Source organism: Staurois parvus, unplaced genomic scaffold, assembly GCF_062004578.1.
Source record: "Staurois parvus isolate SC_StPar_1 unplaced genomic scaffold, SC_StPar_1.0 ptg000080l, whole genome shotgun sequence".
NCBI lineage: Eukaryota > Metazoa > Chordata > Amphibia > Anura > Ranidae > Staurois > Staurois parvus.
The window spans coordinates 6,640,864-6,929,221 of NW_028317876.1; the positions used below are offsets into that span (position 1 = coordinate 6,640,864).

At 42.0% G+C, this 288,358-nt stretch overlaps 4 protein-coding genes across 5 annotated transcripts; 2 read left to right on the forward strand and 2 right to left on the reverse strand.

Moving 5' to 3' along the window:
* The first annotated feature begins 406 nt into the window (after window positions 1-406).
* On the forward strand, window positions 407-56,498 carry CFAP97 (cilia and flagella associated protein 97). Of its 2 annotated transcripts, XM_089669605.1 has the most exons (6): window positions 407-569; window positions 13,818-14,631; window positions 17,326-17,397; window positions 37,432-37,700; window positions 52,305-52,467; window positions 55,247-56,498. In XM_089669605.1, exons 2-6 carry the CDS (start codon window positions 13,839-13,841, stop codon window positions 55,354-55,356), a joined length of 1,407 nt encoding a protein of 468 aa, XP_089525731.1. In that variant the 5' UTR covers window positions 407-569; window positions 13,818-13,838; the 3' UTR covers window positions 55,357-56,498. The 2 variants fall into 2 exon arrangements, with proteins under 2 accessions (XP_089525731.1, XP_089525732.1); XM_089669606.1 differs by lacking the exon at window positions 17,326-17,397.
* Window positions 56,499-62,709: 6,211 nt separating this feature from the next.
* SLC25A4 (solute carrier family 25 member 4) lies at window positions 62,710-75,129 on the reverse strand. Its single transcript, XM_089669607.1, has 4 exons — window positions 74,919-75,129; window positions 66,396-66,882; window positions 66,160-66,300; window positions 62,710-63,354 (listed from the first exon to the last, which is right to left on the reverse strand). Exons 1-4 carry the CDS (start codon window positions 75,027-75,029, stop codon window positions 63,197-63,199), a joined length of 897 nt encoding a protein of 298 aa, XP_089525733.1. The 5' UTR covers window positions 75,030-75,129; the 3' UTR covers window positions 62,710-63,196.
* A 17,718-nt stretch (window positions 75,130-92,847) lies between these two features.
* On the forward strand, window positions 92,848-227,941 carry LOC149469184 (EF-hand calcium-binding domain-containing protein 6-like). The gene is made up of 19 exons (XM_089669608.1): window positions 92,848-93,019; window positions 97,799-98,111; window positions 125,622-125,731; window positions 130,780-130,880; window positions 135,883-135,960; window positions 144,237-144,407; window positions 145,762-145,899; window positions 146,975-147,075; window positions 147,747-147,889; window positions 149,610-149,806; window positions 157,028-157,135; window positions 168,451-168,516; window positions 178,635-178,745; window positions 214,616-214,709; window positions 215,562-215,686; window positions 216,181-216,424; window positions 217,204-217,376; window positions 221,434-221,596; window positions 224,928-227,941. The coding sequence occupies exons 2-19, from the start codon at window positions 97,820-97,822 to the stop codon at window positions 225,183-225,185; spliced, it is 2,673 nt and encodes an 890-aa protein (XP_089525734.1). The 5' UTR covers window positions 92,848-93,019; window positions 97,799-97,819; the 3' UTR covers window positions 225,186-227,941.
* An 11,012-nt stretch (window positions 227,942-238,953) lies between these two features.
* Window positions 238,954-243,798, reverse strand: HELT (helt bHLH transcription factor). The gene is made up of 4 exons (XM_089669610.1): window positions 243,674-243,798; window positions 243,428-243,532; window positions 242,029-242,125; window positions 238,954-241,048 (listed from the first exon to the last, which is right to left on the reverse strand). The coding sequence occupies exons 1-4, from the start codon at window positions 243,743-243,745 to the stop codon at window positions 240,564-240,566; spliced, it is 759 nt and encodes a 252-aa protein (XP_089525736.1). The 5' UTR covers window positions 243,746-243,798; the 3' UTR covers window positions 238,954-240,563.
* Window positions 243,799-288,358: the final 44,560 nt, after the last annotated feature.

The following is a 288,358-nucleotide window of genomic DNA, read 5'->3' on the forward strand; positions in this document are numbered from 1 at the left end:
GTGGGAGCGGGTACCTGTCAAATTCGGGTACCCGTTCCCCAAAGGTGCCAATCCGTAATGGGGAGCGGGGGACGAAGGCTTAAAGTGGAACTTTCCCTTTTGGGTGGAGCTCCGCTTGAAGGATTGTTCATTGACTCCAGTGAGCATAGTGTAGAAATACGTGTTACCTGGCCGGCCAGAGGATAGAGGACCCAAGACAAATGAAGTAGCACCTAAAAGGGTAATACTTCACTTATAACGTGTACATATGCCCAAGTAATTGTCTACAATGCTAAACAACGAACAGGCAAACCACGTATTTCCTGGAAAATGGGAAATCATACACAGAGCACACATTGCCCACACCAAATATGGCCGCTGATGACTAAACCCCTCCTTTAGTGTCGGAAGTGACGTGCTATGGATACGGGGGCGGCGTGTTCTCGGCTGAGTGGAGCTATGCTGTGAACAAGCTGGGGAAAGAGGGAGCAGAGAAGGATCCTCCGGTGTGTGAGAGGAGCCGCACTGACCACCAGTCTGATCCCATCAGCATCTTTGCCAGCATCCGCACGGAGCCCATCCCCGGACAGGTGAGGGAGGGCTTGTCCCCGATCGGAGTCTTCTGTCCTCTTCCCATGTGATGGGGACTAGGCTGTGCTGCTAGGGGATGTACACATTATACTCCGTATATACATAAACATAGACGTGTGATGGTGACAGGCAATGGGAGGCTAGCCCCGCCCCCCGTGTCTCCATGGTGTCCTGATGCCTTCCCTGCAGTGCTGGGTGACAGGAGGTGACCAGCCCTGTGTGTGTTCATCAAACATTGCCTCACCTCCTCCATATATCCCTCCAATGTTGGGGCTCACAGCTTCTCCTCAGGAGGTTTATCAGCCTAGAAGAGACATGTCCCCCCATCAACAGGGATGAGGAGCCCAGCATACGCCGTTCGCAGCATGCGCACAGCGTATGTGACCGTCCACGCTTCACATGTAGGGCAGCCCATGCATTTCAACATGCAAAAAGAAGCCCCTGACCCTTTTAAAAAAAATCAAAACACAGGGTGCTGCCATAGATTGAAGCCATATTAAACCCAAGAGCAAACACTGGTCGTATTGCAGCTCACCGATTCTGAGATGTGATGGCTGCATTAGTTTTCTTTTTTTAAGCTTTCTTCTGTTTTCATCCAATGATCCTGCCAGTCAGGCTTGCTTGCAATTTAACGTGAGATCCCCGTTCACATGGCTCTTCAGACAGCAATAGACAGATGGTGAGCTGTTTTAACCCCCTAAATCCCACACAACCATGTTGCACCCAGGGCAATTGCAGCGTGGTACGGCTCGCCATGTGCAACAGGGGTTATAATCCGTGGCGCAGGCATGAAATAGTGCATCGCTGCTGCGACATGTGTACACCCCCAGACACTGCCTCAGCAGCAAATTGGGGTTTTGTTAAAGTGATACTAAGCACACACTGTTTAATTTACATTGTCCCTTCTCTTTCTGTATGTGGATGATGGAACTGTAAATATTTCAATTAAAAAAAAAAAAATCTAAGTACCTTTTTCCTAATCAATATATACCTGTCATGTGACCCTGTTCTTTCCCAGCCTCCCTGCAGGGAAACAGTGGCAGGAGGAGCTTCTAGTACTCTGCTGCTGGTCATATGTTTAAAAAAAAAAGCCTTTGGAATAGATAGTAAATAGAAATAATATCAATAAACTGTTTTAAATTCTCATACAAATATATTTGAAATAAAATCTGTATTATTTTTTGGCAATACCATGGTGTGGGCAGATTTCTGCCAGTCACTGGCTGTGTCTCACCCCCTGCAGTCTGTGTCTTAGAATAAGAGGGAGGTGAAGCCTCCATCAATCTACGTGATATCCCGCCCCCATTGTGTTTAGCTAGTTTGTGGGCATGGAGGAGGAGGAAGGACATGTATGTGCCCACGTGCGGGACTATAGTCACATGGGCTGCTCAGATGCAATCAATAGGAAATGCTCAGCATAGAAACTCCCTATAAACTGAGCATGTGCAGAGCTGCAAACACTGTTCTGCAAAATTCTGAGATGCACTGGGGACATGAAGATAGCAGCAGAATCAACCAGTGTTTTTTGGTTTTTTTTGCAGAATACGGAAAACGAATCTCATAATGATTGAGTATGCGCAGCATGTAATACAGCATTTGATAGTTTGTTATGATGTGGGTTTAGTGACACTTTAACCCCCCTAGCGGTATTCCCGAGTGTAGCTCGGGGTAAAGTTTCAGTACCACAAACGGTAACCCTGAGCTACACTCGGGCTTACCATGCGGCGCTGCTCCGCGATCCCTCGATCACTTACCTTGTCCTGCGCTCCCGCGATGTCCCTCCTGCGATGTCCCTCCTGCAGTGTCCCCGGCAATGTAATCTGGCAGATGCCGGCATCTGTCTTCTGGGTTCCATTCCCTGCGAGCATCGGGACGTACGGGGACGGAACGGCGGGAAATTTGAAAATGACAAAAAGTGACATTCACTAAAATCACATAGTAAAACATTACTGTATCAAACCATTTCACATACATTTTGTCCCGAGTGCTTTGTCCTGTGCCCTGCCTGCATTTTTACTGTTCTTATTGCCTGGAAACTGAGAAATGTCCTTGGCGTCAAAAAAGCGTCCCTTTAGGTCAAAAGCGGTTTAAGACCAGCTAGAGAACAGCGATAGTAAATTAGAACTACTTGCAGAATTGAGTGATGATTCGTGGGGAAATTCGTCATCAGACACTGAAAACGATTTTGCGACTTTGCTCAGTGATGTGCGAACTTGGAGCTATATTTCAAATTTCAGTGTTTTTAGTTTGATTATATTATTGAATTAAATTTATTATTATATTATTATTTTTTATGATTATTTATTAAATTATAATTTATGATTTCGTGTTTCAAGTTCTATCCTACCCGGGATGTTTACTAGACTCTTGTTCGGACAGATTTCAGTGAGTTATTCCTAAGAATTACAGGCCTACAATATAAAATGCCAAATTTTCATGCAAAATAATGGTACTGCTTTCAGCACCAAAAATCTGAAATAATCATACCGCCAGGGAGGTCAAAGGATGGTGGAAACATGGCTCAGCTGCAGGGTTTTACTGCTCCCCAATGCAAGCATAAACAAGCCTTAAGTCTGTTATCTTTTAAGCAGAACAACCTTTCCTGCAGATGTAGCAGTTAGAGCAGACCTGGCAAATTGCTGTCCCAGGGCCACATCCATCCCTTTTAGCTGTCCCTGTCCGGCTCTCAGTGCCTCCACTGTCAGCTTCCTCACTGGGGAAGAACTGACAGGCTCAGAGAGGCATGCTGACAGATGTCTATGTGGAGAGCTGAAACCTGCAATGTGATTAAATTAAGACTGGGTTTCCCTCTAATTGTGACTAAAGCCTGTGGGCTGTTATCCACTTTATTGCATTATCCCCTCTGTAAATGTCTCTACCACTTGGCGGTAGGTAACATTATACAATAACTTTTTTTATAAACTGGCAGGCTTTCCCACACAGTGTTGCTGCTCAGGTGGTGATGTAGTTGCATTGCGCTCTCCATTCATGCCAAATACACACAAAGCACATCTGATCGTCTCCTGGCTGCTTGCTGTTCTAGAGGCATATCCACAGGATATTGATCAGTGCCTGGGTTATCACATCCAATCTGCCAGCGTCATCTCAAAGACAGGCAGATTTGTGATCTGCCCTGAGTCAACTTCAGGCACAAGGAGTGGTAATCCCAGTTCCTGCAGAGGAAAGTTTCAAAGGTGTTTATTCAATCCTATTCACAGTTCCAAAAACAAGTGGGAAAATGTATCCCATTCTGGGCCTAAAATCTCTAAGCAGAAATCTGCGTGTCCCCAAACCTTTGAATGACATTCCCAAGATATGTCATCTTTTTTTCTCTTGGACCAAGAGATTTTCTGTAATTGGGGGATATCCAGGATGCCTATCATCACATTCCCCTTCTTCTTGCACACCAATACTTTCTATGCTTTGCTGTCGGAGACCCACACTTTCAGTTTGTCTCAGGGTATCCAGGTCACAGGATACCTGGACAATCTTCTGCTGCCATAGTTCTGTCTTCCAGCATCTATAGGACATCCAGTTCTTTCAAACGTTTAGGATAGCTGATCAACTAAAGGAAGTCTGCCCTCCAGTCTTCTCATTGCCTGGAGTATTTGATGCTGAAATTGTTCATGCCATGGGCAAATATTTTTTTTCCACAGGAAAATACTGCTTCTCTCAGTGCTAACTGTCAGGCATCCCTCAACTTGCTTTTGTTTGAAGGTTCTGGGCCTCCTTTGGGGCTGTTCCTGTAGACCTTTGCAGCTCAACATCCCCTTGATGTGGGACAGCAAATTCATTCTCTGGGTCACCCACTACTGCTCTTCAGCTGGAAAAAAATCTCCCTGGCATGGTGGATCTCCAACTCAGCCCTAGAATTATCAGAGGGATCCAAACCTGAAGGGCAGGGTCTCCTATTCCCAAATGTTCAAGAAACCTGGTCCCCACAGGAGGTGATGCTACCCATCAACCTTCTGGAACTGAGAGCCTTAAGATGGACTCTGCTACACTGTACCCACCTCCTACACAGTCACCCAGTCAGGGTGTAGTTGGGAAACACCACAGCTGTGGCCTACATAAACCATAACGGGGGTACTAGAAGTCAGGCAGCAATGAACAGTACAAGCCTGTTTTTTTTTTCTTTCTCAAGGGTGGACAGATGTATTTTAACTCTCTGCCATCTACATCCTGGGAATGGAAAACTGGAATGTCTGGTCTCAGCGGAGTGGTCCATCCTCCCAAAGATCTTCCTGATTCTCTGTAAGAAATGGGGAACACCAGATGTGGCTATCATATCCTCCAGATTCAACAAAAAACTGTACATGTTCGTAACCAGGTCCAGGGATCCCCTGACTTTTGCCCCAGATGCCTGGTGATTCCTTGGTCCCAGTTCATGATGGTGTATACATTTTCTCCATTGAAGTTTTCCCATAAACTTCTTTGCAAGATGATGAATGGATCCTGGTAAACCTTGTTGCTCTATATTGGCTCAGGAAAACTTGGTACACACACTCTTGGCAGATGAGCCTTGGCCTCTGCCAGACAGGCCAAAAATACTGTCAGAGGGCCCTCTGTTCCACCCTGCTTCTTAGTTGCTGGCTTTAGTGGCATGGCTGTTGAAACCCAGGTCCTGAAAAATATGGACATTGCTAACTCAAGGCGAGAAAATCTAGCTCTCACAGGATCTACAATTCACCTGGATGTTCTACTTTGGCTGGTGCGAAACTAGGAACCCCAGTTTCGCACCAGCTATTCCTCACCTTCCTCCAGTCTGCCTAGGACCAGCATCTGGCTATTAGTATTCTAAAGGGACACATTTCTGCCTTATGCATTCTATTCCAGAAACTTTTGGCTGCCAGCTCTTCTGTAAAGACATTTTATACAAGAAATTGCTCATGTTAATCCTCCATTCTGACCTCAATGGATCATTAGACCTGAATCTGGTACTTTTGGTACTTCAAAAACACTCCCTTTGAACTATTCAGGATATCCCACTGACAGATCTCAGGAGTAAGGTAGTATTTACGTCTGTCAGGCATGTTTACAAGTTGGAAGTTTTTTTTTTTTCTTGTAAGGAGCCTTTCTGGTCTTAGATAGGGATGAGGTGGTCCTCCGACCCAAACACACCTTCCTTCCCAAGGTTGCCCCTTACTTCCCTCTCAATGAGTATACATTGAGGTGGAAGTAAGGGGCAACCTTGGCATAACAGTTAGGGTCTACCTAGCCGCAAAACCTTTCTTTAGAAAAAACTGAATCCCTTTTTAGTTCCCTTGAAGGCCCCAAGAAGGGACATCCTGCTTCCTCTTCCACAGTAGCTAGGCTGTTTGCTTTCAGGGCTTACGCCCTCAAGGAAAGGTTTCCTTCCTTTCCTATTAGGGCCCATTCCACCAGATGTGTAGGTGTTTCTTGAGCTTTTTGGCTTCATGCTTCTGTTTTGTGGGTTTGCAAGGCCGCTAACTGGACTGTTTATACTTTTTCAAAGTTTTATCAGGTGGCTCTGTAGGCCTCTGCTGCTGAAAGGTTCAGCCATAAAGTAATTCAAGCTGTCTTCTGAGTGTTTATGGTCCATTGACCCTTCCCTTTTGTGAGCCTCTTTTTTTGCTGTTGGGGAAGTCCCATGGTCTGTTTGTTTCTGTCCTCTTTCTCCTTATTGCTTGTTACAAAACTGCAGTCCCATTGAGTGGGCAGGGTTGTATGAAGGTGCACTGGGGGCTTTCGCAGCCAATCTTTGGCCCGTTTCCTATCCCCTGAAGGTAGCAGACTATAAACTATGATTTGGCTATCCTGTATTGAACTCCCAGAAATGGAAGTCAAACATGCACTTTAATTTCGTTTTCACTGTAAATGTGGTATTGAATAATTCACTTCGGAGTATCATTACGATCATTAATGATATGAAGTTCTGCAGCTGAGTGCAGAGTCTACAGCCCCCAATCTGCAAAAGTCTGCAAATATAACGAGAAATTGATTTATGTATCAAGAGAGTAACTCTGCAAAGGCTGCTGAACATCTGTTAGGTCTTTATTGCTGTATCTTATCCCTTACATGAGTGGTGATCAATCTGGTAATTACAAAAGGCCTCAGTTGTAGGCCCCAGCATGTCCAAAGGGCCAAATAATGGGGCTGCAATTAACTATTTTCATAATTGACTAGTTGGCCGATTTTATTGTTTCGATTAATCGGAAAAAAACCTCAAAGTGTGGTGTATAATTTAGTTCATAGGAAAAAATATCTAAATACCGTGGTAAATATAAATAACCGGCTATATGGTTAGGGAAGAAAATATGTAATCCATTCTGAGAATAACAGACAAAAGAAAGATACTGTATATACTATTAGAGGTTGCATGCATGATAGACTCTCTTGTTATATTCAGGTAGCTTGATACAAGCTAACTGTACCTGTTGTCACTTAAGCCTTGTACACACAATGAGAATATTGGATGAATGATCGTCCGGTGTTTTTGCATGTTAGTCTCATATAGAAAACGAATAGGTTACTAAGGCCAGCCATAGACTGTTCGAATCTTGGCCTGTTCAGCAGGATATGACCGAGATTCAAACCGTGTGTGGGCAAGTTGAATGTACTGATCGATCAATCAACTTAGGCACAACTAACCTGCCGGATTAACTTGTGATTATCGCTAGTGGCTGCTATAGCTGCTAGCAATAATCACTGTCTTCTCCCAGTGAGGCTGGCGCTCCACTGCTGGGAGCAGACAATAGCTTTGCAGGAGGGATTCCCTTGTCAGTGTTGATGGGGCAATCGTGCAAATTTCTTTCCTGCAAACTGTGGTTTCAGGAATGAACTTTTTCACCATCTGTGGCTGGCCTAAAGTTACGAAATTCTCGTAAGACAAAATACAACTTCACAAGTCATGTAATGTTGTATTGTATTTTGTTTCCTGAGCATGCGCAGTGTTGGTCACTATTTATTTTTGCATACAAATACTATACTTATTACATGAAAATTGTTTCTTAGAAGAAAAATTTTCCTGTTTGTCTCTTCGGATATTTTTGCATGAACTGTGATGATCGGCTTACAAAAACCATGCGCTAACGAAGATTATTGCACGATCACTTTGAGGTTTTTTTTTGTCTTCGTCCAATTTTTTCACCGTGTGTGGCAATATGCTTGCCAATCACTAAAGGATTGTTTCTTTGTTCAATTTCCTAATCGTTAGTGGGATCAAATCAATGTTCGTTTTCAACCAAAGTGACAGGAAAATTCAAAGGAGCAGAATAGAGAACTTTTCAGACCGTGTATGTGGGTTTTTCGTTCAGAAACTACGTTCATTTTAAAATCGGATGCTCAAATCAAGTGATAATTTTGAGTGATATTCGTCCATTCCTTGATTGTACAAATAATTTTCGTGCGATTATTTTTGTCTGAAAATTGATGCGTGCATGGCCACCATAAGGTATTTAGTAGCCACAACATGCTTTTTTTTTTATCACCTAGCACGATGGGGTCTAATATATATATATATATATATATATATATATATATATATATATATATATATATATATATATATAATGTGTATGTGTTTATACACACACAAACACACTTTATATTGCCAAAATTGTTGGGACACCCCTCCGTATCATTGAATTCAGATGTTCCAATCACCTCCATGGCCATAAGTGTGTAAAATCAAGCACCTATGCATGCAGACTGCTTCTACAAACATTTGTGAAAGAATGGGTCGCTCTCAGGAGCTCAGTGAATTCAATCGTGGTACCGATGGTACCGTGATAGGTTGCGACCTGTTCATTAAGTCCATCCATGAAATTTCCTTGCTACTAAATATTCCACAGACAACTGTTAGCGGCATTATAACAAAGTTGGAGCAACTGAGAACAACAGCAACTCAGCCACCAAGTGGTAGGCCATGTAAAAATGTATAAATACGTCAGTGGTTCATATAGTGAACTCGGTGTAGAGGTCAACACAGAGGACAAGAGAGAACTCTTTAGGTCAGGAGGAAAAGAAATTTAATCTCTAAACACAGAATGTTTCTTCTCCATAAGATCTGTGAAAATGTGGAATAGACTCCCTCAAGAGTTGCTTCCGGCCAGCTCAGTGGATTGCTTTAAAAAAGGCCTAGATTCTTTCTTGGATACACAGAATATAACTGGATACTAACATGTATAGGTAAAGTTGATCCAGGGAATATCCAATTGCCTCACGGGGATCAGGAAGGAAATTTTTTTCCCCTGCAGGAGCAAATTGGATCATGCTTTGCTGGGTTTTTTGCCTTCCTCTGGATTAACTGTGGATGTAGGATTATAACTTATTTTTTTTATTTTTTTTTTTATGGTTGAACTGGATGGACTTTTGTCTTTTTTCAGCCAGACTAACTACCGTATTTGCCGGCATATAAGACGACTGGGCGTATAAGACGACCACCAACATTTCCACTCAAAATATAGAGTTTGTTATATACTCGCTGTATAAGACTACCCCCTCTTCCGCACACCTTCCACACACCAAATAAAACGTAAAAGAACATCAGATTTGATTTCAACATCTTAATTTATATTCGCAGTATACCCCTGTGTGCATTTATTGTTACCGGTTTCACATGAGTGCCATTAGTATTAGTGCCACTACAGTACCTGTCATTGTCACCATTGTACGCGACCGCAGCGCCTCCGGCCAGTCCCTGCATCTCCCTGTAATTGGCACTAGTGCGCATGTGCGAGCTCTGCATAGACAAGGGGCGGGCCGGAGCGCCGCTGTTTCCCGCCGAGCAGAAAAGGCTGGCACCCCTGTATCGCTGCTGATGCTCGCCGCAGCCACGCTGATGACCCGCTGTGGCCGCACTGGATGGTATGTAGAATGAGGTGGGCGGGCGGGCATCGGGAGGCCACTATGGCAGCTATATCTATCCCAACTGAAGTGCACCCGGCGTATAAGACGACCCCCCCACTTGGAGGCATGTTTTTCAGGGCAAAAAAGTCGTCTTATACGCCGGCAAATACGGTATGTAAAATGACAGAGCGGGGTCAGTGCATTCTGAAGCGCATGGTGTGCAGAAGTCGCCAACTGTTTGCAGAGTCAATAGCTAAAGACCGCCAAACTTTGTGTGGCCTTCAGATTGGCACAAGAACAGTGCGTAGAGAGCTTCATGGAATGGGTTTCCATGGCAGAGCAGCTGCATCCAAAGCCTTACATCACCAAGTGCAATGCAAAGTGTCGAATGCCGTGATGTAACGCACACTGCCAGTGGACTCCAGAGCAGCAGAAACATGTTCTCTGGAGTGAGGAATCGTGCTTCTTTGTCTGGCAATCCGATGGATGTGTCTGGGTTTGGTGGTTGCCAGGAGAGTGGTACTTGCCTGACTGCATTGTGTAAAGTTTGGAGGGGGGATTATGCTGTGGGGTTGTTTTTCAGGGGTTGGGCTGGGCCCCTTAGTTGCAGTGAAGGGAATTCTTAAGGCGTCAGCATACCAAGACATTTTGGACAATTTCATGCTCCCAACTTTGTGGGAACAGTTTGGGGATGGCCCCTTGGTCTAGCAACATGACTGCGCACCAGTGCACAAAGCAAAGTCCACAAAGACATGGATGAGCGAGTTTGGGGTAGAGGAATTTGACTGACCTGCACAGAGTCCTGACCTCAACCCGATAGAACACCTTTGGTATCCATTAGAGCGGAGACTGCAAGCCAGGCCTTCTCGTCCAACATCAGTGCCTGACCTCACAAATGCGCTTCTGGAAGAATGGTCAAACATTCCCATAGACACACTCCTAAACCTTGTGGACAGCCTTCCCAGAAGAGGTGAAGCTGTTATAGCTGCAAAGGGTGGGTCAACTCCATATTAAACCCTACGGACTAAAGATTGGGATGCCATTAAAGATAATGTGCGTGTAAAGGCAGGCATGCCAATACTTTTGGCAATATAACGTGTGTGTTAGTTAATGGACTAAGACTTTTTTCATGGATATAATCATTTTTAAATGTAATGCAAAATACTGGTAAACTTTTACTCCATATTTAATTGTAATGCTGTCTATTACCTCCAGTCTTTCGACCTCCAGCTTCTCTGGTTCAGATGCTGATCTTGCCTGCACAGGGCCCTTAAAGTGATTGTAAAAGTTGGCTTTTCTTTTAAAAGAGAAGAATGGGTTTCTTTCTTTTTTTCTTTTTTTAGCTTCATCCTATTCCCTGTGAGCTGCTAATACATAAAAATCTTTCCAGTGCTCTGAGAAATGCACCCTTTCTGTTAAAATCAAGGTAAATACCTGTGGGAGGGGGTCTACAGTCTTCTCTTGATTCTTATGCTGACAATCTGGTCTGGATCCACTTCCTTTCCTTCTTCTGCGTAGGATTGATGTCGGATCTGGACTGTTTGCTCACCTGAACCTCTTACAGACAACCTCTATCTGCACACGGAGTAGCTGCCTGCTGTGCTGCAGTTCTGATATGTGAAGTTCCTAGATAACGGCGGTGCAGCATAGCATCCAGATGTACAGTGTGCAGATAGAGGCTGTCTGTAAGACAATCGGTTGAGCTGTGTGTTGTGGGGGAGGAGGGGGAAAGGAGCTTTGCTGCTTGTACTGAGACTGTGAGGCATACAGGGATGTGAAGAGCTCAATGAACACAGCTGCCAAGAAGGATGGGGGCACAATTGAAATCTGGGGGGAGCTCAGCCCTCTCCAAAACCTCCCCCTAGATCCGGCCACGTCTACACCACTTATGTATTTTCCACTATGCATAGGAATATCACAGTGCCTGAACTCTTTTACTGTTCAAGGGTTTGCCTGTTCAGTAGGTGTGGCCACATCTCTCAGTAGAGGAGGGACAGAAGGAGGGGGTGGCTTGCTGAAGCTGTAACTGCCCCCTCTAAACTTTCAAACCGCAAACAGATCGTTATAAAGACCTACATGACAGATGAAGTGCTCTTACTGGAAAAACAAAAAGACAGAGGAAAGAAATAAATAAGAGATGGTTCATGAATATGGTAATATTTGTGAATTATTTAGCCTATTCCATACTTCTACTTTAATCTACAAACTTGTCATACATAGTTACATAGTGAGTCTGTCTGGAAAAAAGACAAAAGTCCATCCAGTTCAACCATTAAAAAAAAAAAAAAAGTTATAATCCTATACTCACAGTTGATCCAGAGGAAGGCAAAAAAAACAGCAAAACATGATCCAATTTGCTCCTACAGGGGAAAAAATTCCTTCACGATCCCCCGAGAGGCAATTGGATATTCCCGGGATCAACTTTACCTATACATGTAAGTATCTAGTTATATTCTGTATATCTAAGAAAGAATCCAGGACTTTTTTTTAAAGCAATCCACTGAGCTGGCCAGAGCCAACTTTTGAGGGCGTCTATTCCACATTTTCACAGCTCTTACTGTGTTTGGAGATTAAATTTCTTTTCTTCCAGACATCAAGAGTGCCCCCTTGTCCTCTGTGATGACCTCACAGAATAGCTCTACACCGAGTTCACTATATGAACCCCTGATGTATTTATACATGTTTTGCACAGAGCAGCCCTGATTCTCACCTCGGCTCCCCGCTGGCCATTCTGGCTCCTGCTGCCTTCAGATTGCCTCTGTAACAAACCGCAAAATATAGTATAGCATGCCTCTTTAGCAAGGTATAAAAACTTCTGCCTTTTAGAATCACTCGCTTCCTTCTCCTGCCCAGGACTACATGTCCCATGAGGCATTGCTCCTCACACATTCAAATTCACAAGTTCTTAGGCACTTACTGACGTTTATGAACGGTGTACTGAGCTGTATGTGTGCTGCACTGTATTTTCTGATATGTAAACGAATAATGCATTCTGTATGCAGACCGACTAATCAATTATGAAAATAGTTGACCACTCTTTTCATAATCGATTTTGTAGATTAGTTGTCTCAGCCCTCCCATACAATAGAATGTGTGCTTCTTCACAGTGGTGCATCGGTTAGTGTGTGCATAAGGTGCACATGCTGCTGTGCGCTGCAATGCGTTGTTAAATTGCAACAGGGTTTTTGTTTTTTTTTTAACTTGTCTTATGTGCAGGAGCACATTGCTATGCATTACAGAGTGTCAGAACATGCTGTGCAAAAATGTTCTATTTTTTTTTCTGAAGCCATAGGACATAAGGCAATGCCTTGCCCTTGCATTGGACAACACTGCCCAACGCAGCTGGTGTGGACAAACAAAAAACACGCACTATGAAAAAGAAAACCTAAATGTACTGAGAAAACTAAAAAACTATAAAAGAAAACACCCTCAGTACAGCTGTGTCATGTGACATGTCGAGGTGATGGATGTGTTTGGCACAATAAGCAGATAAGATCAGTAAAGCGTTATTTGTTTTTCATTTTTTATTGTAAGTTATAAGCTGCGCCAGCGCTGCAATGTGGCTAGTGCCAGGACCAACTCAGCCATTTGTTTACCTTGTGCCCAACACTCAGGTGACCACTCATGGCAGCCTGGCAGGTCACGTGTTGGGCCACAGGGCCTTATTTCCTACCCAGGTAACCACACACAAAATTAGAAAGATTTTCATATCTGTATTTAAATATAAAAGGCATGTGTACTTTATTTCTTCTCAGAAAAAAAAAATACATTTTGTAATTGCATTTATCCATGTTCAGAATTTTCTTTTCACTTCTTGTCCTGGTAACCACACAGAGTCTGAGCGCAAATTGTTTTAGTCTCCGGTCACACCGCTGTGATTTAAAATTGTGTGCTTTAGTGTGCGACTTCAGCTCAATTTCAGGTGCAATTTCTGAAGAATTTATTGCAACTTGTGAGGATTTTCAAAAATTCTTGCAATTTGCATTGTGATTTCCATTATATTCTATGTATGCGAAATCTCAAACTGCAAAAAAATTAATGCAAGAACTACTTTAGAAATCGTGCTGCAGAAAATCGCACAAGTTAAGACACTGACATGCAATTTCAGATCGCAAATTTCACCGGTATGACAAGGCACTTAATTAGGTAGACAAACCGTAATAAAAATCTTGCAGAGGGTCTAACCCTACTATACTCTATTACATTTTTGGATGTTGCTCCACTTTAATTGGATTAATAAATTACATTTAAAGGGGGGAGATGAAAAAAGGTTACATTAAATTAGATTTATGTAAATGTTAGAACATTATTTGAAAAGTAAGCAGGTTTACAATGAATGTATGTATAATTTATTATGCAAAATGAATAAAAATTAAAAAAAAAAAAAAAGAAATTACATTTGCAAAATTTTATGTTTACCTTTTTTTTATCTTCAGGTTCTGACATAATTTGATATCATGGAGCGATATGCCAATCTTTCTGATGAGGGAGAAGTGGATCACTCTTTTTTTGATAGTGATGATGATGACAAAGGGAAAAAAGTTGTGACTAGCTCAAGCACTAGCAAGCATGAGTACAAACAGAATAAAGTTATGGATTCTGGGTCAGACGGAAGAGAAGATGATGCAGAGGAAGGAACAAGCAAAATGGAAAGTGAAGAGGAGTCAGTGGCGTCTATTGATAAAAGTTCTCCAGAACCTAAGTCGTCTCCAGATCCAATGAGACCCAGAAGTGCAGCAAAGTCAGGCCGAGATTCTGTGCAGAGCTTAAAAATAGAAGCAACTATTCCAACAGGAATCCCCCAGATCAGACGAGAGTTTGAAGACAATTATTACCCTGATGAGGAGGACAGTAGCGAAGACGAAAGCCGGAGTTCCAGGCCCAAAACTGCAAAGCAAACCAGTATTGGAAAGAAAAATGTGACAAAGTACAGCAGGGATTTTCCTTCTTCCATTTCTAGCTCAGATACAGAGTTTTCTGATGCTCCTTCAGATGACCAAACATCAAAATCTTATCAGTCATTAAGAGACAAAGTGCCCTCATCTCTGCGCTCTCCTGAACGCAAGGCATCTAGACCACCTATCAGAGATCTAAGAGACTATGCTGATGAATCGGAGGACACAGTCACAGATGTCACCCCTCTTTCCACACCAGACATCAGCCCCATATCGTCCTTTGACATAGCAGCCACCAGTGAAGCACTGAGATCTAAGGTTAAGCGACAAGAGAATGTGAACCAGGAGATTTACGGTAATTCTTCCTGTTCTGGTTGACTTTGCTTGTCTTAAACTATAATTGGTAAGAGAAAAGAAAATCATTGACCTGTCGGGTGACCAATTTAAAATGTATTTACAAAATATTAGGTGCTCTCCCTATCACTCTATGCCCATCACGCACAGACATACAAATCTTTAATCAGATTCAGGCACACTGCCTGCGCTGCCCACAGCCAGATGGTGATTGCTAGTTCTGGGTCATGTTGCAGTATATACTCTGCTGCCTGTACTGCAGGGCTCATGAATCTTGAAATAAGAAATGCTGCCATACTTTTTATTTTGCCTTGCTTGTATGAGTTTGATGATAGGCTTTAGAATGTGCCAGAGCAATGCCTGTGTGTGTAATAAGGACATTGTTTGGGTGGTGGGAGGCCATGGTTATTTCATAAGTACACTTTAACTCCTGAGGGGAGTGAAGGAATGATGTGTGTTTAGTAGCCTGCTACTCATTAAAGGACAACTTCAGTCCACTTCATATAACCTTTTAAAAGAGAAGTATGATCAAAGTTTTATTGGCCATATGTCTCTTGTGGGTCACAGATGTGCACTAAGACAGGCCATAGACGAGTCAAAAACTGAACGTTCTGTCCATCCAAAATTGAAAATGGAGCATACAATTGTGCCATCATTTTGTTTCACTTTTCAAAACAAAATCAAACTTGTTGGATCAGGCACTTTCAATAGCTGGCAAACTAATGATGCAAAAAATGAATGACCAAGAATTTTCATTTGGCTTTTACTCGTCTGTGGCCTGCTTTACCTGTGCTCTCCTGTGACCCAGAATCAGCTGACAGTGGGTTAAAGCCCACTGTCAGCTGATGTCACAGAGCTGTTCCAGTTCCTGGAAAGCACTCGACCATATTGTCTGGATCCACCCAGCTGCCTGATTGACAGCTGCCTCCATCTCTCCGCTCACAGGTGAAGCCAACTGTGCCACCCCCCTCCTTGGCCCACTGCTCCAGTGAGTGCTGGGAAGAAAGAGTGGAGAGCAGTGACTGACAGTCACTGCTCTCCACTTCGAGAAGACTGAGAACTGAGTGATCAGTGGTTATGTTATCACTTAGTTCTCAGTAATGCTACAACATAGAAGTATGTATGTTTGTCTTTTTTTTTTTTTTTTTTTTTAGTAACTTTGTACATTTTCTTAGTGCTAAGTGCTTGGAACAGAAAGTGTCTAATTTTTCCTCTGAAATTGTCTTTGTGGTCACAACATCAGATTGTCTGCTTATATAGTGATGTTGATACTGTTGTGGCTCTTTTTTCCAATCACTGTAATCATTTTGTTTTCCCTTTTTCTGATTCTGCAAACGGAACCTCTTCTTTTTCCAGCATGCTTTGTCTAATCTGCTCATGCACACATCATGGCTTGAATTGCTCCCATTTTGAAAAGGTTACCAAAGGAACACTGATATCAAAACCGCGCTTTTGCAATGTCTCCTGCTCGAGCTGTTGAGATTGCTTGCATTGCTCTAGCATCTCTTCAGTTCCATTAATGAAAAGTACAAGGCACCGTCACAGTTTTAAGGGTTTTCTGTCCTCAGCATCTTCATAAGGCCCCTTTCATACAGACGGACTCGATCAAATCACCCATTGCCCTTTATGGAGCTGCGGATGTAAACGGACATGTGTCTGCTTACACCAGCCTGCATCTGATCCAATCAGCCTGCATCCGATCCAATCTGCTGAAAACAGACAGTTGGGGATCCATTCACCATCCAATGGATCGGATGACAGTCGGATGTAAATGGACAGGCAGTCTTTTTAAATCAGAGCATGCACAGAAGAAAGTGGGCTGTGCCCGTGTCTGCCCTGCATAAGCAGAGTGGACCTGGACCTGTCATCTGCCTGCTCAGTGGAGATCAGTGGACAGATCCCCCGCTGAGTAGGTGAATCCGCTGGCGGAGTACGCCCATGTACAAGGGGCCGACTCTCTGCTTGCTTATGATGGTAAGGCCCCTTTAACACGGGTGGACTGATTGAGTCCTCCTGTCTATTTATTCAGGCAGACCCGATCGGACCATCTATTGCCCTCTGTGGAGTGGCGGATGTAAACGGACGTGTTTCCAGTTACATTTGCCTGCATCCGATCTGCTAAAAATGGACAGATGAGGGATCTGTACCCCACCCGTCGATCGGATGATAGTCAGATGTAAATGGACAGGCGGTTGTTTACATTCCAACTACCCATAGAAGAAAGCAGGCTGTGCACGTGTCCGCTCTGCGTAAGCGGAGTGCACATGGAGCCGTCATCCACCTGCTCAGTTCGGATTAGTGTGCTGAGCCTCCGTTGAGTAGGCGGATCCACTGGGGGAGTTCACCCGTGTGAAAGGGGCCTGACCTGTTCTAACAAAAATGTGTGGAAGAGTGCATGTTGGCCAGACAACTTGCATTTTCCAAAGGGAACGTCACAGTAGCAGTCTTCAAGGCTGCACAGATAGCATTTGGAGGGAGAGCAGTTTAGCTAAATGTGATTTAGGGAGAAAAGTGTCTCAAAATTTAATTGACAATCACTGTGTCAATGAATACATGGCTTGTAAATTAAGGGACTGATCTGTGTATATTGTATAAGAATGAGGAAAAAGCATACATTTGTAGAATGAATGAGGAAAAAGCATTCATTTTGTCTTAGATACGTTGTACTATTTTGAATTGCCTTTGTTGTCCACAGAACCTGATTTTGAAAGCAAGTCAGACCCAAAGGCTTTTCAGGAGGCAATGGACCTGAACCAACTTCTCAAAGGTAAAGGCTATTTCTGAGATTGAGTGAGTAATGTTGAGATTAAGGCTCACACTAGCTTTGTTAGCAGGCATTTGGGAAGCGTTTTTAATGCTCCTCAAACGCCTATGAAAATTCTACACATGGCAGCACACAGTGTTGTTCACACTGAACCCTTACCGTTGCGGCAAAATTGACACCTCATGTGGAGTCAGGAGGAGTTGAAGCCTCCCATTCAAATCTATGGTGATGCTCCTCAAATGCCTGGCAGGCATTTGCGGGGCGTTAATACCATTAAACTTCATTATAGGCATTTGTGCTGTGGTTTTAATGCTTGGCAAACGCCTCAAAAATGCGCATAGGGCATTTGAGGAGCGTTAAAAACGCTTCCCAAATGCCTGTCAAAGGCTAAGTTTACACTAGCTTTGTTAGCAGGAGTTAGGCAGGCGTTTGGGAAGCATTTTTAACGCTCCTGAAACGCCTATGAAAATATTACACATGGCAGCACACAGAAACCTTAGTGTCGCGGCAAAATTGACGCCTCATGTAGAGTTAGGAAGCATTGAAGCCTCCCATTCAAGTCTATGGTGACGCTCCTCAAATGCCTGGCAGGTGTTTGCGAGGCATTTGCGGAGCATTAATACCATTAAACTTCATTATATGTGTTTGTGGTGCGGTTTTAACGTTTGGCAAATTCCTATCGAAAACGCCTCAGAAACGTGCATAGGGCATTTGGGGAGCGTTTGAGAAGTGTTAATTCTTCCCAAACGCCTGTCTGATGCCTGCCTAACCCTATAGAGGAGTTTGGCAAGAGTTAGAAATTAGTCAAGTGTGAACGAGCCCTAAGGGGAATTCTTATATAAGGGACTGCTGGGTGTCACTTTATCACTCACTCCTTCTGCTACAATGATGTCTTATGATCCCTGTTCAGTTAAAGCAAACCTTACGCCTAAAATGCCAAGTGCACTGTTTTCCCTCCTTCTCTCAATCTAAAAACTGTAAAATAACAGCTGTAAGAGTTAAAAAGTTAGATAGTAGATGTACAATTTTTATCATCTCAAGTTTGAAAACAAGAGAAAAATAGAATCAAAGCAGCTATGTTAATTTGCTCACCCACATTTCAGTTTTGCCACATATACGTACATTGTGAGAAATATTTCAGTGGAATTGCTGCTCTATAAATTGACCATCCTCTGTAAGGTTATGGCAGGACACAGGAGCACTCAGAGCCACTTAGAAATACTTTGTAAGATAGGAGTAGGCAATTTTCCTATTAGGTAAACTTGGGATAGTATTTCTCATTAGACCATGGTGTATTTTAAGCAGAGTAATTGCTACACTTTTGAAAAGTACATTGTGCAGCCTTATTGTTTCAGAAGTACTTGATTTGGATTTGGAGTGATGTCACACCAGCATGGAAAGCCCTGAGAGATTCCTTATGCCCTGCTTGTACACTTTTACAGAGTGCATACACAAAGGAATTTGGTGTGTATGCATTTTCTCCATGGTGTATCTAAAGAAAGAAGCTGGTTCACACCAGAAAGCGGTGTGGGAAAGGCATGTAACGTGCGCTTTTCTGATGCTACGTTCAAGATGGACTGTACTGCCTTTGCAGTCTGCTGCTGCTACCAAAAAATTGTTAATGGAACCCCAAATGCAGATTGTAAATGCACTGTGTGTGTGGGCACCAGACTTCATGGTACTGCACATTTTTCAAAAGAATTGCATGCATTAGATTTTGTGCAATCTTGCCCGTTCAAATTAATTACCTGAAAATCGCATTGCAGGAGAACACACAACAATCACACAGGAATGCGCACTGTTTTCCTGTATGATTCTATGAACTGGCCCTAAAAGATGTATGTGGATAGAATTCAGATTCCCATTATCCTTCTCAAAAAAGTTATTCAGCAGTTGTGTTATGTGACGGGATCAATAAGCTTTAATTCGTAAACCGCTCTAGGAATTCGGCAGCAACTGTTGCATTGCATGGGGCACCTATTTTGACATTGATGTCATGTTTGTTTCAGAAGCCAACTGCTTTTAGAAAACGCTGGTCCTTCGTGTCTCTCTGTCTTGCGCTCTCTGTCTTGCGCTCTCTGTCTTGCGCTCTCTGTCTTGCGCTCTCTGTCTTGCGCTCTCTGTCTTGCGCTCTCTGTCTTGCGCTCTCTGTCTTGCGCGCTCCCGTTCTCGCGCGCTCCCGCGCTCTCCCTCTCTCTCCCTCTCTCTCCCTCTCTCTCCCTCTCTCTCCCGCTCTCTCCCTCTCTCTCCCTCTCTCTCCCGCTCTCTCCCGCTCTCTCCCGCTCTCTCCCGCTCTCTCCCGCTCTCTCCCGCTCTCTCCCTCTCTCTCCCTCTCTCTCCCGCTCTCTCCCTCTCTCTCCCTCTCTCTCCCGCTCTCTCCCTCTCTCTCCCTCTCTCTCCCTCTCTCTCCCTCTCTCTCCCTCTCTCTCCCTCTCTCTCCCTCTCTCTCCCTCTCTCTCCCTCTCTCTCCCTCTCTCTCCCTCTCTCTCCCTCTCTCTCCCTCTCTCTCCCTCTCTCTCCCTCTCTCTCCCTCTCTTATATATATATATATATATATATATATATATATATACACTTTTTTTTCATGAGAAGTCCCTGCAACTTACAGGATCTGCCATTTATCTGGATGTTACTTTTAAATGTACCACCTACCAGTTGGCAGTTACTGTTGGCAATGGCCTCTTTCAGCAGGAAAATGTGCCCTGCCACATTGCAAAAATGGTTCAAGTTCTCGAGATCTCAATCTAATTAAGCATCTGTGGGATGTACTAGACAAATAAACCCAATCCATGGAGGCCCCACCTCGCAATTTAAAGGATCTTCTACTGATGGCTTAGTGCCAAATACCACAGCATAACTGCAGAGGTCTAGTTGGTGTTCATGCCTCGTGGGTCATGGCTGTTTTAGCAGCAAATGTGAGATTTGTTCAATATTAGGTGGGTGGTTATAATGTTAAGGCTGACCAGTGATTGTCTACAAACCAGTAGTGACAGCATTGGATCAATGAACTTCCAACAGCCTGTTAACAGCTTAGTCATGTAATCTGCTTTCTAGAACTAATACAATGAAGGTTAAAGGTGAAATCCCTCTTATGCAGTAGCAATGACATTCTGCTGAGAACTGTAATAACCTTTGTTACAGTTCCTATCTATCTTTTTTTTGTTTATACCTACCTTTTTGTGGAGGGCATCTTTTGTTAATAAGCAGGGCGCTCGGTTTCCTCTTGTACCAAATTGTATTGTAACTGTAATGTCTACCTTCATTTTTTAAAGCACTGCGCAAACTGTTGGCGCTATATAAATCCTGTATAATGATACTTTGAAATGAACACCACTCCACTGGTTTCTTTTGTTGCTAACAATCATCAGATTTTATACTGAAAAATCACTTTATATTTAGCCTATGTCTAAAAGGTTTGATTTTCTGGAATGTGTGCTGCTCAACAGAAGTTCTTAAATAAATGATGAAATAAAAAGATTGATGGGTGGTCTGTAAGTCATAAAACATCAGCAACTGTTCCTCAGCCTTCTCAAAGTAATGGCAAATCTCAAGGAATAAATCCATGTGTACTGACATGTATATGTAAAAACAAATCTGTATCTATCCAGGACTTTTTTTTTCTCAGAATAGGTGCAGGAACTCCTTCCTTCCGAGTCACCACTGGTCTCTGCCTCCTACCCACCTCCGAGCACCGTTCCTTGGTTCAACCCCTTTTATAGATCACAGATCCGTGTATTATTTTATGGTGCTAAGTAATTTGTATGGAATTTGGTAATGATGGCAAGAAAAGCAGTAAAACATATCCCCTGCAGCCAGTGACAATAGTTCCCACCAACAATGGACCCCCCCAACAAATTACCCCATCCCGCTACAATAGATCCACCCCAGTAACAATTGACCACCCAGAAATATAATACCCATCCCCAGCAACAAGAGATCCCCCACCAGCAACCACAGACTTCCCTAGCAACAATAGACCCCTCTGCAAAAATAGATTTTCTCAAGCAACAATAGATCCCTCAGCAGTCAGCATCAATAGACTCTCCAGCAAACCCCAGCACCCTTGCCATTACATACATTCAGTGCTGGAGGTGCCGGAACTGCGTTCCCCCACATTCCTGCTGAAAAAAGGCTTGTATCTATCTATCTGTGGTTCTGCAGTCTCTAAAGTTGGCATTACCCTGAGATTTTTTTCATTCAGCCTGTAGGCTAACAAATTCCTCCTGTATTCGGTAATGTCTATCAGAACACCTGAATTGTGGGTGCATCTGATTGATTGATTGATTGATTGCAGTCACTGTTCGGCCAACAATGTTCCACCCAGCTCCTTTGTCATTCAGTAAAAGGATCCCGGGCAGGAGGCCGACATGCCATCTACAAACCAAAGTTTGTTTGGTTCATCAGGAAGTGGCTGAAATTTGCACAGTGTATAGGCAGCTTAACAGTAGAAATCACAAATGTGTTTGTATTAGACCCCATGTACACGAGCAGCTCCTAAAGTCGAGTTTAGGAGTGTTTGGCATTTTTTTGCCAAAGCTCCTAAACTGAACTCCATAAAATCCTGTGTGTCCATGTACACATAGGCTTATAGCAGAATTTAGGAGCTGCTGCGTTTAGGTGAGGTTAAACCTCCCTCTCCTGAACGTGGAAGATTCGCATTCAGGGTAGGAACGTTTTGACCGCCAACCATGGGAAAAATGCGGCAAAATCATGGTTCCGCAGTTGCCACAGTTTTGCGTTTTCCCGCGGCTGGCAGTCAGGGTAGACTCGTGTACATGAAGCCTTAAAGGAGAAAATGGGCATTCATACTAGCTGTTGTCACTTGCATACCCCTGCTTCTCCTCTATGCAAAAAAACTGAGTTCCTCTGTCTTCTGTCATCTTCTGGCCAACTGCACCCACCCACCAACCAACCAACTTGTGTGCCTCATTCACAATTGGATCAGCCTTGGGACCTCTGCTGATTAGTTTTGGTCTTGTGTCATTGACATCAGTTTGAGATGCTTCTGAGATCTTTCAGAATTCGACAGAAGCATTAGACCTACAGATTACTTATCTTTGCCTTGCTTTTAGAGAATTTCCCATTTCAATAAACGTTTAAGGGAATACAGAACCTTTCAACACAGTCCCTTAAGTGAACCTGTTCTTTGCCCCATGACTTTCTATCACATTGTGTGATTCTGACAAGTGCTAAGATACACTATAGATGGCTCAGCAGTCATATCTTATAGGTAAGAAGCACCACACGCATCACGAGGCGATCTCTGTCATAAAAGCCTTTCCAACATGTCAAAAAACACTTTGTAAGTAATGGCATATCATTCCCTTTTTCACTGGAAAGAGGAGTGATGCTTTTGCAATGTGTGCTGCATTTATCCATCTGCTGAATCAGGAAGGCTGTCTTCGTGTGTCCCAGCAGTATTCCAGGCGGACAGATGTCTCGCCATCCGTACAGTTCTCAGTTATGCATCTGCCTTTGTGGCCACTTTTACCGGTATTGTTTGGGTCTAGCTCCTTCATTTCTAGATGTTATTGCTTCCGTTGGTTAATCTAGGAGTTTTAGAGTCTAAGGAGGCAGCAACTGTTCTTGCTGCTAAGCAAATGGGTATAAATATTACGAGGTATTTTTATTCCTAATTGTGTAACTTTATGATGCATGAAATACATAGCTAAATGTAATATTTCAATTTACTTTAAGGACTGAAGAGCTCGTTAACATTTCTGAGCATTCATTTGGCAGATAATAAAACAGATAAGTATCTGCACAGCTGGGTGCGACTATAAAAACTGACTGTGTCCTCCTAAATTAATTCTATACTGGGCTGAAGAATGACAGTAGCAGCTGTGCACAGCGCTGGATAGATCCAGGAGTGAGGTAAGTGTTTAGTCCTTTCACTGCCACAGCCATTTTTGCATTTTTTGCAAAAGTTTAAAAAAATATCATTTTGGGCCTGAATATTACACAAAATCCCCAAACATTATATATTTTCTGAAAGCAAACACCCTAGAGAATAAAATGGTGGTAGTTCCAAATTTTTACGTCATGCGATATTGCCGCAAAGGCATCAATTCAGTAAAAAAAAACACTAAAGTGATTTTTAGGGTAAACCAATGCAGTAAATTGCCCAACGTTTTGGTAAAATATAAAAGACGAGGTTGCACCGAGTAAATAGATACCCAACATGTCAAACCTTAAATGTTGAGTGTGCCTATGAAATGGTGACAAACTTCAGTACCCTATATTTTCTATAGGCGACGCGTCAAAAGCCCCTACAGGTCATCAATTCAGTGTTATGGAGAGGGTCTTGTGGTAGAATTATTGCTTTCATTCCAGCTTGCTCAGCAATAAAACATGTCCTATAAAAATGTATATAGACCGCGCTGCCAAAAATTGTGAATCAAAATGACTAAACATTTTGCCATAAAATAAATGAACAACATCCGAAAATACAAATAATGTTTTGACGTATCAGTAAATCCCTTTTTAAGTGATAGTTGCTTGAAAACCAAAAGATAGGTAAACAGGTTCTGGTGCCATTAGTAGCAGAAAAAACCGGTGACCATTTCCAGGGGCTCCAGGTTGACCCCACATGGATTTGCACTCACCACAATGGCTGGATGATCTATTACTAGATTGGTCTTACTGTGCTTTTTTTTGGTTGGACCCACTATACCTTGTTCCCAACTTCACCATTCACATGTGCCAGGTTACGATTCCTTCCCATGCAATACACTGCCACTCAAACCGTATCAGGGAAAAGGTTCATTGCGCAAAGCAGCTGATTTAACATTAACCACGCACTCACATGTATATGTGCCTAAAGACGGCACCAAGTACATACAGCACTTGTGGTTGAGATGGCTGCTGCCGCCGCCCCGTTGCTGGGTACTGGCTTGCATGTGATGTGATGTATTGGTTGGGGAACATTGCTTCAACTGTTTCATCTGTAATTGGACGTCTTCAGGAAGCTAGTGTTCACCATTTTGGAAGCTGGATTTATACTGTGCCGAATTAACTCTTTGGGGACCATATGTGAACAATCCAGTATGCATCACTGGATGTACCCTTATTGCCGCCATATAATTACTTAATATGGATACACATTCACAGGTACAGTCTATATTACAATAAAATAAGACACTTCTTTTTTTTTTTTTTCTTTTTTTTTTTAAAGGAAAAATGAATGATAGGCAATAACTTGTCCAGGGCATCCACTTATTATTATTTTTCAGTATACTTAAAGCAGAGCTCCACCCAAAAGGGGAAGTTCCACTGTAAGGACTGCTCCTCCGCTCCCCATTAAGGATTGGCACCTTTGGGGGGCGGGTACCCGAATTTTACAGGTACCCGCTCCCACTTCCAGTTGCCTAGGCGATCGGAAGAGGAAGGTGTCCTCCCTCCCTGTACTCTTTTGGGACATGTGACAGGTCCTAGACGACTACAGGACCATTCATGAAGCGCAGCGCTACTCGCGCATGTGCAGTGGGCACCCGGCTGTGAAGCCGCAAGCTATCACAGCCGGGTGCCCACACTGAAGATGCCAGCCTCCTGGAATACAGGACGGCCGGCGAAACAGGCTGCAGGGGACACACTGCAGGATCGTGGGACAGGTGAGTGGCTGTTGTTTTTTAAAAGTCAGCAGCTACAGTTTTTGTAGCTGCTGACTTTTATTTTTTGACAGGGTGAGTAGAACTCCGCTTTAAACATGCCCTAACCCAGTGATGGCGAACCCGTGGCACGCGTGCCACAGCCGGCACGCCGAGCCTTATCTGTGGGCACGCCAGGAGAATACCGTATTTTTCGCTCCATAAGACGCACTTTTTTTCCCCCAAAAAGGGGGGGAAATGTCAGTGCGTCTTATGGAGCGAATATAGAGCGGCCGGTCCGGTATTTCCACCGCCGCCGTGTTAGAATACCGGGCCGGCCGCTCAGCTCTGCAGTGGGACCGTAGCTGTCCCTCTATCCAGCGGCGCGCTGTCTTCCCGGCTTCTGTAGTGTGCGTGACAGCCGGGTCCCAAGTGCGCATGCGCAAGAAGCAGTGTTCTTTGTGAATGGTAAGGCGGTACCTGGGACACATGACAGATCCCAGAAGCCGCCGGACCAATCACAAAGCGCAGCGCTTCTCGCGCATGCGCACTGGGCATCCGGCTGTCCGAGCGCCCACACTACAGAAGCCGGGAAGACAGCGCGCGGCTGGATAAAGGAACAGGTAAGATAAAAAAAAAACTGCGGAAGTAAGAGCGGGTACCTGTCAAATTCAGGTACCCGCTCCCCCTCCCTCCCCAAAGGTCAGCAGTCATCTGTACTGTCCGCAGTCTCTGGTCATCCCTGTACTGTCTGCAGTCTCTGGTCATCTCCTGTACTGTCCGCAGTCTCTGGTCATCTCCTGTACTGTCCGCAGTCTCTGGTCATCTCCTGTACTGTCCGCAGTCTCTGGTCATCCCCTGTACTGTCCGCAGTCTCTGGTCATCCCTGTACTGTCCGCAGTCTCTGGTCATCCCTGTACTGTCCGCAGTCTCTGGTCATCCCTGTACTGTCTGCAGTCTCTGGTCATCCCTGTACTGTGTCCGCAGTCTCTGGTCATCCCTGTACTGGGTCCGCAGTCTCTGGTCATCCCTGTACTGTGTCTGCAGTCTCTGGTCATCCCTGTACTGTGTCTGCAGTCTCTGGTCATCCCTGTACTGTGTCTGCAGTCTCTGGTCATCCCTGTACTGTGTCTGCAGTCTCTGGTCATCCCTGTACTGTGTCTGCAGTCTCTGGTCATCCCTGTACTGTGTCTGCAGTCTCTGGTCATCCCTGTACTGTGTCTGCAGTCTCTGGTCATCCCTGTACTGTGTCTGCAGTCTCTGGTCATCCCTGTACTGTGTCTGCAGTCTCTGGTCATCCCTGTACTGTGTCTGCAGTCTCTGGTCATCCCTGTACTGTGTCTGCAGTCTCTGGTCATCCCTGTACTGTGTCTGCAGTCTCTGGTCATCCCTGTACTGTGTCTGCAGTCTCTGGTCATCCCTGTACTGTGTCTGCAGTCTCTGGTCATCCCTGTACTGTGTCTGCAGTCTCTGGTCATCCCTGTACTGTGTCCGCAGGCTCTGGTCATCCCTGTACTGTCCGCAGTCTCTGGTCATCTCCTGTACTGTCCGCAGTCTCTGGTCATCTCCTGTACTGTCCGCAGTCTCTGGTCATCTCCTGTACTGTGTCTGCAGTCTCTGGTCATCCCTGTACTGTGTCTGCAGTCTCTGGTCATCCCTGTACTGTGTCTGCAGTCTCTGGTCATCCCTGTACTGTGTCTGCAGTCTCTGGTCATCCCTGTACTGTGTCTGCAGTCTCTGGTCATCCCTGTACTGTGTCTGCAGTCTCTGGTCATCCCTGTACTGTGTCTGCAGTCTCTGGTCATCCCTGTACTGTGTCTGCAGTCTCTGGTCATCCCTGTACTGTCTGCAGTCTCTGGTCATCCCTGTACTGTGTCCGCAGTCTCTGGTCATCCCTGTACTGTCCGCAGTCTCTGGTCATCCCTGTACTGTTAATTAGTTTGCACTACTGTACGAGTTGTTTTTTCTAAACCAAAAGCTCAATATTCAGGTTTCATTGCAGTGTTGGCACTTTGAAAGAAATAAGTTGGTTTTGGGTTGCAGTTTGGGCACTCGGGCTCAAAAAGGTTCGCCATCACTGCCCTAACCTGTCTCCTATTGCACACTGCACCCTAGTGGATGTCACTATTATTGCTTAGAAGTGGATTACACAATACAAGTACAGTACTATATATGACAAAAAACTACGGTATATTAAAAAAAAACGAATTAAAACCTGATTCGTATCATCTAATAATGCACCTACAATACTAAATACTTTTGAAAATCCAAGCCTACATGATCTAGGTGGGTGTTTTAAAATGATGCATTCTGTTTAACCAAAAAATAATGTATTATGCATAAATGCATGCATACCATTTTTAAATACATGTATTTTTTTTTACAAAACTTTTAAAACAAAGATTACTGATAAACAATTGAATCCGATAAATAGATCACTCATACATTATACACAAATGCATGTAGATTCTACAAAACCTTTAAAAGATTTGAGCCTACATGATCTAGGTGAGTATTTTGGCAAGATGTTTTCTACTTTTACTTTACCCCAATAAATAATGCCTTACATATAAACGCATGTAGCCATGCATACCATGTAAACGCATGTAATCCAACACTTTTGGATTAAAAGTTACTGACAAACAGTTAATAGATAAAAGATGCATTATGCACAAATGCATGTAAATTGTGCAAAACATTTTAACCACTTCCCAGCTGTGCTATAGCCAAAACTTTTGGGGGGTTGTCCAGAACCACACCCCCAGCTGATCACATGTCCAAGTAGGGGGCCAAGCAAAGTCGCCTTTTACATGTGACCAGCTGTGTCCAATCACATGTAAACAGGAAATTCCGGTTATCGGCATCGGAGAGGAGAGCTGGCAAGCGACATTTCTCAGGGGGACATCTACACTGATCATCAGGGTACTGATCATCAGTGCTCCTGATGATCAGTGTAGCCCCATCAGTGAGACCAATAGTTCCCATTAGTGCTGGCTATCAGTGCCTCCTCATTTGTGCCCATCAGTGCAGCCTCATCAGTGCTCATCAGTTACAGAGTGGGATAAAATGGACCATTTTTGTTAATATACTGTAAACTTGAATGGGCTGTCAGTTTTTTTTTTTTTCGTTTTTGCTTTGTTGCTTTCCTTTCTTTTCCATTTCCCTTCACTTCATATCCCAGAGACCCACCAGATAGACAAAATCTTCAAAAGTGAAAGGAATTTTTTTTCTTCAACAGTTGTTCCCTGAACTGGTGTCTTTATTGAAAGACTTCCCCATACAAAATTTTCACTTGTCAGTTTGACAGTTTGGGTTAGCTGTCATTGTTCAGCATCAGGAGTGTTACTGTGCACAGGGATATTCTGTAGAAACAGTCCTCTAATCCCTTCCAGTCAACAGGAGCTGTTCATGTAAAAGTTTGTAACGCAGGAAGTTTTACATCTGCTTCCTAGTCATGTGGCCATTGTAATTTACTGTCCCAATGACTCTAATTGTGAACAGTGACAGTTCAGTAAATGTTGCTGGGGGTGACGGCTCAGTAAAAGGAGCGCACTCCCAGCCCAATAAGGGGCTCCAGCTACACGCATACATGCATCAGATCAGTGTTCATTCTCATCGCTGTGCTGTCACATATGTATGGATATGGCAGGCATTAAATTGGCTTATAAGTTAAAACTTTTTTTGTATGCATTCCCTGCATTAAGGTATATGTTTTACCACTTGTATGATCCCTGAACTGATTATCTCCTATGATCATTGGTTCCATCTAGTGGCCATAATGGGATATTTTTCTGAAATACCGCAATAAAATAAATACGTTATGACCACTAGATGAAGCTGACTAACATAGGAGAAAAAAATCCTATTACAAACAAGATTTGTTGTGAATGCTGAAGACATCTGCACAGAATTTTTTTTTTTTTTTTACATATAGACCTGGGTGAGTATTTTATTTTTATTACATTTTTTTTTTTAATATGCAGTAATTTTACATTGTTTGGCGGTCTGCTATCAACAAAAGCCCATTGTCATGTTTGGGTTACCCTGTAAACCAAATTGGTCAGCTTTTTGGGTGTCAGTTTGTTTTCTTAGTTGCTGTGTTGCTGATTAGCTTATGCACATATTTTGCATGCCATGGCACTGTTTGATTTTTATCTGGTATGCAACCACATCATTATAGACATTTTTTCCTGGCGCTTCAATGGAGCTGTCAAGGGAAAAAATAGGTATTGGCATATAAATAAGATTCATCACTCTGCAGCAGACATAATGTATCCTGATTTCTACTGCAGTTTTATTGCTGCCGCTTTGTATTCTTAGTGAAACACATTTTTTCCCTATTCCAACTCGGCTATATATGATCTACCTAATTTAGCATTTTGCTCAATTAAAATGGATCACTGCTGTACTGTGAATAATTTGTAACTACATTTATGAGTTAATAGCATTTGTCTGAAAGTATTTGTGAGATATATAATTAATGTATATAGTGCTGCGCAAACTGTTGGTGCTATATAAATCCTGTATAATGGTAAATATGTATATATTTATCAGGTACTTATATAGCGCTGTCAATTTACGCAGCACTTTACATATGTATTGTACATTCACATCAGTCCCTAACCCTCAAGGGGTGTACAATCTGAGGTCCCTAACTCACATTCATACATACACATACTAGGGACAATTTTGACAGGAACCAATTAACCTACCAGCATGTCTTTGGAGTGTAGGAGGAAACCAGAGTACCCGGAGGAAACCCACGCAGGCACAGGGATTCGAACCAACGACCCTAGTATAGTACTGCATATATATATATACCGGTGTGTGTGTAGTGTGTGTGTGTGTATGTGTGTATGTGTGTATATATATATATACACACACACTATATTGCCAAAATTATTAGGACACCTGCCTTTACACGCACATGAACTTTAATGGCATCCCAGTCTTAGTCCATAGGGTTCAATATTGAGTTGGTCCACCCTTTGCAGCTATAATAGCTTCACCTCTTCTTGGAAGGCTGTCCACAAGGTTTAGGAGTGTGTCTATGGGAATGTTGACCAATCTTCCAGAAGCGCATTTGTGAGGTCAGGCACTGATGTCGGACAAGAAGGCCTGGCTCGCAGTCTCCGCTCTAATTCATCCCAAAGGTGTTCTGTCTGGTTCAGATCAGGGCTCTGTGCAGGCCAGTCAAGTTCCTCCACCCCAAACTTGCTCATCCATGTCTGTATGGATCTCGCTTTGTGCACTGGTGCGCAGTCATGTTGGAACAAGAAGGGGCCATCCCCAAACTGTTCCCACAAAGTTGGGAGCATGAAATTGTCCAAAATGTCTTGGTATGCTTAGTTCCAGTGAAGGGAACTCTTAAGGCATCAGCATACCAAAATATTTTGGACAATTTCATGTACAAATAAAGGTTTTCTGACAAATCTGTTGGGGTACTTATTTATGCTGAGCACTGTATATGTATAATATATATGTATGTCCTGAGAAAGGCTAGTGATGGTGCTGCTTTAGAATATTGCACTCAGTTTCCTGACCATATCCAACCTTCACAGGGTGATGATAAATGCTTCTGGAGATCAGAGCTCTCATTACACACAGGTACAACTTCCCTTCTTTTCTTTTATATAGAAGAGAAGGTATCCTAGTACAGTGTGTACACCTTTATCACTAGCAATTCCCAGTGTTCAGATAACTTCCCTCCCATAATTCTAGATATATCTATGTGTTATTTGCATACCCCACACCTTGTTATTTATAAATTCTAAGTAGAAACCAGGTTTATAAAATTCACGCAGATTATATGTGTATCCATGTGTCAAAGAGTTGCAGTACTGCTCAGTGTTTCAGTATCAGACCTGCTCCGCTGTGATTTATTAACACTTTAAATTGAATGATTTCAACTGAGACATTTTATTTTTAATTCTTATAGAAAAGCTTCTTCCAGAGAATGGCTTGTAACATTACATTGAAGTCTAGAGCGGAGAGTCAGTATATGCATTGTATTTCCATATTCTCAACATATTTATGAGCATACGAATTGCATTACATAGAGCCAAGAAACCCAACTGCTTGAATTTGACAAATGGAATCATGTTAGACGTTATACATTTTAATGTAATACACAATTTAGAGGTTCATGTATACTTGGCTGCCTTAGCTGGCTTTCCGGGGGAAGTGTCCCAAAAGACCATATGACCAGTTACCAGGTTTATCAAGGCAGCAGTGAGGACCCGGTAGGTAAATTAATCTGTTATGGGCCAGGTAGAGGGGAACAGGTATAGCGGGGAAGTGGGGGGAAAAAAATGGGGTTGGTAGTGGGGAGGAGTGAACGGGGAGAGAGAGTCACTCTCCAGGGGCATCCTGGCAAGTCTTCCATATGAAGATCATCTAACTTTGGAATACCACAATGACCTAGTCGGAGGTTGTGTTTGCTTCCACAGAACCGAAATGCAAGCATTGGCCACTTTCACCTAGTGGATAGTAAGAGAAGCCTTGTATTCTGGATGGGTCTTTTCATCAGGTGGAGCAGGCAGGCTGCTGTGACTCACTTAAATCAGCGGAAGTCAGTTTATTTTGGCTTTCATGTCCTTTCAGAAGGGGTGTAGTTTGAGGCAGAACCAGAAGATATTGTATGAGCTATTGTACCTACATTCTTGGTACAAGCCCAGCAGGTGTCTGGGATGTTGCAGTCCATTTTGTGGAGTATATATGGAATGCAATAGCATCTCTACTTATTAGCCAAGGAAGATTTGTGGGCCAGTTGAAGGATTTTGTCTATCTGTTTGGGCATATAAGTCATGCCTAGGTCACATTCTCAGTGGTCAGGGCTGATGATAAGGGGGTACCATCAGTCCTCCTGTACAGGACCCAGGCCGGCATGGGGGCCGAGGCAGTTGCGTGAATTGCATGTGGACAGCGTGGGTGATCGGCATGGCCGGGGGACAATTACTGGAACCAATCCCCTGTATGGCTCCCTCTGCAGCAGCTCAAAGCTGGCTTCTTTTAGCCCCCCTCCCGCTGGCTAGTAAGTGTCTGAGCTGAATAGTTCTCCATCTTTCTAGAAGCGGATCAGAACAAAGAAATTGGTTGGCCTCAAGGGGAAGCCGTCCATGTGACCAAAAGTCTACCAGCTGCAATTTCCCAGACAGACAAAGGCACCTGAGGTAGCCTGGCGAAATGTCTGGGTTTCCTATACTGGGCATCATGGGCAAGTTCAGAAAGGAGAGGTCAGTGGGGGAAATACCAATTGAGCTACTCAGATCACGTTTTTGAGTGCTGGGTGAGTGTGTATCTCGACTGGAGGCTGGAAAATCATCCAAGGCAAGCCCTAGAGGGGGATGGTGGCATCCTTGCCCTCCATAGCCACCCACTGCTTTGAACTCTCATTATAGTGCCGGTCTACCATTCTTGTGAGGTGAACAACCTGGTAGTATCTGGCAACATCTGGGTGGCCAATACACCCTCTAGTCTTGGAAAGAGTGAAGAGCTGTTCTTTTTACCTAGGCAGCTTATGAGACTACATGAATTCCCAAAACTTGGAGCTTAATAGAGAACTGGGAAACTAGTTCCCCATTGAGTCCACCTTACTTTTGATTGACAGCACATGGCAGTGGACTGCTTTCAGATCCACCCATGACTGTGTCATCAGTCACAGGCAAGGCGGACCTGATGAGGAACTAGTCTCAGAGTTCCCCAACAGGTGCAGTGGGGATTTGAATTGTCTGGTGGATGGAGCCTGATGTGGAGATGTTGATACGCAGCAACGGAGATCTGTTGACAAGCGGTAATATTAAGTGAATTGCATGCAGAAAAATGCAGCATGTCTGCATTGTTCTGCCCTGCATATCACTGTAGCGTTGTGGTGTGAATGAGGCGCATAAAACAGTTGTATGCTATGTGCTCTAGAGGTGACCTGTGTTTTTTTGTAAAAATACTCGTGTCATTGCTTATAGTGTGAATCAGTCCTAAGGCCTCATGCACACTGACTTTTTTTTCTTTTACTCCCCTAGAAGTTTCCTCCTGGTAGCAGCATTTTGACAGAAATAACACCTGACGCTTGTAAAAGTATGTACTGCGTTTACACCCGTCAAGTGTTTGGGAGTTAATTGATTTAATTGGCCAGAATAATTTTTTTCTGGCCATTGAAATAAACGCTGAAGTGCTAAACGCACCCAACATTTATGCACGTCAGTCGTTTTTTGTGGGGGTTTTTTTCTGCCAAAACGCTGCTGCTCCAGGACTCACTGGCAGTGTGGGTTTTTTTTTTTCTCCTGCCTACACATAGGATAGCATGCAGCGGAGTTTAGAGGCAGTAGAAAAAAAAGAAATGCCTGACGCCCCTAGAAGTAGCTTTAAAAACGCCCAGTGTGCATGAGGGCCAAAAGAAAAAAGTGGGGGGTTTGTTGCTTTTTTTTTTTTTTTTTTTTTTTTGCCATTTGAAAATATACTTGTCAGGTGTTTTTCTGCCATGTGTAGACCTGACAGGAAGTAGGAGGACATCTTTCCAAAGGAAGTTAAAATGTCCCATTTTGAAGGCTTCCCCTCTATTCCTCTTCTGGTGACAACTTAGAATGTAGAATTTCCCCTCACTTCCCAGTGAAACTCCATAGGTGGGGGCACAGAGAGATTTAAAACTTAGAAGTTGCAATCTCTCATCACTCTATCCAAAAAAATTTGCCTATAGATCCTGCCTTATATACCATAAAAAGTTTAGTCTTAGCACCGTTAGAAAGATTTGTGCTGTAGAATTGCATGTGTGTTTTTTTGTTTTTAACAAATGTTTGAGTATTTGCAGACAAATGTACATTCACAAAGAAACATTCTGAATACAGGAAAAGACATCCCAAGTGTCTCGTCTGCAAATAATCAGTATAAAATAGGTTACATTGAAGGAATGTAGAGAAGAAGCATTTACATGTATGGTGAATGTATCCAAATTTTTTGAAAGATAACATATTGTCAGTTAGCTCAAACTGAGCTGTAAGTCACACAATGTTTCAACCTATAGAAAAGAAAAAGGGTTGTTGTGCTCACTCTTATTGTAATCATAATAAACTGAAGGGTTTGTGCCTAAAAAAAAAAAACAAACAAAAACAAAATCTTGTCCCACTTATGATGATTACACCGTAAGTTGGTAGAATATCAAATACAGCCAGCACATCCATAAAAAAAAACAAATAATGGGGCTACGGTGTTGGATCCACTATCAAGAAAAGAAGAGAATCCGCCTTGTCCTGGGTGTCTAGCCACGGTCCCCAAAATTATGAATTTTCCTGGGCAACCCCTAGCCTCATATGTTGGCTTGTACAGAGGCAAGGTGTGATTTATTAATTTCTTCCACATCCCTATATGCAGAGGTTCAGTAGACAGCCATTGGAGGGCTGTTCATTTCCTAGCATTAATTTAGCAAAAACCTCCAGAACTGTTTGGACATAGCAGAATTATCAAGGTCCTCAGGACTTCATGGTTTTCATGTAATCCCAATGACTTTGGTAAATTTTGCAATCAGATGTGTTTTAGGACCAGTATTATATTACAAATGTTCATATATTCATTAGATTTTCCCCTGCTTTTTGTTTTTTTTTTTACAGAGCATTCCCTTTCTGTGCATTGTAGTCTTTTTGATGTTTGTTTCTGAAGCTTGCACATTCTGTTTCTTCTTTTTTTTTTTTCTTCTCAGCATTAAACAAGTGAGTCATATATGTAATTATTCTAGTGGAACCATTTGCTTGTTGTCATAGACACACTCACCACATTCTGATGCCCATAGGAAGAGATCTATGTAGGCAGCATTTTTTTCAGCTATCAGCTGGCAGACCATCCATGCGATGACAATATATTGGCTCTATAGCTACTGGTTGTCTTTTTTTATTTATTCGAATGTCTTGTTATGATTGAATTTTGCTCGGCTCTGTGAAAGACTGAAAATGATAAGCTATGATGGTATGGTCTGCTAGTTTGGATTTTATTTCATCTAGATTGCGCAATGCTAAATAATGGAAGTTACAGCCCCATAATTGCCAGTGATGCACCCAGTTAAAAGCATTACTTGTAATTATTGGGCTTTTAGTCAACATGTAGAACAGGGATAATGATTGAATTGGAGGCACTCAGTATTGTACTGTCCTGGAAGATTTTTGGAACTGTAAAATTTCCAGGCAGTAGGCCCTATTCTTCCCTGTGCTGCACTGAGCCATCAGAATACTGTGCATTCTATGGTGCCAGTAGTACAAAATATACCAAAGCTTAGATGTTCCTTTTCAAGGTTGGGCAGATGCCTTGTGTTTTTTTTTTTTTTTTCTCTTACTAAAAACATCACTGGAATACTTGCCTGAGGATGCAGGTACAGTACATATTGACAGAGGTCCCAGTCTAAAACCTAATACCAGGAAACAATGGCATTAAACTTGCTATTTCCTCCAACAGTGGTTGGCCACTGCTGTATAGTGTTCCCTGGTGATACTCACTCACTAATGCACTAATACATATAGCAGTAAAAACGTGAAAAATGCTTCAACAGTACCTCACTCTAGTAAGCCCCCCCCCCCCTCTTCTGGAGTCCCTTGCTTCTTCCTCTTATCCTCTCATTACGCCATGTGCTAAGGGGGCATGCGTGCAGGCGAGCTTCAGAGCTGGGCTTTGTGTGTCCATACAAATGTATGGTAATTAAGCAAGCGCTCTATAGACAGGTAGCAGCTAGAACACTAAAGGAAATCACATGAACCTTAAAATGCAAATGAGTAAATAAAGTGCAGTGCTAGAAAGATAATAAAATCTAGATAAATGAAATATGATAAAATTTAGTTCAATTTATAATCGTCCACTTGACTGAATGTAATATATGGCACCAATGATAACTTCCACAACAGCAGATAGCTCGAAAGCCAGTGACAGAAAATAAATGGCAAAAATGCGCACTCACCGACTGCACATAGGAAATGCGTATATATCTATATATATCTATATAAATAAATAAATATATATATATATATATATATATATCTCCACCAGATGGGGTATGAACAGCATGCAGATGGTGGGCTTCCTTCAGAAGAAAAAGGTCATCAGGCTTGGGTGTAGTGATAATCTGCTGGGTCCAGAGGTCTCCTTTAGGATATGTGGGTATTCAGCCTAGATACAGGGCTCCCTCCTCTGGATATTGGATGGTATAGGAAATTGCTCTGTGGGTTTAACAGCTCCTCCAATAAAGAGCCAAAAAAGAAGGGGTGCCAATAGTGTAGTACTTCAGTAAATTTATTGGATGTATATAGGTTAAAATCATGAGTAAACAAAGGGTGCAGGTACAGTACAAAGTGTAAAATTATTATGAAATGCAGAGTACTGCAGCACTGACCCTCAAGTAAGATGGCCACCGGACCTCCTTGTGGTCTCGGCGGCGAGACCTATAGGAGGAGCTGACAGCGTGTGACGTCATCGCCGCCAAGACCATGAGGAGGTCCAGCGGCCATCTTACTTGAGGGTCAGTGCTGCAGTACTCTGCATTTTATAATAATTTTACACTTTGTACTGTACCAGCCCTGCCCATGGCCAGTGCAGTGGTTCATAAGTACCCCCACAGCACCAGATGATCAGTTGTGAGGATATGGGGGCAGAGGAATGAGAATCTCAGCAAAAATGGCAGGCATCACAAGGGACGCGTTTCATTCAGTGTATTAAAGTACTGTCCCTGGTGCTGATTTAAAAAAATAAATAAATGTAAGCTTTAAAGGAAAAATCTAGAATATCAGGCTTTTCCAATGATTTTAATATTTTTTTGAGCTACTGGGGGCAAATATACATATCTAGAGATTTTAAGGCATACTTGTTCTATATCAGTGACCGGAAACAGGGAAAGCTATCACCAGAAGAAAGGCATCAATGGCAGCCTGCTTATTTCTTTCAGTACATGTTTCCTTTTGTCTAATCGTCCCCTAAAGTGATTCTTACACTTTAAAAAAAAAAAAAGAGCTCTCAACAGGTGTGAAGAACAAGCAGCTAGAGGTGCACTTACCTGATGCTTCTCTCCTTGACCTCTGATACAGTCAAATGCTGGACATTTTAAATGGGCTAATTTTCTACATTTCTGGGTAATGTTGAAACTTGTCCATTCCCTCCCACATTCCTATTAGCCCTTCTCTGCCTCTATGGCTAGTTGGAATGGGTGTAAAGATGGCATGCAAGCTCCATCATTACTAGAAAATTCTAGAGCTTTGCGTATTCAGAGTGTCTGACAGCTGGCCGTAGCAGAGGTGAATGAGTCCTACTGCAAGTATGTGTTGCTACCAGATGCTTTTATTTATGTCGTTCATTTTATTGACAGAATCACTCTAAATCTACCTATGGTAAGAGGAAAATTGGAAAATAAATCTAACATTTTCTAATTCTGTTCACTGATGGGAATTAAGCTGTGTGACATAAATGTGTATGTATTTTTTTCATGCAGCATTTATGAACCTGGATAAGAAGGAACCGAAGGGCCTTTCAGTGGAACAACCAACAACCAGAAACAAGAAGAACTATTCTTTCAGCAATGACGAGGTCAGGCACATAGACCGAGAGAACCAGAGATTGTTGAAAGAGCTATCCAGGCAAGCTTCAAAGTCTAAAAGCAAGAGTCTGACCCCGAAAAAACCCAACAGCACCCCATCCCGCCTCTACCATAGCGCTCTGAACAGACAGCGGGAGCAGCAACGCATTGAAAGGGAAAATCTGGTAAGGGCACAAAATCGATGCATTTATTATGTATATCGTTGTGAATCGCCTTCCTATTTTGTCTACCCATCCAGAAATAAACCTGTCATAAGAGAAGCATTAAAGCCTGCTATTGGTGAACTCTTCTCCTGAAAATGCCAGGAGCCTAGCTGTTATTCCAATCCTCCCGATTCAAATTTGAAGTATACAAATAAGGATTTTGTACCTTTTCTGACACTCATGATCCTCATACTTGTTCCAGGTCAGTGATTTAGAAAGTATTGAAGCCAAGGGGCAGCAGCCAAGGAACTAGCTTTTTCCAAAATCAGAAAATGTCAGCCAACATATTGATATGTGTGCTAGTCATAATAGGTTTACTTTGGGTTAGGACCTTCTAGTTATCTATTTCTTAAAATGTCAGTATGAAATCAGGGCAATATCAATCCTCAAAATCCATATAAGACATTCAACCTTCTTATGCTCTCACCAAATTCTTCTGATAATCAAGCGTTGCAAATAAATTCTCCTCTATTCTTCTGTTTACTCTTCTGCTTGTATTACCAGATACAAAAAAGACAAATGTAGAGTAGTATGTTCTTAATGTATAAAATGTGCTCAGTCTCCCAGAATATAATGTATTCCATATATTGTGCTCTTCCCCAATCACCATTAATAATATATACTCCTACCCATAAATTTCATGCGAAACATCTATAGAAGTGTCTTCTCCATTACTCCACCATGGGTCCGTAACCATAGATATCACACCACCAATAGTGCTTCACCATACCCCTTCAGGTCATGCACCTTGTCCTCTCTGTATTGCAAATATGCCTTCTTAATAATATCCCATGCCTCTGTGAAATTCTACACTTTAACTTCTTGTAACTTTTGTGCACACAACATGTGTTTTAAAAAATAAATATCCATACTGCAGCAATACAATAAAAAAACACTCCTTTATTGAAGAGTATTACCTAAATTCCGATATTGAAATGCCTTCTTTAAAATGGCTATGGCAATACTTCCAGTTTGCCTCTGACGTCACTTCCCCACCGCCGCGTTTCCTCACATAGACTTCCTCATAGGCCGTGAATTCTCCTGAAAATACCAGGCGCCTAGCTTTTATTCCAATTCTCCTGATGCAAATTTGAAGTATACAAATAAGGACTTTCACCTTTTCTGACACTCATGGTCCTCATACTTGTTCCAGTTCAGTGATTTAGAAAGTATTGAAGCCAAGGGGCAGCAGCCAAGGAACTCGCTTTTTCCAAAGTCAGAAAATGTCTGCCATCATATTGATATGTGTGCTAGTCATAATAGGTTTACTTTGGGTTAGGTCCTGCTACTTCTCTATTATCTTATAATGTATATAACCTCAAGAACAACCCTTGATACTTCTATGCAGTGGCGGACTGACAACTCATGGGGCCCCCGGGCAATAGGGGATCATGGGGCCCCTGTGTCCTTGCCAAAACTCAAAAAAGCCTATGAAAAAGGTACCAGGAACATCTCATGGGGCCGCCTACTGACCCCGGGCCCTCGGGCAGTGCCCAAGTTTCCAAATGGTCAGTCCGCCCCTGCTTCTATGTATGATGTATAAAGAATGAACTTGAATCTGTTGTGTTAGGGCTGTAAAGCGCAGTGTGTGAATGCTGCCCAATTCGTGAATCATACTCTCCTTTATACTCTGTTCTATCTGGACCTGGTTAATCTATTGAAAATATTCATGAATCTCGATACTTTGTCTTCTTTTAAACTCAAGAAATATGCACAACAAAAGCAAGGAGTACTGTACTGTGCAAGATCACAGGACCACTATTTCTTAAATAAGGTGGTTATTGTGGCACTTTTACCCCCTTCCTGTCCAGGCCAATTTTCAGCTTTCAGTGCTATCACACTTTGAATGACAATTGCGCGGTCATGCAAGACTGTACCCATATTAATTTTTATGCATTTTTTTGAGACAGATAAAGCTTTATTTTGGTAGTATTTATTCACCACTGGGATTTTTATTTTTTTTGCTATATAAATGAAAAGTCCAAAAATTTTGAAAAAAAAGCATTTTTCTTATAAAATTTTGCAAATAAATAACATTTCATCATAAATCTTGGCCAAAATTTATTCAGTTATCTTTTTAGTAAAAAAATAACCCAAATTTGTTTATAACCAAAAATTATAATTTAAAAAAAAAATGTTTTACATTTTTATTTTATTTTTTTATGTTATTTGTGGGTTTTTTTTTGTTTTTTTTACATACTGTCACCCTAGCTGTACAGTGTCACCATGGTGAGACTGTACTACTTGTGGGGGGGTGATGATTTTTTTTTTTTTAACACTGATTGCTTTTACACCCATAAAAGCAATCATTTATCCTTCTCTCTGGCTGCATGCTTGCGGCCATTGAGAAATACTGTGTGAGCTGTGATTGGTCACAGCTTGTCACATGGTACAAGGCTGTTGTGAATAGCCTTGTACCATGTCACATCTGTGATCATTCACAGATTTCACATGTAGTAAGCAAGTGACATCTTGCTTACTACTCTGCATGTGATCACTGATTGGCCAATCAGTGATCATATGATCGGGACCTCACACAGAGGTCCCGTATGACAATCGGTGTTCCACTGTGTCCGGAGGACACAGCGGGCATCGGATCGCGGTGCTATGCGCTCCCAGGGAGCGCGCACAAGCAGGGGGCAGGGCAACCCGCCCCTGCAGTGCCACCATCCGGCCGTTTATATACAACGGCCCGACTGGAGGTGGTCAACATTCTAATAGCATTTTACAGATGGACATATTATGGCCACATAGGGTTAATAACTAATGATAAAAATACATACAGACAAACTTATAAGATTCTCTGGCTTCTTATGGAAATGTTTTTTTTTCCTCCCAAGAAAATTGTTTTTGATTGTAGTACATCTAACTTGGTGAACAGTAGAGGGCAGCAGAGTAGCACACCAGCAGTTGTTATCCACAATGGCATCCTCCTCCATATTATAAGGGTACTTGACTGGTTTCAGTTTTCTTGCATTTTGATTGCCTACTGGATGGAAAAAAAAGATTTCTCCCCAGTTCACATATATAGGAGTTGGATGTGTTTTGAACCGCATCCGATTTGCATGACGTATGAACCTGTGGCCTTTTCAATGGTGCCGTTTCACACAAGTGCAGGCCGGCCACAGTGCATTTAAACAGCATCCAGTGCGATTTTGAGCTCGGTTCAAGTGCGATTCCCACTAAGTCACATTGGAGGGGGCTGAAATTCCTCTGTTAAAACCGGCCCTCACATATATGCACTCGGGCTTAATCTATTTATATCTGTGTGTTGCAGAACTCAAATGCTTTTTCTCTTTAATTTTCAGAAAACATAAAAAAAAAAAAAATTAAAAAAAATGCAACAGCTGAAATGGGCTTGTAAATACAGATTATGTTCTACTGATTCTTATGTGGTGCATGGCAGTAATATCTGAAAGTATGTAAATGGTAATGACAAATGTGAAAAATGAAAACTCTTCTCTACTCTGGATTTGCAGATTTATAAGTTTGTTTTAAAAGAGAAAAACACATCAGTAGCTCCAAATTTTTAGGATGTAAATATATTCTGTAGGGCTTTGTACAGTTTCAGAGGGGGAATTACATACCCCTTTAAATCCTTCAGATATACGGTATATGTTCAGTTATTGGGCTCTGAAAAGAACAAGCTTGTTTCAGCAAATAAGTTAGTGTTTCTAAACCCCCTACAGTAAAATCAGTCTGTATATGCAGGAAAGCATGCTTGTTATACTCATTGTGGAACTTAAGGGGTTAATCCTCTGCATTGTGTAAAAAGCCTGTTTGATCCTGTCTTCTCTGATCCTCCCCTTCTTCCACAGTCCCCATTTCATCTTCTGATAGAACACAGCCTCGGGGGCACTCTGTATATGCTCAGTTTAGTGTATACTACTAGAGCGTTTTTTTATTTTTCTTGGGAGAGTGCATGTGATCAGCACAGGGCCAATCTGCACTGTCAGACAGAGGGTCAGGGGTTGTGCAATCTCATAGGGCAGTGAGAGGAGAATGAAAACTCCTCCTACAAGCTTTAACCAGTGTTCTGCTGGACACTGAACGAAGTCACAAGACAGCTCTAACTGCTGAGAAAGGTATTTAGCAGTTTTTATTTACTAATATAATAGCATTTCCATGTTTTGTGTATTGTGGGAGATCAGATATAGTGATTGTAGGGACCTGGGTTCAGTAACACTTCAAGTCTATCCTGGTAAATATGCCAAAAATATCCTCCACCTCATGGGTAGAAATTGTAATCAAGAAACAGTAATACACGATATATATGATTACCTTTTTCTCATTTGTTGTTGGGTTTTTTTTTTTTAATTTTCTAGTAATAGCTGTGCTGAAGGGTAAATCCTTTCCATGATGCTGGTAATAGTTTACTTCTGTCTGGAACCCACACAAACAGGTTATTGTTGGTCTTCATTTCTTGCCACAGGCTGGAGATGGAGAGTGCAAAATCTTGTGCAGCTCTGCATAGAAACCAATCAGCTTCCTGGTTTTATTGTCAAACCTTAATTGAACAAGCTGAAGTTAGAAGCTGATTGGCTACTATGCACAGCTACCCCAAAGTCTGAGCGCCCCAGTTTAAGTACATCTCCCCCTTTTTATTTATTTATTTTTTATTTTCTTTACAGAAAGTACCTTTTACTGATTTTTGTTTCTACATCTTCCAGTGCTTTATTCACACCATCTGCAGCTATAATTCTGTTCCATGGTTTAAATAACTGTTCATAAAATGTGACTGCACCAATTTTAAACTGAACCTATGCTTTGTTCATTCAGGCTAATACATCAGATGTACAGTGCCTTGAAAAAGTATTCATACCCCTTGTCCACATTTTGTCATGTTACAACCAAAAACGTAAATGTATTTTTATTGGGATTGATGTGATAGACCAACACAAAGTGGCACATAATTGTGAAGTGGAAGGAAAATGATAAATGGTTTTCAAATTTTTTTACAAATAAATATCTGAAAAGTGTCGAGTGTATTTGTATTAAGCCCGCTTTACTCTGGTACCCCTAACTAAAATCTAGTAGAACCAATTGCCTTCAGAAGTCACCTAATTAGTAAATGGGGTCCCCCTGTGTGTAATTTAATCTCTGTATAAATACAGCTGTTCTGTGAAGCCCTCAGAGGTTTGTTAGAGAACATTAGTGAAAAAACAGCATAATAAAGGCGAAGGAACACATCAGAAAGGTCCAGGATAAACTTGTGGAGACGTTTAAAGCAGGGTTAGATTATAAAAAAAATCCCAAGCTTTGAACATCTCACGGAGCACTGTTCCATCCTACCAAGACATGGCCATGCACCTAAACTGACAGGCCAGGCAAGGAGAGCATTAATCAGAGAAGCAGCCTTTATGGATGACTGGCAAAAAGAAAGCTATTGTTGAAAGAAAGCCATATGAAGTCCCATATGCAGTTTGCGAGAAGCCAAGTGGGGGGCACAGCAATCATGTGGAAGAAGGTGCTCTGGTCAAATGAGATCAAAATGGAACTTTTTTGGCCTAAAATCAAAATGCTATGTGTGCTGGAAACTAACACTGCACATCACCCTGAACACACCACCCACACCGTGAAACATGGCGGTGGCAGCATCATGTTGTGGGGTTGCTTTTCTTTAGCAGGGACAGGGAAGCTGGTCAGAGTGTTAATGGGAAGATGGATGGAGCCAAATACAGGGCAATCTTAGAGGAAAACATGTTAGTCTGCAAAAGACTTGAGACTGGGGCGGAGGTTCACCTTCCAGCAGGACAACGACCCTAAACATACAGCCAGAGCTACAATGGAATGGTTTAGATCAAAGTAGATCAAAGCATATTCATGTGCTAGAATTGTCCAGTCAAAGTCCAGACCTAAATCCAATTGAGAATCTGTGGCAAGACTTGAAAATTGCTGTTCACAGACATTCTCCATTCAATCTGACAGAGCTTGAGCTTGTTTGCAAAGGAGAATGGGCAGAAATGTCACTCTCTAGATGTGCAAAGCTGGTAGAGACATATCCAAAAGAACTTGCAGCTGTAATTGCAGTGAGAGGTGGTTCTAAAAAGTATGGATTTAGGGGGGCTGAATACAAATGCACGCCACACTTTTACACCAGATATTTACCCGTATTTTCCGGCGTATAAGGCGACTGGGTGTATAAGACAACCCCCTAATTTTCCAGTTAAAACATAGGTTTTGGGCTATACTCGCCGTATAAGACTACCCCCCTTCCGAGGCAACACCATTTAAAAACATCAGATTTTTTAATTGAAATGGTTATGACTTACCGGTACTTAAAATCCTAAAAATCCTCATGTTCATCCTCTGACATCATAAGTTCATGAATGACATCTTGTGATACATTTGTAAGACAGTCATCTTATGGATCAAATTCCAAATCAGATGGTTACCGCTGGATGTGCGGTAATACGGTAGCTTTGGCTACATACAGTATACAGTATATACAGTATATATACAGCCCGCTGGCTGTGCAGTAATGTACATACAGTATACCGCGCTGAGCCAAGCTGGCTCAAAACAAATGTCCCTGTGACAGATTAGTCTGTCAGCCTGCTGGATGTGTGGTATATACAGTATACTGAGTATATACCACTGTGGTATATACAGTATACTGAGCCAAGCTGTTTCAAAACGTACAGGTACGTCCCTACGGTAATCAGACCGCTGGATGTGTGTATGTACAGTAGCTGAGGCTACATACAGTATACGCTGGGCCAATCACGGCGAGCGATGTATTCTACTAATGAATACAAAACCTGCTCGGATTAGCTGAGGTTGTGACATCATCAGCCCACCTCTCTAACTCAGCCAATCCGAGCAGGCTTTGTATTCATTAGTAGAATACATCACTCGCCGTGATTGGCCCAGTGTATACTGTATGTAGCCGCAGCTACCGAACATACACGCATCCAGCGGGCTGATTACAGTAGGGACGTAGCGGTACGTTTTGAAACTGCTTGGCTCAGCGCAGTATACTGTATATACCACACATCCAGCGGGCTGACAGATTAATCTATCATAGGGACATTTGTTTTGAACCAGCTTGGCTCAGCACGGTGTACTGTATGTACAGTAACACCACACATCCAGCCAGCTTGACCCAAACAAACTCAAGGTTCACATTTTATACCCCGCATATAAGACGACCCCCAATTTTTGGGGTATATTTTTAAGTATAAAAAGTAGTCTTATACGCCAGAAAATACTGTATTTGTAAAAAATTTTGAAAACCATTTATCATTTTCCTTCCACTTCACAATTACGTGCCACTTTGTGTTGGTTTATCACATACAACCAGAAATGTAAATGTATTTTATTGGGGTTGTAACATGACAAAATGTGGAAAATTTCCATGTGTATGAATACTTTTTCAAGGCACTGTATTTTAAAGTCCTCCTCCCGTCTGCACATACTTGCCTTTCCTTTTCACTTCCACTGCTCTGTTGAGCCATTGGGAATGAAGAATGGCAGCCCCTGTGTAAGCTGAGTCACTCCACTTGGAGTCTGACAGTGCTGGGCCAAGCATCAAGCACCAGCTTTGTCCTACTTTCTTCATTTCTAGCTGAAGAACAGAGTGATGAAAAAGCAAAGGAGCATTTAATGCAAATATGTTGCTTTGCTGGGACAAAGCATGTATTTGCTTTGAGCTGATATGAGGCTGATGGCCTTGCAAATGATCAATACCACCTGTCCAGGACCTTCCCCAGCCTATGAGAGGACAATGAAGGAACAGCAGCACACCAATGAGGTCATCATTCTTCTCACCGTAAGCATGGTAAACTTAACTGACAGCACTATGCAGAGCAAAAAAGCCCAGGCCCCTCCTGCTTTGTGTCAGTTCAGCCGTGTAGGAGAAAACAGGAGGCTTTGAGTAGATATTTAGGCAGATATGCTTGTTCAATATAAAAAATAAATTGTAGATTTTAATGACTGCATCACTGAATAAATTGTGTTTATTTTATAAATGCATGAGGGTGAGCTTTTTATATTGGTAACTAATACTAGGCCTTTTTACTTCAAGGGAATCACTGTGGCTCTAAAACAACTGTACATTTTATGATATTTTTTGGCGTAGATCAGATTATTGTCCTGAAAGAACATAAAAACACATGAGAAAACGACCACAGCTCTGTGAAAGTGACATTTTGAGAAGGACATCAGTCGTATAAATAAGCTGGAACAGGTGTAGCAGTCAGCTGCTTGGTGCTCCAGCTGTCAAAGGCCTCAAGCTTAGTGATGTAACAAATGCGTGCGAGTGGCACTCACTGCTATATGACCCAGATGAACAGGATCAAAGACTTATTCATTATTACACTGCAAGCAAGCTTCTTCCACATGGAAACATAAACTTGTAAGATCAGTAAATAGACATCCATTAGAGGAGCAGTTGAAAATGTTCAGTTCCAGTGAGTATCATCCTGTAGTATTATCGTAAAATGAATTTTATATTCCTAACGGTTAGATATTTGATGAAGACACTATCATATAATGAGATTTTTGTGACAAATCATGTATAATGCTTTCTATAGCGTTCTCTTATCAGTTTGGGATTTCAAACATAGCCAAAATTCAAGAACTTGTCACATGGCCACCACTGTCCCGCTCATGATGGCTTTTGTTTCTGGGTCACCATCTCAAAAAATTTTAAAAAGTAAGCGCCATGCAAGGGTGGAAAAGAGACTTTTCCCCTTCCTTTCCAGCCCCAGCCATTAGAGGAAGGCTTCTAGTAGATGTAGCCTCTAAAAATCTAGAAATATGTGTCTATCACAATAGGAATCACTCAACCAGGAATTGATGTTGCAAAAATACTGTATATTTCCCACTCTTTCTTTGTTCTTCTGAATAAGATTATGGGGTATAGTAGCCATATTACTGTATTATGCAAGAGTTCAAATACTTGCGTGTACATTAAGAGGTATGGAGGAAGCTTTATCAAGGCAGGCATTACTTGATCTTTTCATTTGCCAATCATGGTGAAAAAAATCATAGACCTTATGTTGCAGACTCTTCATTGAAACATCCCATTTTTGTGTGTGGTGGTATTATTATTATGTTTTTTTTTTTAACCTTGTCGAATGAGATTTTTGAAGGCTGAAACACAACATTTGGTGACAACACAGCATTTAAAGTTGAACTCCAGGGATTTATATTTTTTGCGTACTTACTGGCACAGCAGCGTCAATGACGGCCAGTAAGGATGGAGTAAGGGGTGGGGTAAAGCCCTGCTGTCTATGGATGTAGCCAGTAGGTCTTGGAAGTGAGCCTGCATGAGCGGCTTGCTGGGGAAGGTCCCTCGAAGGAAGGAGGGGCCTGGAACACCAACGGGGAACCCGAGAAGCGTAGTATCGTTGCTGTTCTGTGCAAAACCAGGACCTCTAGTTGTTTAAAGGCCTACGCTGGGAGAAACGTCCCTTTTTCCCAGGCCTCCAAGGTAAACACAGAGCTTTGCTATAAATCCTGAACCCCCAAATCTTTAAAGCCAGCAAGCAAGTCCTCCTCACAAGGACAGGAGAGTCCCAACTTATCACAGTGAGAGGCCATTGGTTGGCCTTGCTGCTTCCTGGTCCCAGGATGTGTACAGAATGTGAGTACCAGGGGATACAATATAGAAATTCAAGCTCTATCTCTACCCCTCCACATGTTCAGCCTGCAAGCATCCCTACTACATCCCTACTAAGACTAGTTGGCCTTTACTCCGCGCTGGTTCTGCTCTATTCCCTATCCCCTCACAACTCCTGCAGTCACCCCCCTCCTCCATTATTCGCTCCCTCACCCACATCTTCAATCTCTCCCTCTCTACTGGCACATTCCCCTCCCCCCTAAAGCACACACACATCACCCCCATACTCAAAAACCCCTCCATTGACCCCACTGACCTAAACAAACTTAGACCCATCTCCCTCCTACCACTCACTTCCAAGCTCCTTGAGCGCTTGGCCTACAATCGCCTCAGCGCCCACCTCACTGATAACAACCTCCTTGATCCACTACAGTCTGGCTTCCGTCCCCTACACTCCACCGAAACCGCCCTACTTAAAATCACTAACGACCTGCTAACCACCAAAGCTAATGGCCATTACTCAGTCTTCCTGCTCCTCGAACTCTCCGCGGCCTTCGACACAGTCGACCACCCCCTCCTCCTTACCAAACTGCACTCCTTTGGCATCAGGGACGCTGCTCTCTCTGGTTCTCCTCCTACCTATCCCAACACTCCTTCAGCGCCACCTGTAACGCTGCCACCTCCCCCTCTTTCCCCCTCTCTGTTGGAGTCCCCCAAGGCTCCGTCCTCAGACCCCTCCTCTTCTCCATCTACACCTCCTCCCTTGGCACTCCCACGGCTTCGACTATCACCTCTATGCCGATGGCACACAAATTTACCTCTCCACCCTCACCTCACCCCCTCACTCTCCGCCCACATTGCCCACCTCCTGAACGACATATCAGACTGGATGTCGCTCCATTTCCTCAAGTTAAACCTGTCGAAAACCGAGCTCCTGGTTTTCCCCCCAGCCCGCACCCCCCCATCCTCTCCATCACTGCTAGCAACGCCACCATCAATCCCACCCCACACACCAAAGTCCTGGGTGTCACCCTGGACTCAAACCTTTCCTTCCAACCTCATGTCCAATCACTATCAAAGTCATGCAGGCTCCACCTCTGCAACATCTCCAAGATATGTACATTCCTCACCACAGACACTACTAAACAACTCGTACACTCCCTCATCATCTCACGCCTAGACTACTGCAACTCCCTTTTCACTGGCCTACCCAAACAAACGCTATCCCCACTCCAGTCTATCCTGAACTCAGCGGCTAGACTCAGCCACCTTACCAACCGCTCCACATCTGCCACCCCCCTCTGCCTATCCCTTCACTGGCTTCCAATTGCCCAGCACATCACATTCAAATTACTAACTCTGACCTACGAAGCCATTCACAACGTCACCCCAAACTACTTAACTGACCTGATACCCAAATACCACCCTACCCGTGCCCTTCGCTCCTCACAGGACCTCCTATTCTCTAGCTCCCTGGTCTCCTCCTCCCACGCCCGACTGCAGGACTTCTCCAGGACTTCCCCCATCCTCTGGAACTCCCAACCCCAATCCATCAGACTGTCACCTACCCTCCTCAGCTTCAGGCGCTCCCTGAAAACCCATCTCTTCAGGGAAGTCTACCCCACCCTCACTTAACAACTGATCTCCTCCACTTCTCTCACCACTCCATCCCCCACAGCCACTTCCTCCTGTACCACTATCCCGTCCCTCCTAGATTGTAAACTCGAAAGAGCAGGGCCCTCGAACCCCTCGTGTATTGTATTGTTACTGTTTTGTCTCATGTTCTGTCCCCCTCGCTATTGTAAAGCGCTGAGCAAACCCTTTGACGCTATATAAATACTGCATAATAATAATAATAATATTCACAAAGGGTCTTGACTGTTGTTTCGGAACAGAAGAGTTTCCAGGGTTTTTACTCAAACCTGTTCACTGTTCCCAAAGCAAAAGGATGCATTCACCCCATCTTGAATCTAGAGGTTTTTAATATATTCCTCTGATACAGAAATTTCATGTGGAATCTGATGGGTCAGAGATTGCTTCCTTCCAGGTGACTTTCTGGCCTCCATGGATATCAGAGATGCCAATATGTGCTCATTTTTCTCTCAGATCAACACTGCCTGTGTTTTGCGTGGCCACCCATTACCAATTTGTTACGCTTCCTTTCGGTCTAATCCATTGTATCCTGAGTTTTCTCCAAGGCATTAGCCATTTTGCTTGTTCTATTTTGCTATTAGGGCATCCCCATAGTGAGATATGCAGAAGACCCACTTCTAAAAGAACACTCGGCACAAACTCTATTAGCCAACTTACTTTGGACTGTCCAGACCTTATAGAGCCATGTTCCTCAAGTAAAGGGTTGCTACCAGAAGCGGACTGGGCCACGGGGCAAAACCACCTTTTTAAAGGGCCTTACCAGACCAACTGGACCTGATCTCTAAATGTCCTGTGTTCCAACCTGCTTCACAGTCACTAACTTTGATGGCATGGCCTATAGCATTGAGGATTTGCATCTGCAAACCTAGCTTCCTGACTGTCATGTGACCACTATAATTAAGCCCTGTCTGGGGTGAAATTCCTTTGAAAACGAAGAGCAAGATCTGGCAGGAGGCGCTCTATGTATATATGTGTTCAGTTTATGAGGGAATAAACTTAATTGACCATTCCTGGTTTGATGGAAGTGTGGCTTTTTGTGTTGCCTGCATATTCTGGGAGATGTTGGTTCAGGTGTCTGGGTGGATCATGACTTTAAAGTCAGGATCTCTCCAGAGCCTGGACCGGCTCAATGACATCAGCCGATAGCAGACTTTAGCCTTCTGTCAGTTGATTACAGGTCACAGGAGTCCAGACTGAACTGCACTTCTGTGACCCACAGGAAACGTATGGGGGGAAAAGAGCTTTGTCCCTACTTCCCTATTGAAGTGCTTGGAAGAAAGAAAACATTTTTAGGTTGTCCTAGGAAATGAAAATGTGATTTAATGCAGGTGGCAGAAAGGTTGTTGTGAATCACAGAAAGTGTTGCCCAGAATTGCTCTATAGAGGAGCCATTACACTGCTAGATTATCACATTGGAGCTTTCTTTAAAAATGAAGGTCTTTGTAGGACGGCATTTCATATGCCATGTAAAAACAATAATAGCCTGTTTCATTGCTGATGATTCATCCATCATCGGTGAAAGCTGCTTTTGACAAGTTAATGCAAAATCTTACATCTGTGTCACCTGCTGACATATCTACCAAGAAAACTGAAACATTGGGGACATTTGTCACAGCTCCTGCTACCAGCTGAGGAACTCCAGCCAAGCTAACTGATCAAGAAATGCCCAGCATGTAGATAAATAATTGGTTTCTACTGTCATTGTCATAAGCATTGTAACTACTTTGCAGTCAAGGTCTTTTAATCAAATGGATTGTGCAACTGTGCTGTGATTATTATTTTGTAGTAATTGGCTCATAGTGATAAAAGTATAGCAAAAAGTATAGCAGACATATGGGAAGTCGCTCAGGAAATTCTACAAAAAACACAATTGTCACAGCATCTCTGGCTTAAAAAAAAAAAATAATAACTCCACTAAGCACTCTTTTTCCTTCCTGCTTAACACCTAAGTGGATCTAAACCAGGTATCAAAGCTCCATTCCAGAATTAAGCTGGACCTCATCCACATCTAAATGCACTTTTTTTTTTTTTTTAAATCTTTTTTTTTTTTTTTTCCCTGATGTCCCTGCAGCATTTAGATCTGCAACCAGTTTCCATGACTGTTAGCTAAGCCCAAACCCTCCTGCCTCCCAATCCTAGCTATAGGTATGCAAATCAGCCCACCACAGAGCCGAGCCAATAATAACACTCAGAAGGTAGGCATAACTGGCATCTGTAGTTGCTGTTTGTTTATCCAAGTGCTCCATTATTTGTGGTGGTTTGCAGAAAATCTAATCGGTGGTTTAGTTGTGTGGAGGTGCCCACTGTTACGGGTCTGTTTTTATAAAAAAATTAATTGGACAGATGTCACAGGCATTCATCCAGGTTGCACACATTTTCCCCATATTTTCTCTAATGTTGTGATTCCCTACGATTGTCCGCTCCATCTAATGGTCAGAATGCTGTACATTTTTCCGAAATACCTTAATCAGAAAATATATTGCATTTTGGCTTTCAGATGGAGCTGATGATCATAGTAAGTCATAGTTGTAAAAGAAAAGGGGGCAAAATTTGTGCAGCCTGGATGAATGCTTGTGACATTTGTCCTAAAAATGTGTTAAAAACAGACCCCTACATTTTTTAATGATAATATATGAAACATTTTGCTTTATTATACATTGTAGATACCAGAGTGTTACTTTCTCAAATAGTATTAAACTATCCAATGCTGTTTTGTGTACTTTTCCCATCAGGAGGATGTATTTTCCAAAGCCAAGTAGATTTCTAGTTTTTACCTAGGCCATCTATGCCAGGGGTCCTCAAACTTTTTAAATGGGGCCAGTTCACGGACCTTCACACTGTTGCGGGGCCCGGACTACAGTTTGAAAAAAATATGAACAGATTCCAATGCACACTGCACATATCTTATTTGTAGTGCAAAAAAAAAAGAAAAAAACAATACAAAATGTAAAATGCACTGTACACTGTAAAGCACTGGACACCAAAATGTACTGTACACTGTAAAGCACTGGACACCAAAATGTACTGTACACTGTAATGTACTTGACACCACAATTCACTGTGCCTGGTGTGCTCTCCTCCTCCTCTCCTGTTGCTCCTCTAGCTGCAGAGGGTGAAATCAGGGGGTGAGTCTTCACCAGGCTGCCACTTGCTGGGTCCTTGCAGCCGAGGACCCAGCAAGCAGCCTAGCTATTTGCCGATGCGGCACTGTGAGGGATTTTTTTCTTATTTTTTTTTCTTTCTTTTTTTCAGCCGGCCCAGTGGGCCGGATAAATTACTTTGGCAGGCCGTGTTTGACGACCTCTGATCTATGCTAACTATGTCAGTAATGTTTAATTGTCTTACAGGCTTTATTAAAGAGGTTGGAGTCAGTGAAGCCAACGGTTGGTATGACCCGTTCTGAGCAACTCTTGGACTATCAGCGCCAAGCAGGATATTTGAGTTCTACAGCAACCTCTCCAAGGCCCGGAAAGGCTTCTGTAAGCCGAATGAGCACATCTTCATCATCCGGTAAATGTTTAGACTTCAGAATCATTCTAGCAGTTTTTGGTTTACCATTTGTCTTTCTCTCTATGGGTCGCTTGTATAAATGTGAAGAGAATAGACAAAGACAGAGGTGATTTCTGTAGCAACCAGTTGGGTTTTATTTTAAGAGTAGAAAATTACAGAATGTGATGATTACAGCGTGGAGCACGCTGCAGTTTCAAAGCCATCATTGTGCAATAACCCAGTTTCTACAGTGTGAGGTTAAACTGAACAAAGGCCATGTCACTTGGGTTCAGTTTACGATGGCTGTTTGTGTGGGCTGTTTTTCATCACCTATCTTTCACATATTATATGGTTCTCTTTATTGCCACTAATATAAGTTGTTGGCTGGAAAGTCTTGTCCTAATCTTTTGGTGGTTTTTTGTGTGTTTGTGTTTTTTTGTTTCCTTTTTCTTTCTTTTTACAGAATCTTAAGAACTGGGAGGTCCTGTTTTAACTTAGAGTTGAATAGTTTCTAATGTACATTTTACTTGTGTCATGTTGTTCTTATTTCCCTGTTTATGTCAAAGTATTAATAAAACAAAGTTCAAGAGAAAATATGCTATGTGATAAACTTGACCCCTCAAGTTAAGTTACACCTTAACCCTGGTTCACACTGATGTGGTGCAGAATTTGCAGTGTTTTCTGTGCGAATTCCACACCGCATTAAATTCGCACCCCGTTCATGCGAACCTCTGCACGGTGTGTATGTTAACACCCCGAAAGCGGTCCGCAAAACCCGGTGCGATGTGCAGAATTGGATCGCATAGGTGTGAATACCCATGCGGTCCGATTCTATTGCGGACCAAAAAAGGGTCCTGCTCGTTTTTGGTGCGGGTCCGGTGCGATTAGAGCCATACAATTCGAATGTGATTTGGACAGGAGTGAGGTTCCTGTGCGAATCACGTGATATACCGCACCGCATATATGTGAACCCAGACTCAGTGTACAAAGCTATCTGAAGTAGACCTAGCTTTCCTGCCAACAAAGGCTAATTTTATCTGATAATTCACCCAGCTTTGTCTTTGGCACAGTTTATATAGACTCAGTACCAAAAGCTTTAATGCCAGAATTTGATATTTTATGCATTTGAGTGTAATTTTCAAGTCTCATAGCCTGAAATTAACTGTCACTATTTTGAAAATAAAGTAACACAGAGCTAAAGTCCCAGTTTCAAAAACTGTGAGCAGGCAGTTGCCTTATTGCAGAGAGACATGCAATATCTCTTCTGCAGTAAAAGAAACCTACCTGCCTGCTTGCAGTGTCCTTTTGGAATGTACAATGTGCTGTGCAAGCACAGCCCAGTTTACATTCTGTCACAGCGCCTGTGTGCTGGGATGACTGCACTCTTGTACATGTGGAGGTGTGACGTCATCCTGTGCCAGCCAATGACAATTATTTTTTTTTGGCTGTGTCAGACACTGGACTCCATATTATCACTTTGCCATGTCAAGGAATTGATGGAAATCTGTCGTCAGTTTATTTACCAAAGAGAGCCTATGATGAAAGTACCAGTTATCCAACTGACAGGCTGTATACTACTTCCAGGGCAGTCACCACATTGTGATTCTGAGCTTTTTTTTTATTTTATTTATTTTTAAGAAAACCAAAATCTATATTTTTAAGGTTTATATTATAAAAGGGGCAGAGCAATATTTTGAGCCACTTTTGGCACCTTCTGGATTTCTCTTGCAGGAAACCGAGTGCGGGAGGCAGATCCAGGAATTGGAATTCCCTGATTAAACAGCCAGTTAAGCCGGCCATAGGTGGTCCGAATCTTGGCCTGTTCAGCAGGAACTGGCTAAGATTCAAACCATCCATGGGAAGGCTGATTGTACCCAAGTTGATTTTTGTTTGACGTGGGTACAACGAGCCTGTCAGAGTTTTCATACTCTAATCACCGCTAGCAATAATCACTGTCACTGGCAAAGACTTGCTAAATTACTTACTTTTTGTGAAATTGATCTTCTAATATGCCTGACATTTGGCTTTTAGGAGGAGATTGAGGGGTTCATTGACCTCTTCCCATTTTGGTGGCCTATTGAACTCCAAGTCCCATGATGCTTTCTTTACCACTTCAGGTCATGCAGATGTGAATGGATGAGGCAGACCTGAAGACTCATAAACTGTAAGTTTATGCAGGCAGAATGGCAGGGAGAGACCAGAACCTCTCACAGGAGTGATGTATTTACCTCATGATGGTTCGGAATAAACGTCTGAGGGCCAATTACTTGACTGGCAGTCATACTCAAGGAGAAAGGATAGCAGACATCGGTCTTACAAACAGGATTTTTAGGAGACTGAGACCTGTCAATGAGACCATTACAAATAAAATATTCTGTGACTACTGCAGAGATGCTTTGTAGATTTACCAGAGTTCAGCTTTGAGTTATGGTCTGCTTTAAAGAGTAGGATTAGCCAAAAAATGACTTAGGTTACATAGTCAGTAATGTGTGCACACAGCGATATACAACCTAGTGCGAGAAAGACTTTGGTTGAGTTTGGAATGACGTAAGAAATGGTTAAAACCCTTGCCATGATGATATATATATTTTTTTTTTCATGGAAAATTTCCTCTCAGATCCTGTTCTGGTCACTGATTGTTTTCTTGCCCAGGCGTTTCACCCTTTCCATATGTCCTATTGACCACTGTCTCTGAGACAGTAAGTGATGTGAATTCTAATCTGTCTTAAATCATGTATGGTATTAACCAATGTCATTTCATATATATATATTTTTTTTGTTTGTTTAATCTCCATTTTAGGTGGGCTCTCAAGGGTGTCGAGTGCCAGCAGTCGAACTGGTCGCATGGGCAGTAGTGGCGCTTTACTGCGGCCCTCTAAATCCTGCAATGCACGAGCAGCATGGATGTGATGATGCTTACAAGCCATTGTTTCCACAGATCCCCAGCATTCTTATGAGGTCCTCCTGTAAATTGGTGTAATTTTTAAGTGAGGTCACCGGAAAATAAAACAACTGGCACCCTAAAAAAGAAGCATTATAATATTTATTAGCCAAAGAGTCTTCAGCATCCAGCACACTTCTGCAGTTTCAGCCACCAGTGACTCCATCGTTGCTGCAAAGCTGAAGTGACGTGACGACCAGCATGTGAAACCACAGTGTGCAGTGGAGGATGCTGGAAGTGTCGGATGCTGAAGATTCTTTCAGTCTTTTCATTCTTTCAGTCGGTAGTTCAATTGGAGTCACCACCCATAAGATCTCTACATATTTGAATTCTTCTTTTACAGAGTGCCTTTTAATTTTCTTTTCTTTTTTTCTGGTGACCAAGTTGCCTTTAAAGCCTAACTCCAGCCAAATGTTCTTTTTCAGTTTAGAATCGAGGAGGGAAGAATTCAGTACTTGTTAGTTTTTTGGTTTTTTTCCTGTCCGCAATCCCATTGGTGAGATTTCCTCTGACTTGCTGTCCCTTTAAAGCATCTGTACAATAAATTGAACGGTTGGTTGTCACCTAGGCAGGAAGGCACAGACGGCAATGAAAACATTGCCAGAAGTTGTAATTTCCCAAACTCTGCTAAAAATGTGTTTGTTTTTGTCTGTGACCCTGTTAAAAGAGATTTAGCATCATTAAAGGAAGTGAAGGGAAATCTCCCAGATAAGGGATGCAGATAGCAATAAAAACTGACAGATTCTAACTCTTCCATAAACATTTTGGCTAGAGATGGGCTTTACCATTTCTTGCTGCTACCGTGACATTCCTTGTCTTACGAAGTATGTGATGTGGTTTGAGGCTTATTTATTTTGTATTTTAATTATTAAAAGGTTGTCCTTCCAGAATGCACTTATTTATTACAGGTATCACTTTGTTACATGTGTTACATCTTATTCTTTTCCCTTTTTTTGTGTGAAAAGACAGTTGCCAAACTACTTTATTTATTTCCCTCTAGAATGTAAAAAATCTGATGATTATGAGTTTGTAAACTTGTTTTTGTTTTGTATTCTTATCTTTATTCTTTACCAATGATTTCATATCTCTTGTTAAAGTGAATTTATTTAAATAGCTGTGTGTAGAGCTGAATTATTTCTAACCAGTTGAAGTATCTAAACCTAAGACAAAAATGTAACTAACTTTAATGCAGCTTACCGGCCCTTTTATTTGGTGGCTTTTTTACTTCTCTATTTTATTAAGACCATTTTACTTTATTTTTAAGTGAATCTTCTTCCATTAATACACTTCCTGTCCAAGGGTGACAACACTCTTATTGTATTGTATTATTACTCCAGGACAGGATTACAGAACACCACCCCCTCTCCTCTTCTACATAACTTGGGGGGAGGGGGTGTTCTGCATGGAACATTGTAACTTATAAGGGTGTTCATTTATTTTCTAGCAAGAACAACAGGTATTTTTTTCGCTTATTGATCAGATAGAATAAAATACTTTCCTTTTCAATACATTTATATTGAATTTATGGGCCCATTCAAACATAGTGCAGTGACTGGCATTTTTCTGCACTGAAGGAATGTCAGTCACCGTTTGGGCATCTAGAAAACAATTGGATTTCTATGTGCCCTGTTCACACTGCATTGCAGCCTGGAGATACGGTGCATTGAGTTGCGATTAACTGCAAACGTGCTGCATTTTATCGCAGTGCACGGGAAGGCATCAGTATAATGCACCGTGCTTTTGTGTGGTGACATGAAGTGTTACATTGTGCACTTCAAATAAAGTAAAAAAAAAAAAAAAAAAAGGGGGGGGGGCGGGGGCACTGGCATCTCAATTGTGGGCACCAGGCTGTGACCGCTTGTGGCTTCACAGCCGGTTGCCCACTGTACATGTGTGAGTCGCACTGCACATCCTGATTGGTCCGGCAGTCTTCTGGGGCCTGTGAAAGTTACCAGGAGTCTGCGGGAGGAAGGAGGGTGTCAAAACCAGGTACCCGCTCCCCCCAAAAGGTGCCAAAGATGGCAGTGGAGGAGGCAAACAAGCAGAGCTTCCACTTTTGAGTAGAACTCTACTTTAAAGTATTGAAGCCAGCAAGTAATTATAACAACCAGGCAACTGGTGGGAAAATACCTGCATTTCTGTTGACAGGTTTATTTAAATAATGGTAACGTATTGGCTGCTTATCAGATGTGTTGACCTAACCTAGATAAGGGGTACCAATAATAAACAAAAAAAATGGTGTTGAATATTATGAGGAGCAATAATTGGGTCATTTATTGGTTGAAACCCTACTTAAAGGTTGCTGACTACATTGCATTTAAAATAACACATATTGGTCACAGCAGGTTAAAGGAGAACTCTCTCAATCAACCATGAATATTTTTAATCCATATGCTGCTAGTATAAGTAAATGGATATGAATGTATATCATATTTAACGGTTTACGTTTTTTTAATTATTTTTTTTAGTTCCTGGTATTTTTGCTTTTGATGCTTTTTTGAGGCACTGATTAGGAACCAGTATGCAGATCAGAAATTTGGATTTCACCCTGACTTTTCAATCTTTATGCTTGTCCTAAGTTAATGAGTCAGAAAAAAATGAGGTCACAAACCGACAATAAAATCCCCAAATTAAAATGCCCTTTTTGACTTGGAAGAAGGAATACTGCTCCAGGTCATTCAGCAAATACTCCACCGAATAGCACAAACAGGTGCTGGCCCAGCTGGCAGCTGATGTATAATGTGAATAGAAGTCCAGATGGCTGCACCAACTTTATAGAAGATTCATATCAAAACAGGTAAAAACATTTGAAAAGCAGCAGCGGTGTGAGGTAACTGGCTAACACGTTTCATGCTATGCTAGCGCTTACTCATAGCTTCCCTACTTACTTAACCTGTAATCATGTGACACCAAAGCCCCTGATCTTCTCTTCAATTTTCTTCTTGCTTGGGTTCAAAAGCGCAGAGGGGGCAGTGAAAGGGACCAGCAATCTCTGGCTCCATCACTATGCTAGATTTGCAGTACCCTGTACCCAGAAACCGAAATCAATCCTCTTCTTCTTCCTCTGACACTCTGGCTTGTGAGTAGGCCCTCAACGACTTCACCTACATCGTGCTTGGATTTAAAAAACAAAAAAAACTGTGAAAGCAGCTGACACAGGTAAAAGATACAGAAACCTCAGATTAAGTAATACAGAAAGTACAGTGCTAAAACCTTGGTGCTAGAAAATGATAAAGTGAAGTCCACCATAACTATCAGTGCTCAAATTAAACCCACAATATAAAGTGCTTCCAGCCTTCAAAGGGAGAAAAAGAAATAACCCATTTATCCAATGAGACCAGAGGGAGAAGTGACACCTCAAAATTCCTGGTGACAACAAAGGTGAGTAGGAGCTCTTACCATAGCTGTTGGGCCTTCAAACTAATGAAAAGCCAGCAGCGCTTTAGAGGTTAACTCCAAACATATCCACAAGAAATGACATAACAGAGCTCCAACTTGCGATACCACTCCGACTTCGCTTCCCACCAATGAGGGCATGCAAAATAGAAACCTTAATAGTGCAGTATGTTAAGTAGAAATTTAATAAAAAATATATTGCACTTGCAATTAATTTAAAACAGCCGTCAAAACAATCCCGGGGCAGCAATAATCACAATACGGTGTAACAATCCTTCTGGCTGGTGGCTGCTTAGCGTGATGATGTCACATTAGGCTCCACCCAATGCATTTTGTCATATGTTTGACGTTGTCCGGGGCCACGGATTACTGCAGCCCCTGGATTGTTTTGACGGCTTTCTGTTTTAATTAGTTGTAAGTGCAATATATTTTTTTATTAAATTTCTACTTAAGAACATACTGCACTATTAGGGTTTATACTGTGTTTTGCATGCCCTCATTGATTAGTTTCTATACAGTGCTGCACCAGATTTAGCACCATGCACCTGTCATCTGCTCATTGCTATTATGTAAGAGCTTGTTAGTCCCCTTGTTGCATCAATAAAGTTAAATGGAGGGGAAAAAAAAGCGTTCAAAAATATATTTTAATTAAAAATAAAAAATATAAAAAAGTTTAATGCACTTTGTACGCACCCAAATTCAAACTGTTTATACATGTGTATGTAAACATAAATTGAGCCATACATGTGAGGAATCGCTGTGAGCGTTGGCGTGGGAGCTACAGTTCATGGTAAACTCATAAAGCTAATAACCTGTAAAGACTTTTAAAACATCACCTATGGACAATTGTGCCCCAATCTTTTATATTTTAACAATACGTTTGGTACTATATTGTTTATGTGCCCCTAAATTGATTTTACTGTATTGTTTCCTGAAAATATGCATTTAAGAAACAGTTGTGCATACATTTTGTAACATAAAAATTGCAACTGCCTCTGGTTTATTCTACAGGGCCTCTGCTTTCAGAAAATATAAGTAATTATCAAGTTAATTACACGTTAAGTTCGTTAATTTACAAGTAATTATCTGGTAAAAGATGTAGAATATAACATGGGTGAAAAGTTACCCTAATTGAAAAATGGTTAAAGTAAACCTATGCGAAATATAGCAACTGCCAGTATTGATCTTCTTCTGAAGATGCTAATTCCCTGGCTGCTATACTGACCTTTTGATTAAGAGTCAGGGCTCCTTATCTACATAAGTATTCCTTAGTCCTAACAATATTCTATAACCACGATATAGAATGTTCCTGTTCATTTCTCTTTGGTTCAATTACACCCACCAGATGTCTAAGCAAATCTTTTCCAAGTGTACATCTACCGAGCTTAGATAAGTTATCAGAAGAGATATGATCAGGAGCAGAAACTTTATACTTAATGGAGTGGGTCATGCCAGAGCGTTTGATTCAGGGTCAGAGGCTCAAAATATTGACGCAAGAGGATCACCGTGACAGTAAGGAAATTTACGTTTTTAGAAAAGGAAGTTAGCAATGGCAGCCTCCATGTTTTTATCATAATAGGTGTCTTCTACACAATGAGACATATGTTGCCTAATTTAAAGCGGAGCTCCACCCAAAAGGGGAAGTTCCGCTTTAAGGACTGCTCCCCATTAAGGGGGCGGGGGGAGCGGGTACCCGAATTTGACAGGTACCTGCTCCCACTTCCAGTCCGATCACCTAGGTCAGGCCAAAATGAATGCGGCTCTTTGCCTCTTATCATATTTTGTATACTGTGGCTCTTTGCCAAGTTTCATTGTTCTTCTTCTTTGTTCTTTGATCTTACCTGTTCCTCTATCCAGCGGCGCGCTGTCTTCCGGCTTCTGTAGTGTGGGCGCTGGGCATGACAGCCGGGTGCCAAGTGCGCATGCGCAAGAAGCGGTGCTTTTTGTGAATGGTAAGACGGTACCTGGGACACATGACAGATCCCAGAAGCCGCCGGACCAATCACAAAGCGCAAGTGCTTCTCTCTCATGCGCGCTGGGCACCCGGCTGTCATGCCGAGCGCCATTACAGAAGCCGGGAAGACAGCGTGCGGCTGGATCGAGGAACAGGTAAGATCAAACAAAAACTCTGCGGAAGTAAGAGCGGGTACCTGTCAAATTCAGGTACCCGCTCCCCACCTCCCCAAAGGTTAGCAGTCATCTGTGCTGTCCGCAGTCTCTGGTCATCCCTGTGCTGTCCGCAGTCTCTGGTCATCCCTGTGCTGTCCGCAGTCTCTGGTCATCCCTGTGCTGTCCGCAGTCTCTGGTCATCCCTGTGCTGTCCGCAGTCTCTGGTTATCCCTGTGTTTTGTAAGGGGAAGAAAGTGTTATGGTGAATAATATGGTTTTAATTATGTGTTTTTGTGTGAGTGTTTGTCTGTTTTGGCAGGTCACTGCGTGGTGTGGCTCTCTGACTTTCACAGTTTAAAATTTTGGCTCTTTGTGTCTAACTTGTTCGCCAACCCTGACCTAGCTGATCGGAAGCGGAAGGTGTACTTCCTCCCTGTAGTCTTTTGGGACACGTGACAGGTCCCAGAAGACTACAGGACCATTCATGAAGCGCAGCGCTACTTGCGCATGTGCAGTGGGTACCTGGCTGTGAAGCCGCAAGCTATCACAGCCGGGTGCCAACACTGAAGATGCTGGCCTTCTGGAATACAGGACAGCTGGTGAAATGGGCTGCGGGGGGGACACACCACAGGACCAAGGGACAGGTAATTGTGGGTTTTTTTTTAAAAATCAGCAGCTACAGTTTTTGTAGCTCCGCTTTAAGGTCCGCAAATTGGACAGGAGTGATTGACATTTGCATATATCACCCCACTTGCACAATTAGGGACAGGCCAGTTCGTTTTGTAAACTACTTGTCCTCCTATGGGTGAGTCTACAAGATGTTTGCTGCTTTTATCCAGAATCATGTACAGTAGGTCCATTATCCCTTATTCATGGGTTTCTGGTTTTTGGGAATACTCAGCTTGCTTTGTTTTGTTCAGCCCTGATGAAGGGGGTGCAAGACCTTTGGAACACATCTGCAATCCATTTTCTGTCCAGCACAAAGAAGCTTTCCTGTGATCCTACTTGCACTGGCATCTCGGAGTTTATTTTGGATCTCTATAAGGCCTTGTTTAGACTAACCTTGAAGGGGGGAGGGGGGGGGCAGTAAAACCATATGGTTGAGCCATGGTTTCACTGCTTCCTCCTTATGCAACAAAAGCAGGGGCCGGGATGTACACATGCCGCAAAAATTGTCCTCGCCTTCATATTCAGCAGAAAGTACTGCCCTCTGAACGTGACCCATTCCATCAAATGGGGGTACCCTGTAATAACCCTACAACTGCATGCTAGTGTGGAGTTCCAGGGGTTAAAGCAGGTGGTGAGTGAATGATACAACACCATGTTCAAAGGTTTTCTTAAACGCAATCCAAATGCGGGTCATTCTGCAGAGAGCACAGCTTCTGAGAGCATAACAAATTCATTGGCCGGCTTTTAACCTGCAGTTGGCCTCCTTGTGGTGTGCATTGGACATGCTTTTAGTGTATTTTGCATTTTTTTTTGTGGAAAACAACCTACTTGAAGCAGGCCAAAGCCCCTTGCCACATTCTGAGGTCATCCTTAAAAATCACATTTAACATTTCATGGAGAGGATTTGGAGAGGAAGCAGTCTATGACCATGCGGATCTCTTGCAGTCTTCCACCAGCAATTCACTTAGTGCTGCTACACATAATTTATACAGGGCAGAGATCAATTCCTGGTTTGTAATATACCCTTGACACTAACTCATGTCTATGCATTACATAAATTCAGTATAAAAATATACACTGACTCAAATGAGTCTCCCAGATCTGTGAGCTAGTTTGGTCTGGAAAATGTGAAATAAAAAATACAAAGCTTTGTTTTTTGTGTAGTGTTTATTGACGTCCAACCCTATGTAAACAGGGAGGGATTATTACTATTGTACTTGGAGGTAACAGTTATAATAGACTTTGCTAGACATACGTATTTTATTTCCCGTATTTATAAAGTACATAGCTACACTTCTTTACACGTCGCACAAGTTTCAGTGGATGCCCTTACCAACCTGCTGAATGCAACTGACAAGTGACATACCCCAAATCATGTATCACTTTGTATATGATGTTGATTTATCTTCTAACAGCATTTCTGAGTTAAATGTAACTCACTGGACTATGTCATGGAGGAACCTATGTCAGAGGCTGAGAAAGTGTTACTATACAGTAAATGTCATTGCTTGTTGCATATCTCCCCTTATGTCTTTTTCAATTTCCCTAGGAAACAGCTTTGTGTCCCTGAAACCTTATGCGTCACTGAGTCTTCACAACATATTTAGAAATGGTTAAATAAACAGGTTTATTCATTTATGCATATTTCTTGATTTCATCATACAGTACGAGTACAAATGCACCGCCCATGCCTCTCAATACATTGGACCAGGCACCCTTAAAGAAGGCTTTAGATCCTTCATCTTTAGCAATCTTCTTCCAGCAGTCAATTGTTCCCTTGTACATGATATCAGCTGCAAAGACATCAAAGCATATTGTGAAGAGGGCGATACAGGCAATTAAGAAATGCAGTATAATTACAGAACAAAATCAGCACCCATTTATGTAGCAAATTCTCTGCTAACATCTGAAACGGCTGCCACTTCATGGACAAATAGATGCCCTGACATAGTCATTAGACCCTACCTCTTGTTAGCCGTATATTTCAATTGGGAGGAAAGCTGTCAAATCAGAAAAAGGAGACGCAAGGCCAAAGGATAAAAGTGTCCAAATAATCATTTATTAATTTGTTTTAAAAAGCAACCAATGTGCTTTAGGGGTAAAAAAAAAAACCCCCAAAAAAAACTCCCCCTTTATCTGAATTAGCAAAAGCTCTATTTTGAGCCCATTTAAGGTTCTTATGTTAACTGAAGCCCTGATGAGTGCTCTTTCTGACCTGAAACACGTCTGTTTTTTAGTGTAAATTAATGAATTTGAACTCTTTTATCTGGCACTCCTACCATCAATGCATGTTCTTTTTCTGGTAACCTCCTGGGGTACCCACTGGAGGGTAGCCCTGTCTGTTGTTTTGTCTTCTCACTACTTTCACATCAAAGTCCCAGCATCTCTTGGATGCTTTTTACTTCACTGAAGTTGAAGTGAAGTGGCAGATGGAACTCTGGTTACAGTCTCTCCCAACAGACACTAAGAGAAGGCAAGAACAAAAGAGTGCACACCAATGTGTGCTTGTCCCCGACTTCAGATTCATAAAGTATTAGTAACTGAACACCTGAACAAAAGGAGTTTATTCTCTTTTTCACACACATCTTTCGTCTCATCAAGACTGCAGGGAACCGGTTAGATGCTACTCTCCAGGTGTTATAGGGTCCCAGAAAGAGGTTACACTGCATGTTTCCCACTGTAAACCCCAATTGCTGTAGGTGCGGAACAGCCAGAGGAACACTCCTACACAATTTTTGGTCCTTTCCATGGATCCACCCCCTCTGGTGAGGTGTCTGCACACTGATCCAAGATCTCAGGGGTCTTTCCCTAGAACAGGACCAAGTCGCCTGTCCCTCAGGTTGCTCTTAAAACATAAATATTGAATTTCATTTGTGAGACATCTTTTCAACAAGACCAAGGCCTGCATACCAGCACATTGAAAGTCCCCCCCCAATTCAGTGAGGCCCGCTTTCGCAAGGCGTAGTTCTATTGGACCCAATTTACATTCTCTGAGAAGTATACAAAGCTCCTTGTGTCCAGTCTTGCTTAGCAGAGGGTCCATGACTTGCGCAGGATTGCACTTCCCTGCCCCCCCAATTTTTTTTTTTCCTTTATCTTTTCTTCATATTTCCACTTATATCCTCCTTTTCTGTCTGCCTCATTATATAAAAAAGAACTCTTTGGCGGGGAACTGGGCTCTACCCCCCTCCCCCAACAGCGACTGATGTCATTCTGATAGGAGACTCCTTGCCTTATTTGTTCATGCACTTGCTGTATTTTGTGTCACTATAAATAATTTTAAAAAATGGTAATTGAACACATCAGTCTATGATTTTCAGATGTTTATGGTATGAAAGCTTACAAAAAAGATACTTATAAAGTAAACTTCTGAAAAGCATCTGGTAATCTCAATATCAACATCCCTGCCCTCATTGAAGTGCAGGAAATGGGCGATTCAGCACAGATGTGCCAATATTTTTGGTATCTAAGTATGGTCTAGATAGAAGGTGCTGGTGCTTAGCTCAGGGTCAGAGGACTGTGAATAGGACGAAAGACCATGTCACAGGCCATTGCCAGTATCAACTCAAGCATCTCTCCTTAGTTCAGATGATTCAGAGATGGAGGAATGTTGTAGGAGAAAGCGAGTTGACTGCCTGATAGTGAGTTGTCGCCAGTGACAGAATCACTAGTGTGACATGGGTCTAAAGCTGGGCACACACTAAAAGTTTTTGTTTGTTCAGCCCCTGCTGTGCTATTGTATACTGACTGCCAGAGCACACTGATCAGCAATGGATGCACTGATTGGATGCTGGTCAGATGTTGGTTTTCCAGCATGCCCGTTTGACAGAAACTGGTAGGGAGTCCGGCTTCTGTAGAACAGACAGCTGTACACATGGGCTGGAGGTCAGCTGGTTCATGCCGATCTGACCGATTTCGGACAATTTTTGGCCCATGTGTACAAGGCTAGAAAGTGGGTTGTTAGGTTACATTTTAATGTTAAGGCTTACTATAAGAATTGGGTTACTGCTTAGGGGGAGATTGATGGTTAAGTGCCAGGGTCAATTTTAGTGGTAAAATTCAGTGATGGGGTGAATATTTTTGAAAGTTTGATTTAGGAGAATGTAGTGGTTTGGGGGTGGCTGAGTATAGAGGTGAGGGTGGCTTGTTCCTTTTTTATTGCTGTGTCTGGATGAGTACCACTGTCACCAGGGATGAAAAATGAAAAGAAAAATCCACTAGAGGCATGTGTATTGGTAACTACTGTCTAAACGGTGAATTTTCACTCCTGTGGAGGGATTTCCTCTCACTTTTTGTTGTATATACATGACAAGATGTGGAAGGAAATGACCCCAATGGGATGCAAATTAAAAAAAAATGGACTGAAAAAAAAAAAAATAACTGCATAAAGACTACATACATGCGCTGATATGTTCATTTCAGCAAAGACGATTTCACTCATTGGAGTGTGATTATTAGTAGATTTGGTCTGTTTATGGCTAATGTGCTATTGTTTTTGCAAACATCATAGAGGCAATTTTACACATTTACTGACAAGTACGTGTGTCTGAGCTGTCATTAGTATTTCAGAAATACACAGTTCTAGCTATGAGACTTACCTCCTTTCCTGCCAGACTGCATCATCATACGACGTCTGACAGTGTCAAAGGGATAGGAAACCAGACCAGCTACAGCAGTGACAGATTGAGCAATCATCCAGCTCACGATAATGTGCACATTCTTGGGATCTGGCAGCATACCTTTTAATAAAAAACAGTAACACTAACTTAGTATAGTCCTACCACAGGATATTGTCAACAAAATGCCAACACAAGAACCAATAGTTTTCTCTTACCCTTAGCAGTATCATAGACACCAAAGTAAGCTGCTCTGTAAATGATAATACCCTGGACAGACACATTGAATCCTTGGTAGAGACCTTTAAAACCATCTAACTTCCAGATCTTGGTTAAGCAGTCTCCAAGGCCACTAAATTCTCTCTGGCTTGGACCTTTGCCTACATCAGCAGCCAGACGGGTTCTGGCGAAATCCAGTGGGTAGACAAAGCACAGGGAGGTAGCACCAGCTGCTCCACCAGATGCCAGATTACCAACGAAGAACCTCCAGAACTGAGTGTGCTTGTCTACACCCCCCAAAAAGATCTGCTTGTACTTGTCCTTGAAGGCAAAGTTGAGAGCTTGTGTTGGGAAATAACGGATGACATTAGCAAGATTGCCTCTCCAGAAGGAAATGAAACCTTGTTCCTTGGGGATACGGACCACGCAGTCAATGATACCCTTGTATTGTGCCTCAACTGCAATCTGCTTGCTGGCATGCTGAACCTAAGACAAAAAAAGAAAGAAATGAGTGAAGTATCCTATGTACCGAATCATACTGTATGAGCACATTCCAACCTTTGTTTATTCATGGTATGTCCATGTTCATTTGTTCAATACTAGTTTAAAATGTGATTCATTGCACTCTATTTTTGAAGGTCACCTCACCTTTGATCACTTTACTTTTCTCCCTAAAGGAAACCTGTACTTGGGAAGTATGGTGCTACAATCACTGACCACCTTCTGTTCATGCTGATTTCTTTTACCATGTAGTTAGTGAAGCTAGAACTTCTGATTTGCAATACTTGTCACGTGTCAGTGAAGAGGAAAGTATTAAAGTCACTGCATCAGCATGAGAGCCAGAAAACAAGCATTTTCAAGAGGAATGGTGAACAATGGCACACTATGTTTTTGTCTTAGTAAAGATTTGCTTCATAAAAGAAATATATAGGCTGCCACCGCTCACCTGTCCTAAAAATGACAGTTGCCTGGATCTCACACTGATTCTTTGACTTCATTCCCGTCTCTAGATCAGTGTTTCTCAATCTTTTTTCAGTCAAGGCACCCTTTAATATTATGGATAGTCCCAAGGCACCCTTTAAAATTATGGACAGTCTTGAGGCACCCCATTCTAAAATGTGAAAAACTATTCTAATAGATTTATTTAACGTAGCAACATCCACACATGTAAGACACCCAACATTAGAGGTGATTTATTCTTCCAAAGCATATACACTTTTGCACACTGGTACTGACTAGTATTCCCATGTTTCTCTTCTCCCTCAGTTTTTCTCCATCACCGAGATAATGTGACCCCAGCACTGATGGAGAGGGGCAGGGGAGGGTCAAACAAGGATGCTGTGCAGGCAGCTGACATCCTCCTTATCAACTGATGATGTCATTGGTTGTCAGGATGCCAGCAGCTAGAAGGTCGTAAAGGTGTACAATGAAAACCTGTGACTTTGTGTAACTAAGGCAGGCCTGTATACAAGTTTTGGGCAATTTTTAGACATTTTGCCAAAGCACCCCTGACGAAACGCCAAGGCACCCTGGTTGAGAAAGGCTGCTCTAGATCACTAACTTGAGGCATCTATACAAATAGAAAAGGAATTCTGCATGTCCTTTTGACTTTCATTTGGTGCATCCTTGTTTTAGGTCAGTGAATCTGAATTTATGAAACCAGACACAGCCAGGTAACTATCATTTTAGAAGGAGGTCAGCAATGCCAAGAAACAAATTTTCATATAACAAGTATTTTAAACAGGTCACATGTTATTGAATAATGTCCAGTTTGTATTAAAGTGTCACATACGATAGATGATCCTGACACTTGGCAATGCCCACATTCTGATCATGGCAGTGTGAGAATGTAGTTACCCAATGACTGATATGTGTAGTTACTGTATTAATTCCTTGGGGGTTATATAACCATTTTTAAATAGGCAATTGACATTCTGTGCGTGGGGTGATTCAGTTGACAGTTTAAAACTTCACAAACTAATTGTCATATCTTAGAAACAGAGACAGAAAAGTTTGACAACATTCTCTAGGTTTACTAGAAATATGGTGCAAGATAGCCATGGCTTCCATGGTCATAATCTATTGGTGGCCATAGCAGAGGCACAGAAATCTTCTGGCAGGGTCAAGCACTGGCATTTATTTTGGAAAACTATAGTATTCAGACAAGGTTTGTAACCAGTTCAATGACCTTTCCTTGATAAATAATGGACAACAGCATCTATGAGCATCTCATAGACATAAAATTGTCACCCAGTCTGGTTGAAACAGTGGCATAGGAAAACAGCCATGTAATGTCAAGGAGCAGCACAACCCAAACTAAAACTATTACAAGATATGACTCATTCACTAAGTATAGTGGCCTCTAAAAATAAGTTGTTGACTGGTTGATTATAATCAAGTTATGAAACTGTCATATATTTCTGATCAATTGATCTTGAGGTAAGAATTGATCAGCCTAGAGCTGACCCTACACTATACAATCTGACTATAAAATCTCCTCCAGAGCTACCATCATCTATTTAAACTGGCCATAGATGGATCGAAATTTCAATCCATCTATAGTCAGGCTGGTTGTACTGACGTCAATCTATCCATGTATAGAATACATTTTGGTCTAAATGTATGAAGAAAGACAATTTATTTGATAGACTTTATAACAGAAAGTAAGGGAAACTTTTGCAACATTTGGGCTTTTTATTTTTATATAGTATTAAAGTGTTACTAAACCCAGCACCCTGCGTTCACTATATCTGGTCTCCCATAGTTCACGCTACATGGAAATGCAATTATTTTAGTAATTATAAATGGCTAAATACCTTTTCTCATCAGCAGTTAGAGCAGTCCTGTGACTTTTCTCAGTGTCCAGCAGAGCACTTGTTAAAGCTTGTAAGAGGAGTTTTCATTCTCCCCGATTGTCCTATGAGGCTGCATAACCCCAGACCCTCTGTTTGGACAGTGCTGATTGGTCCTGTGCTGATCACATGCACTCTCCCAAGAAAGAAAAAACTCTCTAGCAATACACACCAAACTGAACATGTGCAGCTTGCCCCCAAGGCTCTGTTCTATCAGAAGTTGGATTGGGGACAGTAGAAGAAAGGGAGGATCAGAGAAGATCAAAAATCCTTTTTACACAATGTGGAGGATTAACCCCTTAGGATCCACAGTGAGTATGACAAGCATATGTTACTGCATATACAGACTGATTTTACTGTTGTGGGTTTAGTAACACTTTAAATAAAAAAATCCAGTGGTTAATAAATACTACTAGCTTTCTCGAGAAATGACATAAAGCTCATCTGGGTACAGTGTTGAATGATTAAGTAACTGTCAGTCAAACTATCACAGCACTGAAATCCAAAAAATGTTCTAGTGATAAAGGGGCTGTAAAATTTGCCTGTTCGTTTCCATCCAACCAGATCTGACGGATGGAAGGTGAATTAGATCTCCATCTGTCCCTTTTTTGCGAGTCGGATCGGATTGGATGTCAGCGGGTGTAAAACGGACCCATAGAGGAGAGTGGAGGTTCCGATCGGGTCCTCCTGAGAAATAGGCAGACAGACCCGATTGGAACGTCCATGTGAAAGAGGCCTATGGTTAACAGCCATGCAACCATCATCCTTTAGAAGGAGAGGTCACTTCCTTGGTTTTCATTCTCCCACTGATGACACAGCAACATTGTAACTTTTTTAACAAATCACAAGATGAGAGGTAGCAGCAGGGGCTGATCTGTGTCAGACATTTGGGAACTCAGCCAAGAACTGCACAAATGGTGTCATCTCTGAGCCATCTCAGTCCAGGAAGTAGATGCTGATCCTGGCTAAACAAAGATGGCTTCATTTATCTGGAACAAAAACAGAGGAAGCAGTAGATACCTTGACATGTAAAACTAGTGGCATGAACAAGAGAAAATCAATGATTTCTCCAACTAGAGAAAAAGCTTAACATTTATAGAGAAAAAGCTTAACATCCCATCTAAAATGTATTATTTCAGCCAGGAGGTTACACAATCTTGTTACACTGTTTTTCACAGATGAAAAGAACAATTTGCTGAACAGTGTAAATCGTCTGAAAGTTTAAACTATAGTAAAAAATGCTGTTGAATGCTAAGGCTACATTCACACGGGCGGCCAGAGGCAGATAGTTTCTGCGTTCAGAAGAGGCTAAATGCTGCCTCTGGATGAGTAATGGCTGCATACAAACTTACTGATTAGCTGCGGTCAGTTTGTGTGTGGTCATAAGGCTGCATTCACATGGGTGCAAAGGGGTGGCTAGCTTCTTGCTGGTGGTTCTGAACACTTTCAACATACATTGTGTGTGAACAGGAGCAGCTGTCATCAGCGGCTGTCAGATTTCTACCCTGTACAAATCAATGCCTGCTGCAGGCGATGTTCACATGTAACCAATCATCTGAGCGATTGCCTGCAAATAGAGCCTCTGATTGATCCCGGATGCACACAGTCTGCATTCAAGTAGGTGTTTTTGTACAGATAAATGTGTGATATAAAACTCCAGTACCGCTATATACTTCCAACTGGTAGTCCCCCTAGTTTACCCTACAGCTAGCTTCTCATATGTGTGATAACTTGAAGCAATTGCTTTACACAGCAAACAAAGGTGCACTATACTTTGTCAAGTATCAAGAATTATTAAAAGTACCAAAAATAACAAGTATTTAGTTAACTATTCATTCACTTATGTAGGATATCCTGGGATTACTTGAAGACCAAGCATTTTCTGGGACATTTTGTTTACAAGTTTAAATCCATATTTTTTTCTAGAGTTCCGCCTGAAAAAAAAAATAAAATAAGTCAGCAGCAACAAAAACTGTAGCTGCTGACTTAAAATACAGACACTTACCTGTCCCTCGGTCCAGCTGTGTCCTCACCACCGCTGGATTCACCGGCCGTCTTCTCTCCCTGGCACCGGCATCTTCAGTGTGGGCATTCAGCTGTAACAGCTTGCGGCTTCACAGCCCGGCACCCACTGCGCATGTGCGAGAAACGCTACGCTTTGTGAATGGCCCCGTAGTCTTTTGGGACCTGTCACGTGTCCCGGAAGGCTACGGGGAGGGAGGGGGAGAGGACAACTTCTGCTTCCAAATGCTTAGGCGATCTCAACGGAAGTGGGAGCGGGTACCTGTCAAATTCGGGTACCCCTCCCCCCCCCCACTCCCCAAAGGTGCCAATCCTTAATGGGGAGCGGGGGACCAGACCTTAAAGTAGATCTTCCCCTTTTGGGTGGAGCTCCGCTTTAAACTTTTAAGTATTTGCGCAGTGGTTTTTCAAACGCAATTTGTTTGGAAAAAATACACTTTAGTGAATTTTAAAAAACCCCCCACAAGATATACCACAATTTTTTTGGTAAAATATGAAATAGGATATTACGGCGACTAAATAGTTACCTAACATGTCACACTTTACAATTGTGCATGCTTATGGAATGGTGACAAACTATGGTTTTAAAAAATCTCCATAGGCGACGCTTGAAAAATGTTTACAGGTTACCTGTTCAGAGTTATAGAGGGGGTCTAGCACTATAATTATTGCTTTTGCTCTAACATTCGCGGCAATACTTTTTTTTTTCTCTTATTTTAAAAAATGTTTTTTCAAAAAGTCCCCAGATCTCTTCTTTACCCTAAAAGCAAAAGATCAATAAAAATGTGTTTGAACTTTTGCTTTAAAAAAGAAAAAAATGTATTTACTTCCGCCACTGACCGGATGTGACATCATGATGTTGCTCCAGTCCTCCATCATGATAGAGCCAATCAAAGATCATAGAATCTTTCATCTCCTCCATCTTCAGCCAGCTGAACCATGGGATCATTTCTTGGGCCTGCCAGTTTTAATGTCCCCTCCCAGCGCTATGGAAAGCTATCCAATGGCTGAAGAGCCTCTAGGACCGCTTTCAATATAAAGCCGGCCATCGGCTGAAAAAAAAAAATAAAATACGGGGTTATGGCTGATAACCACGTGAGAACCGCATTATTTATAATATGTATTGTGGTCTTCACTTGGTTACAGAACCTATGCTTCCTAGAAGAATGCTACCCAACCTTAGGAATGAGGAAACTGAAAGAGAGTGGTCTTTGAATGACCCAACCATGGCCCGTGGCATAAATGCTGTGTGTTTATGTGTGGGAGGAAGGGGTTGGCAGCAGGGGCGGACTGACAACTCATGGGGCCCCGGGCAATAGGGGATCATGGGGCCCCTGTGTCCTTGCCCAAACTCAAAAAAGCCTATGAAAAAGGTACCAGGGGCATCTCATGGGGCCCCCTACTGACCCCAGGCCCTCGGATAGTGCCCCAGTTTCCAAATGGTCAGTCCGCCCCTGGTTGGCAGTATGTGCTGTGCCATAGGCTGGGTTTTAATGCCCACACTTTGCTGGGTGGCCAATGAGTCTATACCCGCTCACTGCATGCTCCCAGCACTGACCTGTCGAAGACAGCTCTTAGTCTGGGCTAGAGATCGGCAGCTGGAGAAACTGCTTCTAATCATGTCACCACTGTGAAAGTGGTCACATGATCACCAATCCTTTCCACCCCCTGGACCAGCTGACCTGTTTAAAGGGACACCTGGGTAGGCAGAAAGGGGCTAATACATCTAGGATTCCATTCAAACAGCAGATGTGGATGACATTTTAAGGACTTTTGAATGAAATGAGTTGACTCGATGGCAAAAATGAATGTTCTAATAAAGTTGAGCAATACATTACAGTCTAATCATGAATACATACAGGTGTACTAAATAGGGTTGTAAATGTGCATAACAAATATTTTGATACATTTTCCAGCACTGAAGAAAACAGATAAAATGTAGCAACACATGTTTCTCAGTATATAAACAGTGCCATGCATGTTATTCCAGTGTAGTCATTATTAATCCCCTTTCTTTTATTATACTAGTGAAATTATTTATGCACTTAGGCCTGCCCAAAAAAAAGTAAAATAATAATAATTATTATTATTAATAATAATAATAATAATAATAATAATAAAAAATAATAATTAAATAATAATAGTAATATATATATATATATATTAGTGTCAAAAATAAAGCACAGACTTGCTAAACTAATAGTGGCTATACACGTTATGATCTGAACACAAAATTGGCCAATATGCCCAAATGTAGTAATTATTGAAAAGATGCATACTGTTTTATCGATCGATTTTTGAGAAAAAAAATCATAATTATTCTGATCATTCTGGGCAGAAAAATTTGATCATAGGAAAGTAGATAGATTGATACGATTGTTAAGGGTCACCATAGGTTACAATCTCTCCATAAAATCTTTGCACTTTTAATTTACTTAACTTAATTTTAATTTAATTAACTTTTTATTACCATAACTATGTATTATAAGCACCTACCCAATCTAACCTATCGATTTGTATACTACTCTATACATGTCCTTGCAATACATGTTGGTAGATGTAATGGTGGCCATACACACTTTGATAAATGATTGATGATGATTTTTTTTTTATCGATTTCTCCTGATAGGAATAATTGATCTATAGTGCACATGACGTCCCGCACACTAGGAATTGGATTTCTATCCATTGACGATATGATTGCAAGTTACCGATTGCATCTCTGTTTTCACCAGGTAATCTTATTATCTGATTACTTGAAATAAAATAGAATTCATGAACAAAGTATCTCAGTACTGCCAATCGATGCAAAAGTGATTGATAATTCTCTACCTTGGCTGACTGACTCATTATGATTAAATCTGATGTAAATTAAATAATAATTAAGTTATGCTTATTCAAATGTTTGTCAATTTGATCATTTTGAATGAATCACACATTGATCAGATAATACAATCGAAGAGTAGATGACCACCATAAAGGGGATTGTACAATCAGATCATAACATGTGTGCTGAGCTTAGGTGTGTGGTGCATTAAAAGATTTAAAAAATCTTCCCATTTTTATTTCCAGACACAAAATGGATTGACAATCCAATGGTATTGATATTTAATATCAATCGGTGTAAGGTAACCGAAGTGTGGTTTGTATATACGAGATGGATACACATAAAAAGTCTGCCATTGGTTGGCTGTCATGGCTGATCTGCTATATGTCAGAGTGTCTGGGAGATGGACTTGGCATGTGTTCCAGTGCTGCCATGTGACAGGTCAGGGCTAAAAACAGTCAATGGGCAGATCAGAGTACACTTTCCATATTTAGTCACTCACAGCTGCCTCTTCCATGTCACCAGGAGCCCACCCCACACACTCCATCCTGTCACTGCCCATCTTGACTCATGTGCTCTACTATTAACGACTAATTCTGAAACTATAAAATGTGACCTTCTACAATGCATGTCCTATATCTACCAATGCATCCATACAATCACACCTACACCAATAGGCACCCAACCTGCACAATACAGGGATGTAGCCCTGGCAGATCCATGCATCATACAAAATCCAGGCAAGATTAATCCATATCCGTGCAATCCCTTCTGCTGTGATCACACATTCTGTCCATTGGAGAATCAAAGGATGGTCTTACCTGCAGCAGCAGTTTGACTCTTTCAATGGGGGCAACAGCAGTCTTAGAAATAGCTGCAGCAATCCCACCAGCTAAAAAGTCCTTGAGGAAGCTGATCACTTGGTCACCCATGGTGGAAGTGGCTGAGATGAAGCCCCTGCTCCCTTACTAGGCAAATGTGTCCTTCCCCACACAGCTCCTTGCCTGCTGTGCCAGCCAAAATAGGGCGACTGGCAGGCTGAGCCCTCTTTATAAAGACACCTGATCCCCCAGGGGTGGGCCCCCCACCACCCATTTCTATTGGCTGCTGGGCCCCCATCAGAGGGCATAGGGGGCAAGGCAGCCATATTGCCTAATGGAGACCCCCATGCCACTGATGTTGAGAGGGACATTTAAAGGGCATTATAAAGTTATCTGGTCCTGAGGGAAGAACATTATGTCACAGCATGTCCTTAAAATATTAATAGCCTGGGAAGAATGCAGAGACAGAGAGCAGGCTGAGTGCCTTCCATACTATCAGGATCACTACCAACTGTACGGACATGGACTTAGATTTGTACAATGAGTTTTATTTCTCTGTTTTATGGATGTTATGTGAACCCTGCTCTGCGATTCTGGATTGAGTCAAGTCATCATCTGTTGCTGCACTCCTCATGTCATCCATAATGTGTGCAATGACAGCTGTCAGCAAAGTGCTAGCCCTGTGTGCAGTGGCAGCTGTCAGACTGGCCGCGCAGAGTTCTAGCCCTGTGTGCAGTGGCAGCTGTCAGACTGGCCGCACAGAGTTCTAGCCCTGTGTGCAGTGGCAGCTGTCAGACTGGCCGCACAGAGTTCTAGCCCTGTGTGCAGTGGCAGCTGTCAGACTGGCCGCACAGAGTTCTAGCCTTTTGTGCAGCAAACACTGCTGTCATGGTCGGTGTGTGTGTGTAGGGAGTGCATAGCCCGATCTCTAGTTCAGCTTGGACGAACAATGAGGACAGGCTGTGATCAGAGATGTCACCTTCATCCACTTCCGACTGAGCCGACTACTAGAGGACCCTTGTCTGTCACATTGAAGGCATCATGTGACACCAGGGTGACCGGAGAGGACAAGCTGCTCCTGGATCTTCACAGGGGACAGAAATAAATGACACCACACGCAGGGACTGTTCATGCCATGATGTCTACTGAACACATGTTCCCTGTGCCAAGGTTGTCAGGAAGTGGGGCTAAAAGCTGTCATAAAACAATCACTGTTCAATATTGACACTAAAGGATACCCTTATTCTCCAAAAATAATTCGTAAACATCCACTACTTAAAGCAATGCTAAACCCAAAAGCAGACACATTAGATTGCAGCTTACCAATTCTTAGATGTGATGGCTGCATTAGTTTTCTTTTTTGGGCTTTTTCTTTATTTTCACCTGGTGATCCTGACAGTCAGAAAAAACTATGCTGCAAATGTATCAGTTAGAGGGTTGAGACAAACCATTACCCATTGATAAGAATGCTTACAATGATCAGCTTTTATTCATTTCTCAGAATAAAAAAAACCTGTTGCTGTAACTGTTACAGAGTGTTAGCTGGAGTTGAATTTGTTAGTTAAGTCCATCTAATGGTTGTCATACACATGTAATAATCTGATCGATTGATTCTGCACAGAATCAGATAGTATGATCTGCTCTGTGAACTATCGCAGAGACACAGTCAATTTACTTGAGATTGTACTTATCTGGATGGCTGGGCTTGACAGGAAGGGGTAATGTCATCCTGTATTAATACTTCATTAAAGCAGAGGTCCAGTGGGAATAGAAAAAGAAAAAAAAAGCAGCTCCAAAAACTGTAGCTGCTGACTTTTAAAAAACAGACTCTCACCCGTCCCTCGATCCCGCAGTGTCCTCCCCATAGCCTGTTCCACTGGCCATCTGTGTTCCTGGTGCCGGCATCTTCAGTGAGAGCATCCAGCTGTGACAGCTTGCGGCTTCACAGCCAGGTGCCCTCTGCGCATCATTGAGTAACGCTGCGCTTTGTGAATGGCCCCGTAGTCTTCGGAACCTGTCATGTGTCCCAGAAGACTGCGAGGAGGGAGGGGGAGGACAACTACTGCTTCTGATGGCCTAGACGATCGCAGCGGAATTGGGAGCGGGTACCTGTCAAATTTGGGTGCCCGCTCCCCAAAGGTGCCAATTCTTAACAGGGAGTGGGAGACAAAGCCTTAAAACGGAACTTCCCCTTTTGTGTGGAGGTCTGCTTTATTAGTACATTTTTAAAATACAAGAAGGATAAGTATCTGAATCTGCCCAGGTATCAGCCCCTTGCTCTCTATGCATAGTATAGCAGTGCTGGGCAGAGAGTGGAAGATCAGCACAATGTGCTGATTAGAAGCATGCTGATAGGAGGACAGAGCATAGTGACACAGAGATGAGCTGTTTACAGTGCTGCTTCTCCTTTCACTGTCCAATCATGGGTTAGGGGAGGGTCCAGGGTGACCTAGGCTCAGAGGAAGTAGATTGAATGATGCTGGATATCAGATTGAGGCCACCTTAGTGGCAGAAAGAAAACTGTGGGGGAAATCTCTGAAATGAAGGTGAATATTGCAGCAAAAGCTGGTTTTGTTATTTTATCTTTTAATGGGCTATTCATTTTCACCTTGTTATTTTTGACTGGAGTTATGCTTTAAATTTTGGACCATTCCTTGCCACCACCCACTTTACTGCCCATTCCCTTTTCTGCTACCCCCTGCCAGACATAATTTTCAAATCGACCATGCCAAACCCCACAAAGTGGAGAAGTGGCAGAGGCCAGCCAAGAGCACAGTGATGTTCCTTGAAGCAGAACTCCAGTAAATTTTGTTTTTGGCATGCAGTGGGGCTGTGCCCAGGGGCATATTTGTCGCGAGGCAAACAAGGCGTTTGCCTAGGGCGGCACTTTTCACGGGGGCGGCGTGGCAGCACCGCCCCCCTCCCTCCCCTTTTCCCACGGACAGGGACCTTAGGACAGGGGCTGCTGTGTCTTACCTGTGTCCGCAATTCCGTGTCCCACTTCGATCCAGTCCATGAGGCGCTGCTGGAGGAGGAGTAGAGAGGTTTTCTGGTCCAGTGTCTTCATTTGCCTGGATCTGGGATCGCGATGTGGGCGGGATGACATGCCACCCCTCATCTCATCTGGCCACACTCCCAAGATCACTGGGCAGCCTATGGCAGCCTATCCCTCCGTCTCCAAGCTCTGCCTCCTCACCAGTGATTGGCCACCGGACCTATAGCTCAGGGAAAGCACACAGGGAGAGATGGAGCCGAGCGGCAGCGCGAAGATTGAAGAAGCTGAGGGACTGGCCAAAGCCAGTGAAGAGGAGAGCGGCCAGAGAAGGAAGACAGCTGATCGGTAAGGTAAGTGTCTGTGCCGGGCCTAGTAAGGTAAGTGTGGGAGGAATAGTGCCCCATCATTGGTGTCACTGAAAATTAATCTCAAAATACGGAAAGGTTTCTTCACAATAAGAGCTGTGAAAATGTGGAATAGACTCCCTCAAGAGTTGGTTCTGGCCAGCTCAGTGGATTGCTTTAAAAAAGGCCTGGATTCTTTCTTAGATACACAGAATATAACTGGATACTAACATTTATAGGTAAAGTTGATCCAGGGAATTACCTCTCGGGGGATCAGGAAGGAATTTTTTCCTCTACAGTAGCAAATTAGATCTTGCTTTGCTGGTTTTTTTTTGCCTTCCTCTGAATCAACTGTGGGTGTAGGATTGTCACGGAGCTGGTCCTTCCTTCCCCATCCTCCAGGTTTGTCGGCTGCCACCTCCTACCCCTCAGCAGCCCCTCACCCTTTAGTCCCATCCATGCTGGGACTTCTAGTCCTCTTTGTCCCTGACACAGGCAGCCCTCAGCAGCCCCTCACCCCCCTGGCTTGCAGCCTGGCCTCCTGCTGAAGGAATCCACACACAGGCCATCTCCTCCCTTCCCCCTCATGCACAAATTCCTGGGCTCCCTGGACAGGTCTGGAGACCTGGGAGACAGGACCCGTTGCCATGGTAACCCGACAGGAAGTATCCGGTTACCAGCTCTATACTTAAGGGTGAGCAGGAAAACCTCCGTGTGTTCTCCTGGCTGTGTGTGTGAGGGAAGGCTGTGCTGAGGGCCAGCTTCTCTCCTCCGACTATCCCCCGTCCTCCTCCTCCTCATCTCCCGGACTGTCTGTGCTGCCTGGAATCCCTGCACTGTGGAGGGATCTTCTGCTGTCCCCGTGAATCTGCCTGGCTGGATCTATCCCCTGCCTGGACTTAACCCCTTGTTCTCTGTGAACCTGCCTGGACTTAACCCATCCCTGCCTGGAGCCACCTGTGTGGATTACCTTGTGGATTACAATACCCCTGTTGTTCCATATTGCCTTCCAGAGAACTGTACTGTGTTGCTGTGTCTGGTGTGGATCTGTGGACTAAAGGAACTGTTGTCTGTGCCCCAAAAACCTCCCCAATAAAAGCACGGTGGGTTCTGTGCAATCTGTCTGTGTGCTCTCTGGTTCTCTTGACAAGGATTATAACTTTTTTTTTTTTTAATGGTTAAACTAGATGGACTTTTGTCTTTGTTCAGCCAGACTAACTATGTAACTCTAACTATAGCGTGATCAAATACCACCAAAAGAAAGAGAGAAAACAGGTGGCGCACACACCTAGTGCATTATCCAAGGTTTATTGTAGGAATGAAATAATAAAAACATACTCAAAGACGAAGCATGCATCTAAAAAGCATAGAAAAATGACAATGGCCACAACGGCGGGCAAGGTGTTCTCACTGTCAGTGCGGTCAAATGGCTGACGCGTTTCAGGCATCAACAGCGAGGCTCTTTCTGTCCATTCATCATACATCAGCATCAGAGGTTGGTCATCAGCTCTGAGGAAAGGGATTCGTCCCCAAAACGTGTCAGCCATTTGACCGCACTGACAGTGAGAACACCTTGCCCGCCGTTGTGGCCATTGTCATTTTTCTATGGTTTTTAGATACATGCTTCGTCTGTGAGTATGTTTTTATTATTTCATTCCTACAATAAACCTTGGATAATGCACTAGGTGTGTGCGCCACCTGTTTTCTCTCTATCCAGTGGCTGATTTCCCCATCTGAGGAGGGCTGCACCCCTGGAACATTTCCTTTGGTTGTCGCTGTCCTGGTACCCTTGGCTTCCCTTTTGGCTGTGCATATCCTGAGGCGCTGGAGAGTACATACGACCACCAAAAGAAAGTTCTATTTGTATGAAAAAAAATTACATAAATTTAATTTGTGTACAGCTTTGCATATCTGCGCAATTGTCAGTTAAATTAACAAATTGCCAACAACCAAATAAATTGCCTGGTCGTGAAGGGGGGTAAATCTTTTGGAGTTCAAGTGGTGCTATGACCAGTGTTTCTGCACAACAAGATCTGGTGGACTATGAGATCCTGCTACTTCACTCAAAACTGCAAAAATGTTGCAGCTCCTCATACAATATGTTTATTGAACTTTTAGAATACTAAAATATCATCAAAAATGTTTTTGAGGGTCAAATGCATCTCCAATTTGTATTTTTAGTACTAATGCTATAATACCATGCTGTCTTTCCTACAGTATGTGATTGCAGAATATTTATTTGAAGATTATTTCCAGCAGCCGTTTAATGCTGAATTCCTCTGAATGTGAGCTCAGCATAATTGTTTCCTCCACAGGGGAGCCATAGCAGCACAAATATACCTGCTGGTCACATACAAACAAACACCAGCCAAGCCTGTACCATGAAAGTGAAGTCAGTAACAATGCACAGGAACACAGTCACAAAGAAAAGAACAGTGAAGACTTGTGTCATGGCAGACATAATTAGCCACTGTAATACTGGGTCTTATCCTTACACTTTATTACTATATGTTACAGAATCCTCTATTTGCTTTCGTATTGATTACTGTATGCATTCTTTTATGGTGTGTGGTTTTATTAACGATTGGTTTATGGCGTTCCTGCCTTTATTCTATGGCGCATTGTCCTCAGGGACTTATTTAGTCCATTGTAGGCTTAACAACCCTCACTGTTTAAACGATTACACTATGAAAAGGATTACTGCAAGATAACCTACTGACCAAGACAGAACGAAGATACTATGCATTCCCTTAAATATACCTTATTTATTAAAGGCAGCACTGTGGAAGCACAGTTCTTCAGTCCCTCCCTCCCCCCCCAAACAAAAAAATTAAAGGTCAGCAGCTGCTGTATTTGAATATAAGGACACTTACCTACCTAAGGATCCAGAGATGTACTCATCCAAGCCAATTCTTCAATCAGATTCGGCTCCAAGAGCCAGCATCCTAACTAAGGGAAACCGACAGTGGAGCTGGTTTCCCACTGCGCATGTGCAAGCCACACTGCACTTTATGAATAGTCCCACAGTATTCTGAGACCTGTGATGTGTCCCAGAAGGCTATGGGGGAAGGAGGGGGACCAAATTGCACTCAAATCACTGAGTTGATCAGACCGAAAGTGGGAGTGGGTACCAGTCAAAACCAGGTACCCGCTCCCCCCAAAAACTGCCAAATATTAAAGAGAAAGGTAGAAAGATGCAAATAAGCGGAACTTCCTCTTTAGGGTGGAGTTTCTCTTTAAGTTGCCCATAAATGGATCGAAATTCAGCCGGTTCAGCAGGGACTGGTTGAATTTCAATTCATGTATTTACACTGTGGTTGTACAGAAATTGATCTACCAATCCACTTCCTTACAACAGCCCTGCTGGAAAATTTCCTCTCGATCAGCTGATCTGTGTATTTTGACAGCAGGGAAATGACACACTGGGGGAAGATTCAACCCGTTAGTTGTATACAAAAAAATTACCCATCTATGGCCAGATTTAGGCTCTCCATAGATGAGTTATTCTTTTTCCATCAGCCACTGGGCTGACAATGAAAAAAAAACAGATTCCACCATCCCCACACACAAATCCTTCCCACTGTGCTATTATATTCTGACAAAGGGGACTTCTCCACTGTAAGAATAAACAGAATGAAAATTTTCCATTCAACAGAAGTCGATCTACAGCCATAGATGCAGTGAAATTCATCTGGTCCATGCTAGACCAGCCGAATTTTAACCCATCTATGACCAGCTTATGTGGTTAGTACTTCTGTCATGCAGTACTGGAGCTCAGTTTTAGCTCTGGTTAGGACACTAAAGCCATACCTTTCCTATGTAATGAAGTTTGCATGTGCTTGCATGGATTTCCTCTGGGTAATCTGGTAGGTTAATTGGCCCCTGTCTAAAACTGGCCCTAGGTATGATATACTACTGGGTTTACCCAAGATGGGTGGCTCATCATCTGCCCCAACAGTAGATTAAAAGCTAAGGCTGGCCTTACATGGATCGAAATTCTGCCAGTTTATAAGGAACTGGCCGAATTTCGATGTGTGTGTAGTCCTCTCTGTTTGACAGATGCTGATCATTAATTCTGCTGAAAAAACAGCTTTTTGAGTGGAAGAGTCCTGCTGTCCGAATACAAAGATACAGTGGGGCAGATTTCCCTATTCACCTTAAATGTGTGGATGGGCAAATTGTTCAGTTTTTTTCATTTAGCTGGCTGACTGAATTAAACAAATCTGAGCCATATGGGGTCAGTGTACGTCCATCTGTTTGCAGCAAAAATGTGCACTTATTATTTATTTATTTATTTTTGCTAATAACGCTGCAAGACATTTCATTTATGTTCAGTAAATTGTGGGTGCCATGCCAGGCTCCAGCAAACTTTTCCTTTAGCTTCAAGCTTTCAAGTATCAGTGGACTACGTTGTGGTGGTAATCACCCTACTTGTGTTTCTCTGATAACCACAAATTGGTTTTCTGTGGTGGAACATTGGACTTGTAGTTCATTCATTCACAGAACCCTGGACAGCTGCACAAATTTCAAAAGTGACAGCTCCTGTGGGGGAAGAAGAACCCCAGCAAACTGTCATGAGAGGGGCAGTTTAGGGATAGGGGGTGGGTGGTCCCATTTGCACAATGTTACATGTTGCACCCTAAATTACCATATACTGTAACATAGTTCAAAAAGTGGAGTTAGCCTTTAACCACTTGCCTACAGGGCACTTTTACCCCCTTCCTGCCCAGGCCAATTTTCAGCTTACAGCGCTGTTGCTGTTTGAATGACAATTGCGCAGTCATGCAACACTGTCCAAATATGACATTTTTATAATTTTCTACACACAAATAGAGCTTTCTTTTGGTGGTATTTAATCGCCACAGGGGTTTTTTATTTTTTGCACTATAAATGAAAAAAGAGCCAAAAATTATTAAAAAAAAAAATTTCTTTGTTTCTGTTATAACATTTAGCAAACATGTAATTTTTCTCATTCACTGTGCGTTGACGAGGCTGCACTGATAGGCAGCACTGATGGGCACTGATAGGCCGCACTGATGGGCACTGATGAGGCGGCACTGATATGCAGCACTGATGGGCACTGATGATGCTGCACTGATAGGCGGTACTGATGGGCACTGATATACAGCAATGATGGGCACTGATAGGCGGTACTGACTGGCGGCACTGACTGACAGCAATGACTGGTGGCACTGACTGACAGCATTGACTGGCAGCACTGATGAGCAGTACTGATGGGCACTTCTGGGTGGCACTGCTGAGCGGCACTGATGGGTGGCACTGATGGGCACTCAGTATCTGTCACACAGTACTAGTGTAAAATCTACATCAGTATCAGTGAATAACATCTGTCACGGTGTACCAGAGTAAAATCCACACTTGTACCAGTGATCAATATCTGTCACAGAGTTTCAGTGTCAAATCAACATTTGTACCAGTGATAAACATCTGTACCAGTGAACATCAAAATGTATCAAAAATTATACACCAGCGAGGAGGCTTTCCAGATACTGAGTATGACAGACGAGAGTAGTGGGGAACTCTCTCTGTCAGACTCAGAGTCTGAGTATGAACCAATTGAAAGCAATGGGTCAGCAATGAATTCTGAGGAGGAGAGAGTCCAAACAAAGACATTCAGGAGATCTGAGGAGAAGCAGGCATCCACCAGTAGTACAAATCCCCCTTTTATAGCACAGCCAGGCCCTCAGATATAAGCGGAAAAGTATACCCCAATTTGTTTTTTTTTCATTTAATTTTTACTAATGATCTGCTAAATTACACGGTGGAGCAATGTAACATGTATGCCAGCCAATCCCAATTTGTCATATGCCCGCCCATTTGTGTGGAAACCCCTCTCCATGGAGGAATTTAACATTTTTCTTGGGCTTACTTTGAACATGGAACTGACAAAAAAAAAATGAAGTCCATGCCTACTGGTCTACCCAACCTATACAGTGCATCACATACCAGTCTATTCATCTTGTATGCCCAGAACATGCTATGAGATGATAATGAGGTTTTTGCATTTCAATAATAATACCCAGTGCCCTCCTCAAAGTCATCCTGATTATGATAAGCTATTCAAAATGCGGCCACTAATCAACTTTTTTTGCTGTACCTTCAAGGAAATGTTTACCCCCAACATAAATATTTGTGTGGATGAATCCCTAGTCCACTTTACTGGAAGGTTTGACATCAAACCGTGCATCCCCAGTAAACAGGCCAAATATGAAGTAAAATTCTACAAGGCATGTGACAGGGCCACGGGATATATCTACAACTTCAATATTTATAAGGGAAAGGACAGCCATCTAGACCCCCTGGATTCCCTACCTATATGGGGACAAGTGGCAAAATTGTTTGGCAGCTTATAGAACCACTGTTCAAGTAGGGTTACCATTTGTATGTAGATAAAATCTACTCAAGTCTCCCATTATTCTGCCATCTCTATTTGAAGAAACCTGAGGCCTGTGTGACAGCACGCGCCAACCGCGAGGGCTTCCCACAATGATTGGTCACTACAAAATTAAAACAGGGTGAAACAGCCAGTTTGTGGAATGAAGAGATCCTAGCTCTAAAGTGGAATGATAAAAGAGATGTCTATATCCTTTCCTTAATTCATGATGACACCTGGGTGGAACTTCAAACTAGACAAGTTCCCGTCCAGAAACCAAGATGCATACACGACTATAACCAGTTCATGGGGGGTGGGTGGATATGAATGACCAGATGTTACAGCCATACTTAGCCACCAGATCAATCTATTGGTATAAAAAGGTAGCATCTACTTATTTCAATTAGCCCTGTACAATTCGTATGTCATCTTTTCTAAGTGCACACAAAGATCCTAACCTACCTGAAGTATCAAGAGGATATTGTTACAGCCCTTCTCTATCCACATGGCCATGCCCCTGAACAAATTTGCTCTGATTCATTGTCCAGACTCCATGAGAGACATTTCCCCGATATCCTCCCTCTTACTCAAACAGGCTGCAAACCCCCGAAAAATGTCTTGTATGTTCCAGTAATCAAATTCACTGTGACACCCTATACTACTGTCCCCAATGTCCTTCCCAGCCAGGACTCTGTATTGGAGAGTGCTTCCAGATCTATCACACATCACTACACTATTAGTCAAGAAATGTTTCCAGTGTCCACTATCTGCTATTTCCCTATATGACCTGGACTGTTTATCAACAATGCCTCTGCTTGCCGCCTGAACTAAACTTGGACTGTTTACTGATGATGTCTCTGCCTGCTGCTTAACCTAGGCCTGTTAATTGGCCATGCTTTTTGCCTGCCTCCAGAACTGATCTTATGCCCTACGACTCTATTAGTTGGATTCAAGACAACAGAGGGGTCTCATGTATGTGAGGGGCTCCAGAATAGATTTACCGAGTGGAGAAAACAAAATGTTTGGTTTTCTCTGGGTTTTGTAGTTCCCAGAACAGGGTCTGTTAGTCCGAAGGCTTTGAAAAGATTGGGTGGGATGAAGCATCTACCCTTGTGCCCAGGTGTTACCTGACTAAGGCCATAAGCCTGATATTTCTGCCTGCTGCCGACTTACTGCCATCATTCCTCTGCATGAACTTACCCCACCTCTGCCTGCTACCTGTACTATGTACTATGGACCGTGTTCCTGCCTACTACCAGGACTAATACTTTGGCTGTGCTGTGCTGACCATGTCTCTGCCTGGACAACTCACTTGGCTGTTGCTGACCACATGTCTTCCTGCTTCCTGGACCAGTGCTTTGGCTGTGCTGGCAATATCTCTGCCTGCTGCCTGTAATGACTATGGACAGTATTCTTTCCTGCTGCCTGGGCGATTCCTTTCGCTGTTGCTGACCACGTCCCTGCTTGCTGCCTGGACCAATGCTCTTCTCTGTGGACAAATGCACTACTAAAACCACAGGTAATTTTTTTGTTTACCCTTTGCTCAGCAGAATGTATTTTTGGGGTGTAATTATTGGTATGTATATTGTATGTATTAGAAGCCTGAAGGCGCTACTTGGATGTTGGGCCTCTGGATGTGGCCAGGTTCTGGAAAAGTGTTACACATGTGGTATCACCTTACTCAGGAGAAGTGGCAGAATGTATTTTGGGGTGTAACTCTTGGTATGTACATGCAGAGTGTTAGAAATATCTTATAAATGGACAACTTTGTGTAAAAAAAAAAATACATTTTAATTTTCTTTCCACATTTTCCCAGGGCCTTCAAAATTTTAATAGGTAGTCAGGAATTGAGATGTGTAATTCATGCCTCCAGAACACCTTTAGGTCCTACTTGGATGTTGGACCTCTGTATGTGGCCAGGCTGTGGAAAAGTCTTACACGTGTGGTATCCCCATACTCAGAAGCAGCAGCAGAATGTATTTTGGGGTGTCAGTTTTGGTGTGTACATGCAATGTGTTAGAAATATCTCATAAATGGACAAGTTTTGTATATAAAAAATACATTTTCATTTTCTTTCCACATTTTCTGATAACGTGTGGAAAAAAATTACGTGTTCAAAAGACTCATTATACCTCATAGGATATACATTGGGGCGTTTGCCTTTCAAAATTGGGTAATTTTGTGGGTAATTCCATTGTGCTGGTACTCCAGGGCCTTCAAAAATGTGATAGGTAGTCAGGAAATGAGAAGTGTAATTTATGCCCTCTGAAGGTGCTACTTGGATGTTGGTCTTCTGTATGTGGCCAGGCTATGGAAAGGTCTTCAACATGTGGTATCCCCATACTCAGGAGGAGCAGCAGAATGTGTTTTGGGGTGAATCTGTAAGTATACATATACCATGTGAGAGGAATAACCTGTTAATATAACAATTGTGTAAAGAAAAATTATTTACTTACTTCATTTTCCAAAGTACTGTGGGAAAACAAGTACAAGTTCAGAAAACTCACCATGCATCTTACTAAATACCTTGGAATGTCTACTTTACAAAAAGGGGTCATTTGGGGGGTATTTGTACTGTCCTGGCTTGTTATGCCCCGTACACACTATAAGAAAATTGTACGAAAAATTTAGCGGAACCACCGATCAAACGATTTTCTCTTCGTTGATGAGCAGGATGTTTTAACCGATAACAATATTGTGAACGAAAAAATCCAGTTGAACAACAGTGAAAAATGTTGTAATTTTGCATACGAACGACCGATTTTCTATGCATTGGTATGACGTTTGTATGAAAAAAATCTATCAAGCGCTATCACGCATGAGCGAAAACAGAAGATGACTCGGATGTTTATGTCCAAGGAAACTTCGTAAACATGAACGAAAAATCCAAATGTTAAAAGTAGATTGGCCTAATGAGATTATGAAACCAAAATGATGCATATTATATTTTATGTATCACTATTTATGTATATAGATAATGTAATAAACGATATTATACTCATTGCTGTTAATTGTTGTGTATATCGCTCATTCTGGCCGGAAGGGCGCGGCTACAAGGTCACATGCACACTGCATCACTTCCACTTGTACGGAAGACGTCAACACAACTATTGCCCGACGATTTTTTTAGATTGGTTAATGTGGGCCATGATTTCGCCTCTCGATCGTCGGATAACCGATAAGTCGATTTTCTAATTGTGTATTCCCACCTTAAGTGTCTCAAGAAATGAGATAGGCCATCAGTACATCAGGTTTGATCAGGTGTGATCAATTTTCAATGATTGGTACCATAGCTTGTAGACTATAACTTCCACACAGACCAAATAGTACATACCGATTGGGATTATTTTTACCAAAGCAATGTAGCAGTATACATTTTGGCCCAAATTTATGAAGAAAATTACTTATTTGCACAATTTTATAACAGAAATGAAGAAAAATGCATTTTTTAAAAATTTTTTGTCTTTTTTAATTTATAGCGCAAAAAATTAAAAACCCAGTGCTAAATAAAAAACACAAAAAGAAAGCTCTATTTGTGTGAAAAAGGACAAAAAAAATCATTTGAGTACAGTGTTGCATGACAAGTAATTATCATTCAAAGTGTGAGAGCGCTGAAAGCTGAAAATTGGTCTGGGCAGGAAGAGGGTAAAAGTGCCCGGTACTGAGGTGGTTAATAACACCTGAGTCTACCTTCCTCTGGTTCAAGAGTGCACTGCAGATCACCATCACAAGTAAGGGCAAGAGGGCAAATCCTCCACATCCTTACCTGCTGCAATGAAGTCTGACTAATCCAAGAGGGGAGGGACTGGAAAGATTACATAATATTGGCATGTGACATGTGACCATTCCAGGCCAATCACAGAAATGTTGCTAGGATGGATCATCCTGCAGCTGCCTGAGCTGAGGACACCATTATTAAAACTGGAAAGAAATCAGGACACATTTTGTAAACCAGGGATGAAATTGGAGACATCTGGTCACCCTACATTAAGTGGTATGAATCCCCAGGTAGAAAAACACTTTATAAATGACATACAAAAGAACGGAATTATCTGTTTTGTTTCCCCATTTATATTTAGAGTGCAGTGTGGCAGAATAGGTCCCTGTAATAAATAAGTGCAACACTTTTACACAAAGTTATAAAAACACCTAAAGTGACTAATCTTCTGAATGTATAAATAGTACACCTGTATATACACCTTACAATCACTGTATATCGTGGTGTAGGCTGTCTTTGTGCTCATTATCTCCATTTATATCAGTTGTATGTACTGTACATGCTTGTATTCGCCTACCTGTTAAATTAATATTTGAATCCTGGCTGGAAAAATGCTTTTATATTGACCTAGTAATAACAAAGGCCATGAACACCGGAGGAGAGTTTTATCTCCAGGTAACAATAGACATGTCTGACTGGAAATGCCTAAACCTGCTAACTGTACCTTGAAATGTCAATATTGTTCAGTGTACATACTCAATAAATGGAAGTGGGTCACGCTGTGATCATATAAAGAAAACTCTGAATGACATAGCCACATATGAAGCAGGAGGATTGTTCTGTAAATGAATCCACTTGTTATCTATGTGCCCCCTCACCTGACTTCTCCATCAAGATCAATAAGACAACCATCAGTCCCTCCCCTCATGCCAGGGTACTAGGTGTAATCCTAGACTCCCATCTGTCCTTTCAGCCCCAGATCCAATCGCTGTCCAAATCTTGTAGACTTCACCCCCGCAATATCTCCAAGATACGCCCATTCTTAACCTCTGAAACTACTAAGCAACTTATCCACTCCCTTGTCATAGCTCGCCTTGACTATTGTAACTCCCTCCTCATTGGCCTACCTCATAGCAGGCTATCCCCTCTTCAGTCTATCATGAATGCTGCTGCCAGACTCATCTACCTCACTAACCATTCCATATCTGCCACCCCTCTCTGTCAATCCCTCCACTGGCTTCCCGTTGCCCAACGAATAAAATTCAAAACATTAACAATCACATATAAAACCATTTATAACTCTGCCCCAAATTACATCACCAATCTTGTCTCCAAATATCACCAAAACCGTACTCTCCACTCCTCCCATGACCTCCTACTCTCTGGCACCCTTGTCTCCTCCTCCCATGCTCGTCTCCAGGACTTCTCCAGAGCCTTCCCCATCCTCTGGAACTCTCTACCCCAATCTATCAGGCTATCTCCTACTCTGCCCACTTTCAGGAAATCTCTGAAAACCTATCTCTTCAGGGAAGCCTATCCTGCCTTCAGCTAATAACGGAATCTTCTATTCCTCCTACCAGTCCATCCCCCACAGTTATTACCTACCTCATCATGGCTGCAAGGATTTAGTACACCATATGATACCAGAGCAATATATTTGGTATTTTATTGTACCACCAGCCCCTCCCTCTTAGATTGTAAGTTCCAAGGAGCAAGGCCCTCCTAACCCTCTTGTATTGAACTGTATTGTTGCTGTATTGTCTCCCATTATATTGTAAAGCGCTGCGCAAACTGTTGGCGCTATATAAATCCTGAATAATAATAATAATATATGCTACCAATTAATACTGTCATTGTCAGTTCTACAAATTATACAAAAATATTATTTTTATCATGAGTGCTCTTTCACAATGTTTGTGTCAATACTTATGTTTGCATGCATTAAAGGACTAAAGGTATTTACTTTTTCATTTTTATTTATAGTAAGAAAGGGTTACCTGTCAGTTTTTTTTTTGCCATTTGTGTCCCATTAGGGGGATTTTCCTTCACTTCCTGTCCCATAGCCAGAACAGGAAGTCAGGGAAATAACAGGTTGTAACCAGGGTCACCAGAACAAGCGTCCCCATCGAACGATTTGCCCTCTACTCACATTCTGGTGGTAACACAGAATCTTAGATTTTCTTTCACTCTCGGTGTGTATCCAGGACAAATAGGGAGTTTCATAGGATAGCAACAAAAACTTGACTAACAGATAGTGGAGTCAAATTGATGTTCATTTTTGACAGCAATGGAGAGAAAATTTGAAATATCAGGAAGCAAATTTTTTTCCACAAATGAACAAATTTTAGTTCTGGAAATTACTTTCACTCCAAAATCAATTGTTAAAAGCAAAGAATAACATTTGTCAATTTAGTACAAATGTGAATACAAATGTTCTTATGACTATTGGTTTAAAAATCCACTAGTGTATGGCCAATCTAAGGCTAGGCATACATATCCAGATTTCTCCCATTCAGTACGTGGGCTAAGCAACAGAAATCTATTCTAATGGATTCCTCTAGCCCATATGTGTCAAACACAAGGCCCGCAGACCAAATCTGGCCCCTCAGCCCATATCATGTGGCCCTTGCACCTCTCCTGCAGCTGTGACAGCCCCCTCATCTGCGCTCTCCCCCGTTCCCCCCCGTCTCAGCAGTCGGTAACACAGAGAAGGACAGAACTCCTCCTACAGATCCTGCACCACAGCTGCAGACCTCCCTCGTCTCCACACCCCCCCTGATCTCAACATTCAGCAGACTGCAGCAGTTGATTCCAGCCCTCCTCTTGTCCTTCTCCAGACCCTGCACTTTCTGCTTTCCAGCTCCACCCCCAGCTTCTTCCTGGTAGCAGCACAAGGTAGGAGGTGCACTGTGATGTAAAGGAAGGGTGGGGGCTCTTGACCCCTGATTTAAGGGGGAATTGGGTGTCTGGACATCTAATCTCTTTTACAATGGATTTTATTATAGAATAGACAACATCAGAGTAACAGAACCAAGAGCACTGACCAACAAATAATAAAACTTACATGTTTTCTGATGAATAGTACAATAAATGCACTGAAGTATAGACAAGGAAATAAACTAAGTACACAAGCGCAGCATATGAAGAGATAAAATAAAGCATCACAATTTGCAAAAATGGCAGTCAATTAGAGACCAAGGAATTAGTACACAATGATCAAAGATCATCACACAATCCACCTACAAAAGGCAGGAAAGGTGGAACACGGAGCCTCACCGGATGCACACCGGCACTCCACATCCAGGACTCCCGAGGAAGTCCAACAGATAGATACAATATTCTTGGTACAGTTCTGATATATAAGGAAAGAAAAAAGGTTACAATCAGCGCAAATACCATGAAGACAAACAAAACAGAGAAGAGGGAGGGAAAGAAAGGAACGAAGAAAGAAAAGTCAAATGACATAGAAAAGAAAGGGCTACAGGGGATGCGGCAGAAAAAATCTCATATCGACAGAAGGGTCTGGTCAAATCCAGATGGTTAGACTATATCAAGCCAGGGGCGCCATATCTGTAGAAACTTCGGGTGAGTGTCCAACAATATAGCCGTCAGTTCTCATTAACCATTATAAAATTAATCCGATTTTTGACTGCTTCGATGGACATCTAATCTCACAGATACAACCGGCCCTTTGAGGGCAATCATAATTCTTCTGCGGCCCACAATGAAATTGAGTATGACACCCGTGCTCTAGCCATTCTAAAAAGCATGGATAGCAGAATCTCCCCTGCCTCCTATTGTATCCTGTCATCCAGCATCCGTGGCTGCATCCGTGGCTGTCAGAATACCTGAACAGTGACTGCATTTGATTGGATGACACTTTTCCACCCAGTTTCTTGGACAAAAGTTAATTGAAAAGTCAGCTTTTGTTGAGCCATGCGATGCTGGCAGGGCAAGAATCAGCCAAAATTTGAGCCATGTATGGAAATCTTTAAAACTATTTAGCCTATCCATCTATCTGATGTCAGAATAAACTGATCGGCACCTGCAGCCTGTAGTGGGAAAAACACCTCCCCTTTGATTAAAAAAAAATCACTTGTTGCATTTTTTAACATGCCTTAAACGCATGATAAACGTGTCAAAAACATGTGTTAACACAATAGACGCGTTGTTTCACGTTAGTGTCAGCATTAGAATTTTTTGTCAATTTAGCTTTTGGATTTGCAAGATTACAAGAAAGAAGAATACAAAAAGGATACAATTGTTTCTGATTTTTTTCCCCCTGTATTATAATACAAACTTGTCCGGGAAATCATGTTACTCAGCAATGTTAGATGTGCATTTAACTTTAGGTGGCCAGTTTCTGTTGTAGTGATCAGAGGAAAGGTGTGGCTGTCACTTCAATTCACAAGCCTTCTGAAAGGACGGGGCTTGGTTACAGCACTGATTGACAGCAAGGCCTCCCAGAGCTGGCCACAGCCTCCCATCACAATACACTGCAAGGAGATTTTAGAACTCTCTCTGTTGCCTCTGACAACCTGTCTCTGTACAATTAAGAAGAACAACAGAACAACAAACACCGAGAGCACTACAAAGCTAGGAAGACTGGATCCTAAGGATCTACAGAGGAAAACTGCACATTCACACTCGGTGAGTTTTCTACAAAATTTGTTAACTTAATGTGTCAAAGAAATGAAGGAGAACGTTTGTTTGGGGCACAGCAGTGTAAACCTGGGACTAGTGCAGGCCCTGTCATTGAGTGGGCTGAATTTAAATGCACAGTACAAAGGGGGCTTTAATTGCATGAATAGCGGGGATGTTTTGGTGGATTAAAAGACTATTAACTTTGATAATTAGCTAAGGGCTTCAGGAAAACTACTTGTTATCTGCGCCTGCTATTTACAAATTCTGAGTTTTGATTATAATTTTGAGGAACATTTCTGTGATAGATTTTGAAGGGAAAATGTAAAGTGTATTATCTTCACTGTCGGGGGGGGGGGGCTATAATTTAATATGCTGCATTTTTTTTTGCCAAGTGCTTCAGATGTGGTAAAAGGACAAAGAGTCCCCCCGCATTAACAATCAGCTATTTAAATAGCCCCACGTGCGCTCTTTTTTGTTTTATGTGCAGTACTTCTGTATTGTAAAGCACTGAGCAAACTGTTGGCACTATATAAATCCTGTATAATAATAATAATCATTCACCTAATACAGAAATTGTCATAATTTACATAAAAAAGATACTCTTTGTATATGGCTTCTTGGTGAACATACACAAAGCACACCTGCTGTTCCAGTATTTCGACAATATTTGCTTGAATAATGTAGAACAATTAACAATTGCACCATTGTGTGAATGGTCACAGGTATTCTGCAGAGCTTGGTAATGTTGCGTACACTGTGTGGCCTGGATTGTTCACTTATAATTGGTGTATGCTTAGTTTATCAGTCAATATCTATGTTTTTTGTTTGTGAAGTATGTATATTCAGATGGAAGTTCAAAGGTTTCTATGTGACTCTGCTAGGCACCCCCAGACCCCAGATCAGAGTACAAAGTCAAACAGCCTAGCGGAAATGAGTGCATTCCACTGGACTATGTTTGATATTGCTCTGGCATGAATGTTGTTTGCCACATTTGGCATGAATCTGACTGTTGACTTCCATTGATATTCCTGGTGGGCCCTCACCAGGAGCAGCACTTGAATAATGTGTGAGCTTGCTGTTATTCTGCATCCTACATGCGTCTGTATAAGTAAACACAATCACTACATTCTCATGTAAGTGTAGCACCCTCCCAGATAGGTTGCTAAAACAATTAGGTAACTGTAATCATATTGGCTCCACTGTAATCAGTGGAGCAGTTTGTGATTATTTTGGACTGTTCTGGGCTTCACTGGCTGCAGGTGTGATTGCTTCCCCCTGTCTTCTGGAGGATTCTAGAATGTAGTGGGATAGAAGAGGAAAACCCACAGCCTGAATATGTATGTGATCTCAGGCAGTCCCTGGGGAAGGGTACCCAGTAGGTGGCTGGGAAGTGCATAAATAGCGAGGGGCCTGAGACAGACCTGTTCTTGTCCAGTAGAAGTGCCCAGCCTGAAAGGCTGCTGCCCTTCAGGGCAGTGCAGCTGAAGTTCTACTAGAGCTGGGGGCCCTGTTTGCTGAAACTTACTGTTACTGACTAAGGGATTTCACTCAAGATCTGATCTAGGGAGTTCACTGGAAAAATATCTAGCTGATATTGGAAGGAGGCATCCAAGTATCCAGGGACATTGTGAGAACAGACCTGAGTGTGGGATCCTAGTGACTGTGTGCTGCTACTATTCCATGTGCATCAGAGCCACAGCTTACTTGAACTGGGTCAATTCTTACAGTGTCTCAAGGGTTACTTATTCCCTTAGTCGCTACTGAAGCTTTGCCAAAGAGAAGAGTGTCCTCATATTACTGTACATGGATTCTGCACCCCATCCAAGTTTATTCAACAATAAGACTCAAAAAAGAGCTCATTGAGGTGGAACGAGTGAGTGTTGCTGTGTGTCCAGCTGTAAATTCCTTAATTTGGGGGAAGAACCTGTACCAATCAGTGGCCCTTTTGGTGGGGGGCACTACGTAAGCTTTGTAAGCTCTGTCCCTCATGAAGACTTAGTTGTCCTTCTTTTTGGTCTGATGTGTACATCTCTATACAAAATGTACTATTTTACTACCAAAAGTGTTGTGTTGCACTCAGCTTTTTATACAGCCTCTATATTACTGGATTTGCTATTTTTATATAAAGGGAAAAAGAGGTAAAAAAGCACTTTAGCCAATCATTTTGTGTATATTAGATCTTTGTAGTTCCTGTAATCGGGGCCACAGTTGGGACATGTCTTTTGCTACATACTGTATGCTCCTTATCATTTCAGAAAGTTGAGAGGTATGTGTGACGCTTTTATTAAAATGATATCCCGGTTATAGGATGACAGCACTCCATGTCTCACAATTGTGTGCCTGCATTGTCATGTGGTCACATGGAATTCAGACTGAGACCAAAAGTGGCCATTTCAAAACAGAGGATAGTGGACCTTCTCCCCAAAATGAAAGTTTCTCTCGTCCTCTTCCTCTCCCAAGCCTCTATCTTAATTGCAGCTTTTTTGGGGGCAATAAGGGGGCGAGAACAATTTTTTGTTACATGCTCATACGTATGTTTTCCTGCCTTAGACCTTTCAGCCACCACCGCCCCCCATCCCAGCCACAGCTTCTTAGGATAATGTCACACATCCTAGGAGACTGTGCAACCAGTCTGACTTTGCCACTCAATCTCATGCATACGCAGAGGGGAGTTGGCCGTGATCCATCTAAGATGGCGGCGCCAAGGATCCTCAGTGCTGAGAAGAATCAGCTGTGGGGAAGACAGTGCTGGATCCCAGGGCTGGAAAGTATCTGTTTATTAAAAATCAGCAGCTATAGTATTTGTAGCTGCTAACTTTTATTTTGTTATAGTCAAGGGAAGTTCCTTTTTGAGCCATATGGTCACTGTTGTCACGATCAGAAAACCCACCATAAGATGCCTTAATGCCATTGTTGGAATGCATGCAGACAAAAAGTGATTGGAAAGAGGCAGTTGGAGAGCAGCAGCGTTGAGACGGAACAAAGGATAAAAAAGGCTGAAAACAAGTAATTTAAAATTTAAACATTTTTACATTTAAAACAGAAACATGGCAATTGTTCATGATGTACGGTGCTTTAGAAAGGAGTTTTCTGTTTCATTGACTGAGATTTTCCAAGTTCAAATAAGATTAACTGAATGTGTATGGATGAAAAGAATTTTAAATTACAATTAAACCCTATGGCATTTACTTTTCCTCCTTCATGCCTGTTGTATCTGGGAAGTGGGGGCTGGTTGGGGATGTAGGTTTTACAAATGACCTTCAAAATTTAGCTGCAACCAATCATCTTACAAATTTGAATTTTATAGTCATAGTTGGTAAATGCATCAAAGGATGCTGATTGGTTGGTATAAGCAAAAAGATTTTTTTTGTTTTCATTTAGCATGTTTTATACATATAGCCCATAGAGATTGTTATGTGTGGAATAAAAGACTTTGTCTCTGTGTCACAGCCTACGAGTATTGATTACAAATAGTCACACAAAGAAACTAAATAAATAGACCTACAAAAGATATCAAACATATTTTTTTGTTATAATTGCTTAACAGCCCTGAATGTATTGGGCCCCCTTATTAACACATATTATTTTCGTTCAAGTAGTGTTAACATCTATATAAATACTATACTATAAACACCTCCAGCCTGTAAGCATAAAACTATGCATTTTGGCAACCTTTCAGTGCTCCCTCTAGAAAGAGACGTACATCCATCTGGAGTCTCATTGTTCATTTTGATGTCTGTGTATCCAAAACACCTGACTGATCTATGGTCACATACTGGTGGGTGGGTGCAGCGCGGTGCAGCAATAGTAACTCAGTCCAGGTGTAATCAGTAGAACTTATATTGTAGTAAAGGCAAAATAAACCCGGTGGGAGAGGAACCAACCAGGAGCACGAAAGCCAACAGCGTGTAGCAAAGCAGGTATTAGCTGAATTGACAGTGTCTGTCTGGAGTTGCATAATGCAACCTGGCCATCTCGTACCCAAATGGTAAGATGTCCAAGGAAATTGCGATCCCTAGGTTTTTCCTTCTAGTCTAGAACCTCTCCCTACCGCTAATACTATCCCTAACAAGTGGGAGACCTGTCCCTACACTATCTAGAGACTTAAAAAGACTCTGCTGAACCAAGGTGGCTGCCAGAGGTCACCTGGATGCAGAGCAGCCAACTGGAACACTGCCCCCAGGAACCAGAAATACCACAAAGAAACCAAGCTTCCCCTGACTTGATACCTCTCCGTTGGGGCACCACCTAACATGGAGGAAGCAGACTGTTCCTGCCTACATACTGTATGTTCACATGCTGTGCAAGCCCAGTCACAGCCTATAAGTGAACTACTGTATGTCAATCCAAAATAAGCCTTTGGCCAATTTGCAGCTTTGTGCCCCATTAGGCCATTGCTGAACTCCTGAAAAGCTGCTTGCCTGACTGGTAATATGACTCTCATTTTCACTAGTAAGTTTGATAGAGTGATTGTTTGAGAGTCCAGTTCAATTTTTATTTCTCATAAGAGTAAAAAAAACATATCCAACACATTTTGGAAGCCAATCAACCTTCATCAGGACTTTTACAGGTGTGACCTTGAATTAAGGTGGACCAGGAGCACTTATCCTGAAGTATGTTTTCCTTGATGGCTTAAAGACCTGCTCTGGTTTAAGCCCTGAAAGCAGCCTCATAACTAAAATATAATTAGATCTAATTACCTAAAAAGCTTGGTCCAGAGCTCCACCAACATATCTTCATTTAAATTATTTCAGTGCTGATTAAGGTCCTATTTTTCTTTTTCAGGTCCTACCAGTTGACTGTCAGATGATGTCTGGCCGCAATCGTTCCCCACCTGGATCCTCAGTTCCCCGTCTGCCTGTTATAGAGCATCCATTGTCTCGCCTAGGAGACCCAGAAACCTTGTCTCTCAGGGGATTTTCCAGAGCAGGGGGTGAACAGCATGAAGAAGAGGAAGAACTGTACCCTAGAAGGAACTTGCAGACAGCTTCTTCCTCCTACAGTGATAGGAGCCAGACCTCACTGAAGCATCATGTGCCACTAGGTGTGCAGGTCTCTCTCTCCTCTGAGCCAAACAAGACCAGGCTACCTATATTTGGTAAGTTTGGAAACACTGAGTAGAAAGTTTGCCGAATTTAAATTATTACCTAAATGCTTCAGCAACTGTTGTGTTATAGCTATGATGAGAGAACATTACCACCTGCTTTCATTTTGCTTTTCCTGATTCACCCACCCCCTCATTAACATGCTATATATTTTGTAATGAAAACCTTCCTATTTTTATTACTACTATTGATGTTATCACTGGGTTTCAGCGCTTCTCTATACAATGCAAACTGGTGGAAAGGGCAAGTGGACTGTATCTTGGGAGGAGTTACGTAAATATCAAAATGCCTTGATAGTTGTATGTCACTCTGTAGGGGTGCAAAGCATGTCTCATGTAGAGCTGCACAAACCTGATGGTGCTGGACCACATGTAGTTCTTATTGAATGCAACAGATGGCACCAAGCAAAACCAGTACTACTGAAAAGAAGTCACCAGCGCTCCAAGAAAGCCTTTTCAAAGCTTATTATGAGCACATCATGTCACAGAAGTCAAAAATCAGTTTCAGGGCTTTACAGGGTCCCCTTCTTAAGGGCAACCCAGTGACTGAGTTGGGTGACCTAAGGAAGGGGACCCTGCCCTGTAAGACCCAGAATTTAAAGCTAGTGATATTAGCTTTTCATAAACATTTTTGATAATGTATTTTTTGAAGTGCTGATTACTTTCTTATTGTACTAGTCTAGAGGGGTGGACATTACTAGGCAGACTGCAAGTGAATGGAGTACTCACACTGTCCTGTCCACACAGTAGGTTGGTAGCTGCGTCTGGTCCTTTCAATGGGGTGGCTCCTTCACTGCTGCTCAGAATGTCCTCCCTAAGAGGCTGTGGACCAGTGAAGATCATCCTGCTCAGCAACCAGCCTGTAGGTAGGCTCCCCTCTCTGGGGCCCCCTCCCAGGCTCCACACTCCAGCCTTCTCTCAGTTCATCTTCCACTCGACTCCCCTGCTGCTCAGGCTCTGCCACATTTAAGGGTTGTTCTTGGTCACCATGCTTGGCCTCTTGCCATGGGATTGGCCAAGGTCCCTCAAACATGCAGATATGGGCCTCCTCCCCTCCTCCACCCCTCTTCCAGAAAGTTCTCTGAGTTTCTGAAAGGGTGGGAGGGTTCCAGAAGCCCTGACCTGTAGAGCATCCCAGCCTTTCCTGAGGTGAACTCCTGCCTCATCCCCAAGCTGACTCCTCCCAGACTGCTGCCCAGCCTCTAACTACAAAACAACAAACCTAGCTATCTAGAGGGCCCTACAGGCAGCATTTTTCAGCCAGAATTTCATGAAACCCTAGGGGTTTCCAGAGGTTGCTAGGGGTTCCTTGAACAATGAGCAATTTCAGCCTTTCAGATAAATTGCCACAGTTACCAATGATTTCTAAGATGGAGATTTTTCTCAACTACCACAAATGTAAGAAGCTTTCTTCTAAGTGACTATTACACTAATATAATGTGAATGTTTGATACTGTAATTATTAGCGGGTTTCCCTGAGCCAAGAAAGTTTCTCCAATGGTTCCTGTGTGTTTAAAAAGTTGAGAAAGGTGGTACTAGGGATAGTAACTTAAGCTGAGTTTTTATGGGATGAGTATATACTGTAGAATTGAACAAGCAACGAAGGTGGATCTAAACCCTACCTGGATCACATTTAATTTGCTAAAGCACTGTGTATCAAAACCAACTGCCATGGTAATTTTTTCTTAGATTTTCTACATGCAGCATCAGCTGTACATCTTTGTTTTGGACTAGCTTCTTGATAGCGACCTTGGTGGAGCACGCCTTCTAAATATGCTTTGGCGTGGCCACTTGTGGTCTCCATTAGAAGCATATTTGATACAGACAGTACAAGAGCACCATTGAGAGAAAGTTTTTATCCTGTAACAGGAAGTGCCTGAACAAAGACTTTTATGGCAGAATGACTGGGTATTCATTAATGAGAGCCAGATATTTAAATAGGTGAGAAAACACTTTTGAAATTATGGTAACTTGTGAAAGCTTGTATGAAATTTGTGTGATAGGGTCTAGATATAACTTAATTAAATGTGGAATACATTTGTTCAGATACATTTAAATAATATGTTGCCCTAAGAAATGGTAATGTATTTGTTTATGGTGGGAATGCACAGTATGCAGATTATATGGTATACATAACAGACTAATTTTTCAGCATTTAGCTTGAAGAGTCAAGTAGCAATATAAGAAAATACCAGTTTAAAGCGGAACTACACTGCACCTGAGCACCACAAACCAAAAACAATAATTAATTAATTTTTAATATTCAAAGCACCCCCCCCCCCATCCCCATCCATGTCTTCATGCTTTTTGAAAAACACCTCTTAGCATTTCTGGCGGGGGGCCATGTTGAGTAGGGGCAGACGATTCATATAGTATTTACTTCCTGGAATCCATCTGCCCTTAGCTCATGCATGCAGACAGGAGGGTGTGCTTTATTATTATTATTATACAGTATTTATATAGTGCCAACAGTTCGCTCTGCGCTGTACATTACAATGGGAGACAATACATGAGACAGTACAATAACAATACAGTGCGATATACGAGGGGTTCGAGGGCCCTGCTCTTTCGAGCTTACAATCTAGGAGGGAGGGGATAGTGGTACGGGAGGAAAAGCTGTAGGGGATGGAGTGGTAGGAAGAGTGGAGGAGATTGGCAGTAAGCAGAGGGTGGGGTAGGCTTCCCTGAAGAGGCGGGTTTTTAGGGTGCGCCTAAAGGAGAGGAGAGTGGGTGATAGTCTGATGGATTGGGGTAGGGAGTTCCAGAGGATGGGTGATGCCCTGGAGAAGTCCTGGAGGCGGGCATGGGAGTGTGCTTAGCTAAGAAAACCCCTTTTTCCCTCCTGAAGGCACCTGGGATGTATGATGTAATTTGTCTAGGCATGGAAACCAGGAAATAACTGAAGACATGTAGAAAAATAAGTTTAAAACAAGTAAATATGGCATACTTTCCTATCTTTTTACTAATGTTAGGAACATAAGGATTAAAAATAGTCAGTGTTGATTGAAAGAGTTAATTTCCACTTTAATTATACAGAATTTTGTCCAGGATATTGCAACTCGGCATTAAGAGTCCATACAAAGAGGTAGATTACAGAACGGTACAAATGTTTTCTGTGTAGACATGTGAATATCTGATAGTTTTCAAGGCTAGTTGTTAAACAGATTGCTTACAGGAAGAGTCCTGATTGCCATATGGAGAAGTCTAAGTCAAAGGTCCATTAATATGAGAGACCCCTACGATTAAGCCCATGAGCGGGTGAAACGTGTTGGAGGGGTGAGGCTTGGGAGCAGGCAAAGCTGAAGACTTTCTGTCATATTTAAAACTGGGCAGCTTTCTGGTGTGCGCTATCATCTATCCTATTTTCATGATACAGAATGTCTGTTTATCTTCCATAAGCACAAGTTTAGTTACACTGCCAGCTTTCAGTCCTCACTTACCTCAGCAAGGTGTCACCGCAATCATCAGATCTGTGTTATGGTATCTTGGATGAGGAGACTAGGAGATCTGCATACAAGTACAAGATGTCCACCTCATCCCCAGCAGCACAGTATATAATGATTAATTCATGCTGGGTGGTCGGCAGTGTGACTCTAGAAAAAGAGATCTGACTGGGCCAGGGGCAGTGAGTAAGGGTTTAAGAGAGTGGAAGAAAGGTAGTTATGTGGGCATTAGACTCTGTAAGCCTACAAATAGCAGTAGTCAACATGATCATGAAGAGTATTAAGTGGTTAGTTGCCACCTCTAGCAGCCATGGACCTTATGCTATGTGGTTGGATTATTCCTTCATGGGGAAGTATGACACAGCTGGCTATGAGGAGAGGCAAGGAGGGAAAGTTCCTGGCCCTCTACTCAGAATAAATGACTTCTAGAAAAATGGCTTATGTTAGTACCCCAGTTTATGATGGCATGTCTGGGATGATACGGTCAATAACAAGGGGAAGGGGTTGACAATAGCTGAAGAAGGATCGAAGGTGTAGAGTTGATCAAGATCTGAGAAGAAGCTGAGAGGCAAAGAGAATTTGGGCAAGTTTTTTTCCAAATCTGATGACTTTCTTTGAAGAAAGTAGTTGGTCCACCACCCCTTAAGACCTAGAGAAAGATAGATGGCAGCTTGCTGTCTGCAGTTAGTAGATGAGTAATGAGCCTTTAGCTGAGTGAGATTCTGGGCATGACAACAGAGAAAGTGTGTGAAGCCAATAAACCATGAGAGACAGTGCCAGAATGTCAGATTCCCAGCCAGTAGGTTTAGGGATTTGGAGTGAAAAAGTCATATGAACAAATTTGACTTTTATGCTGGCAATAAACAGAAATATGGGTAAAAATTCAGAACTGACCAGGAGTAGAAAAGAACTTTGATAGAAATGAAAAGAATTGGGTGATAATAGTGCCATAGTTGGCATATGGTAAGATGGAAGAAAGATGTGTACCTGAATTGCTAATCATATTTATTATATTAATCATATTGTTATATCCCCTTTGGCAACCAATAAAGGGAAATGCTTCTAACTTTGCAGTTACTGGCACCCGAGAAGTGAACAGTAGTAAACTGCATGAGAATAGTCTGGAAAAACTATGACATTTCACCAGGTCATAGGTCATTGTCTTCAAGTATTGGGTTTCACTACAAACAGTACGTAAAATTATTTTGGGAACTAGTAGTGCAGGATAGACACTTTGGTAATAGCATGGTATTTTTACATGTAGTGAACAACCACCATGATACATGATGGATTACTGCTAGGTTGTACTCGTGAAAATAACTTATTACAACTTTGGAACAATTCTATGACCATTTTTATATTAGTTTTTTTATTCAGCATTTATATTCTAACAAATAGGATACAAGCACAAATATATCATACATTATGGTATTTAAAATATGCATAGTGTATGTATAATATTTTTTTTTTTTTACTTTACGGAACAAATGGGATTATCTGACTGTGGTATGAGCACTGAAGTCAGAAAAACACTTGAGCTGTCATCCAAACAACAACCAATCAAATTTTATAGTTAATTTCTCTGTGCAGGATAGAAGATGAAAGCTATCTTCTGGTTTGTTGGTCCATATTACTTTTTTCTTTAGAAAGCCCCACAGTGAATTTAGAAAAGTTGTCAAATATTGGTAATAACATCATTACTTTATACAATCATATACCACCATTGATGTATTAGCTTCAGCTGCCTTTTAAGTATCATCTTCAGGTTCAGCGGTGTCTTGCCTAATTACAGGTATATATCCTGCATATCCCTGGATTTTAATAATTTGTATATTATAAAGCAATCTGAATTTTAAAGGGATTTTTTTCACTCCGAATTTTAAGTCTGGGGTTAGGAGAAGTTTTAAAAATTAATGTAAATCTATGGAATACATATATTTGTTTGGGCATCTTAAAGAGTATGTTACCTGAACATTTCATATTGCTGACATGTGCCTGTTGTAGCATGTACTTGTGTTAAAAAGTATCATATTTGTATTTCTCTCTTTGTGTGAAATGTCTGCTAAACTTGCCAGTGTCCCTGCTTTCCTATTTGAAACTAGCCACGCTAGCAATGAGAGGACATGCTTTCCAGCGTGGTCAGTTTTCTGTCTGCGCTGGGAGAACAGCCTGCCTGTCCACCAATGATCAGACTTGTGCTGACACACACCCCTGCACAGCCATTCACTAGGAAGATCAGTGTACTGCTGTTTTTCCACCACTCTCCCCCCCAACTTCTCTAAACCCCTTATGCAGCTGAGAACTGGTTGGGAGGTGGTAAAAATGTGGATCGACAGCATGTTTTTCCACCCTCCAACTATAAGTCTAAACAAGCTCTAAGGGGTTAGTTGCTGCAATTAATTACTCATCAGACACAGGTACTCCTCCTTAGCTACTATGTTTGTAAATTTCTGCTTGAGTTATTGAGTTATGTGAACAGGCTTTTTTTTAGCAGAATACGAAGGAGAATGTGAAAAGGAGCCCAAAACTTTACCTGCTGATTCACAGGAAGAATACAATATATTTTTTAAATTACTCTCTTAGTCCTAAGGCCCCTTTCTACATGGGCCGGACTACACTAGGAGTCTACTTGCTCAGCGGAGAATCTGTCTGCTGATCCCTGCCAAGCAAGAAGATGGCTGGTCTGTGTCCGCTCCACTTATGCAGAGAAGACACGGACACAGCCCGCTATAATCTATGGGAAGACGGATGTAAACGGACCGCCTGTCTGTTTACATCCAACTGCCAGCTGATCCTCTAGACGGATGGGAAACAATAGGATCGAATTGGATGTAGGTGGGTGTAAATGGACACAAGTTCGTTTACATCTGCCGCTCCTTAGAGGATAATGGAAGGTCCTATTGGGTCAAACTAAAAAACTGACAGGCGGACCTGATCGGTCTGCTCATGTGAAAGGGGCCTAAGATATATATATATATATATATATATCTATATATAGTATATATAGATACAGTATATATACTATATTGCCAAAAGTATTGGGACAACGCTCCAAATCATTGGATTCAGGTGTTCCAATCACCTCCATAGCCACAGGTGTATAAAATCAAGCACCCAGGTATGCAGACTCCTTCTACAAACAATTGTAAAAGAATGGGTCGCTCTCAGGAGCTCAGTGAATTCAAGCGTGGTACCATGATAGGTTGCCAGCTGTGCAGTAAGTCCATCCATGAAATTTCCTTGCTACTAAATATTCAACTTGTGACGATCGTGCGTCAGACCCCTGACCTTCTCACCAAACTCGTGACCGAAGGACTAGCCAATCTGAAACCGCGATGTCACGTGCGCAACGATTTTCCAGCTAATGGACCACAAATCGATGTACCAGCAGCCTGAATGCAATTGTTACTGGGTCAGGTTAATTACGCAATTAACCCTTCACACTGCCACCACCCCCTTTTTGTACAGAGAAAGAGAAAACTCGGCAATATCAGCAATAACACTAGGATGGTTGAGATAATCGTCTGTACACCACTGTTACTTCGTAAGTTGCATTAACGAGCTATAGAAACCGTTCAACACTTTCAGAAAGAAAGATTTATTACTAAAAGGTCAAAAGGGTGCAATAAAAATATTTACAGAAAAAAGATGTAACCAATAGATATATAAATATACAGAGAACAACAGCACAGCAAAGAGGTAACAGAAAGGAGGTTAAAGAGTTCAAGTACTTGCCAATCAGCCTTGGGTTAAGCAGATCAAGTTTCAGAGCAAAAGGGCTCCCAAGTTGGTTCTGATGTTAAACGGGAGAATTCTTCAACTTCCACTCTTATGCCTGACAGCCTATTTTGTTGTCCCCCAGCAGGGGGTGTCTCTGTAGCCAAGGACCAATCCCTCATTTGAGGAGGGATTGTCTGGGCGGAGACCCAAACTAGAACCAAAATCTCTCCTATCTTATATTTTGGCTCATAACTTTTCCTACACACAAGTAACATTCCACCCGTGGGTAGATTAATATGCAGATGCATCTGAGGAACTGTTTGATATGAAATATGAAATACATACTTGAAGGGTTCCAGAGATGTAATGTTCTGCTTTCCTAGGTATTTCAGTCAGGGAGTGTGACCTATCAAACGATTTGTCTGATCGTGATCAATCTGAAGATAGGCCTGGTTTTTATGTAAGTCTCTCATATTCCAAGATATGAGACATAGGGGAAAAATGGATTTTAAAAGTGTTATCTAGTTCCTTACTCCTCTGGAATGTCTTTGAACTCAGGGGAAGGCTTGGGTTATCTTTTTATGAGGTGCCAGATTGCTCAGCTTCCCAGCCATCCCGGCACCCAGCTCAGACATGGTTTATAGCTTGGAGCTGCCTGCTGTGCCCTGGCTGGCCTGTGACACTTCCAACACACCGACCAAATTTCACTGTGACTTTCAGAGAGGGAGGGGGAGAATGAGGGGAGATATGTTTTTACAAGATGGATGATCCTTTGCCAAGATGGAGGTTGGAGCCAAAATGGTTGAACCGCGTCCATCTCTGTGGCATGATTGCTACACCACTGTCAACTGTTAGTGGTATTATAACAAAGTGGAAGCAACTGGAAACAACAGCAATTCGGCCACAAAGTGGTAGGCCACATAAAATGGGTCAGCACATGCTGAAGCGTACAGTGCACAGAAGTTGCCAACTGTCTGCAGAGTCAGTAGCTAAAGACCAAACTTTGTGTGGCCTTCAGATTAGCACAAAAACAGTGGATTGAGAGCTTCATGGAATGGGTTTCCATGGCCGAGCAGCTTCATCCAAGCCTTACATCACCAAGTGCAATGCAAAGTGTCCAATGCAATGGCGTAAAGCACGCCACCACTGGACTCTAGAGCAGTGGAGACGTGTTCTCTGGAGTGACAAATCATGCTTCTTTGTCTGGTAATCCGATGGATGTGTCTGGGTTTGGTGGTTGCCAGGAGAATGGTACTTGCCTGACTGCATTGTGCAAAGTTTGATGGAGAGGGGATTATGGTGGGGAGTTGTTTTGCAGGGGTTGGGCTTGGCCCCTTAGTTCCAGTGAAGGGAACTCTTAAGGTGTCAGCATACCAAGACATTTTGGACAATTTCATGTTCTTAACTTTGTGGGAACAGTTTGGGGATGGCCCCTTCCTGTTCTAACATGACTGCACACCAGTGCACAAAACAAGGTCCATAAAGACATGGATGAGCGAGTTTGGAGTGGAGGAACTTGACTGGCCTGCACAGAGTCCTGACCTCAACCAGATAGAACACCTTTGGGAAGAATTTGAGCAGAGACTGCGAGGCAGGCCTTCTCGTCCAACATCAGTGCCTGACCTCACAAATGCACTTCTGGAAGAATGGTCAAACATTCCTATAGACACACTCCTAAACCTTGTGGACAGCCTTCCCAGAAGAGTTGAAGCTGTTATAGCTGAAAAGGGTGGGCCATATCAATATTGAACCCTACGGACTAAGACTGGGATGCCATTAAAGTTCATGCGCGTGTAAAGGAAGGCATCCCAATACTTTTGGCAGATTTTGTGTGTGTGTGTGTGTATATATCTATATATAGGAACACTTTTTACTCAGACTATAGCATCAAGTTAATTAAACTCCTAGGATATTGATCTGGTCAGTTAAGTAGCAGAGGGGGTTGTTAATCAGTTTCAGCTGCTTTGGTGTTAATGAAATTAGCAACAGGTGCACTAGATGGGCAACAATGAGATGATCCTCAAAACAGGAATGGTTTTACAGGTGGAGGCCACTTACATTTTTTTCCCTACTCATCTTTTCAGATTTTTCTGTTTTTCACTAGTTTTTCATTTGGCTAGGGTCAGTGTCACTACTGGAAGCATGAGGCGATACCTGGACCCTACAGAGGTTGTACAGGCAATCCAACTCCTCCAGGATGGCACATCAATACGTGCCATTGCCAGAAGGTTTGCTGTGTCTCCCAGCACAGTCTCAAGAGCATGGAGGAGATTCCAGGAGACAGGCAGTTACTCTAGGAGAGCTGTACAGGGCCGTAGAAGGTCCTTAAAGTGTTACTAAACCCACAACAGTAAAATCAGTCTGTATATGCAGTAAAGCATGCTTGTTAATCCTCTGCATTGTGTAAAAAGGCTGTTTGATCCTTTCTTCTCTGCCTCTTCTTTTGTTGAAATGACCACCTGATGCAGACTGAACCCGTGGTCACATGTACATGCTCAGTTTGGTGTGTATTGCTAGAGAGGTTTTTTATTTTTGCTTGGGAGAGGGCATGTGATTAGCACAGGGCCAATCAGCACTGTCCAGACAGAGGTCAGGGGCTTTACATCCTCCTTGAGCATAAAGAAAACTCCTCCTACAAGCTTTACCAATGGTGGTCTGGACACAAATAGAAGTCACAAGGCTGCTCTAATTTCTGATCAGAAAATGTATTTAGCAGTTTATATTTACTAAAATACTTGCACTTCCATGTTCTGTGTACTGTGGGAGATCAGATATAGTGAATGCAGAGTCCTGGGTTTAGTAACACTTTAACCCATTAGCAGGACCGGTATCTGCTCATTTGTGCAAGGAGGAACAGGATGAGCACTGCCAGAACCCTACAAAATGACCTCCAGCAGGCCACTGGCATGAATGTCTCTGACCAACAATCAGAAACAGACTTCATGAAGGTCCGATGTCCTCTAGTGGGCCCTGTGCTCACTGCCCAGCACCATAGAGTTCGATTGACATTTGCCATTGAATACCAGAATTAGCAGGTCTGCTACTGGCCCCCTGTGCTTTTCACAGATGAGAGCAAGTTCACCCTGAGCACCAGTGGTGTATTTTGGTTTTGTGCTGCCCTAGGCAATACTAAAATCAGGCACCCCCCACATCTAAATTTGTCCCACCCCTTCCTGTTTAAGATCCACTCCTTCATCTGTAATTTCCACCCCTTCCTCTTTAGGGTCCACCTCTTCATATTAGAGCTCCACCTCTTATTTTATTCCATTAGCTGTGTAATTTGGAGGAATACTGCTCCATCACTGGTGTCAGTGGGAGGAATAGTGCCCCATCACTGGTGTCATTTGGAGGAATACTGCTCCATCACTGGTGTCAGTGGGAGGAATAGTGCCCCATCATTGGTGTCAGTGGGAGGAATAGTACCCCATCATTTGTGTCAGTGTGGGAGGAATAGTGCCTCATCATTGGTATCAATGGAAGGAATAATGCCCCATCATTGGTGTCAGTTGGAGGAATAGTGCCCCCTCATTGGTGTCAGTGGGAGGAATAGTGTGTCATCATTATTATTATTATTATTATTATTATTATTACTACGAGTTTATATAGCGCCAAAGGGTTTGCTCAGCGCTGTACAATAGGGGGGGACAATACATGGCACAGTACAACAAAGACAGACAGCGTACGAGGGGTAAGAGGGCCCTACTCTTACGAGCTTACAATCTAGGAGGGAGGGGGTAAAGGTACAGTAGGAAGTGGCTGGGGGGGATGAAGTGGTAGGAGGAATGAGGGAGGATGGCCGTTAGGTGAGGGTGGGGTAGGCTTCCCTGAAGAGATGGGTTTTGAGGGAGCGCCTGAATGTGAATAGAGAAGGCGACAGTCTGATGGATTGGGGCAGTGAGTTCCAGAGGATGGGGGAGGACCTGGAGAAGTTCTGCAGTCGTGCATGGGAGGAGGAGACCAGGGAGCAGGATAGAAGGAGGTCCTGTGAGGAGCGAAGGGTACGGGTAGGGTGGTACCTGGTGATCAGATTGGTGAGGTAGTCAGGGGCAGTGTTGTGAACGGCTTTGTAGGTCAGGGTAAGGAGTTTAAATTTGATGCGTTGGGCAATCGGGAGCCAGTGGAGGGAGAGGCAGAGGGGGGTGGCAGAGGTGGAGCGGGTGGTAAGGTGGATGAGTCTGGCAGCTGAGTTCAGGATGGTCTGGAGCGGGGAGAGCCTGCACTTGGGTAGGCCAGTGAGGAGGGAGTTGCAGTAGTCAAGGCGTGAGATGATGAGGGAGTGTACTAGAAGTTTGGTGGTGTCTGGGGTGAGGAAGGAGCGGATCTTGGCAATGTTGCGAAGATGGAGCCTGCATGTGTTTGTGAGTGATTTGACATGCGGTTGGAGGGAGAGGTTCGCGTCAAGAATGACGCCAAGGACTTTGGCTTGCGGGGCGGAAGTGATAGTGGAGTTGTTGGTGATGATGGATAGGATGGGGGGGGGGGGTGTGGGCAGGGGGAAAGACGAGAAGCTCGGTTTTGGAGAGGTTAATCTTGAGGAAATGTAGCGACATCCAGTCTGAGATGTCATTTAGGAGGTGAGTGATGCGGGCGGAGATAGTGGGGGTGAGGTGAGGGGTGGAGAGGTAGATTTGGGTGTCGTCAGCATAGAGGTGATAGTTGAAGCCGTGAGATTGTATGAGTTTGCCCAGGGAGGAGGTGTAGATGGAGAAGAGAAGGGGTCCAAGGACAGAGCCTTGGGGGACCCCAACAGAGAGGGGGAGGGAGGGGGAGGTGGCACCATTGTAGGTGACACTGAAGGAGCGTCGGGATAGGTAGGATGAGAACCAAGAGAGAGCAGCATCTCCGATGCCAAGGGAGAGTAGTTTATTAAGAAGGAGGGGGTGGTCAACTGTGTCGAAGGCCGCAGAGAGGTCCAGGAGAAGGAGGACAGAGTAGTCGCCCTTGGCTTTGGCGTTGAGTAGGTCGTTAGTGATTTTGAGGAGGGCGGTTTCAGTGGAGTGTAGGGGACGGAAGCCGGACTGTAGAGGGTCAAGGAGGTTATTGTCAGTAAGGTGGGAGCTTAGGCGATCGTAGACTAAGCGTTCAAGGAGCTTGGAGGTGAGTGGCAGCAGGGAGATGGGTCTGAGGTTGTTGGGGTCCGCGGGATCCAGGGAGGGCTTTTTGAGGATGGGGGTGATATGCGCGTGCTTTAGGGGGGAGGGGAATACGCCAGTAGAGAGGGAGAGATTGAAGATGTGGGTGAGGGAGCGGATGAGGGAAGAGGGGGGTGACCGGAGGAGTTGAGAGGGGATAGGGTCCAGGGGGCAGGTAGTGAGGCGGGCTTTTGAGAGGACTTTGGCGACTTCCTCAGTAGTGACAGGGCTGAGGGAGTGCAGTGCGGGGGGGGTTATGGTGGGCGGGGCATTGGGAGAGGAGGGGGGCAGTGCGGTTGTGAGGGCAGAGGAGGGGGGAGATGAAGGGGTGACGGGGGCGAGGAGGCTAGGTGGGGAGGTAGATTGCAAGTTGACGATGTCCTTACGGATAGCGTCAATCTTGTTGTGGAAATGGGTGGCAATTTCGTGGGCGGTGAGAGAGGTACTGAGTGGAGGAGGGGGGGGGGAGAGCAGGGAGTTGAAGGTGGAGAAGAGTCGGCGGGGGCAGGAGGAGAGGGTGTTTATTAGGTTAACAAAGTAGGCCTGCTTGGCGGCGTGGAGGGAGGAGGTGTAGATAAGAAATGCAGATTTGTAGAGGGAGAAAGTATGAGGGGACCTGGTTTTGCGCCACAGTCTCTCCAGTGCGCGACTGCGACGTTTGAGGCGTTTAGTGCTGTCGGTCTGCCAGGGTTGAAGCGGTCTGGGTTTGATGATGCGTGTGGTAAGGGGTGCCAGAGAGTCTAGGGCAGCTGACAGTGAGTCATTGTACAAGGTGGTGGCTATGTCAGGACATGACAGTGAGAGGATGCTGTCGTGTAGGCAGTCGGCGGCAGAGTGGAGGGGGGCCGGGTTCAGGTTGCGGAGGTTGCGGCTGGTGATGGTTTGGCGTTTTTGAGGGGGGGAGTTGGGGGAAGGGGAGATGGAGAAGGTGATGAGGTGGTGGTCGGAGAGAGGGAAGGGGGTGTTCGCGAACTGGTTGAGGGTACAGAGGTGGGAAAAGACGAGGTCCAGGGTGTTCCCTCCGAGGTGGGTGGAGGATTGAGTGTGCTGTGTGAGCGCGAAAGAGGAGGTTAGGTGGAGGAATTGGGAAGTAGCCGGGGTGTTGTCGTTGATGGGGATGTTGAAGTCCCCGAGGATGATGGTGGGGAGCTCAGAGGAGAGGAAGAAGGGAAGCCAGGCGGCGAAGTCATCCAGGAAGCGGGCTATGGGTCCGGGAGGCCTGTAGATCACTGCGATCCTTAGGGGGGTGGGTGAGAAGAGTCGGATGCAGTGCGCCTCAAAGGAGGGGAAGGAAAGAGAGGGTGGGTTAGGGAGGACCTGGAAGGTGCTAAGCGGTGACAGGAAGACAGCTGATCAGTAAGGTAAGTGTCTGTGCCGTGCGGCCGGGATCTGGGCAGAGCAGATGGTGCTGCTGCAGCCAGGTATGCTGGCTGTGGATGGGAGAGGGAGGGAGCCCGGGCTGGAGCAGGGGTCAGCAATGTAAGCATCATTAGTGTCAGTATGGGAGAAATAGTGCCCCATCATTGGTGTCAGTGCGAGGAATAGTGCCCCGTCATTGGTGTCAGTGACACCAATGATGGGGCACTATTCCTCCCACACTGACACCAATGATGGGGCACTATTTCTCCCACTGACACCAATGATGCTTACATTGCTGACCCCTGCTCCAGCCAGGGCTCCCTCCCTCTCCCATCCACAGCCAGCATACCTGGCTGCAGCAGCACCATCTGCTCTGCCCAGATCCCGGCCGCACGGCACAGACACTTACCTTACTGATCAGCTGTCTTCCTTCTCTAGCCACTACAGATCCGGTGGCCAATCACCGGCGAGGAGGCAGAGCTTGCAGAGGGAGGGACTGGCTGCCATAGGCTGCCCAGTAATTCCGGGTGTGTGGCCAGATGAGAGGGGCGGCAAGTCACCCAGAAGGAAAATTCCCGCCCACATCGTGCCGGCATCTAATCCATGATCATCCACCCAAGAAATTAAGTCATTGGACATCCTCTCTACCCCTCCTCCAGCAGCGCCTTCGTGGACTGGATCGTATTGGAACACAGGTAAGACACAGAACAGCCCCTGTCCTGTGTCACCTCCATGGAAAAGGGGGGGGTGGAGGTGCTGTGCCGCCCCCCTGAAAAGTGCCGCTCTAGGAAAATGCCTTGTTTGCCTTGCAGCAAATATGCCCCTCCTGAGCATGTGACAGATATGAAAGGGTCTGGAGAAGCCATGGAAAACAATATGCTGCCTGTAACATCGTTCAGCATGACCTTTTTGGTGGTGGGTCAGTGATGGTCCGGGGAGGCATATCCATGGAGGGACGCACAGAACTCAACAGGCTAGACAATGGCACCCTGACTGCCATGAGGTATCGGGATGAAATCCTTGGACCCATTGTCAGACCCTACGCTGGTGCAGTGGGTCCTAGGTTAATCCTGGTGCACGACAATGCCTGGCTTCATGTGGCAAGAGTATGCAGGCAGTTTATGGAGAATGAAGGAATTGATACCACTGAATGGCCCCTACGCTCGCCTGACCTAAATCCAAAGAACACCTCTGGGATACAATGTTTCGGTCCACCCAATGCCACCAGGTTGCACCTCAGACGGTCCAGGAGCTCAGTGATGCCCTGGTCCAGATCTAGGAGGAAATACCCCAGGACACCATCTGTCGTCTCATTAGGAGCATGCCCCAATGTTGTCAGGCATGCATACAAGCCCATGGGGGCCATACAAACTACTAAGTACCATTTTGAGTTGCTGCAATAAAATTTCAGCAAAAAGGACTAGCCTGCTGCATAATTTTTTCACTTTGATTTTCGGGGTGTCTTTGAATTCAGCCCTCTGTAGGTTGATAATTTTCATTTCCATCAAATGATACGGCATCCTAACGTTCCTAACACATTACCCAGTCCATATCAGTATAGATATCAAGCATGATATTTTTCCCCATTGAGATCTGATGTATCTTCAAAGTGTTCCTTTAATTTTTTTGAGAATTGTATATATACATATATACATCAACCAGCATTTTCTATAAATAAAACAAGGTATTGTTAAAAAATCATAAAAAAAATTGTTTTGTTGTTGACTAACTTAGTCAGTTTGTATTGTAGAAAAATGAGCAAGGCTACTAAGGGAACCAGCTTATAAAAACAACTATCCACTTTGTATTTGGGGGACATAAGTCAAGCATAGTTAGTCTGGCTGAAAAAAAAGACAAAAGTCCATCCAGTTCAACCATAAAAAAAAAAGAAAAAAAAAGTTATAATCCTACACCCACAGTTGATCCAGAGGAAGGCAAAAAAAACCAGCAAAGCATGATCCAATTTGCTCCTGCTGGGAAAACAAATTCCTTCCTGATCCCCCGTGAGGCAATTGGATATTCCCTTGATCAACTTTACCTATAAATGTTAGTATCCAGTTATATTCTGTGTATCCAAGAAAGAATCCAGGCCTTTTTTGAAGCAATCCACTGAGCTGGCCAGAACCAACTCCTGAGGGAGTCTATTCCACATTTTCACAGCTCTCACTGTGAAGAAACTTTTCCGTGTTTGGAGATTAAATCTCTTTTCCTCCAGACATAAAGAGTGCCCCTTGTCCTCTGTGATGACCTCAGGGTGAATAACTCTATACCGAGTTCACTATATGAACCACTGATGTATTTATACATGTTGATCATATCCCCCTTAATCTCCTCTTCTCAAGAGAGAATACATTAATTTCCTGTAATCTTTCCTCATAGCTGAGCTCCTCCATGTCTTGTATCAGTTTAGTTGTCCTCCTCTGTACTTTCTCCAGTTCCCCAATGTTCTTTTTGTGAATTGGTGCCCAAAACTGAACTGCATATTCCAGATGAGGTCTTACTAATGATTTGTACAGGGGTAATATGATATCTCTCTCTCTGGAGTCTATACCTTTTTTAATACAAGAGAGGATTTTGCTCGCTTTAGAAACCGCAGCTTGGCATTGCATGCCATTATTAAGCTTGTTATCTACCATGGTAATGCAAATTTGGGAGGGAATTGAAGAAGAAGCAGCGTAGCTGTTACCTGAGCATTCTGTAGCCATTAAGGTAGGAATATTTTAACCCTTGTTACCTGTCATAAAAAATAAGTATAGGCACTGTGCAATCTTTTATCAGAACAAATAGACAAATACAAAACCATACATCTCATATCCTCCATTTTTCCAGTACAGTACAGGCGCAGGTGGGTAGGGTTACATTAATGTGACATGGAAACATATTAATTAACAGTAATCAACATAATAATTAACAGAAAAAAACCTGTACAACTCTATCATATGTAAAAATTCTGATCTACACACAAACCACAAACAGAAATAAGAGCTCGTCTTGTCTGCCTAATAAATAAGAATTATTTATAACTAGAGACTATGGGGTTGATTTACTAAAGGCAAATAGGCTGTGTACTGCAAGTGCAATTGCTCTAGATCTGAGAAGAACATGCAACGAAAAGAAAAAAACAGCATTTATGCTTGCACTATTGGACGAAAGAAATCAGCAAAGTCTCGCCTCATTTCAGAGCTTTCCCTCAGATATAAAGCAACTTCACTTGCAGTGCACAATATAATTACTTTTAGTAAATCAACCCCTATGTTTCACATATAGTGCGAGTGTCCGTTGATGTATATTGGTTACCTGGGCCTAGAGATTATTGTAGTATTGTTTGATATAGGCACTAGACCAGGAACGGATACCCGTGGGTTCTAGGGTCTTTCCAGCTTCTTAGCGCAGCCCCTATGCCAAAAACTATTTCTTTTTCCTGGAAAGTATAAAATTAACTTGACTTCTCAACCCATCCATGGTTGGTGGGTACAAGGATAGCCACTTTTGGGCATTCATTATACTGCATGTGCCAAAACAGCAGCATGATGATGGGAACATGCTGAGGTTTATGTATTAAACTGGAGAGTGCAAAATCTGGTGCAGGTGTGCATGGGCAGCACAGTAACTAAATGGTTAGCACTTCCGCCTGGCAGTACTAGGGTCGTTGGTTCAAATCCCAACCACGGCACCACCTGCCTGGAGTTTGCATGTTCTCCCTGTGCCTGCGTGGGTTTCCTCTGGGTACTCCGGTTTCCTCCCACACTCCAAAGACATGCTGGTAGGTGAATTGGATCCTGTCTAAATTGTCCCTAGTATGTGTATGTATGAATGTGAGTTAGGGACCTTAGATTGTACGCCCCTTGAGTGTTAGGGACTGATGTGAATTTACAATATATATGTGTAAAGTGCTGCGTAAATTGACGGCGCTATATAAGTACCTGAAATAAATAGTAGCCAATCAGCTCCAATGGCCAGCCATACATGGGTTGATTTCCGAACAATTTTTTGTTTGAATATCGGACCTAAGAATAATCGACTGATTTTCACTCTGTTAGTGGGGCAATGGCACCGGCCGATTTTGTGGTTCCTCCTCATTTCATTTATTGGCATGTTTAAACATTCGTGAAAAACAACCGATATTCAAAATCATTGGTGGCACCATCGGATTACAGAATGAACTACGTTTTCGATTTTCGACCAAAAAATCGTTCGGAATTCGGCCCTTGTATGGCCTTAACATCAGCTAGTTCAATTAAGCTGTGATAAAAAAAACTGGAAGCTGATTGGTTTCTGTTCAGAGATGCACCAAATTTTGCACCATGCAGTTTTAGTAAATAACCCCCAATATGTAACAGAATTAAATACTGAAATTTAATTTAACAGTACTACTGACATGCTAGAACTAAGAATATACTACCCTGTATTGCAGGATCTAGACACTAATAATACGTTATCTATTACACTACAAATTGCTAATGTGGCACATTTTCAGGTACAGGATAATTACATGTTATCCGCTGTAATAATGCGCATCGTAACTTATCATTAAAAAGCTGAAGAGTGTAGGGCTGGGAAAAGACACACCACCTAGTAGTGTATACAGTTTCACCTCAATTTCTACCAGCGCTTTAAAATTCATATGAAATGGTTAAATGTCACTTAATCACTGGACTGTACACATAACAGCTATAAAAAAGAAAGTAGGGAACTGAATCTAAAGGTTCATTTACTAATGCATGCAGTATTTTTCTTACTGTGTGCTGTCTTCTTGTCTTTATAGGTTTTATTTCATGGATCAGATAGTTATTTTAAAATATCAATGTCTGCTGTGTTTTGTATGCAAAAGTCAGTTTATGAGAATGATAAAATCCAGGCGTCAGCAACCGGTAGATTGCAGGCAGGTGACTGGTACCTCGCGGTCTGGGCTTGCTGAATCACCATCCTCGAGCATCAGAGTGCAATGCAAAGGGACTACTTGTGAAGCTGGAGCTGTAGTAGGGAGCCAGAGCTGCATACTGTGAACCAATGCCTCCTATGTGGTGCTGGCTCCTGTCCCATGCGGAGTGATACCAACTGCACTCCACCTCTTATCCTGGCTAATGGTCTCCAGAGTGGTGCCAGCAGGAGAAAAGAAGAGATCTTCAGGTCAGTGTGAAGCAATACACTGGCCATAATAGTATAGGGCTGCTTTCACACTGATGTGCTGCAGTTTCCCCATACCGTGGGTGCAGTGTACCTGCAGATTTCCTGATGGTTTGCTGCGCTTTGCCATAGACTTTTAATATATCCTGCAGGTTTGGTGCACTTTCTGAAAGTGGACCAAAACTCCTGAATGCAGGAGTATTCAGAAAGTACACCAAACCTGCAGGATATATTAAAAGTCTATGGCAAAGCGCAGCAAACCATCAGGAAATCAGTGACCTGGTCACTGTCTGCTCCAAGTCCATCCCCACCATCAGGGGCCCTGGTGAACAAGCAGACTGGGACTTAGACTCCGCGCTCTGGGGAATCCTGTACTGTGGATTGCTAGAGGTACCGCCAGGCGGTGTTTGACAGAACCATACGGCAATGACTGAGCCTGGAAGAGGACCATCCCCACTGGAAGATATATGTCAACATCTGGCGGCGCTGACCCAAGCCGTCAAAACGCTACAGGAGGGGTACACGCATCTTGAGAACCGTATCCAGACGTTAGCCTCACCAGCCGCTACGTCCCAGAACCCGGTTACTCCTTCTGCGGCCGGAGAGCCTTCAGAACCTCCTGCCAGAGCAGTAGTCTCATTACCCCCACCGGAACCCCGCGTACCATTGCCGGAATGTTTCAATGGGGATCGAGGGAAATTCAGGGCGTTTCGTAACGCGTACCAGCTATATTTTAACCTGCAGCCGCGGACATTCTCCACCGAGCCTGTGAAGGTGGGGTTCATTGTCTCATTGCTACAAGACGAGCCCCAGGGCTGGGCTCACCGATTAATGGAGACCCACGATCCACGTCTGGAGTCCGTGACGGATTTTTTTAAAAAAACGGCCCTGTACTGACTTAGACAGGGTCGCCGGGCAGCAGAGGAATATGTTTCGGAGTTCAGACGCTGGATGGGGGACACCCTTTGGAACAATGCTGCCCTGCGCCACCAATTCCACATGGGCTTGTCCGAGTCCCTTAAGGATGAGTTAGCCAGAGTGGGCCTACCCGACTCCTTAGAGGATCTTATTACTCTGGCCATCCAGACCGACCGCAGACTGCGGGAACGCAGACTAGAGAGGTCTAGCCAGGGTCAGAAACCAACATGGGTACTCCCTCGTGTTCCGGTCCAGCCCGTGCCAGGGGGAAGCCGGAACTCGGAGACTGATGATGTGCCGGAACCCATGCAGCTCGGATTGGCACGACCATCATTGTCAGTCGAGGAACGCCAGAGATGATGGGTGAATAACCTCTGTCTCTACTGCGGGGAAGCAGGTCATGTGGTACGTTCTTGCCCAGCAAAACTGAGTAAGTGTGCTTCTGTTTTTTCCACTGTGTCCTCCAACTGTTCTAACCATTCAAACTACTTAGCCGTACCTGTTTCCTTCCAGCTTCCAGGAAGAACCGTGTCAGCGACAGCAATAGTTGATTCTGGAGCATGTAGTTGTTTTGTTGACATAGACTTTGCAACTCAACATAAGATCCCCCTCCAGACAAGGGAATGTGGGTTGAACATCTTTTTAGCTGATGGGTCGCGCATTAAATCAGGGTTAGTAGACCGGGAAACCCCGCCTATCTGCACTACGGTGGTTCCTCCGTCTGGATGCCATTGCATCCCCTCTATTTCCAATTATTCTGGGGCTCCCCTGGTTGCGTGCACACAACCCCCAGATTAATTGGAAGACCGGGTCTATCCAGTTTTGATCACCTTACTGCCAGGAACATTGTTATGCCCAAACCTCCTCGGCTCCCCAGTCTCTCTTATGTATAGACGGAGACGCTGAGCTAATCCAAGTCATTCCCCCAGCCTACCACAGCTACCTAGACATATTTAGCAAATGAGGGGCAGACATTCTTCCCCCACATCGAACTTATGACTGTCCCATCGACCTTCTACTGGGATCTGAGATCCCTTTTGGACGGATATTCCCTTTATCTGAGCGTGAACTGGGGGTACTGAAGGAGTACATTGATGAAAACCTCCAAAAAGGGTTAATTCGCCCCTCCACATCACCAACCGGAGCTGGAATCTTTTATGTTGAAAAAAAAGATAAGTCCCTGCATAGACTATCGTGAGTTAAACAAGATCACGGTAAAGAATCGCTACCCACTCCCTTTGGTTCCAGAGCTGTTTCAAAGGTTAAAATCAGCAGTAGTGTTTACCAAGCTAGATTTGAGGGGCGCGTATAACCTGGTCCGTATAAGGGAGGGGGATGAGTGGAAGACCGCATTTCGTACTAGATAAATATATAAAAGATAAATAGTGAGCGCTCTCTTAAATGTCAGCAGCTAGAACACTTTAGGCAACCATAATGCCTCAAATACAAACAATCAGTTTCAAAACAATAGAGTGCAGCGCTAAAAAGATGAAAAGTCAATAAGGTGATAGTACAATATCCACAGTGGTAAACTGTAGATATACGAATTCCCACGACCTCCACTCTGTCAGAATAACAGAAATGCGCACTCACCGGAAACGCATGGGTTATGCGCATGTGTGATCATGCATCACAAGCAATAGGTACATCAGAAGCCAGGCATCTCCCTCACGGTGGGTCATCACAGACTCCTAAGATAGGTCCAGGGGTCCCCTTAAGGTCAGCCAGGTACTTCAGGAAAAAACCTCGTCTCAGGATGGCAAAGTGCTTTTTCTATGGGAGTGAAAGCTCCAGGCAGGAGCCCCAAGAAACAGATGCCCAAAATAGTGTAGTATGTCCAAAAAACGAGTTTTTATTATAAGAACAATAGGGCAGTATGCAAGTAGTACATCATGTATAAAATAAAATACAGCAGTACTGACCCCAGTGATGGTGACCGCCGGGCCTCCTCGTGGCTCCGGCGGTGGAATGACGTCACGCTCTGCACAGTTCCTCCTTAGGCCTTTCGTGCTAAAGGCACATCATCAGAGGGAGGACAGTCTCCCCTCTGATGATCTGGGATGATGTCCTCCCTCTGATGATGTGCCTTTAGCACGAAAGGCCTAAGGAGGAACTGTGCAGAGCGTGACGTCATTCCACCGCCGGAGCCACGAGGAGGCCCGGCGGTCACCATCACTGGGGTCAGTACTGCTGTATTTTATTTTATACATGATGTACTACTTGCATACTGCCCTATTGTTCTTATAATAAAAACTCGTTTTTTGGACATACTACACTATTTTGGGCATCTGTTTCTTGGGGCTCCTGCCTGGAGCTTTCACTCCCATAGAAAAAGCACTTTGCCATCCTGAGACGAGGTTTTTTCCTGAAGTACCTGGCTGACCTTAAGGGGACCCCTGGACCTATCTTAGGAGTCTGTGATGACCCACCGTGAGGGAGATGCCTGGCTTCTGATGTACCTATTGCTTGTGATGCATGATCACACATGCGCATAACCCATGCGTTTCCGGTGAGTGCGCATTTCTGTTATTCTGACAGAGTGGAGGTCGTGGGCATTTCGTACTAGGTTTGGGCACTTTGAGTACCTGGTCATGCCATTCGGACTTTGTAATGCCCCAGCCACATTCCAGCACTTTATCAATGATGTATTCAGAGATTATCTAGACATTTTTGTGGTCATCTATTTAGATGATATTCTGATCTTCTCCTCTTCCCTGGAAACTCATAGGGGTCACGTCAAAAGTGTGCTGGAGCGTCTACGCCAACACGGGTTGTATGCTAAAGCAGACAAATGCAGCTTCGAGCAGCACAGCATCGCTTTCTGGGGCTGATCATCTCCACCACGGGGGTTGCAATGGATCCCCAGAAAATCTCCGCGATTTTGGAGTGGCCAGTACCTACTGACAAGAAGGGCGTTCAATGCTTCATAGGTTTTGCAAACTTCTACAGGAAGTTCATTAGAAACTTTTCAGGTCTCGTGTCTCCCATTACCCAGCTCACCAAGCAGGGGGTCCGTTTCCGGTGGACACCTAAAGCACAAGCGGCATTTGAGACCCTGAAGGAGTTATTTACTGCAGCCCCTATTCTAAGCCACCCAGATTCCTCTCTACCATATATATTAAAGGTTGATGCTTCTGAGAACGCAGTGGGGGCCATCCTGTCCCAGAGAAGGGGCACCAAAGAACTCATGCACCTAGTAGCGTTCTTTTCAAGAAAACTCACGTGAGCAGAAAGAAATTACGGCATAGGGGACCGGGAACTCTTGGCTATCAAGATGGCGCTGGAAGAGTGGATGTACCTGCTGGAGGGGGCTACGCATCCGATTTTGATCTTCACAGACCACAAGAACTTAGAGTACTTGAGGACAACCAAGCGCCTGAGACCAGGCGAGATGGGCACTTTTCTTTTCTATATTCGTGTTCCATATCACGTATAGAACCGGGTCTAAGAATACAAAGCCCAACGCTCTCTCACGCATATTTGAGGATCCAGAAGAGGTCTCTAAACCAGACACTATTCTGTCCACTAAAAACTTTCTTGCCCTCCAAACCGAGCTACGCTCCAGGTTACATCCATAGGAATGCCAAACCCACCCGGGGTTTCCCTATGGAGCAAGGAGGGTCTTTTTTGGAAAGAGGGGCAGATCGTGGTACCCAAGGAGGTCCGTACAGTAGTTCTGGGATACTGCCATGACCATCCACTGGCAGGTCATTTTGGAGTTTCTAAAACCCTAGAATTTCTCCGGCGTACATTCTGCTGGCTGAGCATGGTCAAGGATTGTGAACTGTATGTGAAGACCTGAGCCACTTGTCAGAGGAACAAGCCCACCAGAAGCAAGGCCTGGGGTTTACTACGACCTTTGCCCATACCTGCCTGGACATGGCAAATGATCCCCATAGATTTTGTAGTGGAGCTCCCACCGTCTCAAGATCACTCAGCAATTTTTGTGATCGTAGATCGCCTGTCAAAGATGGCCTATTCCTACCATTAAGAAACATGCCCTCGGCTCTGGAAATGGCACAAATCTTTGTGAAGGAAGTGGTAAGGCTTCATGGGATTCCAGAAGACATCGTCTCAGACCGTGGGGTCCAGTTTACATCGAAATTCTGGAGAGCTCTATGTGAAGTCTTAGGAATCAGACTGTCCTTCTGATCTGCGTACCACCCACAGACAAATGGGCAAACTGAAAGGACGAACCAGACGTTGGAGCAGTACCTAAGATGCTATACATCATTTCTCCAGGACGATTGGCTGGCGTTCTTGCCATTAACCGAATTTGCGTACGATAACGCAAATCATTCTGCTACGGGGCAATCCCCATTTTTCGCGAATTACAGGTTCCATCCCACGTTCTTGCCTGATTTGATTCCAGAAAGCCCAGTTCCTGCTGCACAAGATATGCTGAATTTTTTTTCTGCCAACAACAAGGTGCTACAAGAAGCAATTGCGAAGGCCCAAGAGGACAGTAAAAGGACTTTTGACAGAAAAAGAAGAGGCAAACTAATCCTGCAACCGGGGGATCAGGTCTGGTATGTGACGACTAATTTAAAGATGTCATGCCCTTCTAAGAAACTGGGGCCGAAGTTTATTGGTCCATTCCGGGTGAAACGGAAAATCAATGAAGTGGCTTACGAACTTTCACTTCCTGAAACCTTTAAGATTCACCCAGTCTTACACGTGTCACTACTAAAGCCAGCAACGCCAAATCCCTTCCCTGATCGGAGGTCCAGACCCCCGGAGGCTGTAACCATTGACGAACAAGAGGAATTTGAGGTAGCAGCAATCATAGATTGCAGGAAAAGGGGCGGCCAGACTCAGTTCCTGATTAAATGGAAGGGTTATGGTCCTGAGGAGAATTCATGGGAGCCAGCCCAAAATGTTCACGCCCCTAGACTTGTCCAAGAATTTTACCGCAACCACAGACAGATTGGTTGGGCATCCGGAGGATGCCCATGGGGGGGGGCAATGTCAGCAACCACGGCAGCGCACGGGTCTGCACATGCGCAGAACGCCAATGCGCTCTAATCAGCAGGCGCTAGGACCTAGGCAGCTACAGCGGCAGCCGCCCATGCGCACTTGCGATCACGGACGCACGCCTGGCACCAATGACAGCGCAGGGCACACTATTTAAACCTGCACTGCACAGACACTAGTTGCCGTATGGTCCTATTACCCTGTTCCTGCTCCTGTGTACCTGTTGATTGATTTGTTGCCGACCCTGCTTGATCCTGACCTTTGCTGACTATCTCCTGCTGTGATCCCTGGCTCGTTTGACTACTCTCCTGGATATCCCTATTGATCTGAACTCCTGTTACCGAACCCGGCAAGTGACCTGACTACTCTTTGCCTGCTGCTTTGTACCGTGCTGTCCCCACTGTTACCGACCCGGCCTATCTGACCACGCTTACTACCCTGCCATCCATCCGTCCTGCACGGATCCGGTCAAAATTTTAAAAAAAAATCTAAATATCTGAGGTGGCATGAGGGGCTCAAAACAGCTGCATCCTGATTGTTAGGCTTTGTAAACCTCATCATACAAGGGGTCTGCCATATTTTTGTCCTTTTTGAGCAGAGTGGGCTAAATTTTTCTTAGGTTTTAGTGCTGTCTGTGCTAAATTTAGCAGATTTTATTTCCTGTTCTGGTAAGCACCTACCTCCAGGTCAGGAAGTGATTAGGCACCTATTCAGAGGAGGGACTCCACGTTATCCAAAACACACACAAAAAAATGACATATTAAAAATGTATGTTCTCATATACCACCTGTGTTAGTTATACGTCTGTATATGAGCCCCCCCCCCCCCACAGTTGATTTCATTACATTGAATATTGAACTGCACGTGGATTTGGACTTCATAGTTTCTTCAGAAGATGCTGTGTTCTCAGATTGAAGCATCATGTCAGTCTCTTATATTGGATTTTTAGGCTTTATGTTGGGGTATGCCCCATCACCTATTCTTATTGTGTTGGTACAATACGATGTTTAACGTGCTGTCTCCTACTGTATTGTAAAAAAAAATGCCTCTTTCAATAAAAACAAAAACAAAAAAACATGTTCTAGGTTTTTCAGGGAAAAATAACTCGTATTAGCATGTGAAATTTTTCCATGGAATATTAGAGACAATACTTGCCATATTTTAATGAATTCAGTTTTTTACAAGAAGTATATATTTATCATTGTAATCATTTACCCATACCTCCCAACTTTCTGAGATGGAAACGAGGGCCATCTGTTAGCAAAAGTATGTAGGCATAGGACACATCACCTGGCATGTCCCCATTAAAGGAGAATTATACAAAAAAAATTGTTGGTTAAACCGAAAGGTAGTATTTGTGACCACTGCTATTCCTTTATATTGGCTTTGAAAATTTACAAATGCCGCAATTAGAAACTGGATGAAAGGTTTAGCACTGTAAAACCCTTTTGACAGATAAATAGTGCATTTTATATACAACTATATAGAATAGACCAAAATGAGGGACAAATAAGGAGGAAAGAGGGACAGCGGGACTTTGTTCCAAATGATGGATAGTCCCTCGAAATCAGGGACAGTTGGGAGCTGTTTACGAGTCTCACAGTAGTGTTCAAAACATATACTTCTTAGTACTTACGTAGTGATAACCTCCAGAAGGGCCGCTGGAAACATATTGGGTCCCCCTTACCTATTCAGAGGCTGCCTGCCTGGTTTTCAGTCCCAGATGCACACCAACAAATTCAAGCAGAGCCTTGGGGGTCTTTTTAGGAGTTATTGAACAAATATGGGGGGGAGGATGCCCAAAGGCACTTACAAAAGTCCTGCAGGACAGCTTCCTGAAAAACCCTTGTTCCAGCAGTCTTAGGTCTTTTATTAGCAGCCAGAAAATAAGGCTGAAGAAAGAGGAGATAGCCAGTTATTCTGAGACCCTCAGTGAGCAGTCACAGTCCTTTGCAGCAATTTATGGTGTTTTGCCCTCAAGAAGTACTTACACACCTGAAGCTTCAGGCAAAAGGTACCCACCTCAGCAGCTAACCTTCCACAGGCAAGTTTCCTTGAAAGCAAGTCTTCTTTATGCCCTCAGCTCATAGGACATGCTGAGACCAAGTAGCAGTGACTCTCTAGAACACATCACATGGAGGCCCTCTCCCAGGGGATCCTCCCAAATATTTATCTGCTCCCCAGCCACACCTTCTGGGTCAGCTTCCCAGGGATTGTTAATTACTATTAATAACCCAGGGATTGATCCCCCCCCCCCCCCCACTATTTCCACAACATTCTTCCAGAGGCAGGCAGAAGCAATCAGCCACAAACTTTAAGGATAAACCTGATCAAACCTAAAAAGTAAATTGAGCTCAGCTGATTACAGAAATGCCATATACTAAGTTGAGCCAACCCTTTAGATTGTAAGCTCTCCATGAGCAAGGACCTCCTATTCCTTTTGTATTGAACTTTATTGTAATTGTACTGCCACCCTTTATATAAATCCCATATAATAATACTGTAATAACTTGCCTATTTTTTCATGAAAGTGGAGTTACCCTTTAAGTCCTGCAAGTGCATTTATGACATACATAATAACATTACCATGTACAGGTATTTTTTTGAATTTTTCTTGATAACATATAGTAAATCACACTGAGCACTTGATGTGTGACCAGATAATGACATTTAAAAATTGTAATAAAAATCAAGGTCTGTGGTTGGCACCAAAGAAAGCTAAATACCTTGATATACTGTACAGTAAGTCTATCATAAGCAAAATCAAAAAAGTAATACTAACTCTTATGTGTAAAAATCAGTAAATGTTTCCCTTCCATCTTCACCTGCAGGTCAGAGGGCAGACATTGCTAGTCGTGCTGAGAGCAGAGTGAGTACCGCCAGCAGCAGGTCCAGCCTTGTTTCCCGACCTGGAACCCAACTAAGACTTGAAGTGGATGAGGTACAAATATGACGGTCAATTTACTTACATATAATTCCCTGTACTTTGGTGTGACCAACAATAAATGCTTAGTTCCCCCCGCTCAGGCTAACATGCTCTAATGAATTGGATGCCGATGACTAGTGATGGAGGAGGCTGAGAAAAGATTCGTCCAGACCCAAAGCATGCTGTAGAAATAGGAAGAGATACCCTGACCACCGCACACCTTGCCCCACCTGAGTGGCTAGCGGGTAAAAGCAGCCTTAGCTCAATTCATCCAAGCCATGCCCCCAACATGTTTCACCCCACCCCCAGGGCCTCCATGTTTAAGCCCCAGAGGTGGGGCAAAACATGTTGGGAGCACGGCTTGGATGAATTAAGATGAGGCTGCTTGTACTTGCTGACCACTTGGGCTTGGCAAGGTGTGCGGCGGTTGGGGTATCTCTCACTATTTCTATCCTGTACTTTGGTGTTGAGAAATATGTACAATTATGTCTGTGATTGACTTAGTAGCTCGTTCCTTTATAGTCTATATTTTCATTCATGCAAGACAATACAGCTTTTGCTGTATCTCCAGCCCACTACAGATATGAGATCTGCAGCTCAGAGACATGGAAGTGCTGGGGTTATCCTCTCCATTTGGCCATTCATAGAATGCAGTGTATTCTATGAATGGTTCAAAAATACATGGAGTCCTGTGTAAAAGTAGAGTGTCCCCCACTACACGTCGTAGTTCCTCCTGCCAACCCCTATGTCATAACAGAACATAGTAGTGATATTATTATTATTATTATTATACAGTATTTATAAAGCGCCAATAGTTCGCTCAGCGCTGTACATTACAAAGGGGGACAGAACATGTGACAGAACAATTCCAATACAATGCAAGACATGAGGGGATCGAGGGCCCTGCTCTTTCAAGCTTACAATCTAGGAGGGAGGGGATGGTGGCACAGGAGGAGATAGCTGTGGGGGATGGAGTGGTAGGAAGAGTGGAGGAGGTCGGCAAGTTAGCAGGGGGCGGGGTAGGCTTCCCTGAAGAGATGGGTTTTCAGGGTGCGCCTAAAGGAGAGGAGAGTAGGTGATAATCTGATGGGTTGGGGCAGGGAGTTCCAGAGGATGGGCGACACCCTGGAGAAGTCCTGGAGGCGGGCATGGGAGGAGGAGACCAGGGAACTAGAGAGAAGGAGGTCTTGTGAGGAGCGGAGTGTGCGTGCTGGGCGGTACTTGGATATTAGGTCAGTGATGTAGTTCGGGGCAGTATGGTGGACAGCTTTGTACATCAGCGTTAGGATTTTGAATTTGATCCGTTGCGCAATCGGAAGCCAGTGGAGGGATTGGCAGAGGGGGGTGGCGGAAACGGAGCGGTTGGAAAGGTGAATGAGTCTGGCAGCCGTATTCAGGATGGACTGAAGCGGGGATAGCCAGCGGCGAGGCAGGCCAGTGAGGAGGGAGTTGCAGTAGTGGTCGAGTCGTGATATGATGAGGGAGTGGATGAGCTGTTTAGTGGTTTCTGGAGTTAGGAACGTGCGGATTTTGGCGATGTTGCGGAGGTGGAGTCTGCATGAGTTTGTTAAAGAGTGGACTTGGGGCTGGAAGGATAGGTTGGAGTCCAAAATGACACCAAGTACTCTGGCCTGCGGGGCGGGTTTGATGGTGGCGTTGTTGGACATGATGGAGAAGTCAATGGGGGGTGGTGTCCGGGCTGGAGGGAAGACAAGAAACTCGGTTTTGGAGAGGTTCAGTTTAAGGAAGTGGAGCGACATCCAGTCTGATATGTCGCTCAACAGGTGTGTGATTCGGGCGGAGACCGAGGGGGTGAGGTGGGGGGTTGAGAGATAGATTTGTGTGTCGTCGGCATAGAGGTGGTAGTTGAAGCCGTGAGAGTGTATGAGTTGGCCAAGGGAGGAGGTGTAGATGGAGAAGAGAAGGGGCCCGAGGACAGAGCCTTGAGGGACCCCAACAGAGAGGGGGAGTGAGAGGGAGGTGGTGGCATTATAGGTAACGCTGAAAGAGCGTTGTGACAGGTAGGATGAGAGCCAGGAGAGAGCAGAATCTCTGAGGCCGAGGGAGTGTAGTTTTTTGAGGAGGAGGGGGTGGTCGACTGTGTCAAAGGCCGCAGAGAGGTCAAGGAGTAGGAGCACTGAATAGTGGCCATTAGCTTTGGCGGTTAACAGGTCGTTGGAGAGTTTGAGTAAGGCAGTTTCGGTGGAGTGTAGGGGACGGAAGCCGGACTGTAGGGGATCGAGGAGGTTGTTGTCGTTGAGGTGAGAGCATAGGCGGGCGTAGACTAGGCGCTCGAGGAGTTTAGATGTAAATGGGAGCAGGGAGATGGGTCTGAGGTTGTTCGGGTCATTGGGGTCCAGGGAGGGCTTTTTAAGTATGGGGGTGATGTGTGCATGTTTCAGAGGGGAAGGGAAAGTGCCGGAGGAGAGGGAGAGATTGAAGATGTGGGTGAGGGAGCGTAGGATGGAGGGGGAGGGAGGTTGTAGGAGTTGTGAGGGGATAGGGTCAAGGGGGCAGGTGGTGAGGCGGGCATCAGAGAGGATCTTGGAGACTTCTTCGATGGTAGTAAGGTCAAAGGTGCGGAGTGTTGGGGGAGCTTCAGTATGAGGAATGTAGGGTAAGGTGGGAGAGGAGGTCAGAGCAGTGGTGGGGCCGTGGGAGAGGGGTGTAGAGGGGGTAGCTGAGTGAGGGGGAAGGGGGTTGGAGGGAGTTTGAGCAGCGACGAAGTCCCTGTGGGTTATGTCGAGGGGGAGGGGGGATAAGGGGGTAGCTGTGTGAGAGGGGACGGGTTGAGAAGGCGTGTGAGTTGCGGCAATGTCCTTGCGAATTGTGTCAATCTTGTTTTTGAAATGATTGGCAATCTCAAGGGCAGTGAGTGAGGTGCTGGGTGGAGGTGGGGGTGGCGAGAGTAGAGAGTTGAAGGTGGAGAAGAGTCGGCGAGGATTGGAGGAGAGGGCCTTGATGAGGGTCAGGAAGTAGTTCTGTTTGGCAGTATGGAGGGAGGAGGTGTAGGTGTGGAAGGCAGATTTGTATCGGGTGAAGGCTTGTTGGGATTTGGTTTTGCGCCATAGTCGCTCCAGGGCACGACTGTGTCGTTTGAGGGTTTTGGTGTGATCAGTCTGCCAGGGCTGGAGCGGTCGGGGTCTGATGTTGCGTGTGGTTAAAGGTGCTAGTGAGTCAAGGGCTGTTGACAGCGCATTGTTGTAGGCGGTCATAGCCAAGTCGGGGCAGGACAGGGGGAGGATGCGGTCATGGAGTTGATCAACTGCGGAATGGAGGGAGGCAGGGTTAAGGTTGCGGAGGTTACGGCTGGTAGTAGTGTGACATTTGGAGGGGTAGGCGTTGGAGGACGAGGAGATAGAGAAGGTAATCAGGTTGTGGTCAGAGAGAGGGAAGGGGGTGTTAGTGAGGTTGTGGGGAGCGCAGCGGTTGGAGAAGACAAGATCAAGGATATTACCGTCGGAGTGGGTGGTGGATTGTATGCACTGTGCAAGTTGAAAGGAGGAGGTTAAGTGGAGGAGACGGGCTGTGTCCGGGTTGTCGAGGTTGACAGGGATGTTGAAATCCCCAAGGATGATAGTGGGTAGCTCAGAGGAGAGGAAGAAGGGTAGCCAGGAGGAGAAGTCTTCCAGGAAGCGGGGTATGGATCCAGGAGGCCGGTATATCACAGCAATCTTCAGGGGGGTTGGGGAGAATAGTCGGACGCAGTGGGCCTCGAAGGAGGAGAAGGATAGGGAGGGGGGGTTTGGGAGGATTCGGAAGGTGCTCAGCGGTGACAGGAGCAGGCCAACCCCACCACCTTTACGACCGTTGGGCCTGGGTGAGTGGGTCCAGGTGAGACCGCCGTAGGAGAGTGCAGCAGGGGAGGTAGAGTCAGTGGGCTGGATCCAGGTTTCTGTAATCGCCAGGAGGTTGAGGGAGCGGGAAACAAAGAGGTCGTGGATGGCGGTAAGCTTGTTGCACACCGATCGGGCGTTCAGGAGTGCACATGAAAACGGGGGGGAGATTTTAGGGAGCAGGGGGACAGATACTGATATGAGGTAAGCAGAAGGAGCCACAGTGGCCAGCAAGAGACACGTTGTGCATAATATCTGTGTCACATAGCAGCAATGGCAATACTTCCAGAAAGGTGAGTATTCCTCTTTTCTTTGCAGGGTATGTATAGATTATTTTCACTGAAGAAACAACAGTGTCACTTTACGCTCATTCATTCACTTTTTATTTTGAAAAGACCTTATATAAAAAGAGGATTGATATGTCCATATGGAACATTTATAGAGCTAAGATTGCTGGATTTGAGGATCAATGTAAAGTTGCTACACAAAATTAAAATACTTTTTGCATTCTCCACATCCCTATGTGATACACCTAACTTAGGTGCAGTGCGTTCCTCAAATACGTAATCATAAACAAGAACACAAAAAGAATAGGAGGAAAATCCGCACTATAAATAATACCATAAACTTTATTAATAAATACCCCTCCATAATGTACAGTTGCTACTAGTAATCATCATCCTTGTCTTGGCTTCATTACCTTGAAAATCACTAATAAGCATGTAGCCAGTAAATTATGAAGAAGTCCAAACTCCATTCCTTAATACTGTTTCCAAGTCAGTGAGTCACCAGGTTGTGAAGCCAGGATCAGAATTATAGGCTAGTCAGCAATGGCAGTTACTAATTTTTTTCTCCCCTTTAAAAGATAATATTTTCCTGCACACAAGCAGAATTTATGGAAATAGATAATTGGACTGGGATGCAGAACGAACCCTATACCATCATCATACTTTTCTCTTTTTTAATTCATTGTGAAAAATGACCGGAATTGAGGATATTAGTGTATACTCACACGTATTATTTGTGTTATTTGAGATGTTTAGAATGTGTGATCCCAAAATCTGCTGTCCTAGAGGTAACTGCCCCACTTTTGAAGCATTATTTTTCTTTGTTTCCCCCTGTTCCTTATGTTTAATTTTGAAACCTAATTTATAAGATACATCCTGTAGTTTTATCTTGTCACTTCTGTTGCTTACGTTTCTAAAACAACATGACTGTGTGTTGCAGTTGGAGTATGTATTACGTGAGAAGATGAGGTCTGGTGGCTATTTCAGTCTCAGAAAACTGTTTAAAAACAATGATCCAGAGGGCAAAGGACAAGTAAGCAGGTTAGTGGGTTTCTAAATAAACAACAATTTTGATGCCACCAATGGGAAAAAAATAATCTGTTATACAAAACTCTACCATACAAAGCCATTTCATACAGGGACTGTGCTGCAGCATGAATGCACAATTTTCCAGCCTAATCTTACATTGGTGATCAATGTAAATATTCTAGGTTACACTTGAAGTCATTGTCAATGTCATGGTTACATCAGTCCACAGTGTCAATACTTCGTTACAGTGGTGGTCAGTGCCAATGCCCCCCTTATATTAAAGGTCAGTATAAATGGCTCCCTTACATTGCGGATGGGCCTTCTTTTATTTATTGAAAGTGGGATAAGACATGCCCATACATTGTTGGTCAATGCTGATGCCTTAGTTTCATTTGTGCTCAGCATAAATGCCCCACATTAGACTAGTTATCAGTGTAAATGGCTCAATTGGTGGTCAGTGTCAGTACTTACTGGCAGAACTCAATCCTTTACCTGGGCAATAACCCTGGAATCTGGAAATCACTCAAGTAGACACCACTATTACAGTTACCTCTACTTGCTTCCAGGTCCCGTGTTGAGCAGCTAGCCTGCTGCATTGTGAACACAGGAGGTTAGCTGGTCCAATATAACTATGGAAAAATATACCATGCCTGGAATTTATCTTTAAGTTTGATCTCAGCAAATCTAGACATAAAAAAATGACAGCACTCAGTTTCCTATTTGAGACAGGGTTAAAACTAAGGACTTTACAAACTACGTTATATTTATTTCTGCAGTTAAACCACCAGGCAGTAAAAGTACCCTCTGAATGGGAACAATAAAATTGTTGGCTCCTGATTGGGAGCTCTGGGCAGAGTAAATAAACCTTTAACTAAAAGACCCTCAAAGTTCAAGTTTATTACCTCAGTGTGCCACAGTGAGCAGGGAGCTCCTACTGCTCAAACCCTGATGTGCTGGGCAGAGAGGACACTGGACAAGGGATCCATGCAAACAAGGCTACAAGTAAACTAATATTCAGTATTAACTACCTCTTTCAATGTCATCTAGTCTGGTAGTCTGCAGTTTTAATGTACCATTTAAATTCCCATGCCATAAATTCCCTAAACTCCCTTGAGCCCCAGAGCATTTTTTTTCTTTTGGTGATGTCTCAGTTCTGCACTTTATACTTTTTGCATTGTAGTCTACTTCAATGTACAACACATTGGAACAAATCTGAATATATATATATATATATATATATATATATATATATATATACACAGTTGTGTTCAAAATTATAGCAGTGTGTTGAAAAAAGTGATTAAAGCTCAAAATCCTTCTAATAGCTTTTATTTCCATACACACAAATGCATTGGGAACACTACACATTCTATTCCAAATCAAAATATGAAGAAAAATATATAAAATTTGTGTTGTTCCTCTAAAAAAAAATTAAGAAAAGTGAATATTAGACTGTTCAAAAAAATAGCAGTGTTTGTATTCTTCTTTACAAACTCAAACATTCACTATATAAACTGAAAAATGTTTGAAGATTTTGCTTTCCTTTGAATCTCTTAATTAATATTTAGTTGTATAAGCACTGTTTCTGAGAACTGCTGTACATCTGTGTTGCATGGAGTCAACCAACTTCTGGCACTTGTGAACAGGTATCCCAGCCCAGGTTGATTGGACTACATTCCACAGTTCTTCTCTATTTCTTGGTTCTGTCTTAGAAACTGCATTTTTGATGTCACCCCACAAGTTTTCTATTGGATTAAGATCCGGGGATTGGGCTGGCCACTCCATAATGTAAATCTTGTTGGTCTGGAACCAAGATGTTGCACGTTTACTGGTGTGTTTGGGGTCGTTGTCTTGTTGGAACACCCATTTCAAGGGCATTTCCTCTTCAGCATAAGGCAGCATGACCTCTTCAAGTATTCTGATGTATTCAAACTGATCCATGATCCCTGGTATGCGATAAATAGACCCAACACCGTAGTATGAGAAACATTCCCATATCATGATGCTTGCGCAACCATGCTTCACTGCCTTCACAGTGTACTGTGGCTTGAATTCAGTGTTTGGGGGTCGTCTGACAAACTGTCTCCGGCCACTAGACCCAAAAAGAACAATCTTACTTTCATCAGTCCACAAAATGTTGCGCCATTTCTCTTTAGGCCAGTCAATGTGCTCTTTGGCAAATTGTAACCTCTTCAGCACATGTCTTTTTTTCAACAGTGGGACTTTGCGGGGGCTTCTTGCAGATAGCTTGGCTTCACATAGGCATCTTCTAATTGTAACAGTACTCACAGGTAACTTTAGACCTTCTTTCATCTTCCTGGAGCTGATTGTTGGCTGAGTCCTTGCCATTTTGGCTATTCTTCTATCCATTTGAATGGTATTTTTTCTCTTTCTTCCACGTCTTTCAGGTTTTGGTTGCCATTTTAAAGCATTTGCGATCATTTTAGCTGAGCAGCCTATCATTTTCTGCACTTCTTTATATGTTTTCCCCTCTCCAATCAACTTTTTAATCAAGGTACGCTGTTCTTCTGAACAATGTCTGGAACGACCCATTTTCCTCAGAATTTCAGAGAGAAATGCACTGTAACCAGCATGTACAACATTTGCTGCCTTCCTTCCTTAAATACGGGCAATAATTGCCACCTGTTTTTCAAAGAATGAATGACCTCACTAATAGAACTCCACACTGCTATTATTTTGAACATGCCCCTTTCAATTAGTGATTCAATTACACAGAATCAGCAGCATGCATGTCATGACTGTTGGGTCTGTTGGATTTCTATTACTCTACTACACCTGCTAGTAAATTCTTTGCCATGTAGAAATATCATTTCTACCAAAAACGGTGATTGATCAGGTTAGTGATGTCTGACTGCTAGTATTTTGAACACAACTGTATATACAACAAAAAGTGAGAGGAAATCCCTCCACATGAGTGAAAATTCACCGTTTAGACAGTAGTTACTAAAACACAAGCCTCTAGTGGATTTTTCTTTTCATTTTCATCCCTGGTGACAGTGGTACTCATCCAGACACAGCAATAAAAAAGGGACAAGCCACCCTCACCTCTATACTCAGCCACCCCCAAACTACTACATTCTCCCTGCTCTTGGGATAACCCCCTAAGTAGTGTAGCAGGCTAACATATCCATCTTAAGGTCTGGTTCCTCGTGTGAAGTCAGGAGAAAAATATGTTGAGAGTCAGTCGTTTTAGTCTTTTTTACCTTTTATTTCAGAACTCATTTCCAAGAGAGAGGGTTATGGGGTCAAGATACCTGGTAAGAGTACATAAATAGGACATTTATCCTAATAGTAATAGTAAGTCCTTTAAGAGCAGCCTCTTGGTAATTTGAGGCCTTGTCAGAGCAGCCTGAAAGATCTATGGCTCTGTAAGAACAGTCCCATTCTTTCTTAGAGTCCCATTGTAAACTAACTCCTAGCCAATACAGCAGTTGGGAGTTTGTTTAAATGTTTAGTCCCAGCTGCTGGCTTTACATCTTCCTGATCTCTTCTTCCCTGCTGGAAAGGTGCCACCCCCATCTGATTTCCCTCGACCACGAGTTCCTCCTGTGTGCCTAAAAACCTCCATGACAGGTGACTGGAGCAGAAGCAGCCAGAGGTCAGTGAACATTTGCTAATCTCCCCTGGGTAATATGAACCCAGAATTGCTCAGCTCTGGGCAATTCTTGGTTCAGACCTGTTGAACCTCCAATGCTCTGGGAAGAAACTGATCAAGTACAATCTATGCTCTTACTAGCTTACATTGGTAGTCAGTGTAAATGTCCCTCCTACATTATGTTACATTGGTGGTCAGTGTTAATGTCCCTTTTTATTGCTGTTCAGTGTAAATATCCCTCTTACAATTGTGTAGCATTGATGTAAGTGTCATTGTCTTGGTATATTGATGGTCAGTATAAATGTCCCTCTTACAATTGGTGGTCAGTGCCCATTCTTAAAATCAGGGATCATTGTCAGTGTCTCCATTACATTGCTGGCCAGTGTCAATGTCTCTGTTATATTGGTGGTTAGTTGGGATAAACATGCCACCTTACATTGATGGTCAGCAAAAGTATCCCCCCCAAGATATTGTTTTGTCACTTGGAAGAATTACATTCTTACATTGGTGGATCCCAATGGACTGGGGGTTAAGACATCATGATTTGCAGTCTAGGTTTCCAGTTTTATTAATTCCGAAAGTGTGAGGGAACTTTCTCTTCCGACACTCTCACGTATTACTAATAAAAAGCTACATGCATAGCGGTACATGTATTTACTGGTGCTTACACCTCAAAGAAAAAATTACAAACAATACAATAAAAGCCCAGTAAATGTTATCATTGATTCATATTGTTGGAAATTCTGTATATAGCCCTACAGAACAGACAGTGCACAGTCTGAAAGTGCTTTTCTGCTTATTTCACTGCAACCAGGAAACAAGAAACAAGAGTTTTGCCATAGATGCATCTACAAACTTATAAACACTGCCATCTACTGTTTTAAGAATATATCTCTACTGAATACTGATGTAGATGTGGCATAAAATACATGAACACTGTATATGATAATGTATAAGAGTGTGACGAAACAAGCAGCTGGAACAGGTAACCCAAGCACATGGTTATCACTTCCACCTGGCAGTACTAGGGTCGTTGGTTCGAATCCCAACCACAGCACAACCTGCCTGGAGTTTGCATGGTCTCCCTGTGTCTGCAAGGGTTTCCTCCGGGTACTCCGGTTTCCTCCCACACTCCAAAGACATGCTGGTAGGTTCATTGGATCCTGTCTAAATTGGTCCTAGTATGTGTATGTATGAATTTAAGTTAGGGACCTTAGATTGTACGCCCCTTGAGGGTTAGGGACTGATGTGAATGTACAATATATATGTAAAGGGCTGCGCAAATTGACAGCACTATATAAGCACCTGAAATAAATAAATTAGCATTTCTGGAGTCTATATTATTTTCAGTTTTTAGTGTTGACAGCTATCATGTCATTGTTGTCTTGTACCTTACAGAGATGTTCTGCTCATGATGTTAACAAAATTCCTTGGAAGAATTATAAGCTCCAGACAATATCAGCAACTTCTTTTAAGGTATGTGACCATAAACCAATCATATAAAGTATGTCATTTGTGAACTTCTTTTTTTATATTTTAATTAACTGATGTAACCATCTTTGTCTACACTAATGTGCTTAAAGCAGAGCTCCACCCAAAAGGGGACATTCCGCTTTAATGCTTTGTCCCCTGCTCCACATTAAGGATTGGCATCTTTGGGGAGCGGGTACCCGAATATGACAGTTACCCGCTCCCACTTCCGCTGTGATCGCCTAGGCGATCGGAAGCAGAAGTTGTCCTCTCCCCCTCCCTCCCCATAGTCTTCTGGGACACATGACGGGGCCATTCACAAAGTGCAGCGCTTTTTGCACATGCGCATTGGGCACCTGGCTGTGAAGCCACAAGCTGAGGACACCGCTGGACCGAGGGACAGGTAAGTGTCTGTAAAAGTCAGCAGCTACAATTTTTGTAGCTGCTAACTTTTTTTTCAGGTGGAACTCCACTTTAACATTTTACTTTAAATCATTATTTAAAGTAAGCTATATTTGAAACAATTGCACTGTACTTGAAGTGAAATAAGCCAAGATGCACATCATAACATGCTATATGGGGAGCTATGTAATGGTCATTTTTCAGTCAATGCTGATATTTCTGCTGTGTGGGGTTTCTGGCAAAATGTCGTCTTCTACCTCTGAAAGCTTTAAAGTTGAGTAATCTCGCCAGTCTTCCCAGATCCGGCCAACTGCTGTGTTCTGAATCTAAAGTTCACCCATTGTTAGTCCTAAACTAGAGAGCTAATCTAAAAATTCAAAGTAAGTACCTCCAGGTACAATCATCTGTTTCAGAAGTCAACACCTAAGTGCCTGAGGTATGCAAATGTTGACCTTTGCACAAGGGACACCTCATTATATCCCACAAAGCACTGCAGAGTATCTTCAATCTGTAGAGATGGACACTTTTCAACTGTTTTTTTTCAGCTAGGAACTTCCTTACACAAGTGCCTGTACATCTTGGAGGTTACCAGGGTGTACTGCTCCAGAGGACTATAAAGCCATTGATACTTTTCACCTGGAAGTACTCTCCAGATCATTTCTTCCATTTGTAAGGTAGTTACATGTATGGTGAGTGGGCTAAGACCAGAATATTGCAGGGAAATGTCATCTCAGTCCCAAAGTAGGTATAAAAAGCTGACTGGTGGTTAAACCCTTCCTGCCTCAAACCAGAATATCATCTATCAGTTGTGTTAAGTTATTTAGGCTCCATTCACACTTGTACGACTCCAAAGTTGCACGACTTTGGAATGCAACTTTGATGCAACTTTGGATGGGTGCAACTTGGATACGACTTTGGCTTTCATTAATGATAATGGACAACTGTTGCACAATTGTTGCATGTATAACATTCAGGTACGACTTTCATATGACTTTTGAGGGTTTTCATTGCAGTCTATGGCACTCAAGTTGCATGAAAGTCGTACCAAAGTGGTGCATGAACTACTGTGAAGTCGCACAGATATGAATGCTACCAATTGGGAAACATGGGTGGGTGACTTATCATGCAACTTTGGACCACAAAGTCGCACAAGTGTGAATGGGCTCTTAATATGTATTTTTTTTCATCATTTCTCAGAGCTGCATTACTAGTACACCAATAATAAATCATATTTTGTATTTCTTTACAAACGGAGAACTGTTTTTTTTTCTCCTGCACTTAGTTGTTTGTAGAGGATATGCTTGGATCATTGATATGTAACTTCACTTTATTTGAGAACAAAACATCATTCTGAATGATCTAGGTTCATTACAAAATACATTTTGTTGCAGAATACTACTGTTTTCTGTTCAGAAGAAATAGCAGTTTGTTTTACAATGTCCTTTCCAGACTGATTCCTGAATGGTTGGGTCTGTGTTCATTATAGCCACCTGAGCAAATCTTAGTGTACTAAGTACTTTCACACTGTTCCCTTTTTGATGTGCTTTTGTTCAGCTTAAGGGCTCTTTCACACTGACTTTCACAACAAACTTTGTTGCAGTTTCCTACCTTTTGTTATTCTGAAGAAAAAAGCTGTTTGTCTGTGTCCATGAATCCTGGGAATCTGTGTGGGAGTGATTATCAATCAGCTGCTGCACAAGCAGGACTGAAATTAGGAAAATTGCAGGGACTGCATCCTTAGACGTGTTTTCCCTTTTGGAGTATCTCACTAAAAATTACATTTTTGTTGCAGGGGATGCCCAAAATTTTACTTGTATCTTAGTGATTACATCTAGAATAATCAGTGAGCAAATCACACAAGCAGGAAATTACACTTCTGGGGGGCCAGGTAGCCATATTGTATTGCATTTTACAGAAGATTACTGCACTACAGATTGAAAAGAAAAGGTAATTTTTAATACCATTCAATCACAGTATGACTTATATACACAATTGTATACACTATATATATTTTTTTATTTGCTTTTTTTCCCCATGAAAGTGGAGTTACCCTTTAACTGCTTCCCTACCACCCTATAGCAGAACTGCTGTTACAGGTCAGCAGGGCTGCACAAAATCATATATATATATATATATATATATATATATATATATATATATATGTGTGTGTGATTTTGCATTGCCATTGGCGGATACAGATGTCGATCACTGGGTTCTGGCTGGAGATTCCCAGCCGGTACCTGGTGATCGCCGAGTATCACTGACAGGGGAGAGCTCTGTATGTAAACAACACAGGTCTCTTTCCTGCCAGCAGTAACATGCTGCTGTGTATTTCTCTGCACAACAAATACACAGCAGCATATTTCCCTAGTAAAACACAACACAGCACACACAGTAAAACAACACACAGTTAACTCTTTGATCGCCCCACATGTTAACCCCTTCCTGCCCAGTGTCATCAGTACAGTGGCAGTGCTTTTTATTAGCACTTATCACTGTATTAGTGTCGCTGGGGATGTCAGTGGTAGTTAGTCAGTTCCCCCCAGTGTCAGAATGCCTGCCACAGTCCCACAGTCCAGCTACAAGTTGCTGATCGCTGCCATTACTAGTATAAAATAAATTTTACAAAAAATTCTAGTATATATACCGCCATTTGTAGACACTATAACTTTCATGTAAACCAATTAATTTACACGTATTGGGATTTTCTTTTTGGCAAAGACATGTAGCAGAATACATTTTGGCCTAAATTTATGAAGAAATTAGATTTTTTAAATTTTTTTTACTGGGTATGTTTTATAGCAAAAAGTAAAAAATATTTCTTTTTTGCAAAATTGTCGGTCTTTTTTGTTTATAGCACAAAAAATTAAAAAACCGCACAGGTGATCAAATACCACTGAAAGAAAGCTCTATTGGTGGGAAAAAAAGGACATACATTTCATTTATGTGCAGCTTTTCATGATCGCGCAATTGTCAGTTAAAGTAACGCAGCACCCTATCGCAAAAAAATGGCCTGGTCAGGAAGGGGGGTAAATCCTCTGGAGGACAAGTGGTTAAGTTTCATGGATGCAGTCATGATATGTAAACAATGAGGTGAACAAATTATATTAGACACAAACGTGTAGGAATAATATGGATATAGATGTAATAATCAAGAGGGCTAAAGAATATTTTTCAATAATGTTTAATAATAAAGAAGAATGTTTACTAATACATAAAGAGGTAATCAAAAGGTAAATATGTTTTCCTTTACAAAGTCAATTTGCACTTAGTTTAGTGAATATTGTGAAGATGTATCAATCATCCAATCATATATCTACCATCCAGTCATGTGCAAGCAAAAATTCTTTATTTATTTTACAATGGACAAATTCATGTTAGCACAAGTCATACAGTAAACAGTAGGTACAGAATGTAATGGAGTATTTCTCGCTTGAGCTTTCTGGTGTAGTACCCAATTTCTACCACTAGATGTCCCCATCTGTCTTTAGTTTTATAGTTTCTTCAACTTTTTTAAATTTTTTTTAATTTTATAGAGTAGAGAGGGGTAAGAACAGCTGACAGTTTCTATTGCTGCCTGTGCCTTAGGGAAATTCACCATCTCTGTTTTTTCCTGCTTACTGTTAATACAGAGAGTAAAAAAATCCCAAATATTGAGTTGTTACCAGAACAAAAATAGAAGAGCAATCTTGGAATAGGGACACTAGTTTTGGTAATTTGGTGACGGGGGATTTCCCCTTACTTCCTGTTTTGGCTGTGGGACAGACAGTAAAAGGAAATCTCCCCGATGGGACACAGACAGAAAAAAATTACCAAATTACCATCAAAATCAAAACTTATTCTTGCTTTCTTTGCTCTGTTTTCCGTGGGGGAAGCAAGCATGGCACCAGGGCCCTGGATAAGGTGGTACCACTGGTCCTCCTGTACAGGGCCCAGACCAGCAGGGGGGCCCAGGCAGCTGGGTGAATCAGATGTGGGCAGGGAGGGAGATCAGCACAGCGGAGGGAGTGGGGCAATTACTGGAACTGATCCCCTGTATGGCTCTCTCTGCAGCACCTCCCAGTGCACCATACATTTCCCCAACCCCCCCTCCCACATTATAGGATCCTTAGGATGAAGAGTGGAGGAAGAGTCCATAAATATGTCACATTTACCAGCCCCTTCCTTTTTTGAATGAACACAATGAGTGATTGGTACAAATCACTGTGTTTATTCATAACTGAAGCATAGTAAACTTTGTTGATTTGGGGGCCCTGTCACATTGGCTGTACAGGGCCCTGTGGTTTCTGACAGCAGCCCTGCATGGCACCAGTTGGACGATGACTCCTGAGACTTGGGTGGCCATCTTAAACACAGGGAGGTTTTAGAAAGAGCCTGCTGGGTCATTCTAGAAAATGAATGAAATTAAGTGGGGAAAGAAGGTAAAGAAAGACACCTGCTTGTGTGGGAGAACTAGGCTGAGCCTAGAGACAGGTTCCTGGAGATAAGGAACTTCTCTGCTGTAATCAGCTTACAAATGTGACATAAGCCTGTGCAGCAGTGTGACAGTACAGCGTCCCTCTCACAGTGATTGGCTACAAGCATATCTGCTTCATAAAGGAAGCCTCTGCCAGCCTATCATATGTAAGCACTGCATTCCTAACTGCACAATTGGAACTGCCTTATACAGATGCATCTCAATAAATTAGAATATCATCAAAAAGTTCATTTATTTCAGTAACTCAATTCAAAAGTGAAACTCCTATATTATATAGATTCATTACACACACAGTGATATATTTCAAGTATTTCTTTATTTTTAATTTTGATGATTATAGCTTACAGCTTTTGAAAACCCAAAATTCAGTATCTCAGAAAATTAGAATATTGTGAAAAAGTTCAATATTGTAGATTCCTAGTGAAACACCTGTAAAGGTTTCCTGAGCCTTTAAATGGTCTCTCAGTCTGGTTCTGTAGGTTACACAGTCACGGGAAAAACTGCTGACTTAACAGTTGTCCAGAAAACAGTCATTGACACCCTCCACAAGGAGGGTAAGTCACAAAAGGGCATTGCTAAAGAAGTTGGTTGTTCACAGAGTGCTGTATCCAAGCATATTAATGGAAAGTTGAGTGGAAGGAAAACATGTGGTAGAAAAAGGTGCACAAGCAACAGAGATAACTGTAGCCTTGAGAGGATTGTGAAGCAAAGGCCATTCAAGAATTTAGGGGAGATTAATATGGAGTGGACTATGGCTGATGTCAGTGCTTCAAGAGCCACCACACACAGACGTACCGAGGACATGGGCTACAACTGTCGCCTTTCTGAACCAGAGACAACATCAGAAGCATCTTACTTGGGCTAAGGAGAAAAAGGACTGGACTGTTGCTCAGAGGTTAAAAGTAAAGTTTGCATTTCATTTGGAGATCAAGGTCCCAGAGTCTGGAAGAAGAGTGGAGAGACACAGAATCCAAGTTGCATGAGGTCCAGTGTGAAGTTTCCACAGTCAGTGATGATTTGGGGAGCCATGTCATCTGCTGGTGTTGGTCCACTGTGTTTTATCAACTCCTAAGTCAGTGCAGCCGTCTACTAGGAAAGTCTAGAGCACGTCATGCTTCCTTCTGCTGACCAGCTTTATGGGGATGCTGATATCATTTTCCAGCAGGACTTGGCACCTGTCCACACTGCCAAAAGTACCAATACCTGGTTTTGTGATTGTGGTATCACTGTACTTGATTGGCCAGCAAACTCGCTTGACCTGAACCCCATAGAGAATCTATGGGGCATTGCCAAGAGGAAGATGAGAGATACCAGACCCAACAATGCAGATGAGATGAAGGCCATTATCAAAGCAATCTGGGCTTCCATAACACCTCAGCAGTGCCACAGGCTGATCGCCTCCATGCTGCGCCGCATTGATGCAGTAATTCATGCAGAAGGAACCCTGACCAAGTACTGAGTGCATACTATACTGTACATGGACATACTTTTCAGTAAGCCAACATTTCTGTAATAAATTCCTTTTTTTTATTGGTCTTAAGTAATATTCCAATTTTCTGAGATAATGCATTTTGGGGTTTCACAAGCTGTAATCCATAAGCATCAAAATTAAAAGAAAGAAATACTTGAAATATATCATTCTGTGTGTAATGAATCTATATAATATATGAGTTTCACTTTTTGAATTGAATTACTGAAATAAATAACATTGTTAATGATATTCTAATTTATTGAGATGAACATGTATTTGATGTGGATCTGTGCCTTGTTGTTAAAGTTGATTTTAGAATGAATAATATTATTATTTTGCACTGCTGATTACTCAGCACAGTAATTAGACTATAAAACTTTTATCACCTGATCCCTCTGTGCCATAGCCACATGTAAGCAGGTTAAGTAAATTACAACATGTACAATTACTGAGAAAGTCAACTTACAGTACACATATGTGATTATTATGCCAAAGATGAAGTTTTGCTTTTTATTTCCTTAACACATGATTGGCTATTCAGAGTGAAGCTTCATACTATACTATTTTAACATTCTCTACTCTATTAGTGAATCAACCACATTGCATTTTTTTATTTCGGCATCAGTTGAGTACATGGCACAATAGGGCTGATTGTAGAAAACTGGGTCAAATAAAAAATTATGCTTTTACCAATAATTTCAGATTTAAGATCCCTAATTTGCTCAAATTGTGCCATGGACAATAAATCTGTATACTGTACACTCAAAAATAAATGCTCGCTAGTGAATCGATCAGGTGCTAGAAACAGTCCTTTTTTTAGTTTCCTTTGCAAATGATTAGGATTTAAAAGTGTACACTGCTTCGCCTTATTCACTAAGCTAAGTGAACATTCACATTGCTAAGGTAACAGTATCCACTCTTTAAAGAAGAATTCCAGGTATAGATATTTTATACATAATTAAATTGGTCCAGCTTGGACCAGTGTAACTATGCATATTCCATACCTGGCTGATGCCCCTGGAAACTTGAAACCAATGAAGTAAACATGGCTATTGCAGTGATCTCCAGTAGCTTCCAAGTCCCATGTCAAGTGTCTGCTCTGCTGTATTGTGAACACAGGAGGTCGACCAATCTGCATGTGCACCATTCACAGAATGCTTTGCATTTTCTAGTGATTGCAAATCATTCTCTGATTGGACAAGATGCGGGGCTTTGACATCACACTCTCTGCCTCATCCAGTCAGAGAACACTTTGCATTCATTCAGGAAATCCAAAGCATTCTTTGACTGGTGCTACACTGAGAGGCTAATCTCCTGTGTTCATAATGCATCAGGGCAGCCACTCGGCACGGAACATGGAATCTAGTGGACATCACTGCAGTATCTATTTTACGGGGATCGGCCAAGTATGGTATATGCAGAGTATGAATAAAATATCCATACCTGGTAAACTCCAGGAATTTTAGTGGAAGATACAAATGCACAGTGTGGCTGCTGTGTAGCAGAGTTTGCTGGGAGTATAGCAATAGCTGTACTCCCAGCACGTGGCAAAAATGTAAATAGTTAATAAATTTAATCAATCCAAAAGGTGGCATACACCTTGTTGTACATAACTCCTATATAAACCAGAATATTTTTAAAAGGGTTGTAATTCTTGAAGTTTAGACAGTGTGCATTTGGGGCCATTCACCCACATGGCTGTCACAAGCGGCTGTGTCCCAATAGACCTGAATAGGCTGCCTGGTGGCTCCAGCCACTTAAACACACAGCGCATTTAGTGACTGCAGATCTCAATGCCCGTATGAATGAGGTCTAATATGATTGTTATATGTGATTGGTTGTTATGTTTTGTTGTATTTTGCAGCAATAGCAGTAGTCCTGTACAGATCTCTGTATACTCTATGAAGATAGTTATTTCTCTTGATTTTCCAGATTGAAGCTTAATGAAAAGACTATAATAAAGTTTGAAGAGCTATATGCAGCAATAAGGGATCCAGTCCCATCAGGAAGGCCTACATGGCTGGACCCTGTTAACAGGAAAGCAGATGATAAAATGTCAATGACAGCATCCCAAGTCCACACACAGCTGAAAATGAAGCACAGGTAAGTTCAGCTACCTACTACTGTGTGCTATCTAGATCAGATGATATCCTAGGCCTATGTGTCCAGAGATGGTGTCTGCCAGATGTTCATTTTTAAGAACTGACTAACTTAGGAGGTGGACGTCAGTATATGATTATGCGATTAATGGGGAAGAAAGACCAGTAATTAAAATGATTGGAAAACAACCCATTCTTTCCTGTAGTTATGTCAACTTTCTCTCCTATAATAAAGTGTAACATTGGCAATCCCTGCAATATATAGGTGGACAGGCCTCCCAATCAATGTAGCCTCCTAAAAAGTGTTCATTCCTAGGAGTTTAGAACACAGTAGAAACACTTCACTGCTCAGGGTGTTATCTCTCACATACTAGCTATAAATCAGTGCTAGATGTAACCTTTGCAAGTTTAGACCGTAGCCTCCCTGGCGGTATTCCCGAGTGTAGCTCGGGGTAAAGTTTCAGTACCACAAGCGGTAACCCCGAGCTACACTCGGGAATACCCTGCAGCGCTGCTCCGGGATCTGTTCTTCTCTTACCTTGTCCTGCACTCCCGCGATGTCCCTCCTGCAGTGTCCCCTGTAATGTCCTCTGATGGACACCGGCATCTGTCTTCTGGGTTCCGTCCCCTGCAACGTCGGGACGTACAGGGACGGAACCACGGGAAATTTGAAAATGACAAAAAGTGACATTCACTAAATTCACTAAAATCACATAGTATAACATTACTGTATCAAACCATTTCACATACATTTTGTCCCTAGTGCTTTGTCCTGCACCCTGCCTGCATTTTTACTGTTCTTTCTGCCTGGAAACTGAGAAATGTCCATGGTGTCCAAAAAGCGTCCCTTTAGGTCAAAAGCGGTTTTAGACCAGCTAGAGAACAGCAATAGTAAATCAGAACCACTTGCAGAATTGAGTGATGATTCGTGGGGAATTTCGTCATCAGACACTGAAAACGATTTTGCGACTTTGCTCAGTGATGTGCGAACTTGGCGCTATATTTCAAATTTCAGTGAATTGGTTTGATTATATTATTGAATTAAATTATATTATTATTTTTTATGATTATTTATTAAATTATAATTTATGATTTTGTGTTTCAAATTTTAACATAACCGGGATGTTTACTAGACCCTTGTTCGGACAGATTTCAGTGAGTTATTCCTAAAAATTACAGGCCTACAATAAAAAAATACATATTTCCATGTACCGCTTTGAGCACAAAAATATTGACATAATCAGACCGCTAGGGAGGTTAACAATCACCTAATCAAATAATGCATGCTTTTAGCTGATTTTAAACAACTGCTTGACATAACTGCTAACAAAATATTGTAATTACATCCTAAAAAACAGATTCGTAGAACTTTCTGAGCTTTTATCAGAGAAGAAAACAGATGGAACTACAAGATTCTTACCTCCGGAATTCAGAGATTTATTGACACAACTTGGCTTCCACCTGGACGATGCAGAGTTTAACAAACTTTTTAAAAGGTTCTAATCATTGTTCGAGTTCATTAAGTCTTTCAGTGTATCCACATCTTATACATGTACATCTTTCTGTGTATCAAACTTATGCTATGCATGTGTGTCTTTTATGGTGTGTGATAGAAATTCTGAACTCAAAATGTAAAGATCTGCTATTTTATAGGGAATAGCTAGACATTTTATTGGGGTAACCTGAAAATTGTTTTGAATGGTCCTTTTGTCCTCCATGCGACTATGGTTTAAGCCTCATAGTTGTATATCTGCTGTGTAAGATCATCTTAGGCACTACTGTCTCTGCCTGCTCATGAAATTTGGAGCGAAATTTGGTGATGCCACTACTGTGGTGCTTACTGTTATCCTGGCTGGTTAGGAAGCTGTACCTTAGGATCTGCAGTGCAAGGATCTACCTGCTTTTGCTTTATTCACTGTGTGACCATGGTTTCTTATCTTTTTATTCAACAGTTCATAAGTCATCATGAGGATGGGTCTAACACCAGGAAGCAAAGCCCCACTCCTCAACTAAGAATATTATTATACAGGATTTATATAGCACCAACAGTTTGCGCAGCGCTTTACAAAATGAAGGTAGACATTACTGTTACAATACAATTTGGTACAAGAGGAAACAGAGGGCCCTGCTCGTTACAGTTTACAATCTAGGAGATGGCCACCTTCACATAAATACGCAGTGTGGAAAAGGAATGGCTTATCAGTAAGGGAAGAGGATGAGCTTTAGGGAGACAAAAGGCAGTACTAGGGACTTTAGTTCTTTGTTTGTTTGTTTGTTTGTTTGTTTTTTGGCACAGCTTCCATTTTTTTGGTCTTGTCTAACAGAAGAAGCATTCTACAGATGATAGAATAATAATCAAAAGTTTGTAGTTTTTAGGTTGTAGCAGGAAAAATAGATCATCTCTGTACTAGGGAACAGAAAATAGAGATAATCTGTAGCTGATAAATGATTTACATTTGAACATAGAAGCACTTACTGAAAATAATGAATTGCATTTATTTTAGTCTGTGCTATTTGTATGTCATTTTTTATATACACTCATTATATGTCACCCTGCTTTTATTCTGTTAGGTATGATGTGGATGGGACTGGTGTGATTAAAGGGGACTTACTGATGAAAAGACTTGGGAATGAAATCCAAAATCAGTCTTCTAGGAATGTAAATACAAAAGGTAAAAGAAGAACAAGTACTGGATATGTTTAAAGGAAATATACTCTTTTGATCTCTTCAAATATATGACCAGCTTGTTGTTAATAATATTATAATTGTGTGTTAATATATTAAACGCACATTTTTTAGTGTGTTCAGTCTGTATTGATAAAAGGGGCAGCTGAATTTTGTTGATTACATTTATAGGCTCTGTTCCAGCTTTTCATTGATACACAACGGTTGTGTTTACTGCTTCTTCTCATAAGGGCCAGTCGTTTTGTCTATAAAATCAACACTTATGGTACTGTCACAATAGTGATCCTGTCACTGGTGATAACTCACCAATGACAGGATCTCTATGCAGAGTAAATAGTCACCTAGTTCCTTGTGTCACTTCCTCACTGTCCAGGAACACTGCAGAATGCTACTCACCTGCGATATCCAGATGAGCACGCCAACGCTGGTGAGTAGCATTCTGCAGTGTTTCTCTCAACAAGGAAGCAAAGGTTTACTTATCCAGACGGTGAGAGAGTGAAGTGTGGAACCAGGTAAGTATTTACTTTGTTCTGTATTGCAATCCTGTTGCGATTGAGTTGTTGCCAGCGAAAGATTTCTATTTTTACATGGTTCTTATTCCAGAGGTTAAAAATAAATCTCCTTGTTGAATATATTTCTAATTCTGTCTCTTTTTAGAGTCTTTGAGAGAAATGTCACAAGCAGAGCTGGAAAGGAAAGCCTCACTCAACATTGAGAGATGGCTGAAGGATAAATTCAGAGAGGGCTTCCGGAGCATGAAGGGAGAGTTTGAGAAGTATGACCCCCACAGAATTGGCAAGGTGGGCCTACTAAACGTTTTTAAACACAAATGACTTTCATGTAGCTGGTCCACCAAGGCAACTATTCTGGTTTACATTGGTCCTGAAAATGTTTTTATTCCCCATGTTTCACCCATGGATTGAATAGGAAGGCCCGGCTCATCACATATGGTGAATTTGTCCAAACGTGTGGAGATTCTGGATTAGAATATTTTATATACTCTCTTACCCAAATAAAATTTTGCAATTCTCCATCCAAAACACTGCTAAACAGGATTAGCAGGGAGCTGCCTGGACCCTACAGAAGGCTAATTGTTTTCATTTTTATAGAAATTGCCAGAATTACCATAACCAGTTATTGGAAGATACCATCCTTTTCTTTTGAACGGGTGAAAGCTAAACTCTCTTGGATAATGATCAATGAAAAATTATGCGCTTATATTTTTAACATTTTTTTTGAACATGCCAAGTGAATATAAACATTGTTTGCTCAACCATTCACATGTGCAATACCTGAAAATGTTTGATTGTTACTATGATAATAATTACAAAAGTGCTATTATTGTTTGTGTGATTAAATAGGTGCAGTGCCCTCAATAGATATAATGTGGCCCCTTTGAAGAGTTATTACACTCAGCACAAGTGAAGCACATATCACAAAATGTTGTCAAAATCACCAGCTCATCACTAAGTCACTATGGCATTTTAGATGTGGAAGGTGTCCTGTAGCACCAGGACTTCATAATATGAACTGGCACATTTATTGTTTATATATTGACTTTTTCTTTAAGGACACTTCTTTTTAAGGATTATTTCAGCACAAATTATTGAGGATTATTTCCGGATGAAGGTGTTTTGTAGTCCCCAAAATATTTTAAGATTGATATATGGATGTTTTCACTTATGATTTGTATATATCGTTTATATTTTCTTTTTCTAAGCACACATCATGTGGTTAACACTATCAACATAGCGTGATATCTTGAGGGGAAGGTGTGCTGTAGACTCCGTCACACTCGGTGACTGAGATATAGGGGTTTCGCCTACGATTTATTTCACCAACATTATATGAGTCATTTTTTAAGTGTCGCAATGTTTCACTTGAGAGGGAGGTGTACTATAGTGCTATGCAATACGTTGGTTTGCACTAACACATTCATTTAAGTGTTAGGTGTATTAACACATTGAATGCACTATTGGAAGTTTTCACTTTTAGAGTTGAGATTATACAGTACACATCGAAGAGTGAGGTGTATTGTAGCACCACATATCACTTTATTATTCATTAACACACACATTATCATTTCGTTTACCAGTGTTTCACAGTTTAGGAATGGCAGTGCAGCATTCCAATTGTCCCACTTTGTATTTGAGTTGATATAGTACAATTATAACTAATAAATGAATATCTGAGCACAATAGTTATAAAACATTATATATACACTAAAATATTTCCACCAGTACAGCAAAAATGCAGAATTAGAAAAGCACTTTTTTTGTCAGAAGACCTTCTGCTATGAGATATGATGTAGTATATGGGTGTCTCCCGAAATATTCCATAATAGAGATTGTATAGTCATAATCTATTCATTGTTGACTGCTGGGGGGGGGGGAGAATTAAGAGGAAAAATTGTAGCTCCATCACCGTGTGTATATAGTGTGATGTTTGTAAGTAAAATTAGTAAATTAGTAGAGCAAAGAGACTGCTGGAATTCAGTATGATGCCTTTGTCTTTATACAGGTTGAGAAAGAGAATTTCCTCACTGTGTTGGAGAAGTTCGACTTAAAACTTAAAGAGGAGCACTTTAACCTTTTCCTGGCAAGATGTGGCCTAGAGAACTCTCTGTCAGGCATCAGTTACATGGACTTTCTAAGGAATTTTCAAGACCGTAGTGAAAAAGGGATCACGCACAAGATACTCTCTAACCCGAAACACAGGTCAGGGATGAAAGATTGTCTATAAGAGAAACTTTGAGAGCATTTTCAAGATTGTATCATTCTATATAAGTTGATGGCAATGCAGGGGTGGACTGACCATTTGGAAACTCGGGCTCTGCCCGAGGGCCCGGGGTCACTAGGGGGCCCCCATGAGATGCCCCTGGTACCTTTTTCATAGGCTTTTTTGAGTTTGGGCAAGGACACAGGGGCCCCATGATCCCCTATTTCCCGGGGGCCCCATGAGTTGTCAGTCCGCCCCTGTGGCAATGTATTTATTTAAAAAGTTTTATTTTTCTTCACATGTAATACCTTATAGCAGGACTAGAACCCTCAATTACAGATTTGCCCACTAGGTGGTGGTAAAGACTACTTTACTGACAAAATTGTACCTAAGGACAAAACGTTTTTTTTGGATGGAGTAGAGAGGGATAGGAATACCTGTTGTTATGGCTGTCTGTGCCCCCATTAGGAAAATTCACCCTCTCTACTTGTCCTGTTTACTGTTATTAAAAAAAGTTAAAGTAAAAAGAAAATCCCAAATTTTGGGTTGTCCCCATAACAGTAATAAAGGGGAATTCTTCTAATGGGGACACTGGTTCTGGTAGCCTGGGGGGCCCTATGGACATGGGTGAGGAGGTCAACACAGTAAGCAGGATCTGAAAAGTAGTGCAAAACTTTTTTCTCATCTTGGATATTTCACACTGATCTGCCGCAAAAATGCATTGGCGTTTTTATCGCACTTCTGCTGCACTTTCAGAGCGTTTTTTAAAGGACATGGGACTTAAAAACAGAACCAAAAAAACGCTTCTCAGGTGTTTTTTAGGTGTTTTCCATTTATTTCAATGGAAAGAGGTGTTTTGGGGGCTTTTTTTAACTCACCAAACATGCCCCAAAGATGCTTAAAGCAGGAGTTTTTACACCGCACCGCAAGCGCAATGCCTCAGTGTGAAAACATACATAGATATACATTCACATACATAGGGAAGCATTTTTCTTGAGCTTTTCAGGAGCTTTTTTTAACACCAAAATGCTTCAAAAACTCCTCAGTGTGAAAGTAGCCTTAAAGCAGATCAAGCCTATCACTAAAATCTGATAGAAGCTCTAGCATGTTATTGCAGTAATAAAAAACACAGTTTGCAATGTTTTTAAATGTGCTGCATCTGCATCTTTTAATCTGAATCTGTTGATCCTGCCATGAATTTCTTTGTTCAGGCACTTTCTGGTATGGGCTGAGTACTGCTTACCAGCTGTGCCCCTGCGTTGTCACCTGCACCCCCCCTGGTGGAGAAACTACAAGGGTCTGTGCCCACACATACTGTACAGCATGGTCCATCACTGTCACTATTAGTAAACCCATCCAGAGCAATGATTTGCAGCCAATGCTGGAGCAAATGTATGTAGACAAGAAGTGACTGAAAAAGACTGCAGGAAATCAGCAGCACTAATATGCAAGAAATTAAGATGTTATCATTTTATGGAAACATGCAATTGCTTATGATACTCAATAGATAGCAAACTAAATGTCATTAAGCTAGGGTTTAGATCCACTTTAACAGGACTGCATCACTACATGATCCTGTGATGTGAAAAAATAGAAAGAACATGCGAGGATGACTTAACAAAACTAACACACCAAGATAAGGATACTTATTTAAAAAAAAAATGATATTTATTTTTATTTGAGTCCAATGGGGCATAGTTATAAAGCAGTAAATGTGACATTCACCAAGCATTCACTGCAGGTGAACCTTTCTGATGCATGTGTTTTAAATGACTGCGATTGATTCACCACTAGTAAATGTCTGGTGAAAGAACTATTGGCCTCACTTAAGGTGGGAATACACGATTAGAAAATCGACCGATCGGTCATCTGACGACTGAGAGGCATTCGTTCATTGGTCGAAATCGTGGCCCACATTAACCAATCTAAAATAATCGTCCGTCGTGCAATACGTAGTGTTGACGTCTTCCGTACAAGTGGAAGTGATGCAGTGTGCATGTGACCTTGTAGCCACGCCCTTCCGGCCAGAACGAGCGATATACACAATTAACAGCAATGAGTATAATATCGTTTATTACATTATCTATATACATAAATAGTGATACATAAAATATAATATGCAGAATTCTGGCTTCATTATCTCATTAGGCCAATCTACTTTTAACATTTGGATTTTTTGTTCGTGTTTATGAAGATTCCTTGGACATAAACATCTGAGTAATCTTCTGTTTCCGCTCATCAGTGATAGCGCTTGATAGATCTTTTTCGTACGACCGTCATACCACCGCATAGAAAATCGGTTGTTTATATGCAAAACGACAACATTTTTCACTGTTGTTCAACTGGATTTTTTAGTTCACAATATCGTTATCGGTTAAAACATCCTGCTCATCAACGAAGAGAAAATCGTTCAATCAGTGGCAAAATTTTTCGTACGATTTTCTTATTGTGTGTACGGGACGTTAGGCTAGGTTCACACTATTGTGGGATTGCGGGTTGCATTTGCATGGCCAAGGCAACCCATTGATATGAATGGGTTGCTGTGCCTGCATGTCACGCAGGAAAAAGGTTCCTACAGCATTTTAAAAATGCAGCTGCCAGGAAATTGCATGGTGCATGTGATTCCCCTCACCCACAAACCTGGAGGATGCAAAATCAGGCTCACATAGAAACCAATCAGCTTCCAGGTTTTATTGCCAAAGCTAAATAGAACAAGCTGAAGCTAGAAACTGGATTCTATGAAGAAGTGAGGCTGATTTTGCACTCTCCAGCTGTAGTAAATAAACCCCTGTGTTTTTAGATGTGTGGGGGTGCCAATAAGCCCTCATGCACACTGGACGTTTTTACAGCGGCTGTTATTGGCTTTTGACGTTTTCTTTCTATAGCTAGTAAACCCCCCAGCATGTTATCCTATGTGTCCATGCACATAGACTGTAATCAGTGTTTTTTGGCTGGAAAAAAAAAAACAGGACTTGGGGATTTCTAGAGAAGTTTTTTAGCTGTAAAAATGCTCTAATGCAGCAAAATGCAGTAAAACGTGTTTTTTTGACTTTTTTTGACCAAAAACAAAAAAAACGCTAAAAAACTCAAATGTGGAAACCAACGCGGGAAAACACCACTAAACGCTAATACTAAAAAAAGCTGAAAAACTCACATTTGTAACGTGACTTTACACAGCTAACGTTACATTTTCAACGTGACTTTACACAGCTAACGTTACCAGCATTATCAAAACGTCTAGTGTGCATGAGGGCTTAGTCCTCATGCACACTGGACGTTTTTACAGCGGCTGTTTTTGGCTTTTGAGATTTTTTTTCTACAGCTAGTAAACCCCCCAGCATGTTATCCTATGTGTCCATGCACACATCAACGCTTTATGGCTGGAAAAAAAACCCCAGGACTAGTGGGTTTCTAGAGGAGTTTTTTGGCTGTATAAACACTCTAATGTTGCAAAACGCGGTTAAAACGCCGCAAATCAGTGTTTTTGGACTTTTTTTGACCCCTTGGGGGGGGGTAAAAAAAACACTAAAAACCGCTAACAATGCAAACGCAGAAAAATGCCACTAATCGTGGCACAACAGTAGTGGTGTGAACCTCCTGCGCTCCCAAGTGTTTTAAACTAATAAAAAATATATAAATAAATATGTGTATAAATCCCAAGGGAAGCTGCTAACATTAAATCATATACCAGTGATTATGATAGATAAAAGTAATAAAGAATGCAGCGCTACACTCAAATCATAAAAATATGTGAATGTGGGATCCCAAAATCTCATATGAATTAAATAAATGTGACAGTGTAATTAATAAATATTAATTAGTGCTCATCAATAATACCATCAACACAAATATAATAAATAGCTCAAAACATGTGAAAGAACATATGAAAAAAACATATCCATATATATATGCATAAACCAAAACTACACATATATATGATATAATCACACGTGCCTGTTGTGAAGTGAAATAACCATAATAATGGTACAAGCGAAAGTGTTTCTCAAAGTCCAAAAAATATTAATGGTGACAAAACAGTAAACGGTGCTTCCAAATAATACTGTTAGTGACCATAGGTGAAACTCGTGCAGATTACTGAGTGTGTACAAATCTGAGAATCCAACCACCATCTGGATAAGCCTCTCACCTCATCCCTTCGACCCTTGCGGATCAAAGAGCAGTAGTGGATCCCCCTCACGGATCCTCCAAGCACAAAATCACTCCAAAGGCAGTTTTCTCAGAATTTAGTATTCCCACTCTGGCTCTTCTCCAGGAAAATGTTGTAGTATCAATCTCTCAAATGAGATAAAGGAATCCTCCCATAGTGCAGTATTTTTAATTATAGCATAGGGACAGATAACATTTAAGCTTTTAGACTTACGTAGCAGCCAGTCCAAGAAAACCTCATGCTTTCAGATGAGGATATATCTGTGTGGGTGTACAGCTGGATACACAGGTGTACCAAGATGGCCGCTACGCCGGAAATATGTCACCACGTCGAGCCGACGCGTTGCGTCACAGTATCATGTGACTTCCTCAGGGCAAATTTCCTCATGAAATCTGCACGAGTTTCACCTATGGTCACTAACAGTATTATTTGGAAGCACCGTTTACTGTTTTGTCACCATTAATATTTTTTGGACTTTGAGAAACACTTTCGTTTGTACCATTATTATGGTTATTTCACTTCACAACAGGCACGTGTGATTATATCATATATATGTGTAGTTTTGGTTTATGCATATATATATGGATATGTTTTTTTCATATGTTCTTTCACATGTTTTGAGCTATTTATTATATTTGTGTTGATGGTATTATTGATGAGCACTAATTAATATTTATTGTTAACACTGTCACATTTATTTAATTCGTATGAGATTTTGGGATCCCACATTCACATATTTTTATGATTTGAGTGTAGCGCTGCATTCTTTATTACTTTTATCACTCGTGGCACAACGCCGCTAAATGCTTATGCAAAAATGCTAAAAGAAGCTGAAAAACGTTTTTAATGTGACTTTACACAGCTGACGTTACCAGCGTTATCAAAATGTCAAGGGTGTATGAGGGCTAAAAATGAATGGCAGCCATGCGTGTCTTTGGCTGTGGGTGGTTGCGGGCATAGGCACAGATGTGATTTCCGCACCCACAACTACCTGCAATATTGTGAACCTAGAATTACAGATTTGCCACCAGTAACTGTTTTGTAAATGTGCCCCAAGCTTTGTGAAATGAGCCTATGACGTCTATCGTTGTACAGACCAGCCTAGCCAGAGATGAAAAATGGATTCTCCCATCCACACATGCAAGGTGGATGGAGGAATTATCCCCACTGGGACATTGTATTCTGACAGCGGGACTCATCCACTGCCAGAATACACTGATCATTTGCTGCAGCAGGCAGATCAAGAAAAGTTTTCCAACAACCCAATTCAGCAAAAGCCAATCCACATGTGGATCAAATTTCTGCCAACTCTTCTATGGTAAGCCTAAATGTTTGAAGTGCCTTTAAAGCCAGATAGTTTGTATAGAATGGTAGGGGGTCATCCCCTGTCTGCCCCCACCCTGGGAGCTACACTTTCTTTATGTGTCCTGGTAACCACTGTCATTGGGACTGAAAGTGAAGGAAAATCTAGAACAGGAATACAGGTGAACTATTCCAATGGGGACTCTTGTTTCAGTGACAGGGAAGGCTGTCTGTTGTAGGTTAGGTGTCAGGTATTCTGTAAGTTAACCCCTTGGTGCCTCCCGGCCCTTTAAGGGTTTCAGAAGCTGGGTGGCGGGGCAGGGCTTTAGGATCATGTGACCTCCGTGATTCGCCGTCACGGCAGTCACATGATTGGGAAAGATCCCGATCAAAAGAGGAGACCGGGACCTTTCCCTGAGCACCGGACATGTGTGCTGGGAGTGCGCAGGGCATGTGCTCTCAGCACATATGTTTTTCTTAATTGCACACAAATGTGTGGCCGCTCAACGTCAAGGCCCAGACGCCGGGAGGCAGCACATTTGCTTGCGGCCGGCGCCGAGAGATTAAAGTGGTTCTAAAGGCAGAAGGTTTTTTGCCCTAATGCATTCTCTTCATCAAGGTGAAAAACATTGTACTGTCTGTGCCTCCCCCCCAAACACTCACCTGACACCAGTGTTGATTCAGCGATGTCCCCATCGGCAGACCTGCTCTGATCTCTCTTCCTGCATTCATGAGCTTTACTGAGGGCAACAGGAGACATTGGCTTTTGCTTATGTTAGTCAAATCTAGTGAGAAGGGAGTGGGGGGCAGGGCCAAACCATGCTGTGTGTGTCTATAGATGCACACAACCCAGCCTGGGATCCAATCCGCAAGAGTGCCCCCATAGCATAGAAGTGGAGGAGCCTAGAGTGCTGGCGGTGTTCCCCAGAAGAGACGGTTTATGGCCACTCTGTGCAATACATGTTTGTTGTTTTAATTTAAAAAAAATGTTAGATTTACAGTCACTTTCAGATGAGGCTGCAGTGGATGCAGGGAAAGTCTTTGAGAGTTGCAGCTGTAATATAACTGCCAGTGATTTCATTACAGTATTAGAAATTATATTTTCGTAAGTACTAGTGTCTCTCTACCTTGCACAGGTGGGCCCATGGAAGCCAATTTGTCCTTTTGGATAGGGTAGACCTGGCTGTAAGGGCTTGTTTACATTTGTGGCAGCCCTTGTCACCCCTCTGAAAAGTGATCCTAGGAACGCTTTTAGAGGGTGGTTGACAGGTGGCTGGGAGGCGATATGTTGAATACTCACCTCCTGTTTTACCCTCAAAAGCCAACACCATTGCACATTCACCTAAACAGATTGCTTTCAGCAACAGAACACGATAGGGGGTAGACGTTTTGCTGCAACATGTGTACAACCCAATCCAGCTGCCTTTGCAGTTTAAGGGGGCCAGTCAGATGATGGCAGAACCTTGGCTCAATCGTCTATTTTTACCACCACCAACTTCAAGTATAAACAAGATTTGCAACCCATACCCTTTTGAAATGTTTCACAGTGAAGTTTGCTGGTGACTCAGAGGGGTCTACACAGTATTGGTGGATAGTGTTTGAAAAGGGAAAAATACACGTTAGTTATAAAACTTGTACAATAGTAAGTAGATTAGATAAAAGCAGTTGGTTAGCAGTGAATTTCAAGAAATGTTGTTTTCTTCTTTGGCTGAAGTTTTACCATTTTCAGTATGTTGTCCATTGTCTCCAGGTTTCATCGAGAAGGTGCCATTAGCCCTATGTCTACGCTAACCGCAGTGGAGGCCAAGCTGGCCAACCTCTTTCAGTCAGACTTCTTGGCACTACTTGCGACGTTTGAGTAAGTTTTATTTTTTACAGGAGAGTAATTATATATAATATGTTTTATTTTATTTCAAATGTATCTAGAGCTGAAACGTTCTTGATTTTGAATAGACTGGTGAGAGGTTGTCACCCTTCAATTGTCCATGCCCTTGCTGGGAAGATTCATCCTCTCTCTTTGTCTTGGAGTCCATTGGCAATGGGACAGACAGTGAGTGGAAATACAACATTTTGACTCTCCAGAAGAGTGGAAAAATCTTTAGTGTAGACCTATGTTCCCATGACAATTGCCTCAGATAGGATTGCACTTATTTCTCAATTCTACAGTGCCTTGAAAAAGTATTCATACCCCTTGAAACTTTCCACATTTTGTCCTGTTACAACCAAAAACATAAATGTATTTTATTGGGATTTTATGTGATAGACCAACACAAAGTGGCACATAATTGTGAAGTGAAAGGAAAATGGTAAATGGTTTTCAAATTTTTTTACAAATACATATGTGAAAAGTGTGGCATGCATTTGCATGCATATTCAGCCACCTTTACTCTGATACCCCTAACTAAAATCTAATGGGACCAATTGCCTTCAGAAGTCACTTAATTAGTAAATAGAGTCTATCTGTGTGTAACTTAATCTCAGTATAAATACAGCTGTTCTGTGAAGACCTCAGAGGTTTGTTAGAGAACATTAGTGAACAAACAGCATCATGAAGGCCAATGAACACACCAGACAGGTCAGGGGTAAAGTTGTGGAGACGTTTAAAGCACGGTTAGGTTATAAAAACATATCCCAAGCTTTGAACATCTCACAGAGCACTGTTCAATCCATCATCCGAAAATGGAGAGTATGGCACAACTGAAAACCTACTAAGACATGGCTGTCCAATTAAACTGACAGGCCGGGCAAGGGGAGCATTAATCAGAGAAGCAGCCAAGAGGCTCATGCTAACTCTGGAGGAGCTGCAGAGATCCACAGCTCAGGTAGGAGAATCTGTCCACAGGACAACTGTTAGTCGTGCACTCCACAAATCTGGCCTTTATGGAAGAGTGGCAAGAAGAAAGCCATTGTTGAAAGAAAGCCATAAGAAGTCCTGTTTGCAGTTTGTGAGAAGCAATATGGGAGACACAGCGAATATGAAGGTGCTCTGGGCAGATGAGACCAAAACTGAAGTTTTTGGCCTAAAAAGCAAAACACTATGTGTGGCGGAAAACTAACACTGCACATCACCCCGAACACACCATCCCCACCGTGAAACATGGTGGTGGCAGCATCATGTAGTGGGGATGCTTTTCTTCAGCAGGGACAGGGAAGCTGGTCAGAGTTGATGGGAAGATGGATGGAGCCAAATACAGGGCGATCTTAGAAGAAAACCTGTTAAACTCTGCAAAAAACTTGTTTGGGGGCGGGCTGGGGGTTGGGTTTGGGGGCGGACCTGGGCAAGGTTGGGTGGGGCAACTGATGGAGAGTAAATTTTGTGACGGGCTAGTAGGTCTGGACTCGAAATTTTAACCCCTGCCCTATTCTACCCCACCTCATTCTGTACACTGCACTGTACATTCCCTATTCCACACAGCCTCATCCTGTACACAGCACTGTACATTCCCTATTCCACACATCCTCATCCTGAAAACAGCACTGTACATTCCCTATTCCACACCACCTCATCCTGTACACTGCACTGTACATTCCCTATTCCAGACCGCCTCATCCTGTACACAGCACTGTACATCCCCTATTCCACACCGCCTCATCCTGTACACAGCACTGTACATCCCCTATTCCACACCGCCTCATCCTGTACACAGCACTGTACATTCCCTATTCCACACCGCCTCATCCTGTAAACTGCACTGTACATTCCCTATTCCACACCGCCTCATCCTGTACACAGCACTGTACATTCCCTATTCCACACAGCCTCATCCTGTACACTGCACTGTACATTCCCTATTCCACACATCCTCGTCCTGTACACAGCACTGTACATTCCCTATTCCACACATCCTCGTCCTGTACACTGCACTGTACATTCCCTATTCCACACATCCTCATCCTGTACACTGCACTGTACATTCCCTATTCCACACATCCTCATCCTGTACACAGCACTATACATTCCCTATTCCACGCATCCTCATCCTGTACACTGCACTGTACATTCCCTATTCCACACATCCTCATCCTGTACACAGCACTGTACATTCCCTATTCCACGTAGACTCATCCTGTACACTGCACTGTACATTCCCTATTCCACACCGCCTCATTCTGTACACTGCACTGTACATTCCCTATTCCACACACCCTCATCCTGTACACAGCACTGTACATTCCCTATTCCACACAGCCTCATTCTGTACACTGCACTGTACATTCCCTATTCCACACACCCTCATCCTGTACACTGCACTGTACATTCCCTATTCCACACCGCCTCATTCTGTACACTACACTGTACATTCCCTATTCCACACTGCCTCATCCTGTACACAGCACTGTACATTTCCTATTCCACACAGCCTCATTCTGTACACTGCACTGTAAATTCCCTATTCCACACATCCTCGTCCTTTACACAGCACTGTACATTCCCTATTCCACACATTCTCATCCTTTACACAGCACTGTACATTCCCTATTTCACACAGCCTCATCCTGTACACTGCACTGCACATTCATTATTCCACACAGCCTCATCCTGTACTCTGCACTGTACATTCATTATTCCACACAGCCTCATCCTGTACACAGCACTGTACATTCATTATTCCACACCGCCTCATCCTGTACACTGCACTGTACATTCCCTATTCCACACCGCCTCATCCTGTACACAGCACTGTACATTCCCTATTCCACACATCCTCATCCTGTACACTGCACTGTACATTCCCTATTCCACACCGCCTCATCCTGTACACAGCACTGTACATTCCCTATTCCACACATCCTCATCCTGTACACTGCACTGTACATTCCCTATTCCACACCGCCTCATCCTGTACACTGCACTGTACATTCCCTATTCCACACCGCCTCATCCTGTACACTGCACTGTACATTCCTTATTCCACACATCCTCATCCTGTACAATGCACTGTACATTCCCTATTCCACACTGCCTCATCCTGTACACAGCACTGTACATTCCCTATTCCACACTGCCTCATCCTGTACACAGCACTGTACATTCTCTATTCCACACATCCTCATCCTGTACATAGCACTGTACATCCCTATTCCACACTGCCTCATCCTGTACACTGCACTGTACATTCCCTATTCCACACAGCCTCATCCTGTACACTGCACTGTACATTCCCTATTCCACACATCCTCGTCCTGTACACAGCACTGTACATTCCCTATTCCACACATCCTCGTCCTGTACACTGCACTGTACATTCCCTATTCCACACATCCTCGTCCTGTACACAGCACTGTACATTCCCTATTCCACACATCCTCGTCCTGTACACTGCACTGTACATTCCCTATTCCACACATCCTCGTCCTGTACACAGCACTGTACATTCCCTATTCCACACAGCCTCATCCTGTACACTGCACTGTATATCCCCTATTCCACACCGCCTCGTCCTGTACACTGCACTGTACATTCCCTATTCCACACATCCTCGTCCTGTACACTGCACTGTACATTCCCTATTCCACACATCCTCGTCCTGTACACTGCACTGTACATTCCCTATTCCACACAGCCTCGTCCTGTACACTGCACTGTACATTCCCTATTCCACACATCCTCGTCCTGTACACAGCACTGTACATTCCCTATTCCACACATCCTCGTCCTGTACACTGCACTGTACATTCCCTATTCCACACATCCTCGTCCTGTACACTGCACTGTACATTCCCTATTCCACACATCCTTGTCCTGTACACAGCACTGTACATTCCCTATTCCACACAGCCTCATCCTGTACACTGCACTGTACATTCCCTATTCCACACAGCCTCATTCTGTACACTGCACTGTACATTCCCTATTTCACACATCCTTGTCCTGTACACAGCACTGTACATTCCCTATTCCACACAGCCTCATCCTGTACACTGCACTGTACATTTACTATTCCACACAGCCTCATTCTGTACACTGCACTGTACATTCCCTATTCCACACAGCCTCATCCTGTACACTGCACTGTACATTCCCTATTCCACACCGCCTCATCCTGTACACTGCACTGTACATTCCCTATTCCCACACAGCCTCATCCTGTACACTGCACTGTACATTCCCTATTCCACACAGCCTCATCCTGTACACTGCACTGTACATTCCCTATTCCCACACAGCCTCATCCTGTACACTGCACTGTACATTCCCTATTCCCACACAGCCTCATCCTGTACACTGCACTGTACATTCCCTATTCCACGTAGACTCATCCTGTACACTGCACAGTACATTCCCTATTCCACACTGCCTCATCCTGTACACTGCACTGTACATTCCCTATTCCACACCGCCTCATCCTGTACACAGCACTGTACATTCCCTATTCCACACATCCTCGTCCTGTACACAGCACTGTACATTCCCTATTCCACACATCCTCGTCCTGTACACTGCACTGTAAATTCCCTATTCCACACATCCTCATTCTGTACACAGCAATGTACGTTCCCTATTCCACACATCCTCATCCTGTACACAGCACTGTATGTTCCCTATTCCACACAGCCTCATCCTGTACACTGCACTGTATATCCCCTATTCCACACAGCCTCATCCTGTACACAGCACTGTATGTTCCCTATTCCACACAGCCTCATCCTGTAGACTGCACTGTACGTTCCCTATTCCACACAGCCTCATCCTGTACACAGCACTGTACATTCTCTATTCCACACCGACTCATCCTGTACACAGCACTGTACATTCCCTATTCCACACCGCCTCATTCTGTACACTGCACTGTACATTCCCTATTCCACACACCCTCATCCAGTAATGCCCGTAGCGTAAATGACAGGAAAAAATAGCGCAGGGCAGGCATGACTAGGCCTAGAGTGGGTAAGGAAGGCTAGAAAGGGTTAAGTCAGTGCAGGGGGTTTGAAAAATGCATAGGTGGGAGCTGGTTGGTAGAGGGAGAACGTGGGTGGTCTCCTGGCACCTTTGGGTGGGGTGGTCTGGGTGGGGGGCGGTCATTCGGAAGCTGGACGTTGGTGAGTGAGCTTCCCTCCCACCCTCCCTATTTGGTGAGTTTTGGTTTCTTCTATGAGGAACGGGGGTTCTGCGGTTCAGGGGCGGTTTGTTGGTCTTTGGAGGCGGGTATTATCTGGAAGGTACAGAGAATGGTGTGGGACCCATCGGTGGTATGGTGTGCCCGGGGAACATTCCAGTTAACCAAGGTTTAACTGGAATGTGGTGGTGCTGCACTGCGGACGGTAAGGTTGTCTCCGAGCTGGGTGGTTGCGGCTGGAGGCCGGTTGGTATATGGGGTCCGCAGGTGCATTTTGGATAATTTTGTGGATGGGGCCTTCGAAGACCAACAACAAATTGGTATGTTTCTGTATAAGGAATTGGTTTGGTGTTTAAAATTGTGTGGTTAATAATAAAAGGCCATGTTGGCCATTTACTCCAAATCGGTGTCATGTTTTTATTTAAATAAGAGTTATAGGTAAGGGGATCTGGAGGAACCGATCTCTGGTGCACTAGTCATGTACACAGCACTGTACATTCCCTATTCCACATCGCCTCATTCTTTACACTGCACTGTATATTCCCTATTCCACACATCCTCATCCTGTACACTGCACTGTACATTCCCTATTTCACACATCCTCATCCTGTACACTGCACTGTACATTCCCTATTCCACACAGCCTCATCCTGTACACTGCACTGTACATTCCCTATTCCCACACAGCCTCATCCTGTACACAGCACTGTACATTCCCTATTCCCACACATCCTCATCCTGTACACAGCACTGTACATTCCCTATTCCACACTGCCTCATCCTGTACACAGCACTGTACATTCCCTATTCCACACTGCCTCATCCTGTACACTGCACTGTACATTCCCTATTCCACACTGCCTCATCCTGTACACAGCACTGTACATTCCCTATTCCACACATCCTCGTCCTGTACACAGCACTGTACATTCCCTATTCCACACCTCCTCGTCCTGTACACAGCACTGTACATTCCCTATTCCACACATCCTCATCCTGTACACTGCACTGTACGTTCCCTATTCCACACATCCTCATCCTGTACACAGGACTGTACATTCCCTATTCCACACAGCCTCATCTTGTACACTGAACTGTACATTTTCTATTCCCCGTCACCTCATTCTGTACACAGCACTGTACATTCCCTATTCCACACATCCTCATCCTGTACACAGCACTGTACATTTTCTATTCCCCGCTACCTCATTCTGTACACTAGTTCAGAGAGGTCCTCATGTTACATAGATTTGGTAAATCTGAACAAAGATTGCAAGGCCAGATTTTTACATGTATTGTGACCTATATACAGTATATATAGTTTAAACCACCTGACAAGTTTCTATCTTTTGGGGTTCTGGGTCTTCACACCCTTTTGCATTTTGCTAGCATATTGAGGATTTTTTCTCACATTAGCAAAGTTTCTGTTATTTGTAATATATTAAAATAATTTAATCGAGGGAGGGTGGTTTTTCAGCCTTGCATCCCCCGGCCCGGCCCTTCAGCCTACCAGATGACAACCAATGGTGCCCCCCATGCCCCAGCGGGGAGGGAAAACCAGGCCCTGACCATCCAGTGTCTTGCCTTTCTCTTCAATCTGCTCTGGTATGCCTGCCCAGGTAGTGGGTCCCTGTTTTGGGTGGGGAAGAGCCCCTTGCCTTCCTTGCAGTGAGCAGTGAGTCTGCCAAGACCCAAAGGCAAAACAGGTTGGCCAGAAAGATGCTACCGGTAGCTGGGCCGAGCAGGAGAGCCAGTTTGGAGAACCCTCCCTGTCCCTCCTCTCCCAACTCTGCCTGTCCACTCTGGCGGCAGAGCACAAAAGTTTCTTCGGCAGCCCCTGGTCTCGGGCCCATGCAAAAAAAAAAATATATATATAGCACCCTTCTAGTGCAGCTAGTGGAAGCTAGATCCTATTGGTTAGACTGGAGCTGTTACCAGCTGAGGTGTAATAGCCAGAGAAGTCAAATTGTGGTCAGGGCTGAGAGACTCTGCAGGCCAGCCCCTCTGGAATTTCATCCTGCTCTGAGGCCTTTGGAGGAGGGCCTTGGAGGCAGTGGGTGAATCTGAGGAGTTGATGGCTGCACTCTTGAGGGACCTCAGCCAATCCCCAACAGAAGGCTTGGCAAGGGGCTGGGACTCCTTTAAAAGTATAAGATCCTGCTCAGTAGGAGGAGTGTGAGGAGTCGGGTGGGAGAAGGAGTAGGAAGATGTTGGGCTGGAGGAGGAAGGCTGCCAAGAGGCCTAGTGGGATGGGGCCTGTCTGGGAGCCTGGGGGAGGGGAGGAGGAAAACTCGGGACTCACTGGCCCCCTGAGTGAGGACCACCTGTATGGCAGGGAAGGAGCAGCCCAGCTGATAGGACTGGTAGCAGCAGCTATCCTGCAAGCGGTACAGGATAGAATCTGAGTGAGTACACCCTGGGTGGATAGGGGAAGGAGCACTCTGCTGAAAGTCTCCAGATTACTGAGTGAAGAAGAGTTCATCTAGGGTATGGGGTGGTACAACTAGGAGATGATGGCTAGCACTCCAACAGAGACTGTGTTGCTGAAGAAGGATAGGCTTGTGAATAGTTCAGGAAGTTGTCCTCAGTTATCGGTTCTCTTGGGCATCCTATACCCGCTTACCCTATTCAAGTTCTAATCCCCTCAATAAATACCAAAATGCTAAAGGACTGGTTTCTGTCTCCAAATGAAAGTTTGTGTGGAAAATGCTGAATGACTGGCTGTGCAGGACTATGGGGAAACCCAAATTCATATATATATAACTGAAAGAACACACCCAAGTAAACAAATTAACCTGTTCAAAGGATACCTGTCAAAAGAGAGTTTTAAAGTATTAAATAATTTGACTCTTGTTAGTGTGAACAGTCTGTGATTAGGTCTCTTAATTAATTTGCTTTCAGCAATTTGATAACTTACCAATTATCTATGTAATATATTCTGTGTATCCTATGTTGCAAATACCTTGTCTTGTCTGTTCATTTGACTGACTATGTACAGTACAACATAGGTGCATGTCTTTGTTAGCATTGATCTTGATACTTTATGTCCATTTCAATACTAATAAAAACTTTTTTGGATTAAAGCAGTAGTAAACCGCATCCAAAAAAAGCAAGGAAAAAAAACGCCTGCAAGGTAAAGGCATAATGTGCTAGTATGCATTGCATACTAGCACATCATGAAGGACTTACTTTGAAATTAAGCCATCCAGCGAAGAGCTGTCACGGCTGTCTGGGGCTTCCATCTTCACCCAGTCTTCCTTCCAAGTTCTTGAGCTTTGACTGGCTGACTGGCCAAGCCACGATGATGTCACCCCCACACATGTGCGCGGGATTCCCGGGTCATAGCACAGTGCTCTGAAGAAATGGCATGGGTATGCTGTTCCTTCAGAGCACATGCGCTGGCTTTCAGAAAGTTCTAATATCTCCTAAACGGTGCACATTCAGGAGATATTCATTTTACCTACAAGTAGGCTTTAATATAAGCTTACCTGTAGGTAAAATTATTAAATAAGAGTTTACTACCACTTTATAAGAAAAAGCATTAAATAATTTGGACATACAAGTGAAACTCGAAAAATTAGAATATCATGCAAAATTTAATTTATTTCAGTAATGCAACTTAACCCCTTGATGCCGACGTCACACAAATATGCGGCCTCACGGAACTGGGCTTTTTTCCGTGGGGCCGCATATTTGCGTACTTGTCTTTGTGCTGGGAGCGCACCACTCGGCACACTCCCAGCACAAAGACTGTGGTGTCACTGAGAGCCCCGGGTCCCGTTCTAACAATCGGGACCCGGGACTCCGGATTCCGGGTCACATGATCGCTGTGATAGCCTCTGATTGGCTATCACAGTGATCAGTCACTGTGCAGCCCAGCCCCCTTGTTTTTTTCTCTCTATGAATGAAGAAGAGAGATTCATTGTAGTTTTCTAACTCCTGGCATAGAGAGAAAAAAAAAGGTTGTAAAAAAAAAAAAAAAAAGAAGATAAATACATAAATAAATAAATAATGAAGAATAAAAAAAAAAGAAAGAAAAATACCTAGATCAAGGTTTGATCTAGTTCAGTGCCAGGGTTAGTGTTTGGGTCAAGGTCATGGTCAAAGGTCAAAGGTCAGGGTCAAAGGTCAGGATTAAAAAAAATTGGTGTTAGTGTCAATGTCAGTGTCAATGTGTTTTAGGTATAAAAAAAACCCCACAAAAACAAAATTCTATTGTTTCTGGGCTATACTACGGGTACAAACAACAAATAACATACACATATATGGTATCGCTGCAGTTGTCAAGAGCTGGAGAATTTATTTTGGGTTGTTCTTTGGTGGAAGGTTATGGTAGTAACAAGAAACATATCCGAGCTATCCATTACCATTTACCACCAAATGAAAGCCCAATTTCTCCTGAAAAAATCAAGGTATAATCCACCTGGATGTACAAAGTAGTTGTGATGATATATATGGTTTTACTAATACATGTCAACATTGCAGAATTGTGCTTAGGCATTTAGATCTGTTCTACCCTTAGGCGTGAAGGGGTTAAAAAGTGAAACTAATATATGAGATAGACTTATTACATGCAAAGCAAGATAGTTGAAGCCGTGATTTTTCATAATTGTGATGATTATGGCTTACAGCTCATGAAAGCCCCAAACCCAAAATCTCAGAAAATTAGAATATTGTGAAAAGGTGCAATATTCTAGGCTCAAAGTGTCCCACTCTAATCAGCTAATTAAGCCATAACACCATCAAAGGGTTCCTGAGCCTTTAAATGGTCTCTCAGTCTGGTTCAGTAGGAATCACAATTATGGGAAAGACTACTGACCTGACAGTTGTGCAGAAAACCATCATTGACACCCTCCATAAGGAGGGAAAGCCTCAAAAGGTAATTGCAAAAGAAGTTGGACGTTGCCAAAGTGCTGTATCAAAGCACATTAATAGAAAGTTGTGTGGAAGGGAAAAGTGTGGAAGAAAAAGGTGCACAAGCAGCAGGGATGACCACAGCCTGGAGAGGATTGTCAGGAAAAGGCCATTCAAAAGTGTTGGGGACTTTCACAAGGAGTGGACTGAGGCTGGAGTCAGTGCATCAAGAGCCACCACACACAGATGGATCCTGGACATAGGCTTCAAATGTCGTATTCCTTTTGTCAAGCCGCTCCTGAACAACAAACAACGTCAGAAGCGTCTTACCTGGGCTAAAGAAAAACAGACCTGGTCTGTTGCTCAGTGGTCCAAAGTCCTCTTTTCTGATGAGAGCAACTTTTGCATCTCATTTGGAAACCAAGGGCCCAGAGTATGGAGGAAGAATGGAGAGGCACACACTGCAAGATGTTTGAAGTCCAGTGTGAAGTCTCCACAGTCTGTGTTGATTTGGGGAGCCATGTCATCTGCTGGTGTTGGTCCACTGTGCTTTATTAAGTCCAGGGTCAACGCAGCCGTCTACCAGGAGATTTTGGAGCACTTCATGCTTCCTTCCGCAGACGAGCTTTATGGGGATGCTGACTTCATTTTCCAGCAGGACTTGGCACTTGCCCACACTGCCAAAAGCACCAAAACCTGGTTCAATGACCGTGGGATTACTGTGCTTGATTGGCCAGCAAACTCGCCTGACCTGAACCCCATAGAGAATCTATGGGGCATTGCCAAGAGAAAGATGAGAGACATGAGACCGAACAATGCAGAAGAGCTGAAGGCCGCTATTGAAGCATCCTGGTCTTCCATAACACCTCAGCAGTGCCACAAGCTGATAGCTTCCATGCCACGCCGCATTGAGGCAGTAATTGCTGCAAAAGGGGCCAAACCAAGTACTGAGTACATATGCTTGCTTATACTTTTCAGAGGTCCGATATTGTTCTATGTACAATCCTTGTTTTATTGATTGCATGTAATATTCTAATTTTCTGAGATTGTGGATTTGGGGTTTTCATGAGCTGTAAGCCATAATCATCACAATTATGACAAATCACGGCTTGAACTATCTTGCTTTGCATGTAATGAGTCTATCTCATATATTAGTTTCACCTTTTAAGTTGCATTACTGAAATAAATGTTTTGCACGATATTCTAATTTTTCGAGTTTCACCTGCATATTACTGACATGTTTTTCCCTCTTTCCCTCCAGAAAAATTGATAAATACAACAGAAATGTAATCAGTCAGCAGGAATTTCGAGCTGCAATAGAGAGCAGGTAGGTACACTGAGACTGAATATTACAAATTTAATTCAGGTTGTATTTTCTTCTGTGTTATCTGATTACACATTATTACATGTCCATACTTTTCATAAGCTCATTTTGCTATTTATAAGCTTCTGTCTACAGAATGTTCCCTTTTTCAGAGGGATGTAAATGGCTGTGCTTCTCTTTAATCCTCCCACATCCAAGTCCATTTTGGTACGCAAAAAAAACATGAAAAAGGTGTGCATCTTCTTCAATCTTTGCACACCCGAACAGAAGCGGATCAGTTGCATGATGATGCAAATGAACTCACATCTGCCCCCCATAGAGATTTGATGGGTCAGTTTTTCCTTCATCACAAGATGGAGAAAGTCGAAAGGGGACACAGATATAACAAAAGTGACATCCATCCCATCCTGTTGCAATCATGTTTACAGATCCCCTGCTGACATGCAACAGAGAACAGCCATTTGAAAGGGGCCTTAGGCAGTTATAATCACTTCATTTCTGCACATGGAGAGACTTCCACAGGTCTCCACATTTCTGAGATATCGATAAAGTGGAGGTCATTAACCACCTCCCGCCCGCCATATAGTAATATGACGGACACAAGATAGTTCTCTTGTTCTGGGAGGACGTCATATGACATCCTCCCATTCTCACCGCGCATGCGCGGCTCCCGGAGCGCACGGCGATCGGCAGTGCGCTGTGCCCCTCAGACACAGCAGATCACCGATCCACGGAAAGAGCTGAAGATGTTGGCTCGGTCATGTGATCAGCTGTGTCCAATGACAGCTGATCACATGTAAACAGGGAAATGTTGGTTATCAGCATTTTTCTCCCCACGAGCTGTCACGCTGACAGCTCATGAGGAGAGGAGAGCCGGTAATCGGCATTCCTCGGAGGGGACATGTACACAGATCATCAGGGCAGTGATGATCAGTGTGCCCTGATGATCTGTGTAGCCCCAGCAGCGCTACCTGGCAGTTTCCATCAGTGCCAGCTCTCAGTGCTCATCCATGCCTCCTGCCAGTGCCCATCAGTGCCACATCAATGCCACATATCAGTGCCCATCTGAGCTGCCTTTCATTGTCACCCATCAGTGCCAGTCAATACCACCTATCAATGCCAGTCAGGGCCACCTATCAGTGCTGCCAATCAGTGCCACCTATCAGTGTGCATCAGTACTGCCTATCAGTGCCCGTCAGTGCTGCCTATCAGTGCCGCCTAACAGTGCCAGTCAGTGCCACCTAACAGTGCCAGTCAGTGCAGCCTATCAGTGCCAGTCAGTGCCGCCTGTCAGTGCCGCCTATCAGTGCCAGTCAGTGCCACCTATCAGTGCCACCTGTCAGTGCCATATATGAGTGCTGCCTTTCAGTGTCCATCAGTGCCACCTACCAGTGCCTCCTCATCAGTGCCACCTATCAGTGTCCATCAGTGTAGCCTATCAGTGCCCATCACTGCCACCTCATTAGCGTACATCAGTGAAGGAGAAAATTCACGTATTTACTAAATGTTATAACAAAAACTAAAACTTTTTTTTTTCAAAATTTTAAATGGTTTTTGGTTTGTTTAAGAAAAAATAAGAATCCCAGAGGTGATTCACCACCAAAATAAAGCTCTATCTGTCACAAAAAAATGATAAATATTTCATATGGATACAGTGTTGCATGACCGCGTAATTGTCATTCAAAGTGTGACAGCGCTAAAAGCTGGAAATTGGCCTGGGCAGGAAGGGGGTATGAGTGCCCTGTAGGCTAGTAGTTAAACCTATGTACAAAGGGTAAAACTGCATTTAAAATAAGTAGTAAATAGTAAAGTAAATATTCACTTAGTGGATAAGGTCAAGCTGTGTTCAGTTCCGTCATCCAGTCACGCGCTGTCAGTCACTGGCTCTCTGCTCTGCCTCTCCAGCGCTCACTAGAGTGCCAGGCTGTGGAGAGGACAGGAGCGATTATAGCTCTGGCTCTCAGTGGTGTGATGAGAGGCTGAGCCATCTGAGTGGATTCCAACATAAAAGTCGGGATCCTTGTAGAGCCTGGACTGGCTCTGTGATGTCAGATGACAGACGACTTTAGTTCACTATTGGCTGAATCTGGGTCACAGGAGTCCAGAAATAAGTGCACTTCTGTGACCCAGAAGAGAAGTATGGCTGAAAAAGCTTTGGCCATACTTTCCTTAGGTTTCTGTGCTCTGATTCTTGAATTAGACAAAGCAAGTCATTAGAAAAACACTTTTTGCCTTCAATAGAAATCTGGAATGTCTCATCCAGAAAGCTGGATCAGGATTTCTTTTACTCGGGAAAGTAAGGCATTCATTTAAGTGCAGCTCGATTGCTGATGGTGCTATGCAAAAGCAAATCCGTCCATAACCAGGAAGGATTAGGACATTTTATGCAGAACTGGTAGCACATGAGTGTCTGTTGTAGGAATGGGATTGTGGGTACATGTCATCTTCCACTCAATATCTTATCAGACTTATATGTCCATATAACAAAGATATTTCTGTGCATTTCTACCCCCCATCATCTTCCCCCGCTGCTCCTCTGCCTTCCTCTTCACTGTCTCACAACCTCCGTCGCCCAGCTTCCCACTATTGTGTCCTAATCCTACCATTGTCTCAATATTCCATCACTGTCTCCCATTCAGCTCTCATGCATAACAGCTATTGTTAGATTGTGGATAACTGGCATAAAAATGAAACTTTTATAAGGATGCTTTGGTCATTCAATATAAAGCCAGTGATATGTTAAGAACGTGTCTGACTGGTTTTCTAATTCAGCTGTTCCATGCCACCAGTGTACAGGAACACCTTGGCTACCCATAGACAATAGGGATAAAGCCTGTGGGAGCATGACACTTTTCCCAACTCAGTGATTCATCTAATAGTCAGGCATTTGACTTGTGATTGTTCTATATACTGTATCTATATGTGCCTGCCAGTGACAACATAATATTTCTGTATATTTGCACAAATATCAGAGTTTACCATGCTATTGTGATCTATAGCAGCTGACAATAGACATTGCTTGTTGTCTTCCATCTGTAAGCAGTCGATTCACATTGGTGGACTATCTGGCATATAACCATTGGAGCACTGTTGTTACCTTTGCTAGGTCTCTGTGCCATAGTCAGTTTCTGAACAGTGCTACTCAATGACCAGTAATCCCTATTGCTCTCCCAAAATGAATTTTCAGCTGCCACATGGGTCACAGGGAATTGCGATAATTACATAAAGTCACACATGTCATCTCAGGTCCCTGCAAGCTTTATTATATCATTATGTGTATGTATGTATATATATATATATATATATATATATATATATATATATATGAATATATATATATATATTTTTTATTATTTTATTTCAGGTACTTATATAGCGCTGTCAATTTACGCAGCACTTTACACACACATATATATATATATATATATATATATCTATATTGTACATTCACATCACTCCCTAACCCTCAAGGGGTGTACAATCTAAGGTCCCTAGCTTACATTCCTACATACACATACTAGGGCCAATTTAGACAGGAGCCAATTAACCTACCAGCATGTCTTTGGAGTGTGGGAGGAAACCAGAGTACCCGGAGGAAACCCACGCAGGCACAGGGAGAACATGCAAACTCCAGGCAGGAGGTCCCGTAGCTGCATATAATATATAATATACATGAAGGGTGTTATATATACACAGTATATGTGTGTGTGTGTATATATATATATATATATACAGTCAGGTCCATAAATATTGGGACATCAACACAATTCTAACATTTTTGGCTCTATACACCTCCACAATGGATTTGAAATGAAAGGAACAAGATGTGCTTTAACTGCAGACTGTCAGCTTTAATTTGAGGGTACTTACATCCAAATCAGGTGAACGGTGTAGGAATTACAACAGTTTGCATATGTGCTTCCCACTTGTTAAGGAACCAAAAGTAATGGGACAGAATAATAATAATAAATCAAACTTTCACTTTTAATACTTGGTTGCAAATCCTTTGCAGTCAATTACAGCCTGAAGTGTGGAAGGCATAGACATCACCAGATGCTGGGTTTCATCCCTGGTGATGCTCTGCCAGGCCTCTACTGCAACTATCTTCAGTTCCTGCTTGTTCTTGGGGCATTTTCCCTTCAGTTTTGTCTTCATCAAGTGAAATGCATGCTCAATTGGATTCATGTCAGGTGATTGACTTGGCCATTGCATAACATTCCACTTCTTTCCCTTAAAAAACTCTTTGATTGCTTAGGCAGTATGCTTTGGGTCATTGTCCATCTGCACTGTGAAGCGGCATCCAATGAGTTCTGAAGCATTTGGCTTAATATGAGCAGATAATATTGCCCGAAACACTTCAGAATTCATCCTGCTGCTTTTGTCAGCAGTCACATTATTGATTAAATACAAGAGAACCAGTTCCATTGGCAGCCATACATGCCCACGCCATGACACTACCACCACCATGCTTCACTGATGAGGTGGTATGCTTAGGATCATGAGCAGTTCCTTTCCTTCTCCATACTCTTCTCTTCCCATCACTCTGGTATGAGTTGATCTTGGTCTCATCTGTCCATAGGATGTTGTTCTAGAACTGTGAAGGCATTTTTAGATGTCGTTTGGCAAACTCTAATCTGGCCTTCCTGTTTTTGAGGCTCACCAATGGTTTACATCTTGTGGTAAACCCTCTGTATTCACTCTGGTGAAGTCTTCTCTTGATTGTTGACTTTGACACACATACACCTACCTCCTGGAGAGTGTTCTTGATCTGGCCCACTGTTGTGAAGGGTGTTTTCTTCACCAGGGAAAGAATTCTTCGGTCATCAACCACAGTTGTTTTCCGTGGTCTTCCGGGTCTTTTGGTGTTGCTGAGCTCACCGGTGCGTTCCTTATTTTTAAGAATGTTCCAAACAGTTGTTTTGGCCACGCCTAATGTTTTTGCTATCTCTCTGATGGGTTTGTTTTGTTTTTCCAGCCTAATGATGGCTTGCTTCACTGATAGTGACAGCTCTTTGGATCTCATCTTGAGAGTTGACAGCAACAGATTCCAAATGCAAATAGCACACTTGAAATGAACTCTGGACCTTTTATCTGCTCATTGTAATTGGGATAATGAGGGAATAACACACACCTGGCCATGGAACAGCTGAGAAGCCAATTGTCCCATTACGTTTGGTCCCTTAACAAGTGGGAGGCACATATGCAAACTGTTGTAATTCCTACACCGTTCACCTGATTTGGATGTAAATACCCTCAAATTAAAGCTGACAGTCTGCAGTTAAAGCACATCTTGTTCGTTTAATTTCAAATCCATTGTGGTGGTGTATAGAGCCAAAAATGTTAGAATTGTGTCGATGTCCCAATATTTATGGACCTGACTGTGTGTATATATATATATATATATATATATATATATATACACACACACACAAACACACATGAGGGGCATTCACATCAAGCCGCGACGTTTTATTTTACTGGTATATAAACGGATTCTAGCTGCATGCAGTAGTAAGTTACAAGTGTTTCCTATTACTGATAGGCGCACATGTTGTGGGCTAGTCCAGAGATGGTTAATCGGGATGGCAGATAACAGTGTTAGTGTGTGCATGAAATAGCGTGTAGTGATGAAGTTTCTTTTGTAAAATCCATGGATATCTACAAAAGACTTCAAGCACAGTATGGCAATGAGATGCTCAGCCGCAGTAAGACATCTGAACGGTGTAAACCTTTTTAAAGATGGCCATACGTCGATCAGTGACGATCCCGGCCATGGTGGTTCCCAACCCTCAGCAGTCATTCCTGTGAACATTCAGCACGTGCAATGCCTGATCCGGGATTATCGACACATAACCTGCTGTGAAATTGCACAAGAGACAAATCTTTTTGTGGGAACGGTGAACACAAGGTTGATGATGTGAATCAGGCTGTTCTAGGATGGTTCAGGCGTGCAGACAAATCTTTCTATGCCAAAGCTTTCCAGGCATTAGTTAAATGCTGGGATAAGTGTATAAATGTAGCAGGGGAGTATATGGAAAAATAAATGCAGTTTCCACACCTTGAAATTTGTTCTTTTATTATAATAATTATCCACTTCTATACCAGGCACTTTTACCCCCTTCCTGCCCAGGCCAATTTTCAGGTTTCAGCGCTCTCACATTTGAATGACAATTGCGTGGTCATACAACACCCAAACTAAAATTTTATCATTTTCTTCACACAACTAGAGCTTTCTTTTGGTGGAATTTAATCACCGCTGGGGTTTTTATTTTTTGCTAAATTAACAAAAAAAGACCAAAAATTCTGGAAAAAAACACGTTTTTCTTTGTTTCTGTTATAAAAGTTTGCATAATAAATAATTGTTCTTCATAAATTTAGGCCGAGATGTATTCTGCTACATTCCTTTGGTGAAAATAACCCAAATTAGTATTTATTATTTAGTCTGTAGGAAAATTATAGAGTTCACAAACTATGGGATATATCTAAATATTGATCAATCCTGAAGTTCTGACAGCCAATCTAATTTCTTGAGGTCCAAGAATGTCAGAACAGTACAGATATCCCCAAATTACCCCTTTTTGTAAAGTAGGCAGTCCGATGTATTTCATAACAGGCATGGCGAGTTTTTTGAAGTTGTAATTTTGTTTGTCAAAATTTTTCGGAAATGAAGAAATTTTCACTATTTTTTTTTACATACTGACACCAGTGCAGTACAGTGTCACCATATAACTGGCATGGCGGTGATCAGGGACACTGGCTGGTGACAGTACGAAAAAAAAATGATAATTTTTTTTTTTTTTTTAATATTTTTATTACATTTATTTCTCTTTTTTAAGATTTTTTTTTTCATATTTCACTATGACCAAAGTAGTATAATGTTACCATAGTAACATTGTACTACTTTGGGGAAGTGATCTATATATATATTTTTTTTTTACACAATTTGTTTATAGCAAAGAATTACTTTGCTATAAGCAAGCATTTATCTGAATGAAATCGATTCATTCAGGATTTTTTTTTCCATAACTGTGATTTGGCCACAGCTAATCACATGACACAGCTGGGCTGTGATTGGCCCAGCTTGTGCATGTGATCGCTGTGACCATTCACAGCTAGCCACACTTGTATACAATGGATGGCATGATAGGAAGCCATCCATTGTATACAATTGTCATGTGACCTGCTGTGATTGGTCACAGCAGGTCACATGGTACTGGCAACGGGGCCGGTACACAGATCTGTCATCGGCTGTGTCCTAGGTACATGGCCGGTGACAGATCGCGCCGCTGCGCGGCTCTGCTGGCATGCGAACTGCGCATGCCTGAAAGGACGCCATATGGCGTCCACCCGGAGGGACGAGGGTTTTTGCCGGCCGCCATTCGGCCATAGGTGGGGCGGGAACAGGTTAAATAAACTCAGAAGTCCTGGTTTGACTTGAACGCCCCTCGTGTATATATAAAATATGTTTTTGGTGCTTGGTAGGGAAATCATCTGTGTGCTGGAGCCCTTGTTCTTTGTATATGATTATTGTGATTTCAGGCTGGCTACAATAAAATGCACATTTGCAGCAGAGAAATATATTGTAAAAATCAGGTGTGTTATAGATTGTAGACAGGCAATAGGAATCTTGTCTGTACTACCAGACATATACTGTATATTTCTACTGAAGTCAAAAAAGAAAAGCTAGAAGAAATTATTGTGCCATTTACATTTAAAGATTAAATCCAGGAAAAATGTGTGTTTAAGTTTTTGGTAGAGCTTGGAACGGTTTGACCGTCTGTCAGCTTTTTATTGTTTTCTGGGTGTCTGTTAGGGAGGATTTCCCCTGCTTCATGTACTGCATTCCAGCACAAGAAGTGAGCTAATTCATCTTTGGGGTTAGGTTGAGAGTTAGGGAAATGTTCAAATTTAAGGTCAGGGTTATTTATAGGGCTGAGCTAAGGACATAGGCCGCTTTAAACTTGAAAACTTTAAACTTAATTCTGAAAAGATGAATTTTGTTGTTGCATGAATTGTTTGAATTAAAAACCCTAAAACCCTTAACCCTACCTTCTACCTAAAACAAAATTAAAAAGGAAGTTAATGAACTGTCAAAGGCTGGCAGCCAAAATAAATAGTTACAGGCTTATACAAGATATTCTGCTAGTTTAGGGGGATCTGATACACCGTAATACTTACCTTACTCCACAGTCCCACAGGCTTCCTCTATTTTGGACTACAGGTCCTCTGAGGCCACAATTCTTCTCTGGTCATGTGGCAACCATCTTGCCAGTGTCATTTCGTACAATTAGTTGTACATAAAGATGGGGCCTGTTGACTGGCACAGGACTTAGGTGTAGAATGAATATGTGTCTCCATCCCTCAAAATAAAATGAGCAATATATTATGTATATGTGGGCAAGGGGCATTGCTATTTATTTTTCCAAGCGGTTACTATGGATTATTGCACTTTTCACATAGTACTTCCCATTGTTGGCTTAATATTTAATGTGTAGTGAAAAATAAGACAGACTTTTTATTGAGTTTAGTGGAACATATACTGACCCCCTCCACCCCCACTTCTACATTGGTTTCCCTCTTGCTAAATGAGAGAGAAAAAAACACTGTAGTGTTGTGGGATTTTTTTTTATCAATTATGATTTATTTTGCATATGGATTCATTTTAGATTTATTTTGTTTTTCTGAAAATGTCCAGAGTTACTAGACTAGATAGGTTTATTAATGGAAAATTACTGTTTCTTGGACATTTTATAAAATTAGTATGCAAGTCAGCTATGGCAATGATATTTTGTGCATAAATTGCATATAGAGATATGTTGGAGATCATCACTCAATAACTAGATCTCTTTTAGATTAAGTATTGGTATTCATTTTATTAGTATTAGAAGTAGTATTAATTTAGAACTGGGAGGAAAACTTTTAACGTTAACAACTTTATATAACTTATTTTTGTTATATAGCATGAAGGAAACTGTCCATTTAAAATAAGCTGCTTGATTTGGATGAGGTTTTTTTGTTTTTTTGATGATTGCGCATTCACCTATTCATCATCTCCTGTGTCTATTAAACCTGTGGGTTTGCAGGACTTCACTTGTTCTCATTTCATACATTTTAGTACTCTAGAGGTTAATGCATCTAACCTTTAAAGAGCTGTGAGCGCTTCCATAATTGCATTAAGTATATTACCATATTTTATTGTGCTAGGCTATATACCACATATGTACAAGATCGGAATTAAGTGAAATGCCTTTTACATGCTAATGAGCTTCTATCACTGTGATATACATAACTTTACAGAACCTTTAAGGAACTGGGCAATTTTTTGTCCTGAGAAAGACATTTATGTCTAAAGCCATGACAGGGAATCCTTCTGTAGTTTTCCAAGGTCTCTTTTATTTACATAAATCTGTCAAAGTGATGAACAGTCTGCAAAATGAGTTGAATAGTTACTTGTGGCATAGTATTCTTTACCCTTGCCACAAGGAAAGAAACTTACCGCAATTCCCATCCCCTCCACAACCTTCTTCCCCCAAAAGTCAGCTGTTCATTATCACCGTCTCCACATAATGAATGAAGCCTTGTTAATCATTATTTTCTTAAGTCATCCTGATTTTTGCCTGTGTTTTGGGGATTATGCTTAAATTGTGCTCCAGGGATGAAAACACTTTGTTGCCATTGAACAAACACTGGCACTTTCCAGATATTCCTCTTAAGAGCCCTCACAATGCACTTTCTAAATTCACTCTGTGTTTCTTATGGAAAGCAATGTTTTTGTAAATTTCCTTTCAAGCCAACCAGGACTGCTGAAAAGCCCCTTTGCAGTGTTAGCTTGTTTAAGCAATACAGTGTTTTAGCCTAATGAATACAGTCTTATAGAGGACAATCCGACATGGCTTTCTATGCCGGTATCTCGTCCAGAGCCCAGGCTCCATGTGCAAGTGCTGAGCTTGAAATTCTTTCACTGCTGAAAAACATGATTAACCTCTGATATTCACGTGGGCATTCTTGATGGTGAGGGGCAGAGTGGTGACAGAGTTAATGGCAGCCATATGCTGGTGGTATTGTGGGTGCCTGAGAGGCAAACAAACTACTTGATTGACTGGTACTAACCTCTGTTTCAGGTTTGGTGTAGAGATTACTGATGAAGACTTTGAGCAGCTACTTGACAGAGCCCCCCTTGACGAAGATGGGAATGTCAGATACCCTCACTTCATGGCAGTGTTTGATTCTCGGTAATTAATGTCTTTAGCTGGTCCATTATTTGCATGTTTTATGTGCTTAAAATATGTTTGTCTTTGCTAGTTTAAGTGAAACTACATACTCATTCATTTGAATGTGAGCAGTGGCGTTATATGTCACAAATCTAAAATCCAGGAATCTATACAGCATATGAGTGTGCAAACTGCTGAATACATTTTTTGACATATTATTGTCTTTACTTATCAACAATTTATAAAAGGCAGTCTGTGTATAGCCATGGTTGCACAATTTTAAATATGTGTTTTCTAAAGTGTTTATGAACATTTTTGGCATATTCTCACTTTGTTTGAATTTACTTTTTCATCACACTTCTATAGACTTATACATTAGTACTAGAGGAAGGTATTTTGGAGAACATATTTAAATCTGGGCTATTAACCCTCTCTGGCTACTTTTAATTATAATTCCTTTTATTTGTAATATTTTACACATATTTATTTTTAATTTTAATGCATTTAATGGCATTTTGATGACGCTAATGCAATGCATAATAAAAAGCGTGTACATTGGATATTCAAATCTCACTTCTTGAAGTTCAATATGTATCATATGTTTCTGTGGCTTTGTTTCCTAGAGCACGCCACTTCTTTATTCAGCACCTTTTAAAACGGCCATTTTCTATGCATAGTTTTTTAAATAACTACAAGACTGACTAGAAGCAGCCCACCAATTTCTCAAAACACCAAAGTTTAATTTGCTCTTTTATGCATTTGGCTAAAATATTGTTGGGAAATGTGTTCTGAAAGATGGCCTAAAGCAGGGGTGTCCAACTTGCAGCCCATGGATCGCATGTGGCCCAAGATGGCAATGAATGCAGCCACAAAATCGTAAACTTATTTAAAAAAATTTTTTTTAGACCCCTGGTTTAAGAAAAAAACAGCACACATATTCCTTTATGCGAGTCTTTATATAAAGAGACTTGTCTGTGAACTTTTTGTTTTGTATACAAATGTTCGCATTAGATGAGATATATTATACCTAATTGAATGTTTATCATCAATGCGCATTTACCAGTACCATTTAAAATGCGTGGCACACTAATAAGCCTATGTAAAACCTAAATGTAATATATTTACCCTAAACCTAACCCCTTAATCTCTGCCCAACACCTGACCCTACATTTGAACTTATCCCTAACTCTCAACCTAACCTCTACTCTAAATCTCTGCCTAACCCCTGACCCTGATTCTTTTCATAACCCCTATCCCTGAATCTCAACTTAATCCCCTACCATCAACCTAACTTCTAACCCTAAGTTTTAGCTTATCCCCCAACAGCAACTCCAAAATCTAAATTTATCTTCTAAAACTGAGCTCCAGGCAAATATTAAAAAAACACCACTCAGTGCAGTTATATACTTATTAAAGAACAATGTTACACTTGTTGTTTAATGCAACTGACATGAATACTTAAGTTTGATTTGTTTTTGGCCTCTATTAATTTACTGTACAGCAGCACTGAGACTGGGGAAGGAGGGTATGGGGAGGCAACCCTAGAGGACTTACCTGCCTGCCCCATGTTTCCTGCAAACCTAATAATTCAATTCTGTTTTTGTATGAAATGAGTAGAAGTATGCCTGTTCACTTAACAGAACTGGATACATTCTGTACTCTCAGACAAAATGTTTATTATAGAAATGAACAAAACACTCCACAGAGTTCAGCAGTCTGGGGAATCTAATATATACAGTAGCTCAGCTTACTGATTGCAGTGACCCAGAGTATGTATTGTAATATACAGCACAGTGGCTTAATGGTTAGTACTTCCGCCTGGCAGTAGTAGGCTTGTTAGTTCAAATCCCAGCCACGACACCACTTGCCTGGAGTTTGCATGTTCTCCCTGTGCCTGCATGGGTTTCCTCCAGGTGCTTCGGTTTCCGCCCACACTCCAAAGACATGCTGGTAGTTTAATTGGCTCCTGTCTAAACTGGCCCTAGTATGTGTATGTAGGAATGTGAGTTAGGGACCTTAGATTATACGCTCCTTGAGGATTAGGGACTGATGTGAATATACAATATATATGTAAAAGAACTGTGTAAAATTGAAGGCGCTATATAAATACCTGTAATAAATAAATAATAAAATGCATAACACAAAAAATGCAATGATCCAGATTCCAGACTATAGAAAGCTCAGCTGTGCTTGCTTATGGTGGCATTTGAATATTTTTGGCAACACTATATTGTACAGCCAGAATTCAACTAGTTATAGATCTAATCTTTTGACTATATTGTTCTGGATTTACTAAAAAAAGTAAAAATTATATTTTATAGAAATAACACCTTATTTTGTAAGGCCTTTGAACTTGCAGCTAAAAGAATGGATGGTGGACCTAAGGAGTGGTGATGTATGATTGTTGTAAAGTAGCCTTCCATTAATTATAAGTGCATCAGGTTTCCCTTAATCCCCCTGCCATCCCCACAAATACCTGTTGACCCTGACAGTAAAGTCCATCCAAAGTAGCTTCCTTATGATAGGGTGGCATTGATACTGCACTGCTCCAGAATTTAGAGCAGAGTAGCCAGTCTCATGTTGGTTGTGCCTGCTGTACCACAAAAGGATGAAAAAAATGTTGCAGGTGGCATGGCTATCAGTATTGTCATTGCTGATTCATAAGCCTGTAGCTTGTCAATCAGCAGCTGACCACACTTAGTCCTGCACTCTGCTCTTTGGACTGACAGCACTGCCTCTGTTGCTGAAACCCTCCCACTGTGAGCTGCAGTGTCTGGAAGGGGGTGCGTGTTAGACACAAATGAAGGAGAATCAAGGAAGGTTTACATTATATGGCTTGTGCATCACATAGTAACTGGATTTGGTACTTGTTTAGACTGTCATACAGTAATTGATAGTGGGTGTACTCTCATATGTGCCCTACATCTCTAAACTATAGCCACAAGAGGTATTTTTCCCCAAATGGGACTTTAAAGGCACTGGGACTACAGATATTTGTAAAAAACCTTTTTTCACATTTTATTATACGAAATTCATTTAAAATCACAGCATCACGGTTTATATCCAAATATTGTGTGACATGACATTGCAAAATTTACAAGTTTATGATGTGTCTCCGTTCACCCAACGCATGTCAGAGATTTATCACTCTTTCCTCAGGGGTGTAAAGGATATCACATCTCTAGGGTATAACTTACACAGTGCAAATAATATACAAACAAATGGCATCTCAAATTGGCATCCATTACATAGAATAAACAGTAATTGTGGACAAAAGCTGTGTAACAAGTGACCACTGAGGCCCACAAGTGCCAGTTCTGCAAAGAGATATAAGTTACAGCCTTCACTTATTTCAAAAGATAATCAATATGTCAGAAATGAGAAATATCAAAAATTCTTTATCAATAAAGTCCTACCCGCACTGAACCTTTTTTCAGGGCACAAATATTTACAACAAGCCAGACCTTCTCGTTCAACATCAGTGCCTGACCTCACAAATGCGCTTCTACAAGAATGGTCAAACTATCCTATAGACACACTTCTAAACCTTGTGGGCAGCCTTCCCAAAAGAGTTGAAGCTGTGTGTATAACGGCAGGCTTCCCAATACTTTTGGCAATATAGTGTATATATACAGGTGAAACTTGAAAAATTAGAATATCGTGCAAAAGTTCATTTATTTCAGTGCAACCTAAAAGGTGAAACTAATATATGAGATAGACTCATTACATGCAAAGCAAGATAGTTCAAGCCGTGATTTATCATAATTGTGATGATTATGGCTTACAGCTCATGAAAACCCCAAATCCACAATCTCAGAAAATTAGAATATTACATGCAATCAATAAAACAAGGATTGTACAGAGAACAATATCGGACCTCTGAAAAGTATAAGCATGCATATGTACTCAGTACTTGGTTTGGGCTCCTTTTGCAGCAATTACTGCCTCAATGCGGCGTGGCATGGAAGCTATCAGCCTGTGGCACTGCTGATGTGTTATGGAAGACCAGGATGCTTCAATAGCGGCCTTCAGCTCTTCTGCATTGTTCGGTCTCATGTCTCTCATCTTTTTCTTGGCAATGCCCCATAGATTCTCTATAGGGTTTAGGTCAGACGAGTTTGCTGGCCAATCAAGCACAGTAATCCCACGGTCATTGAACCATGTTTTGGTGCTTTTGGCAGTGTGGGCAGGTGCCAAGTCCTGCTGGAAAATGAAGTCAGCATCCCCATAAAGCTCGTCTGCGGAAGGAAGCATGAAGTGCTCCAAAATCTCCTGGTAGATGGCTGCGTTGACCCTGGACTTAATGAAGTGCAGTGGACCAACACCAGCAGATGACATGGCTCCCCAAATAAACACAGACTGTGGAAACTTCACACTGGACTTCAAGCATCTTGCAGTGTGTGCCTCCCCATTCTTCCTCCATACTCCGGGTCCTTGGTTTCCAAATGAGATGCAAAAGTTGCTCTCATCAGAAAAGAGGACTTTGGACCACTGAGCAACAGACCAGGTCTGTTTTTCTTTAGCCCAGGTAAGACGCTCCTGACATTGTTTGTTGTTCAGGAGCGGCTTGACAAGAGGAATATGACATTTGAAGCCCATGTCCAGGATCCGTCTGTGTGTGGTAGCTCTTGATGCACTGACTCCAGCCTCAGTCCACTCCTTGTGAAAGTCCCCAACACTTTTTAATGGCCTTTTCCTGACAATCCTCTCCAGGCTGCGGTCATCCCTGCTGCTTGTGCACCTTTTTCTTCCACACTTTTCCCTTCCACATAACTTTGTATTAATGTGCTTTGATATAGCACTTTGGGAACATCCAACTTCTTTTGCAATTACCTTTTGAGGCTTTCCCTCCTTATGGAGGATGTCAATGATGGTTTTCTGCACAACTGTCAGGTCAGCAGTCTTTCCCATGATTGTGATTCCTACTGAACCAGACTGAGAGACCATTTAAAGGCTCAGGAACCCTTTGATGGTATTATGGCTTAATTAGCTGATTAGAGTGGGACACTTTGAGCCTAGAATATTGCACCTTTTCACAATATTCTAATTTTCTGAGATTGTGGATTTGGGGTTTTCATGAGCTGTAAGCCATAATCATGACAATTATGACAAATCACAGCTTGAACTATCTTGCTTTGCATGTAATGAGTCTATCTCATATATTAGTTTCACCTTTTAAGTTGCATTACTGAAATAAATGAACTTTTGCACGGTATTCTAATTTTTTGAGTTTCGTGTGTGTGTGTGTGTGTGTGTATATACTGTATATCACTGAGTGTTAGTAATCAGTGTATTGACCTCCTGCCATTGACTGCATATGCTAGAATGCTGACATTCTCTGCTAATCTGGTGAGCAACAGGGTTATATTCACTATATGAGACAGGACTTTCTTTTGCTCTTACCTTATGGCTGGTCGGTTTCAAAACAAATTAATTTGAAAATGGCCATGACAATAAACACATACGGCATATATTTTGAAACACAATTCATACAAAGGAATACACTGCAATATGGAGTTAACCACGTTGGCAAAACACAGATGGAAATGAGTTATTGCGAAAATGGAAACAAGTTGATAATTGGAGATGGAAATAAGCTATATAAATTATATTTCAGTTTATAAATCCATTTACAGTGAAGGAAATAAGTATTTAATCCCCTGCTGATTTTGAATGTTTGCCCACTCACAAAGAAACAATTAGTCTAAAAATCGAATGGTAGGTGTGTTGTAACACTGAGAGACAGAACAGCAACAAAAATTTGTCCAAGGATGTCAGGGACAAGATTGTAGACCTACTCAAGGCTGGACTGGGCTACCAAACTATCACCAAGCAGCTTGGTGAGAAGGTGACAACAGTTGGTGCAATAATTCGCAAATGGAAGAAACACAAAACAACTGTCAGTCTTACTAGGTCTGGTGCACCATGCAAGATCTCACCTCGTGGAGTGTCAATGATCATGATATCAGTGAGGAATCATCCCAGAACTACACGTGAGGATCTTATCAATGATCTCCAGGCAGCTGGGACCACAGTCACCAAGAAAACAATTGGTAACACACTATGCAGACAAGGATTGAAATCCTGCAGTGCCCGCAAGGTCCCTCTGCTCAAGATAGCACATATCCAGGCTCTTCTGAAGTTTGCCACTGAACATCTGAATGATGCAGAGGAGGACTGGTTGAAAGTGTTGTGGTCAGATGAGACCAAAATGGAGCTCTTTGGCATCAACTCAACTCGCTGTGTTTGGAGGAGGAGGAATGCTGTGTATGACCTCAAGAACACCATCCCAACTGTCAAACATGGTGGTGGAAACATTCTGCTTTGGGGATGTTTTTCTGTTAAGGGGACAGGACTACTGCACCGCATCAAAGGGACGGTGGGTGGGGCAATGTACTGTCAAATCTTCGGTGAGAACCTTCTTCCCTCAGCCAAGGCATTGAAAATGGGTCGTGGATGGGTGTTCCTGCATGACAATGACCTAAAACACACGGCCACGGCAACAAAGGAGTGGCTCAAGAAGAACAAACATTAAGGTCCTGGAGTGGCCTAGCCAGTCTCCAGACCTTAATCCGATTGAAAATCTCTGAAGGGAGCTGAAAGTTCGAGTTGCCAAACGTCAGCCACCAAACCTTAATGACTTGGAGAGGATCTGCCAAGAGGAGTAGGCCAAAATCCCTCCTGAGATGTATGCAAACCTGGGGGCCAACTCCAGGAAACGTCTGACCTCTGTGATTGAAAACAAGGGATTTGCCACCAAGTACTAAGTCATGTTTTTTGAAGGGGATCAAATACTTATTTCCCTTATGAACATGCAAATCAGTGCATAATTTGGTAGACATGCATTTCTTTTGAATTTTGTGTTGCTATTCTGTCTCTCAGTGTTACAATACACCTACCATTCGATTTTTAGACTGATCATTTCTTTGTGAGTGGGCAAACATTCAAAATCAGCAGGGGATCAAATACTTATTTCCTTCACTGTAAGTTCCATTTGCAAGAGGCTTTTATTCCAAGCCCCTCCCCTAGGGTGAATTCTATCTAGAATTAAAAATTTTACTTTAGGAAATTTTCCATCATGCACAGCCATGACATGTTGCTTGAGAGGGAGGTCGGGATTGCAAGTCTGCATGCTTCTAATGTGTCGGTATGCATGTTTTCAAAATTCTAACTTTGTCTTGTCAATGTAGTAACAACCACAATTACATAGCAAAAGATACTGTATATGACACAGAAGGTTCTTCAATTGACATAATGTTTTGGATGAAAAAGTAAACCATTTGGTAATTGAACCTTTTTGTCAGTGCACATATAATTACAATATTATGTAATAGGGACCGCATAGTCAAAAGTGAATACAGGGGAGAGTCGCGAGAAGACCCCTGCAAACATAAAGGTACTTTATATATGGTTCTTGCAAATATTGTAAATATTTGTGCCCTGCAAAAAGGTTCAGTGCGGGTAAGATTTTAAAGATCAAAATTTTTGATATTTCTCATTTCTGACATCTTGATTATCTTTTGAAATAAGTGAAGGCTATAACTCATATCTCTTTACAGAACTGGCACTTGTGGGCCTCAGTGGTCGCTTGTGCACTCCATTTTTTCCATCTGGGAGAAAGTGGAGAAGTCATGGCGTCTGAGGTTGATGGGTGGGATGGCAGTGTTCACACGTTTTTAAGTTACACGGCTTTTGTCCACATTTACTGTCTATTCAGTTGTAAGTAATGGATGAAAAGTTTAGATGTATATTATTTGTGCTGTGTACCTAACTGCTCATTATACCCTAAAGATGTGATATCCTTTAACTACTTGCCTACCGGGCACTTATACCCCCTTCCTGCCCAGGCCAGTTTTCAGATTTCAGTGCTGTCGCACTTTGAATGACAATTGTGCAGTTATGCAACACTGTAACCATATGAAATTTTTAGCATTTTTTTGAGACAGAGATTTCTTTTGGTTGTATTTAATCACCTCTGTGTTTTTTATGTTTTGCTAAACAAACCAAAAACAACTAAAAATTTTGAAAAAAAAAAAATTTTTTTCCTGTTTTTGTTATAAAAGTTTGTAAATAAGTGATTTTTCTCTTTCACTGATGTGCGCTAATGAGTTTGCAGTGATGGGCACTGATGGGCTGCAGTGATGGGCACTGATAGGTGGCACTGATGGGCACTGATGAGGAAGCACTGGTAGGTGGCACAGATGGGCATTGATAGGCATCACTGATGGGCACTGAAAGGCAGCACTCATGTATGGCACTGATAGGTGGCACTGACGGGCACTGATAGGTGGCACTGACGGGCACTAATGCGCACTGATAGGTGGGACTGACTGGCACTGATAGGTGGCATTGATTGGCGGCACTGATAGGTGGCACTGACTGGCATTGATAGGTGGCACTGACTGGCACTAATAGGTGACACTGAAAGGCAGTTCAGATGGGCAGTGATATGTGGCATTGATGTGCACTGGTAGGCACTGATATGTTTCATTGATGAGGCACTGATGGGCACTGGCAGGTTGCATTGATGAGCACTGACAGCTGGCATTGATGGGCACTGGCAGGTGGCACTGCTGGGGCTACACTGATCATCAGGGCACACTGATCATCAGTGCTCTGATGATCAGTATACATGTCCTCTCTATGGAATGCTGATTACCAGCTCTCCTCTCCTCATGAGCTGTCAGCGTGACAGCTCGTGAAGAGAGAAATGCCGATAACCGGCTTTTCCCTATTTACATGCAATCAGCTGTGATTGGACACAGCTGATCACATGACCGAGCCGAAATCTTCAGCCCCTACCATTGATCGGTGATCTGCTGTGTCCAAGGGACACAGCGCAACACCGATCGCCGCGCTGTGCGCTCTCGGAGCCGCGCATGCGCGGTTAGAATGGGAGGACGTCATAAGACATCCTCCCAGAACTAGAGAACCAGCTTGCGCCCGTCATTACCTTATATAGTGGGCGGGAGGCGGTTAAACCCCTGAGGAAAGAGTGATAAATCTCTGAAACGTGTCAGATGAATGGAGACACATTATAAACTTGTAGTAAATTCTGGACAGTTTTTTATCATGTGATACAATATTGTGATGTAATCCATGGTATTGTGATATTTTTAGATGAATTTGGTAAAATTAAAATGTGAAAAAAGCTTTCTACAAATATCTGTAATCCTAGTGCCTTAGTCTTTTTACAAACAGTAGTTTAATTAACTTGTATGTTTGTAAAGTCCAAACATGTGATGTGTATGCAGAAGAGCAACCCTCAGTACCAGTCTTGTCTTGGGGTTCCCAAAAGAAATCCACCAAAAAATCCATCACAGCTAATTATTAGTGACTCCAAATACCATCAGTCAGGGAAGCGTGTGTTCTGATGTGTAGTGAATTCGCCCATGTGCCTTCTTTCCTGTTACTTTCAAAATTATATGCTGATTTTCCTTTTTTTTTTTTGCTTTTTTTTGCACACACATAACCCATATTGCTTTTTCTGGATAAAATGGCTGCATCAGTTAATGATCATTTAACGTTTTACTTAAACTTATATACTGTATATATTTTTTTATTAAAATAAAAAGAAGTTTATACTTACCTTCTCTGTGCAATGATATTATACAGAGCAGCCCCTTACCTCTTCTTTAGTAGTCTCCTTCTAGCAATGTCCTGCGGGTGCACCCATAGTAGGCTAGGTGCTATGAGGGCACCTGCATGGGCATGCTCCCAAGAAGGGCTGTGTGCATCCATAGACACACACAACATGGCTCGGCCATACCACCCTGCTCCCTCCTCACAGGATTTAGATGACAGGAGCAGGAGCCTACGGCTGAGTGTCCTGTGAGAGCAGGCACTCAGTCGATCAGATAAAAACATTTTTTACCTTAAAGTGTTACTAAACCCACAACAGTAAAATCAGTCTGTATATGCAGTAATGCATGCTTGTTATACTCACTGTGGAACCTAAGGGATTAACCCTCTGCATTGTGTAAAAACACTGTTTGATCCTGACTTCTCAGATCCTCCCCTTCTTCCAGTGTCCCCCTTTGATACGACGTATGGGGTAGACTCTCTCTGCAGATGCTCAGTTTGGTGTGTATTGCTAAAGAGGTTTTTTTTTTTTTTTTTCTTGGGAAGGTGCATGTGACCAGCACAGGGCCAATTACCACTGTCCAGACAGAGTCAGGGGTCCTGCATCTTCCTAGAGCAGAATGCAAAACTCTTGCTTTAACCAGTGCTCGGCTAGACACTAATAGAAGTTACGAGACTGCACTAACTGCTAATGAGAAAAGTTATTTAGCAGTTTATATTTACTAAAATAATTGCACTTCCATGTTCTATGTACTTTGGGAGACCAGATATAGTGAATGCAGGGTCCTGGGCAGGGGCGGACTGACAACTCATGGGGCCCCCGGCAATAGGGGATCATGGGGCCCCTGTGTCCTTCCCAAACTCAAAAAAGCCTATGAAAAAGGTACCAGGGGCATCTCATGGGGCCCCCTACTGACCCCGGGCCCTCGAGCAGTGCAAATGGTCAGTCCGCCCCTGGTCCTGGGTTTAGTAACACTTTAAGGGCACTTTCACACTGATCCATAGCAAAAACCCGTGGACCAGTGTGAAGACATTTATAGACATACAAAGGGAAGCATTTTTCTTCAGCTTTTCTTGTGCTTTTTTTTACGGAAAATCGTTTCAAAAACTCCTCAGTGTGAACGCTGCCTAATGCAGAGAATGCATTTAGGTAAAAAAATGTTTAGACTTAAGAACCACTTTAATCTCTGTAAAATGTTGTTTGTTCATTTAACATTTTTCAATTGAAGGTTTCTTAAAATGTCATTTTCAAATGGAGTGTCAAAGACTGGCTATATAGCTAGTACAGCTGCAGCAAAGAACAAATCAAGAATGTACCTGGTAAATTATAGGAGGGATTTACTCAAGGCAAATATACTGCGCACTTTTTAAGTGCAGCTTAGTAAATGAGATGAAACTTCACTTTGCGAAGAATACACAATCACATGCAAGGAAAATTTAAAAAAACTGCATTTTTCTTGCACAAGATTGGGTAATGGAAGTCAGTAGAGCTTCCCCTCATTTACTAAGCTCTGGAGCACCTGCACTTTCAAAGTGAACAGTCTATTTGACTTTAGTAAATCCACCCCTATGTATTTAGTGCAAAACTATGTCACAAAGTAAAACAAGTACTAAAACTGTACATCAATGTAAGCCCCTCATTTAAGCACGGAAGGCTAATTTACAACCAAGTGTGTGCATTGCTTTGTGTGTTGACATGTTTCACTATTTGTTCCCACTCATTTTTCTGGGTGCTTAACACGGGTCCAGGCACCAAAAATGACTCCCAATGCACAGCAACAGAGCACATGTGCATTCACAGGTATGCATTGCAGTGCATTAAAAGATAAGTTGTATACTGCATTGATGTTTGTTGGGAGCACATAATAAATGAAGGGGAGTATCCTAAAAAACATGCACAGTGCTTGAAAATGAGCCTTACCGCACAATAATACCCTTAAATATCAGCTGCATGCACTATGCAGGCAAATCAATGGTTTTTTTTGAGCTATCCAGCTTGATTAAGACTTCACAATGGAAAACCAGAATCTTTTCTTTAATAGGAGAAACATTGGAGACATTTAGGAGAACCTAAATGCATTAACCTCCCTGGCGGTATGATTATTTCAGATTTTTGGTGCTGAAAGCGGTACCATTTTTTTGCATGGAAATATGTATTTTTTTTATTGTAGGCTGTAATTTTTAGGAAAAACTCACTGAAATCTGTCCGAACAAGAGTCTAGTAAACATCCCGGGTATGATAAAATTTGAAACACAAAATCATAAATTATAATTTAATAAATAATCATAAAAATAATATAAAAATAATAAAAAATTTAATTCAATAATATAATCAAACCAAAAACACTGAAATGTGAAATAGAGCGCCAAGTTCGCACATTGCTGAGCTCAGTCGCAAAATCGTTTTCAGTTTCTGATGACGAATTTCCCCCACGAATCATTATCACTCAATTCTGTAAGTGGTTCTGATTTACTATCGCTGTTCTCTAGCTGATCTAAACCGCTTTTGACCTAAAGGGACACTTTTTGGACGCCATGGACATTTCTCAGTTTCCAGGCAGAAAGAACAGACAAAATGCAGGCAGGGCGCAGGACAAAGCACTAGGGACAATATGTATATAAAATAGGTTGAAACAGCAATGTTTTACTGTGTAAAATGAAAAAAAAAAAAAAAGACATTTTTTAAAATTTTTAAATTTCCCGGCGGCGGCGCCCGTATGTCCCAACGTCACAGGGACAGGACACAGAAGCCGGATGCCGGCATCGGCCGGAGGAGATGGCCGGGGACGCTGCAGGGGACACATCGTGGGAGCGCAGGGTAAGGTAAGTGAAGAACACATGCCGGAGCAGCGCCGCATGGTATTCCCGAGTGTAGCTCGGGGTTACCGCTTTTGGTACTGAAATGTTACCCCGAGCTACACTCGGGAATACCGCCAAGGAGGTTAAAATATGTTCAAATATTTTAGATTTTAAAATTAGATTACATAATACAATTAGAAAATATTAAGCATCATAACGCAAATATAAGCAAGCTAAAGACTGATATACAGCCAAGGACTATTTTTGAAAATACTATTATGCTTATTGAGCTCACATGAAATAACAGCTTTCTAATTCAGTCCATTGTAACTCCATCTTAAAGTGGAACTTTACCCATAACAGCTTGATAAAAATAATGTTCTTTACCAAGGAACATACTTTCCACAATAACTACACAAACAATTATGCTACCAAAATCAGTGTGTGCTGTAAATTGCTTTCAGTATTGTTCCTGTTCCTTCTTGCTGGAGGCCACCATTTGCTGAAATGATCAGATCTCCTGAGCAACAGTAAATATTTAGGCTTTTAGCAGATTGGCCTCTACATTTTCAGCAGTGCCAAAAAAAGAGCAACTGAGCATGTACAGAGCAGAGGAAGACTGTACAGTAATACTAGATTGTAAACAGTATAGGCACTTATTTGTAATGGTTTACATAGCTATACCTGCAAAAGGGGCCAGCATGAAGTAATCTAGCAGGACCTAATTATTTGAGTAAAGTTCCACTTTAATGTAATTTGGGTCTGCATTCTGGTAAATGATAATTTTTTAAAAAGGTATATTAGGATTATTTTCCTGGTCAGGAGCAATTAATGCCTTATGAATATTGGACAAATAATCATCCGTTTTACTTTTTGCATGCTAGTCTCATATCGAAAATAAAGAGGTTATTAAAGTTACAAAAATTCTCATATGACAGAATGCAACTTCAGAAGTGATTTAATGTATTGTAATGTATTCTTTCATTTTGGAGCATGCTCAGTCTTGGTCACTCAATTTTTTTTTGATGAATACTATACTGATTAAGCAAAAATCATTCATTCAGGTATCATAGGAGAATACAGGTATCACCATGGTAGAGACCCATCCTCCTTAAGATTTACAGGCATAAATATTATAGAGAATCATTGGCGAGGATCTAATAAGAGGAGACTTGTTGCACAAGCTGAAACAAAGTGGATTTACAATATGAAGACCCTAGCCCCTACAGGCCACAATATAGATGTGGACATTAACTGTTTTATTGATAACAGTTAGCAGTAGTCTTTAATCAACTGAAAATATTTTTAGTCTCCTCCCCCTTTTTATATGTTTTTATATTTTTTTTATATATATTCATTTATCTACATTTTACATGAATGACAAGTGCACCAATAGGATTTTAATTATTTGATATACCCACATCGGGTATTGTATGATATTCTAGTGCATTTTTGGCTATCTGATTCTATATTTTTACTACACCACTATTATGGAACCTTTATTCAGTTATTTAATCTTTCTTTACAATGTTTCATTTTATTTTAATCTTTTGAGTCATGTGTTGACCATATTTTATCTTTGCATTTTATTTGAGTCAATTTTTTACCTAATTTTTTATATTTGATGACCTGTGATGATAGGTCAATTTATTGCTTTTTGTGCTATTGTCTTTTATAAATCCAGATTATTCCTATCAATTGGCTTTCTAGTAATAAGCCTTTTCCCGGTATTTTATATGTCATTGTATATATTTATGGGCTTTATGGTTATATCTGTATCCCACTTATACATTTTGGACCACAGATAGGCATAGACAGGCAGCTCCGTTTTTGGTTCTTTTTTGTTTCGGTTTTTTAATTAATCTTACCCTGCCTACTTTTAAGTGGTTTTTCATTTTAACATCCTCAAATTGCACTTTAGTATATTAACAAATATATGTTAATATATATGGGTATTCATACCCACACACAGGAGCTGCCTGCCTCGTCTTTTTCTGGACCAATAGAAAATGGCGCTTGCACATGCAACCAGCTATATACTAGAATCACTTAAGATCAATTAACCGGACCAGCAGAAAATGGCGCCCGCCACTTCGCGCATGCGCACTCAGATATGGTCTCCGGCAAGATGGCGCCCGCTAATTGTGTGCGCCATTTTCAGCTATATATTGAACACACAGGACGTCAGGCTGCAATGGCACACCCCTTTTGAGAACTACTGGAGTACGAAACATGTCAAGGAGGAGCCTGCACGCTGTGACGTCACGCTGCCGGATCACAGAGATCTGGCAGCCATTACAACCAACCAGCTGGTCAGTGCTCTCAGCAGCTTTATGCTGCATGCTAATACCCATGAGGATTTCTTTATTTTATACATGTATAACTACATTACTTCTTGTTATTTCTTCAATAAAAGATTCACCTTTCCTGGGCTGCATCTAATGCCACCCTAAGAGGGATCCCTGGCAGACCTCCACTTAATATTATACTGCGCAATATCTTTGCGCATCTGGTGAGTGCACATTTTATCTGTTTCCTGACCCTCACTGGATCTTTTAGAATTATATACAACTGGGATTAATCAAGTCACCTGGGCCTTGGCTATATTTATTTATACATTTATATACTTATTTACATGTGGACTGGAATATTATATAAAATATAGTTTGTGACATTTAATCATATACAGAGTTGAATTATCGTTTTTCTTATATGCATCAGGACATTATTATCATTTTGCGTACAATTTTTTAGCGCTGCACAAATATTTTACATGTGTCTTTTGGAAGGTTTTATGGTTCCTTTTTAGTGCACAGCTGCTTTGTTAATAAGCGCTCACTGAGTTTTTTACATATTTAGTATGTGCGTTGCTTTGTGTGTCGACATATGTTTCACTATTTGTTCCCACTCATTTCTTCTGGAGAACCTAAATGCATTAAAATATGTTCAAATATTTTAGATTTTAAAATTAGATTACATAATACAATTAGAAAATATTAAGCATCATAAAGCAAATATAAGAAAGTTAAAGACTGATATACAACCAAGGACTATTTTTGAAAATACTATTATGCTTATTGAGCTCACACGGAATAACAGCTTTCTAATTTAGATAAATATAGGTGCAGCGCTAAAATAAAATATCAGAGTAAATCACTAAAATGCACAATATGCAATAAATATATATAAAATGATGTATAAATTTAAATGATTAATGGTATACCCATATCAGGTGACACAGTGCAAATAAAGTGTTAATATAATATATCCACAATAAAGTGCTACTGAAGTGACAATCATGAGCACGTCATAGTGCTAAAAAATCCACACTGCAATTTGTGACATGTCCACAAAATATTAATTGTGAAGATCCATCCAAAATGGTCTCTGATAAGTGCTCCGTATACTTCTAATGGTCATTCAGGTGATGTGCCGAGAATACGTTAAGATTACGCAGTCACCAGATGCGTAATCATAATACGCACTTGTGTATAAAGTTGTCAGCCGGAGGTCCCCTTAGGAATGTAAACAGCCTGGTCTGGTCAGAGAGATCCCCTTCCCCTGGGTTATCTGCAGCACCTCTGCCATCTTCCAGAATGGGCTCTGTATTTGTGTCAGATCCTGAATGCGACCCAAAGGGTCAACACGCCTTATGGATCAATCTGGATCCTATACAGGAAATCTCTCCAGATCAAACAGGCTCCTCTGGTTCCACAGACCTTCACTGGTAGCTCGCTTATAACGTGGATCGCTCTTCCAGAAACAGGTAAACGTAGTGCAGCCAATATTTATGTACCATATTAAGGCCATGAAAGGACAAAGAACAGATCTTCCATAGTGCAACACTGTTTTTATTGCAGTGTGAACATGTAAAAATGGCAAGTAAACACTCACATTCAGTAGGTCAAAATCAGGCTGTCATGCCACAGAGTATGGGTGTACTGTGTAAGAACCTGGTGTACCAAGATGGTGCTCCGCCGGAACTGCGTCACCACGTCGCATCTCTGCGTTGCGTCACGTTCACGTGACTGCCTCAGGATCAGGATCCTGAAGAAGTCACATTTGTATCCAACCAAATTGTGGCTAGTGTTTAAGAAGCTGGATATTTGTTTTTTGCAGAATTAGAACACTAATATAACAGTGGTGTATTATTTACCTGTAATACAAGTCTTAAAATCTTACTTTATACACGAATAACAGTTTGTTGCAAATTAGGCAGTTTTTACAAATATCTGACACTTTTTCTCAGCCTTTCAAAGCTTTTAAAAAGCCAGGTATGCTCTTTTTCCCAGCCTGACAACCGATTGATCACTATTTTGTAACAACCTGGAAAGTGGAGGGCAAATTCATTATATAAACCAAACCAAGGCGTGAGCCTAAAGTAGTTTGCAGTTTCCTTATAAGTGCACCCCAAAGAAAAAGGGCTGCTCATAATATTGGTGTAGATGGATGTAAAAGTAACATTATCTATACTAAATATTGTACATTTAAATAGCTTTGCTGTGCAGATTATTTTAATAGTTTTTAATTAAAAAACGAGTTTTACTGTTTAATCTAAATTAAATGCTGTTTTTTTACCACTATTGCTTGAGGATCAACTTTGTTGTCATTGTCAAATCCTCCCATATGTCTTTACCCATGTTCTAACGCCCCTTTCCATGTAGTATATTTACTCTTTTTAGAAAGGAGAATAGAAGTAAAATGTTGACATAGGCTTTTCTCCGGCTGATGGACAGCCAGTGTTTGAAGAGCAGCTGCAAGTTTTACTTAAAAAGAAACACTATCAAATCAGCCAAATTTCTGAGGAACATACAGGTATCCAGAAAAAAGTACTTGCTGCTGGATTTCTTAATTTACAATAAATAAAGCTGGAGAGAAAGAGATGCATGATTGTAGAGCAATTAAATCATCTTCTGCCAGACCTCCAAAAGTAACCTTTGTGTGGTCCAGCTCTCAGATAGGCATCAATCCTGAAGGTTGTCAGGGATGTGTTCCCTTCTAAATGACACAAGATGTGTGTGGGAACTTGCAGGAAGCAAATCCAGCCTTAGGTTCAGATTTTTGTTCTTTCTATACATAGAGGAGAAAAGTGACGCTATAGATGCAACTAAAGTTAGTCCTGCTCAAGCTTGGCCAGGACAATAGAACAGTGTTGTTTGTGGGATGCATCCCCGACTTATATATTCTTCCCATGTCAGTATAATCACTACTGGGAGGTAGCTCGATTAAGGATTACCATATCATTAATAGTATCCATGACTTTTGTTCAAAGGCTACTTGCGTAATGTTGCCTTGTATATGAAGCACTTTAATCCTCTCAGCCGCAGCTGTAGAAAGGGGTCTTCCTTAAAGCTCCCCACACTGACTTTCCCTCTCCCCTTGGATCAGTTCTAAAAAACAGACAGAAACAACCGTCAGCTGAAAGACAGGGAAAAAAGAAACAATCATTCTACATTTCCACATTCATCCCCTGACTTCAATCCCTGCCAATGTTTTCCATTCTTCTCCTTTTTATCTAATAGCCAGATCACCACTCGGATGGTGGCCAGATTAGGCAAAGAACAATACCATTTTAAATGTAAACTTTGCATCTCATTTATATTTCTTCTTTTTTTTCTTTACCTTGCATGAAAAGAAAAGTGTAATGTTCCTAATGTGCAGTGCACACCCTGGGATTGCATCTCCTAAACACTGCTTTTGTGCTGAGTATGAAGGCAAGTTTTAGTTCACCTGGGTTATCCATGTTGTCATGCAAACTGAAAGAAGACATCAACTGTTTACCCATTTATTGTATTCTGGTAACTGGTGGTTGAAACACGTATGATGATATTCAATACATGAATTTTTTAAATTTTTTACATCTTTGTTTATTTTTTTCCTACATTTACATACTGACCAAGCTGTCAAGCAGAAGTGACAGTTAGAGGGGTTGGGACAAACCATATAACACAGCCGCGGGTGCTTAAAACAGTCTGCTTTTGTTCCAATGATTCAAACCAGGGGTCTCCAAACTTACTAAACAAAGGGCCAGTTTACTGTCCTTCAGACTTTAAGGGGGCTGGACTGTGGCCAGTGGAAGTAGAAATTGTCCTGGTATCAGTGGGAGAAATAGCGCCCCATTATTGGTGTCATTGGTAGGAATAGTGTCCTATGCTTGGTAATAGTGCAAGGAAAGTGTCCCATCGTTGGTGTCAGTTTGAGGAATAATGCCGATCATAGGTGTCAATAGGTGAGACAGTGGGAGGAATACTGCCCCCTCATTGGTGTTGGTGGGAGGAATGGTACCCCATCATTGGTGTTGGTGGGAGGAATGGTACCTCATCATTGGTGTTGGTGGGAGGAATAGTGCCCCATCATTGGTATTGGTGGGAGAAATAATTCCCCATCATTGGTGTCAGTGGGAGGAATAGTACCCCATTGTTGGTATCAGTGGGAGGAATAGTACCCTGTCATTGGTATCAGTGGGAGGAATAGTGCCCCATCATTGGTATCAATGGGAGAAATAGTGCCCCATCACTAGTGTCAGTGGGAGGAATGTTGCCCCATCATTGGTGTCAGTGGGAGAAATAGCGCCCCATTATTGGTGTCATTGGGAGGAATAGTGTCCTATGCTTGGTAATAGTGCGAGGAAAGTGTCCCATCGTTGGTGTCAGTTTGAGGAATAATGCCGATCATAGGTGTCAATAGGTGAAATAGTGCCTCCTTGATGTCAGTAGCAGGAATTATGCCCCATTGTTGGTGTCAGTGGGAGATATAGTGTCTTGTATCTGTGGGAGAAAAAGTGCCCCAAGGGCCAGATAAAGGTGAGCGAAGGGCCACATCTGGCCCCCGGGCCACAGTTTGGAGACCACTGATTTAAGCCTTTTTTCCAAAACAAGCAAAAGCACTGTTTTATCTACCTAGGATGGTGTTTGTTTATTGCATACCTAGTCCATTTAAAACGACATGTCTATCTAAAACTACCTTGTTTACAAAATGACAATACTGCATGAAGATTTTAGTGCAAGAATGAACAGCATTGTCACCATGTTAAAAAAAAGTTCTACTGGCAGGATTAATGGATAGTAAATCTATGTTACAGGAAGACTCAGAAAAACAGCTGTGTTGATGCTGGGGACAGACTGCATCATATTGTCATTTATTTATTTGCCCATTTCCACTTTAAGGCTAGCCATAGATGGTAGCCAGAGCTTGCCAAATATGATACAGATCAGATGCATGAAAGATTTTTACATTAACTGTAACAATTACTCCAGTTACGATGATTGTTCACACAGATAGTGTCAGATTGAAACGATGGTTTCAGGTACAGAAAATGTGCATGTCTATTGTGTGCGATCATTCATTTGCCTTCAGATGAGAAATCCAATGTGAAAAGATTGTTCATTCAAGTTGTCTAGAAATGAACTGTACATGCAATAGGAAGAAGGGTTAGCCATACACTGGAGGATTGATGAATAGTAACATATATTTATTGATCCATAGGACACAAAAAACACCAGGACATGTGTACAGGACTTGTTAACGCGTTTCACACAATCACCTGCTTAATCATAACAAAGAAAACATTGAGAATGCTGTCTTATATAGGCATTAGTAAGTGAAAAACACCTGTCTTAATCAGCGCTCTCGAATCCTGAGGATACGCCTACTGATTCAATATAGCAAACATATATATAGAACAACCATTGTGTCAGGAAAAGATAATGATAACGACAAAAAGAGGGAGAGAGAAGAAAACAAAAACAAAAAAACGGAGAAAAAAGAAAAAGAAGAGAGGATTAAAAATTTTAAATTTAAAGTAGGAAAAATACAAATACAAACAAATGGGTGAAATGAATATCCCCAAGGAAACAAATACATAAAAGCATAAAAACCACATGTGTAAATAATCAAAATACAAATAATACAGGTGAAACTCAAAAAATTAGAATATCGTGCAAAAGTTAATTTATTTCAGCAATGCAACTTAACCTCCCTGGTGGTATTCCCGAGTGTAGCTCGGGGTAAAATTTCAGTACCACAAGCGGTAACCCCAAGCTACACTCGGGAATACCATGCGGCACTGCTCTGCGATCCCTCGATCACTTACCTTGTCCTGCGCTCCCGCGATGTCCCTCCTGCTGTGTCCCCGGCAATGTCCTCCGGCGGATACTGGCATCTGTCTTCTGGGTTCCGTCCCCTGCGAGCGTCGGGACGTACGGGGGACGGAACCGCGGGAAATTTGAAAATGAAAAAAAGTGACATTCACTAAAATCACATAGAAAACATTACTGTATCAAACCATTTCACATACATTTTGTCCCTAGTGCTTTGTCCTGTGCCCTGCCTGCATTTTTACCGCCCTTTCTGTCTGGAAACTGAGAAACGTCCATGGCGTCCAAAAAGCGTCCCTTTAGGTCAAAAGAGGTTTTAGACCAGCTAGAGAACAGCGATAGTAAATCAGAACCACTTGCAGAATTGAGTGATAATGATTTGTGGGGAAATTCGTCATCAGACACTGAAAACTATTTTGCGACTTTGCTCAGTGATGTGTGAACTTGGCGCTATATTTCAAATTTCAGTGTTTTTGGTTTGATTATATTATTGAATTAAATTTATTATTATTATATTATTATTTTTTATGATTATTTATTAAATTATAATTTATGATTTCGTGTTTCAAGTTTTATCCTACCCGGGATGTTTACTAGACTCTTGTTCAGACAGATTTCAGTGAGTTATTCCTAAGAATTACAGGCCTACAATATAAAACGCCAAATTTCCATGCAAAATAATGGTACCGCTTTCAGCACCAAAAATCTGAAATAATCATACCGCCAGGGAGGTTAAAAAGGTGAAAATAATATATGAGATAGACTCATTACATGCAAAGCAAGATAGTTCAAGCCGTGATTTGTCATAATTGTGATGATTATGGTTTACAGCTTATGAAAACCCCAAATCCACAATCTCAGAAAATTAGAATATTGTGAAAAGGTGCAATATTCTAGGCTCAAAGTGTCCCACTCTAATCAGCTAATTAAGCCATAACACCTGCAAAGGGTTCCTGAGCCTTTAAATGGTCTCTCAGTCTGGTTCAGTAGTAATCACAATCATGGGAAAGACTGCTGACCTGACAGTTGTGCAGAAAACCATCAGTGACACCCTCCATAAGGAGGGAAAGCCTCAAAAGGTAATTGCAAAAGAAGCTAGATGTTCCCAAAGTGCTGTATCAAAGCACATTAATAGAAAATTATGTGGAAGGGAAAAGTGTGGAAGAAAAAGGTGTACAAGCAGCAGGGATGACCGCAGCCTGGAGAGGATTGTCAGGAAAAGGCCACTCAAAAGTATTGGGGACTTTCACAAGGAGTGGACTGAGGCTGGAGTCAGTGCATCAAGAGCCACCACACACAGACGGATCCTGGACATGGGCTTCAAATGTCGTATTTCTCTTGTCAAGCAGCTCCTGAACAACAAAGAACGTCAGAAGCGTCTTACCTGGGCTAAAGAAAAACAGACCTGGTCTGTTGCTCAGTGGTCCAAAGTCCTTTTTTCTGATGAGAGCAACTTTTGCATCTCATTTGGATACCAAGGGCCCAGAGTATGGAGGAAGAATGGAGAGGCACACACTGCAAGATGCTTGAAGTTCAGTGTGAAGTTTCCACAGTCTGTGTTGATGCTTCAAGATGCTTCAATAGCGGCCTTCAGCTCTTCTGCATTGTTCAGTCTCATGTCTCTCATCTTTCTCTCGGCAATGTCCCATAGATTCTCTATGGGGTTCAGGTCAGGCAAGTTTGCTGGCCAATCAAGCACAGTAATCCCATGGTCATTGAACGAGGTTTTGGTGCTTTTGGCAGTGTGGGCAGGTGCCAAGTCCTGCTGGAAAATTAAGTCAGCATCCCCATAAAGCTCGTCTGCGGAAGGAAGCATGAAGTGCTCCATAATCTCCTGGTAGATGGCTGCATTGAACCTGGACTTAATGAAGCACAGTGGACCAACACCAGCAGATGCCATGGCTCCCCAAATCAACACAGACTGTGGAAACTTTGCACTGGACTTCAAGCATCTTGCAGTGTGTGCCTCTCCATTCTTCCTCCATACTCTGGGTCCTTGGTTTCCAAATGAGATGCAAAAGTTGCTCTCATCAGAAAAGAGGACTTTGGACCACTGAGCAACAGACTAGGTCTGTTTTTCTTTAGCCCAGGTAAGACGTTTCTGACGTTGTTTGTTGTTCAGGAGCGGCTTGACAAGTGGATTACGACATTTGAAGCCCATGTCCAGGATCCGTCTGTGTGTGGTAGCTCTTGATGCACTGACTCCAGCCTCAGTCCACTCCTTGTGAAAGTCCCCAACACTTTTGAATGGCCTTTTCCTGACAATCCTCTCCAGGCTGCGGTCATCCCTGCTGCTTGTGCACCTTTTTATTCCAAACTTTTCTCTTCCACATAACTTTCTATTAATGTGCTTTGATAAAGCACTTTGGAAACATCCAGCTTCTTTTGCAATTACCTTTTGAGGCTTTCCCTCCTTATGGAGGGTATCAATGATGGTTTTCTGCACAACTGTCAGATCAGCAGTCTTTCCCATGATTGTGATTCCTACTGAACCAGACTGAGAGACCATTTAAAGGCTCAGGAACCCTTTGCAGGTGTTATGGCTTAATTAGCTGATTAGAGTGGGACACTTTGAGCCTAGAATATTGCACCTTTTCACAATATTCTAATTTTCTGAGATTGTGGATTTGGGGCTTTCATTAGCTGTAAGCCACAATCATCACAATTATGACAAATCACGGCTTGAACTATCTTGCTTTGCATGTAATGAGTCTATCTCATTTATTAGTTTCACCTTTTAAGTTGCATTACTAAAATAAATTAACTTTTGTACGATATTATAATTTTTCGAGTTTCATCTGTATGTACAAAAAATGCATGTCTACTTGGGATAAAATCATATAAACCATACATATTCAGACAGAAGTATATCAGCAAAAAGCTACATCAAAAATAGAACATCAAAAATCAGAGAAAGAATCCTAAAGGAGAAGAGAGAAACATATTATGGCAAAAAAAAGCAGAATAAGAAAATATATATGTATATATTTCATATAAATAGGAGCATATACAAATAGATGCACACATATAAAATGCTTAATGCACCTAACTACCCATGCAAGGCATCCAACATATAGACTAAATAATGAGGTATAAACAAATATATATGTAAGATAATCTAATAAATATAGTAAAAGTGTGGATGCACGTGTATATATATGTGCACATATGTACCTAAATGCAAAAGTAAAGGGAATACTGGGCAAATGCTCTCTGTCAGTCCTAAAAATATGTAATGTCCCATTCATAGTTCAAACCCTGTGGGACACGTGTACTTAGATGGAATATCCAGAATACCTACCTTTTGCATAACCGCAAAAAAGTATCGCCACCTCTTTTTTGAGTTCGGATTTTTTCAATGACCTGCACCTGTACTGCCGTAATATCTCCTGCATGACAATTATTAAAATGACGGACTACGCTTGTAGAGAGATGTCTTTCTATGCTATATAGATTTTCATAAAAGCGATCCCTTAAACTTCTAGTTGTGTGTCCCACGTACTGAACGTGGCAACGTTTACAAGTGATAAAATAAATCAAATAAGTATTACAATTAAAGAAGGAAGCAATACTGTATTCTTTATTGTTGACAGTAGACTGAAATTTATTGCACTTCAAAATATGTGTGCAACATGGGCAGGAGAGCGCACCACAACGATAGTTGCCTTTAAAATACAACCACGTTGTGAATTGAGCTTGTATGGGATTGTAGAAACTGGAAGACAAAGAGTTAGCTAGAGTGGGGGCTCTTTTTGAAATTACGCTGATGCCATCCTTGAGTATGTTTGCACATATTTGGTCCTCACATAGGACAGGAAGATAACGGGTAACAATGCATTTAATCTCATTAAATTCCAGACTAAATGGAGTGAAAAAAGTAAGATTTCTTTTATTAGATTTATTTATATTAACATTGTCATTTATATTACTATCACTCTCAATACATGATTTGTTCTTTAATAAAAGATCTTCCCTCAGTTTAGAACTAGCTATACAATATGCTCTATCTAGCATCCACTTGGGGTATCCCCTATTATAGAAAATGCTGGCATAGAGCAAGAGCCTCTTTTTAAAAATCCTGTTGGGCACTACAAAGGCGGCGAATACATAAAAAGTTTCTTCTTTTAATAATATGTTTAGGATGACCCGATTGGGCTAACAAAAGAGTGTTACCAGACAAGGATTTCCTGTATAGACTAGTGGTAACTCTACAATTATCACCGGTTAGACAGACGTCGAGAAAGACAATCTCTCTCTCGTCTGACTGTCCTGTGAATGACAGGTTCTTGTCATTATTATTTAAATAAGACAAAAAAAAACTGTAAGTCTCCCAAACCTTTATCTACAACCTTTATCTACAATGAATATAAGGACGTCTAGAGGGGTTGCCCATACAATACATGTGTGACCGCTCCCACCAACCCATATAAAGGTTGGCTAGGGATGGTGAGAATTTGGCTCCCATTGCGACTCCACTCATTTGGATAAAAAACTCACTATTAAAAATAAAGAAATTATGGGTAAGTAGAAATTCTAACACATCTAAAGCAAATAAACGAAGTTCAATGCTAAGCCTTGTACTAGATTCCAAATAAAAAGATATCGCTTTTATAGCAAGATGAGGTATGGAAGAGTATAAACTGACAACATCACAGGTGACCCACATGAGACTGTCGTCCCAGCAAAGGCAATATGTGATGTGAAGTAGGTGATTGGTGTCTACAACAAGAGGATGAAGCTGTGTATCCAACCAATGATCCAATCCAATGATACTTATTTAAAGACCCGATACCCGAAATGATAGGCCTCCCTTGTAATGGATGCGAACCTTTGTGGGTTTTTGATAGGTGGTAGAATGTGGACAGTACAGGGAAATCAGGGACAAGGACATCCGCCTCCTTTTGAGTGGTGGACAGGAGACTGGATCGCAGCAGGGATCTATAAATAATATAGCTCCTTGCAAGCCTTTTTACAGGTCTTTTCTGCTCCCCATGGCTCAGTATCTAGCCTGCCCAGTGCATCCACATCATTACTAGTAGAGAGATGTCTTTCTATTACCACTGGGAGCACCACAGTCTCCTGTCCACCAGACCCAGAGAGGGAAGCACCTGTAAACTGGTATCTATACCCACCTATCCCTTAAAGTGACCTCTGGCCAGCTGGATCTACCTACATCCATTAATGGCTCATACCTATATCATCCTGAAGGAGAACCTACCCTGAGTTCCAGTCTGGACCTAGATCGGTGAAGTGGATTCGTGTTGATTTACATACTGCGTTATTAAATTACGCTTCTGGTGAGTGCGTAATTCTTACCTTACCACTGGGAGCACCACCACTGGATTGAAAGCTGTAGATCACGCTATATTCATCATAGAGACTATCACTGATTTATGTTCTTATCATTGAGGACATTTCTCAAATATATTTTATTATAATTTATTGATTAGCACTGCACATATTTTTATACGTTATTACAAAGCTTTGTTTGGTTTCCTTGAGTGTTTAGCTGTTTACCTTACAAAAGCGCTCACTTTCATTGCTATTTTATTCTAATAAAGAATACAGTATTGCTTCCTTCTTTAATTGTAATACCACTTAAGTGATTTATTTTATCACTTGTATACTTTGCCACGTTCAGTATGTGGGACGTACAACTAGACGTTTAAGGGATTGCTTTTATGAACATCTATATAGCATAGAAAGACATCTCTCTACTAGTGTTGTCCATCATTTTAATACCGTATTTTCCGGCGTATAAGACGACTGGGCGTATAAGACGACCCCCCTACTTTTCCTGTTAAAATATAGGGTTTGGGCTATACTCGCCGTATAAGACTACCCCCCTCTTCCAACCAATCACGGCAAGCAATGTACCAGTATTTTCTGTGCACACTGCATACAAAGCCTGCTTGGATTGGGTGGGTCAGCTCTCCCTGCCTGCCCAGCCCTGCCTGTCTCCAAGATACCATAAATTGCACAGAACTGCCACAGACATTATAATATTAATAATTAATTACCGTATCTCATAGCAGTTAAGGGGACAAGGTCGGATGCAGCAGTACCATACCAGTACTTCCGAGCTGACACTTCTGCACATGTCTAGGGCAGCAGTAGACGATCACTGATCACCATTCCTCGCAGAACTGCATGAGACGTCGGATGCAGCCGTTCAGTGCTCGATTGATCGTGACTGAAACTGTGACATGCGCAGAATCACTGTGTATCCCTTCTCTGCATATCACAGTTTCAGTCAAGCTCAATCGAGCACTGCTGCATCCGACGTCTCATGCAGTTCTGCGAGCTACGGTGATCCGCGATCGTCTACTGCTGCCGAAGACATGCGCAGTAGCGTCAACCCGGAAGTACGGTAAGGTTTCAGCACAGCACCCGGCGTATAAGACGACCCCCGACTTTGTAGACGATTTCCAGGGGTTAAAATGTCGTCTTATACGCCGGAAAATACGGTAATTGTCATGCAGGAGATATTACGGCAGTACAGGTGCAGGTCATTGAAAAAATCCGAACTCAAAAAAGAGGTGGTGATACGTTTTTGCGGTTTCCATCTGAGTACACGTGTCCCACAGGGTTTGAACCATGAATGGGACATTACATATTTTTATGACTGACAGCGAGTATTTGTCCGGTGTTCCATTTACTTTTTCATTTAGGTACATATGTGCACATATATATACACGTGCATCCACACTTTTACTATATTTATTAGATTATCTTACATATATATTTGTTTATACCTCATTATGTAGTCTATATGTTGGATGCATTGCATGGGTAGTTAGGTGCATTATGCATTTTATATGTGTGCATCTATGTGCATATGCTCCTATTTATATGAAATATATACATATATATTTTCTTATTCCGTTTTTTTTTGCCATAATATGTTTCTCTCTTCTCCTTAAAGATTATTTCTCTGTTTTTTGATGTTCTATTTTTGATGTAGCTTCTTGCTGATATACTTCTGTCTGAATATGTATGGTTTAAATAATTTTATCCCAAGTAGACATGCATTTTTTGTACATATCATTATTTGTATTTTGATTATTTACACATGTGGTTTTTATGCTTATATGTATTTGTTTCTTTGGGGATATTCATTTCACCCATTTGTTTGTGTTTATATTTTTCCTACTTTAAATTTTCAATTTTTAATCCTCTCTTCTTTTTCTTTTTTCTCCGTTTTTTTGTTTTTGTTTTCTTCTCTCTCCCTCTTTTTGTCGTTATCATTATCTTTTCCTAACACAATGGTTGTTCTATATATATGTTTGCTATATTGAATCAGTAGGCGTATCCTCAGGATTCGAGAGCGCTGATTAAGACAGATGTTTTTGACTTACTAATGCCTATATAAGACAGCATTCTCAATGTTTTCTTTGTTATGATTAAGCTTGTTAACAAGTTCTGTACATGTCCTGGTGTTTTGTGTGTCCCATGGATCAATAAATATTTGTTACTATTCATCAATCCTCCGGTGTATGGCTAACCCTTCTTCCTATTGCATCATGTGTGGTGGCGAGCCAGAGCCTGAACCTACCTTGGTTTGATTTGGAACATTTGCCTGAGCGGTAATACCTTTGTTTCTTGAACGTACTGTACATCCAAGTAAAATTTCTTATTTCTTTGTGATTCTTTGTGATCTTATTTCACAAAGGATCTTATATAATCTCTATTGTCTTGACAAACTCCATTGTGTGGAGAGTACCTCTAAACATAGAAAGTATTTGCTTTCATCAACTAAAATTTCAAATGGCATGATATTCCTGAGTAATCGGCATTCTAGAACATCACTCGGTTGACCTCTTATCATTGCCCTAAGGTCTATGACACACTGCCAATTGCTGGAAATGGCAAGGAAATGACTCACCTATTTCTATGGTGTCATTCGCACACTAGCCAAAACATTGCAGAATTTTTTTTGCTAGCGAGGATCCCACACCTCACTGGTCCAACCATAGATGGAACAAATCTCCTTTCCCCTGGCTACAGATTCTGTTGCTGGTGGAAACTTACCAGTGTGTCATAAGCTTTAGATTATGTCAATATAACAGTGGTTCTATCAGACCTTAAGGTTAATCACTTCATGTCCCAAAGCACTAAATATATCTTTGGACTGTCAGACACGTCCCAGCATAAAGAGCAATTTTCAGAGGTTACATGCTCTCTCTCATATCCCTCCCTCCAAGCTTTATACCAAAAACCATTACCCTCCAAGATATAAAAAAAGTTATCTGCATAGATGGAAAGTAAACCTTCTGTCATGGTTTCACAGAATATATTCTGTAAAAATTTATATTCTACCTATAATCTTTTATCTGTTTAGGACATTACCAATCTGGATTTCTGGTTATGACCTTAAAGTTTTCCAAAATAAGATATCCAAATTCATGTGGGCCAATAAAAGACGCAGGGTAAATATAAAAATTCCATATACACTGAAACAAAGGGGATTGGGAGTACCAAATTTGTTAAAATACTTCCATGTAGCACAATTTCACAACTAATTAAATTTCACTAAGCACAGTTGAGTCTGGTATAGCTGTCAATAGAATCGTTTTCTTGTGTCCTGAAACCTGTCAACTATCTCATGTGGATGCCAAATAAAGACTGACCTCAAATTCTATACCTGCATTTGCCATTATCACTAAGCCTTTGGGATTGACTGAGCGCAGCTCATAAATTTAACTCTTCCCATAGCCCACTTGCTCCCATACTGAACAATCCTTCACCCCAGGTCTTACCCCAAGAAATTGAATGTGGTGGAAAAACAAAGGATTTCTGCAAATTGCACACTTTTTTAATGATTGGAGAATCTTGTCAAGACAAACTCTAGAAGATAAACATCAACTACCCATTGCAGAGCATTATCATCAAGCACAGATAACACATTTTTTACAAACTCTAAAATGTCAATCAGATTTGGTAACTACAATGTCAATGGAGCATCTTTACAAAACTATTGACAAGATTTCTGGTCACTTTTCTGTAATATATGCTTTGCTCGACTCGAAACCTGATAAATTGCTATATTTGGTTAAGTGAGAGCGGGATTTAACCAAACACTTAGATCTTCATGAGTGGAATAAATTGTCCCTTATGGCCTCTAGGTCTTATGTAAATACCTCCATTATCGAAGCAAAATATAAAGTGTGTTAAGATGGTACATTGTACCTACAAGAATAGTTTCTTCCCAGGTTACAGGTACCTTCCCTAATTCCTTCAAAGGATATGGAAAGGAGGGCACAAAATATCACATATGGTCAACATTCCTGAAAGTTAGGAGGTCTTGGATCTTTGTATATTCCCTAACTCAGACTAACCTCACAAAATCCCCTTAGCAAGCTATAATGGGCCGACTATTAGAAAAGGTACCAAGCTATACTAAAAAACTAGTTTCATTCTTAGCAGCAAGAGTAGCAATTGCTAGATCTTGGAGGTCTTCGTCTATCCTGTTCGCACTGATACATACAAAATTACAATTGATAATGGTAAATTAAAAACGATCAACCATTCTGAATGATAAAATGCATGTATTTGAAAAAAATATTGAAACCAATAGGCCTGATTTAGCAAAGGAAAATGAACAACGGTAGGGATAAATCCTTATGTTATGGTTGCATTGCAGATGTACATGCACATTATTGTTATTATATAGGATAATTATAGTGGCAACAGTTTGTGCAGTGCTTCAAATATTAAGGGAGACAGTATTATTACAGTGCAGTAGAGGAGGGTTCAGAGGATGGAATTGCATAGAGCGGCCCGAACCTCCTTTTTTCGGGTCCCCCACCAATGCTCTTGGATTTGCTCTTACATCAGATGCTCATATAAAACCACTAACATATCATTCAAACATTAGAGAAAATCACATTTTTGTTTCAAACATGCCACCACTATTCATACATATATTTGGACACAGGAGTGTACTTTTCTAGCAAACCACAATTCAGTGTACAGTATGTACATTGTAGCCTGTACATCCACATCCATGTATATTGCAGACCCATAGTAAATATTGTGAATAAAAGATGTGTTTGTCAACACACAAACTATGCTGCAGGGTAGGCACAAAAGCTTTGGTAAATCAGGCTCTGTGTTTTGCTGTAAATCCTGTATATTGTAAAGTAGTTCCAATTCATAACAGTATGCCCAGGATTATAGGCAGCAGAGGTAAGAGGGGGCTTTTTCCTCTATGGTCACACATTGTATTCCCATCATCAGCAAAAATACAATAATCTCATATAAATGTATGCAGTGTCACAAAAGACAGTTAAGGAGTAGAAAAATTAGAAAATGTTCTGTGTAAAAGATGATCTTGTTGAAAGGATGTTGCTCTAGGTTACAACGATTGTGTGCCTATCATCTCTAAGCAATTATTTGTTTAGCAAATAATGGAGAGTTTTCAGCATTTAGGAAATCCATGATATATTCACTGTCATTGCACATTGTAAAAAAAATAGTGAGTTGATGGTTTGTTGCTATTATGACCTGACATTATAAACTTATAAGAATAAAAATGACCTTTAAACACTTTCATATCCAGGATTTTCATGGTTCTTGTAACTGATGCAGATGTAATCTTTAGAAACATTGATTTGCTAAAACTGGAGAGTGCAATATCTGGTGCAGCTCTGGTTAGAAACCAATCAGCTTCCAGGTTTTATTATCAAAGCTTAATTGAACAAGCTGACGTTAGAAGCTGATTGGCTATCATGCACAGCTGCACCAGATTTTGCACTCTCCAGTTGTAGTAAATTAACCCCAAAGTCTTCCATAATTCTGATAGCCTCCTCACTCAATTCCGTAGTCTATATTGAGTGTGCATTCTTTATGTAGTTTGCATACACATAAACTTGATTGTGATTGCTACGTTTGAATTCTTTATGCAATGGCTAACAAAGAAACTTAGGGGTAAACATACTAAAACTGATGCACTCAGAATCTGGTGTAGCTGTGCATGGTAGCCATTCAGCTTCAGCTTGTTCACTTAGGCTTTGTCAATAAAACCTGGAAGCAGATTGGTTTCTGTGCAGAGTTGCACCAGATTTTGCACTCTCCAGTTTTAGTAAATCAACACCACTACATACCTGAAGTTAGAGCTCTACATTACACCAGACAGATATGACACCATTTTTAATTATTTAATTAGAAATAATATTTTTTTTTCATTATCACGACTAATGTCCTAAGAACCAGATATTATTTCATTTAGAGAAAGCAGATTACCATATAGAACAGGCCAATATATTAGGAAGTATTTGGTTACTCTTGATTACACATTAAAAGTTATTGTCTTTTATATGTATGATTTTTTCTTTTTAAACTAAAGTGTTTTATAAGTAGCCACAAATGTGGTTGTTGACAACAGTGTGTCTTTGTTGAATAGCAGGACAAAGCTCAGTGAGGAAATCATCTGGGTATCACTTTCAGGCTCATCCTGTGTCCTGTTGAGTTCTTGTGTTGATTGTCCTCTGGGGTCACTGTCTACATGGAATCCCCACTGTGATCAGTTTCAGGTCAGCATCCCAATGTTCATTCTCTGCGCACTCACTAGCAGTCATCCTACACACATAACATTTTTCTGTCCACAATACAAGCTGATAACATATTTTATAATGGCCTGTTGTTTCAATGGTTTCTAGAAATTAGTGTTGAAAAGTGGAAAGCAAAAGATTTTTTTAACAGTTGCCATTTAAGTGTAATTCAAGGCAACATTTTTTTCATTTTGAGTAAGTGAGGGCAATAACCTGCGTGTTTTTTGTTGGTTTTTTTGCGGGTGGGGGGGGGGGGTAGATTTCCTGTCACTTCTTGCCCCATAAGTAAAACTTGAAGTGGGAGAAAATCCCAAGGTGTAATCAGGGTCACCAGAACTAGTGTTCTTTTTGGAATGTTTCCCCTTTATTAGTGTACAGATGTAAGCCCAAAATTTGGGATTTTCTTTTGCTTTCATTTTTGATAACAGAAAACAGGACAAATAAAGAGGGCAAATCTTCCTAATGGGGGCACAGACAACAATAAAAACTGACAGGTGTTCTAATTCCTCTCCACTCTATCCAAAACTTAAAAAAAAAGTTTTGCCTTTAGTTATACGTTAAAGCACAGCCAGGGGCGGACTGACCATTTAGCCACTCGGGCACTGCCCGAGGGCCCGGGGTCAGTAGGGGGCCCCACGAGATGCCCCTGGTACCTTTCATAGGCTTTTTTGGGTGTGGTTTGAGTGTGGGCAAGGACACAGGGGCCCCATGATTTCCTATTGCCCGGGGGTCCCATGAGTTGTCAGCCCGCCCCTGAGCACAGCTACCTCATCTGAAGCAAGATCATATTGTAGTAGAGCAAGCTGAAACCATGCCAAATGTATCGTTATTCTTCAAAGTGAACCTTTTGGATAGAAATATAAGAGCAAGAACTGCTGATCACTGGGCTACCATCCTGACTTAGTTTTACTACTTAGTCAATCATAGACTCGGAACAATCATATAGCCAGTAAAGTCCTATTCTGCAAGCTTGTTCCAGGTCAGGACTTAGTAGATATTGGATCTAGATCAGCCTGAAGCCTGAAAAATAAGTCAGCAGTGGCAGCTCAAATATTTCTGTTTTCATGGGTTCACTTTAGTTTCATGCTGCTGTGCTTAGAAGTTAAACATTTTTGGATGTGTTGCAGACATATTCCAATGAACATTGAGCATCACAGCTGCTTGATATCTGATTGGATATTTGTCAGCCTGAAATGTCAGGGATGTCATTTACATAGCCTGTTTATTGGCAACTATGATTTAAAATAACCAGATCTTCTTTACAAATGGGGCATGTATTGATACCCCCCAAGATCTTATTAATTATTTTCTGTTTAGTACAATTTTCACAATCATACATTATCATGACTATAATTCTAAGTAGTTGTTGTTTTGAAAAGCTTTATTAGATAAAGTAACATTATCCAATGAAGAAATTGATAGACAATCTACACAGCCTTGGATACCTTTCTATACGTGAAATCACATAAGGATTATTCTTGTATTGACATAAGCATTCACTTGCTAATTGGCTGGACACTGAACAGCTAATACCCTAATGGCCTCTCCGCCCAACAGTCTTGACTAAGTCTCTAGTTCTTGCGCATTTATTTACAAGTTTTTTCTACTTCCACAAGCTACATAAATGCCAATGTTTTGATCGCCTTAAGGATAAGAATGAGTTAAATGGACCAACATTTTAGCCCTGGCTCTAAAACCATCTCCTTTCAGCCTTTCCTCAGCACCTGCAGGATATTTGCACATACATAAATAAATAAATTAACAATGAATATATAATTTTAATCCCACCACCTTCAAGATTTGATCCTTTGGCACTGGGTGTGTGTTTGTCAATTCCTAATTCTTTTTGATACAGTCTTCAGATACTTGGTGTCTGTCAGGCAAATTTGGGGTATTGTTTTCGCTTGATTAGTTCTGTATGACCCAAGGTTGCCCTCAAAATCCACATCACTCATCAGGACTTGGAAAGGCCTCCTTCCTTTTTAAAAGGGATGCAAAGTGCCTGCCATTCCTCCGGACAAAAGCCTGGGAGGTTTGCAGCATTTGGCCTTCTCAAGGCGTCCGTTTTGCTCAGTGAAGCAAAGATAAAACTCATTAGGGTATACATCCAGTTCTCTGGGACTATACAGCACTTTTGCCTTTCATTGCAATGAAGAATGGTTCAACTGTACATGCTCAAGTCACCTGATGTTATTATACTGCTGTCAGTTGTGTGAATATACTATCAAGAAGAGTCAGACATGGGTACAGAGGTACCCATTAATGTCCGTTTAAAACTAATATGAATTAGGCAATATAGACATTTTATGCCAGGGTTTTTAATTTTTTTTATTTAGGCAAATAATCAAGTCTAACAAGTGGCGAAGAGCCACAATATGAGTACTGTTAGTTTGGAAGGAACTGACCTTTTAATTAAATGTTACATTTTTAATTTAAGAAAGTTTTTGAGTACTTTTATACTTTCTCTGCTTGCTACCACTTTGCTGTATTTGAGAGAAAATGCTAGATGGCAGTGGGATGGATTGGCTTCAATCTCCTTGCATATCTAATGGACTGGTGTTAAGATTTCTGCATTCATATTCAAGGTCCACTTACTTTTCATTACTAGAGGGCCTCAGATATTTTTACACTTATTTTACAGTAAAGACAAGCCAGTCAGAACACCTTCTGCTGCTAGAGCAGGAATAGTGTGACATGGTGGCCAAAACCAGGAAATGTGTTAGGGAGCATTCAGTGGTAGTGTCTGGGAGAGATTTAAATATGTGGATGATTCGACTGACTGCTAATTGGCAATTTTATGAGAGCTTATTTTTATTAATTTAATAGTTGCTAATGAATATTTATCCATTAATAGGTATTTGCTTGCTTAAGCGAAGTATATAAAATAAAATATTTTGTAGTTTCCAGTGCCGATAACTTGCTGCAGCAACTTTTAATACTTATTCTTTAGACACTGGAAAAGGTAAGTATGCTTCTATAGGAGTTACTTTAATGTTACACATCGGTGTTAAATTTAAGGGGATAACTTGCGTATTAGGGTTGAGGTTAGGGTTGTTAGTGTGTGTGTGTGTTAGTACTTAAGAGTTAAAGTGAACCTGTGCTTTGCAAGAAGTTCTAAGCAAGAGGTTGGCTTTATTGGTGGCCCCAGCAGGAGCTTATACCTGCCTTCCCTTTGCTCCCTTGCCTTGATACACAGCTAGGACCAAAGAGAGGAAGACCAGTGTAAACTTCAAGTTACAACTTGGAGCTTTAAACAGGTTGATGACTCTTAACCCCCTCCATGACAGTGCTGAGTTGCAAATCACCAAGAGCCAGTACTGTCATATGGAAGGATAGTGAATATGTCTCCTATATCTGAAAGTACCATTTTATTTTTTCAACTCGAACCGAAGTTGAACTGAACAGGACAGGAATGAAGGGAAGGAGAATGTAAGCTTCTGGATTCCTCAGTAAAGTGAACCTGTCGGCAACCTTAAGAATTACACTTAAGAGTGGGAAAGTTTAATATTTACATGTTAATTTTAGGAATTATGGGGACTTTTCTTTTAATTTTAACCTGTATTTGGCATTCAAATCTGCTTACCAATAACTGCTAGAATAGAGTGTATAGGAATGATTATCAAGGTCACTTCAAAATCTTTCTAGAGACACAGGCAACAGTACAAAACTTGACATCTCTGTCTGTTGGAAAGATGTGTATCTGGAATCTAAAGTGATTGAATCTCTGCAATAGAGAGCAAATAAAATCTAATAGAGGTTCTAATTTGTAACTGTTTTTGCTTGATGTGAGCTTCTAAAGTGGATGTATCCCAGTATTATCATGATATAAACATGGCCAGTAATACCATGTTTCTCTTTAAAGTAAAGGGGTGCCAAGCTTATTTGATGAACGGTCTGTAGGAATGTCTGCCTTGGAAGAAGAAAAGGAACATGGACATGTACGAACACCAGAACAAGTAACTATTTAGACTTTTTGGTTACATTTTATGCAGTATGCCAACACCAGTGTTGAAATGGTTAATCCCAAAAGCCCAAGATGTCAGAAATCAAAATTACTTAATTAGCATGTAATTATTTCTGTACAACATACTGTATACACTATACTCATAATTAGGCTACATGCCCAAGGATGCTTTGGCCCATCAGCATCAAATCGCAGTGGTTTCAGGTGTCCAGGAGGCCCAGGTGCAGCCTTCAGTTCTGCTGCCAGCAGCTTGTCAAAATCTATGACAGGCTGAAAAACTCTGTGGTTGGATGCTGTGCTAAGTGGTAGTCCTGTTTCGAGTCAAATGGTTCATACATTCCTGAATGCATACTGCCCTAACTGCAAGTATCCTTTAGTACACCATCAAGCCGCTGCAGATTTTGGCAGGCTGCTGTCAGTGGGGCTGTCACCTGAAAATGCGGAGATATGATCTGGGAAGCATAACCTTTGTTCATACTTCCTAGATAACATCTACTGCTTTTAGAAAAGTCAAACATAAAGTTCTAGGTAGCCTTTTTACCTTCCAGATTTTCTTGGGTTATTGATGACCAAGGCTGAATTTATAATTCCTGCCCCCCTAGGTCACCTGATTTGTGTCAATGACCACCAAGAACACCAGAAGTTAGTACATTTTGTAACTTGCTTTTAGAGAGCAAAAGCTGTTTCCATTCTAATTGTGAATGTACAATATTTTCTAACAGTGATCTGTAGATTCTAAAAATTCTCCTTCTCTGATATTAAAAATATCACTTTACATCCAGATTGATGATTTCCATCACAACCCAAGACTAGATTTTAAATAGAATCTAATTACTTTTTAAAGCTCTTCAAGATTATTAGGAGTCTCATCCATAAGAATTATGCAGCAGTAGAAAAAGCATTTGAGGATCTGGATGAAATTAATTCGAGACGCCTTACACAGGAGACCATGTACTTCCTATTAAAGAGGTATGCATAGATAATGGAAGCTGTGTAAACATAGACTTTTGTTGTATCTCCAGTTGACATCATACTTTCAAAGTAAATATTAGATTAAACAATCCATTACAAATTTTTTTTTCTTGTAAATTTCCTGTGCAAAATGTCTCATCATTCACACAGTTGTCACAAATAATCACCGTAATGTGTCTAGTATATTTACTTCCTTATATTGTCAGCTTCAACTAGTGTCCATAATACAGCATTTTCCTGAAATATGTCAATCTTGAAAATTCTGCATTCTGGCCATCATTCGGAGCTGACGATCATAGGAAATAAACATGTTGGGAACTTTATGGGGATCAAACATAATAGCAGTGCTAATGCTGAGAGATTCACAAATAGATTTTTTTTTCATAAATAGATCCCTAAGTGTTTTATTATAGACCTTGAATTTTTCTGCGGTCATTCTTGAGACAACATGGAATTCACGCTGTTCACTGATGAGTTTTTTTTTTTTTAAGCTTTGACATCCAGCCCGGTATTACTCGTGGAGAGATCCGCAGACTTTGGAGCACCTTCATCACCAACCAGGACAAAACGCTAGACTACCTGGAGTTTGTCAGACACTTTGGTTACTCACCAAAATCTGCATGTTATCCCAATGCAAAGATAAGTCCCCCAAAGAAAGGCGATGGAGATTTCCTGATTCGATCTAAGAAACTGAACTGTGACTCTGACATTCTTATAGACAATGTCCGTGCTAAGGTATTGCTGTTAGGAATACCATAATGTTGTGTTATCCAATAAGTGGGACTAACTCTCATTAGTGGTAATTACCCTCATTCTAGGTGGGACACTGCAGGGCTCAGAATATCTAAACAAACCACCTCATGGTATTACACTGGTGTCAGCTACCAAATAGTAGAAAGCACAGAGAGCATGGTGAAAATGTTTTTTTAAGGTGTAAGAAGACAAGGTTTTCTAACTGGGTACTGGCAGTGTATATAATGGCTTATAAGGCTATTTTGAAGGTGGAACTAAGCCATCATTCAGGCTGAAGTTGTGGTGCATGGTTGACTATATTAATTGAAGAAGCCTGATAATAATGTGATTATGACTATTACTAGTGGCTTATTAAAGAAAAAAGCCAAGATTTTCAATAATGTGCAAACTGCAGTAACCCATTACAGCCTATTATACTTGACTTTAGAGTAATGTTGAGTTTTAATTGGTTGTTATAGCTAACTGCCCTATAAATATATGTCTGTAACTGCTTACCAATTGCTGGGATTAAGAGAGACTTGCACGCCTAAATGGGTTGGGCAGCCTGACCAGATCTGGAAGCACAAATTTGGGAAAGTTCCCACCTTTTTATATATATACTATTTATATTTCATATATAAACTTGCATTTTTTTTAAATAATAAGCAATAATTGCTTAGGGGCTATTAACAGAGTACTGCTACATTATCTTGCTGAGTAATTGTTTACAGGTCTCCAGGAGAGCAGTGATAGGAGTTTTAGTAGTATTTGTTAAATTTTAGGTGGAGTACTTATGGGATGATCTGCGAAAAGAATTTGAAGATCTTGATCCATACTACACAGGCTTTGTCAGCAAAGAAGAATTTAAAGACCTTTTAACTGAACTATGTATACACTTGAATGAATATGAACGTGAGATATTATCAAAGAAATTTGAATCTAATGGCGATGGACGGTAAGTTATGCTTACAATTTGTGTTATATTTAAATATTACATTTATAATTAATGATGTCCTAAATCTAGTTAAAATAAAATATCAAAGTTTGATCATTCCTTTTGATACTCATCAGATTTGATTTATTAAAACTGGGGACGTGCAAAATCTGGTGCAGCTGTGCATGGTAGCCAGTCAGGCTATAACCCCAGCTTGTTTGATTAAGCTTTGACAAAAAAAAGCCTGGAAGCTGATTTCTATGTAGAGCTGCACCAGATTTTGCATTCTCCAGCTTTAGTAAATCAACTCCTATGCATAGTGGTAATCCACTTTCACTTTACTTGTACCTGATATGAAAATGTAGTGTAAACAAGAAGCCTAAGTTTAACAATAAGCCACAAAATAATCTATACTTTATAGAAAAAAAATGTCTAAATCCAAAAATCCTTTGTATGGAAAGACCACCAACATGTACATGAGGGTGGAGATAAAGATCCAGAAAAACTTTTTGTCTCTCTGTAATTTCTTTGGGATAGGTTGTACTACGTTCTGGGATTGTGCTGAGCTGGAGGAGATACCTGTAGGTGCATATTTGGGACCTGATTGATCTATTCAGCCCTCAAAACTAGACACATTCTGCTAAGAATTATGGACAGTGAAGGATTAGATTTAGGTTATCCAGTGCAAAAAAATAACCATATGGAAAGACAAATTCTGTTCCAACATGTGAGAGCAGGCAGGACCAAAACTGAACAGTGAGATGAAATAATCCAAAGATACAGTATACTTGTTGTATGGTGGGAAATTTGCTTCTTCTGCTTCACACTATGTAGTTGTGCCATGGTGGAACCAGTCCAGCACCAACATGCCTTGTAATTCCTTTGCTTTTTGGGTGGAGTGAGCATTCTGTAATTAACTGAAGCATGCTTTGCCAAATAGTTTTATGGGAGAGTGGAAAAAGGAAAGTCACTGTCAACTAAAATCCATATGACCCCTAGTCGACAGTTTGCAGAGAAAGCACATGGAAGACTCTGCAGTCATCTGGCAGAAATTTCCATGATCTGATGAGGCCAAAATTGAGCTTTTTGTTTATCCAACTAAGCTGGTATGTTTATCATTAGCCAAACACTGCATATAATCATAAAAGCACCATTCTCACTTTTAAGCATAGTGGTGGTAGCATCATGGTGTGGAGATGCTTTCCTACAGCAGGCCTTGAAAGGCTTGTAAGGGCACAGGCTATGGTGAACACATTAAAATTCAGAAAATCCTGAAGTAAAACCTAACAGTCTACAAGAAACCTGAGCCTTGGCAGGAGATCCAGCAAGCAAAAGATAAAATAAAACTGTCTTTTGCTGTAGTATATACCTTCAAAGCAGAGATTTTTCCCATAGCACATATTTTCTACCTATAGATGTCTTCGGTTTGATGGACAGCATCATGTAGCCCACTTGCTTTAAGCCCAGGTCATTCTGGATCCACCTCAGCCTTCCACTGGACAGAAAAATGAGAAGCAGCAAAGTAATGAACTTATCTCTCTGTCAAACTGCTTTTTGTTCTTATCCACATATTTCCTGTAAGTAGATGAACTGGTTGGCTCTTTGTTCTACTTCTACCTTTCACACGCTGACCCTGCTGTGCAGGGACTGTAAGAGTCCGATACCAGGTCAAATTCAGGTACTTAACCCGATTGTCTTAGGCTTCCACTTGTTTCATGCTTGATATTTTGGTTACTAGGACCACATGAAAAGTAGTGAGTTGGTTTATGTTTAATAAATTATAACCTAACCCATGCTTTTTTAATCATGTTTGTAGCACTTGACCTGCTTGCATTAAAAAATACATTTAATAATGTATTAATGATAGCAGAGTTGCAATAAGTTCTGCTCTTTATATAAGTTTAGCTTCAGTGTACTGGAATTGCCAGTCAGTCAGAGAACCAGTCTTAGTGGCTGACTTTAAAAAGGTTCACAATTCACAAATAACCAAAGAGAACTGGTGCAACTATGTAGTGAGGAATGGGGACAAGTTGCATTGTCCAAATGGGCGATGCTAATAAAGAACTAGATATAAATAAAGAACTGCACACAGACTCGAGACTGTAATACTGCCAAAGATGTATCTTCTAAACACTGACTTGAAGGGGATATATAATAATGCAGTCAGTTATTTAGTGTTATTTTACTGTAATTAATTAAATTAACCTCTCATAAATCTGCTTTAATTTTAACATGAAAAGGTCTCTTTTTGGTTGTAAAAATTAAAAATAAAATTAATTGTAGATTAATAATTTATGAAAGTACAGTATATATGAAAACAGCCAAAAGGGTGAATATGCTTTATAGTCCAAATATGGTGCTTGCAGTCTTTGCTGTGAGCTGTGAAGCCATCAGGCTCCCACAACCATGGCTTTGATGACATATAGCATAATTCAGCTCCTGATGTGAATCAGATGCATTGGGAATGGTCTTAATATTTCTGTTTCAATACATTTTACTGAGATTTTTTATGGTTATCCAACAGCAAATTGAACAAATGCAAACAAGTCACAAGGAAGAAAGCATAGTTTAAATGAATAAAGTAATCGTGCAAATCATGCGCATACAGTATAATAAGCAAGAATGGAAAGTTTGGGGAATTAGGATGGGCCAGGGTATATGTTTGCCAACATCACATGTGGGAGAATGGTTTCATTTTTATTGTGACCTTTGGAGTTTGCATTGCTTGGTGATTCCAATGTAATTAATTTTCTATTAAAATACTGAACCCCAGAATCTTTATTCATTTTTTGAAAGGTATAAATGGCTAAAAACGTGAGCCTGGCTCCTGTGATCTTATGTTTTAAAGTATTTTTAACAGTTATAATTTATGATCATGGGTAGACATACAAACAAATTGTATGTATTTTTTTAATCTGAACAATGAGATTTAGGATCATATGACTTATAATTAGTGATGTTCAAGTCATGAGAATAAAACGTTTGCACGCATGGCTGGATTTAGGGGGGTTCTAGGGTGGGTCCCCCAAAGCCAAAGCTATCTGAGAGGGGAGGAGAAGCTCTTCTGACTGTGCCAAGGCTAGGACAGTGAAGGGATGGGAGAAGGAGCTCTGTTGAGTGCCCTGCCAGCAGTGTCATCTGTCCTCTGCCCTGCCAGTTGTGACCCCTGTCCTCTGCCCTACCAGCAGTGATCCCTGTTGTCTGCCCTGCCAAATGTGACTCCTGTCCTCTGCCCTGCTAGCAGTGTCTCCTGTCCTCTGCCCTGCCAGTTGTGACCCATGTCCTCACCTCTGCTGCCCCCTATTCTCATCACTGCTGACCCCTGTGCCTGCCCAGCTGACCCCTGTGCTCTGCCCTGCTTATCCCTGTACACTGCCCTGCTGACCCCTGTACATTGCCCTGATGACATCTCTACATTGCCTTACTGACCCCTGTACATTGCCCTCCAGACCTCTGTACACTGCCCTGCTGACCCCTGTGCTCTGCCCTGCTGACCCCTGTACACTGTCTTACTGACCCCTGTACATTGCCCTGCTGACCCCTGTACATTGCCCTGCTGACTTCCCATTCTCTTCCCCCCTGATATTTTTTTATTGTACTCCCACATCAGACAGGCTAGATCTGACCCTGATTGCTTTTATTTATATTAGCATGCAGATCTACCTCATCTGCAAAGAATCCATAGCTCAGCAATTTTCCTTCTTGGAATGTAAAATACTTCACAGCCTGAACAAATCCACATGCTTTTATTCAGACTGGTCAAAAAAATTGCAGTTTGGCATTTTTGCCTGATTTGTGAATTGGTGCTTTTATCACTGTTCATAAGCTAAAGATGATATCTTCTTCAGGATAACAAGAAATCCTTTGCATCAATCATTTATTTACAGTCCAAGCTCCAACTTGCAGGACTCTTGGAGAGTCCTTTGTCCTGGTATGCCGAAGATAAATTCCTTTTCTGCCTCTTTAATAAAATGATGGTGATAGACATTCTTCCTACGCTGTTAATAAATGTCAAAACCTAAAAAAAAATTATATTGATTTACATGGATTATGTTGGTTTGTGTTTTCTTTATGTAAGGGTATGCTACATTGATTTCCTGCAACCTTTTGTGCCCCGCCGACAAGCGTTAAAAACTAAAACCAACATGGAGGCAGTTATGCAGAGTTCACGGGAAGAAGATGATTCCTCTGAACCCCGACCTAATGGTCTGGGCACACTGACATCAAGGATGCGTAAGAAGGTAAGATCGTTCACGTGTTCTGCATGTGTACATTTCTTTCTCTATATTTTCTAGCTATTCTTGAATTCATTAAAGGATTTTTCCTTTTCCACTACTACTTTCAAATATATATTTTACCTCATATTTATAATGAAATGGTCAGAGTTTATGATCATAATCAAGCAGTGTTCTTCCCTTTTACGTTATTAATAATAAAATACAGCAAATATATTACCAAGAATGCCTAGAAGACATCCATTTTTTTCTTACTCTAATTAAATGACATGATTGCTGAAAATCATTCTGGTTTAAGATATTGAAGAAAGACACCTTTTGGATATACTGTACAGTACATCCTAACATCTCTCCAAGCAAAGAGCTACCTAGGGCCAGATTTAGACCATGGGAGGCTCGGGACACTTTAGTTTCAGGGGCCCCTTATACACAGCGTTGGCTTACAATCTCAATGACAGTCATGCGTTTTAAAATGCATCAGGACACAATGTTATTCTGAGGTAATGTGTGCACACACACACACACGCAGTCATGGGTGGTTTGTTTGAGCCGCCAAAATTAATTTTTAAAAACGATACAATTTACTACGGTAGTCCAGAGTAAAAACTTTTGCAGATGTGGGCAAAATATTACTTCCCAATAAACATTTAATAAAGTATTTTTTTATTATGTATTTAATTTTTTTATTATTCTTAATTTTTATTATATTATATAATTTTTAAATATTGTTTTATATAATTTTTGTATGGCGGGGGTGCTCGTATCAGGAGAGCCCAGGGCAGTTGTCCCTTTTTCCCCCTTATAAACCCAACACAGGAGCTACCGGGCAGGTGACACAGCAGAAGTCCAAATTCTTCATTTGACCTTCATTAAACCTTTTAAATTCTTTTTTTTGTTTTATTAGTAGTTGCTCTGGTTACCTTTCATTGCTTTCTTTAATGTTTATGCTGGTAAAGAACAGTGCTTTGCTCAATGATTTGCCACTTTGGAGTTTTGAGAATATTGTACAGTTATAACCTGGAATTAAAATTGGTTCAATTATTATTTTCTATCACTGAATATAGTCCAAAGTGTGATGTTGCAATAAAATATACAATCTTTTAATTTCAAATAAACAACTGAAACTTATTTACTGCATAACTATTTGTCCCTTTTTTTGGCAAAGCCTTCAATAGGTTTTGGTGCAACCAATTGCCATGTAAAGCCACATATGCATTTAAACGGTCACAATTTCCAAATTATTACACCTGTTTGGAAGGTTTAAAGTTTGTTAAAAGAAAACAAACCAAAAAACAGTGGCATAAGGACTAAGGAGCTATTGAAACTTTGTAAATCAAATAGTAGATTGTAACTATAAAATGTGGAAAAGATGAAATAAAAACTAAATTATCTTCAAGTCTTACATAATTGTTGGGTAAATGTCAGCATTGGGCTGTAGCCATTTAGCATATGTTAGCAAAGATATAATTATGTCTAAAGCATATGTAATTAGTGCATAATTTAATTTAGCTGTTATATTCTCCACCTTACTATCATGTTAGGTGTGTGTGTGTCATCAGATGTACTTTCCTATAGATTTTCACTTCTTATGCTGATGGTCATACATGACAGTGTAGCTTTACAATGGGATTGATTTAGTAAAACTAGAGAGTGCAAAATCTGGTTCAACTGTGCATGGTGGCCAATCAGATTCTAACTTCAGCTTATTCAATTAAGCTTTGAAAAAAAAACCTGATTGGTTTCTATGCAGAGCTGCACCAGATTTTGCACTCTCCAGTTTTAGCAAATCAACTCCAATGCATGTTCCTGTTTGCAATTGCAATCATCATCTTCCAAAACCTTACTTAGCAGATTAGTAATCCTTCATTCATGATGTTAATGCATCAAAAGACAGCTTTTTTAATCCTTTTTTATTGCTTCTATAGCCTTTTTTGACTATGTAGCAATAATATGTACAATACTAGCTTGTTACAGAGTAGTCTGTCAATTTGGGTTTATAAATGTGTGAGCCCATACATGGTCTAAACAATAAGGGAGAATCAAACATTTGCTTTTAAGTGTGTTACAGCAATTTTTATTGGCACCTCAAGGCAGATGACGCAGATCCAGTGCACATGCTTTGTCGCAGTGCTCTCTAACACACTACTGTTGTGTTGTTGTCTGTGTGAAAAAAATGCTGCACGCACTATACTTTTTTGCCCATTCCATTCAATATGAACATTAATGCGATATACAAGAATGCTGAAATGTGAATGGGCTTCACACGACAATGATTCACAGAGTGTATTGTATTATAGCATTTATAGTTCTAGACTTTTCAGTCTTGGTTTTGCAAACATCTATTAAATCTGCGGTGCTTGCCCAGATATGGCATCACATTTTATAGACTGCTTACACTTCCTTGGACTTGCTCCTAGTTTCTAGGTATCTGTTGCTGTCATCTGTCACCTGCTGTACTTTTCAGTTTGTGTTCCAGAACACTAGTTCTGCTAGAGGCCTGGACCTTTAATATGCACTGTATGTTGTTGTCCACTTGGGCTCAGACACAATAGTTTAATGTCAGGATATGGTGACACACAAGCAGATGTGAACATAATCCACTTTAAAATGATGGGTGAACACCAACTTTATTATTTATTTTTTCTTCCCAAAAATTGGAAAATAAATTAATAGGTACAGTTATGCAAGTATAATCCCAGTTTAAACTTTCCCATCTAGCAGTTCTCAAGCAGATACATCTAAGCTAGCTTTTGGCCCAGACACAGCTTTGTAAATGTGCATAATTACTGCCCTCTGCAGTTGTTTGAAATGGACACCCACTACATCAGTAAAACCAATGTATGCTACCTGCTGCAGATTGAGAACAGGCGTCCCTCCATAATGACAGATTAGCCGAGGTATTGTATAAATAAAAGGACATACACAGAGGACAAATATGAGGTCTTACCAATTTGCATTGGACACCCGCCTATATTATCTGCATGGCTAACCATGCAGAAAATGACAAATAGTGTGTCCTGAAAAGTACTGCATCATGCATTTATTGCTGTCACTCCCCTTATTCAAAGGGCTGGGAATACCAAGTGCCTGGTTAACTCCCCCTGGTTTAACAATTAAAAAAGAAAAATAATTATTGTGGGTACAGAATTTATGCTGCTTTACCTTACACAAGACCCTGTAGTGATCTGCTCAGAGTCAATCCTGAAAACAACTAATGGAATAGCTTTTGCCCTGTGTATCTGGTCCCTTATAAATACAATTAGTAATGTGCTTTGAGGAACACAGGATTAGAAAATTGAAATGGGGGATTTAAACAACCATTTCTTCTAATATGCAGCTGCAAGGGGAATGGAAGACACTACGCAGAGCCTTTAAGAAGCTGGACATGGACAACAGTGGCTACTTATCTCTACCTGAGTTTAGGTCTGTGCTGAAGCTCTGCAACTTTGTTCTTGATGAAGATGAGGTTTATCACATCATGTCTGCATACGACCAGAATATGGATGGCCAGATCAACTACAAATCATTTTTAGAGCACACATGTAAGAAAGATAACTGTTCTATCTCTAGCACACCTCTGTCAAACACTGTGTAATGGTCATTTGATAAGCATCCATAAATAAGACAACCATGTGAATGACCAGCCAGGGTAACCTGTAGCTCTCCAGCTGTTGTAGAAATGCTTGTTTTGGCACAACTGTAGAAGAGCCATTGCTTGCCTTTTTATTGCTTCTGTTGCTCTAGTAAACCTATTACATGGAAGTACATATTATATAAAAATAAGTTATATCTAAATTATCAGTTCACATAGATATTGGTATCTATGTGAACTGAGTATTAGTAAACCACTGGTTGTGGTTTAATGTGATCACTTTTGTCTGCTTTCAGCAGCATTTACAGTGTTCAGCCAGTGTTTAGATATGGTAATTTAACAAAAGATTGTTGAGCTCTTCAGTATTTCAATACTCATGGATTGGACTTTAGCAGATACTGGTGACCTGCAAGAAATATAGGGGAAGATTTACTGGAGCACTTACAATCTGATGCTGCTGTGCTTGGTAGGCAATCAGCTTCTAATTTCAGCTTGTTCAATTAAGCTTTGACAATAAAGCCTGGAAGCTGATTGGTTTCTATGCAGATTTGCACCGTGCAGTTTGAGTAAATACCCCCCCCCCCCTCAATAATTCTGTAAAAACATTGAGTACTGAGGTGTTTGACTTGTTGACCACTCAGTCATGGCAGTTCTGTGTTGGTGCACACATGGTGGTCCCACACAGGCAGAAAGTGTAGGGGTTATTTTCCAAAAAACTGGAGAGTGCAAAATCTGGTGCAACACTGCAGAGAAACCAACCAGCTTCCATTTTTTGTTTTGTCAAAGCTTAATTGAACAAGCTATTTTTAGAAGCTGATTGGCTACCATACACAGCTGCACCAGATTCTGAGTGCTCCAGTTTTAGTAAATCAAACCCTGTGTTTCTTAAAAGCTAGTGTCATTTATCTGCATGATTCCATTAATTCCTAGTATTTGGCCAGCTGCATTCACATTACTGTTGTTTCAGCTCCTAGCATGACTTCCTCCTCTGTGTGTAAGGCTCATGATAAAAGCATGCAAATTTAAAATAGAATAAAGCCATTCTTTTCATCAGGTTCTGGGTCTGTGGGTCTATTATGTTTGGGAAAAAAGATTCCCTACTACATTCCATTTGTGCAACTTATGTACAACATTACTGTCGCCCTGTTTTTGTAACTCATAGAAAATGGTTGTCAGTAAGTCGTGACCCCTTATTCAAAATAACATCTGTTCTATATGAATCCAAATAAAATATGAATAATAATAATAATAAGTAATATTAATGTACAGTAGCAGCGCACATGTGGATTTCCTGTTCAAGTTTAATGCTTAATTATACATACTGGACATTCTATGAGGTTTCTTTTTCCAGTGGCTTTATTTTGTTTATTTATTACAGGTACTTGTATAGCGCTGTCAATTTACGCAGCGCATTACATAAATATTGTACATTCACATCAGTCTTTACTACATGATACTACGTTTATGTGTTATTCAAGACAGCTAGTTGTTTAACAAGACGTATACTTTTTCGGGAATATTTGCTTAGTTCTATAGTAGATATTATAACAGAAAACAGAATATACATAATCAATTTTTAAATAAAAGGTGTGCCATGTGTTAAAATTCTTTCAGGCTGACTTCCCACTTGTGCGTTGCACTAATGGGCAGAAGCATGCATGTTTTACTGTGTTACTTTGTGGTGTGTTGCCATTTATCTTGCTAGCATCTGGCAATCCAGCTGTAGTATGGCATGCTGTGTTTCCAAAATTGCTGCAGGTACTTAAAGGTAGTGCTGCCAGCCCATTCAGAATCAATGGGCTGCCCTAAAGCAGCATGTCTTGATGCTTGAAAACATGTGCCTTACATACATTGAAACATGGGTAAGTGCAGAGGGGCACATAAAATCATCTTCATCTTCACCTCCAATAATATTTGCATTAGTTCAGTGGCTGATTATAATTGTTACAGGGGCGGACTGACAACTCATGGGGCCCCTGGGCTATAGGGGATCATGGGGCCCCTGTGTCCTCGCCCACACTCAAAACAGCCTATGAAAAAGGTACCAGGGGCATCTCATGGGTCCCCATACTGACCCCAGGCCCTCGGGCAGTGCCCGAGTTTCCAAATGGTCAGTCCGCCCCTGAAATGTTATCAGAATGGCTTATTTAATTTTTTGTGTTTCTTCCTAACTAGGACAATGACAATAATCATATTTAGAAATATGTATTCAAATGTTTCATCACCAGTTCATATGTAAGCATAACTGATAGTTTACATTTTTTTGCTGTATAAATGAACGCAAGTTTTTTTTCCATGTTATCGGCAATTTTAGGCTAATGTCCATTAACAGGATGACAAACAGCAAGCTGATTATGTGTCGGTTTGATAGTTATCCTAATATTCAGCACCTGTGTATTACTTATACGTTTGCATATAGATCTTGTGAATATTACTGTTTGCTCTTTATATAAGCCATTTAGGGTTACTGATGTTTTGCCTTTTCTTATATGATATGAACCTACAGAGCGTTACTTCAATATTAGTGGTCAGAAGATTTTTTTTTTTGTTTCAATATTTTTGTTCTGATTTTGTTAAGATTTACTAGTTATTTGTAATATACATTTTTGGCTCAATTTTAGGTTGAAATAAATGCAGCAAAGACTGAAAAATTGTTCTGTTGTCTTTGCATAATACTAAAAGTTACATTAATATTTTTTGTTAACCACTCTGTAGAGTTTAGATCTGGTCACTAAAATAAAGTCAACTGATGCAATGGTCATTTTCTCAGGAGTCTCTTTATAAAATAAATGCTGGTAAACAGTTTTAACTGTTTTTTTTTAGTGTGACTTACTGTAGCATTCACAATAGTTTTTCTATTGCCCTACTTATTTCAGATATACTCCAACTCACAAAAAGTTCTAAATTACCACTAATGCCTGTTGCAGCATATTATTACATGGATACTTAAGTGCTTTTATACTGTAGCTTGTGTTGTAAACATGCAAAGGTATTTTATTAGGGGGCAATTCACATCACTGCACTGTGGTAACTCATGATTCATTTGTTAGTGTGCTGCGGTATCATTTATTTTTAATGATATCTTAATTCTCCTGCACAATACACCTAAATTGTGGTGCGCTACAATGCATGTGTGTTGTGCAGGCGTGTTGTGGTATACTACCCAACCATGGCACCACCTGCCTGTAGTTTGCATGTTCTCCTTGTGCCTGCGTGGGTTTTCTCCGGGTACTCCTGTTTCCTCCCACACTCCAAAGACATACTGGTAGGTTAATTGGCTCCTGTCTAAATTGGTCCTAGTATGTGTATGTATGAATGTGAGTTAGGGGCCTTGGATTGTACACCCTTGAGGGTTAGGGACTGATGTGAATGTACAATATATATGTAAAGCACTGCGTAAATTGACGACACTATTAACTAGTTCCCAACCATGCTATAGTCGAAGGACAGCTACAGCGCAGTTGTCTAGTTCTGGGACGACGTCTATGAACATCACTTCAGAACATGCCCCCAGCGGCGCGCACCTGGTGCCGCCAGTGATACGGTAAACGGCCAATCACGGCGGCCTTTTACCACATGATCAGCTGTGTCAAATGTGAGGAAAGTACTGCCGAGAACCGGCAATTGTCAGCAAAGGGATCAGCACTGATCATCAGGGCACTGATGATGAGTGCCCAGTAGTGTCACCCAGCAGTGCCACCCACCTGTGCCCATCAGTGCAGCCCACCTGTACCCATCAGTGCCACCAACCTGTGCCCAGCAGTGCCACCCACCTGTGCCCAGCAGTGCCACCCACCTATGCATAGCAGTGCCACCGATATGTGCCCATCAGTGCCACCCACCTGTGCCCTGCAGTGCCACCCATCAGTGGTGCCCAGCAATGCCACCCATCAGTGCTGCCCAGCAGTGCCACCCATCAGTGCTGCCCATCTGTGCCACCTGTCAGTGCAGCATCATCAGTGCCAGCGCATCAGTGCTGCCTATCAGTGCCCATCAGTGCTGCCTATCCATGCCACCTCATCTGTGCCCATCAGTGCTGCCTGTCAGTGCCCATCAGTGCTGCCCCCTCAGTGCTGCCTATCAGTGCAGCCTCATCAACACACATCAGTGAAGGAGAAAAATTACCTGTTTGCAAAATTTTATAATAGAAACAAAGAAAAACTTTTTTTTAAATTTTTTTACTCTTTTTTTGTTTATAGCGCAAGAAATAAAACACCCAGCGGCAAGTAAATACCACCAAAAGAAAGCTCTATTGTGTGAAATTTTTTAAAAAAATTTCATATGGATACAATGTTGCATGACCGTGCAATTGTCATTCAAAGTGCGACAGCGCTGAAATATGAAAATTGGCCTGGGCAGGAAGGTATAAGTGCTCAGTAGGCAAATGGTTAGTGTACCTATTAAAGTACCTGTAATAAATAAATAAATAAATACAATACAATACAAAAAATTCTGCAGGTATGATTTTAATTAAGATATGTGCATTAGGCAGCTCATTTAAAAAAGTGAGCTACCTTGCTACAATGCATACTATCACATGTAAAAAGCATGTATTAAACACACCGCAGCTGATTGCCCTTGTACACATGGACAATAAATATTGTATATCAGAGAATACTAGTAGTAGAATTAATTACTTGCTTTGTAGCCTTCCTGTAAAGTACTGGCACAAGCCCAGGTCCTACAACCACTGCTGCACTGCTGTTCCACTTTAGCAGTCATCTTTCTGGAATGCTTTTTGTATACATTAATACTCGGGTGTCCCCTGGAACAAAAAGCTAATTCTACAGGCTAGGCAAGGAAACAGAGCAGAGGGAGAGTGGCCAGAGGGATTCGTCAGCAAGAACTAACAGTTAGTTTCTACACTCCCAATGACAGACCAGAGTGCAGTTGCCCAGGTGGATTTACATACTGTAGATAAATCTGCAACATTAGCCCCTCTCAAGGAGTGGTGCTGTCACAGTGACATGTGGAACAGGTAACCTCACTTGCTGCTTTTAGCGTTTTCTTGGACCACATAAGCAGTGCTAGGGTGAGGTTGATAAAACAAAAATAGTTTCGGACTCAATGTACACTTAATCCACCACTAGATCTGGAGAGAGTATTACCTGAGTATTTCGTTTTGTAAAAAACACAGCACAAAAAATATTCAGATTACACGATGTGGGTCCTGGCCTGTAATGTTTGCTTAGGGCACTGGATCTTGCACCAGGAACTCACCTTGGCACGTAGTGCCATTTGTAGTTAGCCGCAGGGTGCTATACAGGTCCAGAGCCATGGTCCATTTCTGTGGTTTCCACACCCTGAAGACCCCTTCAGGAGTATGCCCAACTTGACAAGCAAAGCCTTGAACTCTAGTAGGCCCAACACCAGGGCCACCGATAAGGGGGTACCACCAGTCCTCCTGTAGAGGGCCCGGACAGCAGGGCTCATACACATGGGTGGCACAGTGGTTTAGTGGTTAGCACATCCGCCTGGCAGTACTAGGGTCGTTGGTTCAAATCCCAGCCACGGCACCACCTGCCTGGAGTTTGCATGTTCTCCCTGTGCCTGCGTGGGTTTCCTCCAGGTACTCCAGTTTCCTCCCACACTCCAAAGACATGCAGGTAGGTTAATTGGATCCTGTCTAAATTGTCCATAGTATGTGTATGTATGAATGTGAGTTAGGGACCTTAGATTGTACACCCCTTGAGGGTTAGGGACTGATGTGAATGTACAATATATATATATATATGTAAAGCGCTGCATAAATTGATGGCGCTATATAAGTACCTGAAATAAATAAATGGGTTATTTGGCCCACACACTGCGAATGAGCAGTTTGTGTGACTGGAGTTGTTTGTTTCTTTATGAGGATGCAGCGGCTATAAGAACACAGCCACAGGTTCTAATTTGCTAAGTGTGGGTTAGTGGCCCCAAATGTTTGTGTTTGGGGCCGTACACCTACATTCATACGCTTGTCAAATTAGGACCTTCGGCTTGGTTTGTACAGCTGTTGTGTCATAGTGTAACATGGGCTGCCTGCACAGTAAAATCCAGATTTAAAAAAAACACTGATTCACATTGTTCAGCCTGTAGCACCCTTGTGAATGAGCCCCAAGACCTCATTTACACACAGAGCTTTATTTATTATCTCAATACCGTTTTATCTTTTAGATTTAGCAGGGATTGTGTAAGTTTTGTTATGTTTGTGTCCCCTAGTAATGATTTTACTGTATTTTTAGTAAAAATATTGTTTTGATATTTTCGGGAAGGGGGGACCTGGGGGCCCTATCTGGTAGTCTGTATGAAGCCCCTTGATTTCTAACAGCAGCCCTGCCCAACATCATGGATAAGGTAAGACAGGGTTTCCCTGTATGTTAACATCGGTTTTAGCTTTCAAAAACACTATGCGCAATGCATAGCACATTATGCAGTTTTAGAGGCAGAGGATTTGGGAGTTATTCACTTTATTGCGCTAGCCCTGCCATTTTGTCTCTATTTCTCAGCAGGTTCATTTTGAAATTGGCCCTTTTTCTCCTCATACAGTGTATAGATTTCGTTTCAGGAGGATGAGTTAACTGCTTCACGCTTTCCAGATGACATATTCCCATCCAACATTTTTGCTGAAAACTCACACAGCATGTTGCTGCACTCCTCCTGCCACCTTTTACAATGACACAGCCACAGGAACACAGTCAGCACCCGGGTTATAGCGGCTTCTGCATCCAAACAAGACTCTAGAATCTTCCTTATCTCTGTGCTTATGCACAGGATTTTGTTTTTTACAGCTTGGTCTGCTGAACCTTCTTGTAAGAAGCATCTTTTACATATGCCTTTTGATGGTGAATGCCTATTTAGGGAATCCCTTGATAAATTTAAGTTACTGGGGAAAAGGTACTCCTTCCCCACAAGAAAAGCCTAAATCTCTTACGGCACCTCCTTTTGTCACAAGTCCTGAAGTCCCAAGTCCACCAAACCTGACCAGAAGCCCTCTTCATAATGAACGGACGCCCCCACTCTTATGAATGAGGGGGATGTCTTTTGGTGTTTGCACCAGTCTGATTCTGAGACATCCCAGACATCTGGTTCCAATCTGTCACATTAAAGGGGTACAGAATAGAGCTTCTCTCTCTGCCACCTCTTCACATTGTGTATTGAAATCTGCTACAGACCAAAAGAAGGCAGATTTAATTACCGCACTGCACCAGCTTCAGGATCAAGGAGTGGTTGTGCCAGTTCCTTTTAAAGAACAGTTTCAAAGTTTCTAATCAAATCTATTCACAGGCCAATACTGGGCCTAAAATATTTAAACAGATTTATTTGTGCACCAACCAAAATTTCAGATGGAATCAACAAGATCTGTCATTGCTTCACTCAGACAAGGGGAATTTATGGCATCAGTATATATACAAGATGCCTGCCTACACAGCCCAATCTTCCCTCACATCAGTACTTTCTGCGTTTTGCTGTAGGAGCCTTTCATTTCATTTGTAGCTCTGTCATGCAGATTCTCCTCTGCACCCAAGTGCTCACAAAAGTACTTGCCTAACTTCCTGTTCTTCTATGAACTCAGGGCATTCATGTCACAGGTTACCTGAACGACCTCCTACTGAAGGACCCACAACATTGGGTGGCTAACGTCCAAAAGACAATTCAGTCCCTTTTCCCTATTTTTCAGGATAACTTTTAAAATTCTGCTCTCCATTCCTCACACAGTCTAGACTACCTGGGTTTAATCTTGGACACAGCTCAAGCCAGAATCTTCCTTCTCAGGAGAAGGTTGCTTTCCTAAAGTCCCACATGAGGACCATCAGTTTAAAAACGGCACCCCTCAGTTCCCTTTTGCATGAGGGTTCTTGCTTCATCGTAGCTTTCTTGAGGCAGTTCTCTTTGCCCGGTTTTATTCCAAACCTCTTCAGTCCAACATGGTCATGATATTGCTTGACCTGGATGGGATGCAGTTTACAATTCCATGACTGACCAGGTGACCTTGTTCCCACATGAGATTAAACATCAACATTCTGGAACTGAAAGCCATCAGATTATCTCTATGATACTGGACTTCCCGTCTGAAAGGTCACCCAGTCAGGGTACAGTGAGACACTGCCACAGCAGTGGCCTACATAAGTCATCTAACAGGGTGCCAGAAGTCAGCCTGCCTCAAGTATTTTGCTCTCCTGTGCAGAAGATCAAATACCAGCTATCTCAGTCTTCCTCATCCCTTGAGTGAAAGGCAAACGTCCTAACCCCTCAATGCCGAGACCTGGGTGTTGGTCCCTGCATCCATTGATCTTTCAAAATCACTAACAAAAGTGGGGGAAACTGGATGTAAACTTCCTGGCCTCCAAGTTCAATGACAAAGCTAGGGATCCAGGCTTCGTTGCAGGCTGTACAAGAGAGAGGAGGGAACAGTTTCAGTGATTTTTATTACACTAATCTGGCCCAGAAGAACTTGGTACAGAGACATACTCAGACTTCTAGCAGATGAGCCTTGCCTCCTCCAAACAAACTTACTGGCCCAAGGTCCCCTAGTCCATCCTGCTTCTCAGTTGCTGGCTTAAATGGCATGGCTGTTGAAACCCAAGTCCTAAAGAAAAGGGGTATTTTTGACTCTGTTATTCCCACCTTACTCAGAGCAAGAAAATTCCACTCCCAGAAGATTTAGCATGGCACATGGAGGGCTTATTTTGCCTTGTGTGCGGATTTGTGCTAGCAAGTTCTTCCTTTTTTTTTCTTTTGTACATAGGTACCTATGCTTCCCCCTGTTAAAAATTGTATATATCAATTGAAACGCATTGGGTAATTGTGGCAAAAAAAGCTTGTTGTTAACATATTTGCACACTTACCTCTATATGCCTGAAACCCATGGGTGTATTGTTAGGAATTTATCCAAAAGCAGAATATTTATTTAAAGTTCTTTTAACAATTAATTTATACCCAGAAGTTTGTACGATAAAATTACATTTTTTAAATAAAATAAAATTTGGTTGTGGTTTTGGCCCATGGGAAAAAATATTTTTTTCTAGTTATATGGGGACATGGCAGTCTTTTGGCTCACAGATGGTCCACCCATCCTGTTTGGTGTGAGGACAGAAAGCTGAGTCCCAGGAGATACTCCGTAATTCATATTTTGACTTTCTTTAGTCTGGTCTTGACCAGAATCTCTCCCTGAGCACCCTTAAGAGACAGGTTTCTGCCTTATAACTCCCCCAATTCGACCTCTTATGTCACCTTGGAATTTCAACCTTGTGCGTTCTGTACTTCAGATATCTCCCTTTTAACCAATTGGAAATATTCTGTGGGGTTGTGAGGTTGCCTTCTTGGCAGTCATTACATCTGGTTGGCTTTTTTTTTTAAGTTAGCAGCTCTTTCCGGTAAAGAGTTCTTTTTTGTGCTCAAGGACAAAGTGGTTTTGAGGCCAATACCTTCCTTCCTTCCTAAGGTGGGCTCTTCCTTCCACCTCAGTGCAGACATTGCTCTTCCTTCCTTTTGTCCTGCCCCAAAACATGACATGAAATTGCTCTACATTGTCTGGATGTTGTCAGGACTCTCAGGGTCTACCGGTTATCAACAATCTTTATTTGTGAGACAGAGTGCCTTTTTGTCCTGCCTGTGGGCCCTCTTTGAGGGTATTCTGCTTCCCGCTCTACCATTGCAAGTTGGATCCGACAACTTATCTCCAGGGTATACATCTTTAGGGACAGAATTACTGAGTTCTCTATCAGAGCTCATTCCACCAGGGCTGTTGTTGTCTCTTGGTTCAGCATCAAACATCTTCTTCCCAGATTTGTAAGACTGCCACCTGGTGCTCTGGTCATATGTTGTCCATGTACTATCAGGTGGATATTCAGGCCTTGGATAAAGTGGTGCTTCAATCTGTTATATGTGTGTTTTGTTTGGAACTGCAGTTGCCATTGTGCAGCACATGTGATCAGTTATTACACCAGTCATTTAATTGCTTGACAGTTTGGTTGAGAGCACAAACACCTGTGACAGTTATCATTTATGGCATGCCTTTTATGTGTTACAGGGAACAGTTAAAGCAAAACTAAAGGGTCAATACTCACCTATCCAATGGTCCCTCCCTGTGCCAGTATCTTCTTCATCAGTGCCGATCTTATTGCCTCTTCATTGTCCAGCACAGGAAGACCACTCCTGAGCATGCACAGGAGCTAGTCTTTCTGGCACTCATTGCATGTCTCTTTTGCAATTAAAGCCTGCATGTTCCTGTTTCTTATAGCGGAACTTTAGTTCCACTTTTAATTAATTTTTTTTTAATATACATCAAAAGTTATTCTCAGGTGAGTAAAAACAGACATTTGTTTAATATATTTGTGAGGAGGTGGGGTTTGAACTCCCCTGCAAAATAATAGTTCCAAATGGAAAGTCTTGGGGCAAATAACTTTGCTGCACAGTGGACACTGCACAAAATGTGAAAGGGAATGTGGTTAGGCAATGGCTGCATGAATATTCCAATGCCATTTATTTGTTTGACTTGAGTTTCACTGTAAATGCAGCTGCTTCCTCAAATTAAAACTCCATAAACAAATTGCATCATTGTGAACTGATCTTTATTAGACCAGCTGTTAGTCTTAATCTGATATCTCTCATAGGACATATATAGTGGACACAATCCATCCTCCAAATATTTAAGGCACCCCCTTTCCTACTGTTGGCAAAGGATATGATTAGTGTTTTGGGTACTTGCACTACAGGCAGCTGCAATAAAGACACCTGCACTGCTTTTTCTATACAAGGTCCCAATGGCTTTAGGATAGACTCTGCTGGTGTGGTTACAGCATGGTGATGTGTTTGTTCAATAATGCTTGGGAGCACAAGTGAGCTCTGTATTAGGAAGAAGGAGGGGAGCCCTGCACAGGCTGAAGACTCCTAGCCTAGTAAAAAGAGAACCACAGAACAGTGTAGAACCTTTGATTTCATGGAGATGATTATATTTATTCTTGCCTACTCAAGGGTGAAGCCCAAGAAACAAGGGATTGTCCCATTCAAGGCTATTTCAACGAATTAGCTCCAGAAAAAAACACTGCCAGTTTTTTCTTTTCTTCCTTTTTTCAGTTTGGGGATTTGATTGGAAGTCAGCCATACACAACTTATTTTAAGAAAAGAAGCAACAAAAAAAAAGAATACAGATAAACCTATTCATGTATTATGGGAGAAGGGAAAACACGTTTAATCACAATCTGGTTTGAATCAGCTTTCCTCTGATAAGCTGATATAACATTTTAAGTCTTTTTTTGGAAAGCCTAAAGTGTTAGGTTTGACTTTTGCCCAAAGACAGAGGAGCATAGGCTGCAAGGATTGTTTAGAGATTCCAAATAATGACAGTATCACAGTACAGGAGTACAACACCCAAAAGTTTATTTCTGCATGCAAGATATTTAGAACTAGAAAGGCTTCTCCTATGGAGGTGTTGCCTGTAGCAGCCAATCAGGTTGACAGGTTGCTATGGGAAATTTGGCAAGAAATCATCCAGTTTTTTTAAAGCCATATGTCTGTGCCATTGGCACAGACATTATTAATGCTAGAGAAAGCAAAGTTCCAGGCATTGTCAGGAGGAGGTCAGCATGGGCGCCCATGTATTTTTGCAATTTCAGGTTTCGCTTATAGTGTCCATTTCCTAACCTATCCAACCTGTATTGTCTACATGGGGGTATTTATTATACACATACTGACCTTGGCACATATAAATAATGTGCCCCTTTTTTACAGGCCCCACTCTTTTTGTCACCAGTTATTAAGTTGAAAATAAAAAGAAGAACATCTTGTTGAAGCATGATGTTAATTGTTTTATATTAAGAAATGTTATTCTGGATGTTACTGGAGCCACTTGTTATTAGTCTCATTAATCCTCTATGCAGTGCTTACAATACTACCCCTCAGTTCTTCCTCTAGATTTACCCACAGACCAAGAAAGAAAGAAAACAAATTACAAAAAAAATCTTGGTGGTGACTTTTCTTATGAATTCATACCTTTGTACAATACATTAATTTCTTTTAGCAGTAAAGTATTGTACTGTGTTAGCCATCAATTAATGCAGAATGTTAGGAGTTAAGAAGTATCCTTTAAGGCCCATACACAATGAGAACATGTGAGACGTACAATGAGAAAATCAGATGAAAAATACTGCTTATGGAACGATCGTCCGATAATCTGATCATTTAGTACACAGCTTTTGAGCGCCGATCACCACAGTTCATGCAACAAGATCCAAAGGGACAAACGTGAAAAATTTTCTTGTATGATACCAGAGCAAACGATTTTAATTGAATCGGTATAGTAGTTGTCCCAATAAATCAGAAAACCAAGACCACGTGTGCTCAGAAACTAAAGAATACATTACAATACAATACAATACAATACATTACATCACTTCCGAAGTTGTATTCTGTCGTATGAGAATTTTCATAACTTTAGTAATCTCTTCATTCTCGATATGAGACTAGCATCCAAAAAAATAGATTACCATATATTAGATATTCTCATTGTGTGTACGGGGCTTTACTGGCTAACTTAAGTTATTAAAAATGCATGCTAAGGATGCCTTAGATTCCTTCTATAGGCTTTATACATTCTGCAAAGCCTGAATGGAGGGCTCTTAGGCCTCTATTAAAGTATATGTAAACCCTCACTTTATAACACAGCCCATTTGGTTTGTATACATATGAAAAAAATTATACATACCAAGTGATCACATACCCTCAGTTCTCAGCTGCATAAAGAGCTGGGGAAGGGGGGGGGGCGGAGAAACAGCAGCACACTGATCTTCCCAGTGAATGACTGTTTAAGGGGAGGAGGGCATGTCAGCACAAGCCTGATCATTGGATTAGCTCCCAGCACAGCTAGAAAACTGGCCCCCCTGTGCTGGCTGGATCACCAGGGATTTCACACAAAGGAAGCAATACAAAGAGAGCAGGATACTTTTTCATACATGTACAAGGTACAGCAGGCATATATCAGAAATATGAAACGTTAGGTTTACATATTTTTTATGCTTGCATCTTGAATAACTTTAGTTAGCCAAAAAAAGGTAACCTAAACTCCAAACTTTCTATATTCATTTTTCAGAAATGTTCAGCTGGGTTCTGAAAATCATATCCCACCTCCTTGTCTTACTGCCTCCGTCCTTTCATGTATTTTGTTGTGGATATGTGTAAGTGCCAGCTTATAGCAATATCTAATTTTTCCATTGTAGGTTGGAAATGACCTAATAGTTAGCTATGGGAAACACTATTACTTTTTATATTAAGTGTATTCTGGATAACAAGGGTATATTTTATATGCAGTTTAAAGGCAACCTTCAAAAGACAGAACACGAGCAAAATACTGCTTGTTCACAAAATAACATAATAAAACAACTGAATAAATTAAAATAAATGTCATGTGAGTTATACTGACAGTGTTATAAAATGAAGTAAAATAATCCAGAAGTCACTTTTTCCTTTTACATTTGTATTTCTTTTGCCAAGTTATCCGCTTTGAGAAATCCATGGTATTGTCTGATTTATATAATTTACCAATAATATCACATAAATCTATATCACTTTTACTTTTTAAATTTATGCTAGGTTAACAGCTGTAGAAAATGGGCACTTTTGGTGTCCTTTATTTAAATCCTTGACACTTTCTCAGCCTCAGGTTGCGTAGGAGCTGTGTAGAGTCAGAGAGCTTGATACTTCTCTGTGTCTGGACAAAGGAAATGATTCCACGGGGCAGCAAGCAGAGTGAAATTATTACTACATTGTAACATTAATCTGCAAAGTGACAAGATTTAGTAGAAATTAAACTTTAATTGGTAAACCACTGCATATTCCAAGCATTATTTTACTTTGCTAATAGAATCACTTTAGTTTAGAAAATGCAGAAATTTCAACAGAAATTACACCAGTAGTTTATATTAAGCAAAAACTTTTATTACAAATTGTACAAAATAAATACAGCTAAATTTACAACACCTATGATCTTTCACAAAAAAAGTTAACATTTTAATAAATTATAATTATCCAGTTACAATTTACAAGTATTTACAGCAATAATTCTTGGAAGCATGCTGATGCCTATATAGGTAAAGGGCTTTATGAGGGAATAAACAGTCTCTATAGGTCAGCGTTGATAACCAGTTGCGTCAAATAATTATCATGATACTTTTGTGTTTTAACCCAGAATTTTTGATGTATGTATACATTGAAATCAGACACACTGATAAACATAAAACACTAGACAAGATCAGGCAACCTGGCAAATGTAGGTAAACAGGACAATGTGGTTTGTTTAGCCAAAGCATTGGCTAAACAATGGCACTAGCTAAACAACTTCATGACCTTGGGGTGTTGTAGAACTATAAATACCTGCATGTTGTGCAGGTTCCTTCACAGCTGGAAGATCATGGTTTGCCCATCACTGATAGAGGAAAAGGTTATTCTGATAATAGGGTGTCAATGCTGTATGACTGCTTGCTAACAAGACAAAGGATTCCAATACAGGACAAGGTGAGTATGCAGCAGAATAGCAGTACAGTTTGGTATCATTTAGAAGTTAGGTAAGGTTTGGTTAGTCCTAGGCAGGGGCGGACTGACAACTCATGGGGCCCCCGGGCAATAGGGGGTCAAGGGGCCCCTGTGTCCTCGCCCACACTCAAACCATACCCAAAAAAGCCTATGAAAGGTACCAGGGGCATCTCATGGGGCCCCTTACTGACCCTGGGCCCTCGGACAGTGCCCGAGTTTCCGAATAGTCAGTCCGCCCCTGGTCCTAGGCTTATTTTTGGGGTTTGGTGTTAGTTCTAGGGCAAGCCTGGTTTAGGTGATATGTGTTAAGGGGTTAGGAGACTAATTGATCCCAATAGTTCTAGTGTTGAGAGATCCCTCCAAAAACTACCAGTACTCTACTGTTGGTGCTGACAAGAAATCTTTCACTGACTTAGAGATTATATTTTGAAAGGCAAGCAGATAATACCTAAGACCATGGTTTAAACCTGCACATATGACTGTGTTCAAAATAAATGCCTTGTCTATTGGAACATTGAGGTTTTATACTTCTGCCCAACCCTAGAAAATAATCAGATGGTTATAGGAACTCCCAATACTCCTGTAGATCCCCCCAGCTGACCATCTCTGGGTAAAAATTGCAGGTTTCTGTCACATTCAACTATGTGACTGAGGACCTTCTGCCATGCTATCTCACTTCTATGGATAACCTTTGTCATGCCGATTAAACAGATTCCAGCTGTCATTTGTACTTTAAGTTAAAAAATGAAAGCAAGTGTCTGAATAGTATATAGACAATGCAGACATACAGTATTTTTCTTTCCACTGTATTTTATAGGTATGCCCCAAGAAATGTGGCCTGTGATATCCTGATGCTAAGTGCTGACATCAGTGTCACAGAACAACAGGATGCTGTGAGCTGTGCATACTGAAACTATTAGTATGGGAATGTCCAAGGAGACTGAGGTAATGTCTGTCTAGAGTCTGCATGGGAGACAAGAAGCTGCTATGTGGGGACTGCTGTGGGGGTGTGCATGGCAGAGGCATAGTGGCCGGGCCTGTGAGGTAGTTCAGTGTGGGGCTTCTAGTAGTGCTGTGCCATGAGAATGAACCTCCTGAGCTCTGTGTGAAAGAAGAGTCACCACTGCTTGGGTAATCAGGTGGAGAGGGAGGCAGCTGGCAAGACATGTCTACCTCCTGAAGGGAACTAAATAGTGGCTCCGTGGACAGGTGTGCTTTAGACTGCAGGAAGGCAACAATGCGAGCATATTTGGTGTCCTTGGTCTCCATCCTTTCCACTGTGGTCAAGTAATGAACCAGATTCTTCATGCACTCGTGGTAACCATAGTGAAAGTAATTGGCAAACTCTGACAGGAGGTCTGTTGGAAGACAATAAGCTAGGTTAGTGCTTTGTGGAAGTTATTAGCTTGCAGCCCCCTACTCCCCATTGGTTTTTTTGCATATACGTTTGAGGGTGCATTGCTTTATTTTTATTGCTCTTTTCTGTTTCTGGTAATAGACAAATATGATTGCAGCTGGACTAAGCAAAACATTGGCTAGATAATATATGTAGCAGTAGGATCAGGCAAATAATTGTGAATAAAACACATGCATGTACAGTAAAGAATTCATGTCAGATTCTTGGATCAGCTTGTTAGTTGCATCATTAGTTATCGTTTAGAATAAGACAAGTGCCAGTAAATTAATTATGGAGGTTAAAGACCCTATAATGATTCTACTATGGAATCCTACTAATAATGTCCCTAGAATTCATCTTACCCAAAAATTAAAGGTTGAGGGATAAATACTCTATAATGATTTTGCTATGGTACTTCATCAGTAATGGCCCTAGTACTCATCCTACCCAAATATTAAAGGTTGGAGGAGAAGACACTCTAACAGGTTTGCTATCGTACTTTGACAATAATGCCCTAGTGTGAATCTTCCCAAATATTAAAGATTAGAGGATAAACATGCTCTAATAGGTTTGCTATGGTGCTTTGACAATAATGCCCCACTATTCATCCTACCTACATATTAAAGGATGGATTGTAAAGATGATGTAAGAAGTTTGCACTGGTACTTTGACAAGGTCAGAGGATAAAGATCCTATAATGATTCAACTATGGTAGTTTGTCAGTAATGCTCTTGTATTCATATTGCTCAAAATATTACACATATTTTAATGAACTTTATTAAACAAACCACATTGAATTAATGTATGCTGCTGAGTTATAAAAAGAAGATTTATTACAACATATATTCTTTCTACAACAAAATGTTACAAGTCTACAATAAACAGAGTACTATGGTGTTTGTACTCTTGACACTAATATATAGAGTACAATTATGATTTTACCTTTGTCCCGACCTCTAGGAAAGTCAGCAGCATGCAAAGCTCTCAAATATTGAACGGTCATTTCCAAAATCTCAGCTTTCTCCAGTTTACCAGAGTTCTGAAAATGAACAATTTAGTTAGTATATCCAGAATTATGTGTCTTGTCTTGACATAGCTAAGAGCACATAAATAAACAGCATTCAGTATAACAAGTGAAATGAAATTACATATATCACAGACTGACAGAATTTATAGCCAACAGAGCAAAAAGCATTTATGATATCGTTGACTATTAGGGTGATGACAAACCATTACAAAAATAATTTTTAAATTACTAATATGTGCTGCTGTACTTGGAACGGCATGATGAACAGTTTCTCTCATTTAATAACCACTGATATGTGTAAACGGAATTACTAGTTAAACTTTGTTTTATAGATGTAGAATTTCAGAATATCTGAAGTATCATCTCTGCTTGTTTAACATTACAAAAACATTATAATTTACAGTAATAACCAATTATTTCAATAAAAAGCCTGGTAAAAATTGTAATATTTCTCCATGACTGTATACAGGGTAAATAACATTGCTTTAAATTTGAACGACAAACTATTGTATATAGTGTGACCTGAAATGGAAATATTTTCTGAAAATGGTTGGACTCATATCAAAGACAAGTAAATAGTTCAGGTAAGGCTGTGGATATGGGATTTTATAGGAGGCAACGCTGGTCATAAAAACAGCAAGTTTCTTGCAATTTCAAACATCAGCTTTTAATGTCAAAGGTCAAGGCTACCTTCCACCAACAACCATGGCTAGTTAAATTTGGCTGCAATTGCTAGAACTTTACTGTGTGTATGGACAGTGAATGTGAATAGGTGAAATGTGTATTACTTAAGTGAGAAAAAGAGCATGATAAAGACTATATGGGCATGTTGTACTAAGGGGTACATCACCACTCACTTCAAAAACAAAGGGAAATTATTTTAAATGACTTAATTTTTTGACACAGTGTGATATAATTTCTGTAACTGCAATTAATGCCAGCTCTGGTTAAAATGAGATTTAGTTGAAAAAAGGGGAAACGTTTAAAAAAGACAATAAGAATAAGATAATTTGCAGATAAATTAATAACACAAACTACTTTTTATGGATAGAATCAGACTCTGTGATGGTGTAAAAGTAAAGTACAGATAAAATATTATAGCACATGAGTTCAGCTGGACATTTAAACTCTGTGTGATGGAATAATTTAGTGTAGGTGACATAATGCCGTAGGGTGGAAATGGGACAGTTTTGGTGGACGTGCATGCACAATTGTTGAATCATTATAGATGAACATAACACTGCATGGATGATAACATGATATTGTATGGTCTAGGCCACTGTTGATGTACCATACTAGGAAAGTGCCACTGACCTGCTTGGCAAGAGCCATGGGCACTGTCTTCCCAAGCTCACTGAGGCAGCGATTTATCCTGTCTCTTCTTCTCTTTTCTATCACCTTGTGGGAGACTGGGGTTCTCTGGAAATAAACACATGACACATGAATAGACACTAGCGAGGCAGCATGATTAACAGGGGGACAGAGCTGTCAGTCCCAACCATCAGTGTGTCTGGTACTGAGCAAGAGAGGACTTCCAGTGTTCTCCAAAACAACACTCACTTTTCTTTCCTTGATTTTGGCTGAGTCTCTGAGTGAGATCATGCAGGCTGGTCCCATCACACCGATGTCCATAGTCCTACTGTGCGAGCTGCTCTTGGTGCAATCAGGTAGACTGCAGTGCAGCTCTTCTCCCACCCGGGCTGGGCTTATAAAGCGATCACTTATCAGCACTGTGCATTCAGGGCCTGTGTGGGGATTAAGAGCCGAGAGAATAGGAGGGAGGGGTGGTCATCCAGGCGAGACAGCCCTAAAACAACACAAATCCCTATGTGTGACTGGGGGCTAGCAGGGGGCACATCAAATTTGTTAATCCACGTGGCCCTTGAGGGACACGTGATTGTGAGCCCAGTAATCAGGGGTGGAAGGAGAGGAGATCTGATGTATGAATGGGCACCTTGCACTAAGTTCTCTGCTGAGAAATCATCTTGCATGAAGTCCCACATCTAATGCAAGGTCACTTCTACCAATGTCAAGTACTAGCAATGACAAAACTCATGTAAGGTACACTGGGGGCTATTTAGCGAAATGTACCTGCATTAGTTACAAGCATAAAGCCACATGGAAAGCATAAGTTTTCATTTTTAAATAGCCCATTATGGCGCTGAACTGGAACTTTTATGTGTACCTAATTTTTCTCATGGACTACCTACATTTGTGCATTTCTGTAATCTGTAATCTCAAAATATTTTATTTGGAACAGAAGACACAAGCTTTTCTTTCCAGAAATCAGGTGATCCATACAATAAACAAAATGTATGTGACTGTATTAATCAAGTAGTGTAACAATAAAGGTGTCTTATGAAAACAATGGGAAATGAGAAATCAGCTAGTTATGAATGGACATTTAGGAGTCTGTAAACACCATCTGAGTGATGTTACATCAATAGGGTTAATTTACTATTGGGTACAGTGTGTTAATGTAGCAAACTGAATGTCCTCTGAGACTAGCAAAGAAAGCTTTAATCAACCAATCATGTGCAAGAAAAGGTCCTATAATGCTTTTTTTTATTTCCCTTACATATGATTGGGTGTTTAAAGCTTTACCTTATTACCTAAGTTCAATGAACATCACCTACGTCTCTACTTTTTAAGTAGATTAATGCCATTGTATACACTGCCAGGTTGTAGCAAGAAATACAGTAGTTGAACTGGTTGCCTCATTTGCATGGGCACTTGAAGAAATTACCAATATAGTATATGCCATCGAGGAGACAAGTTAGGGATGTGAATAGAAATTTGTCAGCTTTTTGGAAATGCAGTCAATTAATGTACTTTCATTATATTCGATGATCATTTGCTTTAAAACATTTACTAGAGGTAAAAGCTGCACATATAGGAGGTTATTTACTAAAACTGGAGACTGCAAAAACTGGTGCAAGTCTGCATAGAAACCAATCAGCGTTCAGGTTTTATTTTCAAAGCCTAATTGAACAAGCTGAAGTTAGAAGCTGATTGGCTACTATGCACAGCTGCACCAGATTCTGAGTGCACCAGTTTTAGTAAATCCACCTCACAGTCCTCTATCCAGGTTGGGTTTTTAATAGCAAAGTTGGCAATAGGCAGATGTATGATTCAGAACTGGTGGAAATACATCTGCCCTAAAGCATACAGCTTGGCTGATAAGTAGAAATGGAACACACAAAGTTCAACACTTTATTACCTTTTCTCACTGAAAACCTAGGAACTAGACCACTGTATACAGAATTTCCAGAAATTTCCAGAAATAAAAAAATGTCACTGTGTGATATGTGCTTTCAACATTCCTTACTAGTTTAGGGAAGACTCACACTTATCTGATCATGCTTTTGACCCACCAGCTCAACATTGAAATTGAGCTGCTTATTATCGCCAGTTTACCTTTAAATTCTGCGGCCTTCATTTTAAAAATAATTTTCTGGTTTAGACATGGTCACTTTTGACTTGTAAATTATGTTTTTCAGCATACAACGCATACAAAAGCATACCAAATGCAATTAAGTATAAATGGATATACTGATACTGCTGAAGTTTTTGAATGCAAAATGTTAGTCCCATGTGTCTGCCCTTAATATATAACTGTTGAAACATTGTAGGATGGAAATGTACCTCCATACTACACAGAGGTTCTGTTGGAAAGGAATAAGTTGTCTGTGCTGAAAATGATTCAAAATAAAGTATTCTTAATTTTGGTTTAATGTGCATGAAGTCCCACATCTAATGCATGGTCAGTTCTACCAATGTCAAGTACTAGCGATGACAGAACTCATGTAAGGTACACTGGAGGCTATTTATTGAAGTGTACCTGCATTAGTTACTAACATATAGCCATAGAAAGGATATGTTTTTATTTTTAAACAGTCCATTTTTAATTTTGGTTTAACATATTTGTTAATAAAGTACCCCTTATATTCACATCATATAAACATCAGAATATGTTGAGATTTAGACATGCACAGCCATGTTTACTCTTGTGAATAATAATAAAGACATAATTTAGCCAGAGAGGGGGATTGAACACGGTTTTCCCACGTTGTCGATGTGGGAACATCAGTAGTATACCAGTTTCCACTGTAATAGGGCCACCCTTAAGGTGTCCATACTCACAGCACCCACTGAAACTGACAACCCAGACTTGCTGGGGTTGATTTACTAAAGGAGCAAAGCCTGTTCACTTTGCAAAGTGAATTTTTCACTTAGCTTCGCCTCATTCACCAAGCTAAGTGAAATTCACCTTACAAAGTGAACACACTCTGGTCCTATAGTATAGTCAACCGCAATTAGAATGGTGACCTGGCAGGTTAGAAAACTTTGATTGCCGTTGTTTCCTTCCGATAAGCCAGTACTGGTGGCATCTATGGAGCCCTGTCCTGCTCCAGAGGTCTAAACACAGATGGTGACAAGGCAACTATTCATGTTGGATACACTGGCCAACCAAGATGACTGACGATTGTGCCTGTACACCCAGCTGCCCTCTAGCGTCTGTAACCAGCTTTTCTCCAGTTACACAAATTAGGTTAACCCTATCATGACCAGAGCTTCTAAAGTTTAGACACACAGACCAAGTTTAGCAGCACTGGTATATGTTGGTTGATTTAACAGTGACTCTCATTTTTGTCATTAATAGAGGGACTGAGAACTGGTAACACACAGTTGCACATTCCTAGTTCTCTGCTGCAAAATGAATTAAAAGGGGCACATTTGGACTTATAATTTGGTATTGCTGTCACAAAACAGTTTAGGGCAAAGAAAGGAACATTATTTTATTTAACAGTAAGTTGGTATAGTAAATTACCTCCTGATTTGTAGATATAAAATTTGTATATGAACCAGCTGCAATTAGTTTGTGGTTTATGGTCAGTTGACCAGATCTGATTTTCTGACTGAGCTGAGGTGTGGTTTATGTCCACTTCACATCTCAGTCACTGGTTAAGGCTCCATTCACACTTGTACAACTCCAAAGTCCCATGGCTTTGGAGTGCAACTTTGATGCAACTTTGTATGGGTGCAACTTGGGTATAACTTGTCCTTTTGCAATGTCGGACCAAAGTATTGCATGAACTACTCTGAAGTCGTTGCAACTTTAAGTTGCACATGTGAATGGTTATCATTGGAAAACATGGGGTATGACTTGTCATGCAACGTTGATGTCCAAAGTCTCATGACAAGTCGGACAAGTGTGAATGGGGTCTAAATATAACTTCTCTAACTCAGCCAGACCAGACACAAGGGGTCACTGACTTCATTCACACAGACAAGCTGGTCAGTACAGGGTAAAGATGGACAGTGAATAGATACAGCTTGCACAATGTTTGTAAATGCTCTATTCAGCCTTTATCCTACAATGACCCAAAGGGTCATAGTGTCATTGTAGGGGGTCACTGACTTCTTTCAATCATCCTTTTTTCCAAATAAACATATTACTGAATCTCTACCTGCAGAGTTACTGTTTTGCTAAAGGAACAAAAATAACAACTTAAAGCAATAGCAAAGAACCGTGGCCTCAGATCTACCCCCAAAGAAGTTGGACAATAAAGTTGTATGCATTTTTTATTCTTTATTTTTTTGTAGTGTGTTGGTCTGCAAATAGTTCTTTTATACTTAAGTTCACAGTATCTGTACCTACGGCTTTGCTACAGCTGTTATTTCATAGCTGACCTCCAGCACCGCTACGAACAGAGACTTCCATCTACATGTAGTGGAGGCTTTACAATAAAGCCAAACGGTAGCCTTGGAGCCATACAGCAGCGCTGTTTAGGTGCTAATTGGCACCATTATGTGCATATTAGGTTTTTTTTCTTGTCTTCAGGCATTAGCATTAGTATCGTAAACAGATTTTTTGGCATTTTGAAATATTCCTGCAGGGGGGGATGTCTGTTATTCTATGAATTGCATGTGCACTGCATCTGTTATAACCAATATGTTCTTGTCTGATGTTGGGAAAATACAGGGTCACTTTAAGTCAGAGCATTCCAAAACACAAAGGAAACTAGTTGCATTTTAGGGATTGGTTTACCAGTGTTCACCATCTTATCCACTAATGCTATTGTCTTCTCTCCATTGTTCCATCTTTTCTGCATAAAGTGAATCTGTGCTTTATCCATGCAGCGCAAAGCAACAGGTATACTTATACGAATGTTTCTTTACCTTCATTCAGTTGCTGAATTTAACCACCAGGGTGAAAGCAAAGCCCTGTATAGGCTACAAGTCACTGGAGTGGAATCTTCCGTAGGTTCATAAACCCCCCTATGAGAGTGCTGGTCATGTCCTTCTGCTCCAGATGTTGGACACACCAGCCAGGTAAGCATATCCGGTGGGGTGCAGAGGTCAAAATAAAAGCCTGTTACTTTGTATGAATGGGCAAAGCACAGGTTTGTTTTAACCTTCTGGCCTCAGTAAAACAGAAATCTGTTTGCTATACGTCACTCTTTGTGCCTCAGCTATTATCTTTGGAATGCATTATATTATGTCTTAAAGTAGAGGTCAATCCTAACTGCATGGCACTTTGCTCTCTTCTCTGTGCAACAATTGCTATGTTTCTTTCCACAATAAAGTACTTTGTTTCACCATTTTTCTTTTATTACTTCTCAGTACTGCTGTTCTCCTGCAGCCTACTTGCAGCCACTTTCTGGCTATATAAGAACAGTCTACATGTCTAGTCGCTAGCAAAATCAGTCTGGGGGAATGAAAAGTTCCTCCTGTGTTCGTGCTGCTATAAATGCCAAATGAGTCTTGTAGTTGGAAAGTGACAATAACCAAAGGAACAGCGCACAAAGTACCAGGATGTATGATGACGTGGAGTCCCAGTGCACTATGATGACGTGATGACGTGGAGTCCCAGTGCACTATGATGATGGGGAGTCCCAGTGCATTATGATGACGTGGAGTCCCAGTGCACTATGATGACCTGTAGTTCCAGTGCACAATGATGACGTGTAGTTTCAGTGCACTATGATGACGTGGAGTCCAAGTGCACTATGATGATGATGTGTAGTTCCAGTGCACTATGATGATGATGTGAAGTCCCAGTGCACTATAATGATGATGTGTAGTCCCAGTGCACTATGATGATGATGTGTAGTTCCAGTGCACTATGATGATGATGTGAAGTCCCAGTGCACTATAATGATGATGTGTAGTCCCAGTGCACTATGATGATGATGTGTAGTTCCAGTGCACTATGATGATGATGTGAAGTCCCAGTGCACTATAATGATAATGTGAAGTCCCAGTGCACTATAATGATGATGTGTCCAGGGCACTGGAACTCCCCATTACCCTACATCCTAATACTTTGTGCGCTGTTCCTTTGGGGTAGATTTACTAAAACTGGTGCACTCAGAATCTGGTGCAGCTGTGCATGGTAGCCAGTCAACCCCAGCTTGTTCAATTAAACTTTGGCAATAAAACCTGGAAGCTGATTGATTTCTTTGCAGAATTGCACCAGATTTTGAATTCTCCAACTTTAGTAAATAACCCCCTTTATGTCTATATGCATGCACTCTAGCAACTGCAGGGGGGTTTCCTAATAATGACAACAGCTTACCATGACTGAGCAATGTACATTCGCTTTGAGAGCTTGAGACATGGTGACAACACAGCAGAACAATTTGGGGACAGGTAGAAGGGATTTTGCAGGAGAGAATGCTACTTGTTTTGTGGAAAACAGCCAATTGGGGAGAAGATCATAGCAAACTAGTTGATTGGTCTAATACAGGAAAATGAAGGTTCACTAAGTCAATGCATTCCAAACTAGGAAACTAGTAGTATTTTAGGGATCCATTTACTAATGAACTCTGCTTTACAGCAACAAAAATCTTATTGTTATAGGTTACTTCAGATTTTATTGTTGTATTACCGTATAATACCTTTTCTTTGGATAGAGATGGGCAAGTTATTTGTTATGTATGTAGTATGTATGTATACAATTACTGGATCTTATCTGTTTACAGCTGTGATACGGCAAGTTATACAGCAAATATCCCTTTTTTTGGAAAAACATTTCCATTTTGTTGCATCAGGCAAAAACGTAAAGGCGTGTTTCTAGCCATATACATTTTCCTTCTTTTTTCATAACATTGAATTCCTACCTTGAATTCTTACCACAGCACACAGTAACACTGGAACCAGACCTTTCCAATACATCACAATGGATTGAATTTTAGTGCACCACAACACGCATATGTGAACCATCTGTGTATTGCGGTATGCTAAAAAAAGGTGCAGGTACATTAAAATGTCTGCCGTGGTGTGTTGACATTTATTCAAAATGGAAAGACTGCCATACCGCAGTGCACTTTAAAGAACGACATAATGCATGTTAACATGAGCGCGGTAAGGCTGGATTCATACCTTTGTGGTAAGTTAATGTGCTGTATGTCCAATGTGCGTCCCAGTACGTCAGTTATTTTGTGGTTAACATATGCTATGGTAAGGATCTGCAATTTCTTTCTGGTGCACCACAATGCACCCTTTTTATCAAATGTAGGTTTGTTATGGTGCATTAGTCATGTGCATTGGGGTACTATGGTTCATGTGTTACCACGTTTTGGGGAAATGCGCAATTTAGCGCAGGTTACCTCAACACAAAAGTGTGAATCTAAACTAAAAGATTCATTGTGGTATGTTGCAATTCAAAATGGGCTGTCTGCCACAATTCATGTTAAAGAGCAACATAATGCCCATTAATGTGCATGCGGTAATGCACAAAATGGTGTAAATTAAGGATACATATATATCTATATATACATATCTATATATATATATATATATATATATATATAGAAATAAAAGACAGCAGGTGAAGGGAAATCACCCCAGTGGAACCCAGATGGTAATAAATAAAGCCTGAAAGGGGTTTTATCCATCCCATACTCTATCCAAAATGAAAACAGTTTTGTATTTAGATATACTTAATGCCAAGAGGGCTTTGAGGTTGAAAGCAGCAAATTGAATGCCAAGTGTATGGGCAGTTGAGGATAAGAAGCCTGTGTCTTTTCTGTAAGGTTCTGTGTCCCTACTCTCATAGTGTGTGGTGGGAGGTGTGCCTGGCCAGCCTGAGCCTCCCTGCTCCAGCAGAGCGCATGACGCACAGAGCCAGGCAAAGGAAGAGACCAGGGGAACTCTCATTCCTCCCTGCCTATTGTCTCCCACCCATGTCTATTTGTACAATTCCTAAGCAGCCACCCCAAGTCCAGTCCCGAGCCCCATGCCTGCCTCTCAGAAAGCCTGTCCAAAGTCGTTAAAGAAATTAAGTAAGCCTTTAATAGGCTGTTCCGCCGAGTTCAAGGGAGTTCTTGGCGAGACGTTTGTTCTGGGGATTTCTCACACGACTTGCTGACACGTCTATCTTTATGAGAGATGGCAAGCTTTTTGTTTACACTTCTTTATTTGCTCGGACACACCAGCAGGTGTGGGGCTGGGGCTGGCACACGGCGGCTCCTGCAGGCTCTGGCACACGAGGGGCTCCCGGGCGCACTCCCCTTCTTGGAGAGGCTCAATTTGTAGTCTATTATCCTATAAGAAAATGTCCCATTGAGATCGTGTGAATAGTTTGATCGGCCTAATTTTTTTGAAGAGAGAAAAGAAATAAAGCGGAATGCAGCTGCTCTTAAACGTGTCTGATTATTCAGTGTCACCTGTGAAGAGAGGGGCGCTGCGCAGCCAGCGCCACCCTGAGCCCTCTCTATTCATTTGCCTAATTTTGGTCAATTTAACAAACTTCAGGAGAAATTATTCTGCCATTGTTGAAGAGGGGAGAGCTTTCTGATCGAATTAACAGCATGTTTTGATCCGGTAAATGTCATTAAAGAGGATGAAACAATCGCCTTGAAAGTGCTTTGGGTAATGCGCCAACTGAGGACGCCAAGGCGCAAACATGACAAAGGCAGCAGTGGCCACTTTTGTAAACTTCCCATTGCTGCATTTTTTTTCCCCTCTGACACAAGAAAGGGTATTATTTCATACTTGAATACGTTTTAATCCAACAATTGTCTAATTTTCTGCAAACATATCTCCACAGCATTGACACGCTGGATGGCTGCGGTGCCAACAAGCGCCTGTCTCTCCCCCTTCCCAGGGAGCGCAAGCACCTTGTGTGGGGCTGGGAATGGGCACATCAGGGATTTTTCTTTCAGGATAGCTTGTATGTGGCCTGAAAATGATTTGAAAGGGACAGGGAATCAGAAAGTGGGGCCAGCTAAGCACCCTGGGGCCCCCTCTCCAAGCTCCTACTTGGAGTGCGTTCAAGGCACGTTTAATGCATTGGAAAAGCCTGTTGGCTGTGGACAAAGGAGTTTACTCCTCACATAACTCACCAGTTTTGTTATTTTACAAGGTACAAACGTTGTCTTCATGTTGATCACGAGGATTTTTAACAAAATCACTTAATGCAGCGTGTGCAGCTGTTGTTGGTAAAGGCACCATCTTCTCAATAGGGTTTAGTGGCGCCTGGAGACCAAATCTGGTACCTTCTCCATTTCTGTACCATGTACATATTGCACAGGACACTGTCATATTTATTGTTATTTCCTCCTAAAGATTATTTGTTAAATGTGTTTTATTTGTATTTTATGTCTGAATGTCATTCCTAGGTCTTCTTAGTTTAGGGTTAAATTTGTGCATGATATATTGATTGGAGCCGGGATATGTTTATGGGTATCTAAGGCTACATTCACACTCTTCATTTTTTGGAGTACTGTACCCAGTGAATAAAAACAGATTACATGTTATGGGTACTTGTGGTGCACAAACTAAGAGGACATTCGCTAATGAATTCAAATGTATTAGGTTTGAGTCAAAAGGTGTAAACAATAGCATAGAAACGGTTTTAGTGCTCACCAGTTAAAACACATAGGACATTTTTATTCAATTACATGTTAAAAAGTCAGCTAATGGAGTTTGAACCTACATATGAAAATTGCAAAATGTCAGGCTACATTGTCAATAGCAGTTATTTAAATGTCCATTAGTTAAAAGGACCAAGTACAGTTAGGAAGTGATGCAAACAATAAGTAGCCCCAGCATCACAATATTTACAGTACATTGTAAAAGTCCTTTTGGGCCAAGAACAATGTAAAACACAAAATACAATTCGGGCCAGAGACGGTATAATACATTACAGGCACATTCACTCTATGCAATCTTTTAGTGCATTGCATTACCGTGTATTAGGGTGAGCTATGATAAGACATTCTTTTTGGGCTGGCAGGCATCTAAGCACATGAAAAAACGGAGATGCAGCGTTTATATTTGACTAACTTAATGTACTTTTTTAACAAAGTGCACCACGACACATAGATGGTTCTCATCTGTACATTGTGGTGTCCTATAATGCAAGTGCATCATGTTTTGTTGCCTCGTGTGCTGCATATGAAATGAATGGCACCACACCATATCACACTGTGTGTAACACGTTATAGAACATTGTGTAAATGTGCACTTTCCTGTGTATTTGCTGCTGTGTGAATAGACCCTACCTTTTTTAAAGCACACAGCAAATTACTGGTTAATGAACAAGAGCAGTACCATAAAGGGTGCCGGCAGTCCCACTTGCAAACTAACCACTGCACAAAGTGCACCTCTGGTTGATAAATGCAAGTAGAATCTGCAAACAATAAACAGAGCACCCACCCCAGGCATGGACAGACCAAATGATGTACATTGTCAAGGTCACTCGGGGCAGATTCATGCATTTTGGGAGTCTACATCCATGTTTGTCAAGATAACATTAGGGCAGCACAGTGGCTAAATAGTTAGTACTTCCACCTGGCAGTACTAGGGTTGTTGGTTCAAATCCCAACCATGGCACCACCTGCCTGGAGTTTGCATGTTCTCCCTGTGCCTGCGTGGGTTTCCTCTGGGTACTCTGGTTTAATCCCTCACTCCAAAGACATGCTGGTAGGGTAACTGGCTCCTGTCTAAATTGTCCCTAGTATGTGTATGAATGTGAGTTAGGGACCTTAGATTGTATGCCCCTTGAGGGTTAGGGACTGATGTGACTGTACAATATATACGGTATGTAAATTGACAGTGCTATATAAGTACCTGAAATAAATAAATAACATTATCTGTGGTGTAATGTGTAGCATCCACCTTTAGCTTTAGTAGCCAGGTGCATCCTACCATAGTTGTTTATCAGCGGCAGTTTTGGCTATATATATATATATATTTTTTTTTTTTTTTTTTTTTTTTAAGGCCTTCAAGGCATAATATAGAATGGCTGGTTAAAGATGTAAAATTTACAGGATGGCTTCATTAAAAAAAAAAAAAGTTGCAAAAATAAGTAAAACAGCTTTCACTGCAATATTTGCCTTTAGTACCATGCTGTTCCCTGCAGGAGGTCCACTCCTCCAACAGACAGCACTCCTCTTTTATGTTGAATGACAGGAGGCATCATTACACTTCCTTCCGCTGAGCCCAGGCTGTCTTGAGCTCACAGTACTGCTGCACAGAAGTGCATTCACTTGTCATTATATGTGCAAAGTTTGGTGCTGGGGTAAGAAACCCCACTTATACCATAGTTCTCACCCATGCAGGGTGAGTAGAGAAAAGTGCCATTGCAGTTTTCTCCAGGACTAATTAATGTTGGATTGGGTTCCAGAGCCTGGAGGCTTTCTAGAGACTTGAGACAGATGAAGCCTCCAGCCCTGGGTCTGCATTTTGCCAGCCATTGGCACAGTAATTGTACAGGTGTATGCTGGGTTTTTGTAAATAACCAAACGAAGCTGAGCCACTGGAGCAGGGAGCTGAGAGGTGTTTGCACAGAAATGAGTTTGAGAGTAATGTCTGGATGGTACAAAGTGCCTGAAGTGTGAGGCCAAAGCAGTGGTTCTGCAAATGGAAGTCAGGAGGCTGACTCAGTGGGACATACTGTACAACAGGAGAAGTTTACCAACCTAGTTTATTAAATCTCAATGTTTTGGTGGGGCTCAGCCTACCTCTCTCTCCACCAAAACATTTATATTTATTAAGCTACATTGAAAAATTCCTTCTGTTATAAGTCCCACTGAGAGCCCCTGAGTGTCTGCTTCATATTTTACATACTTTTTTCATGCACTGAACCCAGGCCCCCATCCCTAGGTGGCCCACCCTTACACTATATTATATATATATATATATATATATATATATATATATACACTGCTTAAAAAAAATTAAAGAAACACTTTTTAATCAGAATATAGCATCAAGTCAATTAAACTCCTGGGATATTGATCTGATCAGTAAAGTAGCAGAGGTGGTTGTTAACCACTTGCCTACCAGGCACTTATACCCCCTTATTTACCAGGCCAATTTTCAGCTTTCAGCGCTGCCGCACTTTGATTGACAATTTCGCGGTCATGCAACATTGTACCCATATGAAATTTTGATAATTTTTTTCTCAGAAATAGAGCTTTCTTTTGGTGGTATTTAATCGCCACTGGGCGCTTTACTTTTCGCGCTATAAATTAAAAAATGCAAAAAATTTGAAAAAAAAAAAAAAAAGTTTCTTTGTTTCTATTATAAAATTTTTCAAACAGGTATTTTTTCTCCTTCACTGATGTGCATTGATGAGGCAGCACTGATGGGCACTGATAGGCGGCACTGATAGGCAGCACTAAAGGGCACTGATAGGCAGTACTAATGAGGTGGCACGGATAGGCAGCACTGATAGACAGCACTAATGAGGTGTCACGGATAGGCGGCACTAATATGCAGCACTGATAGGCGGCACTGATAGGTGACACTGATGATGGGTACTGATAGACAGCACTGACTGGCATCACTGCTGGACACTGACTGGCGGCACTGACTGGCACAACCCCTGGGCACTGACTGGTGGCACTGACTGGCAGCACTGCTGGGCTGCACTGGTGGGTGGCACTGGTGGGCAGCACTGGTGGGTGGGCACAGGTAGGTGGCACTGGTGGGCACAGGTGGGTGGGCACAGGTGGGTGGCACTGCTGGGCACAGGTAGGTGGCCCTTCTGGGCACAGGTGTGTGACACTGCAGAGTGGCACAGGTGGGTGCACTGCTGGGCACAGGTGGGTGATCTGCTGGGCACAGGTGGGCGGAGCTAGTGGGCGCACTGCTGGGCACAGGTGGGCGGAACTTGCGGGTGGCATTGCTGGGCACCGATCATCAGGGCACTGATCATCAGTGCCCTGATGATCGGTGCCGATCCCCGCTCTGACAACTGCCGGTTCTCGGCAGTACTTTCCTCACGATCTGACAGCGTGAGGAAAGTGCAGCCGAGAACCGGCACTTGCATTTCCCTGTGATCAGCGTGTCATTGGACACCGCTGATCACGTGGTAAAAGGCCGGTATGATTGGCCTTTTACCACATCACGTGATCAGCTGTGTCCGTAGGACACAGCAATCACGGAGATCGCCGGGTGCGTGCCCCCTGGGGCGTGCAGGAGAGCGCGTTCTGGGAGGACGTCATATGACGTCCACTCAGAACTGGCCGGCCGCAGTTTAGCCGTCATTCGGCTATCTGCGGTCGGCAACTAGTTAATCAGTTTCAGCTGCTTTGGTGTTAATGAAATTAACAACAGGTGCACTAGATGGGCAACAATGAGACGACCCTCAAAAACAGGAATGGTTTTACAGGTGGAGGCCACTGACATTTTTTTCCCTAATCATTTTTCTGACTGTCTTTCACTAGTTTTGCATTGAGCTAGGATCAGTGTTACTACTGATAGCATGAGGCCATACCTGGACCCTACAGAGATTGCATAGGCAGTCCAACTCCTCCAGGATGGCACATCAATACGAGCCATTGCCAGAAGGTTTGCTGTGTCTCCCAGCACAGTCTCAAGAGCATGGATGAGATTACAGGAGACAGGCAGTTACTCTAGGAGAGCTGGACAGAGATGTAGAAGGCTCCTAACCCATCAGCAGGATGATATCTGCTCCTGTGTGCAAGGAGGAACAAGATGAGCGCTGCCAGAGCTCTACAAAATGACCTCCCACAGGACACTGGTGTGAATGTCTCTGACCAAACAATCAGAAACAGGCTTCATGAAGGTGGCCTGAGGGCCCGACATCCTCTAGTGGGCCCTGTGCTCATTGCCAGGCACTGTAGAGCTTGATTGGCATTTGCCATTTAACACCAGAATTGGCAGGTCCACCACTGGCACCCTGTACTTTTCACAGATAAGAGCAGATTCACCCTGAGCACATGTGACAGACGTGAAAGGGTCTGGAGAAGCCGTGGAGAATGTTGCCTGTAACATCGTTCAGCATGACTGTTTTGGTGGTGGGTCAGTGATGGTCTGGGGAGGCATATCCATGGAGGGACGCACAGACCTCTACAGGCTAGACAATGACACCCTGACTGCCATTAGGTATGGGAATGAAATCCTTGGACCCATTGTCGGACCCTACGCTGTTGCAGTGGGTCCTGGGCTCCTCCTGCAATTTTCATTAAATTTCCAGTGTGACTATTGATGCGACTTTCACAGATTCACAGAATTGCTGGACAAGGGAAATCACATTATATACCGACTTCAGTGCATTTTCAGTGCCATAGAATTCTATGTTATCTCACAGAGGTTGACTTCTGGTTGACATCAGTGTGGTTTCAGCCTCTCAGACTTCTAGGCTATCTCACAGAGGTTGCATTAACATAAGAAGCATTCCTATGTGACTTTGATGGCTTCAGTGTTTAACCCTTACCTCTTTTCCGTGGTCATCCTTCATCCATCCATCCATTTTGATACAGCTGTGATTTTGAAGCCTTCCTTCGACTGACCGACTCTTCCTTCGATTGGTCGACCCTTCCTTCAATTGTTCGAACTTTACTTAGATTGATTGACCCTTCTTTCAATTGATTGATTGACCCTTCCTTCGATTGATCAGTCAATCCTTATTTCTATCTATTGATCAATCCTTTCATCAATCAATCTTTCCTTTTATCTAACGATCAATCCTTCCATCAATCGTTCCATCCTTCCATCAATCGATCAATGCTTCCATTAATCGAACAATCCTTATATCAATCAGTCGATCCTTCTATCGATTAATCGATTCTTCCTGCCTTTGATCAGTTGATACCCCTTTGATCATTCGATCCTTCCTTCCTTTGATCAATCGATCCTTCTTTTTTATTGCTCGATCAATCCTTACATCGATTGATCGATCCTTTCTTCCTTCCATCCACCAATCGATCCTTCCTTCTATAGCTCGATCAATCATTACATCAATCAAACGATCCTTCCTTCCTTCAATCAATCAATCCTTCCTTCAATCGATCCTTTCTTAGATCGATTGATACTTCCGTAGTTTGATCAATTTATCCTTACTTTTATTAATTGTTCTATCCTTCAATCAAGGATTGAAGGAAGGATTGAACGATGGAAGGAAGGATTGATTGATTGAAGGAAGGATCGAACAGTGGAAGGAAGGATCAATTGAAGGAAGCATAGATAGACTGAAGGAAGGATTGAACTAAAGGATCTAAAGGAAGGATCAAAACTTCTTCAGTGTGAACCTAGTCTTTAGGCAGCAAGAATGACTGGGAAAGAGAGGTGAGGGTTAAAAAAACACTGATCCATCAAAGCTGCATAGGAATACTTCTATGCTGATGTGACTTCTGTAAGATAACATAGAATTCTATGGGGCTGAAAATGCACTGAAGTCGGCATATAATGTGATTTCCCTTGTCCTGCAATTCTGTGAATATGGGCTTGAGAACTTCTAAAGTCACATTGAAGTCACATCAAAGTTGCATCAATATTCACACTGGAAATTGCATGAAAATCACAATAGAACAGTGGGAAGTGATATGGCGAAAACACAATGCAAACAAACACATAAAATGCAAATACTTAATGTGTTGCATTAATCTAATGCAACACAGAAAAACACCCTTAAAATGCATATGTGTTTTTATGCATTTTTCATACAGAGCAGTGTGAAAGTAGCCTTATACATTGAAAATAAAACCAAACCTTTTTTTAGCACACTAAAAATACTTGTGACTATACCAAGGTAAATGAACAAACTTGTGGAATGTAAACAAAAATCAAGTCTATGAGAAAAAAATAGTTAATATCCATATGTTGAGTAAGCCATCTTAAATCCTTAATCCAGGCATTGGAATCATCAAGAGTAATAAAATACCTCTTGCTTCCTTTGACGCTGCTCCTCAGAAGATTGGGGAAATCTACAAATGACATACAAACAAGAAGAGCGCACACTAAGTGCAGTAGCGTTAAAGGTTTTATTGTTAAATTCTGAGACTTGACAAAGAAGGCAGTCCTTCAAAAACATGTAGCCACACCCACTACTCTGCCTGCACGTGACATCAACCAGCAGATACCATACAACACACTCTGCCGGTGTACAGAGCTCTGGTCTCTCCACTGGCTGCAATTCCTCCATCTGATAGCACTGATGTCCAGGACTACTTGATTTTAACACTTAAGCAGAGTTCCACTCACTCTGTAAACAAAAACTGTAGCTGCTGACTGTAACAGCCACTCACACGATCCCACGGTGCCCCCGCCGCAGCCAGTTTCACCGGCTGTCCTGTATTCCAGGTGCCAGCTTCACAGCCGGGTACCCACTGCGCATGCGCGAGTAGCGCTGCGCTTCCTGAATGGCCACGTAGTCTTCTGGGACCTGTCACGTGTCCCACAAGACTACGGGGAGGGAGGGTAGGAGGACAACTTCTGCTTCTGATCACCTGGGCGATCACAGCGGAAGTGGGAGCAGGTACCTGTCAAATTCGGGTACCTGCTCCCCCCCCCAGTCCGCAAAGGTGCCAATCCTTAATGGGGAGCGGGGGGACCAATCTTTAAAGCAGAACTTCCCCTTTTGGGTGGAACTCCGCTTTAAAGACTTTAACTCTACTGTATTTCGTGTGTGCTCTTCTTGTTTGTTTGTACCATTTTTTTAGATAGAAATCAGGTGTGTACTGTGGAATAGTTATTGTAGCAGTCTGCCATTGGGACTGCTTGCTTTCTGGCAACATTGTTCCTGGCAAAAAAGATTTTCACATTATCAGTGCACATGAGGCCTTAAAGTGTTACTAAACCCATAACAGTAAAATCAGTCTGTATATGCAGTAAAGCATGCTTGTTATACTCACTGTGGAATCTAAGGGGTAATCCTCTGCACTGTGTAAAAAGGCTGTTTGAGCCTTTCTTCTCTGCTCCTCCTCTTTTTGAAATGACCACCTGATACAGACTGAACCCGTGGTCACATGCACATGCTCAGTTTGGTGTGTATTGCTAGAAGTTTTTTTTTTCTTGGGAGAGTGCATGTGATCAGCACTGACCAGACAGATCAGGTGTTTTGCATCCTCCTAGAGCAGAAAGAAAACTTCTCCTACAAGCTTAAACCAGTGCTCTACTAAAGTCACAAGACTGCTCTAACTGCTGATGAGAAAAGGTATTTAGCAGTTAATATTTACTAAAATAATTGCATTTCCATGTTCTGTGTACTGTTGGAGACCAGATATAGTGAATGCAGGGTCCTGGGTTTAGTAACACTTTAAACGTTATCAATATATGTGAGGTTGGAGTTATACTCTGCAACAATTCCCAGTTTTCTTAGCTGAACTTGATTTTATTATCCAGGGATGCACAGATACTGTTTTTATTGGTAAGTACAAGTACTGATACTTTCAGTATCTTGTCGATAATGATTACTGATACTTTGTGGTGCGATTTGTGTTAATGGACTCAAATTGCACTGCAAAGAATAGCATGGAATGCGATTCCTTTCCAAACCTGATGCGGTTTCCCCACTGCTCCTGTGTGAACCCAGGCTTGTCATAGCCCGAATTCACACAGGAGCAATGTGGGAAAACTCCCTGCCGGCATCCCATGCTGAGTCTCAGTGGTAGGAAAGGAGAAAAAGAGGCAGTAATTTCAAATCCATGGACGGTGCTGACCAATCAGATGCTGTCTAGCCCGAACTGTCATCGATGCAAGGAGAGGAATAACATGGACAGTGCTATGAAAATACTCAATATCGGCACCAATACTGATACCGGTATCGGTGCATTCCTATTATTAATCAAAGATCTTTAAATAATTGTAAGGCAAGGTCGCCTTACATTTTTAAAAAAAACCCATCTAATGCCCCCTCCACCCTCTAGATGTCCTGTATTTTTAGATATACAATACACGGTTCTTTCTTCCACTGTCTATTGCATAAAAAATGTTTTCTTTATTTCCACCTGGTCTGGGAAATTAATTGTTTAAACATCCCTTATATTGTAAAGCGCTGCGGAAACTGTTGGCACTATATAAATCCTGTGTAATAATAATAATAATTTTTATAGCTATTATTGTTCATTGAGGCAGCATCTGGAGTGGATACGTCCATTCCAATACAGTAGGTGGAGCAGTTTGCCTTTGTAGGAATTGTTGTTCCTTCTAAAATTGCGGACTTATTGGAATTGATTTTGGTTTCCATGTTGGAAAAGTTAGAATCACACAGTTTTATTCTGTTCTTTTCTAATGTTATAGGCATGGCACAATCTGCTCCTTTCCCTCATAAGTGGTATTATCATCTTGAAGAAGAAAAATTTCCCCAAGTTTTTATACATATAGAAACTCTCCAGCTTGGATACCTAAAACTTTTTTCCAAAACTCTTACACAGGTATTTCATTTTTTTCAGTGGGGATACCAAGCTCTGCATTACATTTCTACATTAACTAGGTCTACCAGCTTAGGAGGGCTGGATATGCTGGACTTGCAGCTTGGCCCAGACCTAAGCAATTTTGCATCAGCCCTGGAGACTTCTGTTCTGACCTCCTTGGAAGCCTTCATTCTTCTTTTATATTGAGACCCTAAAGCTCCTTACCCACTCACTCCTCTGAGGCACACTACCCCTAAGGTATGGATGGTGGTCCTCCGGAGCTGTCCAGTCTTTATCTTCCTGTGTTCCCTTGTGGAGAAATCATAATCTTCCACAAATTATAAAGACACCTGACCCAGAACTCTGGATAATATTTGTTATTATAACAATACATTATAAGCCAACTGAAGGTTATCCCATTTCATGCTTAATAAGAGTGTTTTTTAGCCTCCCAGGTTCCTTTCTCTTCCAATACCTGCAGGTTGTGCACACCCTTACTTGTCAACTCCAAAGGAAATCTTTGTCCTTTGTAGAAACAAGTCTGAAGTTGACTCTGCATACCGCTGTCCTTTCTAAGCCAGAGTCTACCATATATTGTCAAGTTATCCAAGCCACCTTGTCAGAACTCACCACTTTGGGAAATACAGTAAGTGGCAACAAGACATACCAGATCTTAATGGAGGGGACTGGGAAGAAGTTTGGGATACTTCTTTTCTTACCTTAGTTTCAGCAAGAGATAAGTTAATACAATTTAAACTCCTTCACAGAGCTTACCCCTCATAGGTTACATCAGTTGAGCCCAGCCATCTCATGTGCCTTTTGAAGGTATTGGGAGGATGGACATGTTTTCTGGACACTATTGGCATGCATCTCCAAAATCTTCTGTACTGTGATTAGTAATGGACTTTGCTTTGACTCATGCAGAGTGCACCCTAATCACTCTATCTTTATGCCAGAAAGACAATAGTCATGCATTGGAAAAAAAAACTGCACCCCTGCCATCCCTTTCTAAAAAAACTTGTGAACAACAATCGCAGCAGCTCCTCTCCCCTCTCCCAGTGATCACAGGCTTGACTGATAGCAGCTGAAGCCATTGGCTCCTGCTGTTGTCAGTCAAAAACAGTGAGAAGAGAGTGGAGGGTGGGGCCAAGCTGGGCTATAAGCCTGAATAGACACAAGCAGCTCAGCTCAGGAGTGAGCCTGCATGAGTGACCACCATATGAAGCACTTCCTATGGTGGGTACTTCGCAGGGGGAGGACCTAAGAAGAGGATGATCAGGGCTGTTCTGTGCAAAAGCACTTTACAGAGCAGGTAAGTATACCAGGTTTGTTATTTTAATTTAACCCCTTGACGCCAACGTCACACAAATATGCAGCCTCATGGAACTGGGCTTTTTTTCTGTGGGGCCGCATATTTGCATACCTGTCTTTCTGCTGGGAGCAGACCGCTCAGTGCACTCCCAGTACAAAGACTGCGGTGTCACTGAGAGCCCCGGGTCCCGTTTTAACAATCGGGACTCCCGATTCCTGATCACATGAGCGCTGTGATAGCCTCTGATTGGCTATCACAGTGATCAGTCACTGTGCAGCCCGGCCCCCTTGCTTTTTTCTCTCTCTCTGAATGGAGAAGAGAGATACATTGTATCTCTCTAACTCCTGGCATAGAGAGAAAAAAAATGTTTGTAAAAAAAAAGATAAATAAATAAATATTAAAAAATTAAAGAAAAAATAAAGAAAAATACCTCGATCAAGGTTTGATCTAGTTCAGTGCCAGGGTTAGTGTTTGGGTCAAGGTCAGGGTCAAAGGTCAAGGTCAAAGGTCAGGGTCAAAGGTCAGGATTTAAAAAAAATTGGTAACAGTGTCAGTTAGTGTGTTTTAGGTAAAAAAAAAAAAAAGAGAAAAACAAAATGCGCACTATTGTTTCTGGGCTTTACTATGGGTACAAACAACAAATAACATACACATATATAGTATCGCTGCGATCGTCAAGAGCTGGAGAATTTATTTTGGGTTGTTTTTTGGTGGTAGGTTATGGTCGCAACAAGAAACAAGAAGAGATCCTTTGCTTTTTGACCTTCTTTGCCCTTGTAACTGCTGTGGCTCCGACCATTGATTTGTATAGGGTACAAATCTGAATGTGCCACTGCTGGCCATGGCTGTTTGCATACACTGTGTGCAATGACACTGGCAAGACTCGAGATTCTTGTGGGCTGCCGCACTGACATATAGCACTGATCACTGTATGCAATGTTAGGTAAATGAACTCCTTTGGAAACATTAGAATAACAGGGACCCATTCTATTCTTACATCTGGCACTGTTGATATTTTGTATTACATAGGTCCATTTCACAGAATCAAGTTTTTTGCAAATATTTGTTAGTTACACGCCTCAATTTTTTTCTATATCCATTGGTAGCTAGCTCCAGAGTTCCTTCTGTAACTAGATACAATACTTGTCTATACATCTATAACTCCATGCTGTGCCATGGCAATCTATAGCTTCAATACATAAGATAAGTAAGAACTGAAACTGGCAATTCTGCAGCTAGCTAGATACACTGCTGAAAGACAAATGTTTTCTCCAAATTGCTCAAATACTTACTGTCGCAAAGACGTTTCAGTGACTGCAATTTATAATTTTAAAAAAGACAGATAAGAGATATTGTATAGCTGCTATAAATCATTTGTGACCTGGCTGTAAAACAGTGAAGTCTAAGCACCCATAGTTATACAATTAAATTGTAATAACTTTTTTCCCACTGTACAGCATTGTATCGGTTATGATAATGCTCTTCAGTATATAGATATTAAAGCTAAATAGCACAGTAATGATTAAAAAGCCGCTAGCAGCACCAAAACCAGTAAGTATAGTTTTGTGTGGGTAGCATTTTTAAAGGCAACGTGTCTTTTCTCTCTTCTGACTTTTAAGGACGAATTTTAAAACAATTTTAAAAATGTACAAATATATTTAAGAGGTGCTATGTGTAAGAACAAGTAGGCTTAAAGTGGTTGTAAAGGCTCAATTTTTTTTACCTTCATGCATTCTATGCATGAAGGTAAAAAACCTCCTGTGTGCAGCATCCCCCCCTTAATACTCACCTAAGCCCCTTCTCAATCCAGCAATGTGCACTGGAGTCTGAGCTATCCCAGGACTCCCTCTCCTCATTGGCTGAGACAATTACAGCCAGTGAGCCAATGAGAAGAGAGGGGGCGGGGCAGAGCCGCTGCTCCGTGTGTAAATGGACACACGGAGCAGCGGCTGGGGAGTGCGCATGCTCTGGTGCCCCTGTAGCAAGCTGCTTGTTGTGGGGGCACCCGTCAGGAAGGATGGGCCAGGAGCACGGGCGGGGTATCTGAGAAGAGGAGGATCAAAGCTGCTCTGTTCAAAACCACAGAGCAGGTAAGTATAGACATGTTTGTTATTTTTAAAAAACAAAAAATAAGCCTTTAGAATCCCTTTAATTATAAGGGTATGTTCACACTGTTGCATTTGCCTGTATGATTAATTAGATCACTGCAGTGTATCTGACATTTTTACTGAATTTTTTTCCTGAAGTACCATGCCATAAATAAGCATTTAGGGTAGTGCACCACCAACTTGAACCACTTCAGTAAGTATAAAACACTATTATCTTTCTGAATGCTATCTTTGAGCTTGACAGTCAGTTAAATCTGAATTCCAAGTATAGCTTTTTTTTTGCATTGCTAAATTGGTCCATATTGGACCGATGTACAGTGAAGGAAATACGTATTTGATCCCCTGCTGATTTTCAATGTTTGCCCACTCACAAAGAAATGATCAGTCTAAAAATGGAATGGTAGGTGTATTGTAACACTGAGAGACAAAATAGCAACAACAAATTCAAAAGAAATGCATGTCTAACAAATTATGCACTGATTTGCATGTTCATGAGGGAAATAACTATTTGATCCCCTTCACAAAACATGACGTAGTACTTGGTGGCAAATCCCTTGTTGGCAATCACAGAGGGCAGACGTTTCCTGTAGTTGGCCTCCAGGTTTGCACACATCTCAGGAGGGATTTTGGCCCCGTCCTCTTGGCAGATCCTCTCCAAGTCATTATGGTTTGGTGGTGGACGTTTGGCAACTCAAACTTTCAGCTCCCTCCACAGATTTTCAATCGGATTAAGGTCTGGAGACTGGATAGGCCACTCCAGGACCTTAATGTGCTTCTTCTTGAGCCACTCCTTTGTTGCCTTGGCCGTGTGTAAGCATGCATATGCAATGCATACCTATGGGATCTCTGTGGAAGCAAATAATCACTGGAGTAGTCCCCACAGTGATTGCCACTACCTTCACGAGGCTGAGGTGAAGAGGCATTACCCTGCCTCTTCACCTCATCCAATCAAATAACTCCTTGCATTCACTGAGAAAATTGCAAGGCTTTCTGTGAATGGCACCCAAGCCAGGCAACAGACCCCCCTGCGTTTACTATGCAGCAGAGCAGCCTCTCTGCACAGGACCCAGAAGTTAGCAGTGATCACTGTAGTAGTGGGCTCTACTATAGAGATTATCGTCTTCCACAGGGATCCTACAGATATGGAATATGCATACTTTAATGGTCCAAGCAGGATCATTGCACCTGTGCAAAAAAGCCATTCCTGGGCTTAGCTTTAAGCCTGCATAAGAGCAGTGTTTACAGCAAGCTGTCACAAAGCATTTGCACAGCTTTCTAGAAGCTCCAAGCAGAACTGTTGAAGCCTTGAAAAGGACACTGTTGTTGCAGGTAAAAGCAGATTCCTGCAAAATTAGTGATAATACACTTACCTCTCCTATCTTAGCTCTGTTGATGCACAACAGCCTCTCTCATTCTCTTCAGCATTCGACATTATCAATTGTCATTCGTCAGAATTTTACATTTGCATTTTGGATACCTGTGTTTCCTGCTGAATGACGTAGTTCCTTCCACTGACCCCTATGTCTCTATCGTGTCCAGAAAAAACATAGGGGCCTGAAGAATGGAATCACAGCAGATGGTGGGTACACAGGCATGTTACACTCCCAGAGGGAAGAGTCTGATGGAGCCTATACTCCCTCAATGAACATAAGTAAGGAGAGACAGATATACCATGATGAAGGGGCTACGTCATTGCCATTGTTCTCATTGCCATTGTTCAGTAACCATGGAATGCATCTGAGGAGTGTTTCTAATAACAGATAACACTTCATACCATAACACTGGTCTACACTTCTAATATGTAGAAGGAGTATGGTCAGCCCTTGGCTTCCTATATGTCTTTGATATTCCAAAATCAATATCTCTTTGCTAAAATTATCAACTTTGTTATTGTCCACCTGGAAGTTTCAGATGTTCCTGACCACATTTGTGAGTTTTAGTGGCTCACGTTGCATTTTCCTTCATATAAAATTAAATATCCATGAGGTAGAGTGGGAAGCCTTGGTAAGGGCCACAGCAGAGCTTGGAACTAGAGCTTTTTTTAACTCTCTTACACCTAAAAAATAACTAATATAACAGGTGGATTTACCCCTTAATAAAATTGGCAATACTGGTAAAAGAGTTTAATTTAAAGACTGATAAAGAAAATTATCTCCCATCCTCACTATTTCCCTGTACACCAAACACAATCAATGTTCAGGTTTTGTTTAGTGCAAGTTGTCATGATAATAAGTATTGGTGACCCCAAACTGTCTGGAGATAGTGGAGACGTTTGATTGCACACAGTGCCCCCCCCCTCCTTTCTCCAAAATGCACAAGTCAATACCATTAGATTTAAATCTCATGCATGTGGTGGGCAGCCAGAGAAGCTGAGACATTTAATTGACATGAAGACAGAAACAACACCTCCTGCGCTCTACGACCCAGAGCAAGGGTGGATGGATGGAAAAAGTGCTTGTGGAAATACGCCCACCAATGCATACAAGGTTGTGCGGTTCTACACAAGGCTGGGCCCGACCAGTACTGTAAAGTGAAACAAATAGAAAGCACACCAACCTTGCACATTACCTCAGTAAACTGTGATTTTATTAAATTGAGAAATATACTCACAAACAGAGAAGTATAACAAGCGTATACTGTCCTCAACGGAACTTTTGAAGTGTAAAACCAGTGCGAGTCACATCACGAGGGAAGACTCTCAAAGTAAGCTGATGCATTTAGACGGGGATCCCTTCTTCATCAGAGCCCCTTGGAAACGCGTCAGACTTACTTTGTGAGTCTGCCCTCATGATGTGACTCACACTGGTTTTACACTTCAAAAGTTCAGTTGAGGACACTATATGCTTGTTATACTTCTCTGTTTGTGGGTATATTTCTCAATTTAATAAAATCACAGTTTACTGAGGTAATACACAAGGTTGATGCACTTTCTTTTTGTTTCACTTTACATTTAATTTACAGACCAGACTGCAGGAGCTTTGACACAACACAGACCAGCTACAAATGCATGCAGCGGTGTCATAAAATCTCCTCTAACACAGTCTGCAGAAGACTCCTAATGGGCCTGATCACAATTATCTTGTTTTAAAACCTTACATTTAAAGAGGACATTCAGACAAAACCCAACTAAGGTTAAACCTACCCCCACCCCCATTCTAAGGCTAATAGATCTGTATACTTACCTATTCTGAAGCCACTCTGGTCCGATCCCAGGATCAGATGTCAGTGGCAGCTTCTGTGTAGAGGAGGGGCAGCGGACAATGAATGCCCCATAGTAAGTCTATGGGTGACCTCATCTCCTAGGCATTTCCAACCATTGTTGGTGATCTCTCTCTGTACTCAGAAGTAGAGATTATGTGACCGGACCAGAACAACTTTAGAATAGGTAAGTATACAGATCTTTATTTACATGGTAGATAGAATAGCCTTAGAATGTTGGTAGGAGTAGGTTTACCTTCTTTAGGTTTTGCCTGAACTTCAGCTCTAAGGAATGCAAATCTGTCAGACTGTGGGTAGTGAACTACACAGACATACGGAAGAACTGCCCTGAATTAAGTTTCATACAATATCCATAATTTTTACTGTAATGGAGTTATATCCATAAAAAGTGGTTACTGTAATATACGGAAAGATTGACACTAAACCCACCTATACTACTAGGTCCAGTAAGCTAATAAAGCAAATTAGATCGTTTAGGTGATTAATGCATAACATGCAGTACTTATCATATTTGGCCTGTAACGAGTCATAATATCCTTCTGTTCAATAATATGTTGGTGGGTGAATTGCAAAACCTTGTCATTTGGAAATAAAGATGCAAACAGAAGGACATAAGGGGGTGTCTGCTAGAACATAATAAAATACTTTAAAGCTGAACTCCAGGTATGGTTTTTTGCATAGTTACATTGGTCCAGCTTAGATCAATGCAAGAATGCATATTTCATGCCTGGCTAAACCCTGTGGAAGCAAAGAATCTCTGTTGCAGCCACCGCTACTACAGCGATCCTCACTATCTTCATGTTCCTGTGCCAAGTGGTTGTTCTGCTGCATTGTGAACACAGGCTTCTGAGAGTCAGTGACTCTCATACAGCAAACAGGACTTACTAAGCAAGCAAATAGGACTGTTCATGGAACCAAACCAGGTCAACCTTGCTAAATACTTTTCACTTTTTATGCTGTTTATTTTACTCTTGCTTAATGGCAGTTTTATGATTTTTTTTCTGTAAATATTTTCTTGCACTATTTTCCTTTTCCTTTATTTCAGTGATTAGGCGAAATCTCTGATATTAGTTAAAAATTAAAAGAACTTTTTTGACTTTTTTAGGAATTGCAACAGCAAATGCTGTGAATTGTGCGTGTTTCCCTAAAATATGTGGTGGTGGCTACCGTGGCCCCAGTGCCAATCATTCTCAGTCTGCTGCTGCTTAGATTGTCTAAATAGATATACAGGTGAAACTCAAAAAAATTAGAATATCGTGCAAAAGTTCATTTATTTCAGTAATGCAACTTAAAAGGTGCAACTAATATATGAGATAGACTCATTACATGCAAAGCAAGATAGTTAAAGCCGTGATTTGTCATAATGATGATTATGGCTTACAGCTCATGAAAACCCCAAATCCACAATCTCAGAAAATTAGAAAATTGGGTGCGATATTCTAGGCTCAAAGTGTCCTACTCTAATCAGCTATATAGGCCATAACACCTGCAAAGGGTTCCTGAGCCTTTAAATGGTCTCTCAGTCTGGTTCAGTAGGAATCACAAACATGTCCAGGATCCGTCTGTGTGTGGTGGCTCTTGATGCACTGACTCCAGCCTCAGTCCACTCCTTGTGAAAGTCCCCAACACTTTTGAATAGCCTTTTCCTGACAATCCTCTCCAGGCTGCGGTCATCCCTGCTGCTTGTGCACCTTTTTCTTCCACACTTTTCCCTTCCACATAACTTTCTATTAATGTGCTTTGATACAGCACTTTGGGAACATCCAACTTCTTTTGCAATTACCTTTTGAGGCTTTCCTTCCTTATTGAGGGTGTCAATGATGGTTTTCTGCACAACTGTCAGGTCAGCAGTCTTTCCTATGATTGTGATTCCTACTGAACCAGACTGAGAGACCATTTAAAGGCTCAGGAACCCTTTGCAGGTGTTATGGCCTATATAGCTGATTAGAGTGGAACACTTTGGGCCTAGAATATCGCACCTTTTCTGTCAGGGCTCCCGGGTATGACCAGAGGTATGTGAACTGACGCAGGGAAACGCAGGCTTCAGATATGTTATAAACAATATAATTTATTAACACTAACAATACATAAACGTAGTGCAATACTAAAACATAACACAGTGCAAACGAACCAAACCACCCACAGATAACAAAACATACAGTGCAAGCGCAGTCAGGCCGGCCGGGTCAATAACAGTCGGGCAGGTAGGAACAGAAGGATCAGGCAGAGAGTAGTCAGGTCACGAGCCGGGTACAGCAACTAACGGGCAGGTAGGTACAGGGGGTCAGGCAGAGAATGGTCGGGGTCACAAGCCAGGGATCAAACAGGAGAAGTCAGCAGAGGTCCGGATCAGGCAGGGTCAGCAACGAATCAGTCAGACAGGAACAGGAACAGGGGCCCATAGAAAAGCACACACCAAGGCCCAGACTGCAGGTCTGGCCATCCCTTAAATACACCTGCATAATCAGCTTCAGTTGTTTGGCTGGCTGCAGGGTTGAGTCTCTGATTGCTGAGAGCACCCGCTGGCCAACCCTGGTACTGCAGCCCACAAGGCAGGTGAGTCCCACCATTACTGGCAAGTCCATTCCTGACAGTACCCCCCCCTCAAGGAGCGGCCTCAGGACGCTCCAAACAGTCCTAGCTGGGCAAAATGTTCCACCGCCCGGGTCTGGTAACTGGCGGGATATCAAAGACTGGCACATCGGGCAGGACTCCGGGCAGTGGCACATCGGGCAGGACTCCGGGCAGAGGCACATCGGGCTGGATTCCGGGCAGCGGCACATCGGGCAGGACTCCGGGCAGCGGCACAACGGGCAGGACTCCGGGCAGAGGCACATCGGGCTGGACTCCGGGCAGAGGCACATCGGGCTGGACTCCGGGCAGAGGCACATCGGGCTGGACTCCGGGCAGAGGCACATCGGGCTGGACTCCGGGCAGCGGCACATCGGGCAGGACTCCGGGCAGCGGCACATCGGGCAGGACTCCGGGCAGCGGCACATCGGGCTGGACACCGGATCACCAGGCGGAGCAGCAGGCATCGGGCCACCAGGCGGAGCAGCAGGCACAGGGCCACCAGGCGGAGCAGCAGGCACCGGGTCACCAGGCGGAGCAGCAGGCACCGGGCCACCAGGCGGAGCAGCGGGCGCCGGGCCCCCAGGCGGAGCGGCGGGCGGCGGGCTCCCCGGGGGAGCAGCAGGCACCGGGCCACCAGGCGGAGCGACAGGCATCGGGCCCCCAGGCGGGGCGATAGGCATCGGGCCCCCAGGCAGGGCGACAGGCATCGGGCCCCCAGGCGGGGCGACGGGCGAAGGGCCCCCAGATGGAGCGGCGGGCGCCGGGCCCCCAGGAGGGACGGCAGACACCGGGCCCCCAGGCGGCGGGGGGGACCGGGTCATCAGGCACAACAACGGGCATCGGGTCACCAGGCATCAGGTCATTTGGCTCGCCAGTGGGCACCGTGTCATCTGGCAAGGCAGTGGGCACCGAGTCACCAGGCACGACAGTGGGCTCCGAGTCAACTGGCATGACCGCGGGCACTGGGTCAGACATTGGATCGTCTGGCTGGACAGCGGGCATCGGGTCACCAGGCATCAGGTCATTTGGCTCGACAGCGGGCACCGCGTCATCTGGCAAGGCAGTGGGCACCGAGTCACCAGGCACAACAGTGGGCTCTGAGTCAATTGGCACGACAGCGGGCACCGGGTCATCAGGTACCGGATCGTCTGGCTCGACAGCAGGCACCGGGTCATCTGGCGCTGGATCGTCTGGCTCGACAGCGGGCATCGGGTCACCAGGCATGACAGCGGGCACTGGGTCATCAGGCATTGGATCGTCTGGCTCGACAGCGGGCATCGGGTCTTTAGGCATGACAGCGGGCACTGGGTCATCAGGCATTGGATTGTCTGGCTCGACAGCGGGCATCGGGTCACCAGGTATGACAGTGGGCTCTGAGTCACCAGGCATGACCGCGGGCACTGGGTCAGACATTGGATCGTCTGGCTCGACAGCGGGCATCGGGTCACCAGGCATCAGGTCATTTGGCTCGACAGCGGGCACTGCGTCATCTGGCAAGGCAATGGGCATCGAGTCACCAGGCACAACAGTGGGCTCTGAGTCAATTGGCACGACAGCGGGCACCGGGTCATCTGGCGCTGGATCGTCTGGCTCGACAGCGGGCATCGGGTCACCAGGCATGACGGCGGGCACTGGGTCATCAGGCATTGGATCGTCTGGCTCGCCAGCGGGCATCGGGTCACCAGGTATGACCGCGGGCACTGGGTCATCAGGCATTGGATCGTCTGGCTCGACAGCGGGCATCGGGTCACCAGGCATGACAGTGGGCACCGGGTCATCAGGTACCGGATCGTCTGGCTCGACAGCGGGCACTGGGTCATCAGGCGTGATAGGATCATCAGGCTGGATCAGTTCATCAGGCTGGGTACAGACATCAGGCTGAAGTGCGGGTGCCGAGGCACCAGGCTGAACCACGGAAGGCAGGTTCTCAGACGGCAGGCTCACCGGTTTGGATACTGGCAGGATGGTACTGGTTGGAAAGAATTTCCGCTTTTTTCTGGTTTTAACTACTGGGGCACTGCAAGTAAACGCAGGTCTGCAAACGAATGGAGCAGCTGAGGACAGAGAAGAGCTGGAAGATGGAACAGAGGAGGGAGCAGTTGCTACAGAGGACTTCTTTACAGGGTTAAAGAAAGGATAGGTGCAGCGAGTGGAAGCAGAGGACTGGTATGTGGTAGTTAGAGTATACTGGGCAGTCACTGGGGGTGCTGTCGGAGATGCAGGAAGAGTGCCTTGAGTGGAGGAATGATGTTGTAAGCTGACTGAGGCTGGGTGCAACAAGTCTGACCATGTCTGCAGTATGGGTTGAACAAAGCTCAGCTTACACAAAGCCTGTCTGGTCAATGACTGCACTGCGTTTATACAATCTCTTAGTACCTGTGGTGAACATGCAGAATAACGCTCCAGAAAGTAATCCACGTCATCCTCTAATAACCACACCAGGGACTCTACCTGGTCTGCACTAAATGGTGGCAAAAAGTCATTCCTGCTTTCAGGGGTACCAGATGAAGCCAACTCTACACAAACCTGAATCAATGGCTGCACCTCAGAGAATTCTGTGCCCTGATCTACTAGGCAATGAGTGATCCGTATACATTCTAGTAGCTGATCCCTGGGATACTCCTTCAGAGTCTGATAAGCATATTCTCTGTCATCAAACACTAGCAGCGACAAATACACAACCTCATCAAGATCCATCCTTCCCAGCAACAAGCCAAGATGGCTTCCCTGTGCAGCCACTTCTGGTCAGGATTGGCCTTGGTGTAATGTCAGGGCTCCCGGGTATGACCAGAGGTATGTGAACTGACGCAGGGAAACGCAGGCTTCAGATATGTTATAAACAATATAATTTATTAACACTAACAATACATAAACGTAGTGCAATACTGAAACATAACACAGTGCAAACGAACCAAACCACCCACAGATAACAAAACATACAGTGCAAGCGTAGTCAGGCCGGCCGGGTCAATAACAATCGGGCAGGTAGGAACAGAAGGATCAGGCAGAGAGTAGTCAGGTCACGAGCCGGGTACAGCAACTAACGGGCAGGTAGGTACAGGGGGTCAGGCAGAGAATGGTCGGGGTCACAAGCCAGGGATCAAACAGGAGAAGTCAGCAGAGGTCCGGATCAGGCAGGGTCAGCAACGAATCAGTCAGACAGGAACAGGAACAGGGGCCCATAGAAAAGCACACACCAAGGCCTAGACTGCAGGTCTGGCCATCCCTTAAATACACCTGCATAATCAGCTTCAGGTGTTTGGCTGGCTGCAGGGTTGAGTCTCTGATTGCTGAGAGCACCCGCTGGCCAGCCCTGGTACTGCAGCCCACAAGGCAGGTGAGTCCCACCATTACTGGCAAGTCCATTCCTGACATTTTTACAATTTTCTAATTTTCTGAGATTGTGGATTTGGGGTTTTCATGAGCTGTAAGCCATAATCATCACAATTATGACAAATCACAGCTTGAACTATCTTGCTTTGCATGTAATGAGTCTATCTCATATATTAGTTTCACCTTTTAAGTTGCATTACTGAAATAAATTAACTTTTGCACGATATTCTAATTTTTTGAGTTTCACCTGTAAAACCTAACTGAATGACATTTTGTTTGCTATAGCACTGTGTATCATAAACAGTTGCCTTTTTAAATTAAACACTGTTTGCAACTTTTTTAACCTTTGTTGCATTCTAGTGCTGCTTTTATCCCCTGCAGACTCTAGGCCACAGGTGTCAAACACAAGGCCCACGGGCCGAATCCAGTCCTCCAGGCCATTTCATGTGGTCCTTGCACCTCTCCTGAAGGTACCCCCTTGTCTCCGCCCTCAGCTTTTCTCAGAAGTCGGCAGCAGAGAGGAAAATAGAACTCCTCTGCCAAATCCTGCACCTCTTATTGCAGCTGCAGCACTGCCTCAACTCTGCCTCCCCTGGTCTCAGCATTCAGCCAACTCTGGTAACTGACTCCACTCCTCCTTTTGTCCTCCTCCAGATCCTGCAATTTCTGCTTTCCAGCTCTGCCCCAAAGGGAGGTGATGTTAGGGAGGGTGTGGGATTCTTGACATCTGATGTAAGGGGGTGGGGTGCTCTGGACATCTAGTCTTACAGATACAACTGGCCCTTTGAGGGCAACCATAATTCTGATATGGCCCGTGATGAAATGGAGTTTGACACCCCTGTTCTAAGCGGTCATTTCCGAATATAGACATGCACCACAGGGATGACTGCATGGCACTGCTCAGGGTGTGTTTTCTGATGGTGACAACAGTGGACCATGCTTAAATGTGAGACATCAACTTGTAGTTGCGATTGGAAGCCCATGTGACAGGGTGACAATGCAGGAGCATGATTAAGAGACAAGGACATAGCTTTGTTACCATATAACACAAAGTGCTTGAACTAAGTCCTTCATCAGTACGGTCATCGGGTAATATTTTTAATGTAAGCCACAAGTCAAAGACATTGAAAATAAGTTTTAAAAATTAACCTAACATATTAAACCATATACAAAATGTTATTCATTGGAAAAGGTAGTGCAAAAAATTGTTTTGGCAAACTGCAGTGCATCTGTGACTCTAATATGTGCATAATTCCCATTACAGCACATTCCACTATGCTATCATAAAGCAGAATGATGAAATCACCAGATGTCTGAACAACAGTGGACGTTGGCTAAAACGGAGGATCACCATTCAGTCTAGGCCTACAGAAGCGATTCAGTCTCTGCTTCTGGCACATTTAAACACTTTCATAAATATCCTATTAGCAGCACATTAATTTCAATGTGCTGTAAATGAGGCAAATGTCATTGTGTGGTTAAACCTCTCAGGTGCAAGAGATTACATTACTCATGTAGCCCTAGCCTGAGATGTCAGATGCCTGTAAATTACCTGCTCTAGCTGTTATGGAATTTGATCTGATACTCTTTGCCACCCCCTACAGTTTATTTTGGGAAGTGCTGGTGGAATTACTGTTCAGGTCTCATGCACACTGGACATTTTACAGCGGCTGTTTTTGGCTTTTGGCGTTTTTTTCTACAGTCAGTAAACTCTCTATTATATTATCCTATGTGTCCATGCACACATAGGCTTTAATCAGCGTTTTTTGGCACGGGAGTTTTTTGACTGGAAAAACCCCCCAAAACTAGTGGGTTTCTAGGGAAGTTTTTTAGCTGGAAAAACGCTCTAATGCTGGTAAACACTGTAAAACGCAAGAAAACAAAGTAAAACATGGCAAACCAGCATTTTTTTTAGCCAACATTGAATTTTTTTCTTGTGTGTAAAAAACGCTAACGTGTCTAAACGCTAATGCAAAAATGCAGAAAAACTCATACACTCATAAAAAAAGAGAGCTAAGCAGAATTTTTCCTAGCTGGATGTTCCAGAAAAGAACACCTAAAAAGGTAAGCTGCAATTTTTATTTTAAATATTTGCTATAGGAATTAGGAAAAATATAAAGTAGATATTGTCCCAAATTTGGCTGCTACTTGGAAATACCCCTTACAACGGACCTCCACTCAAAAGTGAGTGTGCCCCTTATTTATCTACCCACCCCAATGTCCAAACACTTCTGACATTTTTATTTTATTTTATGGAGAGTGGGTACCTTTGTTGAGTGGTACCTACTCCCATTTCCTCGGTTCTCACCTAGGTGAGAAAGACACACGCTTAGGCATGCTGCTGCCAGCAGCTGCCTGGGACACATCACACGCAAGACCAGTCCTGATGCAACAGGTGATCTCTGATTCATCAGGAAATCACAGTTGGCTCCCATATCTATAATAGCGCTGCCAAGGACCCATATCAATAAATACCTGCTGTGAGAAAATAGCACTGGACCCCAGGCACTGATAGGTAATAAAGTAAAAGTAAAGTTTCTATTGGTTGTATAGTATGTTATATAGAGCAACAAAGGGGCTTATGTTTGAAAATATAAGTTATATAAAAAATATGTTGCCCATAGCAATGAAGCAGCTTTCAGCTTCTTTCTAGGTAGCAGATTTGAGAATGAGGCAAGTATTCTGAATGCTATGGGAACCATAGACATGGTTAACCCTATATAGTTTATTCTAGGCTCTGTAGTGACATCTATTGATCAAAAAATATACTGCATAACACATTTCATTTACAGGTTTTGTTCACATTCATATTTTGAAAATATCAGATTAGAACCAGCAGTATGAAATTTGCCTACTTTGCATAAATATCACTTTCAACAACTTTTCTCCTTCACCTGGTTATCTGATTATCTCTTACAATAGCAAAACAACCTCTCAAGTCTGTATAATTCAAACTGTGCATTTACCTGATATAGATAAATTCAGTGTTCCCTGTGTACCCGTAATATATTAGATACTCTGATATAGATACTCTGCCTATAGTGCATGTAAATGCAAATATATTTAAGGCCCGTTCACTGCAGCGCTGTGAGATACAGTATTGATGACCCAATCTTGTGCCATTAAACTGTTTACTTTCTTTTTCACAGAACTTTTTTGAAATGTCAGGAGTGACATTTCAATGCAGTTCTTTTCTCTGTGGTAGAATTGCAATGTGGTGGTCTGTGTCGTATGCAGCTGTATTGTGGTGTGAACCGACATTACAGAAAGCAAGGCATTTGCTTTATCTATACATTGGGGCTGCATTGGAAATCATCACATCTGGTATGAACAAACCCTAAAACGTGGGGGAACTTGATCTGGTAATAATAGTTTTTTTTAATACTTGCTAGATATTTCCATCTGTGCTTAAATAAACCAAATGCAAGGGGCTAGTGTGAACACTATGGGGAAAAAAAAATCATTGAAGCTCTATAAAAATGGGTACTTACAGACATTGCTGCTACACTGTTAGCATAGCTGGTTAACCACCCAGTGCAAAATCCTGACTTACAAAAACATAGGACAGAACACATCTTGGTGGGTAGTTTTTGAGCAGCTACAGGAATGCCCCTTGCTCCTAGCCCTGTGCTCAGTCCAGCTAAGTGATGGGTTAGCAGTTTACTGCTATTCTCCATTATTTTCTATTGACAGAGGTCTGTGACATGGTTTGGAATAGCTATCAGACACACTCTGACCTCTTGGGACTTATGCACAAAGGTGGTGAGGGGTTGGTAAAAGCAGATGGTTGAGCCTTGGATTTATAGTCCCCTGACTACCTATTTAAACAAGGCCATGCAGCTGCTCAGGGCTGTATATGTGCCGCAACCATTGCAAAAATTAAATTACATGTTACATTCACAAGAAAGTAACATCGACGAATGAGACCCAGTAAATGACCAAGTAAATGAGGCTGCAACACAACCGGCACTGGTTATGCCATGGTGGGTCACCATTTTTATGGTAAAAAGGACCCATATGATACTGTTTGCATGCTGTTCTATATACTGACTACAGTTCAGAAAGAAAAATGAATATCAGTGTGAAGATTTTTTTTTTAATAAACATTACATTGTTCACCTTACAATAAAAATAAAACTTAAAAAAAAATGTAACAACTAAAAAGAACTCACAGGAGGTGGAAAAAAATCAATAGGCATCTGGGGGTTTTTCGTCCATGATATAAGTCATACAGTATGTCCTCTGCTGAAAGGCTGCTGCTGGGTCTCCCTACAACAGCTGTCCTGCCACTTCGCTATGTCTGGCAGCCATGATATCATCGGTAGACCAGCATCCGTAACCAAGAAGAAGATGCCGGTTCATAGAATCAAACTGTTAACATGGAGCTGCTTTTTCTGGAGGGACGATCAAAGCACACTACTTGAGAGATTGGTAAATTCATGGATTTTATTTTCTAACCTGTATGGTTTTTTATACTGCTTTTAAAAGCCTAGGTTTGTTTTCAAATGAAATGTTTGTTTTACAGTTTTAAATACCCCCAACTTTCTGAAATAAGGAAGAGGGACACTTTTTAGCACTTTTAATTCAGTATTGGTGGTTGAAATGATGTTGGTATTTAATACTGAATTTGATAATTAAACTAATAAAAGTGCGGCAGACAAAAAGTAATGCCAAAATGTGGTGTGCGGCATTTTTTCTTATTTATTATAGTTTATTATGTTTATTTTTGTGAGTGCCACCTGCAATCCCATACACCCCCAGTTATGAGGCCCATGATGAATTAATATGCAAAAATGGTTTGTTAAACCCAGTGGTGTATTTAGGTTTCATGCTGCCCTAGGCAACACAAAAATTGCACCACCACCACCTCCCCCCCACGGAGAGACCCTGACACCTGAAAATCAAAGTGAAAAAATAATGCAGCAGGCTAGTCCATTTTGCTGAAATTTCATTGAAGCAGCTCAAAATGGTACTCAGTAGTTTGTGTGGCCCCCACATGCTTGTGTGCATGTCTGACAACGTCGGAACATGCTCCTAATGAGACGACGGATGGTGTCCTGGGGTATTTCTTCCCAGATCTGGACCAGTGCATCACTGAGCTCCTGGACAGTCTGAGGTGCAACCTGGTGGCGTCGGATGGACTGAAACATATCCCAGAGGTGTTCTATTGGATTTAGGTCAGGCAAGCATTAGGGCCATTCAATGGTATCAATTCCTTCATCCTCCAGGAACTGCCTGAACACTCTCGCCACATGAGGCCGGGCATTGTCGTACACCTGGAGGAACCCAGGACTCACTGCACCAGCGTAGGGTCTGACAATGGGTCCAAGGATTTCATCCCGATACCTAATGGCAGTCAGGGTGCCATTGTCTAGCCTGTAGAGGTCTGTGCATCCCTCCATGGATATGCCTCCCCAGAACATCACTGACCCACCACCAAAACTGTCATGCTGAACGATGTTACAGGCAACATAACATTCTCCACGGCTTCTCCAGACCCTTTCACAGTCATCACATGTACTCAGGGTGAACCTGCCCTCATCTGTGAAAAGCACAGGGCGCCAGTGGCAGACCTGCCATTTCTGGTGTTTAATAGCAAATGCCAATCGAGCTCTATGGTGCCGGGCAGTGAGCACAGGGCCCACTAGAGGATGTTGGGCTCTCAGGCCACCCTCATGAAGTATGTTTCTGATTGTTCAGAGACATTCACACCAGTGGCCTACTGGAGGTCATTTTGTAGGGCTCTGGCAGTGCTCATCCTGTTCTTCCTTGCACAATGAAGTAAATACCAGTTCTGCTGATGGGTTAAGGACCTTCTACGGCCCTGTCCAGCTCTCCTAGAGTAACTGCCTGTCTCCTGGAATCTCCTCCATGCTCTTAAGACTGTGCTTGGAGACACAGAAAACCTTCTGGCAATGGCACGTATTAATGTGCCATCCTGGAAGAGCTGGATTGCCTGTGCACCCACTGTAGGGTCCAGGTATCACTTTATTAGATTAGATTCAACTTTATTGTCATTGTGCAAAGTACATGTACAGAGCCAATGAAATGCAGTTAGCATCCAGCCAGAAGTGCACAAATGGCTCATTTACAATAAATAACAATATAACAAGAATCGGGGTGTGGAATATACAGTAATACCATAATTGGTGCAATGAGTAGTGCATTAATGGATGAAATATTCAGTAATGCAATGGTGAATAAAATATACAGTAATGCAATATTGTCTAATGATTAGCTGTTCAATGCTTTACCAGCCACAGGGCAAAAAACAATTTTTCAGTCTATTTGTACGGGCTCTGAGACACCTGTATCATTTGCCCGATGGAAGGAGTATGAACAGTCCATGGTTAGGGTGAGAGGCATCATAAATGATGCCCCCGCCCTTTGTACACAGTGTTTTTTGTAAATGTCCAACAAGGTGGAAAGCTGAACACCAATAATTCGTTGGGCGGTTTTCACCACCCTCTGAAGGGTTTTGCGGTCTGAAGCAGTGTAGCTGCTGTTCAACACTAAGATACAACTTGTGAGGATGCTCTCATCAGTACAACGATAAAAATTCTCCAATATCCTGTAGCACAGATGGGATTTTTTAAGTTTCCTCAGAAAATATAGGCGCTGTTGTGCCTTTCTGATCAGGAAGGAAGAATTCAGAGACCAGGTGAGATCCTCAGAAATGTGGATTCCAAGAAACGTAAAGCTGTTAACATGCTCAACAACAGCTCCATTGATGTTAATGGAAGTGTGGGTGTGATTACCAGCTCCTGTGAAATCCACAATAATCTCCTTTGTCTTCTTGGTGTTAAATTCCAAATTATTGTCCTCATTCCATGTGACTAGGTGTTGGATCTCCTCCCTGTAAGTTTTCTCATCTTTACCTCTGATCAGGCCTACCACCATGGTGTCCTGTGGTCAGCAAACTTAACAATGCTGTTTGAAGCATAGACAGGTACGCAATCATAGGTGAAAAGGGTGTATAGAAGAGGGGACAATACACATCCTTGAGGAACCCCAGTGCTGATGTTAAGACTGGAAGAGGTGAAGGCGTTCAGTCGTACAGACTGTGGTCTGTTTATAAGGAAGTCCAGGATCCAATTACAAAGATGCTCATGCTACCAGTAGTGACACTGACCCTAGTCAAATGCAAAACTAGTGGAAAACAGTCAGAAAAGATGAGTATGGGAAAAAATGTCAGTGGCCTCCACCTGTAAAACCATTCCTGTTTTGGGGGTTGCCTCATTGTTGCCCATCTAGTGCACCTGTTAATTTCATTAACACCAAAGCAGCTGAAACTGATTAACAATCCCCTCTGCTACTTAACTGACCAGATCAATATCCCAGGAGTTTAATTGACTTGATGCTATATTTCTAATTAAAAAGTGTTCCTTTAGTTTTTTGAGCAGTGTACATTTTCTGTCATTAGAACACAAACAGGAATGACTGAGGAGGAAGTAGGGACAGAGGGGTATTGTACCATTATCTCCAAATAAGGGACAGTTGGGAGGGAATGTGTTTAGATATACTTTAAAGAAACACTAAATCTGGTAAAAAATGTAATTCAAGTTTGTATTCTTAGAAGTACCTTCTATTGCTCTCAACCTCCTTCAATTGTCCAAATTCCTTTTTTTTTGCTGCTGTGGCTACATTCACTTATGCTCACCCCTGAGATGGACTATGGATTCTAAGATTTGTAGTGTGCAAAGTGTTAGTGTGCATGGCTGCAACCATTGTGCCCTGTTTAGTGCAAACATACAGAAACCAGGGGGAAAAGAAGAGGCTCAGAAACTTACAGGGGACATTACAAGGAGGCACAAAAAAGTAAGAAACAATTTCATGAAAAATAGAATACAGGACCAAGTAGTGGATGTGTGATATCACAGATTCATGATTTAGGGGCATTTGATAACAATGGTTTATTACATACCTACTAATTTCTGAGGTAAGAAAGAGGGAAACATTTTAGTAAAATATATGTAGAAAAAGGAAACACCCCTGCCAAGCCTCCAGTTACCCAGACCACAAAAAAAAACAAATATGAAAAAGGCATATAGTAAAATGCATAACTGCTATTTTTACACATTACCCTTTTTCTGGCTTTCTGAAAAATAATGAATGCCATAATTTAAAGGTTGGATGAAAGGTTTAGTGTAGTATAACACATTTGGTAGTTTATTAGTTTACATTATTTTCCAAACCCTGAAAATCAGATAAAAAAGAGGGATAAGTGAGGAGGAAAGCAACCGGGACTTTGTCCCAAATGAGTGACAGTTGGGAGCTAAGGTCAGACAGTAGCTTGCAATATCACCATCTTCCTGAAGGTGTCACCCAACATTCATCCATAGCACCACCCTGCATAAATATATTCTTTTCTTTCTAGTATTGTAGGGCATAAAGGAAATCTTTCATAGTAGATCCATGGAGGCTGTCATTGCTGACTAAGGCCCCATTCACATTATTGTGTAGCAGTAATGAGTGCTTCCGGCTTTGCGATTTTGACAGAGCAATTTTCACGTGATTATACGTGTTGCATAGGGCCAGCCTAAATGGTCTGCCTTATGTGCACTTGTCACTCAAAAAGAAGTTCCTCATCCTTTTTTGGGTGACAAGCATCACGCAATTTTTAAAGGCATGAACTGCCACGCAATCCTGACGCACAGCGGAATCACATTGTGTTTGTAGTTACATTGAAGTACAATAGTTAGATTTGACAATCCAATATAAGAAGAACTCTCCTTCGTGTTGGGAGTGCTGCCAAGGGGTGTCCCTAGGGTTGGTGTCACCCGGTGCGGTAACACTTGGTGTCACCCCTCCGACGATCCCCGCAGGATGGATCGGATCTGCGGATTGAGCATAATGGATTGGAGTTCGATCCATCATGCTCCCCAATCCGCAGATCGGATCCATCCTGCAGGGATCGTCAGCTTGCAACCTATACGGGGTTAACTGATCTCTCCAAGAGCTCCATGAAAAGGAAAGTTTTAAAGCAAGCCGATGATCCCTGAAAGATGGATCAGATCTGCGGATTGTGGAGCATAATGGATCGAACTCTGATCCATTATGCTTAATCCGCAGATCCGATCCATCTTGCGGGGATAGTCGGCTTGCTTTAAAACGTTCCTTTCCGTGGAGCTTGTGGAGAGGCTTCGGTGTCACCCCGTGCGATAGGTGTCACTCAGTGCGGCGTGCACCCCCCGCACCTGCCTAGGGACACCACTGGTGCTGCCTGTCTGCTGGACATCTCTTTCCACAACTTCCCAGATTCCCTGCATGCTTTGCAGCTTCTCCTCTGTTGTTTACGTTCAGTTTCCAAGGACTACATATCCCATGATACCTTGCTGCCTGCAAGCAGTGATTCCTGTGATATATGTGGCGCAGCAATGTCTACTCACAGGGAATAGAGAATATGTGTCACAGAATTCAAGCAAATACTGTATATGTGAGAGGATATTCACAAAGTAACTTTACAAACTTCAAAATAGTTTAAATTAATAGGAATAGGCTGGAAATAATTGAAATACAATGTGGAAATGAATGTCTGATCTGACCATAGATAGGCCCAGAGTTCTGCTTTAAAGTGTTGCATAGGACACAAATCTTATATTGCCTTAAAATGGAAAACACTACAGGTCCCTTCACACGAGGTCACCTTGTTGCTGTGTGTCTCTCATGGAAATATAGGCCTGATTCACACAAGTGCGATATCTGATGCAACTTGTGTTGAACAGAATCGCATGGCAATGGAAATCACGTTATTCTCTGTGGTACTCATTCATATCAATGCAGCACAGCACATTTTTTAAAAAGATGCCAGCTGCTGCATGATTTTGGTCCCATAGACTTCAATGGTTACAAACCAAAAATGCATGTTTAAAATGCATGTACATGCTTTTTTGGTGCTTTTTGCTGGGTTTGTGTAGGTTGTTAAGGAGCCAGCACATGTCAGCGTCCTAACAACCAGTGACTCATCCCTTCTGTCAGCAAAAGTACTCACCGCTTTGTTGAGGGCATGAGGTCTGGATTTTGGGTGAGGGGGTCTCATAACATTTTTTTTCCTTTGGCATGGGGTTCCCCTTAAAATCTACCTGACGGCAGGGATGAGTCGCTGGTTGGTAAGAAGCCGGTGGGTGCTGGCTCCTTATCAACCAGCATCCGTGAACTGAAAAACTCCTTAGTCTCCTTCTCCTTCTAAAAAAAATGCAAGCAGGATTAAATTAAAAAAGTGTCTAAAATGTGCGATGTCATACTACAAAATTGCATTGAAAATTGGATCATGTTGCAGCTGCATTAGTGTGAACCTAGCCTTAGTACAAAGTGCCCAGCACCACTGCCTGCAGCTTGTCACAGTCTATGGCAGGCCTCAGCTGGACGGTGCGATGCAGGGGTGTCTATGCAGTCCAATAAATACTGTATGAACGCTCAGCCTGTATGATCTATAGCAGTGGTCTCCAAACTGCGGCCCTTTGCTTGCCTTTATCTGGCCCTTGAGGCATTATTCCTGCCACTGACACCAACAATAGAGCATAATACCTACCACTGACACCAGCAATCTGGCACTATTCCTGACAAGTAAAATGAGACACTGACACCATCTATTTCTCCCCCTAATACCAAAGACTGGGCATTGTTTACTCTCACTGGGCGCGATCCGGCCCCCTTAAAGTAAAACTAACCCTTTCTTTAGAAAGTTTGGAGGCTCCTGATCTATAGGAAGGGCATTATTTAATCAACCTATACAGCAAACTGGTCAGCAGGGGTGGACTGACAACTCATGGGGTCCCCGGGCAATAGGGGATCATGGGGCCCCTGTGTCCTTGCCCAAACTCAAAAAAGCCTATGAAAAAGGTACCAGGGGCATCTCATGGGGCCCCCTATTGACCCCAGGCCCTCGGGCAGTGCCAGTTTACAAATGGTCAGTCCACCCCTGCTGGTCAGATTCTTATTATTATACAGGATTTATATATCACCAACAGTTTGCTCAGTACTTTACAATATAAAGGGAGACAATACAGCAACAATACAGTTCAATACACGAGGGATAGGAGGGCCCTGCTCCTTGGAGCTTACAATCTAAGAGGGAGGGGCTAGTGGTACACAAAATACCAAATATATTGCTCTGGTATTGTATGGTGTACTAAATCCTTGCAGCCATGATGAGATTATGTAGATGGAACTCTGTAGTCTAAATTGTCAATGTTATCTGCATTGTTTTCTGACAGTACGACCAGCTGAGAGCATAGGAAAATGCAGGGAGAAGGGTCATATGCATTTCTGCAAGTGCATGTGCTCAATAAATATGGAAAGGCATGTGAGCGAGGTGTATCGTTTACTTGTTCCTCCAATCAGAGGAGGGGGTGTGATGTTTAGTCGCCTGAAGGCATGTCAGCATGTGTCATACAATAACCTTTTCCCTATATAATCACAAAGTCATTGAGCTCTCCTCTGGAACTGACTCACTGTAACCTTTTACCCACATACAGTATTTCCACGTGTTAGTAAATTATTTTCCATTCTTCTTTCATCGCTGTCATTTTTGACACTTGCCAGGTTTAGAGTCTGAGGGTTGATCATGGTCTGCACCTCTTCGAATCTAAAATGTGTTTAAAGCGTAAGGAGTAAAATCTAACAATGAATGTGGAGTAAAACATTTGATTTGTCTTCAGGCGCATAAGGTGCCAGAATGTGGCTCTTCCGGTTATTTGAGCTGTCCTAAAATAATCTGTAACTTGCAAAGAGAGTTCACATAAAATGTTACGGCTGAGATCACTCTGTCCATAATCATTAGATAATTAATACTGAATCAAAGTATAGCTTTGGGCATTTTAAAGGCATTTTGCCAAGGCACCGATGAAGAAACCAGAAGGCACCCCAGGATGCCTGGGCACCCCAATTGAGAGGATTAAAACACCTGTCAGGTGATTACTGCTGTCTGTGCCCCCATTATCTTTGAAAGTGAAAGTAAAAGAAAATCCAAAGTTTTGGGTAGTCCCCAGAAACGTAAATGTATAAGGAATGACATATGAGAGCTGCCATTGTTGATTGTTCTTTAAAAAAATAACGTCTCTGGGGCTTCTGATTCTACTTAACAAGAGACTGCCTTAAAGCCGTATTAAACCCAAAACCAAAAATGTATTATATTGCAGGGAGCGTTTTTTGGGGGGTAGGAAATATAAATATAAGTAAAAATTAAAGTGATGTGATAAGGGTATTATAAGTGTGTTAATGTTTTTTTTTAATGTATGAGTACTGTATAATTAATTGATTTACTTGAAAATTTATAAATATTTAAATAAAAAAAAAAATATTGCAGCATACCAACCCATAGATGTGGTGGCTGCATTAGTTTTATTTTTTGGAGTCTTTTTTTCCCTTTATATTCACTTGGGGATGCTGTCAAGCACTTAACTGGCAGCATTTCTTTACAATGGCTCATGACAAAGTGAATCCAGGATCAGGATGACACCATCAGAATCATCATCTTTGATGGACTGAAAGTCAACCATATTTCAGTCCACGCATTAAAGTGGTTATAAAGGCTCAAGGTTTTTTACCTTCATGCATTCTATGTAAAAAACCTTCTGTGTGCAGTGGCCCCCCACTCCCCCTCCATTAGTGTATTTAGGTTTTCGGCTGCCCTAGGCAACACAAAAATTGTCTGCCCCCGTGGACACCGATCAACACCTCCCCCTCCGCAGAGAGAACCTGACATTGACGAACAACACCCCTGCCCCTCACCTGTGCGAGCCTTCAATTATGCCCCCCGGCGATAGAAAGAAAGATACCCATCTCTACAGCTCCAGACATCCCCAGGAATGAGAGTCAGACTCTATGTACACCATCAAGCAACCCTGCAGCCTCTCTCGGATCCCACCTGGTTCCCATGGAGCGCATGTCCCTTCTTCCATCCCTTCTTCTGGGGGAAGGTGCTGCCCCCTGAAAAATGCCACCCTAGGCAAGTGTCTTGTTTGCCTTGTGGTAAATACACCCCTGCCCCCCCAATCATTACTTGAGCCCCCTCTGATCCAGCAACATTCTTGACAGCCTCTGCTGTCTGGGGACATCATTATCTGAGACAGCCCATTGTCAATCACAGCCAGTGAGTCAATGAGGAGAGAGCGGGGGGATGAGCCATGGCTTATGGATGAATACAACCACGCAACAGTGTCCCCAGGGCAAGCAGCTTTTCCTGGGGGCACCGCTCAGAGGGGAGGAGCCAGGAGTGCCGGCGGGGACCCGAAAAGAAGAGGATCTGGGTTGCTCTGTGCAAAATCACTGCACAGAGCAGGTAAGTATAGACAGGTTTGTTTGTTATTTAAAAAAAAAAACAAGCTTTAGTGTCACTTTAGGTTCCAACAAGCTGTCTACTGCAGATTACTCAGCAACTGCAACATGGAAATACATTATATATGAAAAGATTTTAATATTTTCCAGTTTCTCATTGCATGCTATCTTTACATGTGATATAATTACTCTATTCATAGTCCTTATATTTGCAGAGTTCACTTTTCTTGCACTCATAGGAAGTGAAGTGTAGGGACAAAGATTAGTGAGATCTGACCCCAGCACATTGAAAAAAAAAAAAAAAAAAAAAATATATATATATATATATATATATATACACACACCGATTATAACTTTCTGACTACCCACCTAATATCGAGTAGCTTTCCCTTTGCCATCAAAACAACCCTGACCTGTTGAGACATGGATGCCACTAGGCCTCTGAAAGTATGCTGTGATCTGTGTGTATCTGTCTTCAAGCTGTCAGTAGCAGTAGGGCCTGTAAGTTTTGAGGTAGGGCCTCCATGGACTTGTTCTTCCAGCACATCTGACAGATAATCAATTGGATTGAGATCTGGAGAAGTTGGAGGCCAAGCAACACCTCAAGCTCATTGGTATGTCCTTCAAGCCATTCTTGAACCACTTATGCAGTGTGGCTGGGTGCATTATCCTGCTGAAAGAGGCCACTGCCATGGCCACCAGGGAATACAGTTTTCATGAAGGTGTGCACTTGGTCAGCAACAATGTTTAGGTAGGTGGTACATGATAGGTAACATCGACATGAATGGCAGGACCCAAGGTTACCCAG

Coding starts and splice junctions, on each gene's coding strand:
- CFAP97 (XM_089669605.1), top strand. CDS start 13,839: ATGGAGCGATATGCCAATCTTTCTGATGAGGGAGAAGTGGATCACTCT. Junction 14,632..17,325: donor TGTGAACCAGGAGATTTACG/GTAATTCTTCCT, acceptor TGTTGTCCACAG/AACCTGATTTTGAAAGCAAG. Junction 52,468..55,246: donor GAGCACATCTTCATCATCCG/GTAAATGTTTAG, acceptor TCTCCATTTTAG/GTGGGCTCTCAAGGGTGTCG.
- SLC25A4 (XM_089669607.1), bottom strand. CDS start 75,029: ATGGGTGACCAAGTGATCAGCTTCCTCAAGGACTTTTTAGCTGGTGGG. Junction 66,883..74,918: donor GAGTCAAACTGCTGCTGCAG/GTAAGACCATCC, acceptor TTTTTGTCTTAG/GTTCAGCATGCCAGCAAGCA. Junction 66,301..66,395: donor TGTCTATGATACTGCTAAGG/GTAAGAGAAAAC, acceptor TTTTATTAAAAG/GTATGCTGCCAGATCCCAAG.
- LOC149469184 (XM_089669608.1), top strand. CDS start 97,820: ATGATGTCTGGCCGCAATCGTTCCCCACCTGGATCCTCAGTTCCCCGT. Junction 144,408..145,761: donor CAGCTGAAAATGAAGCACAG/GTAAGTTCAGCT, acceptor CCTAAAAAACAG/ATTCGTAGAACTTTCTGAGC. Junction 168,517..178,634: donor CGAGCTGCAATAGAGAGCAG/GTAGGTACACTG, acceptor CCTCTGTTTCAG/GTTTGGTGTAGAGATTACTG.
- HELT (XM_089669610.1), bottom strand. CDS start 243,745: ATGGACATCGGTGTGATGGGACCAGCCTGCATGATCTCACTCAGAGAC. Junction 243,533..243,673: donor CCAAAATCAAGGAAAGAAAA/GTGAGTGTTGTT, acceptor GTTTATTTCCAG/AGAACCCCAGTCTCCCACAA. Junction 241,049..242,028: donor TCCTAGAGGTCGGGACAAAG/GTAAAATCATAA, acceptor GTCTTCCAACAG/ACCTCCTGTCAGAGTTTGCC.